This window comes from Peromyscus leucopus, chromosome 9, assembly GCF_004664715.2.
Source record: "Peromyscus leucopus breed LL Stock chromosome 9, UCI_PerLeu_2.1, whole genome shotgun sequence".
Taxonomy (NCBI): domain Eukaryota; kingdom Metazoa; phylum Chordata; class Mammalia; order Rodentia; family Cricetidae; genus Peromyscus; species Peromyscus leucopus.
In genome coordinates, this window is record NC_051070.1 from 66,985,211 (window position 1) to 67,273,568 (window position 288,358).

Genomic DNA, 288,358 nt, shown 5'->3' on the forward strand with positions numbered 1-288,358 from the left:
CAGCATGGCCATTATATGGCCTGAATTAGATACGGATCCTCCTTTTGCTGTGAGAAGGCTACGCTCCCTCCAAATAGCAGCTTGGGACAGGAGGATATGAAAAGCATATTTGGAGTCTGTAGAGTTAGTGGCTAGGAGGAGAAGTCGGAGAGCTGCTGGCGTGTCTGGGAGGAGGCAAATGTGTGGAGTGAAAAGAAATGGACGCTCCTACCTTAGCTAGGAGATCCCTTCCCATTAAAGGTACAGGGCAGCTTGGCACCACTAAGAATGTGTGTGTGAGAGGGATGCCTCTGAAAATACAATTAAATGGCGGTGTCTGCTGAGGTAGATAAGCCTGTCCCCTGTACCCGACAATAAAGGAGAGGTGGCATCCCAAAACTCCCAGGACTGAGTCAATGGCTCTGGTGTCCAGAAGGAAAGAAACGGATCGCTTCCCTGCTGCATTCTGGGTTCCCTGTCATGTCTGTAGCCAAGCCTAGGTCTGTTGGAGGTTTTAGCTTGATGTACCCATGCATCTTGGTGCCTGGGGGCAGTCAGCTGACTCTGTCTTTCTAGGCGGCACTTTTAACAAGGCTGTTGATGGCCTGGCAGGGCATTCGGTAGCCCGTGGCCTTTTCCTCATTTAAAACAGGGACCCAACAGCTTTTGGAAGTCAGCGAGTGCCAGCACTTGGCAATTTTGTTTTCGGGCTTTTATCTCTTCCCTGGCACACCTTAAATGCCACAGGTGACTCTTTTGCCTGTGGGGTCAGGAGCCTTGCTCTCCAGATGCTTAAGTTTTAGTCAGGTAGGTCTGGGGAACAAGAGACAGATTTTCGTATTTATCCTGAACTATTTACTGGTTTTAGGGCAGCCTTACGGAGGCCTGTCAGGAGACAGGTAATAAACCTATCTCTGGCTCAACAGCCACTCTGGGTGTTGTAGTCCCAGTGTGGCTCTCGGCCAGGAACCGCTTCAGCTCCTGGGGGATGTGAAAGGTTAGTTTGATGAATTTCGTCTGTATGAGTCCTAGCCTGCTCCCATACACACCTGAGCTCCTCAGGAAGTCATGAAAGGTGAGACTATAAGATTGAGTTATATATTGAAACTGTTTAATAAAGGAAGCAGAATTAGATGTATAAGAACCCAGCTTACGCCGGGCGGTGGTGGCGCACGCCTTTAATCCCAGCACTCGGGAGGCAGAGCCTGGCGGATCTCTGTGAGTTCGAGGCCAGCCTGGGCTACCAAGTGAGCTCCAGGAAAGGCGCAAAGCTACACAGAGAAACCCTGTCTCGAAAAACCAAAAAAAAAAAAAAAAAAAAAAAAAAAAAAAAAAAAAAGAACCCAGCTTACTTTGTATCTGAGAGAGTTCTGTTAGAGAGAGAGGATGGAACATGAATTTTAATTATGGGTTCCTTAGCAAGATCTAGAGTCAGAGATTCCAGAGTCAGAGAATCCTCTGGTTTACGTACAGCTAGGAGCATATGAGCAGGAGAGAAGGAAACGAGAAGAGACAGTTTAGCGTTGAGAAAGAAGAAAGCAACTCTTTCCATTTGCCTGAACGCCGACAGTGATTGGATAGCTCCCGTGAAATATCGGGATCTAAGGAGCCGCTCGGCGGCTCTTTGTTATTTTTTAAAGCATACTTTGGCCACTTTTTTGAACATAAACAAGTTAGCTTAGAAATCTTTACCTAAGGCATTAAACTGAGAGGTTTTTTTTTTTTTTTTTTTTTTTTGGTTTTTTCGAGACAGGGTTTCTCTGTGTAGCTTTGCGCCTCTCCTGGAACTCACTTGGCAGCCCAGGCTGGCCTCGAACTCACAGAGATCCGCCTGGTTCTGCCTCCCGAGTGCTGGGATTAAAGGCGTGCGCCACCACCGCCCGGCTAAACTGAGAGGTTTTAAAGCTTCAACAAGACAGCCTAACGGAGAGGAAGGACTAACAGGGTTGGAAGCCTTGTTTCCCATGTCTGCAGCGGAGGCAGAAAAATAAAAAATAAACGTGATCCGGAGCCAAGGCCCCAGGCGTCCCCAAGGCCAAGGGCGGATACCGGGCGCAGGCTGCTCCTTGACTCGTCAGCCACAGAAGCAGGGGCCCCCTCAACGGTGAGGAAAGGATTCCCCGGGAATCCAGACAACGTTTGCCCCTTCGTCAAGGAGATGGACGTGCCGGCCTCACGTGGCTCCCAGGACGCACCAACGGTGGTGGCCCTAACGAGAAATATCTCAGGCTGCAGACGTGGGAGACGGCTAGAAAAGTTAGGCCTGCGATAGGGGCCGACCGTAGCAATGAAGACCATGGTCGGGGGTTCCCCCAGTCTCAAGAACACGTGTGAGGCGCCGGATGATCAACAGTCGTTCTCACAGACTCAGGAAACCTTTTACGCTGGCCAAAAAATGGGGGGACTCACCAATCGAAGAAAGCAGTGTTGGATGCAATTTGGATGCGGTTCAAGCGAATGGAGAGCGGTCTGTCGCGTACGGAGCAGATTCCCCGGTTCGCGGGCTTCCAGGTGCAGGGCACCCGGAAGCGCCCGCTCGGTTTCGGCACCAAAATGTTAGTTATTTAGCTGCATTGTGTTCTTACCCTGCAAGGAAACGTCACGAAACACGACAGAATCCGCTTATAAGAGTTTATTAGAGATAAAGGGATAGAGTGTGCAGGCCTGTGGGAGAGACACGTGCGTGGAGAAGAAGAAAGGAGAGAAGAGAGCATAAGGTGGTATTTTTAAAAGATACTTTAAAGGCTAGCCTGGTCTACAAAGAGCTCTAGGACAGCAAGAGCTGTTACACAGAGAAACCCTGTCTCAAAAAAACAAAAAACACAACAAAAAACTGAATCAGTGTTTACTAACATGCCTTATTTTGCTATGGGTCATCTTAACTCTTCTAAATGTAAGTGATTATTCATTTCTCCAAGTGATTATTTATATTTTCCAACACATACACACAGTTTTGCTTAACCCTAACTTCCTGGATTCTGTTTTGGATCTTGATTAAAATTCATGCTCACTGCAGTACAATTGGCCCTTGATATCCACAGGTTTTTGCATCTGTGGGTTCAACTAAACCAAATGGAAAGCAGAAAAAGAAATGCACCTGTCCAAAGTTTATACAGACTTTCCATGCTGTTATTCCCTAATCAACAGTATGGTAACTGTTTTCATAGCATTTATATTGTACTGGATGTTATAAGTCATTTAGAGATGATTCAAAGTACATAGGTCAATGTGCGTAAGTGCAAAGCAAATACTCTGACATTTTTAGTTGAGGGCATGTAATGAGTTTTGTTCCACAAGTTAGGACCTGCATACTATCCCTCATAGACATCAAGGAACAAACGAGAGCCTGTGAAAATAAATTTATTTATTTATTTATTTATTTATTTATTTTTTTTTTTTTTTGTGGTTTTTCGAGACAGGGTTTCTCTGTGTAGCTTTGCGCCTTTTCCTGGAACTCACTTTGTAGTCCAGGCTGGACTCGAACTCACAGAGATCCGCCTGGCTCTGCCTCCCGAGTGCTGGGATTAAAGGCGTGCGCCACCACCGCCCGGCTGAAAATAAATTTATTTTTAAAAGTGTTCTTTGGGGGCTGGAGGGGGTTCAGTGGTAAAGTGCAATCGATGCTCTTCCAGAGGACCTAAATTTGGTTCCCAGCATCTGATAATGACAGCTTACAATACCCGTAACTCCCACTCTAGGTGATCAGATGTCCTCTTTGGACCCATGGGTACCACATGCACATGCACATGGCCATAGACATAATTAAAAATAACATAACTCTTGGGGCTGGAGAGATGGCTCACTGGTTAAGAGCACTGAAATCCTAGAGGACCTAAGTTCAATTCCAAGCACCCACATTAGGCAGCTCACAACGACCTGTAACACCAGCTCCAGAAGAGATGACACCCTCTTTTGGCTTCTCTGGGCAGACACAAGTACACACACACACACACACACACACACACACACACACACACACGTGCACACACATACGAAAATAATTAGAAAAATAATATATTCTTTCAAAAATGCTGGGTATGGTAGCACACACCTTTAATCCCAGCACCTTGGAGGCAGATCTCTGTGAGTTCAAGACCAGCCTGGTCTACAGATGGAGTTCCAGGACAGTCAAGGCTACATAGTGAGAGCCTGTATAACAAAACTTTAAAAAAAAAAAAAAAAACAGATGCATTTAAGTATTGTGTATGGGCATTTTGCCTGCACATGTGTCTGGACACCATAATTATGCAGGACTCCTAGAGGCCAGTAAAGGGTGTCAGGCCCTCTGGAACTATGTTATAGATGGCTTTGAGCTGCCATTTGGGTGCTGGGAATGGAAACTGAGTCCAATGCAAAAGCAACAGGTGCTTTTAACAGCTAAGCCATCTATCCATTCCCTAAAAAGAATTTGATTTTGTTTTTGAGACAGGGTTTCTCTGTGTAACAGCCCTGGCTCTCCTGGAACTCACTCTGTAGAGCAGGCTGGCCTTGAACTCACTGCGATCCACCTGCCTTTCCTAAATTTGTAATGATTGTAATTCTATCTTCCCCCCTCATCTTTTTTAGCTTGGTGTAATCCACTCACTTGTCAATTTAACAACTGGGAGGTTGAGGCAGGAATACCACAAGTTTCAGATCATCCTGGGCTGCATAGTGAGCGCTTGCCTCAGAAAACAAACCTTTTCCTCGGTCTTAGTCGGCCATTTAGACATGGTTGTCAAGATTTTTTTAGGGATTTGTTTGTTTTTGAAACAAGGTCTCTTGATGCATCCTGGTTGTCCTAGAAAGGGATTTTCATTTAATTACCCTGTCCTGAACTAAGTGTTTTCCATTCTGACTTGTATCCTTCACTCAATCTAGAAAACTCAGCAGCACTTTCTTTTTCAATACTGCCTCACATCAACTCCAGTGTTCTTTCTGGAATGTCTAATAAACATCCTCTCCAAAATTCTTGTCTACGCACTATCTTAAGTACTATCTTTTAATTTTTGTTAACACTTCAATATTTTATTGAGGAAAAACATTTTATTTTTGAGACATGATCTCATTACTTTGACAGGCTTGGCCTCAGTCTCCAGGGTCTGGGTTACCAGCACGTGCCACTGTGCATGGGGCCTACTGTGAAAATTTTACCTTATACATTTCCCATTTATTTTTGTCTTTTTGACACAAGAGTCTACAAAACCCTGGTAGGTCTTGAACTCACAATCTTTCTGCTTCACAGTCCCAAGTGCTAGCATTACAGACATGCACCATCACACACAGCTCCAAAAAGATTCTAAATGCAGGTCGCTAATGGAAAGTTTAATCTAACTTAGTTATATCACGCTGTCTCTGTAGTTTACTCTTACAGAATCTTTGTGACTTTTAAAAAGTTTTGTGATTTTGTTTTGTTTTTGAAACAAGTTCTCGTTATGTAGCTCTGGTGAGCCTGAAACTCACCATGTAGACGAGGTTACCCTCAGACCCACAGAAATATGCCTGCCTCTGCTTACTGAGTGCTGCATATAAAGAAGTGTGCCACCATCCGACATTAAATTTATGAAAGTACCAATTATCAGTAATAAAAACTTTGTTCCAGATTTTCAAAACCCCATTATATTTTAAATGTTCCCCCCCCAATCTTTATTAAATTTTATCTGCTGCTGAGATTGCAAAGGAAATCCGGACATTAAGAGATGACTGGGTCATGAGCATTCTACCATTTTAGGTGGACGTATGGTGAAATCCTGGGAGTCAACTATCTATTGAAAGAGTGGCTTCATTATAAAAGTGACTTTCTAGAGTGCTCTGTTCCCGCCCCCTTTATCTAGTTCTTTGTATACTTCAAGAGTTGTTCACCAGATGTGACTCAATGTGGACATTTCCAGCCTCTAAAACCATTAGCCAGGCAGTGGTGGTGCACGCCTTTGATCCCAGCACTCTGGAGTCTGGTGAGTTCCAGGATAGCCAAGGACACACAGAGAAACCCTGTCTTGAAAAACCAAATAAATAAATAAACAAATAAATAAAACCATTATCCAAAGAAACTCCTGAAGTTCTAATTTACTGCGTGTGGTACTCTGGTATAGCATCAAACTGACTGATGTACTCCCTGAACATGGCAGCATACTAAAGGGACAGTTGTCATTCTTGTCATTCCTTGGGAAAACATGCTGAAGGTTTCAATTATAAACAGTACTAGTGCTAAATCTTGTGGAGATGGGGCTTCAGAAAATACATTACTTGTAGCTACCAAACCTAACATTTAATCTCTCCAAATCTAAGGAGCCTTTGTGTATCAACTTAATGTACCTACAGCTTCGTATTTCCAATGCCTAACAGAAAAAAATTATGGTTATCATCTTCAGCAGCCATTGAAATGTTATAACACATTTATTTCCGGTTATTGAGGACTTAAAATGCTGATTTTGTGAATGTCTACGAAGTAAGTAAAGCATCATGTAATAAGAAGGCTTACTCAGCTTTCTCATCGATCCATGGACAAGAACATGATTTAGAAGGTTTATATGCTTGTCATTGAATAAATGTGCTTTTACCGTACGTCAGAAGAGAAAGAAGTGGGGTGGACATGTGTTTTAAACGTTGAAAATTTTTCAGGTTTTTTTTTTTTGCACATTTATATGCATGCATCTGAATGTGCCTGCATAGATGCACACACCTATGTGCGTAGATAAGCCAGAAGAGGGCACACTGGCTCTCCAGGAACTGGAGTTGCTGGTAGCTGGACTGCCACATGGGGATGCAAATCCTGGTAGTCGCTAAAGCACTTCGCACTCTTAACTGCAGAGCCTTCTCTCTATAGTCTCCCACCCCAGCTTGCTTTATGTGAGACAATGCCATGTATCCCAGGCCGGTCTTGAAATGATCCTGCTACCTCTATCTCTTAAATGCTAGTGTTACAGGCATGTGTCGTAAGGTGTGAGATTTGTTTTAAAATCATATCTAAGGCAAAACCAAAAAAGCAGTGGTGAAATGCTTACACTCCCAATACTCGGGAGGCAGAGGCAGGAAAAGTATCTAGAATTTGAGGCCAGACAATGCTAGTGAAACACTGTTCCAAAAGGAAAAAAAAAAGTCATATATTTTTGCACATAATAACTTGGTCTATCACCAACTTCTTCAATCCAACCCAACAGCATCGGTTGTAATTCCTCAACAACTGCCAGGGCGAGGTGCATCTCCTAAGTCTCTACAGGGAGTCCTGGAAATCCGGCACCATGACATCCGCCGAAGACGTAGGTGTAGACGAGGAACAAAAGACCCTCGTGCCGCCCTCCCGCGGCTCCGCTCCGAACGCGCCCCGCGGGGCTCCCGGGCGAGGGTCGCTGCCCACGGGGCCGCGGCGGGCAGGAGGAGCCAAGGGCGCGCGGCGGCCCGAGGCCCCGTCAACGTAGAGGACGGGCGCTGAGCAGGCCCGGGAGCGCGCGCTCTGCCAGGCACCGACGGCCGAGCCCGGACAGCCCGGGTCCCCGGGGCCTGAGCCCGCTAGGGGGCCCGCGGCTTCCGGCGGCAGCACCTGGGCCCCGCACCGTCGTGCGGCCCCGCCGCAACCTAGGCGCGCACGCCCTTGGCCGCCGAGGGCATGGCCGATGGTGGAGCGCGGTCGGGGCTGTTCGGGGCCAAGCTCCCCGGCGCCCCGGGGTTCGGTTCCGATGGGCACCGAGTTCTCCCACCAGATCCCACAAAATGGAGGACGACGTCTCCTCCCGCCGCAGCCATGGCGGAGGTGGGGACCGTTCCCACGGGCGAGGCACGGTGGAGGCGCCTGCACGGCGGCCAGCGCGCCTGTCCCCTGCAGCCGCGGCCCGGCCCGCCCCCTCGGCCCGCCGCAGGCACTGCGGGGCTCGCCCGCCTCCCGGGCCTTGGGGCCTGGACAGGGAGGACGCTGGGGCATCGAGGCCGCGTCTCTCCTCGGGGAGAGTCGCGGGGGACCGCGGCGACCGTCTGGAGGCCAAGGCCCGGTGGCCCGGTCCGGGCCCCGCGGGTAGCCTCGACGAAGATCCCCCGGCCCGAGGCCGAACGGCGATCGGCACTACGGGCCTCGCCACTCGGGCTCTGACCCCGGCGGACCCGGCGAGTGGGGGCGGGGCGGGGCGGGGGCACCGAGGGAGGGAGGGAGGGCGGGCTAAGCCCGAGGCTGGCGGCAGGGGGGAGGGAACAGCAGGCTCGAGGGCGTGGCCCGCGTTTGACGGACAGCCGCCCTGACTACCTCACCGAGGAGGGCCTTGAAAGAAAGCCGACGGAGCCAATGGCCATGCCCGAGGCATTCGGGGCCGCCTTCGCCAGCAGCCAATGAGCGTGTGGAGGGCGGGGCCTCCCCGGGCTCCGCCGCGCCGCCGCCTCCTCTCCCTCCTCCTCCCCAGCGCTAAAGCCGGGACTGGACCGAGCGGAGTTGTGCGTGTCGCCGAAGGGGGGTGGGCCGGGGGAGGGGAGGTTCGTTCCGCGGAGCTGCAGCCAGAACCGGGTGAGGCTTTTCCCCGCTGTCTTTCCTGTCGAGGGCCGCGGAGAGTGGGGGTGGCTGAGAGCGGCGCAGCCTCGGGAGGAGGAGGCGGAGGCGGGTGAGGGCAGCTGGTCGGTGTCGCCACTGCTGCGTCGGGGCCTCGGGGTGCGCTGGGGGCCGCGCTCCTGTTCCGGCAGCTTCAGGTGCTGCCCGAGGGCTGAGGGAGCGCGGGCGCGGCCGGGTGGGCTGCGTGAGGCGGACGGCGGGGCGGGGGGCGCGGGGGACGCAGTGCGCGGGTGGCGGCTACCCGAGGTCGCCGGAGGTCTCGGGTGTTTTGTTTTCTGTTCTGCGAGCGGGTGGGCGGGGCCCTCTGACCCTCCGGCTTGGTGGCTGCACCCCTACTCGGTCTGCCCGACCGAGACCCCAAGTTTTCGGTGGTGAGGTGACCGCTTAAGGCCTGCGGCGTTTTCTCCTTTGCTCTTCTCCACCGTGCTGTGCAGCTTCTAGTCTTACGTGGGTTAATTTCTTATGGCTGACTTGGTGCCTGTCGCTGGCTACAGAGGCGTAGGAACCTTAAGTCCCAGCAAGTGCTTGCGCCAAATGGGACCAGTTATTGAACCGCTTTCTCCTTCTTGGTACTTTAGTGGTGGCGGTGACGCAGAGTGGGCTTTGGAGAAATAGGAATGAATCCCTTACTGGCTTTGAGGACCTATTTATCATTCTGCTACTCCTTACTCTGAATCTGGAAGGAGTAGATTGAGCTTGGTCTGCTGTAGTTTTTAATAATTGATTTTCTGTTTATTTGTGGTTAGGTTGCTAGAAAAGCTTGGGAATGAATTCACCTTGGTTAACTTCCTCCTCTGGAGTTCAGGGTTGATGCTACCTCCTCGCTATTGGTGCTAAAGGGTTTTTTGTTTTGTTTTGTTTTTTACTCTTATTCTAGGACCTTCAAGCCAGTCTGGTGAAGCATTTGGCAGAAATAAGGAAAGCATCTCCTTTGTGAGTCATTTTGCGTAGCCTTGCTGTTTAAACTTACTAGGATAGACTGTGTTCTATATGAGGTTTGCTTTGCTATTCTGTAGAAAAGTTGCAGCTTGAGTGTTCTCTGCCGGGAAAGCTGAGCCTGTGGAATCTGGGGAAGACACACCTGTGGGTAGCACTAACACTGCTGTTTTCTAGCATTCCTAAATGGGACTAAGCCCCAATTCATTAAAATGCTGTGCACATAACGTTTTTGTCCTCCTTTCCAAAAGATACTTCTTTCTGTTGTATTTTTTAAACTACTAGTAATTATTTAAAGTCAGTTTTAAAATACATGCCTAAATAATTACTGAAAAATGTTTTAAAGCCGGGCGGTGGTGGCGCACGCCTTTAATCCCAGCACTCGGGAGGCAGAGCCAGGCGGATCTCTGTGAGTTCGAGGCCAGCCTGGGCTACCAAGTGAGTTCCAGGAAAGGCGCAAAACTACACAAGAGAAACCCTGTCTCGAAAAATAAAAAAAAAAAAAATGTTTTAAGATTGAGGAAGAGCGAATTACAGGTTTTTCGGATTTTGAAAGGTTTTATTTTTACATGCATAGGTGTTTTGCTGCCTGTATGTCTGTGTGCCACTTGGCTGCAGTGTTCAAGGAAACCAGAAGAGGGCACTGGATCCTTTGGAACTAGACAGCAGGTTGTGAGCTGCCCTGGAGATGTGGGGACTTAAACCCTGATCCCTTGGAAGAACAGCCAGTTCTCTTAACCACTGAGCCATCTCTCCAGCCTCTGTGATTTCTTATATAGTACTTCTTAGACATATCTTTTTCATTTTTAAAAAATACTTAAGAGTATGTGTTGTCTTTGTGTTCTTGAGGAAGCCAGAAGAAGGTATTGGATCGGCTGGAGCTGGAGTTACAGGTATTTGTGAGTGGGATCAGTTGGGCACCGGAATCAGAACTCTTTGTCCTCTGAAAGAGCAGTAAATGCTCTTAACTGCTGAGCCATCTCTCCAGCCCCTCTCAGATGGACCCTTTTAAAGTTAGGACCGTGTCAGATCGTAGAATTCTCTGTCTAGCTTTTAAGAATGGAGATTGAACAGGGTGTAGTGGCGCAGGCCTTTAATCCTGGCACTCATGAGGCAGAGGCAGGAGGATCTATGAGTTTGATGGCAGCCTGTCTACAGATCAGGTTCCAGAACAGCCAGGGCTACACAGAAACTGTGTTGGGAAAGGGTGTTAGGGGAGTCGGGAAGGAGATTGGGGAGCTGGAGAGATGGCTCAGCAGTTAAAATCACTTGATAATCTTGCAGGGGCCTGGGTTTGAGTCCTGGCACTCAGCAGTCTCTAACTCCAGTTCTAAGGGATTTGATGCCTCTTCTGACCGCCTCAGACTCCTGCATACACAGTGAGCTGGCACCAGGCACACACACAAAATTAAATAAACATTTAGAAAACTCATACACTTTAAAGCAGTGGTTTCTGCCAGGTTGTGGTGGCACACACCTTTAATCCTAGCATTTGGGAGGCAGAGGCAGGTGAATCTCTGAGTTTGAGGCCAGCCTGGTCTATGGAGCAAGTGCCAGCACAGCCAGGGCCACACAGAGAGACCCTGTCTCAAAAAAACCCAAAAACAAAAAAACAGTGGTTTTGAAAGAGGTTTGCCAAAGGTGGTGTGACCCACACATTGCCACTGCTTTTAAAAGTTCAAAGCCTGGGGCTAGAGAAATGGCTCAGCCATTAAGAACATTTGCACTTGAATCCTAGCACCCACATAGTGGTTTGCAGCCACCCTTGACCTATTGCAGGGAATCTGACCCTCAGGCACACTAGACATTCATGTGGTGTGCATGCATGCAAGCAAAATACTCGGACATTGAATAACTCAAATTTTTTTTTTAAGTTCAAAGTCTCTTTAAAATAGCCAACATCTCTTTAAAAATTGAAAATCTGGTGGCTGAAGAGTTCCCGTAGTGGTTAAGAGTAGTAGTAGGTTTGGTGGCTAGTGAGATGACTTAGTGGTTAAGAACACTGGCTGCTCTTCCAGAGAACCTGAGTTCAATTCCCAGCACCCACATGACAGTTCACAACTCTCTGTAACTCCAGTTCTAGGGGATCTGACACCCTTACACATAGACATACATGTATGCAAAAACACCAATGTATATATAATAAAAATAAATAATTTTTTAAAAAAGTAAAGGGATTGGGCATTTAGCTCAGTGGTAGAGCTCTTACCTAGCAAGCCCAAGGCCCTGGGTTCAGTCCTCAGCTTCGGGGGTTGGGGGAGAGGAGTAGTAGGTTCAGTTTCCAGCACTCACATGATGGCTCAGAACTGTTTGTAACTCCAGTTCCAGGGAACTGGGCACCAGGCATTTGGGCAAAACTCCCATATACGTAAAATAATAATTTTTTTCAGTATTTAAAATTAAAAGTCCGCCAAGTTTTTCAACTGGGTATTCCTATAAATAAAACTTAGTTACATGTTTATTATTCCAAGAGAGAAGAATCAGGCACAGATCAAAGCAAAACCAGAGTTCGACAGTGTAAATATAAATAGTTTAGTCTGACACCTGGGATTTGACTCATGATCTTTGGGGCTCCAGAGAACTTTGCACATTGTGACTTGTCCGGCTCTGCTATCTGCACATACGAGGACTCAGGCCAGCTCCGCTTCACACCTGCATCTGTCTTGTTATCTCTCAATCCTGGCCTCTCCAATATGCTGGGGTCTTTACTGTAACTAAGGCTACGTCTTCATCAGTGTCCCTCCTGAGTTCTCTTCAGGGATCTTTAACCTGCCTCATCAGCGTCTCTTTGTGACCTCTTGACTCCTCAGGGTCCGTCCATGCTGTCATTATCTCGAGTACTTTCACATATTACCAAGTTCCGCTGTCAGTGTAAGATAGCCTTGACGCCTCTGAATCACAGCTTCTGTGTGCTGACCCTGAGGAAATACTTCACAGATTGCTTTTCTTATTTGTATTTTGGAGGCAGTGTTTCTCTTTGTAGCCCTGGCTGTCCTGGAACTCTCTGTAGACCAAGCTGGGCTCTACATCAGAGATCCGCCCGCCTCTGCCTCTCCAGTGCCCCAAAGGTGTGCACCACATACTTTGCAGATTTCATCTCGGTGATGCTGCTCTCTTGTTAATCACAGCCAATTTGTTAGCCCCAGCTGACAAGAAGCTACAGATTGAAATATGTCAACACGACACGAGAATGGCACTGTCAGTCCTTGCTTCCCTCCGAAACTTTACAAGTCAGGCTTCTGTGAGTTGCATTTTTTCCTCACACTTTATCTTAAATTTTACGTCCATCGTAAGGGAGTTGGGGCAGGAACCTAAAGGCAGAAACCGAAGGTACTTGCTTAGTTGCTTCCCATTTACATCTGACTGTCTTCTGTAACCCAAGACCACCTGCCCCTGGGGTGGTACCACCCACATTGGACTGAGCCTTCCTACATTATTAAGCAACCAAGGAAATGCCCCACAGGCTTGCCTACATAGGCCAGATCTGATGGAGGATGTTTACCAATTTTGTTATTTTTTTTTTTAAATCTTTTCATAGAAAAGCCCCACATAACAAAATTAAACCACCCGAAAGTCTAAAGCACTCAACGAAAACTTACTATTGAATGGAAATGAGGACATGACTGCTCTAAGGTGTGGTTGAGGAGAGGTTTTTTTTTTTTTTGTAGATATGAGGAGAGTGTAGCCAGAGGCATCTGGAATACTCCAGAGCAGGGAGAGAGTAGTAGACTGAACATGGCCAGCAGAATGGACGGGGTTGGAAGGGAGCAAGAGGGCATGTGGCCAAAATGGCAAGGTTATATAGTAGTGAAAACCTGGTAGCGGTGGAGTGTGGAAGCCCATGAGGTAGAGTTTAGGGTGGGGTCACAGGTACCCAGGTGCTGAGAGCCTGAGGTCTGCCGACATTTTAGTATGTACCATTTGTCCAGAGTTTTCTTTTGGACCTGACAAGTTGAGATGTAAAATTTGAAATAGTTGCCTATCCATTATACATTCAGAGAACTTTTGGATGACTTTTTCATTTTATGGGTGTTTTTTTGTTTTTGTTTTTTTTTTGTTTTTTGTTTTTGTTTTTGTTTTTTGAGAGAGAGACAGGTCTCTCTCTCTCTCTTTTTTTTTTTTTTTTCCATTAAGATTTATTATGGGGGCTGGAGAGATGGCTCAGAGGTTAAGAGCACTGACTGCTCTTCCAGAGGTCCTGAGTTCAATTCCCAGCACCCACATGGTGGCTCACAACCATCTGTAATGAGATCTGGCACCCTCTCCTGTCTACATAATAAATAAATAAATCTTTAAAAAAAAAAAAAAAAAAAAAAAAGATTTATTATGTATACAGTGTCTGCCTGCACTCCAGAAGAGGGCACCAGATCTCATTATAGATGGTTATGAGCCACCATGTGGTTGCTGTGAATTGAACTCGGGACCTCTGGAAGAACAGCCAGTGCTCATATAACCTCTGAACCATCTCCCCAGCCCCGAGACAAGGTCTCTTTATTTAGAGAGACCTGGCCGTCCTGGAACTTGCTAAGTCAGTGGTTCTCAATCTTCCTAATGCTGTGACTCATTTCTTTTTCTTTCTTTTTTCTTTTCGTTTTTTTGTTTGTTTGTTTTGAGATGGCATCTCTGTAGTCCTGAAGCTCTCAATGTAGATCAGGCTGGCCTTGAACTCACAGAGACCATTTGCCTCTGCCTCCTGAGTGCTGGGATCAAAGAAGTGTACCACCACACCCATATCTGACTCATTTTTTAATGGCAATTTTCATTAGAGTTTTCCTTTTTAGCCTTTTAAAATACATATCATTTATCTATAGCCAAGTGGCATATCTTCATCAGTGTCCCTGCTGGGTTCTCTTCAGGGATCTTTGTATTGAAAAAATATTACCATTTATAGGTAAAACTTGTTGCAAAAATAAAATTAGAGAACTTTAACCCATCAAGATTTAAAATGTCTAGGGCTGGAGATATAGCTCAGTTGTATAGTACTTACCTAGCGGGTGTAAGGTCCTAACCTGAGTCTTGGATTATACCAAGCTAAAATCTTGTTTTATGTCCATTTTGTTTACAGTCTAGAAAACTTAATTCAATGAGATGTATAAACTTGCTCAATATAACATAACTCAGTGGTCAAACAGTAACTTTTCTGTTTTGAACCGTATTGAATGGTTTTATGTCAACTTGAAACAAACTAGAGCCATCAGTTAGTAGGGAATCATAATAAAGGAAATGTCTCTAAGAGGGGTGGTAGTGGTGCACCCCTTAAATCCCAGCACTCAGGAGGCAGAGGCAGGTGGATCTCTGAGTTCAATGCCAGCCTGGTCTACAGAGCATGTTCCAGGACAGTCAGTGCTACACAGAGAAAAACCAAAAAAAAGACCTTTGTCGAACAAAAGGACTTAGGCTTCCTGATGGGGGAAAAACAAGAACAATTCTAAGAAAATTTCATTGTGGTATTGGGAGATTTATTTGGGAGAAAAACATTGACAGGACGAGAGAACTAGGAGTTGCAGTATGAGAGAGACTAGTCGTGAGAGCGTCTGCTACGGTAATGTGTAAGGACCCTGAGTTGGTATTTAATGAAATTTTACTGTTTGGTTTGGTTTCAGTGTTTTTGAGTCAGGGTCTTTGTTTAGCTCTGACTGTCCTAGAACTTGCTATGTAGAGCAGGCTGGCCTAAACTTGGAGATTCTCTTGACTCCGCCTCTGCCTCTGCCTCTCAAGTGCTGAGCATTGGCTGCTCTTTCAGAGGTCCTGATCAATTCCCAGCAACCACATGGTGGATCAACCAACCATCTATAATAGGTTCTGATGCCCTCTTCGGGCCTGCAGGTATACATGCAGAGCACTCATACGTTAAAAAATACAACTAAATAAAACTAGAAAAAGAAAGAAACATTTTTTAAACATGTGTGCTACCATGTGTGTGTATATATATATATAATAAATATATATTCAAGTTTATTTTTAACTTGTGTGTCTTGTGTGGACATTGAAAGTTGTGGATGCAGGTGTTTGTGGAGTCTAGCAGAGGGTTCCAGATCCCCTGGAGCTAGAGTTACATGCAGTTGTGAGCCTCTTGATATGAATGCTGGAAACTGAACTCAGGTCTTAAATAAGAGACACTCCTAACTGCCAAGTAATCTCTCCAGCCTAAATTTTGTATTTTAAATTTAAAGAAAGCTTAGGCGCTTCTTTTTTTTTTTGGTTTTTTTTTTTTTTGGTTTTTCTAGACAGGTTTCTCTGTGTAGTTTTGGTGCCTGTCCTGGATCTTGCTCTGTAAAGCAGGCTGGCCTCAAACTCACAGAGATCCGCCTGGCTCTGCCTTCCTCATGCTGGGATTAAAGGCGTGTGCCACCACTGCCCGGCGAGCTTAGGCTGTTTTTGTTGTGAATGGAGAGTAGCATAAAATGAGCACAATTACTGCTATCAAATTCTATAGTTTCCATCAAACTCCACAAAGAAGTAGAATTTAACATAGTGGTTAACAGGAAAACAGAATGAGTATCACATGAACGGTTCTAAAAATTTTTATCAGTGCTGTTAATTCAGTAAAATTGAAATATCCTCTTTTCTGTCTCTTACAGAGTCTTTGTTGTGGATAAATAATACAGGTGAGAAGATTGGTCAGCTGTATGGACTTATGCTTTACTAGGCTATTCGGTCATGGCAGCTCATCTCACAGATGTGGATTCTTCAGTCAGTGCATCTAGAAACTCACCTGTGGAAGATGATGATGTTGTGTTCGTTGAATCAATACAGCCTCCAGTTTGTGCTCCAGCAATAGCTGAGGAAAGAGACTTTGTATTTGCATCTTCAAAACATGAAAATCCACAAGGAAATTATTCCACAATTCCTTCTCCTTTAAAAGATTTGACTTCTCAGAAGGGAAGTATATCTGAAACAATTGTTATTGAGGATGAAGAGGACACAGAAACAGATGGAGGGGAGGAGAAAAATTCTACCAAGTTTACTGAATGGGGACCTCCTGGAAACAAAAATAGTGCCAAAAATTTGGATTTCTTCGTTTCCAGTCTATCAAGAAGTAAGGTAAATTCAGGAGTGGGTATTAATGGTATCACTACAGAATTGACTGTAATAATACTAACATTAACAACTTTAGAAGCAGGTGTAAGACCTGAATGCTAGGCGAGATAGGAACTTAATGATTGATTGTACATCACTGTAGAGTACCAACTTGGTATATGTCAGTCAAGGATGTAGTGTTAATGTACAAACATACACCTCATCTTTAACTTCACAGACCAAGACTGGAGTAGGACCTTTTAATCCTGGTAGGATGGATGTAGCAGACACACTTCACAGTGGAAGATTTCCAGCACATTACAATCCTGGTAAGCAGTAAGTTCTATTGTTTGCTTTGTATTAAGTACATTGAGGTTTCTGTGTGAGTCTGTACCCACGTGCCTGGAGGCCGGAGCTCTCTTCCCCTGTTGGTCTCTGTCTTGTTTTTTGAAATTGTTTTGTTTTGTTTTGTTTTTCTAACTGACATTGAAGCTCACTCAGCTAGATTCGTTACCTGGCAAGCCCCAGGGACCTTTTCTGTCTTCCCAACACTGGGATTATAAATGCATGCTCTTTGTTTTTAACTGTCTAATCCTGGCCATCCTGGAACTCGCTCTCAGGACCAGATTGGCCTCAAACTCACAGAGACTTTTTTTTTCCTATTTTAACCTTAAAAAGAAAATGTCTTTAAGGTTCTCACTCTGTAATCATGGCTGCCCTGAGACTCATTATGTAGATCAGGCTGGCCTCAGACTCACAGAGATCCTGAGTCTCCTGAGTGCAGGGGTCAAAAGTATGTGCCACCATTACTGGTTTAACTTTAAAAACAAAAGCTAGATTAAATACATTAAGAGTGAGTAAGTGAGTGTGTGCGCGCGCGCACATGTGTGCGCACATGTTACAGCTTATGTAGTGGACAGGAGGACAACTTGCAGGGGTCAGTTCTCTCCTACCGTGTGGGATCTAAGGAGCCAGCTTGGGTTGTCCGATGTGGCCACAAGTGATGTCACCGCTATGCCACCTTATTAGCCTGCCATTTGTTTGCGTTGTTCTCTTCCAGTTGTCTGTTTTGTTTAGTTTCACGTGGATACTGGAGATCGCTCTCGGTCTTCAGGACTGCACAGTGGGAGAAGAAGCATGTTACTAGATAGGCCGTCTCCTCAGCTCCCGTAGCTGTTCTTTTTAGAACTCACATCTGTTACATTCTATATCAAATAATTGATTGGCTTTCATATTAAATAATGTTACTTAATACGTTTGAAGTCTTTTGTGTCTGCAATTTGGAGAGGGAAATTTTTTTTTAATCAAAAATAATTTATGTCCTATCTGTTTTTAGGGCTGAATCAATGACTTTTGTGGGGGGGGAGGGAGTTGGAGACAGGGTTTCTCTGTGTAGCTTCGGAGCCTGTCCTGGATCTTGCTCTATAGACCAGGCTGGCCTCTTAAAGTCATCTTAAATTTAGATATGTCCTAATATGTATTTTTATTTATTCCATGACTTTTACTTATGTGTTTCATTTTTAAGATTCTTGGATCTCCCAGTCAGCATCATTTCCTCGTAACCAGAAACAACAAGGGGTGGATTCTTCATCACCAGTGGCCTCACTTCCTAAACAGATATTCCAGCCTTCTGCCCAACAACAACCCTCTAAACCAGTTAAAGTCACGTGTGCAAACTGCAAAAAACCTCTACAGAAGGGGCAGACAGTTTATCAACGAAAAGGATCAGCTCACCTCTTTTGTACAACTACCTGCCTTTCTTCATTCTCTCACAGACGTACTCAAAAGACACAGAATGTGACATGTAAAAAGTAAGCAGACCTCAACATTTCTCCCTGTGGTTTAATGGTCCAGTATAAATAAATCCTCTGGATATAACTGTAAGCTAGACTTATGGTAGAACTTACACTGTAGTATATTGTAGTTTTAACAGAAGAATGTATGTAGGTACAGAAGTATAGTATCCTCTCAGGTGCTATGTTTGTCTTTCCCTTTTTTTGTGTGGGTTTTGTTTGTTTTGATCTGTGAGTGTGTGTGTGTGTGTGTGTGTGTGTGTGTGTGTGTGTGTGTGTGTGTGTACACGTGTACGCACACATTCAGAGAATAACCCACTAAAGTTGGTCCTTTGCTTCTACAGTGTGGGTTGCAGGGATTGAACCTAGGTCATCAAGCTTGACAGTGCCCTTTCTTTTTGGACCATCTCTCCAGGCCCACTACCAACATTCTTTCAGTTTTACTTTTATGGGGCTGGAGAGATGTCTTAGTGCTTTAGAGCACCGGCTGCTCTTGGTTTTTCCAGCACCCAGGTTAACTGCAGTTAACTCCAGTCCCAGGAAATCCGCCCTCTCCTGGCCCCTGTGGGTATTGGATTGATGTGGTAAACAGACATACATGCAGGCAAAATAACCATACACACAAAATAAAAATAAAGGGAAAAAATTGTGTGTGTGTTTGTGTGTAGGTACATGTGAGTGCAGGTGGCCCGAAGCTCAGGTGCTGCATCACCCCCACAGCTGGGGTAAAAAGGTGATACCGAGCGGCCTCACACAGGCGAGGCACCAGGCTCGGGTTCTCTGTAAGAGCAGTAAATGCAACAAAGAGCCATCTGTTCAGCACCACTGGTTTTGTGTTTTCCGACCAGTGTTTTTTACAGGATTTATTTATGTGTATGGTTGTTTTGCCTGTGTTTGTGTAAGTATACTCTGTGCCCTCAGAAGCCTGAATAGGGAGCTGGGTTCACTGGAATTGATGGTTGTAAGCCACCGGGTGTGTGCTAGGAACCAGCGCTGAGTCCTCTGCAAGCACTGCAGCCAGTGCTCTTTTGGGAGGGGGTTTTCAAGACAGGGTTCCTGTGTGTCCCTGGCTGTCCTGAGCCTCGCTCTGTAGCCCAGGCTGGCCTCAAACTCACAGAGATCTGCCTGCCTCTGCCTGAGTGCTGGGATCAAAGGTGTGCTCCGTCACGCCCAGTACAGCCTGTGCCCTTAACCACTAAGCCATCTCTCTAGCCCCAGCTACTAGCATCTTTTAATCCTAGAATGCTAGGAACTTTAGTGCATTACTAGTGTTCCGAAAGAGTTTTCACTTGTATTATTTAGGAAATAGTGGAAGTAAAGCTGAGAGTGGATTTTAAAGTACAGTGATCTTAAGAAGTTCCTTTCCCCTTGTGTTTCAGAGACTCTCCTATGAAGACAACAACCATTATTCCTCCAGTGGAGTCAAGCAAGTCCTTACCAGAATTCCGTAATGCATCTCTGTCTCCCAATGAATGCTACCAGAGTCTCAGAAAAGAAGTTTTTACTAAGTCAAGATGTATAATGTGTAATAAATTAGGAGAGGTCTGGCTCTTTATACTGCTACTATTTAGACTTCTAGGAATAATGCTGAATTTTAAGTACCAGTGTAAGCTCTGTATCTACATAATGTCCATATTCTAAATTGAAAGAACTACTAAGATGTTAGAATTCTCTTTATTAAAAAGATTTACTACTTGCTGGGTGGTGGTGGTGGTGGTGCATGTCTTTAATTCTAGCACTTAGGAGGCAGAGGCAGGTGGATCCTCAATGAGTTTGAGGCCAGCCTGGTTTACAGAGTTCCAGGACAGGCAGAACTGTTACACAGAGAAACCCTGTCTCAAAAAAAAAAAAAAAAAAAAAGACTTATTGCTGAGTCGGTGGTACACACCTTTAATCCTAGTAGGGACAGGCAAATCTCTTAATTTGAGACCAACCTGGTCTACATATAGTGAGTTCCAGGACAGCCAAGGCTATACAATAGTGAGACCTCTCTCCCAACCCTCAAACAATTTTTATATGAAGAGATAGATATACCCCAATTTCGTGGTGTAAAAAGTACGTCTGTTTCTGTGGAATTAGTTGTAGTAATTCAGTAATTTCAAGACAGTGAAGGAATCAACAGATCTGCAAGAATATGTGGGACAAATAGTTTGATCCTGTTCAAGAGGAAGAGACAGACATTATTCAGGCAGTCCTTTGTTTTACATCGTCCTCAGTAACTAAATGTGATATCAATAACTTTGGGGGCATTCAAATCAAAGACAAATTTATTTCAGTTACAGCTTTAGAACCACCTCACTGCTAGACACACAGACGCCATTCTAAGTATGGATAATGATTCCCTTCATCTGCCTCCTGAATACTGTAAGGAAGGATCCAAATACTGTAGGGCAGTAAATTATCTAATACTGTCTTAAGAAATTTTGTTTTCTTTTAGGTTCGCCATGAGATCAGTGTTAACAATATAACACATAAACTTTGTAGTAATAATTGCTTTAATGAATACAGATTGACTAATGGTCTAATAATGAACTGCTGTGAACAGTGTAGCAAGTATATGCCCAAGAATACTGGACACAAGGTCCTGATTACAGGTCAGCAAAAGAGATTCTGCTGCCAGAATTGTGTCAATGAATATGAAGAGGTAATGTATTGTTTCATTTGTTCCTCTGCTGTTATTTTATGTACGTGGGTGTTCTGCCTGCAAGTTTGTCTGTGTATCACATCCTTGATGCCCTCAGAGGCCAGAAGAGAATTGGGTCCTCTGGAACTGGAGTTACAGACAGATGTGAGCCACCATGTGATTTCTAGGAATCAAACCTAGATCCTCTGGAAGAGCAGCCAGTGCTCTTAACTGCTTAAGTCATTTCTCCAGCCCCCAATTCTTTTTCTTACTTGTGCGTACATGTATTTGTGTGATGCAAGTGCTTGTAAGTGAAGGAGGACAACCTGGGTGTCTGTCCTTGCCTTGTACCTTGTTAGAGACATGATCTCATTGTTTAATGTGTACACCAGGCTACCTGGCCTTCAAGCTTCTGGTGAGTCTTGATGCCATCTCCCATTGTGCTACAGGGGCACTCAGATTCACACGTATACCACCATGCTGAGCTAAGTTTTAATACTTTCGATGAGGGCGCACACCTTTAATCCCAGCACTAGGGAGGCCCAACAAGTGGATCTCTGTGAGGTGGAGGCCACTTTCTTCTACCTAGCAAGTTAGACCATACAAAGCAAGACCTTGTCTCAGATATTATTAGTTTTTTCTTTAACAATTTCATAAATGAATATAATGTATATATGTAATATCTTTTCATTACTCTCATTCCCTTATTTCCACCTTATCAGTGTCCCCTGCCCCTCCAAATTCCTTTCCTACATTCATGTTTGTATTAACTTTTCTGTTACCGTGACGAAACACCATGACTAAGGCAACTTACAGGAAAAAGGGCTTACTTGGGGTTCACTATTCCAGAGGATAATAGTTCATGGTGGTGAAGTGGAGGCAGCTGGAGCTGAGTGCTCACATCTGATTCACAAACAGGAAGCTGAGAGAAGACACTGAAAATGGCAGGAGTATTAAAACCTCAAAGCCTTCTTGCAGTGATGACTTCCTCCAGCAGGGCCACACCTCCTAATTGGACCCCAAACAGCCACCAACTAGGGACAACTATTCACATGCCTGAGACTTAGAGTGGTTATCTCATTCAAACCACCACAGTGTCTTTGTTTGTTTTATAACTCACTGAGTTTAACTAGGGCTGCCTTTGTAACCATGTGTCTGGAACAGGACACCTAATGTTGTTCTGTGACTGCACATGCTCAAGAGAGCATGCATCTACATACATATGTGCACATGTGCATACACCACATATAAACACATGTAAAAAAATAACATGAGATTTGCACATAGGGTATTAATTGAAGAGAAGAAAGTAAGATGGGGAAATACATGGAATCAAAATAGGCCGCAGCTGTGTGTATCCAGATCTTGACTCGTTTCAAAGTAATCAGTAGCAGGTCTTCAGAGAAGAGCAGAAGAGAAACCTTAGTGATGTATTAACATTTTAAGAAAAAACAGGGCTTGGGATATCTCAGGAGCAGAGGACTTCCCAGGTATACACACAGTCCTAGGTTAAGTCCCTGATGGCACCCCCAACATCAACAAAAATTTTTTAATATTGTCATTAGTTGCTTATCACTGAATAATGTGTAGTCATAAAATATAAAGCTATTCTTCTTTTAATAGGGAGCTGGAAAGTGACTCAGTGGTAAAGAGTACTTGCTACTTTTCCAGAGGACTCAGGTTCAGTTCCCAGCACCCATGTCAGGTGGACACTATCTCCTGTATCTCAAGCACCAAGAGATCTGACATCGTGCACTACCCCCAACCCCATAAACAAAAACAAAAATTAAGAAAATACTTGTTATATATAATATATACGAAATTCATAGTTATTCTAGTGTACGGGTAATGTATGTGTGTGAGTGCAGGCAAACACCATGACCCATGTGCACAGGTCAGAGGTCACTTCGTAAAGTCAGTTCCAGGGGTCAACTCAGGTCATCATGCTCACAAAGCAACTGCATTTACTGGCTGTGAAATTTCAGTGGCCCCAAAATCTAAATATACTCTTGATGTAAGCCAGGGATTTGGGGAATGTTTCTTCCTGCCAGTGCTTTAGGGGTGCTGTTGGCATCTAGTGGATAGATACACGCTAGGTATGCTCTTCAACATCGAGTTTGTACATGACAGTCCCCAAGGCATCCTGTGATTGACATGTTGCTGGGTGATGTGAATGTGAATCTGTGAGAGGAAGGAAAGCTAAATTCCCATCTTCCTTATTGAGAAGTCTTGATACAGGTCTTTTGGTAAATGCCTTTAAAATCCCAGCACTCAGGAGGCAAAGGCAGGTGGCTCTTAGTGAGTTCAAAGCCAGCCTGGTTTGCATAGTGAGTTCCAGGACAGCCAGGGCTTTGTAGATTAGACCCTGTCTCAAAAAGGGGGCAACAAAACAAGTCACTTGACGATTCTTACATTAGGAAAAATAATTAATAAATGATAATCCAAGATTTGTAAATGGATTGGTATGTAGCTTGTAAGTGCTCACCTATCATACATAAAGTACCTCATAAACACTGGCATATAGGGACATTCCTATATTCCTGGCACTCAGGAGGTAGAAACTGGAGGATCAAAAGTCCAGGGTCAGGCCAGAGAGATGGCTCAGTGGATAAAGGCACTTGCCACCATGTCTGACAACTTGAGTTCAATCCCATAGCCCGCATGGGAGACAACTGAATGATCTGTGTAGACACATCTATCCCAAATAAGAAAAGTTCAAAGTCAGCCTTGGCTATGGAACAAATTTGGAGCCAGCCTTGGCTACATGAAAATCTGTTTTAAGAGCCCAGCAGTAGTAGTTCATGCCTTTAATCCCAGCACTTGAGAGGTAGAGGTAGGGGCATCTCTGAGTTCAGGACAGCCAGGACTACACAGAGAAACCCTATCTCAAAAAAAAAAAATGAAAATCTTTTAAAATGTTTTCCTTGTCTGCCATAATAAAATACTATTCTGCCATATATATAGTGCAAGGAAGAAGAGTCAATTTTGAGGCCAGCCTGGCATTTAGAGAGACCCTGTTTAAAAATTTAGTAAGTAAATGGCACTTTTCAATGTTTAAGGTTTTTATTTTTTAGATACATTTATTTTTACTTTGTGTATATGAGTGTTGCCTATGTGTATGGATGTGTACCATGTTCATGCCTGGTGCCCTTGGAGGTCAAAAGAGGTCATTGGATTCCTGGAACTGGAATTCCAGATAGTTGTAAGCCACCATGTTGGTGCTGGGAATCAAACACTAGGTCCTCTGAAAGAACAGTGAGTGCTCTTAAGTACTGAGTCCTCTCCCAAACCCCCAAGTGGTTTTATTTTTAATTGTATGTGTGTGTGATTGTGTGAGTGTGATTGCAGTTCCCCACGGAGTTCAGAAGAAGGCATCAGATCCCCTGGAGCTTGAGTTACACACATTAGTGCACCAGCTGTACAGCATCAGTGCTGGGAACAGAACTTAGGTCCTCTTCAAAAGCAATACACACTGTATTGCTGAGTGACTATTTTGTTTTTTGAGACAGGGTCGCTAGTCCATGCTGGCTTCAAACTAGCTGTACTTCTGGGGATATTTCTGATCTGCCAGTATCTCCACCATCCCAGAATTACAGGCATCTGTCACCACAGCTCTTTTATGTGATGCTAAGTATCAAACCCAGAGCTTTGTAAGTGCTCAGTAATCATTCTATAAAATAAATTCAACCTCAGCCCATGAAGGAAGGAAAACGGTGTTTTAAGTCCTCACTTAAATCCACAAGTACCTTTTTTCTATAATGGATTTGAAAAGTAATTATAAAGTAAAATGCCATGTGTGGTCATGGTGGCACACCTTTAATCCTAGCACTTGTGATGTCTGTGAGTTTGAGGTGAGCTGGAACTCCAGTGATACCCCTCTCAAAAATACATTAATAGGGCCAGGCATGGTGGCACACGACTTTAATTCAGCACTCTGAAGGCAGAGGCAGGTGGATCTCTGAGCTCAAGGCCAGCCTGGTTACAAAGAGAGTTCCAGGACAGCCAAGGCTGTTATACAGAGTAACTCTGTCTCAAAAAAAAAAAAAAAAATAGCAGAGTAGTGGTGGCACATAACTTTAATCCCAGCACTCAGGAGGCAGAGGCAGGCAGATCTCTGGGTTTGAGGCCAGCCTGGGCTACAGAGTGAGTTCCATGAAAGACACAGAGCTATTCAAAGAAACCTTGTCTTGAAAAATCAAATAAATAAGTAAATAAATGAAGATTACTGGACAGTGTATTGGGAATTATGAAGTAGAGATCTTTGTTATGTGTTTGTACTTCTGTACACGTGTAAAAAGGATTACAGCACTTTTACAATTAAAACTGATTGTTTTTGAGGGGCTGGGGAGGTGGCTCAGAGGTTTAGAGTACTTGTTCTTGCAGAGGAACCAGATTTGATTCCCAGCACCCATATGTTGGGTCACACCCATCCATGTTTCCAGTTCTAGGGGATCCGATTCTGGCCTCTATGGGTACCAGGCATGCACATATTCATACATGGAGGCAAAATACTCTATTAAAAAAAAAGAAAAGAAAAGAGTTGGGCGTGCTGGACATGTTTAATCACAGTAGAGGCAGGCAGATCACTGCAAGTTGGAGGCCTTCCTGATATACATAGATTGAATACAGCTAGGCCACATAGTGACATCCTGCCTTGAAGGGGCGGGGGCACACATATATATATAATTTATTTATTGAGACAGGGTTTCTTCGTGTAGCCCTGCCTGTCCTGGAACTTGCTCTGTAGACCAGGCTGGCCTTGAACTCAGATCTGCCTGCCTCTGCCTCCCTGAGTGCTGAGATTAAGGGATGTGCCACTATGCCCAACTTTAGAGACATTTTCTTAATTGAGGTTCCTTCCTCTCAGGTTACTTTAGCTTGTGTAAAGTTGGCATAAAACTAGCTAGCACCTGGCCTGCCTCTTTTTTTTTTTTTTTTTTTTAAGATTTATGTACTATGTATACAGTGTTCTGCCTGCATGTATGCCTAAAGGGTGGAAGAGGGCGTCAGATCCCATTACAGATGATTGTGAGCCACCATGTGGTTGCTGGGAATTGAACTCAGGACCTCTGGAAGAACAGCCAGTGCTCTTTAACAGCTGAGCTATTTCTCAGCCCCCTCTTTTTGTTTGTTTGTTTGTGTGTTTAGAAAAAGTCTTACTATGTATCTCTGGCTGGCCTGGAATTCTGTGTGAACCAAACCAAGCTGACAACTGCCTACCTCTGCTCCTAAGTGCTGAGATTTAAGGCGTTTACTGTCTTTACCAGTTTATACTTGGTTTCTTGTTTTTTTGTTTGTTTGTTTGTTTGTTTTCTGAGACATGGTTTCTCTTTGTAGCCCTGGCTGTCCTGGAAACCACTTTGTAGACCATGCTGGCCTTGAACTCAAGATCCACCTATGTCTGCCTCATGAGTGCTGGGATTAAAGGTGTGCGCCACCACTGCCCAGCTTTATACTTAGTTTTTTATTGTTATTTGAATTTATCTCATTGAATGGTTGTGTGAACATGACATTTATCTTAGCTATATACCTTGTCTGTATGGATCATATGTTTACAATGTCAGATGAACTGCCAAACTGCTTTCCCAATTCAATGCACATTGTTAAATTTTCACCAGAGCTTTAGCCAAAGTCCTGTGTCACTATCCAATCACTGTCAGAGTATGAGTACTTTGCTTCATGTATGTATGTACACTGAGTGCATTCCTTGGTATGCCTTATTTCTTTGATAGCTAACAGTGAGCCATTGCCTGGTTTTATTTCTGTTACTTCAGTTTTTAAAATGCCAATAAAATTGTAATCTCTATTTCTTGACAGATAATGGAAAAAAGATCAAAATTATTACTTTTACAAAACAGAAAAAGGAATGCTACCAGAGAAGAAAATGAAAGAAAATTACTTGAATCAAGCACACTTTCAGAAAAAATAGAAATACCAGAAAAAAAGGGAAAGAGCTCAGAGGTAATAAAAGTTGCAGCAGAATGTAGCCTAGATGCGTCACAGAAGGAGCAGCATGGGAACTCGCCTCCTGAGACAGCCATGCCTGATACATTGCAAGAGCAACCGGGAGACAGACGCTCGGAAGACCCCGCTGTGTCAGCTGTACTGTCTTCAGATCCAGGCTCGTGGCCCCGGATTTTGAATATGAAACAGCGTGATAGTCTTGTCAAAAATGATCCACCTCAACTAAGAAATTTCAATTTTCCAAAAGACAACACAGGGAGGAAGTTTTCGGAAGCGTACTACACACGGATTCTTCCGAGCGGTGAGAAGACCACCAGATCCTGGCTTCTCTACTCAGCCTCCAAAGACTCAGTGTTTTGTCTGTATTGCAGACTCTTTGGAGAAGGGAAGAATCAACTGAAAAATGAGAATGGGTGCAAAGATTGGCAGCATCTGTCACATATTCTCGGGAAACATGAGGAAAGTGAAATGCACATCAACAACAGTGTTAAGTATTCCAAATTAAAATCTAACTTGAATAGTAAAACCGATGAAGCTGATATAGAGCGTAGATTTTATGAGGATGGGGAAAATGGTGTGCTGCTGTTGTACACATAATGTCCTGTCTGCTCTAGACATCACAGGGTCTGCATTACACAGGAAAGTTTTGTACCAGGAGACAGTACCATTACATTGTGGTACTCTTAAGTGGAGGAACTTACGGAAGTTTGTTACCACTATGTCTAATAGCAAATAAATAGTAAAAATATTCCTGTTTCAAATTGAAAAGCCATTGGAGTAAATAATGATTCTTGCAGATTTTATTAAAGGCAGTTTGAGTTCTTTCACTATGGGGGTTCTCACCTTGTAAAGTTGTTCTTAGAGGACTTCCACTTAATGGCCTGAGAGCCAGAAAAGACAAGATACATTGTAGAATAAGCATTTTTTTTTAACATTGTTAAAATATATTCAGGTTGGGCAGGGTTGGCACACCCCTTTTATCCCAGCGCTCAGGAGACAGAGGCAGGTGGGTCTCTGTGAGTTCAAGGCCAGCCTGGTCTTCAGAGTGAGTTCCAGGACAGCCAGGGATACAAAAAAAAATCCCTGTCTTGATAAACCAAAAAGAAAATATATTCAAACAGCTTAAGAACTGAATAGGATCAGAAGCTACAGCTGTTTGCTATTAAACCAAATTCTTGTGTTTTCTTTCTTTAAAACATTTTTTCTATTTGCACAAATCAGTTCATTTGTTACAGTAAATAAAGGTATTTTGAATTTTATTGGCTTTTTATTTTTGTTTTCAGTTTAATGTGTAAATTTAGCTTTTCTTAAATAAGAATTTTAATTATTAAGAATATATTGCTATTTTTCTGTTAGTATGACTATAAGAGACATTAAAAACGTGTGTAGACAGGTGGTGGTGCATGCCTTTAATCTCAGCACTTGGGAGGCAAAGACAGATGGATCTGAGTTCAAGGCCAGTCTGGTCTACAGAGCAAGTTCAGGACAGCTAAGGCTACACAATGAAACCTGTCTCAAAAAAAAAAAATTGTGTGTGTATGTGTGTGTGTATTTAACTTTCAGTGTTGTACTTTTCCCTGTGAAAGTATAATCCATGTGTGAAATTTGAGAAACTATGAATCTAAACAATTTTTTTCAGACTTAATTCACTGTGTTTTTTTCCTTGTTTGTATAAAAACCTTTATGTGGTAGCCACAGCTAGAGCTTGGGACAGAGACTCTGGTTTTCACAAGATGGTCAATGAATATCTCCTGATAAGGAGACTTGGTGAATGAACAGTCTCTTTCCAGAGGTTGGGGGTAGGTCTTGGAGAGGGCATCAAAGGTGGCCTTGGCAAAGTTGCCCAGGGTGGCAGTGCAGCCCCTGGCTGATGTTAGGCAGTCAATACCAGCCAGTAGCAGCAGCTTCTTGGGCACAGGAACAGAGACAGTGCTAGTGCCTGTGGGGGCGAGGATGCGACACACCAGCATGGAGCCACAGCAGCCGATTGCCTTGCGTGGAACAGTGTGGGCCTTGAAAATCTTGTTCCCACCTTAGTCTCTCCGCACAGGGACAGTGGAAGGCTTGGCCAAGATGATGGCCCCTCAGATGGCAGTGACTACCTTCTTGGAGCACTTAACACCAAGACCAGCATGACGATTGTAGTCCCCAATATTAACAGAAGCCTTGAACCTGTTCTACTGGCCAGCCTGAGTCTGCTTCTGCACTGAAATCTTTAGAACATCATCAGGGATGAGCCCAGGAAAAAACGTCAGTAATCTGAAATTCCTTAATGGGCAGGGAGAACAAGTAGGTCTCCCAGGACTTGTCTAGTAAGCTTTCTCATTGGGACTGCCAGCCTACAGATAATGACATGGAGACTTATTATTAATTATGAAAGCCTGGCCTTGGCTTAGAATTTTTTTTTTAACTAGCTCTTATAACTTAACCTATTTCTATTAATCTATATTCTATCACATGTGGCTCAGTTACCTTACCCTGCCCATTATGTTGGACTTGTTCCGAATCCCACTGGTGTCTCCCACGTCCCTAGGTTCATCCCTCTGACTGCCTCTCTGCCTGAAGTCCTGCCTCTTCTCTCCTGCCTAGCTATTGGCCATTTCAGCTCTTTATTACGCCAATCACAGCAACACCTCTTCACACAGTCCAAACATCCCACAACTGACTTGATCTTCACATCCTTGACTAGATGGCCCAGCTTGGTGATGGGTTTCCATTCCTTGTCTTCAGCTTTACCTCCACAAGCCTCCAAGCCTGGACCACAGCCACAGTGACTACTGCAACTCCCAAAGCCTCCCAATCCTGGACCCCAGGGTTCTCCATGCCCTCCTGCTGCATCAACATCATCCATCATTTGATATTTTCCCAAAGAAGAAGCAAATGTAAAAATTTTGATTGCCATCTAGGGTCCTGATCACTATGAATTTGATAATTTTCTCTTTTACTTCTGATAATTTTATTTATTAAATTCTTAGGGGTGTGTGAACTTGTTTCGCCATTGGGGGCTTGTGGTTTGAATAGCAATGGCCTGCTTAGACTGGGGCTATTAGGTGTGGCCTTGTTGAAGTGTGTCACTGTGTGGGTTTTGGGGTCTCAGAAGCTCAAGTCAGTTTTCTCCCTGTTGCCTCTGGATCAAGATGGCTCCTTCTCTAGTACCATGTTTGACTGTACACTGCCTTATTTCCTGCCCTGATGTAAGTCGGCCCCAATTAAATATCTTCCTTTATTAGAGTTACCGTGGTCATAGTGTTTTTTGTTTTTTGTTTTTTTCACAGAAATAAAACACTGAGACATGGCTTTTCTTGTGAAACAGTGTCTTTATTAACAATGACCTAATGAGATGCTTCCTTCTGTGTGGGAGCACACACTCGACGATGCCACTGCATGAGAGCATTTTTTAGAACACCAACTAAATCATTTGTGTGGAATTGTACCTTGTTTCACACCAAGGATGTCCTTCCATTGGTAGAGTGCTTGCCTGTCACCCAGGAAGTCCTGGGTTTGATCTGCAACACTTCATCAGCCTGTAATCTCGATACTCAGGAGGTAGAAGCAAGCAGAAAGTGTCAGGTCACTCTTGGGTATATGAAACCCTGCTCAAAAAAAAAAGTCACTTTTAATCATTTAGGATTAGATCTAAGTCAGTCATGGTGGTTTGCACTTGTAATCCCAGCACTAGGGAAGCTGAGGCTGGAGGATTATTACTAATTCATGGCCAACATAGGATATTTAATGTGTAATGAGTTCCAGGCAAGCATGAGCTATCATGTTCTATAAGATATTGATAAGTCTTTTTCACCCTGATAGGCCTCTCCACCTATGCAGCAAACCAAATCAGACCGAATTGGAAAAGCCCAGGTTTGATGGGTAAAGCGTTCAGGGTGATTCCTGGCCCCTCAGAGAGGAGATGAGGCCAAGAGACTGGAAGAACCACGTGTCTTTTCTGGGATGCCCTTATATACCCTGTGGAAGTGGTCTTGAGCCTCTCTGAGGGAGAAGCTGTGTTTGGCAGGCTTTGAAGGGGTGGGTTTAGGGAAAGGGGGGAGGAGAGTTGAGGTGGATCTTCTACCAGACTCCTTCCAAATAGATACAGAGGTAGAAACTGATTTGAATATACATATAGCTTTGAAATATCTCCAAAATGTCACTTTACTCTCAAAGGCCTATGAGGGTACTTTAGAAGATATGACACTTCTTTTAGTTTCATTTTACGTGTATGAGTGTTTTGCCTGTATGTATGTTGTGTGTACCATGTATGTACATGGTGCCCGCAGAGTTCAGAAGAGAGTGTCAAGTCTCCTGGAACTGAAGTTACTCTACTGCCTGGCCTACAGAGTGAGTTTCAGGACAACCAGGCCTACATAGAGAAAACTTGTTTGGAAAAAACAGAAAATACATAAAAAAGGTGGTGCAGACCTTTAATACCCGCACTCAGGATGCAGCCTGGTCTACAGAGTCAGTTCCAGGACAGCCAAGGATAGAGAGAAACTCTTGTTTGGGAAACAAACAAAAAAAATGAATAATGTGCAAACTTTGAATACCAGCACCCAGTAGGAAGTGGAAAACAGATCTCTGAATTAGAGGCCAGCAAACTACATAGCGAGCTCCAGGCTACATAGTGAGAACCCTGTCTCAAATAGGAGGAGAAGGAGGAGAAAAAGGCAGAAGAAAATAAGAATAGAGGATAGAGAGATGGCTCAGCAGTTGAATGTAACACCTACATGGTGGCTCATAACCCTCTGCAACTCCAGTTCTAGGGGGATCTGATGTTCTCTTGTAGCTCCTCGTGTATTACATGCACATGGTGTATATAACATAATGCAGGCAAAACACTCACAAAAATCTTAAATAATAGAGGGGGAATACACAATTTTTCTTAGATTGGAAGATGATATATCTGTCCATTACTCATCTAATTTCAACACAATACTAACTAAAATCCCTTAAATATTTTTTTAAAATATTGATTGAAATAAATGATAAGCGGCACTGGTGGCGACGCTGGTTACTGCATGGAAAGGTCACGGTCACGACAGAGCCCAGTATTAGTTTTAGAGCTTTATTGGGTCGGGCAGAGACAAGAGAACCAGGCCTGGGGAGGAAAGCATGTGCAGAGAGAGGGAAGATGGTGGGGGGGGGAGAGCAGAACAGAAAGAGGGTGGGGTCTGAGTCACAGCTCTTTAAGGCCCAGATTGTGTGACCACACTGCGCTTCAATGATCCCCAGTGCACACTGATGATGTAAGACACAAGACCTTTTGCTTGACTCCTGAATTGCACATGTGCTTTGCAGTCATGTAACTGGAGTAAGGGCAGACTTCTAACATTGATTCTGGGTAGAAATTAAGGAATGATTCTAAATTTAGAAGTAATACAAAATCCAAGTAGCCAAGGCATCCTTGAAATAGTAAATTTAGCCAGGCAAGGTGGCACAGGCCCTTAATCTCAGCACTGGGGAGGCAGAGGCAGGTGATCTCTGAGTTTGAGGCCACACTGGTCTACAGCATGATTTCTAGAACAGCCAGGTCTACACAGAGAAGCCCTGTCTCAAAGAAACCAATTAAAAAAAAAAAAAAAAAAAGGAGGAAGAGAACAAGAAAAAGAAAGAAAAGAAATTGTAGCAGGAATTCTAATTAGTCTTAATTATAAAAACCTGGAGTCAGATATCAGGGTGAAAGCTGAAAGACCAGAGAAGCAGAGCAACCAGCCAGTAGAAAGACTTCTTACCTCTAGGAATCCTCAGCCTGAAAAGGCCGAGCTCCTGTCTCTACCCAGCCTTATCACTTCCTCTTGTTTCTTCCTCCCAAGTGCTGCAATTAAAGGTGTGTGCCACCACTGCTTGGTCTCTAGTGGCTAGCTCCTCACTCTGATCTCCAGGCAAGCTTTGATAAAGCACAAAGTATCACCACAAGAAATAGTAAGTTTGGAGGATCTACCCAGCATTAGCCTGTCGAAACAAAATCACAATTATTCCTGTTATTGCTACACAAGGATTGTTCAAAGAACAAGCCCAGGAAGCAATTGAGGGCTAGGTGTGGTAGCACACATGTTTAATCTCAGCACTCTCAGGAGGCAAAAGTAAGGCAATCTGAGTTCTGAGTCAGCCAGGGCTCCATAGAGAGATCGTGCTTTAATATATATTGTTGCCGGGTGGTGTTAGCACACACCTGTAATCCTAGCACTTGGGAGGCAGAGGCAGACAGATCTCTGAGTTCGAGATCAGCCTGATCTACAAAGCAAGTTCCAGGACAGCCAGGGCTACACAGAGAAACCCTGTCTTGAAAAACAAAACAAAACAACTGTGTGTGTGTAGTTGTGGGGAATTCACCAGAGAAGAATGCTCAGACATGGATTTAAGCCAAAAGAAAATCTTTATTAGCTGGCTGGCGATTACACTGGGTGGTTATAGCCCTGAGCCTTTCTCAGAGTGAGCTTTTAAACATAAAAAACATGCTCTGGGTTGATATACTTCAGTTAGTAAGAACAGTTAGCCATAAGCAGACTTACAGAAGCCAAAAACCAAGGTTAATACATTCAGAGACTTTCCCAGAACTAGGGGATGGATTAAGTCTTTGTTTTTGTCTTGGCAGGTGGTGCTGTCTATGTGCTGAGTTTTATAGCCTGGATGGCACTTTCATTATGGAATCAGTTGTGCTAAGGTCTGGGGCCCTGTTGCAGTATGTACACACACACACACACACACACACACACACACACACACACACACACAATCAGTTTAGTGGGATTTTAAAAAATTATTTATTATTTTATGTGTATTAATGTTTTGCCATGGGTGTCAGGTCCCCTGGCCCTGAAACTGGAGTTGTAGACAGTTGAGGGCTGCCATGTGGGTGCTGGGAATTGAACCCAGGTCCTCCAGAAAAGCAGACAATGCTCTTAACCACTGCACCACCTCTCTCAGTCCTAATGGGATGAAGCCCTGGAAACCATGTTACCTGCGCCATCTACATTATTTTTGAGACAAGGTCTCATGCATTCCAGGCTGGTCTCCAACTTCCTGCTATGCAGTAGAAAGGATGACCTTGAATTTATTTATAATCATCCTCCTTGGGTGGTCCGTGAAAGTCATCAAAACATTTCAAGAAGCCAGATAAGGTGGGTCCCAGTCAAGTGTGGTGGCATTCTCCTGCAATACCAGCATTTGGGAAGTTGAGCAGATTGCCACAGGTTTGAGGGCACCTTAGCTACTGACTGAGTTCAAAAGCAGCATGGGCTGCTTATTGAGACAATATCTCAGGGGGTGGGGGTAGGCAGAGACATAGCTTACTGGGCAAAATACTTGGGGTGCAAGTGTAGTGATCTGAGGTTGATCCCCAGCTCTCACATAAAAAGCCCAACATGGTGGCATGCATTTGTAATCCTAGTGGTAGGGAGGTAGAGGCAGGCAGATTCTTGGGACTCACTGGCCTGTAAGCCAGCCTCATCTAATCAGTGATCTCTAGGGCCCAGTGAAAAAGACAGACAGACAGACAGACAGACAGACACACACACACACACACACACACACTCTGTCCATATATACAGTAATATATATGTGTATACAATAATATATATGTGTGTACAGTAAGTTATATGTGTGTACAGTAATATTTATGTATGTATACAATTATATATATATATATATATATATATATATATATATATATATTCAGTAAATAAGTAAATATTTGCTGGAAAGAGATCCCAGAGCTGCCTTAGGTAGACTCCTCAAGTCCTGTAGGGAGCTTTAAGTATGCAGCTTTCACATGAGTTATCACCCAGGCTGGGGTGGGCTTTTTGGTGGCACAGCTGCCTTTGAGTAGTCCATGCTCCTGGAACTAAACCTTCACCCATACTGCTGTAGATAGCCCCCATAAATTCATTGGCTTATTAAATTGGAACTGGGTCTATTGTTTCTTTGGTCTATTCTTGATACCCTATATGGGGTAAGTAGTTTGACACTGTGTTTCAGAAATAGAATGGACAGCTTCTCCGGAAAGACACCCAAGGTTGACCTCTGGCCTCTATGAATACACATGTACGTGTACACACAAACATACAAAACAAAAGCACCTGTTCCCTTGCTTAGCATGAATGAAGGGGCTGAATACAAGTCATGATTATATTTTCACCAACATGTGTTTGCAGCTGTGATGGTTAAGTGTTGTCAATTTGACAAAATCTAGATCACCTGGGGAGATGGGCCACTCAGCATGTCTGTGGGTGATTATTTTTATTATGTTAGTTGGGGTGGGAAGACCCAGCTTTCTGTTTGTTTGTTTTTCAAAACAGGGTTTCTCTGTGTAGTCTTGGCTGGAACTCACTCTGAGACCAGGCTGGTCTGGAACTCACAGAGATCCACCTGCCTCTGCCTCTGCTTCCTGAGTGCACCACCACCACGCTGCAGGAAGTGGCGTCTTAATTGTGGGTGGAACCATTCCCTAGGCAGAGGGTGTTCAAGAGAAGCGAGCTGAGCATTGGCATGCATTCGTGAATTCAGTGTTCTTCTCTTGACTGTGGCTGGAATGTGATGATCTGCTTCAAATTACTGCCTCTTCAGCTTCCTTGGGATGATGAACTGTGAGTTAAAACTAACCAAATCCTTTGTTCCTTAAATTTCTTTTATCACAGCCACAGAGACAGAGTGAAATGAAACAGAGACGGTTAGTGTTTAAAGCGGGCAGAAGGGACTGGAAGATGGCTTGGAGGTTAGGAGAAATGGTTGGTTTTGCAGGAGACTTGGGTTGGTTTCCCAGCGCCTACATGGCTGCTAACAACTATCTGTAGTTGGAGTTACAGGCAGTTGTAAGCTGCTGGATGTGGGTGCTGGAAACTGAACTTGGTTCCTCTCCAAGAACAATGGGTTTGATTATCTACTGAGCCAACTCTCCAGCGCCCCCTCCCCTTATTTTATGACATTTTTGTTTTTGAGACAAGGTTTCCCTGTGTAGCACTGGCTGTCCTGAAACTGGATCCCTAGTCCAGTTTCCTGTGGCCTCGAACTCACAGCAGAGTTCTGTCTGCTGCCTCCTGAATGATGGAACTAAAAGCATGAGCCACAACCACATGGCTGACTTTTTTTTAAAAGACTATATAACCCTTGCTGGCCTGGAATTTACTATGTAGACCAGGCTGTCCTCAAACTCATACAGAACTGTTTGTCTATGCCTCCAGAGTACTGGGATTAAAGGCAGGTGTGCACCATACTTAGCCCCTTACTTATATTTTTTGTTTGTTTTTCCAGACAGGATTTCTCTGTGTAGCCCTGGCTGTCCTGGAACTTACTTTGTAGACCAGGTTGGCCTCAAACTCATAGAGATCTGCCTGCCTCTGCCTCCAGAGTGCTGGGATTAAAGGTGTGCAGCACCATTGCCAGGAAATTTTCTTTTGTCTTTGTTATGATACAGTACTGGATGCTTTGGCGGTTTGGACCAAGGTAGGACACGCCATTTGGGTGCAGCAGCGGCGGCTGCGGGTGCCATGGCAGGATGGAAAGCTACTCACACCCCAAGCATATGTTCAAGTAGAAAAGAGTTTATTTCAGGATTAGGGGGAGGGGAGGAGAAAGGAGAGAGGGAGTGGGGAGTGGGAGAGAAAGAAGTGTGCATTAACTCTGACGATGGAGGGTTTCTTCTTAAGGGGGCTTTAACGTATGATGACGTCAGGACGCTGGGCGGGTCTCCAAGGTGCAGGTCAGACTACTAACAGTCATGGCATAATTTCCTGCTAGCTCTCTGGAAGCTCCTCCATGACAGCTCTATCCTTCAGTCTTCTACTAGAGTCATTTCCCCAAAAAAACAAAAAACAAAAAGCAGTCTTCTGCCTGAGTATTTCTACTGATCCAGTATTACTAGCTTTTTAAAGTTGCCTTTAAAATGTACCAGGGGTTGTAGTACATTGAACTCCATAGAGACAGGGCTGGGCAATGAGAGCCTGGTGAGTACTAGGCCACTCTGTGCCTTCAAGAAAATCAACTAAATACAGGCAAATGAGATCCTAAGGAGCGGAGAGGCTAAATTCCATCAGATGAATTCTCTGTGCAAACTTTCCTTCCAGGGAGCACAAGAAGTACTCAGATGCTTCTGTCAACTTCTCAATTCTCTAAGAGCTCAGGGAGGTGGGAGACCATGTATGCAGAAAAAAGGAGGAAATCTATGCTTGCAGACTAGCTACACTTAAACCCTAGCACTTGGGAGGCCGAAGCAGGAAAATTTGAAAAAGTTGGAATTTGAGGCTAGCTTGGTCTGCATTGGGAGCTTCAGAATAGCCAGGGCTACACAGAGAGATCTTGTCTCAAAATAACAATAACAACAATAATAATAAAGTGTTTTAAAAAATGGAAAATTATGGCCAGGCAGTGGTGGTGTGTGCCTTTAGTCCCAGCACTCAGAGGCAGAGGCAGGTGGATCTATATGAGTTTAAGGCCAGCCTGGTCTACAGAGTGAGTTCTAGGACAGCCAGGGTGACACAGAGAAAAACTCTGTCTTAAAAAACAAAAAGAGAAAAAAGAAAACCTATAATTGCCCTATAAGATGAAACCAAAAAGGAGTTCAAGGACCCCAGTGTGCCCAAGAGGCTTCCTGAGGCCTTCTTCTTGCTCTGTTCTGAATATTGCCCCAACCCAAAGCAGAACATCCTGGCTATCTATTGGTGATACTGTGAAGAACCTGGGAGAGATGCATGTTCTGTGACAATGTCTTCTGAGATTAAAATATTCCATCCTGCAGAAGGAATAAACAGAAGGGTAAACAACTCAAAGGAGAGTCAGGAAGTCCTTGAAACTGACCAGATTCACTAGTCCCCTTCCTGCCAGAGTAAGCAATAAAAACAGAGTGTAGTCAAAAGTTTTATCTGGTCCCTCCTGGCCTCACGGTCCCACAGCCACTTATAAAATAATCATTCAGATGCTTAATATTATTTACAACCTGTATGGCTGATGGCAGGCCTCTTGCTAACTAGCTCTTATATCTTAAATTAACCCATTTCTATTAATCTATGTTTTGCCACGTGTTCCATGGCTTTACCAGTCTACTGGCATGTTGCTCCTTGGGCAGCGGGCATCTCTCCAGACTCTGCCTTTCTCTTTCCTGACTCTCTCCTTGAATTTCCCACCTACCTCTAAGCTGCCTTGCCAAAGGCAAAAGCAACTTATTTATTAACCATTGGGAACAATATATATTCACAGCATACAGAAAGATATCCCCTAGCACTTCCCCCTTTCTATCTAATAAAAAAGGAAGGTTTTAGGTTTAATATAGTAAAATTATATATAACAAACAGTTATCAAGTAAGAATTACAGTTACAATATCTAGTCTATTTGTATTTGGCAAAATTAAACATTTTGTCATCTATCCTATATTTGTGAATCTAAAGTTTCATATCTAATTTATCTTTTGTCATAACCAAGGAAAATTATAACTGTCTAGTCTTCAACTACATCAAAGACTCCAGAAGGATATAATATTACCTAAGAAAACAGGAAGTACATTTTAAGCAACTTCCAAAAATGTTGAATGACAGAGATAGCTGGCTGCCTAGACAGTGACCCAAAGTTCCTCTGCAAAGTTGGGGCATCCATCTTCAGCCTATAGATCTAGAGTCTCTCAATCACTTTTCCCTGTGTCCTGCAGAATATCTGGCAGTCTCCTCTGCAAAGCAAGAACCTGAAGGATCATCTCACCTTGTGTTGGCAAAATTCAGTGGTCATTTTCCTATGGGTACTGTATGTCCAGTTTATACAACAGACGCAGAGGAAGCAAGATGAGAATCCCAACCTGAGAAAAGGTACCAAGTCACGTGGCTAAACGTAGATAAGAATTATGGTATATCAATTTAAGTGTAAGAGCTAGTCAGTAATAAGCCTGAGCTCATGGCCAGGCAGTTATAATTAATATAAGCTTCTGTGTGGTAATTTGGGAAGCAGCTTCTGGGTATTTGGAAGTTGTTGGTGGAACAGAAACTTCTGCCTACACTGAGAGTTTCTTAGAGACTGAAGGAACAGAGCTGCAAAGAAGACTCAGACAAGCCAAGCTACAAAGATGACAGAAGGAGTAGGAACCAGCCAAGCTGCCTGGAAGAGGTTTAGACGATCTAAGGCACTGGATAAGTGCTCTCTCCAGCCTACTGAGCTGCCTGCAGGCTGTGCAGTGTGCTCTAGGTTCTCAGCTTTTGTGAGCTGTCCCCCAGGTTCAGGTGGGCCCTGATAATACAAATGTCTTTGAGTCATTTCTGCTCCAATAAGCACTCCTCACTCATATCCCTGAAAGTAATCCCAATAATGCTCTGCTTCACCAAGTTGGACTTTGGTGGTGTCTGTTCTTCGGCCTGTCCTGGGATCCCTATCTGGGTGAGTAGACTTGTATGTTGTGTCCCTCAGGAAGAATTTTGTCACCTAACAATGTAGAACAACACTGTTGCAGATAACAAGCCGCCTAAGGAGAAGAAGGCTATTAGGCTAAAGGAGAACTATGAAAAGAATGTAGCTGCCTACAGAGCTAAAGGTAAACCTGATGCAGAGGAAAAAGGGAGGTGGTCAGGGCTGCAAAGAGCAAGCAAATGAAGAAGAGGACAAAGAGGATGAGGAAGAGGAGGAAGAAGATGAAGAAGGAGATGATAGCTGGGTGCTGGTGGCACACACCTTTAATTCCAGCACTCAGGAGGCAGAGGCAGGCCAATCTCTGTGAGTTCGATGTCAGGCTGGTCTACAGAGTGAGTTCCAGGATAAAAAAAAAAAGAAAAGAAAAAGAAAAATGATGATGAATAAGTTGGTTCTAGCAAGGCTGGGCAGTGGTGGCGCACGCTTTTAATCCCAGCACTCAGGAAGCAGAGGTAGGCAGATCTCTGTGAGTTTGAGGCCAGCCTGGTCTACAGAGTCCCAGGACAACCACAGCTGTTACACAGAGAAACCCTGTCTCAAACAACAACAATAAAAATAAAATGAAATAAAAATAAATAAGTTGGTTCTAGCAGGTTTTTTCTTGTCTATAAAGCATTCAAGAACCCCCTTTCATAACTCATCCCCTTTTTAAAATTATTTATTTTTATTTTATATGCATTGATGATTTGTCTGCATGTATGTCTATGTGAGGGTGTTGAATCCCCTGAAACTGGAGTTACAGTTGTAAATGTAGAGCCTAGGAATTGAACCTGGGTCCTTTGGAAGAGCAGTCAGTGTTCTTAACAACCAAGTCATCTCTTCAGCCCCACAACTCACCTTTAAAGAAAAAAAATACATTGAAATGTAAGACTGTGAGAGGTTGGTTTTTAAATTATACATTGTCTTTTTTGTATTGTTAACGCACTACTGAACAAGTCTTTAAATATCCCTGTCCTATTAACTAACTGTACCACTAGCGTAGCTTGGTACAGTCTGAGGGTTGTAAATTGGCATAGAAATTATAGCAGGTTCTTTACATATGGAGACAGTAGGGTTTATTTTTTCCTTGTTCAGTTGTCTATGATTCAGTTTATATAAAAATAATTATTGCCTGTTAACTGAATACCGCTCTGTAAGTGTGAAAAAAAAATGCAGCTGTTTTGTTGATGTTCTCAATGCTTCTATATTGGTGAAATTATTAAGGCCACTCCACATAGTTAAAAGGGAGGTTTATTTTTTGGGGTAACTTACAAGTGAAGGGATAGGTAGGTAGCAGGGTCTGGGAAAGGTGTGGCGCAGTCTGGCAGTGTTCTCTAAAGAACTCGGCTTGGTCTACCTGCAGCGTCCTGGGTCCAGGAACCAAGAGAGAGGGTGCATCCGGATTTCGGGTCTTCAGAGTCCTCCCTTGGCCCCGCCTTGTAGGAATGACAGTTACCAAAACCTCAATGGGGGTTGGAACTTCCAGACCAAAGCTGGAATGGCTACCTACCACACTTCTAAATAAATATGATTTGTTGTTGTTGTTTTAAAGGTACCAGGGATTTGGGCTAGAGAGATGTCTCAGTGGTTAAGAGCGCTGGCTGCTCACAACTGTCTGTAACTCCAGTTCCAGGAGATCTGTGTGGGAGCCCTCAGAGGCTATTAAGGCCTTACTCAAGGTCAGAGAATTTGAGCTTGCTTTATCCAGCAGGGCTGCATAAGGAGATAATTTGGCCACAGGTGTGTTTGCCAGTTGTTTGGAAGGGTCTACACTTGACTGTATGGTGTGCATTGATCATGCAAGGGGGAGGTCTTTTGCCTCTCCCTTTGGCATATTATAAAAAGCCCTTTTGAATAAATTTCTGGGTGACTGGGTATTGATCCACTGCCCCCCCCGAAGCTATTCCATGTCTCTGTGTTTCTTATCATCTAGGTCTATCTTTCTACCTAATATTTCCTCATTCTTCTCTCCTCCACCCAAGAACCCTTCAATACGTGGGAGCAGGTCGGAGCTGGACTCCCAGAAACTCCCACAGATCTGATATCCTCTTCTGTCCTCCATGGGTACCAGGCACACAAGTGGTGCATAGACATATGTATACAGCCGAAACACTCACACACATAAAAACAAACTATTTTCAAAAGTACAACACTTAGTGGTTTAAACAATAGAAACACATCTCCTCAGTGCTGGAAGCTTAGAGTGCAGGGAGAGGGTGTGAGCAGAGTAGTTTCATTCTGAGACCTCTATTGGCTGTTTTCTCTGGCTTTTAGGTGTGCCATAATCTTTTCTCCTCATATTGAATATTGACATTAGCTGTGTTAATTTTGCTTCCACCCTTTTGATGTTATTTAGTCATAATTGTCTCTTTAGAGACCCTCTTTCCAAATATAGTTACATTCTGATGTAATGGAGTTAGTAATTTTGAACAAATGTGTTGCCTCATAAGGCAAAAGCAGAACTAGATATATGGTTGTTTGAATGTAATTGACATTCGTAAGCTCATAGATGGTGGCATTATTAGGAGGTGTAGCTTTGTTGGGGTAGGTGTTGCCCTGTAGGAGGAAATGTGTCACTGTGGGGGTGGGCTTTCAGATCTCCTTTGCTCAAGCTTTGTTCAGTGTGACATTCAGTTCACTTCCTGTTGCTCGTGGATCAAGATGTGGAACTCTCAGCTCCTTCTCCAGCACCATGTCTGACTGCACACTGCCATGTTGCCTGCCGTGATGATAATGGACTAAACCTCTGAAACTATAAGCCACTCCATTAAACGTTTTTCTTTTTAAGAGTAGACATGATCATGGTGTCTCCTCACAGCAACAGAAACCTGACTAAGACAACCATGGTCATTATTAGATAATAATTAGCATTTAGCAGAAGATGAGTTAGCATAGAACATTTGTGTATGGGCTATCTTATTAAATAACATTATGTGTATTTGTGTGTACCTGCAAATGTTTATATGCACAATATGTGTGCAGTTGCCCAAGGAGACAAAAGAGAGCTTCAGATTCCCTGGAACTGGAGCTTTGGGTGCTTGTCAGCCAACTTGTTGGGGCTGAAATCCAAACTGGGTCCTCTGCAAGAGCACTAAGTGTTCTTAATCATGAGCCATCTCTCTAACCTTGGATATCTTTTCAAAACAGAACCAAAAATATTTGCTGGTTGGATACTGAGGATGTGGTAAGAAAGGCTTCAGTTGAGTGTTGGTTTCATGATGTGGATGAAAGACAGTGCCTTCCTCAAATAGAAAGGACTGGGTGAGCTTACTGTGGGGAAAGCTAAGAGCCTTGGTCTGAACACATTGCTTTGTGGGGGTTTAAGGTATTTATTTGAGACAGGGTCTTGGTCCTTGAACTCACCAGGAAGCAGAAGATGACTTTGAATTGATCCTTCTACCCCCATTCCCAACTTCTGGGATTGGAGGCACTCACTGTCATGCCCAGCCCTGGACACATTAAGCTTGACATGTTTATTTGCCATCTAGGTGCACAATACACCAGAACAGATCAAGAAATTGATCATTTCAGAAGATCAGACAGATTAACTGTTGAAACAAAAAAACCAAGAGGATGATAAGAGGAGCCTTAGAGGAAAAACTTTGGCAGTTTATCCAGTGGGATCGAAAAGAAGAGTGGGTGATTCCACATGGAAGTAGGGCCAGTTCTTGCGCTCACATAGAGGATTTTATTTAGGGAAGGGAAGAAGGAACACGGAGTGTGCTTCTGGAGGCTGAGGAGAAGAAGGGAGGAGAAGAAGAATGAGGGAGGAAGAGAGAGGGCGAAAAGAGACAGGAGGTGGGAAGAGAGGAGGTGCAGATGCAGCCTCCTGGGGAGAGAGAGGGAAAGGTGGGCAGAGCCCACCCTTAAAATGGGCTTAGCACGTGAACAAATGGGCTACACAGGATGACTAGTCAGGACCCTGAGCGGACTAAGGTACTGCCTGATTACTGGCTAGGTCCCCAAGGGGCTGGCCAGGTAATGGTAAATGCTAACATTAAAGGCGTTTGCCACTACTGCCAGTCTTGGGATGAGCTTTTATGAGTTAGGATTTTCGTCAAAGGAAGAAGGGAACAAATGGTCTTACAGTTGAGAGATGAAGGCTGGTCTTGAACTCAGAGATTACCTGCCTCTGCCTCCCCAGCGCTGGGGTTAAAGGCTGCGCCACCACTGCCTGGGTAATTTATTCTGTAGCCCAGCCTGAGTGGGGACTTTGTCCTCTATGTTGGCTGCACGTGTTTGATCCTCCCGACTCAGCCAGCCTCTCAAATGCTGATTACAGATGTGTAATCTATAATCCCACCAGGCAGTTGATAGAGAGAGTCATAGGAACAGCAGTCCTCAGAGGAAACAAGCTGTATTTAAAGCAGGAAGGCAGACAGACAGGAAGAATTAAGGCTGGAGGATTTTGTTGACAGTTTCTAAAGACTCAGTTCTCAGAAGGTTTTGGAGCAACTGGAAGGGCTGGAGGAAACTGGATCAGATTGAGGCATGTAGAGAACTCTTGAGGTTAGACTCTGAGAGGTTCAAATTTGGATAGTGACTAAGGGAAATAAATAAGTGATTAATTAGTCTTGATGCCATTTTATTTTTTGGATAGCGTATGTCTTTTTGGTTGATTTTTTTCCTTTCTTTTTTAATTTATTCTTATTTTATGTGCTGGGGTCTCACCTGCATATATGTCTGTGTGAGAGTACCAAATCTTGGAGTTACAGACAGTTGTGAACTGTCATTGTTATGCCCAGATCTCAGGGACCTCCAAAAGACCACCACAGAGACCAAATCCCATAAGTAAAAGCAGAGAGCCTTTATTTTCAAGCTCGGAGCTTGAGCTTTCTGTCCGATGCAGCAGTGAGAGCAGAGAGCCCCAAGCTCAGGCAGGGTGTTGTTGTTGTTTTATCATAACAGAGGTTGGGGTGAGGGGATTTCCAGGGTTCAGGACCCTGATTGGCTGACATTTGTCTAGGGGTATAGGGAATGTTTGAAATGTCAGGTTTTTCCCCTTAGATGCAGGCCCCACTGCATGGGGTCTGCGTATGGCTTTTCCTGGGTCCAGGTATTGCCTCCCAGCTGTGTCTGGGCCTCTACACCTGTCATGGCAGCTGTGTGGTCAAGCTGTTTTGCCCCCACCACCACCACCATGTGGGGTCCGGGAATGAACCCTGGAAGAACAGTCAGTGCTCTTAATGATGAGCCATCTCTCCAGCGCCATTTTTTTTTTAATTTTTATTTTATGTGCATTGGTGTTTCACCTGCATATATGTAAGTGTGTGAAAATTTCAGATTCTCTGAAACTGGTGATACAGACAGTTGTGAGCTGCCATGTTGGTGCTGGGAATTGAACCTGGGTCTTCTGGAAAACCACTGCACCATCTCTCCAGCTCATTTGTGTTTGAGGCAGGGTCTAATTTGCAGCCCAAGCTGACCTATAACTCACTATGTAGCCCAGGCTGGTCTCAGCAGTCCTCTTATCTCGGCCTTCCATGTGCTTTGTTGGTTTTAAAAAATAAGTGGCGGGCTGGAGAGGTGGCTCAGTGGGTAAGAGCACCGACTGCTCTTCCAGAGGTCCTGAGTTCAATTCCCAGCAACCACATGGTGGCTCACAACCACTTGTAATGAGGTCTGGTGCCCTCTTCTGGCCTGCAGGGACACATGCAGGCAGAATACTGTTTACATAGTAAATAAATAAATCTTTAAAAAAAAAAAAAGTGGCACTGGTTTCCGTGTGAGGAAAGGTCAGAGGCACGACAAAACCCAGGAGAGAGGAGGGGGAGGAGGAGAGAGCAGAAGAGAGGGGAGGAGTCTGTGTCCAGCTTTTTAAGGATTCCCCTGCACAGGTGGGCTTAGGGAGCTACGCCATGTATGCTCATTTGCGAGACCGCTGCACGCATTTGCACAATCACGCAGCACACTGATGACGTAAGAAGTAAGACTCCTTCCTTAGCTACTGAACTGCGCATTGGTGGTCATATAGCTGGAGAGGCGGAATCCTAACATTGATGACATCTGTGAGCCACCAAGCCTTGACCTGTAATTTAAATTCCAGTATACAATTCTGTAAGTTTTGACAAGCATTGTTTTGATAGTTGTATAGTCACTACCACTAGACAATTTCATCATGTGAGAGCCAAAGTTACATTTCAAGTTTTAATTACTATGCCTTAGAAAACCATGAAACAAAAATGCCTCTGATCTGCAAGCTCCTTGCTCAAGGACATATAGTTCCTGAAATGCTGGAGGCTATTGTTTATGGGAGATAACAAGCCACATGTTTTCACTCCCCTAAACAAGTTTGTTTGACCCATCTGCACAGGATGTGCTTGATCACATGTGGGCGGGAGTTTAGGAGCAGGAAATATGTCAGGATGTATGTTTGCCCCTGATTGGACCTAATGGGAAATGCAATGAATTATGGGTTTTCTTTCTTAAGACCTTGCGATACTTGATTCAGGGCCTGTTTACCAGGAACTTAGGTATGGACCTAGCCAGAGCCCATCCACCTGGCTAGTATGTGATTTTAAACTGTGGTAATGGTCCTATTTCTGATTGGTGGGATTAACAGTCTGTTTTAGTCCTTGCTGGCCAGGAACTGACAGTGATTCACCTGCCTCTGTCTCCTAGTGCTGGGATCAAAGGTGTGTGCCACTACACCCATCTAGTATGAAGCTTCTTGAGTCACCGTGCTAACTGTCCTAGTAGTTTATTTTTGAGTAATATTTCACCACAATTTATGCTATTTAGGCTTCTGAGCATGTGCCTTTCCCGTTCTCAAGCTCACTCCCATTTTTGGAAATGCCCTTTTCTTTTTCCTTTTCTTTGGGTGTTTTTAGACAGAGTTTCTCTGTGTAGCCATGGCTGCCCTGGAACTAGCTCTGTAAACCAGGCTGGCCCTGAACTCACAGAGACCCACCTGTCTCTGACTCCTAAGTGCTGGGACTAAAGGCATGTGCCACCACCATCTGGTGACTTTATTTCTCAATAAAGTGTCTCTGTTTCTGTTACCAGCAGTTGGGTGGCAAAGACAGGTAGATCTCACTGAGTTCCAGGCCAGGTTGGTCTACATAGCAAGTTCCAGAACAAGCAGGGCTACTTAGTGAGACTGTCTCAAAACAAAACAACAAAATGAGAACAAAACCACACCACCAAACACAATACTTAATCTCCTCACCAGTGCAAGGCTTTGTTTCCAGTTTTTGTTGATTTCAAATGAAGTACGAGCACCTCCCCACCCTCTGCAGCTTGCTATGGTGATGCACATTCATGACCCCAGCGCTTGAAAGCTGAAGACATAAGGTCATGATTTCAAGGTCACTCTCAGCTACACATGCAGCCCAAAGTATAGGAGAACCTGCCACAAACAAGTAAAGCTCCTAAGAAAATTTGCATAAAAGATTCTGTATGAATATGATTTTTATTTTACTTGGATAAATATTTAAGAATAGGGTTTGGGGGAAAGGTGAGGGGAGGGATTGGGAGGATAGGAGGGAGGAGAACCTGCGGTCTAGATGTAAAATGAAAGGAATAAATTTATTTAATTAATAAATAATAATAAAAAAATAGGCTTCATATTTTTATTAATTAAAAGAAAAACTTTCATATAAGTATGAATGTTTGCCTGTATGTATGTGTGCCATGTGTATGCCTGCTGCTCAGGACCTGGTGTCAGATCCATGTAACTGGATTGTGAGCAGCCATGTGGGTGTTGGAAGCCAGGTTCTCCTTGAAAGAACAGCTGGTGCCCTTAATCACTGAGCCATCTCTCCAGCTCTTGAGTTTCCTATCGGAAAAAAAATACTGACTTTAATGAGAAACTGCTGAACTCCTTGTGGAGCAGCATGTGAATTTAGTTGCTTTTCACGGTCTTCCAGGATTCACCTTGTATATGCCAGAAACCATATGTTGAGTTGAGAGATTCGGAACTGCTTACAAATCTTCAAGTTTTGCTCCTTGAATCCTTACAGAATGAGTTTGTGATACTTAAGTCTGTGCTCTATAGAAATTCATGGTCTGATTATACTAATTTTGTTTTTGTTCTGTTTTTTGATACAGGGGTTCTCTGTGTAACCTTGGCGGTCCTAGAACTTGCTCTGTAGATGAGGCTATCCTTGAAATCAGAGATCCATCTGTCGTTATCTCTCCAGTGCTGGGTCTAAGGGAATGTGCCACCACTGCCAGCCTCTGATTATACTAATTTTATAAGCTACTCCATTGGAGTTCTTCTCTGAAGTCAATAATCAACAACATACTGGCATGGTGGTACAAGCCTTTAACCACAGATCTCAGAGGTGGAGGCAGAGGAGAAGGAGGCAGAGGAGGTGGAGGCAGAGGAGGTGGAGGCAGAGGAGGTGGAGGCAGAGGAGGTGGAGGCAGAGGAGGTGGAGGCAGAGGTAGAGGAGGTAGAGGCAGAGGTACAGGAGGTGGAGATGGAGGCAGAGGTGGAGGTAGAGGAGGAAGAGGCAGAGGAGGAGGAGACAGAGGTAGAGGCAGAGGAGAAGGCAGAGATAGAGGCAGTGGTAGAGGCAGGTGAATCTCTTTGAGTTCAAGGCCATCCTCCTCTATGTAGAGAGTTCCAGGACATCAGGGCTACAAGGGACCTTGTCTGGAAAAGAAAACAAACAACCCCCTGCCCCAAACTAAACCAAACACAAACACAATTGTTTCAGAAAATTGGATTGTAGGTCAGGCATAGCTCAGTGATGACATGTGCAAAGGCTTGGGTTCAGTTCCCAGCTCTGGAAAAAACAAAATTGTATTGCTTAATTGGGAAATCGTTTTTAATTATTTTATTATTTTTGTCAGGCTTTTCTGCTTCCCAAGTGTTAACTAGGATTACAGGTGTGAGCTACCATACCTGTCAAAAGGTGTTTTTAATTGGTTGGATATATATATATATACATATATATATACATACATATATAATATTATTTTATTTTTTATATATTATATTATATATATATATATATATAAATATAATTTTTTTTTTTTGAGACAGGGTTTCTCTGTAGCTTTGGAGCCTGTCCTGGACCTTGCTCTGTAGACCAGGCTGGCCTCGAACTCACAGAGATCCGCCTGCCTCTGCCTCCCAAGCGCTGGGTCTAAAGGCCTGTGCCACCACCACCCAATTAGAAAAATTCTGTTTTATTAAATGTTGTTTACAAAATATATAAATTTTGTCACGCATGGTGGTCCATGCCTTTAATCCCAGCACAGGCAGGTGGATTTCTGAGTTCGAGGCCAACCTGGTCTAAAGAGGGAAGGACAGCCAGGGATATACAGAGAAAAATATAAGAAGAAGATTTAAAAAAAATTTTTAATACCACTTTGCTGTGTAGCCCAAGTTGACCTTGAACTCCATAGCCTTCTTCCCTAGTCTACCCAGTGCTGAAAATATGCAAGTTTCCATTTTCCCACTCAATGACAATCACCGTAATATTTAAAAGGGTAAATACATTCCCTAAATTATTATATTTTTCACACAGTACTGCACAGGTATAATTTGTTCCTTACATTCTGTGTCTGACCTGGGTGTCCCAGGGCTGAGGCGGGAGGACCGAAAGTTCAAGGCCAGCCTAGGATATGTAAATACATCTAGTTGCAAAAAGCAAAAAAAAAAAAAAAAAAAAAAAAAAAAAAAAAAAAAAAAAACCTCCCTCCCCCAATAGTCTCTCCACTCTCTTAGGATGCAAGGTCCCCGGGAGCGGACTGGACTGCGCTCGGCTCGCCCCCCCCCCCCCCCCCGTGTGCGCACGCGCCGGGCTTGCAAAACGGTCCCCGAGTGCGGGCTTTGCGCAGGCGCGTTGGCGGAAGGGGGGCGGGACTCTCGCCCGCGTCTCCTCTTCCAACTGCGGTTGGAAGCAGCGCCATTTTGAGCGTTCGGCCACGGCGGGCGCGATTGCGGGGAGGCCGGGCTCCCTGGTTTTTACCTGGCTCTCCTTGCTTCGTTTCCATAGATACATGTGGGGACGTGTGCACACGGACGCGTAGGCCACACCCGGACCCGAGGCGAACGTGGCTAAGATGATGTTAAGGGGAAACCTGAAGCAAGTGCGCATCGAGAAGAACCCGGCTCGCCTTCGCGCCCTGGAGTCGGCGGCCGGCGAGGGCGAGCCGGTGGCCGCGGCGGCCATGGCGCTGACGCTGGCCGGGGAGCAGGCGCCGCCACCCGCGCCTTCCGAGGAGCACCCGGACGAGGAGATGGGCTTCACCATCGACATCAAGAGTTTCCTCAAGCCGGGCGAGAAGACGTACACGCAGCGCTGCCGCCTCTTCGTGGGGAACCTGCCCACCGACATTACGGAGGAGGACTTCAAGAGGCTCTTCGAGCGCTACGGCGAGCCCAGCGAGGTCTTCATCAACCGCGACCGCGGCTTCGGCTTCATCCGCCTGGTGAGTCGGCGGCGGGGCGCGAGGAAACCAAAAAACAAACAAACAAACAAGCAAAAAAAAAAAAAAGCTGCGGGGGGCTGCGGCTTGGGGCGAGGGCGCCACAGCGTCCCTGTCCCCGGCTCGCCTCCGGTTTGTAGCGGTGGGAGCCCGGGTACCGCAGGGGGGCGGGGTCGGGAGGGCGGGCGGGCGGTGTCCTGGTTGACAGTCTTGCCCGACGGAATTGGGGATGTGAACTTGATGGGAAATGTAAGCAGCCGCGGGCCTGTTCCTTAAAAGAATGATCCAGATCATCCTTTCGCTTTCAGTGGGGGATGCGCGTTGAAGGACAGGGGGTGTAGCTCAGTGGCAGGACTCTGGCCTAGGATGCTCAAGGCCCAAGGTCCCATCCCCAGCATCTTCACAAGTAGCCGCCCCCTCTCACTCTGCACTGCCTGCTGTCTAACCTAAGGCGCCCAGGTCTGCACACTCCTGACAGTAATTGGGGGCAAGGATGGGTGCTACGCTGTATTTGATTTAACCTAGCTTTAGAATATTATCCGACACCTTCTTTAAGTACAGTTAAATTCCAATATGTGAGGCAAAAATTATGCCTAGTTATCTGTTGAAGCAGTTTTATTATTGCTGTGTGTGTAATGGGGAGTGGGGGGGGACATACATGCATGCCATAGCATTTGTATCCTGTGTTCTAGAGGTTAGCACAGTTCCAGAGGGTTAGAGTCTAGGACTATCATGGTGAGGAGCATGGCATCAAACGGGCAGGCATGCATGGTGCTGGAGCAGTAGCTGAGAGCTTTCACCTTGATCCAGAAGCAGAAGGTAGAGAGTTGACTGGGAGTGAATGGCTTTCGAGGCTTCAAAAGCCCACTCCTATTCAAACTACCACACTGATATTTAACAAAGAAGTGTTTTTTGTTATTTTTATGGTTAGATCTTTGTATCTGATTTTTTTTTTTTTTGAGTCAGTTTCTTTATAGCCCTGGCTGTCCTGGAAGTCACTCTGTAGACCATGCTGGCCTTGAACTCAGAGATCCGCCTGTCTTGAGGCCTCCCGAGTGCTGGGATTAAAGGTGTGCACCACCACTGCCCAGCTTATATCTGATATAGTAATTGCAATTTGCATAAGTTTTTATCTGATTTTTAAACAGCCTCAGTTATATATCTCAGACTGACCTGGAACTCGGGATCCTCTGACCTTGGTCTTGTGTGTACTGAAGTACAGGGTTATGCTACTGAGAGGGCTTGTGGAAGCTTTCCATTGGAACTCTCTTTAAGATTGTTTTCCTGTTATTTGCGTTTGTGCATGAGTGTCTGTGTTGGTATATGAAGTGAGCGTGGGTACCCTCTAAAGCCAAAGGCTAGAAGGGAGGATGAAACTTGAGTTACAGGCCATAGTGAGCTGCCTGCCATGGGTGCAAGGAACTGAACTGAACCTGGGTCTTCTGTAAGAGCAGTACATGTACAGATGATGACCTCTCTTTTTAAAAAAAATATATTTATTTTTTATATTATGTGCGTTGGTGTTTTGCCATGGGTGTTGGGTACCCTGGAACTGGAGTTACAGACAGTTGGTGGGTGCTGGGAATGAACCCAGGTCCTCTGGAAGAGCACTCAGTTCTCTTAAATGCCCCAACATTCAGAATTTTATTCTTGATGTGGATTTAGTATATAGAGAAAATTGTTTATAATTTGTTATATTTTTAGGACAGATACTTGAATATGTAAGTGGCTCCAAGAGAAGGGTAAATGCAAGATACTAATGAGGCACAAAAATTTTCTTAGAATTAATGTTAAGGAGGCAGAGGCAGGCAGATCTCTTGTGATTTCATGGCTAGCCTGGTCTATAGTATGAGTTCCAGGACAGGCTCCAAAGCTACACAGAGAAAGCCTATCTCAAAAAAAAAACCAAACCAAAACAACAACAAAACACAAACAAAAAGAGAATTAATGTTAAATATTTAGTACATACTGCAAATATAAACATATTTACTTAAAATCGTTTTATTTATTTTTTTCTATTCATTCATTCATTTATTTGTTTGTTTATTTATTTTTTGATTTTTTGAGACAGGGTTTCTCTGTGTAGTTTTGCGCCTTTCCTGAAACTCACTTGGTAGCCCAGGCTGGCCTCAGAACTCACAGAAATCCATCTGGCTCTGCCTCCCGAGTGCTGGGATTAAAGGCATGCGCCACTACCGCCCAGCTAGTTATTATTTTATTTATGGGGTTTTGCCTGCATGTATGCCTGAAGCAGGCATTGGATCCCCTGGGACTGGAGTAGTGAACTGCCATGTGGGTGCCAGGAATTAAACCAGGGTCTTCTGGAAGAACAACCAGTGCCATTAACCATTGAGCTGTCTCTCCAGCCCTAAATACATTTACTTACCTTTAAATGAAGAGAAACAACTTCTCTTGTATAATTTTTTTTTTTTTTTTTTTTTTTTTTTGGAGACAGGGTCTATGCAACTCTGGCTGGCATAGACTTACCCTATAGACTAGCTTGGCATCAATCTCTCAGGCCCACCTACCTCTACCACCTGAGAGTCAAGGGTTAAAAGTGTGCACCACCACAACAGGCTATTTATATATTTTTGAGGTAGAGTCTCACTCTGTAGCCCAGGTTGGCCAGTAACTCATTATGTAGCCTAAGTTAGCCTTGATCTTCTGGCAGTTCTCCGCTTTAGTCTCCTGGGCACTGGGTTTGCAGCTGTAAGCCAACATATCTGGCTTCATCTCATTTAAGAATAATTTCTGGAATTATAAAGTGGGAAATGGGGGCTGGAGAGATGGCTCTCCATTTAAGAGCATTAACTGCTCCTCCAGAGGTCCTGAATTTAATTTCCAGCAACCACATGGTGGCTAATAACTGTCAATGGGATTCGATGCCCTCTTCTGGCATGCAGAGGTACATACAGATTAGAACACTCATATACATAAAATACATAAATAAATAAGTCTTAAAAAAAGGAAATGAACAGGCTACTCTTTGTTCTTTTAGGACATATTCCTGTAAACTGGGCTTGGTGGCACACACCTTTAATCCTAGCTCTGTGGAGGCGGAGATGGGAGGATCTCTGTGGGTTCCAGGCTAGTATTGTCTACACAGCAAGTTCCAGGACAGTCAGGACTAAATAGACAGACCCTGCCTCAAAAAAAAAAAAAAAAAAAAAAAAGAAAAAAAAAAGAAATATGTACTCTTCTAAACCTGACACCCAATATTTTTTGTGTAGGAATAGGAAGACCTGTTCATTGAAAACTAGGAGTTAGCTTATAGAAATTTGAATTTTTAGGTAATTTTACAGTATAATCTGAATTCTGTGAATATTAGGTAAGAGTATAAATTTTAAATGTTGCTCAAGTATATTTTTCAGTTGGAATATATATATATAATTGTGTACTAGATGTGAATATAAATATTGGTATGCAGTGACTTATGAGTATCGATGGTAGAATAGTTATAAAACAGCAATAGGAATTGTGCCTGGTTTGTGTTTCTAGATCTTTCCCACCTCACCTTTTTAGGAGAGACAGGGTTGTGTGTAGCCAGCCTTCATAGTGTTGAGATTATAGTTGTCACCAATGTCCCTCTCTGGAAGTACTTTTAAAAATGTATTAATTAAGCCGGGCGGTGGTGACGCATGCCTTTAATCCCAGCACTTGGGAGGCAGAGGCAGGCGGATCTCTGTGAGTTCGAGGCCAGCCTGGGCTACCAAATAAGTTCCAGGAAAGGCGCAAAGCTACACAGAGAAACCCTGTCTTGAAAAACCAAAAAAGAAAAAAAAAAAAGTATTATTTTCAACTTTATTTTTATTTTATGTGTGTTTGTGTTTGCCTGCATGTATGTGTCCACCATGTGTGTGCCTGGTGGCTGTAGAGGACAGAAGAAGACATTGGATCCCCTGTAGCTGGCATTATAGATCGTACAAGCCATCATGTAGGTGCTGGGAACCAAATCCAGATCCTCTGCAAGAGCAAGTGTTCCTAACTGCTGAGCCATCTTTCCAGCTCCTAGAAATACTTTATAGAAAGTGTTTTAGGGGGTGGGGATTTAGCTCAGTGGTGGAGCGTTTGGCAAGGCCCTGGGTTCGGTCCTCAGCTCCGGAAAGAAAAGAAGAAAGTTTTTGTTCCTTCTGCTTGTTTATATGTGTGTATGTGTACCCAACAGCATACATGTGGCATGAGAGGACAACCTTTAGGAGACATTTCTCTCCTTCCACAATGTGAGTCCCAGGGATATAGTTTAGGTTGTCAGGCTTGAAAGCAAGTATCTTTACCTGCTGATCAATTTTCATAGCATTTGGTAATATTTATTTATTTTTGGAGGTAGGGTCTCACTATATAACCCTGTGTAGCCTGAAACACAGAAATCTGCCTTTCTTCCCCTCCCAAGAGTATTGAGATTAAAGATGTCATGTCCAGCCTTAATTTGGTTGTATTTTTTTGAGACAGCATTTCTCTGTGTAACCATCCTTGCTGTCCTGGAGCCCATTCTGTAGACTAGGCTAGCCTTAAACTCTCAGAGATCCACCTACTTCTGCCTTCCAAGGGCTGGGATTAAAGGCATGCACCACCACCGGCCGCTTGGCTAATTTGGTAATCTTTGATACACAAATTTCTTTTATATTTCTGTTTGAGATAGGGACCAGTATAGATCAACTTGGCTTCCAGTTCACCCTGTAGTGCAGGATGATCTTGATTTCCTGAGGGTCCTCTTGTATGACATTTTCTGGGGAACTATGAGCAAACATCTCCTTACCCTAGGTTTCAGTTTTGTTTATATGTCTTAAGGTGTGCCTGAATGTATGAGTATGTCTGTGCATCATGTGTGTGCAGTGCCCATGGAGGCCAGAAGAGGGAGTCAGACTCCCCTGGGCCTGGAGTCATAGATAGTTGTGAGCTGCCTCAGTGGTGTTGGGAATTGATTCCAGGTCCTCTGAAAGAATGCCAGTGCTTTTATCCACTGAGCCATCTCTCCAGCCCTTTACCTCCTGTTTATTTAAAAAACAAACTGTGTGCACAGTCACGCATGCACACACATAAAACTATACAGGTTATGGGAGTAGGTTTTCTCCTTCTACCTTTTGAGTTCTGGGCATTACACTCAGGTTGTCTGGCTTGGAAGCATGAGCCTTTACCCGCTGAGCCATTTACTCACCCAGCTCCAGCAAGCAGGACTTAAAAAAGATACTAAAATGTCCTTACTGCATAAACATTTTGTTCCAAACGTGAAAAATGTAGTTACCAAAAGCAAAAATGTACTTGATTTGTCCAGGTGTGCTCTTGATGGTGCATTATTATAACACTCGTGAGGCAGAGACAGATGGATCTCTGTGAGTTTGAGGCCAGAATGGTCTACATACTATGTTTCAAGACAGCTAGGGCTCTGTAGAGAGACCCTATGTCAAAAAAACAAAAACAAACAAACAAAATGTACTTGATGTAAAATTGAGACACGGATGGCCTCCTCCAAATGAAATGACAGAACTTGTGACTTCATGGATGGGTCAGTGAGTCCAAACAGGAGTTGCCCTCTGGAAACATTCTTTAGTTTTAGAGTTCTTTCCAACCCACGTTAATGTTCTTACTGCCGAACATTTCCCTTTGCTCCCAAGCTTTTTAGTATAAAGAAATTTTGGTAGAGTTGCAAATGTTCTCATACTCACCATGTAGATTTTACAATGAAGTTTGCCAAAGTTTTAATATCTATTGCCTCTTCACCAGTTTATGACCTTTAATATTCCAGCTCGCTTGCCATTAATTAGAGTTCAGTTTAGGATACTTGTATGTATGTGTATGTACACACAGTGAAAGGCTTTTTTGGTTTGGTTTTTGGTGTTTGAGGATTGAACCGAGGGCCTTCTGCATGTATGGGTAAGTAGTCTGCTACTGAGCTTAATCCCTAGCCTCTAAAAACACACATTTTTCACAAGTGGAATGAATATATCTGATTAATATAAATCCTTATGTAAAAGTAGAGAACATGATTATTGTCTTCAAGAATTTTCCTTTTGGCCAGACGGTATTAGCACACGCCTTTAATCCCAGCACTCGGGAGGCAGAGCCAGGCAGATCTCTGTGAGTTTAAGGCCAGCCTGGTCCCAGAGCAAGAGCCGAGACAGGCACCAAAATTACACAGAGAAACCCTGTCTTTGGGGGTGGAGGGTGATTTTCCTCATGTTCTTTCTGTCTCCAATTCCCTGGTAGCATTTTTTTTTTCGAGACAGGGTTTCTCTGTGTAGCTTTGCGCCTTTCCTGGGACTCACTTGGTAGCCCAGGCTGGCCTTGAACTCACAGGGATCCGCCTGCCTCTGCCTCCCGAGTGCTGGGACTAAAGGCGTGGGCCACCACCGCCTGGCTTCCCTGGTAGCATTTTAATTTAGTGCTCCTAGGTTATATTACACATTGAATAACAAAGTACTTGCTTTTTTTTTTTTTAAAGATATTTTTGTTTCCTGCTATTAGTACTGTTGAATTAAAATAAAAGCAAGGTGTGTGTGTGTGTGTGTGTGTGTGTGTGTGTGTATGGTGCTGGGAGATTGAAATGAGGCCTTCTCATATGCTAAGCAAGTGTTCTCCCACTGAGCTTATCTCAGCTTTCTAAAAAAAATTAGATTACTTATTATCAATTATTGATTGATTGATTGTTTTTCAAGACAGAGTTTGTGATCCTCTTGCTTCAGCCTCTTGAGTAGTAGGGATTACAGACATGTACCACTGAGACAAGGTACAAATGTTTTGGTATCTCTGAATAGATTGGCTTCATTTGCGTTTTTTTTATAAAAATAGTTTTATAGATAGGATTTTGCAGAAGAACTAATTTTTAGACTGTAAACATTTATCTACTTTTAGGGAGAATTTTTTTTTTTTTAACATTCATTTGTGTTTTGGGCATGTAAACATTGTGCAGGTGTAAATGTTACAACTTGTAGGAGTTAGTTCTGGGGATTGAACTCAGGTTATCAGGCTTGGTGGTATTACCTTTACCTACAGGGCCATCTTAGTGGCCTTTCTTTTCTTTTCTTTTTTTAAAAATAAGTTTGTTTTATTTTACATCCTGGCCCCAGTTTCCCTTCCATCCTGTCCTCCTAGTATGTTCCTTGTGTAGATACGTTTCTTATATTAAATCTTATATTAATTTAATTATTTACTGGTGGTTCTTCTTGGAGAATTTCCAGAGCCCAGTGAAGAACATTTCTATTAAATTTACCATTTATTCATTATATATACTTACCTTGTACCAAACAAGTGAAATCTCCGAGTAGGAGGAAGTTTCTCTCTTTCAATTTTTTTTTTTTTTTTTTTTTTTTTTTTTTTTTTTTTTTTAGGGATTTTTGAGATAGGGTTTCTCCATGTAGCTTTAGAGCCTGTCCTGGAACTCACTTTGTAGACCAGGCTAGCCTTGAACTCAAAGAGATTCTCGCCTGGCTCTGCCTCCTGAGTGCTGGGATTAAAGGCATGCTCCACTGCCCAGCATTTTTTTTTTAAAGATTTAGTTATTATGTATACAGTATTCTGCCTGCATGTATGCCTGCATGCCAGGAGAGGGCACCAGATCTCATTGTAGATGGTTGTGAGCCATCATGGGAATTGAACTCAGGACCTCTGCAAGAGCAGCCAGTGCTCTTAACCTCTGAGCCATCTCTCCAGCCCTCTCTTTTATTTTTTTGCTAGATTTATTTATTTATTTATTAATTACAGTAGTAGCACAGATATGGAGGTCAAAGAACACCTTTGGGAATCTGTTCTCTTCTACCTTTTGTGGGTCCTGGGGATCAAATATCAGTCATTTGCTTGGTGACAAATGCCTTTACTTGCTGAATCATCTTACTGGCCTAGTGTTTTGAGAGATAGGATGTCATTGAGAATCAAGTAACAAGTAATTTGTGGACTGTAACAGTTCTTTCCTTTCTGGTAAGAAGTGTGTAGCCAGGCGGTGGTGGCTAATGGAATCCCAGCACTCAGGAGGTAGAGGCAGGTAGATGTCTGGGTTTGAGGCCAGCCTGCCTACAGAGCGAGTTAGTTTCAGGATAACCAGGGATATACAGACCCTGTCTTGAAAAAACAACAAAAACAAAAAACCCCGACAAGACCTAATGTTAGTGTTTGCAGATGATGTAGATTAGGCTGGCAATGGGAATTTGATGTTGTATCAACCAGGCATTGGAGCACATGCTTGTATCTCAGCACTCACAAAGTAGAAGCAGGGATGGTGCTAGAAGGGGCAGCTTTGAGGCCAGCCTAGACTCCATAGGGAGACTCCAAAAAACAAAGCCCGTAAAGAAATGAATCAATCGACCAATCTCAAAAATCCTGAGGTGTATATAAAGAATTATTGTTTTCATGGTAGTTCTTGAAACTGATACTTATTCTCAACAATAACTTTTCTTTCTTTCTTTCTTTCTTTCTTTCTTTCTTTCTTTCTTTCTTTCTTTCTTTCTTTCTTTCTTTTTTCTTCTTTTTCTTTTTTTCTTTCTTTCTTCTCTCTCTCTTCTCTCTTCTCTCCTCTTCCTCTCCTCCCTCCCTCCCCCTCCCTCCCCCTCCCTCCTCCCTCCCTCTCTCTCTCTCTTTCTTTTTTTTTTTTTTTTTTTTTGACAGGTTTCTCTGTATGCCTGGTTGTCCTGGAACTCATTTTGTAAGCCAGACTGGCCTTGAACTCAGTGATTGGCCTGCCTCTGCCTCCCAAATGCTGGGATCAAAGGTGTGCAACATAGACACACACACACATACATACCCTCGCTGACTTTTTTTTTTTAAGCTTAAAATGTTTACAATGGTGTTTTGAATAACCTAGTAAAAGGCATGTGATGCCAAAGTTAAAGATAAAAGAGACCTTATTATCTGTTTCCCAGTGTTACTCAGTCTCCTTAGAACCAAGCCTATTCTAATTTTTTTTTTTGTTATACAACTTTAAAAAAATGACTTTTCCTCTTAAAAAGGAATCCAGAACACTGGCTGAGATTGCAAAAGCAGAGCTGGATGGCACCATACTGAAGAGCAGACCTCTCCGAATTCGCTTTGCTACACATGGAGCAGCTCTCACGGTCAAGAACCTTTCTCCAGTTGTTTCCAATGAGCTGCTGGAGCAAGCATTTTCCCAGTTTGGTCCAGTAGAGAAAGCTGTTGTGGTTGTGGATGACCGTGGTAGAGCTACAGGAAAAGGTTTTGTAGAATTCGCAGCGAAGCCTCCTGCTCGAAAGGCTCTGGAGAGATGTGGTGATGGGGCCTTCTTGCTAACAACGTAAGTGTTAACTATCTTGTCCTCTGTCCAGTTACATACGGGCTGTGTCTGTCGGAATTCTGATGTTGGCTTGTTTGTTTTGTATAGTGTATTAATTTTTTTCAAACAAGGTTTTGCTGTCTAGCTCTGGATGGCTCAGCGCTCGCTATGGAGACAGGCTGGCCTCCAGCTTGTGAGTGATTAAAGGTGGGCATGCACCACCAGGCCTGGCTTTTTAAAAAAAAACAACAAGTTTGTTGTTGTTTTTGATCTAGTCTGTAGATGTTGGCCCCAGACTTGCCGCAGTCCTTCCGCCTCAGCCTCCTGAGTGCTGGGTTTATAAGTAAGTGTGTGCCACTACCGTGGTTTGTTCTGGAGTAATACTTCTCCTTGTAATTAATTATATCATGTTTGCATATGGTAAGTAGATATTTCAATACTTTTAATTTTTGTGTGTGTAATCACTGGGAGTCATATAAGAAATTTGAAGCTTTAAGAAATTTTAGCTTTCTTGAGGTATAATTTTCTTACATAAAAAAACCATCTTGTTTTAAATGTGGAACCCAATGAATTTTTTGATTTTTTTTTTTTTTTCTTTTCTTTTTTTTTTTCTGAGACAGGGTTTCTCTGTGTAGCTTTGCGCCTTTCCTGGGACTCACTTGGTAGTCCAGGCTGGCCTCGAACTCACAGAGATCCGCCTGCCTCTGCCTCCCGAGTGCTGGGATTAAAGGCGTGTGCCACCACCGCCCGAATTTTTTGATTTTTGTTTTGGGCACAGAGTCTTAACTTGCTTTGTGATCTAGGCTGGCCTGGAACTCTCCGTATATATAGCAAACCTTGAATTTGTAATCCTCCTTACTGTGATTCCCAAGCATTATAATTAAAGGCATGTGTGGTGGCTGGCTGGCTCAATAGGTATGTTTTTTGTTGTTATTTTGAGATACAGTCTTGCTGTGTAGACCAGGTTGGCTTCAACCTCACTCTGTAGCTGGGGATGACTTAGAACTCATTTTAGTGTCTGGGATTACAAGGTGTGCGTGTCCATGCCCAGTCAGACTGTTCTACAGTGGTCATATCTCTCTCATTCCTCATTCTCACCAGCAATGAATGACAACTTCATATTTCAGTGGAGGTTAAATTAGATTTTATTTCTGATAATTAAGGTTGAGCATCTTTTTGTGTGCTTTTTTTGGTCACTTATATCTCCTCATGAAGTATGTGAAAATTTTTGCCCCCCACTCTTTTTTTTTTAAGTTAGGTGGTTTGTTTCTCTTCCCGAATTACATAATCTAGATACACATCAGTATTGTAAATATTTCTTTTAGTTTGTGACTTACATTCTTATTTTGTTTTGAAACAAGATCTCACTGTGTACTCTTTATGTAGACCAGGTTAGCCTTGAACTAATAGAGATCTGGCTACCTCTGCAAGATTAAAATGTGTGCCACCATGTCTAACTTGTGGGTTATGCTTTGGGAAGGATGGGCAGTGCTGGGTATGGAGCCTAGGGCTTTGTACTTTGTAGACAAGCTCTCTACTTGAGCTGTCATAGTCTTGTAGTGTGCATTTTAATTTTCTTTTTAATTATTTATAATGATACTAAAGGACTGTTTTTAAATTGTTTTTCATTTTACATACCATCCCCTGTTCCCCCTCCCTATCCTTCTCTCACCCTCCACCTCCCCCCAGATGATTTATTTTTAAGTTTTACTTTTAAGTATGTGTATGTATTGATGCACATGACTGCAGTTGCCCTTATTGGCTAGAGGTGTCAGGTATCAGATTCCTCTTAACCTGGAGTTTTAGGGAGTTGGAAACTGCCGAATATGGCTGCTAGAAACTGAACTACTGTCTTTTGCAAGACCATTGTGTTCTTGTAACCACTGAGCCATCTCTTCAGAGCAGTGATTCTCAACCTGTGGATTGCAACCTCTTTGGGGGATCACATACCAGTAATCTTGCTTATCAGATATTTAATTTATGATTCATAACAGTAGCAGAATTACAGTTATGAAGTAGCAACAAAATAATTTTATGGTTGGGGGGGTCACCACAACATGAGTATTAAAGGACTGCAGTATTAGGAAGGTTGAGAACCTTCTGCTCTAGAGCCACATTTTAATTTTTAAATAGTGGTTTTCAAGGAACAGCAGTAGCCAGAGTTACTGGTGCTCATGAGCCATCTGATGGGGATTTTGGGAACTGAACTAGGGTCCTCTGGAAGAGCAGCAGTACATTTGCTTAAGTGCTGAGTCCTATCTCTACCTCTGATGACTTATTTAAACTGAGCATACACTATTTTCCACAATAAAATGTCTTTCAAGTTGCTAACAAACAATCATAACTCCAGGTTTGGTGTGTGTTGGTTGTCTTCTTCAGGAGTTAGCTACATTGTTTTTGAGACAAGGTCTCGCTGGGACCTGAGGCCCACTGCCATGATTAGCTGTACTAGCTGGCCAGTGAGCTCCAGGTGTACTCTTGTCTCGGCCTTTCCAACTCTGCAGTTACAGGTGCCTGCCCCACTTGGCTTTTTACATGGATGCTGGGGGTTGAGGTCAAATCCTCATTCTTGTGTAGCAAGCACAAGACTGAGCCATTTCCCTTGCCCGGTAACTCCAGGTTTAACATTGATTGGGCACTTGATTTATTTTTTTCGGTCAATTTATTTACATGTTTCCATATGTATTTTTTGTAAAAATGAATAAAATTAGCAAATGTCGCTATAAACCAAATTTAAATCAAGATTTAAAAACTTTTTCAATACCTGAGATGAAATTGAAGTTTTAAAAAAAGGTGAGATAATGAACAAGTAGTAGGTAAGCATAATGAAACCACAGATGCTAACATGTTAGCATATTTCCCATTAAAGATAAAATGGGACAGTCCCTTAAGTACTTACTCTGCACCACATATATTCCTCACTCTTTTTGTTATGTAATAGGATGATGGGACTTGTGACTGATCTTGGCTCATTTGTTCTGTGTCTGTTTAGGAACAACAAAAGGGAGAGTTGGGGGAACATTGTAAATTTTGTACTTGTCAGGTTCTGTTTCAGAAAGTTGTCCATCCCTTCTTCCCTAATGTTACCAGTTATCTAGTGCCCATATTCATGGTAAAGATTGAATTTATAGCCGGGCGGTGGTGGCGCACGCCTTTAATCCCAGCACTCGGGAGGCAGAGCCAGGCGGATCGCTGTGAGTTCGAGGCCAGCCTGGGCTACCAAGTGAGCTCCAGGAAAGGCGCAAAGCTACACAGAGAAACCCTGTCTCGAAAAACCAAAAAAAAAAAAAAAAAAAAAAGATTGCATTTATAGTGCCTGACATGCTTGGTTTATTTCCTCCCTTCTTCCCTCCTTTGTTCCCTCCTTCCTTCTTTCTTTTCTACAGGGTCTCACTACATAACCCTGGCTATCCTGGAATTTGCTACGTAGACCAGGCTGGGCTTGAACTCACAGATAACCACCTGGCTTGTGTCTTGTATCTGACATGTTTTAAAGTACAGAACTAACATTTCTTTCTGAACTTTATTCTCTCTTTTCTTTGGTTTCATGTAGTTTACCTTGTCATTTCTGAATTGTGTGATGTTTTGTGAGAGATGCTTAGTACATTTTCCTTCTTGAGTCTCTTATTTTTTTGGACGGGCCTAGAGAGATGGCTCAGCAGATAAGGGCACTTGCAACTCTTGCAGAAGACCGAGGTTCAGTTCCCACGTGCACATGGCAGCTCACAATCATCCCTAACACCAGTTCCAGGAAATCTGGTATCTTCTTTTTTTCCCTTTGAGACAGGGTTTCTCTGTGTAACAGTCCTGGTTGTCCTGGAACTCGATTTGTAGACCAGGCTGGCCTTGAACTCACTGAGATCCACCTACCTCTGCCTCCCAAGTGCTGGGATTAAAGGTGTGCGCCACCACTGCCCAGCAAAAAATCATTTCTTTTTTTTTTTTTTAATTTATTTTAACTTTATGAGCATTGGTGTGAAGTCATCAGATGCCCTGGAACTGGAGTTATAGATAGTTGTGAGCTGCCATGTGGGTGCTGGGAGTTGAACCTGGGTCCTTTGGAAGAACAACCAGTGCTCTTAATCCCTGAGCCATTTCTCCAGCCCTCAATGAATCACTTCTTAAAAGAAAGAATTTTCAACCTTTTTGCCCTCTTCTTTCTTAATTTTTTAATTTTATTTTATGTGTATGAGTGTTTTTCTGCATGTATGTCTGTACTGCATGTATGTGCCTGCCTGCTGCTGATGGAGCTAGAAAATGGAGTCAGATCTCTGTTGTGAGCCTCCATGTAGGTGCTAAGAATTCAGCCTGGGTTCTTGAGGAAAAGTGGCAGTGCTTTTTAACTGCTGAACCATCCTTCCAGCCCCCCCCCCAACACTTTTTTTTAAAGGGTTCTTCTGTAGTCTGCTTGCATTTAGTTTAAAATGACTTTGAACTTAGGTTTCTCCTACTTCTACTTCCTGAGTGCTGAGATTATAGGCACTACCATGTCTAATTTTATTCAGTTCAGGGCATGGAACCCAGGGCTTTATGTATAACAGGCAAGTAAGTACTCTTATCAGTTGAGCAATATCTCTAACCCATTTTACGTATTTTCTCTAGTTTCGGTTACACCTTGATGTTAACTGCTTGACTTGTATTTCTTAAAGCATCACTGTTCTAAAGGCAATATAGTTTTAACACTGCTTGCATGGTAATCAGTTGGTAGCAGACAAAATATAATATTGTATCATCTGTTCTGCTTACTTCACTCTTCCACTTAAGAGCATGGTAATGTAAGGAGGGTTTCTGGGCATATCTATCAGCATCCATTCCTGTCTCTTCCTCTTCAGTCCCTAATTTGTTCCTTGAGTGTCCTGTGGCTTCTACTTTTGTGTGTGCATGTGTGCGTGTGTGCATACGTGCGTGCATGTGACTGATGTAGGTCTCATTTTAGGGTTTAGGCTCATGTTTGTCTTATTTGATAGAAGGACAGAACCTTATGTAGCCCAAGTTGGCCTAGAACATGCCCTGTAGCTCAAGGATCACATGAATCCTGCTATCTGTACCTCAGAAAAATATGTGTACCACCACACTCAGTTTGTTTTGTTTTTCAAGATGAGGTTTCTCTGTGTAGTCCTGGCTCTCCTGGAATTCTCTGTGTAGACCAGGATGGCCTTGAACTTAGAGAAATCCACCTGCCTCTGCTTCCCAAGTGCTGGGATAAAAGGTGTGCACCACCACTGCTTGGCTAACTTTTTTTTTGAACAGAGGGAACATGGATTTATTAAGGAAGATTGAGAACTGTGGAGAGTGTGAGGGAGGATTTCCTATAATAGAGTTAAAAAATTATTTATGTAGGTGTTTTGTGTATGTCTGTGTATTGTGTGTGCAGTGCCTGAAGAAGCAGAAGGTGGTGTTGGATCCCCTAGAACTGGAGTTAATGACTGTGAGCTGCCATTTGGGTTCTGAGAATTGAACCTGGGTCCTCTGGAAGAATGGTAGCCAGTGCTCTTAACCACTGAGCCATCTCTCGAGCCACTGCTGTAGAATTTTTAAAGACTATTGAACAATATTGGTAGGCCCTGGAACACTGAAAAATAGGCAGTTATAGGTGTTGGAAGTGGTAGGAATTGGATGGTGAGGCCATATACATAAAATATGGATTTGATAATACCTTTCTGTGTGCTGGGATTGAACCCATAACCTCCTTCTTGGTTGTTTTGCTTGTTATTTGAGACAAGATCTCGCTTTGGTGCACACACACCTGGAACTCACTATGTAGCTAAGGCTGGCATTCAACTTGCCCTAACCTCTGTAGTGCTGGCATTACAAATGTAAGGTATTGTCTTAGTTTGGTTGCTGTTGCTTCAATAAAAAAGCTGTGATCGAAAGCAACTTGGAGAGAAAAGGTTTATTTCAGCTTCTAGTAGTCCGTCATAAAGAGAAGTCAGGAAGGAACTTGAGACAGGAATTGAAGCAGAGGGCATGGAAGAATGCTCTTTATTTGCTCTCTTAGTTCATTCAGTTTGCTTCTTTATACATCCCAGGACCATCTGCCCAGGGCTGGTACTACCCACAGTGGCCTGGGCCCTTATACATAATCAGGAAATGCCCACATGCTTGTCTGTAGACCAGTCTGATGGTATTTTCTTAGTTGAGATTCTGTATTAGTTATAAAACACTTATGACCAAGGTGACTTAGAAGAGTGAATTATATTTGGGTTTACAGTTCCAGGAAGAACTGAGTCCATGAGGGTAGAGTGAAGAAGGCTCAAGTGAGCTGCTTGAGCAAGAAGCTCACATCTGCAAGCAGCAGAGAGAGCAGACTGAGAATTGTGCAAGTTGTTAACTTTCAAACTCTCCAGTGATCTACTTCTAGCAAGGCCATACCTCCCAAGCTGCCCCAAACAGTGCTACCAGCTAGGGACCAAGTATTCAAATGCTGAAGACTGGAGGGGGGGAGTTCTCCTTTAAACCACCACAGATGACTCTAGCTTGTGTCAAGATGACAAAATAACTAACCAGCACAGCTACCATGCCTACCTATTTTGACCCAGATATTAAAAATTAATTAACTAATATTGTAGCAGGGTCTCACTGTGTTGCTCTGGCTATCATGGAACTCACTATGTAGACCAGGCTGGCCTCAAACTCACAAATCCTTCTGCCTCTGCCTCCCTGGTACTGAAATTATAGGCGTGCGCCACCACACCTGGGTTTATTTTCATCTGTGAATATGCATGATTCTTAGACATTTTCTTAACTGTGACATTTTTCAAGTAAATATTTTGATTATAAATTTTAGGAGAGAATGTTAATTGTAGTCATGAGATTAATTTTTATTATTGCCTTTATACTTATCTAGAACACCTCGTCCAGTCATTGTAGAACCCATGGAGCAGTTTGATGATGAAGATGGCTTACCAGAGAAACTAATGCAGAAAACACAACAATACCATAAGTAAGACTTGATTAAATTTTTTTTTTTTTTGTAGTGATTATTTTCTTTTGAGTCAGGGTTTCACTGTGTAGCCCTGGATGGACTGGAACTCACTGTGTAGACCAGGCTGGCTTCAAACTCAGAGACACCTGCCTGTCTGATTCAGGGCAGCTGGGATTAAATTTGTGTGTCACCATGCCTCTTATTTTTCTTTACTTTACTCTCCCACTCCCCAATTTGAGACAGGGCTTGAACTGACAGAGAACTGCCTGCCTCTGCATCTAGACTCCCCTCCTTTCTTATTCCCCAAATGCCCTTCCAGAACCAAATCCTGTGCTTTAATATCTTCTCTACTGACCTAAATTCCTAGTCCCTGTATATGATTCTTGTTAATTACCTCCTTTTGCTCTATAATAACTTTCTGCGTCAGTGCTTGGAATTTTGTTGCATCAGATCATCTTCCTTTTAATTCCAAGTAAAATGAAAATTCCAATTGTAAGGTTTCTATAGGTGAGATGAGAATTGTGTTACTATTAATACTTTTTGTTTTGTTTTGTTTTTTCGAGACAGGGTTTTTCTGTGTAGTCTTGAAGCCTATTCTGGAACTCTTTCTGTAGACCAGACTGGCCTTAAACTCAGAGATCCACCTGCCTCTCTGCCTTGCAAGTAGTGGGATTAAATACTTTTAAAAGAATCTACTCATAGCTGAGAGTGATTGAAAACTTCATCTGAATTTCAGGTGTATCCATAGCTCTTATTTATTTACTGTTTCCTTTTTTGAGACATGGTCTCTCTATGTAGCCATGATGGCCATGGAACATACTGTTGTAGACCATGTTGTCCTTGAACTCATATAGATCCTTCTGGCTTTGCCTCCTGAGTGCTAGGATTAAAGGCATGCACCACTAACCTTGGCCCATTTTTCATTTAGTCATTTGTTTTCTCATTTGTTGTTTGACTTTTGAAAGTATGTGTGTACATAGTTGTGTCCTAAATTATGTTATAATAGGAATTATGTTATATGTTTTAGATACAGCAGTTGACTAGTAATGTTTGATGTTTTATAATGGCACAGCTGTTAAATATATAACTACAGGTAGACTGAGTCAGTTTGTTATCTTTAGCCCAGCTACTTAACTTGGTAGATAACAACCTCCCCACCCCCAGGGCTGAACCCAGGGCATTGTGCTCTACCACTGAACTAAATCCCCAACCCCAACAAAATATTTTTATTACTAAGAATCTGATTCTAAGACTATTAACTTAGAACTCATTGGGTTTGTATGTTGCAGGTTTCATTATGTGTAGTAGTTGAATGAAAATGAGAAAGTCTTTATGGGAGGTAGTAATAATAACATAGGTTAGAATATTGCATTTTGTAAGTTTGAATCATGGTTTCATTATTAGTTGGGCGCTCTTGGGAAGTTTGATAAATTCATGTATATAGTATCTTTCATGATACTGTCATGAGACAATGTAGAATGAGTCACTGTTCAGACCATAAATGTTATAAATTTCCAATAAGTGATAGTTTTTATTATTCTCTGTTGTTGTTTACTTTTTAAGTATACATTTTTGTATGTTTTTAATGTTAATGTAGGGAAAGAGAACAGCCACCACGGTTTGCTCAACCTGGGACATTTGAATTTGAATATGCATCTCGATGGAAGGCTCTTGATGAAATGGAAAAGCAGCAGCGTGAACAGGTTGATAGAAACATCAGAGAAGCCAAAGAGAAGCTGGAGGCAGAGATGGAAGCAGCTAGACATGAACACCAATTAATGCTAATGAGGCAAGGTAAAAGAGATGTGCCACTGATTTGTATTAGAATTTTTTTGGGGGGGTTTCGAGACAGGGTTTCTCTGTGTAGCTTTGCGCTTTTCCTGGAACTCTCTCTGTAGCCTAGGCTGGCCTCAAACTCACAGAGATCCGCCTGGCTCTGCCTCCCGAGTGCTGGGATTAAAGGCGTGTGCCACCACTGCCCAGCCTTGTATTAGTATTTGGTTGTTAGTTGAGCTTTTGGATATAGGGTCTTTCTATGTAGACCAGGCTGTCCTTGAACTTACAGAGTTCTGCTTGTCTCTGCGTTCTGAGAGCTGTATATTAGTATTAACATGCCAATTGGAGTTCAGAAACAAGAGTTATAACTTAATATATTAAATTTTTTCCTGATAAGGTTTGTGGTTGTTTTAAAGACAGAGTCTTACCTGGTAACTCAGGTTCTTCTTGAACTCTTGATTATCATCTTGAGTATTGGGATTGTAGATGTGAGCTACAACTCCTGATGAGAACTCTTTTGAAAAGCAAGACATGTAGTGGGATAGAGTGTCTCTCATCCAGAAAGCTTGGGGACAGATTTGTTTCAGAGTTGGATTTCTGGGCTTTAGCTTTTCCAATTCAGGACGTTTATTCGGCTTGGGAACGTGTGAGGGAGCTGGAGAGGTGGCTCCGTGGTTAAGAGCACTGGCTGTTCTAGAGGTTCTAGGTTTGATTTCCAGCACCTGTATGGTACCCACAACTATCTATAACTCCAATCCAGGGGATCCGATACCCTTTTCTCTAGCTTCCTTGGGTATTTGAATGCACATACATAGTTCACAGACATACATCCAGGCAAAACCCCCTTACATGTACAAATAAGAAGGACAAAAGTGTTAGTAAGCTGGGTTTGTAGTTCAGTTATTGATTACATGCCTAGAATGCATGAAGCCCAGGGTTCTGTTTGAAGTGGAGTGGTTGGTGAATGTCTGTACTCCTAGGACTTGGGTGTTGGAAGCTGAAAAATGAAAAGTTCAAGGTTAGCCTTGGCTAGCAAGTTCCAGGACAGCCTGGGTTACTACATGAGACACTGAAAAAAAAATTTTTTTTAAAGTGTTTCCTATATGAGTAGTATTTCTGGAGGTAATTCAAATATTTACTTTTGTGGTAATCCAGATACCATTCTTTTGACAGAAAGGGAAGCATAGTAGACAATTTGGGATATAGTAGACAATATGGGATAAAGCCATACATAAATTTTTATTATTATTTTTTATTTTTTTGAGACATGGTTTCTCTCTGTAGCTATCATGGAACTCACTTTACAGGCCAGGCTGGCCTCAAATTCACAGAGATCTGCCTGCTTCTGCCTCTTGAGTATTGGGATTAAAGGTGTGTGCCACCACTTCCCAGCACCACATGTAAAATTTTGATAGAAAGATTAGGAAAAGTGCTGCCTTTAAGGTTATTGATTTGCATCAAAAGAGCACCAAAATGGAGCTGTGATTTTTGTTAGTGGTGGAATACTTTTTTAGCATACACAAAGCTGTAGATTCATTCCCTAGTCAGACCCCTCAGGGTTAGGGGGGAGAGGAGAGAGTAGCAGATGGATAACCTGGTAGAGAAGAAAAAGATTAATGTATTCAGATGGATATGGGGATTTAGAAAGAATAGTTCCTTACCAACTGGGAAGAGCATGAGACAAAACTCAGTTTTTAAGAGCAGTCTTTAAATGAAAGTTTTTTTTTGTGTGTGTTGTTTCTTTTTTAAATGTGTCTGTATTTTGCCCGGGTGTTTGTCTTTGTAACACTTGTTATACCTGTTGCCTCGGAAGCCAGAAGAGGACATTGGATCCCCTAGAACTGGAGTCACTGATGGTAGTGAGCTGTCATAGTGCTGGAACCTAGGTGCTGGAAATCAAACCTGGGGTTCTCTGGAAGAGTAGCCAGTGCTCTTATTCTGAACTATTTTTCCAGCCCTCAAAAACAGTCTTTTTTTTTTAATCTCTGAGACAGGGTTTCTCTTAAGTAGCTTTTGGTGTCCTAGAACTCACTCTGTAGACCAGACTGGCCTGAACTCAGAGATCTGCCCACCTCTCCCTCCCAAGTGCTGGGACTAAAGGTGTACATCACCACTGCCTGGCCTCTAGCTCTGTTTTTTTTTTTTTGTTTGTTTGTTTTTTAATAAATGCAAACTGTCCTATAACTCAAGATGACCTTGAACTTCTAAGTATGTAGCAGGAGATGACCTTGATCTCCTAATTCTCCTACCTCCAACTCCCCAAATGCTGGAATTAAGTACATCACTATCCCCTCCTGCTGCTGCTGCTCCTCCTCCTCCTCTTCTTTTTTTCTTTTTTTTTTTTAAGCTTTTTAAAACATTTGGGAGTTTGGGGTTTAGGTTTGTTTGTTTTTTGTTTGTTTGTTTGTTTGTTTTTGTTTTTGAGATGGGGGTGGTTGTCTCAGTGTAGCCCAGGCTTACCTTAAACTTGACTGTGTAGTGGAGAATAAACTTGAACTCCTGATTCTTCAATCAAGTGCTAGAAGTATAGGCATACACTACTATGCCTGGTATAATAAATGTTCTCTACTATGTGGTGCCATATGCCTGTATTCTCAACATTTGATACACAGAGGCTGGAGGATCAAGAGTTCAAGGTTGTTGTCTGCTACATATAGTGATTCAAACTTTGGCCTGGATTTTATGAGATCCTTTCTTGTGGGGCTTTTACCCAACAAACCCCACAGTTCCCCAGAGTTTTCTTGAGTTCGAGCAGCAGGAAATACTAGAAGGATTTAGATTGTGCAGATAAACAGATAGAAAATAAAGGATAGCCTCGAGAGGGCCTGGAACCTGTTCCAAAGAGCCCTGACTGTCTCTGCCCTGGGGTATTTATAGAGACGCCAAGGGGTGGAGCCAAAGACCTCCTCCCCCAGCACAGCCAAGTGCAGACCATCTCAGACACCTGCACTCAGGCCCATGGTCCTAATCATCCTCTCTATGCAGATCTGCTGAGTAAAGCCACGAGGAACCTGCAAAGGGGCTCCCATACTTCTCAAACACCCCTCTCCTCTGTCACCAAAAGAAAAATAGAAAACATTGATGACTCATCTCTAAATCCTTTGGTAAATTCTTATTTCTGTTAGGATAAAATATAGGACTTTACTTTGTTTTTAATAGAGTCTCACTGTTGTCCAGGCTAACTCTGCATTTTGACCTCCAGTTTCTGGACTCAAGCATTCTTTATTTTTCCACAGCCTCTTTAGAAGTTAGGACTACAAACTGAACTTGTTTTTGTTTATTAATGTAGGAGACAGTTCCTAAGTTTTCCCTTTTTTTGAGGAGCAGGAGTTTGTTTTTTTTAAAACAGGCTTTTCTCTGTGTAGTCCTGGTTATCCTGGAACTTGTTCTGTAGACCAGGCTGATCTCCAACTCATGTAGATCTTCCTGTCTCTGCCTCAAAGTGCTGGGAGTAAAGGTGTGTGCCACCACTCCCTGGCTAATTTTTGTTTTTTTAAGGATTTTTGTGTGTATGGTTATTTTGTCTGTATGTATGTCTGTGCACCAAGTATATGTGTGCCCAAGGAGTCCTGAAGAGAACGTCTGGTCCCCTGGGAGTGCAGTTACACAGACTCCATTTGGGTACCTGGAACAGAACTCAGTGCCTGTGCAAGAGCAATATATGTTGTGCTTTTAAACAGATCCATGTCTCCAGCCCAATTCTTTGATTTTCTCTTTGTGTGTATGTGTTTATCTATTTATCTGTCTGTCTATCTATATTTATCTATTTATCTATGTCTGTCTGTCTGTCTATCTATCTATCTATCTGTCTGTCTGTCTGTCTGTCTGTCTGTCTGTCTATCTATCTTTTGGGCATAGGAACTTACTATGTAGTACTGGTTGGCTTGGAACTCATTATATAGACTACTCTGACCTGGAACTCATGGAGATCCTCTTGCCTCTGCCTCCCAACTAACCAGGTAATACAGTGTTCTCCAATCATAATTTTCTTATACAGAAATCCTTTTTTTTTTTTGAGACAAGGTCTCTCTATTATGTAATTCTGGCTGCCTGAAACTCCCAGAGATCCACCTGCCTTTTGAGTGCTGGGATTAAAGGTGTACCACCACGCCACGCTTGTATAGAAGTGTTAATAACCCTATTTTAAATAGGTTTGTTTAGATTTCACTTTATGATCATCATTCAACTGTCTAATGTTCATCCTCTATTGATTTCTTTAAAGTGGCGTAGAAGTTGCATATGGTATTGCATGCCTGTAATCAATTTCAGAACTCTGGACAGGGAGGCAAGAGGATCCCAAGTTTGAGGTCAGCCAAGACTACATAATGTATCAAAATATTATCTCAAAGCAACCAAACATAGTTGCTCCTGTGTATAATCTTAACACTTTTGAAGCTAGGGAAGGTGAATTGCAGTGATTTTGAAACTACCTTGGGTTACATAGTGGGTTCTAGTTTGGTGTAGGGCAGTAATTCTCAACTTAATGGTGCATCACTTTAGTGCAGTTCCTTGTGCTGTGGTGCCTCCCAGCCATAAAATTTTTTCTATGCTATTTATAATTAATTTTGCTACTTTTATGAATCGTAATGTCCCCCGTCCCCCCCCCCCCCCCCCCCCGAGAGAGGGTTTCTCTGTGTAGCTTTGCGCCTTTCCTGGGACTCACTTGGTAGCCCAGGCTGGCCTCGAACTCACAGAGATCCGCCTGGCTCTGCCTCCCGAGTGCTGGGATTAAAGGCGTGCGCCACCACCTCCCGGCGAATCGTAATGTTAATATCTGTGTTTTTCCATGGTCTTGGGTGACCCCGTGAATAGGTTGTTTGACCCTATCTCAAAAAACCACAAAAGATAAAGATTGAAAACAAAAAGAGGTAGCTAGAGAGATGTCTCAGCAGTTAAAGAGCACTGGCTGTTCTTCTAGAGGACTCAGCTTCGATTCTCAGATGTCTGTAACTCCAGTTCCAGGGGATCTGATGCCGTCTTCTGGCCTCCTTGGATACCAGCCGTGCATGTTGTACACACATACTTGCAGGCAAGATATTTATACATATAAAATAAAAATAAATCCTTGAAACAAAATAATAAGAAAGCAGTAGGACCTTAGCTCTTTTATGTGCCAGCAATAGACATTCCACTTTTGAATGTGAATGTACAGAAAAGGAAGGTTAAAAAATTGTAACATGTAGTAATATTTTGTAGATTTAATGAGACGTCAAGAAGAACTCAGACGCTTGGAAGAACTCAGAAACCAAGAATTGCAGAAACGGAAGCAAATACAACTGAGGTAAATTAATACCTAACATAAATGTATTTCATTGTATGGTTCATTGATAAAAGTCTCTTATCATTCAAGTTGTGAAAATAGTAAAAATATGGAAGAAAACTTTTATTTTGTCCACACATAATACAATTGTAATTCTTTAGCTGGTTAAGGACACTTTGCATATACTTTGGAGTTAAGTATTTATTTGATTTGATTTGATTTGATTTGATTTTATTTTTGGTTTTTCGAGACAGGGTTTCTCTGTGTAGCTTTGCGTCTTTCCTGGAACTCACTTGGTAGCCCAGGCTGGTCTTGAACTCACAGAGATCCGCCTGGCTCTGCCTCCCGAGTGCTGGGATTAAAGGCGTGCGCCGCCGCCGCCGCCACCACCACCGCCCAGCTTGGAGTTAAGTATTGCATGTAATTTATTGTAAGAATGCTCAGTGATTTGCCAGAGTTTTTCCAGAGATAGATACATTTAGATTGCTGTTTTGCTTGGTTTTGCTTTGAAATAGGTTGTCACTATGTAACCTAGGCTGGCTTGTCACTGCTGTTGTCTACCAGGTTGGCCTCAAAGTCTAGAACATTCACTTATTTTCCCCAAGTACTAGAAGTATAGGCTCATGCCACTGTGTCTAATTTCTGCAGTACCTGGACTCTTGTGTGGTAGATATATACATATACAAATGAGCCACATCCCCTGCTCAGGGAATGGACATTTAAAATCACATAGTTTTCAAAGCTTCAAAAATCATAAGTTAATGTTTTAAACAAAGCTATGATTGATGAAACAAACTTGAAATTTTTATTTTGAAATATTTATATTTACCATATAAAAGTAGTAAGGGGTAGGAGAGATAGCTCAGAAGTTAAGAGCACTAGTTGCTGGTTCAGTTCCCAGCATGGCAGCTCACCCTGTCTGTAACTCCAGTTCCAGGCGATCCTATACCCTCACACAGACATTCATGCAGACAAAACACCATCACTGGGCTGAGAACTATTCTTATACTTTCAATGTACCTCAGAGTTTGAGAACTCCTGAGGTGTATTTCCTACCTCAGGAGAACACTTCACAGTTTCTTTTTATGTAAACAGGTTCAGATCTTTTCAATTTGCAAAAGGAAAGGAAGCTTCTTCCAGAATTTAAACCTTATTTGATTCCAGCTTTCTCTTTTATCTCAATTTGTCAGCTAGGTGTTTGCATAGTGTGTATCCTATAGATACTGTCTCCCCCGCTTCCCACCCCAACAAGGAAGGCAGCAAAGCAAAACCAAATAATTAAAACCGAATAGAGTATGGAGAAGGCCCTAATTGTGACATACAATGTAACCCATGACTCTCCTAGAAATGAATGACATGGTCACACTGAAACGTGACTTAGAACCTGAGCAATCTTCCGTTTGCTTGGGTGGGTGGGTGGTAGGAAACAAGGTCTCAGATAGTCCAGGCCGGACTGTCTTGAACTAACTATGTACTGCCTTGAAAAAGAATGAACTTGAATAAGTTGAAGTTTGTAGACAATAGAATATTTGTTATGCGCTGTAGAGGAATGAACTGTGGAACTTGGAGAAGACATGGAAGGAACTCTGCATACTTATTGTTAAGTAAAAGAACACAATCGGAAAGGGCCAGATATTGTATGACTCCAATTCCCATGGAAATAGCAAGCTGGGGAAATGGGAAGATCATGTTTGTCAGAGGTTAGCGAATGGAGATGAAGATGTGGGATATTGTTTTAAAGATTATTTATTTCTTTGTGTATATGAGAGTGCCTGTGTGTATGAAGTGGAAGCCAGAGACAGGCACAGATTCCCCAGAACTGGAGTAAGTCTCCTTGTGGGTTCTGGAATCCAGGACCTCCAAAAAGCAGCACCTGCTCTTAACCTCTGAGTCATCTCTTAAGGAAATCAGATTTGTCAGGCAATACAACTGCTTTGTGTGATGCTACCTTTCATCTTTCTTTGAATCTACAGCATGCACACCAAAACTGAACCCTAACAGAAACATTGAACTCTGGATGATGGTGTGTCATTGGGGTTCATGGATTTTAACAAATGTGTCACTCTAGTGGACATGTTGACAGTAGGTTGTTGTGGGTTTGGCTATGGGACAAAGTATTTGGGAATTCAATCTACCACTCAATTCCCGCCCCCCAACCCCAGTGGGAGGGGGAGCTGAGGACAGAACCTTGCCTTGCGCTTGCTAGGCAAGCACTCTACCACTGAGCTAAATCCCCAACCCTACCACTCAATTTTTTAGGATCCTCAAAAAGAAAAGAAAACACACACAGAGACACAAAACTCCTTTAAAAAATAGTTATACACACATGCACGCATGACAAAGCCATACATTTATTCTGTGATTTAGTTTAAGGTTATAGGTTAGCACTTATCCACTGCTTTTTTAATATACTCTGTGTGTGCATGTGTGTGCAGGTGGTATGCATGCACGTTTGAATGTGTGCAGAGTCTCTACTACAGGCTGTCTTACCTGCTTCAGATTTTCAATGTGAGATCATAGGTGTGCCCCCCCACACTCAACATTGTATATTTCTTATTAAGTGAACAGTTTAGGAACTGTAGTATGAGACCCAGGTTTCTCACTGTTGGGAAATGAAGAAAGACAAGATGAATGCTGTATGCTGGATTACTCACTTATTAATGTGAGGTCAGAGGTTTCTAGTATTAATAGGTAGATGCAGAAGTACAAATATGTGATTAAACTAATATTTTTATAACACTATTCACTAAATAGCCCTAGAAGCAGTGATGTCAGCAGCAATGATCACATCTACTTTCAACATTCTTTTAAGTGACATTCCCTAATATAACAAAGCTAGGGCTTTTGGAGAAATTCTATCAGTAGTAAGGAAGTATTCAAAACAAGGGTAGATTATATCAAAAGAACCTGGAAGCCAACATGACAGAGCTTCTCATGGCCAGTTTCACCAATAGAAGGGAGGAAGGTAGAGAGGTTGAGACAGAGACACTGAGAATGAAATCACTAGCTTTCAAACCATAGAACAAAATTCCTCTAAGTTCCATACTGCTAGAAATAGTGGACAATTAAATACATAATGGAAAAAGAGCACCTCTTTGCAGTAGAATTTCATTTAACAAATTTAAATAAAAATAAAAAGGGATACAAAGTCACTGATAAGTATAGTAATTATGATAGAAAAGACAATTTTTGTTTTTGAGACAGTGTCTCAACTCTTTAGTCCATGGAGGTCCTCTCTATGTCTGGTAGTCTCTCTATGACTGGTAGTCTAGGTGTACTTTACCATACCCAGAAGGTAAGAGTTATTGACGAACATGAAGGTGTGCAAAACCTTAAACAACAGGACTTTTGCATACTGTTAATACAAATAAAATTTACATCATTACAGTTTATATAGTGGGAGCTAGAGAGATGGCTCAGAGGTTAAAAATACTGGCTACTCTTTCTCAGAGACCCCAGGTTCCTTTCTGACACCTAACTGACCAGCTAAGAATCATCTATAACTCCAGTTATAGAGGATCCAGTTCCCCCTTCTGGCCTCCTCAGGCATTGCATGCACATGGTGCACAGATACATATTTTAAGAAAATTATTTTAGTTGTATATAGTGTTAGAGAGATGGCTCAGTGGTGAAGAACGTGATCTCTTTAAAGTTTTTTATTATATTTTTTAGGTTTTATTTATGTGTATGGGTGTTTTACCTACATGTTTATATATCACGTGTATGCACGGAGTGCCCTTAAATACAAGAAGAGAGAATCAAAACTCTTGGGACTGGTTTGTTGTGTTGTCATGTTGGTGTTGGGAATGGTCTTCTGGAAGAGTAGCCAGTGGTCTTAATTGTTTAATCTCTCTGGCCTGATTATACTGCTCTGCAGAAGACCCAGATTATTTCCAGTACCAACATAAGGCAACTTTCAACCTTTAGCTTGAAAGGGGAATGAAATGCTCTGGCCTTCATGGGCATCTACACTCATATACCTATGCATAGACATTCACATATACATAATTAAAAATAAATCTTAAATTCTTGTATTAAGGTCAAGTGGAAAAATAGTAAATTTAAAGTAGAGATACCGTCAGGCAGTGGTGGCACATGCCTTTAATCCCAGCACTTGGGAGGCAGAGCCAGGTGGGTCTTTTTGAGTTCGAGGCCAGCCTGGTCTATAGAGCGAGATCCACGATCTCAAAAAAACCAAAATGATGATGATGATGATAAAGATGATAAAGATACCTAGTAGACAACATTATAACTAAATGTCAAAACTTTTCATTATCCTAATGAGACAGTTCATATCATGCATCTGTTGATATTTCTCAGTAAGGATATAGCATATGATATCTTCTTTGACATGCTTGCCAAATATGCATACCCTCATTGTTGGCAGAGAAAAAAAAAACTAAACCAATGCAAATTGAAAGATAGTCTACAAAATAATTGGTTCTCTTTAAAATAAAAAAAAAATGTGTGTATATGTGTGTGTATGATGTGTCTGTGTGCACTTGCCATGGTTAACTTGTAGAGGTCAGTGGATAACTTGTTGGAATCTTTTCTATTTTTATCATAAGTGAGGTCCAGGGATTAAACTCGAGTTACCAGCTTATAAGGGCAAGCACTTCTACATCCTGAACAGACTCAGTGGCCCTCAGTTTTCTTCAAAGTCAAAGCAGCTGCAGAGGTGGTTCAGTGATTAAGAACCATGTCCTACTTCTGCAGAGATCCTGGAATCGGCTCCCAGCACTCACATGGTGGTTCTTCTCTCTGTGACTCTAGTTTCAGAGTATCTGATGCCCTCCTTTGGCCTCTGCAGGTATGCACATGATATGTATCTATCACATATACATATAAACACACAGTAAAGCACTCATACACATGAAAGTAATAAATAAATCTTTTTTCTTTTTCTTTTTTTATTTTATTTTATTTTTTTGTTTTTGTGTAGCCTTGGCTGTGTTGGACTCATTTTGTAGTCCAGGCTGGCCTTGAACTCAGACTAACTCTGTTTTCCCAAGTGCTGGGATTAAAGATGTGTGTCACCACACCTGACTAAATAAATAAATACCCCCCTCCAACAGGGTTTCTCTGTGTAGCTTTGGCTGGCTTCGAACTCATAGAGATGCATTTTCCTCGGCCTCCTCAGTGCTGGGGTACTGGAATTAACGGCATGCACCACCACTGCTGGCCTTTTTTTTCTTTTTCCATATAAATAAATCTTAAAAGAAAATGGAAAGAAACAGCTTGGGTAATCCCTGCACTTGTACTTCAAAATGGAAGGCAGACACAGTAGAATATGGAATCTTGGGACATGGAGTAATCTGGAGGATGCAGTATGAAGGCAGAACTGAGAGACCCTGTCTCAGCAAGGTGGAAGGACAGAGGTGACTCCCCAAAAGTTAACTGTTGACCTTCATGTGTGGGTTGTGAAACACACACACACACACACAAATACAGAGTTAAAAAAAAAAAAACCACAATACAAAATTGATCATACAGTCATTCAAAGCCAGACATGGTGGCACATGTTTGTAATCCCAACACTCAAATCAACAAATAATTCCTTGAGAGGTAACAACAATAAAGTGAGTTTGAGGGTAACCTGAATTAATGAAAGTCTCAAAAATAATAAATAAGTAAATAATGCAGTCGCTTGCAAGCTTCCATCATTTAGCATTGCAGCCTCCCTGCTTCATTTCTTTTCATTGTGACTTCTTTTTATGTGCATGTGTCTCTATATATGCATGTGGGGTCCCACAGAAACTAGAATGGGGCATCAGATCCTTGAAGCTGGAGTTATAGGCAGTTGTGTGCTGCCCAACATGGGTGCTGGGAATCTAATTCTGGTCCTCTGCAAGAGCAATAACATCTTTAACTGCCAAGCCCTGCCTGGCCTTTCTTAGTAATTTTTTCCCCCTTCTCTTTTCCTTCCTTCCTTCCTTCCTTCCTTCCTTCCTTCCTTCCTTCCTTCCTTCCTTCCTTCCTTCCCTCCCTCCCTCCCTCCCTCCCTCCCTCCCTCCCTCCCTCCCTCCCTCCCTCCCTCTCTCTCTCTCTCTTTCTCTTTCTCTCTTTTCTTTGTTTCGTTTTGCTTTTTCAATACAGGGTTTCTCTGTGTAGCTTTGCAGTCTGTTCTGGGACTCACTCTGTAGACCAGGCTGGCCTCGATCTCACAGAGATCCGCCTCTTCCTCCAAGTGCTGGGGTTAAAGGAGTGTGCTATCACCACTTGGCTTTTCTGAGTAATATTGATGTTTTCTTTCTGTCTCTTATTTCTTTGAGATACTTGGTCAAAGCCTAGACATGTTTTCCCTGACACTGTCTTTTCATTCATCTGATGACACTCTGTCTTTTCATTCATCTGAGGCTCTACTTAAACCCTTTTCCACCATGTTGCTGATTTCTGACTATTCAGCTGCCTGCCTTCCTCTATTGAGGATACTGCCTGCTTTATTGGGATCAGACTCAAAAAACATGGCAGTTTATCTTCCCTTTCTCTGTCTCCTTCTGAGCAAATGAAGAGATTTATAAGTTCTTTGCCCTGTTTTTAAAACTCTTATTAAAATTGTCCTTGATCTTCAAAAATGGGGGCAAATTCTTAAAAGAGACTGAACTTTGAGAGGTCGGAGAGAAATAATTAGACTCCTAAGATGTTTCAGCAGTAAAGGACCTTTTTAAGCCTGGTAACTTGAGTTTAAACCCTGGAAACCATTTGGTGGAAAGAACCAGCTCCTCTCACAGGTTGTCCTGATTTGGACTTGTAAGATATAGCATATATCTACCCTAACCCCAATACATAAATGTGGAAAAGGAGAGATAATAATCAAATGCAGTGTGAAATTTTATGAAGGCCCTAAAACACAAGGAAGGAAGAGATGGGGACACTGGTGACAGTTGAATCAAAGGTTTGATGTACTTTGTGGCATGATAGCTTTGAAGGCAGGGAAGGAGCCCACCTGCTGGAAGAAGATGATGACACTCCTGTAACTTGTCCTCTGACTTCCTATGTACACTGCACACATAAATATATAAATAAAAATGGAAATCAAATCACAAAAACAAAAAATGGTGTTAATGCTAACGTTGTACCTGTGTTCATTCATAATGGTGGTTATTTGTAATACTAATACTATGCAGGGTTATATGAAGTCTGCTTTATAACTTTTCCATAAATCTAAAAACATTAGAAAAGAAAAACTATTTCAGTGTTGGGGTAAGGTAGCTTACAAAAGAAACTCTGCTTTTATGAAACTTAACACTACCTGGTGGCGCATGCCTTTAATCCTAGCACTCAGGAGGCAGAGGCAGGTGGATCTCTGTGAATTGGAGGACAGCCAGGGCTACACATGAAAACCCTGTCTCAAAAAACTAACCAACCAACCAAACAGCAAAAAGAAATGTGATGATGATTTATATCTGGGGAGATGGCTCAGTGGATACAGTACTTGCTGTGCAATCCTGAGGAACTCAGTTTGGATCCCTTAGTACCTACTAAAGCTGCCCAGGTTTAGCAGCCTACCTGTAACCCTAGTGTACAAAAGTGGAAACAAGGTATCTGTCAATGTGGCAAGATGGCTGTGCTGTCTGAATTCTGTCTTAAGCAAGAGACCCTGCCTCTCAGTAAATGAATTGAGAGATATTAAGGAAGACAGCTGATGGCATCCTTTGTCTTCCGTATGTGCCTTCTCCCTGTGCTGAGGTTACAGATGGACACCAGTGTGCCCGTCTTTTTTGAGAGGGCTGGGGATCTGACCTCAGTCCTCACACTCAGCTAGGCACTTTACCAGTTGAGCCATCACCGCAGGGCGTATTTCCTTTCTATTTTTAATATTTTGAGACAGGGTCTCACTCTATGTAGTAGCCCTTGACCAGCCTGGAATCTGCCAAGTAGACCACAGAGATCTGCCTGCCTTTGCTTCCTCATGAGTACTGGGATTAAAGGCATGTACCACAAGCCCAGTATTACAGACATGGCTTTTCTTGACATGTCTTCTCACTTATGCCAGGATGACCTTGAAGTTCTGATCCTCTTGTTTCCACCTCCCCAGTGCTAGGAGTACACTCAAGTACCACGGCACATCTTCTGGGAAGTGCTGAGCATCAAACTCAGGGTTTCATACATGCTAGGCAAGCACTCTACTAACTGTACTACATTGCCAACCTCCAAACGAAACTTAAAATGTATCCTTTGTTTATTTATTTGAAAAATCTTTATGTTGCGGTTGGAGAGATGGCTCAGCAGTTAAGAGCACTGGCTGTTCTTCCAGAGGACTCGGGTTCAGTTCCCAGCACCCACTTGGCAGCTCACAACTGTCTGTAACTCCAAATTCTGACACTCATACAGACATACATGCAGGCAAAACACCAGTGCACATAAAAAAAAACTTTATAAGTGTTTTGCCTGTATGTATGTCTCTGCACCACATGCATGCCCTGTGCTCTAGGAGGCCAGAAGGAGGATATTGCATTCACTGGAACTGGAATTACAGATGGTTGTGAGCTGCCATGTCGGTGCTGGGAATCACACCAACGTCCTCTGCCTGAGCCATCGCTCCTACCCCTTACATCATTCAGTGGCGGAGTCTGATATGAAGGAATGGCAGGGAGTGACCTGAAATCATAGAATTATTTGTTGTTTTCAGTGGATGCAAATATTTATTTTATTGTAGAAAGTTCATGTGTTTGATTATGGTGTGCTGCTCCTGATTTCACAAGGAATATCAGTCATGGTTTACTATATTTACTCTTTCTTCATTCTGTTTTTAGACTGTCTTGGCTGTGAACCTAGGCCAGGCTCACATTTGCAGTCCCTGCCCGACTCTTCTGAGCTTCAGTTGTAGCAGGCACTACCATGGGTAGCTTTGAATTAAAACCAAAATGTTTCAGAGAGAGAAAGGGGGTGGATGGGTAGATGGGAAGTTATATAGGTGTGTAGGTATGTGTCCTGTAGGTGTTAGAGGACAGCTTTTAAAGGTTGGGTCTTTCCTTCCACCTTTATGTGTGTTCTGGGAATTGAATCTTAGCTCTTGAGCCTTGTATGTTAAGCCTTGGTGTTAAGCAATTTTAACCTGACCCACTAACCCATTTCTTTGGCTCCTGGCCTTGACCTTTTAAAATCATTTAAAAACACTATTAAAATACCTTGCTCCTGTTGTGTTGGATTTTTCTGAAACAGGGTCTCTTTAATCTTGGCTGTCCTGGAACTCAGTTTGCAGAAGAGGTTGGCCTTGAATGCACAGAGAGTCTGACTGCCTCTGCCTCTGCCTCTGGCTCTTACGGTCTTTTTTTTTTTTTTTTTTTTGCCAAGTGGGACATGATGGCTCTGCCTGTAATTGCAGCACTCCACAAATTGAGGCTAATGTGTCATGAGTTTGTGGTCAGTCTGGCTAAATAACCAAAACCCTGTTTTAAAAGTGCAAAAAAAAAAAAAAAAAAAGCTGGGTGGTGGCGTATGCCTTTAAAACTCAGCACTTGGGACGCAGAGGGAGATAGATCTCTCTGTGAGTTTGAGGCCAGCCTGGTCTATATGGTCTACAAAGAGAGTTCCAGGACAACCAGAGCTGTAACACAGAAAAACCCTGTCTCAAAAAACAAAACAAAACAAAAAGTACAAAACAAAATAAAATTTAAAATGTTTTGTCTTGTTTTCCACAGTATATGGATGTAAAATTTGTGTGTTTGGGTGTGTGCATGGGGAGATATGTGTCAGCATGAGTGTATTTTTTTACAAAAAAGATTTATTTATGTATATGAGTGTTTTATATGCACACCAGACAAGGGCATCAGATCCCAGACGAGGGCATCAGATCCCAGAAGAGGGCATCGGGTCCCACGATACTACAGTTATAGATGGTTGTGAGCGGCTATGTAGGTGCTGGGAATTGAACTCAGGACTTCTGGAAGAGCAGTCAGTTCTCTTAACTGCTGAGACTTGTCTCCAGCCTGAGTGTTAGTACATTTAAGTCATGGTGTGCCTGTGGAAGTCAGAGGACAGTCTTGAGTGTCCATACCTTCAATCCTTTCAGGAATAGAGTCTGTTGTTGTTTTTTATGGTTGTGTAGAACAGGCTACCTGGCTCTTGTCTCTGCCTGTCATTTCGATGTAGGAGCACTGGGATTATAGACCTATGCCACCTTGTTCAGTTTTACAGGAGTTCTGGGGATTAGAATTTGGGGTGTTTGTGCTTGAACAACAACCTCTTTTCCCACTGAGCCATCCTGTCAAACTGAAAGTATTATTTTAACAGTAAAACTTAATATGTTAATAATGTCTGTGGAAGAAGTTAACCACTGTCTGACTTTGTTACTATAGCTTGCTTGATTTGTTGTCAAGGTCTAGCTTTGAATCTGGGCTAGTTTTGAACTTATGTACGTAGATCAGGCTCTTCTTAAACTCTTGAAACCATCCTCTGTCTACTAAATGCTGGGATTATAGGTTTGCATCAGTGTGCCTAGCTTTCCTCCTCCTCCCGTTTTTTTTTTTTTTTTTTTTTTTTTCTTTTAAAACAGTGTTTTAAAAGTACTGGCTGTCTTAGAACTCCCTCTGTAGACCAGGCTGGCCTTGGACCCAGAGATTTGCCTGCCTCTGCTTCCTGAGTGCTGGGGTTAAAGTCATATATCACCACCATCTGACCCCCTCCCCCTTTTTTTTTTTAAGTTTATGTTGTTTACTTTAAATGAGTATAATCAATTAACACTTTGGATAGATAACAATCTTAAAAAATAGATTTGACTAGAGGTCTCTTAGGAATTTTGCCCTTTTTTTCCTCTAAAGATTGTGTGTGTGTGTGTGTGTGTGTGTGTGTGTGTGTGTGTGTGTGTGTAGAGATGTGTAGGGAAAGTGAGAGAATATGAATATTTGGTTTTTCAAGACAGCATTTCTCTGTGTAGTTTTGGTGCCTGTCCTGGATCTCGCTCTGTAGACCAGGCTGGCCTCAAACTTACAGAGATTTGACTAGAGATCTCTTAGAAATAACTTGTAGCTGAATTTTTTCTGGTCCTGCCTGGCTCCCATGGCTGCTTGGACCCAAGTAAACACATAGAGGCTTATATTAATTATAACTGCACAGCCATTAGCTCAGGCTAACTATTAACTAGCTCTTACACTTAAATTAACCCATAATTCTTATCTATGTTTAGCCTTGTGGCTTAGTACCTTCTCTCAGTTCTGCCTTCACGTCTTGCTTCCTCTGTCTGGCTGGCATCTCCTGACTCAGCCTTCCTCTTCCCAGAATTCCCTTCTCTGCTTGTCCTGCCTGGTGATTGGCCAATCAGCACTTCATTTATTAACCAATCATAACAACACATTCACATTCACAAGAGTGCTGGGATCAAAGGCATCTGCCGTCACTGCCTGGGTTGCATAATTGGATTTTTGTGTCATTGGTTCTTTGTGATAATGTACTTTAGTTTCCTTATTTAAGTTTCTTAGCATATATTAATTATATATAACCCAATTCATTATGATGTTTTCACATATATATATATATATATATGTATATATGTATATATATATATATATAAAATAATATATTTTGGTCATATTTAACCCTATTCATCTTTCTCCTTTCCCTTCTTCCCATATGTGAATGTCTGAATTTTGCTATGCAGGTTATAGATCCCAGTCTTTTCCCTTCTTTTTTTTCCTTCTCCCCTCTTTTATCCTCTCCTAGTTCTGGACTGAACCCCTCTTGGTTCATTCTTTGTATATGCTAGACCAGTCTTCTGCTGAGCTACATCTCTTGTCCTTGATTTATTTGAGACAGCTCTATTCTAGTCCATGTTAGACTTAAAACTTGTGACTCTGTGCTCTGCTCCACTGATGAGATCACAGGGCTCTGCTACTAAGTTGGCTGGAGTTCCTTGATAAAAGCTTAGGTACGTGTTGTGACTGTGGTTTGCAGTTGTTGTGGATTTGGAGGCTTGTAATAAAATAGAAGGTGAAATCTAGGATGTCCTTAGTCACAAACTTGGCATATGTAATGTAAGTTACAGAAGTTATACAAGTTTTCTTTTCTTTTTTCTTCCATGAATAAAGTAGTGGCTCAAATGTCAATGCTGAAACTTTTTTAAAAATGTTTTCAGACATGAAGAGGAACATCGTCGTCGTGAAGAAGAAATGATCCGACACAGAGAGCAGGAGGAATTGAGGAGACAGCAGGAAGGCTTTAAACCAAACTATATGGAAAATGTAAGTAAAACACTGGTTAACCAAAATGATTTCATATATCAGATGCTCTGTATTTAGAATTTTTTAGATTCTGGATTATTTAATAGTATATTTTTTGATTCTTGAATTTTTTATGGTTGTTAAACTAGTGATTTTGTTAATGTCTTTCTTATAAGTGGTACATTCATTGAAGTAATATTCATAACTTATAAAATGTCTGTTACTGTTCTTCTGTTTTAATTTATTGGTAATAATACATGCTCTTCAATAAGATACCATGATACATTCAACATCTCTACCTGATATTTGCACTGTACCATTATCAAGTATTTATTTTTGAAAGTTTCAGATATATTAGTGTCCAACCATAACACCTCTAAACACAGAGTGAACCTTTTGCCTTGTACATTTCCTTTTCTAAATTACTTTGTATAAAATATTTAGCTTCGAGCTGGGCAGTGGTGGCGCACGCCTTTAATCCCAGCACTCGGGAGGCAGAGGCAGGCGGATCTCTGTGAGTTTGAGGCCAGCCTGGGCTACCAAGTGAGTTCCAGGAAAGGCGCAAAGCTACACAGAGAAACCCTGTCTCGAAAAAAACCAATATATATATATATATATTTAGCTTCATTCAGTTTTGTTAATCAGTATGTTACTATTAAGCCCATATCTGTAAGGGTCTTATAAATGCATCTGTTGAGTGGGCTTTTCATGTTGTCTGATGTATTCTCATTAGTTACAGTCTATAGGAGCTTTCCTCCTCCTTTTCTTCCTCCTTTTCACACAGTGCACCATTATGTAGACTAGGGCAGCTCATCTGTGGGAGTTTCCTGGCTATAGGTTATTCAACACATTCTTCTGTCCCTGAATTCCTTCATAGTAGTCCCAGTTTAAACTTTTAAAAATTATTTATTAGGGGTTGCGAGCTTGTGCTATGGGTGTGTTTGGAGGTCAGAGGACAACCTTCTTATACCTTATATGTATTCTGGGGAGCTGAGGTCTCCAGGCTTGCTTAGCAAATGCCTTCTCGCCGGGCTCACGTTTTTTGTTTTTGTTTTTGTTATTTCCCAATGATGATGGCTCTATAAATACTTGAAAAATTACAAAATTCTCTAAGTTCCTGATAATTAAACAATAGTTTCACTGTTCACTTGAATTCTGAAAAATAGTCGCTGTTAATTTTCTTGTGATATGCCGGGTGGTGGTGGCGGTGGTGGCGCACGCCTTTAATCCCAGCACTCAGGAGGCAGAGTCAGGTGGATCTCTGTGAGTTCAAGGCCAGCCTGGGCTACACAGTGAGCTCCAAGAAAGGTGCAGAGTTATACAGAGAAACCCTGTCTCGGGGGAAAAAAAAAAAGAAAGAAAGAAAGATGTGATACTTTAGAACTAAAACTTATTCAGTATGTTTCTGAGGCTGAAAGTATTAAGTCTTTGGTGCCTTTTTTCAAATCTCTGTTCTCATTCTTTTGTATCTGGGAATGATTAATTTTGTTTTTGTTTTTTTTGTTTTGAGTAGAATGAATAAACACATATTAAAAAAAACGTGTAGTAACAAAAAGTGTTTGTCCTACCATCAACTAAATATTCTTTGTATGGAAATTACCTGGCATTTAAATTCAATTAGAAAAATGTCCATAATTCTTCTATCACCAGATGAAAAAATTTTAAAGCCTTTTGGATTTTTATTTATTAATTTCTAGCATTACCTTTCAGTTCTATTTTCCTTCTTGGATACTAAGCATTTAATAACTTATTTTAAACTGTAATCTCAATTTTGAACATAAATCTGTTGGACTTATCAATGTAAAGATACTGTGTAATAATATAAAAGGAAGTGGAATTTAGCGTATTTCCAGGCTAATACTAGTTTTCACTCTTCAAATAATAATAATCATATGTAAGCCATATAAGACACATTTCTTACAGAGTTTCCACTGAGGATTAAGAAATTCTACGTACTCATTTTATTTTCCTGAATATTTACTAAAGGGATCTTTCATAGTAAAATAGGTAAATACGAACTTTGTTGGTATTTTTTTTGACAAGGACTTTACATGTTTATAATGAACATAGTTATTTGTTATGCTATTAATAATGTCATTCTAGTCGACTATAAGGAAAGGATTAAGTAAAATATTGCATTTCTAGACTTTTAAAGAATCTTTATTTCTAAACATAAGTTGGTCATATCATAAATGCATTTGCTGACTGTTTTTAAAATAAATGGCATTTTTTGCTTATTGGAAATTAATATAGCTATTCATATAATACCTATATAGATATAAGTGATGAATGACTATTTTAAATTTTACTTTTCTACCATAGAACTTATTTGGAAACATTACTTCATTTTAAAATTGAACTACAAGTTCTTTACATTTTCTGAGGGTAAAATTTGCTCCTGCGTTGGAGGGTTGGTGTTACGAGTGAATGTGGTCAGCCAGGTATGGAGATGAGGGGGCAGCTTTTGGGAGTTGGCCTTCCCCTACACCATGGGTTCCCAATCCACAACTTGAGTTGTCCGTCATACACGAGCTTTTACTTGTTGAGCCATCACGCTGGCCCTGCAAGGTTTTACTTTTCTTTAAATGACTTAAAGAAAGAAGTAGGTGTGTGTTTCTGTGTGAGTGTACAGCATGTGTGTGCAGGTTAGGATTCTCCGGAACTGGAGTTCCAGCCTGTTGTGAACTGCCTGAAGTTGTTATTGAATCTGAACCCTTGTGCTCGGGCAAAACTGCAGTATTCTGAACTCATCTTAAGCCATCTCATCAGCCACTAAATTCTTAAGACAAAAATCATTTTCTTAGCCGGGTGGTGGTGCCACACACATTTAATCCTAGCACAAGGGAGGCAGAGGCAGGGGATCTCTGAGTTCAAGGCCAACCTGGTCTACAAAGTGAGTTCCAGAACAGCAAGGACTAAACAGAGAAAACCTGTCTTGAAACCCCCCCAAAATAAATAAATAAAAAATAAAATAAATAAATCATTTTCTTTCAGAAATTATTTAAATTGGTAAAATTTTACTGCTATCTAGTGAGCTTTGGGAATAAATGAATTAGTCATAAAATAGGCTGGTTTTATTGACATTTCTAAAGTAGATTGTTTATTATTTCACAAGACTATCTAGAATTAGATAGTATATTTACATTTAGATCCTTTTCAAGGTGTTAGAAAAAGTACGTTTTGCATACTTAAAGCTACATAATAAAAAAACTGATTAGAATAGCAAATTATAGTCTGTGACCATTGCCCTTTTTCATGCTACCAAACCTTAAAGGTAAACATGCTCCTGTGTTTTTAAAAGATTTGGGGCGGGGTACTTCTAGATGGATCAGTGTGTCAGAGCACTTGCTGCCAGTCATGAAGACCTAACCTAAGTTCACTAGGATCCTCACTGTGAAAGGAGATAGCCAACTTCAGAAGTTGTCCTCTGACCTCCACACATGCTCTGAACATGTGAACAAAAGACACACCGAGATTGTTGAGGTGTTGGGAAGTGACTCAGAGAGTAACATGTTGGCCGTGCAAATATGAGGACTTGAGATCTGATGCATGGCCAGGCATGGCTGTAATCCCAGCAGGGTCTCCAAGGTGTGCTGACCAGGCCAGCACCAGGTTCTCTTTGAGAGAGCTTATCTCAAAAACTAGGTTTGAGAAGTAATTGAAGGAGACATTTCGCCATCAACTTCTGGACTTTCCATGGCATCCCATAAAACACACACACACACACACACACATACACACACACACACACACACACACACACACACACACACACACACACACACACATTGTAGAAGAGTTTGAAGTGGTAGCATATACCTGTATTCCAAGCACTTGGAGGTAAAAGCATGATAGTTACTGCAACTTCAAGACTAGCCTGACTCAAGAGCTGGAGAGCTGGCTCAGTGGTTAATAGGACTGGCTGTTCTTTCAGAGGACCCAGGTTCAATTCCCAGCACCCACATGACAGCTCAAACTGTCTGTAATTCCACTTAGAAGAGACCCGACACTCATGGCAAAACACCAATGCACATAAAATAAAAAACAGTTAAAAAAAAAGAAAGAAAGACAGGTAACTCAAGGAGGAAAAAAACTAGCCTGTCTCAAAAAAACATAAATAAAAGTAAAAAATGTAGACTAGGCAGTGGTGGCATATGCATTTTATCCCAGCACTCTGGAGGCAAAGGCAATGCAGGTCTATACAGCTTGGGAGGCAAAGGCAGCCAGTCTACAGATTTTCAGGACAGCTAGGGCTATACAGAGAGAAGCCTTGTCTCAAACAAACAAACAAACAAACACATAAATAAATAAAAGTAAAAAGTTGTTGACTAAAAAGAAAGCTGGGTTGATGAGATGTTTCAGCAAGTAAACATGGCATTTGCTTTGAAGTCAGATGACCTTAATTATATTCTCTAGGACTATACAGGAGGTTAGAACCATCTCCCAAAAGGTGTCTTTCCAAGTGAAGGTGTCTTTCCAAGTGAAGCATGTCTACACATAGACATAATGAATGAATGAACAAGGAAAGGAGTAAAAATAGAAGAAATATACTAGAGACTAATTCTGATTCACTTAAAATACTTGGATTATGTTGAACCATAGGTTGGAATATTTATAATTTATTCTTTCTTTCTTTTCTTTTTTGAGACAGGGTTTCTCTGTGTAGCTTTGGCTGTCTTGGAACTTAATAGACCAGGCTGGCCTTGAACTCAGAGATCCTCTTGTCTTTACCTCCAAGTGCTGGAATTAAAGGTGTGCACCAACAACTTAATAAGTATTAAGTAATAAAATTAATACTTAATTTTGGAAGGCTACACAGCTACTGTTTTCTGAAGAGCTGTCATATTTAATGTGCTTTATAATTTAGTCACAATGGAATTGATACTTACAGGGACAATCAGAGGTTCTTCTTAGAAACTGTTTGTTTTTTGAGATAGCATGTCACTCTGTAGACCAGGCTGTCATGGAATTCAGAGATCCGCCTGGTTTTGCCTCTGGAGTGCTACCATGCCTGGCAATTTAGAACATTTTTTTTTTTTTTTGGTTTTATATTATTATTATTTTGGTTTTTTGAGACAGAGTTTCTCTGTGTAGTTTTGGTGCCTGTCCTGGATCTCGCTCTGTAGACCAGGCTGGCCTCGAACTCATAGAGATCCTCCTGGCTCTGCCTCCCGAGTGCTGGAATTAAAGGTGTGCGCTACCACCGCCCGGCTACAACTTTTTAATAGATCAGAAATGGTAAGCTCAAGGTTTTCTCTCATTTTGGTGTCAATTTTTTAGCTTTTTTTTTTTTTTTTTTGGTTTTTCGAGATAGGGCTTCTCTGTGTAGTTTTGGTGCCTGTCCTGGGATCTCACTCTGTAGACCAGGCTGGCCTCGGACTCACAGACATCTGCCTGGCTCTGCCTCCTGAGTGCTGGGATTAAAGGTGTGCGCCACCACCGCCCGGCAATTTTTTAGCTTTGTAATGTTTACTGTTATTGTAAATAAACCAAATACTAAAAGGATTTCAGTAGTACTGTATTAATCTCAATAATTTTACGTTAACATTATGTTAACAGGATTATTGAGGCATTCCAAATTCATGTTCCTGGAAAAAGTGCCTTTGGGAAAAAAATTATTAAACAGTTTTAATTCCTTTTTGTTCTTTTTAAGCTTTGAAATTAGGCTGTTTTTATGTGTTCTCTCTTTTTCACTGTTTCAGTTTTAAGGAGTCAAATGGTAAGTTTACTTTGCCCGAGTAATAAGTGCCAAAGCAGATCCTCTTGGCAGGTTTGTTTAAGGTGCTGCCTCTCACTTTGTCATCTACTGTTGGATAGACTTCATCAGTAGTAAGTGCATGAGGCCATGAAGTATACCTCATCTATCTTCCTATCTTCCTTCCTTCCTTCTTTCCTTCCTTCCTTCCTTCCTTCCTTCCTTCCTTCCTTCCTTCCTTCCTTCCTTCCTTCCTTCCTTCCTTCCTTCCTTTCTTCCTCCCTCCCTCCCTCCCTCCCTTCCTTCCTCTTTCTTTCTTCCTTTTTCTTTTCTTTCTTTTTTCTTTTCTTTTTTTTTTTTGATTTTTCAAGACAAGGTTTCTCTGTGTAGTTTTGGTGCCTATCCTGGATCTCGCTCTGTAGCCCAGGCTGGCCTCGAACTCACAGAGATCCACCTGCCTCTGCCTCCCGAGTGCTGGGATTAAAGGCGTGCGCCACCACTGCCAGCCTCTAAATTTTCATTCTTATTTTATATTGTCATTCTTATTTCATACTTAATTTCTTCTTAGAAACTCTTTGGTAATAGGTGTTGTAATTATAAATTAAATATGATAGTTTTCAGTTTTGTAACATGTCTTAGTTTTCACTACATTTTGTGTGTGTGTGTGTGTGTGTGTGTGTGTGTGTGTGTGAGAGAGAGAGAGAGAGAGAGAATATGTGTGTGTATACATTTAAATTTTTTTTTTTATTTCATGTGTATTTGTGTTTTGCCTGCATGTATGTGTGTGTACCACTTAAGTGCCTGGCAGCCATGGAGGTCAGAAGATGGCTTTGGATTCTCTGGAATTGGCAGTACAGGCAGTTTTGAGCTACCACATGGGTGCTAGGAATTGAGCCCAGGTCTTTTGGAAGAGCTGCCAGTGTTATTAACTACTGATCCATCTCTCTAGCCCATATATATCACTCTGTAGAGCAGGCAGGCCTTGATTTCAGAGATCCACATGCCTCTGTCTCTGGAGTGCTGGGATTAAAGGCACGTACCTTGAAATTTTCAATCAGTATACACAATGAACTTGGAAATGGTATATGCTATGACAAGTATTTATTCAAGCTGTGTTCCTTTGTCAGCGGACTTCCACTGTAGCACCGTGTCAAGACCAGAAACAGGGCTGAGGATGAAGCTCAGCCAAGAGTGCCTAACCTACCATGCATGAAGCTCTGAGTTCCACCCCACATTGTACAAACCTGCATGAATAGACAGTACAGGTGTGTAGTCTTAGCGTTGGTGAGGTGGAGGCAGAGGGTCAGAAGTTCAAGGTCATTATTGGTATATACCAGGTTGTAGACCAACCTAGGAATCGTAAACCCTGATGCAAAAGAGAGAAAAACCGAGGGATGGGCTTATTACAGTTGAGGGCAGCACATCCCTAGCATCAAAAAAGCAAAACCAGTTCAAATAGTTGTGGGAGGAACAAAATACAGTCAGCCAATGATTTTATATTTATTCAAGAACGTTGATTTTCAAATCACTTAGGAAGAACTCCTTGTTTTTTGGAGACAGGGTTTCAGAAACTGTAGCCCTGGTTGTCCTGGAACACTTTGTAGACCAGGCTGGCCTCTGAACACAGAAGACCCGCCTCCCTCTGCCTCCTGAGTGATGGGATTAAAAAGGCGTGTTCCACCATGCCTGGCCAGCTAGGAAGAGCTCTTTAAAGTTATGAGTAGCAACCTTGTAACAAGTCTTTCTCTGTTGTGCTAGCCAGCTCCCAAATGATGACATGGGAACTTGTTATTAATTATGAAAGCTCAGCCTATAGCTTGGGCTTGTTCCTAACTTGCTCTTAAAACTTAAATTAACCCATTTATAATTAATCTACGTTCTGTCATGAGGTGTTACTTCTCTTCTATCTTGCACCTCTTGTTTCCGTGTCCTCTCATCTCCTATACCTAGATTCTCCTCCCTTTCTCTCCTTGGAAATCCTGCCTATACCTCTGCCTAGCCATTCAGCTTTTTATTACACAATCAGAACAAATGCATCTTTGCACAATGTACCAATATACCACAACACCACTTTGATTGCTGGCTCAGGCCTTTAACCCCATGTATTTGGGATGCTGAAGCTGGTGGATTACAAATTCAAAGCTAGCCTAGGAAATACAGTTTAGTGGCAGACAGCATAGCATTGCTAATGTTCATAGTCCCTACCCAGTACTTCATACACAGAGTGAATCCCTATACCTTTTTTGGGGGAGGGGTGTTTTTTGATTTAGAGACAGTGTCTTGCTATGTATAGCCTGGACTGGTCTGGAACTTGCTATTTAGATCAGGCGGGCCTCAACTCAGAGGAGATCTCCCTACCTCTCTCTCTCCTTATGTCTGAGATTAAGAATGTGCATGCCACTCCGCCTAGTAAATCCCTACATTTTATACCTAGAAAGAATTTTATGTTTGTTTGATTAGAGAAGATTCTGGCATTGTGCATTTGGGCATAGTGTTTTGCTAAATCAGTATGTAACAATTTGTGACACATTCATGAAACTACTGAAAAATACTTGATCCAGCAATATTTTGAATCAGTAGGTTTATGTTGGAAGCACAGCTCTCGATTTTAAAACGTTGGACAACTCATTTAACTTTTCAAGTGATGCTTAAGATGTACTTAAATGTGTTGAAATCACTATGGTAGTGGTTCAGGTTTTTAAGCAGTAAATGGGCTCGAGGAAACATTGCAAATAGTTAGAAATGCATATATACAATTTAAGTAGTACAGCATTCTGTATGAATAGTGCCTTGTGGATTTGGATATCAACCTTGAATTGGTCTTTCGTACTATATGTATGCAGGAGATATGGTCTCAAGTAATGATACTGTTTTTAATGATTTCATCTGGCCCAGGGGGCATCAGACTAAAGATGGCCATGTTCATCTGCATGCTTTCTGTTTTTGTAAATAAAATTGAAACACTTTTGTTAGTTTGTTAATATCTGCTTTGCCTTACAGAGGCTAAGTTGACTAGTTGTGAACAATGTGTTATATTAAGAGTGTATGGCAAGCAAAGACTAGAATATTTATTACTTGGCCGAGTTTGCTGATCCCTGATCTAAAGTCAGTATGATAATTGGGGGAAATCTTTAAAAAAAAAAAAAAAAAGGCTCAGATTATCCAAACTCAACAGTCTGTAAATTATAATGCAAATTAATTAATTTTATATGTTTCCTTTCCAGTGTTTTTAGAAGGCCCACTGAGCAGATCTGCTCATATCGTAAGATCCAAGGTTCCTGAGGAATCCAAATTAGGTTCATGATAATCTTGTTCATAAGTCAAAGCGAGAGTTAAAGAAGCAACAGCTAAAGTGATGCTGCCAAACTCTTTCTTTGCGGGTTTCCAGATGTTTCTAGTTTTCATCAATAGAGCTTAAGCCATTGTTCTTTCTAATGTTGCTTCCTCTTGATCAGTAGTGCCAGCTTTGCTGTGTTGTTGATACCTCCATGTCAGTCTTTTTTTGTGTATTGTATGTTTCCCATTACCTCCATGATTTAATTACAAAATTGATTTGCCCCGGTGTGACATGTGCAGAACAAAACAGAAGTTTGAGAATAATAAAAGTCATTAATTGGAGCTAGCCAAGGAGAAATGACATCTATTATTTCTTTTGCATGACAAGATCGGTAGGTACACATTTGTTGTCTTAAATGATTTATGCATTTTTTTAGGCAAGTTGTAATTTTGTATTTTCCATATGGCTTATTCCTCTTTCCTTCTAAATAATTTAATGAATAATTTGATTGGCTTGCAATAGAAGGTTTTCTTTTTTCAGAGAAGTGGAGAGGAGTCAAGCAGCTGCCCATTCAGAGGACACCTTTTACAAGTAGTTTTCCATGGCCTTTCATTTTCTGGGAATAGTTGAAGGTATTACACTGCAGGAAAGGTTTAGTTTGGACTTTGACATGACTTGCACTTCAGCTTGTCGACAGAATTGGACATTTTGATAAAAACTTAAACAAATGATATAGTGATATTGTAATGGTCTTAGAAGGAATGTTTTATTTGTAACCAGTTTGGATTATTACCCTTTCACTTAGTTAATTAGCTCTTTCTATAAGCTAAGGACTTGTAAATATTAGAGAGGGAGGGTATACAGTGTTGTTAGGAACTTTTAAAAAAAATTGTGTACACTACAAAAGAACAGTGAGTTTGGGTGGTTAATTAGAATGCCACCTGTAGCTTGTGGGTACATAATTGAAACAGACATAAATTAAAGAAAAACACTTGTTAAACTTCTGATATTTACTCATGTTATTGAGAATGTTAATGTTCTTTAGGATTTTGATGATTAGATATATTTGAATTGAAAGTATTAGTCGGGGTTGGAGAGGTGGCTCAGCTGTTAAGAACATTGGCTGCTTTTCCAGATCATATCTCAATTCTCAGAACCCATATGGCAGGCTTACTATCTGCTGTAACTCCACTCCCAGGGGATCCAATGCCGTCTTCTGGCCCCCAAGGGCACTGCATACATACAGGAAAAACATCTAATAAAACATTGGTCATTTTTATTCATATACTTAATTCTTTAATTATACTAAAATATTAGTTTTAATAATAGCTAATTACTTACAAGTTTACATAAAAATTGGAGCAAATAAATAGTGTTCTGGATTGCCTTAAAAAAAAAAAAAAAGACAGGATCTTTTTGTGTAGTCCTGGCTGTCCTCAAACTTAGAGACCTACGTACTTCTTCCTCCCAAATGTTGGGGTTAAAGGCATGTATCATAGCTCCCAGTTATTAAATTATTTTTAAAAATAGAAGACACAAAATAACTTTTTTTTCTTTTCCTTCCTTTCTCTCCCCCCCCCCCCCTTTCTGTTTTTCGAGACTGGGTTTCTCTGTGTTTCTTTGGAGCTTGTCCTGGAACTCACTCTGTAGACCAGGCTGGCCTCGAACTCACAGAGATCCGTCTGCCTCTGCCTCCCAAGTGCTAGGATTAAAGGCGTGCACACCGCTGCTGCTGCTGCTGCCACCACCGCCTGATTAGAAAATTTTTATATGTTATTCACTCTCTTTTCAAGTGGCAACTTGGTGTTTCAAAGGAGTCCATAACAGACATAACCCCCCTCCCCGCCCCCATTCCTGGAGATTGTCTATAGTATAGATTTTGTAGGAATACAGTTTGTATGTTAATCTGATTCTTGATCCCAGCTTTAATCCTTTCATTTTTGCTTAGTTTTTAGTGCTTACAAATTACATTCTAATTTTTAAAATGTTCTCATTTACTGTTATACTAATTATTTAGAGGTCAGGGTTTGTGTATTTGTAATATAGTTATTTAGATGTAAGCTGAAAGAATTAAATAGGCCTTTTGTGTGAATATTCTCTACCACTACATGCCAGTGTAGGCCATAGGAGCTCAAGCTTGTAATCCTAGACATACAAAGTCTGAGGGTAACAAATTTGAGGCCATCCTGGGGTACTTACTACATGGGAGATGTTATAGATTAAAAGATAGGTAGGTAGACAATCTACAGTCATAGTTTTAGCTGTACTTTATGGGTCACTGTGCCTTAGTATATTGTTTCTTAGATTAAACACTTGGTAGATTTTTAGAAAAACACAGATGGCACTGAGATAAAATTACTGGACTCTTACAGATTTTTGTAATGGAATCACATATGAATAAACTGTCAACCAACTTTTTTATGTGTGTGCTTGCTTTCAGCATACTTAACTTTTTAATGTAAGGATTCTATGCACTTTATACAAAGACTGGTTTCCATTACAGGAAAAAAGATTTTTCCATTTAAGGGAGAAAATTCCATATTATTTCCTGTACCATAGAAATTTTGGTGCAGAGAATTTATACAGGAAAGGACCTTCATGAGGTATAGCTAAAATATTCTTGAAGGTTTAGAGAAACATTCTCTATTGGGGAGTGTTACTGAGGAAAGTTTATTTTCAGTGTTTTCTTTGAAAATTTTCACTGATAAAATTGGTTTATTCTGCTGTGTTGTAGGTCTGTCTTTTCATTTGAAATGGTAAGTTTTAATAATATTTTTGGTTCAGAATGGTAAGATCTTATTTTTAACAGATACCTTTTTTTTCATTTAAATAGTTTATTTTTTTTCCTTTTTTTTATTTTACAATACTATTCAGTTCTAAACAGATACCTTTTTTGAGTAAATGGAGAAGAGAGTCACATTGGAGAATAGAAGTGGTTGGGCTAAACATGCCTTGAAAATGCTGTTAATATCTATAACGTAGCTAATACCTTGATTTAGTAAGTAGTTTGAGTTAGTAATATATTTGAAGAAGGCGTATTTAGCTTGTTACTTCTGGTCTGTGACTTTATTTTAGAGCTGTTTTGCAGGAATTATTATTATCTCCCCCCCTCTCCCCCCCCCCCCCCGGCTGAGGACCGAACCCAGGGCCTTGTGCTTGCTAGGCAAGCACTCTTTGCAGGAATTATTTTACTTGGTGATTATATTTTTAAAATGTTTTTAGAACAGCTTTAATATTGAGAGCATGAAGCTATGTAGTATCACTTAAATGTCAAGAATTCTAAAATTAGATTTTAATATTAACTGCTAGTACTGTAAACCTTGGTTTGTAAACATACTCTTCTGGTGAAATGCTTATGGTAGATTGTTGATAATTATAATTTTGTTTTCAAAGACTTATTGAAAAATTTCAGTAACAGTGTATTGGTAAGTTTGCTTTTTGTCTTATGCCTGCTGTATTTTAAATCTTGTCTTTTGATTGTAAAGGTAACCATATTTTATGTAAGGTGACTTTTGTTATATTTTACATTTTCTGCATCATCAGCATTGATATGGTTTTAGCAATAGCTTCTTTTACAAATTCAAATTTGATATAACTGATTTTTATTTAGTATTAAAATCTAAAAATTATATAAAATCTGTTACTTTGAGCTACTTAGGAAAAAAATGTTTGTCAACATATCAGTGCTTCTACAAAACTGTTGGTATGATTTTAAACAGCAAAGGAGATAAAGATTTCTCCTTCATGACATATGTATGTAATTCTTCCTAACATTGGACCGTATAATGCATTCTTCCATTACTTTCTTCTTTCCATGGGACCAATTTCAGATGTTTCTTGTACAGTTTATGTCTTGGTCTTTCGTTCATCTTTTATAACTTGACCTGGCCAATCATATTTCCATAATGTTTGTAAGAAAATGTACTGTGTGATAAAGAGAAAAGTCAAGGGGGCAGAAATGTCCCACTAGTGTTAGTAGGTTTGTTAAGATCTAGCTGATGCCATTGCTCATATCCTTCATAGTTTGGTATTAAAAAAAAATAAAACTAGCCAGGTGGTGGTGGTGCACGCCTTTCATCCCATCACTCGGGTGGCAGAGGCAGGCAGATCTCTTTGAGTTCGAGGCCAGCCTGGGCTACAGAGTGAGATCCAGGACAGGTACCAAAACTACATAGAGAAACCGTGTCTCAAAAAAACAAAAAAGTAAAAATAAAATAAAACTAAGTTTGACGAATTATTTAGGATTACTGATAATATTCTAGCAACTAAAAGTGTCTTTTCATTGGCCTGTGTGTGTAATCCCAATTGTTAGGCTGAAATAGGGGGACCAAGGGTTTTCATAACCCTGTATCTCAGGAAACAAAACAAAAACAGAATTTTTTCCAGAGAATTTGGTATGACAATTCAAAATTATAATCACGAATGTATGTCCTCAGGTAAATGCATTACAAGTATTCTCAATGTATGTATTCAAATATTAATATATATATAATATATATATTCTCTTTTGTCTGCTGATACCTTTTAGATTATATTTGGTTATGTGCAATTCAGTCTCAGAAAAACACTAGGTATTAAAAAGCAGTTATTGATTTTTGTTGCTTGTTAAGGCTTGAAAATGCATTATTGAGTGAAAGCTCTTATTTTTTTTTTTTTTTAAAGATTTATTTATTATGTATACAGTGTTCTGCCTGCATGTACGCCTGCAGGCCAGAAGATGGCACCAGATCTCATTACAAATGGTTGTGAGCCACCACGTGGTTGCTGGGAATTGAACTCAGGACCTCTGGAAGAGCAGCCAGTGCTCCTAACCGCTGAGCCATCTCTCCAGCCCAGCTCTTATGTTTTAAGTCAACTTATGGTTGTTACTTTGATTTCTAATTGGACAAAGAGCAATTATTTTTATGACTAACAGAATAAACTTAATAGTTGATTATTAAGCTTTTTTTGGGGAAGACTAGGTATCCTATCAACCTTTTGCTCTTTTCTCTCTAATTCTATTTCTCCCTTCTTGCCTCCTCTTCCTCTTTCTTTTTTTTTGGTAGATTCTTAAAACCAGTTTTAAGGCTGCGCAGTGGTGGTGTACGCCTTTAATCCCAGCCCTCTGCAGTCAGAGGCAGGCAGATCTCTTGTGAGTTCGAGGCCAGCCTGGTCTACAGTGCAAGTTCCAGGACAAGCTCCAAAGCTCAAAGATACACAGAGAAACCCTGTCTTGAAAAGACCAAAAAAAAAAAAATTAAATTTAAAAAAATGTAGGTTTAAATTCTTAGCAACACTGATGAGAAGTCATGGAGGTTTCCTCATGCCCTGTCTGCTATATCCTTCCACTATCTCTGTACTAGCAGGGCAAGTTGATAGTGTTTGATGAAGACATGTTGGCACATCACTACCAATTACAGCCAGTAGTTAAGGGTTATTATTAGGAGAGTTTTGACAAATGTATAATGACTTTTATCATTCTGGTGTTCGGCAGACTACACACACACACACACACACACACACACACACACCCTCACACACCCTCTTCTCTGCTTGTAGCCTTACTTCCTTATCCTTCACAACCCCTGTTCTTTTTACTGTGCCCATGTTTTGTTGTTCATGGAATGTCATAATTAGAATAATACAGTGTGCAGTGTCCGTCACATTGGCATTTATCATTTATGATTTAAATAGTCTCTGCATCTTAATAATTTGACAGATTGTTTCTTTTTAGTGTTAAACAATAATTTTGCTTTACTAAATATACCATAATTTATTTGAAATAGATTTTTTTTATTGATTTCAAGTTTTAGCTACTATTAACATTCTTGGGAAGTTTTTGTTTGGACAGTTTTCAACTCACTTGGGTAAATGCAAGGTGATTTGGACCATATGGTAAGAGTAAATAAGTGTTATGCAACTACCAGACTTTCTTTAACAATGTTTATACTATTTTTGCATTTCCACCAACAATGACCAATGATTCCTCATGTTGCTTCTTATCTGTACTTATCTGTCACTGATTATTGGACATTGGCTATTTGAATGCTTCTGTCTCTCCTTTTCTATTTGAATTCTTTTTCTCCTTTTCCTCTTCTTTGTCTTCTATTAAGTTTTGTTTTATGTGTATGAATGCTTTACCAGCATGTATGTCTGCTGTGCCTGGTGCCTGCGGAGGCCAGAAGTCATTGGATCCCTGGAACTGTAATTATGGATGATGTGAGCTGCATTGTGGGTCCTGGAAATTAAATCTATGTCCTTGGCAAGAGCAGCCAGTGCTCTTGACAACTGAGTCATCTTCCTAGTCTATTTCTTTCATTTTTTTTTATTCTATAGTGACATGTGATGCAAATTTCATTTAATGATGATAAAACTGAGGACTACTACCTGGAGCATGAGTATTTTAGAATGCGTGTATTCAAACTGGAAGCAGAAAGTCAATGTTATATTCTAGGAGTTTACGTTTCACCAGGTATTTACTACCCCTCTGATTGTGAATTATATGGAGCTTTGGATGTTGTTTTCAGTTATCTGAATTCAAAGTGTTAAATTAGCTAGGGATCATGGCTTGAGCCTGGAACCCAAGCACTTGTGAGACTGGTGCTGGAAGCTTGATTTTATGGGAAGCCAGTCTGGGCTGGGCTGAGTCTGGCTTGAAAAGCAAGCTGGGGAGGGGCCAGTGCCACCCTGTCCAAACTTTCCTCTGTCAGCAGCTGTCAGTCTCTGCAAGCCATTTCCTATTCCTATTTCGTTAATAGCTTACATGATGATAGTTTATGTGCTTTTCTTCTTGTGTAGGAAGAGTGTTTTAGCTAACTTTTTTTTTTAAAGATTTGTTTATTTATTTAAATGTATATAGTGTTCTGCCTGCAGGCCAGAAGAGGGCACCAGATCTCATTACAGATGGTTGTGAGCCACCTTGTGGTTGCTGGGAATTGAACTCAGGTCCTCTGGAAGAGCAGCCAGTGCTCTTAACTGCTGAGTCATCTCTCCAGCCCTTACCTAACATTTTTGCTTGCTGACAATATTTATTTAATGCTTTTTCATGGAAGTTTGGCCGTTTTACACAAGTTTCCTTACTAAAGCAGAGAAAAGAATTGCTAGGTGTGGTTGATATATTTATAAATTTAGGTTTAGAAATAATTATTGATAAGGTTGAATCTTGTTAACTGCCAGAACTTGCTATTCTTTGTACAGTGTGTGTGTTTAAGTGCTTGTGTCAAAAGTTGATCCCTAGACAATTCTTAGAAATTTCTTAAGAAGATTGTTGAGGGCTGGTGAGATGTCTCAGTGGTTAAGAGCAATGGCTGTTCTTCCAGAGTCCTGAGTTCAATTCCCAGCACCCACATGATGGCTCATAGCCATCTGTAATGAGTTCTGGTGCCCTCATCTTGTCTCCAGGCACACATGCAGACAGAACACTGTATACATAATAAATATATCTTTTTTTTTTTTTTCTTTAAAGAAGATTGTTGATCATGGTCATTGAGACTGCATTCAAGGAAAAAATACTTTACATTATATGATTCTTTTTAATTACATTGCCTTAAAATAAAACACACTGGTCCAGCAATATGGTTCAGTAAGTAGAGGGGCTTGCTACCAAGCCTGGCAACCCTAAGTTTGATCCCTGGATACTTAGTGGAAGGAAACAACCAGTTTTGCAAGTCCTTTTTTTATTATGTACATACACACTCAATCTATGTAAAATAACTGTAAAAACCACAACCATACCATTTTATTATGTGAAATGTACAATATATTTAAAATCATACTTACATCCTGAAATTAAAGGAAAAGTAGTATGAGGTGCCAGTAGTGGTGGATATACCATGCTTTGGGAATAGATTAATGTATTGTTGGTGTAGACTTTTTCCCCCTACTTCATATTTTCATTGAAGAAAAATGGCTAGAACTTTAAAGAGTTCTCTTGGGTCTAGAGAGATGATTCCGCATTTAAGAGTGTGAATTGCTCTAACAAAGGACCTGAGTTTGATTCCTGGCATCCATATCAGGTGGCTCAGAACTACCTGTAATTCTAGTTCTAGGGGATCTGATGCTTCTGGTGTACTCTGGAACCCTCACACATGAAGTATACACTCACGTGATATACACATGATAAAAGATAAAATAGGGGCTTGAGAGATGGCTGAACAGTTAAGAGCATTGGCAGCTCTTGGACAGGACCATTTGTTGATTCTCAGCACCCATATGGTTGTTCACAATTGTCTATAACTCCAGTTTCAGGTGATCTTATATCCTCTTCTGGCCTCTGTGGGTACCAGGAAAGTGGTGCATAGATACACAAGTAGGCAAAAAGCCAGCTTGGGCTACCAAGTGAGTTCCAGGAAAAGGCACAAAGCTACACAGAGAAACCCTGTCTCGAAAAAACAAAACAAAACAAAAAACCCCACCTCTCTCTCTATAAAATAGTAGTAGGTTAATATGTACTCTCTTGTTATTTTGTCTTTGCTCCCTCCCCAGAGCTGAGGACCGAAGCCAACGGCCTTGCGCTTGCTAGGCAAGTGCTCTACCACTGAACTAAATCCCCAACCCCAATATATACTCTTAAAAGTTTTTTTTTTTTTTTCCCAAATGAGATTAGTGGCATATTCCTGTATTCCATCACTTTGAGAATTGAAGGCATGAGTGTCTGGACTTCAAGGCCAGCCTCAGCTCCTTAGCTCCAATCCAGCTCTTCTAAATGAGCTCTTATTTCAAAACAAAAAGACACACAACAACAGAGCAATGGGATATCAATATGTGTGACATCTAGATCCCTTTACGCTATTACAGTTTACTGAAGACCTGAAACAGTGTTTTAGTTTTATTAATATTGGCCATTTTACAAATTACAGCCGGTTTTTAAAAGATGTTAATGTTGTAGAGATGGATGATGATGCAGTGCTAAGTGTAGCTGCTGCTCTTCCAGAGCTTGAGGCCCACAGCCATCCTTTTCTGGCTTCTGTGGGCATGCCCACACATGCCACACACAAAAAAGAGATGTTATAAAGTAAATTAAAAACATTTTAATGCCTATATAAGGAATGCAGTCTTATTTTACATTCTGTCTCTCTCGCTCTCTTTTTTTTTTTTTTTTTTTTTTTAATAGAGCTGAGGACTGAACCCAGAGCCTTGCACTTGCTAGGCAAGCGCTCTACCACTGAGCTAAATCTCCAACCCCACATTCTATGTCTTTAATGTTTAATAAATTTGTGAAGTGTAGAGTAAACGGTAAATTTGTAAATTGCTTAATATTCTGCCACATCAAATAGTTATCTTCCCATGCTTGCTTTTGTATTTCATGAATTGCACAACTATCCATGAAGCCAAATGTGGTTGTGTACACCTTTATTCCCAGCACTTGGGAGGCAGAGGTGGGTGGAGCCCTGAGTTCAAGACCAGCCTGGTCTACATATCAAGTTCCCAGCCAGCCAGGACTACACAGTCAGACTTTATAAAAGAAAATTCTTCCATGGATAATACTTGAATTGTAGTATCTTAGAAATGCTTTTGCACTAAAACCTATTGGTCTGCCTTGAACTTGGAGTGGAACTTTTCATCATGAAAAAATGTTTAAGCATCACGTAGATGATTGCTCTTTTAAGCAAATCATCTAATTGTTACCCTGTTACACAGAAACTATATTTCTCAATATCATGTCAGCAGTCAGATGTTGAAGTCCTTGGTAAAAATGTGTTGAAAGCAGTTTGTTGTCTGTGTTTAATAACCATCCTCCTTTATAATATAGCAGAAGTACTGTCTGTATGTGTTCTGTTTAGTTATACAGGGTAGTAATAAAATACATGTATCTGATGATGGATTTAATAAAATTAGTCAGTTTTTGCTGCTTCGTTCAGATATCCATAATCATATTTTAAGTTAGATGTATATCATGAATATAGTAGTTACTAGTGGGTTCAGGTTCCATGATTTGTGTTGAAACACCAGGATTTTCTCATAACCATTGTTTTTGCCATGTTGGAATGTCATGAATGTTGATATTGTAAAAATTTTATTCATAAAATCTCAATATTATAATTTAGTATTAGAACTTCCAATGTTAAATAAAACAAATTTTGTTACTTTGTACCTTCTGAAAGGGCTATGGATACTCTTACGTAGTACTTCAGGAGCTCCTGCTACCTTGGAATGCACATCTTTCTGTGCTTAGTTCCTTGCTTCTTATTTTGTCATCTGTTAATTTATAATTCTCTTATGGAAAGATAGAGTCTTACCATGTAAGTTAACTTTAGTTATATTTTTTTTTTATTGAAGGATGGAGGCATGTTGTAATGGTGAAATTCTAAGAATTCTGTTAGCAGAATTTTTATGACAACTTAGTTATTTTCTCTTTGTATTGCCTTGAGCAAGTTATTTACTAGCTCTTTATCTCAGTTTTATCTCCTGCTACAGTAGGATGGCTGTAGAAATGGGTTGGGGAGTTGGCTCAGTTGTTAAAATGCCTGCCATCCAATCATAAGACCACAGGACCTATCTTCAAAGCCAGGCATTGCAGTCAGACATGGTTTGTGAACCTGTAATTCCAACTTTGGTTCTGTGTGTGTGATGGGTCTTGGAGCCCAATTTCTAAAACTCCAACCTCTGTCACTTGATGTACTTGAGGTTCAATGAGAGATTCTGCCTGAAAGTAAAAAACTGGGCCAGGTGCTGTGGTGTGTGCTTTCAATCCTAGGCACTCAAGAGGCAGAGGCAGCCTCATCCCTGTGAGTTTGAGGCTAGCCAAGGTTACATAACAAGTTCCAGGCCAGTCAAGGTTTCAAAAAAAAGAATGGTGGAAAGCTGTGCATGATGATGTGCACTGTTAATAATCCCAGCACTCAGGAGGCAGAGGCTGTTGCATTTTTTGTGAGTTTATAGGCTAGTCTGTTCTACATAGCAAGCTCTAGGGTAACCAAGTCTACACACTGAAACTCCTCAGATGAAAAATAAGGGGAAGGGACTGAGGAAGCACACCAAGTATTGACCTTGGGTCTCCATGTGCCATTTGAATTTTGCACATGATACAAGTGCACACACAAAGGTAGTTCTTCCTGATAGAGTTGAATCTATTTTCAAACTTTTCATTGTAGTTTTATTTTATTGCATGGAAATCTTGAAGATTTCCTTTTGTGTGCATGTGTGTGTGTGTGTGTGTGTGTGTGTGTGTGTGCATGTGTGTGCTTGCCTCCCTCCCTGCCTGCCTACGTGATTTAATTTGCATTACATGTGTGCAGGTGCCTGACGGGACCAGAAGAAGGTTCCAGTTTTCCTAGAATTAGAGTTACTAACAGTGTGAGCCACCCATTTGAATCATCTCTTTAGACTTCATATTAAAGTCTTTATTTTTTAAAGATTTTTTTCTTTTTGAATTTATGTGTATCTATGTGAATGTATGCCATGTATATACTGGTACCTTGCAGACCAGAAGGGGACAGCAGATCCTTTGATGCTGAAGTTAGAGATGGTTATGAGCTGCCTGGTTTGGGTGCTGGAAACTGAAGTTAGGTCCTTGGAAGAACAGCAGTTGTTCCTAACAATGGGCCATTTTTCTAGTCCCTATTAAAAGACGGTTGAGATGTTGGCTACAGTTTTTTTTAGTTTACACTATAAAGAGTACTTATGGTGAAATCATAAAGCATCACTAATATCTAAGAAAATGTTACCTTTTTTCTATTTTAAAATATATTAAAAGCGGCCGGGCGGTGGTGGCGCACGCCTTTAATCCCAGCACTCGGGAGGCAGAGCCAGGCGGATCTTTGTGAGTTCGAGGCCAGCCTGGGCTACCAAGTGAGTTCCAGGAAAGGCGCAAAGCTACACAGAGAAACCCTGTCTCGAAAAACCAAAAAAAAAAAAAAAAAAAAAAAAAATATATATATATTAAAAGCTGTCCGTGCCTGAGGTGGTTGCTCAGCTCTTGCCTATCCTGCTTGAGGCCCTGGGTTTGATCTCTAACATTATTAAAAGAAATTTTTGTAAGAGAAGGAAAGGTCTTTTGCCTTTTTGCGCTTGCACACAGTTGTGAATTCTTGAAGTTGGTGCGGATAGACAATACTCGGAGTCTCACTTCAGGTTACAAAATCACTGTGCTATAATCTTTGCTTCTTTTTTGCATTTTACTAGAGGTATGTAATAGATTTGGAGAGTAGCATTAGCGTGAAGTCGTGAGAGGGATACTTAACTAATAAATACTTAACATGTTTAAAGTTTTTTCCATATGATGCTCGATTGATCATCATTTCAATCTCATGATTTTTGAGACAATCTATCTCATATAGACCTAGCTTGCCTACACCTTGCAGAGAGATACCTTTCTCCCTCTGCCTCATGGGAGTTCTGGGATGAATGGCATGCTCTACATGTCCAGCTTTATTCTTCTTATACTTTTCATATGTTAATAATAATATCTATTAATATCAAGTTTTATGAGAAGAAATAAAAATGTACTTCTAAGAAAGTTGAAAAATAGCTTTTAGGAAGTTGTGATATTTTATGTTTTCTAATAAATGTGACAAACATTTATTTTTGTTGTATCATAGCTTTGTTCATTTCACATTGCTTTATTAATGCTTAATTAAAATAACTTTCTTTAAATTAAGTGGGCAGAACTTTTCCCTCATACCTGTGCTAGTGGATCCAACCATGGATTCTGTGTTTGGTAGAGAGGTGTTCTGCTACCAAATTCTACAGACAACTACTCTGGGATATCTTTGAAAGAGGTCACATACTACTTAATGCCATTTATTCTTCCATTATAGCCTTTTAGGTCCTTGGTTTTATATACTGTTTTCTCCAGTAGTATATCATCATTAAACATTTAAGTTTAACAACAATTGTTTTTACCAAGGATAATTGTTGTGTTTCAGTGAGCCATGGATTGAATTGAAGCATTCATCGATACTTTTGTCTCAGAGTACTTTTCATGTTTTCAACACTTAGTATTTTGGTTGAAGTGGTGTTACAATTTCATTTTATTGAGTAATTTCATTGGCTTAATTTTGAAGTAACTGGTAGTAAACAATTCTTATGAAGTAGCTACTGTAATGAAATTTTAAGTTACTAATTTACATGACCTACTTGTGTTATAATTAACTTCTACAATGCATTATTTCAGAACTTGGCAAATGAGAAACAATTTATTTATGTTTCAAATTAAACCACTGCGCTATTTAAAGGAAAACAATATTACATACAACTTTTTATAACTGCTTGTGCAGACTGAAGACTTAGGATGTATCTGTAGACCAGAGGTGGAATAACACCTGGTTAGTTAAATAAAAACTCAAGAATTTTTTGCAAGTTTTATATAATGAAAACTGCCTGTAACCTTAAGAGTTTTTAACCTGGAAGTTAAATATAATTGGCCTTATTAATGCTAGGTTTTTCTTTGATGAAAGGTCTAGACAAGTTTCTTTGGAGTAGCAGCATTAAAGAGCCTGCAGATTTTATGTAGTCTGGTTCATTTGTAATCTGGTCTTCTGTATCAACTGGATATTCTAAGCATTTAATGCTTATTAAGCCTTGGGTGCTTGAAGTTTTTTTCCTCCCCTTTTGTTTCCTCTCTTCTAGTAGTCCTGTTAAGTAAATAATGTTGGAAATTTTCAGAATTTTTAATGGAAAGTGATATCCCAACTCACTCTTTTCTGTTTGATTTTAGATGGGAAATGTCAAGTCATAAGATCGATAGGTTGACTCTGACAACTATGTTTACTTACAGAGAGAACAGGAAATGAGAATGGGTGATATGGGTCCCCGTGGAGCAATAAACATGGGAGGTAGGGATTTGAAGCAAAAGACTTATGTAACTTAACTTACTTGTAATTCTTTTGGGGACTATATGCTGTTTGTGGTATTTGTATGCCAAGAAACTAAAACATGAAACCAATTATGAAGATGATATATCTTATTTTTAATAAATGGGATAAAAAATGTCCTAGGAAGAATATTTTACAGTGACAGATACAGTTTGATATCTTCAGTGAAAGAAACTTAGATTTTGATACATGGTGAAACAAGTTTAATCTTTGTGTGATATAAATATAATGCTATTATATTGCACAAATCAAGTTTCATTTTACCCCAGAAATTGACAGTTTCTGAGTTGTATTTTCAATTGATTTTAGAACATTTTAGAATTTCTATTTTAAATTTGTTGGTTTTTTTTTTTTTGTATGTTTGAAATTAAGACCTTTTGTTTATAGAATATTTAAAATGTTTTCCTTGGCTATGGTATTTAGCATGGAAATATTTCTTCACATCTTCTGTGGCATGTTGAGGAAATGAGATGTCTTACATGTCTTTAGAGGAGTTGTAAAATTTTTAAGAAAGAATTTCACTATTGTGTCATTGTCAGAAATAGTATCAAATAAGCTGATGGGTAAATGTATGGATATCATGGCTCTTATTAATAAACTTAAAGTTTGAAGTGGCATAGTTTAATCATTGGCCATTGAATTACATTTTACATATTCACTTTTATATTAAATTTTCCCAAAGAAACTCATGAAATTAAAATTTATATAATTCATATGTATATGCTGTTTGAAAAATTATAGTATCAGAGCAGACAATGCACAACCAACTAATTAATATTCTTAAAATATGTACTGTATGAGATAAAACTTAAACAAGGACTGTATCAATATTTTCTGTGGTTAGCCATGAAAAAATACTTGTAATTGCAGTTCTTTTACTTTTAGTCAGATAATCTAGAATAGTTCGTTACTATCCGTTTGGTCACTTTTCTTGGCCACCAACATATTGCATTTGTGATAAGCAAAGGAAGCATGAAACATGGTCCTTGCCCCATGGACCTAACTATGCAGTTAGTTCGTGGACATGTGGAATCATTAATTTAAGATTTCTAAGTTGCAGCTTTGTATATGACGGTGATGCGTGGCTCAGTAAGTTTTTCATAGTAACTTAGGGGTAATACATAAGGTAATAGATGTCTTTTTAAGGACAGTTAAGAGGAAGATTATTAAGTATAATTTCAAAGACAGTTACAGTTATTGTCATTAACCTCAGAATCAATTTTGACTTGTAAAATTTAAACATTTTCTGATAGTGCAGAAGTTCTGAAAGTATTCTTTTGCTTGATTAATACCTTTATGAGAAGGATATGCTTTTTTATTTCTTAATTCAAGAGAAATTTAGAATTTTACAACATTTATTAGGAAACCATAATATGCCTTTTAGCAGTTACTCTCCTAAAGTCTGGTCCATTTCTTTAATCTTTAGTCAGTGTTAGACTTGATGGTTTATTGCAGTTCTCATCCCGTTGAATTGTTGAGTTGTTAAAACTGTCCGAGCACATCAAGTTTTGTAAATGAGCTATTGTTGTAGCTCAGTGGTTATGCTCAAGGCCCTCCCTGTATTTGCAAGCACACAAATCCTATTGATAGTGTGGCAGCATCATTTTTGATGTAAGTGGAAGTACCAGATAATGCCAACCTTTTCTAGACTGTACAAGTAGGAGATACAAGACTGAAAATAATGTTCTGCGTTACTGATAGCTGCGAGTATTACTTTACATATTCCAACTTGTATCATTAACTGTCTAAACTCTCAAGGTTAAGTTATATACTAATGAAGAGAAGGGAGCTGGTGGTGGTGACTCATACCTATAATGGCATCAAAGAGGCTGAGGCAGGAGTAGATGACAGCAAGCTCCCTAGGTTACAAACAAGGCCTTGCCACCCATCTACCCTCTTTTTTAAAAAATGAGGTGAAAACAAATACCTTTAATTTGTTCTTTTCAAGAAAAGTTGAACTAAGAGGGCTTGTAGATGATACCATCTGCCTTTTATTTCTGTTTTATATATATATATATCTCATACACACACATATATATTTATAACCATGTTTAGGAAGTAGAAGTTGTTAGCTTTAAGTGTTGATTAATTAGAAAGAATATGTTGGAATTAAGGAAATTCTTTCCTTTGAAATTGCTTATTTCTTGAATTAGAGTTCAAAGAGCACTAGCATGTGACATCATGGGTTGGTAAGGAGTGTGACTTCCTTCATTCTGCTCCTTAGTCTTGACACTGTCGTGTTCAGCTGCATTAGGTCTTGTGCAATGGACTTACATATACTCAAGAAACTCTGCCTATCTGAAAAATGGCCCATGCATTGAAATAGTAGAAGAAATCTCTATATTGGCGTCAGTTTTTGTCTTTGGGTTTTTATGATAAATAAGTATATACACGTTCAAGAAATCATCCCTTCAAATGGTTTCTTTGAAACTACCATAAATGTTGGAGTACAGCTCAGACAATATTGTAATATGACACAGGTGGATATCTTGATGACCAAATTAGAAGTCTAATTCTCTCTCTTCTCAGAATTTTAACTTGTGAGAAGTACCACCTAATCATTTTGTCTGTTTGGATGTAACTGTGTTTTAAAACGTGGTTTCATCCGAGTTAGTAAGATTATGTTTTTGTTTAGATTACTTATTTTAATATAAAATTGAAAATCCATTCTTTGGTAAGTTTTGAAAGTATTTAACAGTTATGTAAAAGCCAAGGGATTCGTTTACAGCTATTTTTGTGTAATTCCCTGGAGTAATTTTCCTTCTTAAGATTTATTTGTATTTATATGCTAATATTTCTAGCTGTGACTAAGGAAAGCAAGTGTGGTTTTTGAATGCCAATCCTTTACTATTTATTAAAGCTGGTAGAATGTAGAATTATTAAGGATCATTTTCTTTAAATATAAACTACACCTAATATTTCTGAGTTTTGAAACTTTGAATATCTTAGTCTCAATTGCTCTAAAAAATTGACAGTGGCCTTATTTATTTTTTGTAGATTTGTTTTAATGAGAATTTTACTGTGTATTTAATGCTCTACTGTTGATTCCATTCTCAAGGAAGGAAAATTATTTTGATGATAGTTTTGTGTATAGATTTGTATGAGTTGTAAAGTTTTTAATGTTCACTAAACTAAGATAGGACAGCTCTAAGTGTAGATTGTTTTGCATAGATGCATTTAGCCCAGCACCTGCTGGTACCCAAGGGCCTCCTCCAATGATGGGTATGAATATGAACAACAGAGGAACTATTCCTGGCCCACCAATGGGCCCTGGTCCTGCCATGGGACCAGAAGGAGCTGCAAATATGGGAACTCCAATGATACCAGATAATGGCGCAGTGGTAACGTATCACTAAAATTATTTTGATTTTATTTCATAACTAAACCTTTTTCTGCCCCAAAGGTAACTTCACACTTAATGTAGCTGGGTATTGTTACTTTTGGCAATATAGATGTACATCCAGCACGAGAAAGCAACTTTGTTAAGTTTTAATTTATTTAAATGGCCAGATGTTAGTATTGTCATCACTGCTTACTCTGCTACCTCAGTATAGAGCAAATATATGTGCCACTACAATTAATCTTCAGTGCTTTTAATTTATATAGATCCGTCTTTGAATATATGCATGTAATGCTGTTTATGATTGTGCTTTTTCTGTGTGGACTATTTACCTTTGGAGACAAAATTCTACGATGTGTGAAAATACAGGTTTTAGTTTTGATGAAAACATCATGTTGTAATTACTTATTTTAAACCATTTCTCTTCACTGGAAAATAGTTAACCCTGAAATTTTGTTTTTCTAAAACATTCTAAGGTAAACACTGTTATCCTATCAAGTATTGACTGCTTTTATTACTAAATTTAAAATAAAGACTTTTTTTGGTCTTGATCCAAGAGTGTGAAGATATCTTTGTATGGGTAACCATGAAAATTGATTTTCTCAGTTGTAATTTCTGTCATCTTTGTATACGAGTTAGCAGGACAGGTGCCCCTTACAATTTCTGAGGCTTTCTAGTAGGGCAAGGTTTCCTCATGTAATGCTTGTTGATTGTTGTTCTGAAAAAGAAAATTGGTAACTTGTTTTCAAAAAGGGTGTTTGGTTTTGGGATTACCAAACTAATGGTTAGTGTTCCATTGATGGCTAAGAAGGAAAATGCATTAGCAGTTAACTTAGACATGCCATCATTTTACCTCTATGGTGATCAGGAAGAGACTGAAAGGAATACAGTGTGCATTGCAGAACTGAAACATGCACTGGTGTTTTTGATACCATTTTAAAATGGATTGTGCAGGGATATAAAAAAGCAGGGTCATAGTGTCTAAGACAGACAGATGGCATGTAAAGCAGTTGATGCATTTGTTCCTTTAGGAGAGGTAGCATTTTTACAGTATGACCCCTGAAACCTCTAGTAGGGTGGTTAAGTTTCTCTTTAGCATCTAATCATTAGCAGTAAAATAAACATAATTGACCCATATTCCTACACATTTTCTTAAAATTTTAAATGTCATCTTTTTTTCTTTTTTACTCCTACACTTAAAATTCTGTTCATCACTTGAGATTAACTACTGTAAAGTTTCACAGAATAAATGATTCAGATGGTTAGTCTTTAAAAGAAAGCACTTTATATGTCTCCATATTAAATCCCAGCTTTTTGTACTCATGTTAATGCTTTATGTCTTAAAAGCATTGATACTAGAGTTTATGGAATGTTCACTTTAAAAATAGTATGATGCTGCTCCTCAGTTTTACATCTCTTATTTCTTTTTAAAAATGTCTTTCTGGCCAGGCTTGATGGCACATGCTTATATTATAGTCCCAGCACCTGGGAGGTAAAGGTAGAGGCCAGCCTGGCCTACAGACAGAGACTCTGTCTCAAAGCAAAACAAAAGTATTTTCTTTACATCACAGTTTCATGTAGTATAAACTTTTTAAGAGGGGATCAGAGCAGTATTATATACTGATTGGGCATAAGGAGGCATTTGCTTATGTCAGAATCAGTTCTGTTCACCAAGTGGGCTGTACCATTAGCAACTTGTAAATCTTCAGATGTTGCTTATTATTATTATTACTATTATTTTTAAAAACAAGAACTAATTAAATTGCTCCTTTCTTCCTTCTATGTTTGATCCTGACTCTGCTGGACTTTCTGCTGAACTTCCTGACACCACCACTTGGGATTTTGCCAATTTTTCTTGTCACTTATATTTTGGCGTGTTCCAAATGGACTTTACTATATGTCATTATAGCACAATGATAGGTTTCCTCAAGGACCTCCGTCCCAGATGGGTTCGCCTATGGGAAATAGAACAGGTTCTGAAACCCCACAGGCACCAATGAGTGGTGTGGGTCCTGTGAGTGGAGGTCCTGGTGGCTTTGGTAGAGGAAGTCAAGGGGGCAACTTTGAAGGCCCTAATAAGCGTCGGAGATACTAAATATTCTTTCATTCCTGACTATTTAGAAAAACAATTTCAATGGTATGCCTTTACACTTTGTCTGTTACCTGGAAAAATGGTTTTATTGTTAATGTACGTAGACTGAAGTCTTTCTTTTGTAAAACTTGAGGTTTTTTTGTATTTTCTTTATTCATAAGCTTTGTAGATTAGATTAGTGATAAAGATGCCCATCATTGTGAATGTTGAAATGTGTTGTGATCTTAGCTAAGGATAACTATGCCACATTATTACTAAATCTATGTAGTTACTTAATCTCACTCAATAAAGAAATGATTTTGCCTAATTTAAAAATGTTCTTAGTGGTATTCCCTCATGACCTTATAAAACTTGCTGTAGTTGCTTTAGCTTAAAAAAAAAAAAAAAAAAAAAGTGGAAATGATTTTGCTTTTCTGTTTGTTCGAGTAACCCTGAAGTCAGACCATTAGTGAAAGCTAATGTCAATGGAGATAAATAGTGTAGTGTGTTTGTGGGTGGGAGGCATGGGGATTCAGATTGTATAAACCCTCCATACTGTGTAAAACTAGAGTTGTTGCTTACATTTCATATAGATTCTGACTATCCATATATTCTGAGAAAGGTTATTAAGGATATCTTTGTTCTGTGCTGATTTTTCCTAATAAATCTTTTGAATCTTGAAAAAAAAATGTTTGAAGATAAATCTCTTGCTTATAAAATAATTCCTTGTTTTAATCCTGTGCCATCATTTATTCAGTGTCAGCATCTACATTTTCCCCAGTTACCATTGTAAGAGTTAGTGTTCAGCTTTAAGCCAGCCAGTCAACCAGCTAACCAACCAGACAGTACTGTTAGGATGGCAGTGAAAAGTGGGTTTGATTGCATTCTCAAATAGTTAGGTAAGCCACTTAAGCATTTCTTCGTGTTTTCCAGAAGTATTTAAAAAAGTTGTGTGACTCTGCTGTGTTGAAATACTTCCTTTCCATTAGGATTGTTCAAGTGGGATACTGTTCAAGTGCTGGTCTCCTTCACTCGCCCCGTTTGGTAGGGTTCATAACATCTGATTAGATTCTTCTAGGAAAGACCATTTTTGAATTTTTATTTTCAGTACTTGGGAGAAACTGATACCATATTGTGTTCATTCCATATTTATTTAAAATTTCATATGTATATATTTCATATATATGTAAATATGAATTCTCAAATTTAACATATTCAGTTGATCAGCCAGTATTATAGCTGGTATTTCTCACATAAAATTTTTGTGTATTTGTATGTTGTCCTTTTATAGAACACCTCTTTGAAGAGTAGTGTGTTCTGAGCTAGAGGGTATTTATGTAAATAGTTTCTGCTTGCTTTTAATGGAAGGTATGTCTTGGAAAGATGACTTCAGTCAGTCTAAACCATACATAATAGCAATTGGTTGTAAAGTATGACTAAGATGTAACTTTTTGTACCAAATAATATTTTATTTTACCATTTCATGTTTGTATTCCTTTCAGACACAGCAGCAGGGTGGAAGCAATGTCAAAAACTCAGTATATTCAGAAGCTTTGTTTTTATCAATTACTTGAAAATAATGATTTTGAGATTGTAAAATAATAGCCAGACTAATTTCTATTACATTTTTCATAAGCATAAGGTTATGGGGAGTGGAACTTATTTTAACTTGTAACATTAATTTGGGAATGAGTTCTTAATTGCACTTTTAAGTGATTTTTTTTTTTTTTTTTAAGAATATTTTCAACTGTCTCTGGTACTATCCTCCAGCAGTTTTTGCCAATGTATTTGACTCAATCCTGAACTAAGAGTCTGAGATGCTCAATGTTTGGTTGTCAGTACCAAGCTGTGGTGTTGTGTGATTCATTCAAGAACATTTGAGTTGTCCTAATCTCCTGAGAGCCTAGCTCCAAGAAAAGCGTCTACACAGCCTTCCCTACATCAAGAAAACCCTGTACTTAGAAGGTTTCCCTGAGAAGAGTCACGTGAAACGCCCCATGAACTCCTAGTTACTCAGTTAGTGCTTTTTTATATCACAGCTGTTTTATTCAATTTTTTTCTCATTAATTAGCAGACCACAGATGATGTATCATTTGCTTAAAGTCAGTAGGAAATATCCAGTATAGAAAATAGTTTTAGCGTTTCTAATTTGATGTGAAGTTGTCATATGTGCTATCATAATTCTTTCCAGCAAAGTTAACATGACATAACTTCAATTTTTTCATACTGCAGTCTTCTTTTTGTGTCTTGGAATAATCAAGTTTAAAGTCTTACATAATTCAGGATGGATGTGCTAATTGTAGTTAATATAAAATAAAGGAACATCCAATTTTATAATTATTTTATTGGAATATCTTGATTTTATTTTGTAAGTTAACACAATTTTCTACTTAACAGATGTAGTTTTAAAAATGCTTGGATTATCTGTATTTTGTAAATTTTACTCTGACATTTTTGAGTATTTCTATAGTCTATGTTCATCACCAAACATTCAGGGAAATACCAATTTTTTTTAAAAAAAAACAGTATATTTGGGGGATTGACTTAGCTGTGAGTGGCATTTACTAGCAATAGGATATATGGACAAGGACAAGATTTTTACCCGTTTCTCAAACACTAAATTGTAACTTAAATTTTACTCAGAATTATTTGTTGAATACTAGAGCAACTTGATATTTAAATGTAAATTTGGTATTGCTAAGTGTCACTGTGAATGACTAATAACAGGAAGCTAAATTGACAGTTACAACACACATTATTAATGAGGGAAAGAATGCAATTATGTTATTCAAATGAGTAAAGTTTTGAGAAGGAATATGATCAGACATATGGTTAAACCTTTCAATTATTGAAATTCAGTGTCAGATGATTACTAGGCAGAAAGAAAAATTCTTCGTCCTTTGTTTACCTCTCTAGAGGCAGTGGGACCTGGGAATTTGAGCTGTTCAATGAGGTGGACTAAGGTCTCACGCAATAGTCTACTTCATTCGGAGTATCAGACAGTTTATACTCTGAGGGTTAAGAGGAGTCACCTGAGTAAAGTACAGTCACAAGGACAAATCATGTGTGACAGACAAAGCCATATGTGGCAGAAACATGTTTTTTTCATAGAGGCATATAAACATAACAATAGCCAGTTGTGATGAGTAATCTGAAGTAAACTTACTCTGCTGCACCTGGGAAACACATTCCAAGAGCAATTCTATGTTTTTGAAGGAACTGAGGTCATGAAACTCTTGTTTTGTTTTCTTGGCATTTTTTTCTCACAAACACTCAGAATTCTTCTCATGTGACTCTATTCTTGGACTGTGTTCCTACAATCCTTAGCTTCACAACTGGTTATGCAAGACCAGTCGAAATACATTAAACTCCTATGCCAATACAAATTATGTGGGATATGTTCTTCAAGGTAAATAAATGGAGGAAGCTTCCGGAAGAATTGAGTGGTGGTGAAATGTTTTCTGTATACTAATTTTGTTAGGAACTCTAAGATGCTAAAATACAATCTTAAGGTTGACAGGATGGCTCATTGGATAAAGGCACTTGTCCAGCCCATGGCTTGAGTTCCAGCGCTAGCGTCCACATGGTGGGAGGGGAAAACTACCTCTGGCTGCGTGTGCCTCACACATGGGTACAGAAGATGTAATCCTCCAACACCCAAGAAAAAGACTACAAAATAAAACCTTCCAACAAATTAATAAAGTTCATAAACCAAAGTCCTGTCAAGTGTAATCCCAGTCCTGAGGAGGCTGAGACAGGAGAGCTGCTTCAAGTTAAAGGATTGTTTGGACTGTATTGCTAGTGCCAGGCAGCCAGGGTCATGCGACACACAGACTAAGGAAAAGCCATGCCCTGTGGTCAGGGGTTCATGGTTGCCTGCTCCTCATTAGGTGGAGTGCTTGCCCAGTCAAGGCCCTGGGTTCATTCTCCAGTACCACTGAATGAAAAGGAAACAATTTTGTCAGGAGAAAGTAGTGGGTGCTTATCTTTTGGATACAAAAGTTACTGTTTCCCTGTGTCTACTTTCTAGCTAGCTGTTTGTAGGCCAGATTTTGGTTTGGTTTAGTTTAGTGGAGGGGAGTAAATGGATGTGGCTAACATTTTACATACATTTCCTAAAAATACCAATGTTTTTAGGCCAACTTCATACAGTGCATTAATTTGTATATATAAAATCAAAATGTATCTCAGTATGAAATTATGTTTACAGAAATTGAAAGTTATATTTTTGTTTAAGTATCAAATGCACTGTTTCTGTGTCACAAGCATAATGGTTTTTTGTTTTGGGGTGGTTTCCTGATCACTAAATAATAGAGCTTTAGCTGGACAGTGGTGGCACATGCCTTTAATCCCAGGAGGCAGATGCAGGTCGATCTGGGTGAGTTTGAGGCCTGCCTGGTCTACAGAGCAAGTTCCAGAACAGCCAGGACTATACAGAGAAACTGCTTCAAAAAGCCAAACAAATAAATGAATAAATGAATGAATGAATGAATGAATGAATAAATAAATAAAGCTTTGAACTTCGAAGACACATAAAATTCCTGGGATTGTTGACTTTTTATTTCTATAAAACTATGTCTAGATTATGACTACCTCTAGAAGTTACTCTTCATTGTTACGTTGTTTACTTGTGAAGTTAATGCCCTATTTTCTCTTATATTTTGTTTTCCTTTTGAGTTACAGAAATTTTCAGTGTGTCGAGTATTTAGATATACGTGCATATTGAAAAAAGATCCCCTCAGACATATTGTATGGCTTGAAATAACCATTTTGCTCTTGGTTTCCTGTCTAGGAGAGTGTAAGAGATATCTTGTCACTTAAAGAAGGCTAAGTCAGAGTTGTTCATTTTCAGTGTGCCTTTTGTTTTAAAAAGCAACTACTAGGGGCAGGGGAGGTGGATCAGTGGTTAAGAGCACTGGCTTCTCAGAGAGAGGACCTAGGACTGATTCTCAGCATCCACATGGCAGCTCATAACCTCCTTTAACTCTAGTTCCTGGGATCCCGTGTCCTCTTCTGGACTCTGCAGTCACCAGGTGCACAAGGTACACAGACAGACATGCAGGCAGAACACTCATACACATAAAATATGATAAAACAAACAGGTCTCTCATGAGGTCTTATTGAAACAAACAAGCTACCAGGGACTTCTTAATATTTACAGTGGCACTTATTCCTGTCTTGTAGAATATATACCTCAATTCCCTGTGAGGTACTTCAGATCCCAAATTAAGACTAGAATTAGTAGAATTGGATAGAATTAAGTGCAAGCATACTTAATTTGAACACCTTGTTCCCATATTTTAAAGTTCAGTCAGTAAGAAAAATGTCTGGGGCACTTTCTTAAATGCTGTGTATAAGCAATTTTGACAGTGTTGAAGACTTTAGCATTGATGATTTGACTTTAGCATTGATTATTTCACCAAATCTTTTCTGGCTCATGTTGTGAAAGATAAAGTCACATATTAAATTTATGTATTGAGCACATCATGTAAGCTACATGAATGTCAAACTTCAGAAACCACATTCATTAAGTTCCATGCTTTTGTCCTCACTGGGTCTTTGAAATAATTCTTGCGTGTTCTAGCTTCTTTTATGAAGAAAAGTACTTTATATTTTTCAGTCCACAAGCTAAATGAGATTTTGTATGTTTCTGGGTTTTCGAAGAACTGTGTAAGTCCTATGCCTATTAACTTTGCTGTATTTGACTATGGGTTACCAACATCTTAATTTTCTTATGCCTTTGTAAATGAGTTTTACATGTTATATAATCTCATGCAAAATACATAAAATATCGTTGTGTCCATTTTGGTATCATAATTAGAGCTCGTTGTTTTCCTATTTTCAATTACTAGATAATTATTTCACAGATTTCTTAGATTTAAATGTTAAGTGATATGTTTATGAATGAGATATTAAACTGAATCTTAAGTCATTCTGTAATTATTAGTAATTTCTGAACTTTTTGGTGTTGACGGGAGCAATAATTTGTCCAGAATTTACTTAACCTCTGCTAATTCTTTGAACTGGTTAGAAAATTTTACATATAACTGAATTTGAATATTTTACACATTATTACAGTTTTGGGCCCAACAATGTAGCAGAATGAAAATGATCATTGAAGTAATTGTCTACACATGACATTTTTTTAGCCAAACAGAGTTTCTGCACAGTGGGGTTCTGGAAGGATGGCTCAGCCATCAAGAGCACTGGTTACCTTGTAGAGGGACCCATTTGATGGTTCATAGTCAGCTGTAACTTTGGTTCCAGGGGATCTGATGCCTTCTGGCCTATGTAGGCACTAGACTGTAGGTGGTATACAGACATGCAGATGAAACACTTATGGACCTAAAATAGACATCTTTTCAAAAAGGTAAAACAGTAGGAACATGGGCTCTTCTATGGGACATCCCCAATGGTCATTTGCCCCCTCAGTCAGTGTTTCTTGGATCTCTAGAGTAGTTAAGAACTCTGTGAGGGACTATAATCATAGCACCCCTGTGAGGCTCTGTGAACACAGAACTTTTGTGAGACTCCATAAACACAGATTCTGGTCTCTTCGCCTCAGTAAAATAGAACCAAAGAGCACACATTTCTATGTACCAAGTTTTCACGTGATGCTGATGCAGGTGGTTTGTTGATCCTGCTTGGATAATGTGTTAGACTTTGTTACTCAGGTACAGACTTGGCAGGAGGAACACACTGCATGCACTTGTCTCTGGATTTGATCCCCTGCCAGGTAGAGTAGCATTTTGGGCTATGTAATTTTTTTAAATTTTATTTTGGTCATAGCTTAATATCCCAGTGTATTGTAGGTTGTTTAAGATTCCTGTCCTCTACCGATCTAATACACCCATAAGTATTTTCACCTGTTGACAGTAAACAAGCACTGCCAAATCTATTTTTTTTTTAATTAGAAAATGTACTAGCTTCTGAATTGCTTCATACTAGATTAACATGTTTGTTATACCTTTTTTGAACTATTTTATTGTGTTCACAAGCCTTTTTTGGGGGGCGAAGAGGGAGGATTTCAAGACAGGATTTCTCTGTGTAGTCCTGGCTGTCCTGGAAATTGCTCTGTAGATCAGGCTGGCCTCACACTCACAGAGGTCTGCCTGCCTCTACCTTCCAAGTGCTGGGATTATAGGCCTGCGTGTGTCACCACTGCCTGGCTACAAACTTTCTTAATGAAAATGAAGATGTGTAGAAAAATACATTTTGTTAGGAGTGTAGCAACAAACTTAATGAAAATGAAGAGGATATGTAGAAAAACACATTCTGTGAGGAGGGTAGCAACAAGTAGATTCCCTTGAGCTTGGTGGTCAGCCAGTCTAGCCTACTTGGCAAGCTCCAAGCCATGTTAAGAGATCCTGTCTTGGGTGGGCGGAGGTGAACAGCATCTGAAGTAGTTCTTTTTGTTTCCATACACAGGTGCTTCTGCACATATGTACACACCTTAATAAATACATTTAGAACGTCTGCTTAAGAATTTGACTCTGCTGATTCTTACCTGTACCAGGATTAGTGATAAAACAACTCAACAGGTCAGCCTTGGTGTTGATGTATTTGAAGAGGCACTAGAGACTGTTCTAGTCTTTGTTTACATCCTGGTAAACATGCCCGGGATGATAGCATTTTGCTGTACTAGTAATCGGTTGACTGTGATAATCACATTTCCTAAGTCTATTAAGCATTCTGGACAATCTTCCTTTTCTGGCCTTATTTTTCATTAGTCATGTTAGCCATCAAGGAATACAAGAGGAAAATAAGTAACTTTATTTATTTCTGCGACCAGCATCTACATGTTTGAAGTTAATTCAAAATTATGTGTATAAAAATTTTAAATGGTTTGTAATGAGAGCCCATAGTAGATCGACAGTAGTTTGTTTCAGAAATGAAGGCTGACAAGATATGGTGGCCCAGCTGTCTGGAGGCAGAGGCAGGGGGCTGGCTTTCTGAGTTGGAGGTCAGCCTGGGCTACAAGGTGAGACCCTGCTTCAAAACAAACAAACAATGAAGACTTTGTATGAGCATTGTAATATCAGATGGATCTACGTCTGTACTAAGACAACCCATGTAGGAAACGTGTTTTCGTTTGGAATTCAGGTCCGTACCTTGCTTCCCAAAGGTAACCTTTGCATAGAATTTTTAGTGTTTCATAAATTGGCTCAGGAAGTTTAAATTGTTGAAGCATTTTGTGATTTTTTTTCCTAACTAAAGAAGGATTTGATTGACTCTGTCATGATTGTTTTATCTGTCATGAAGAAAGTTGTCCTTCCATTGTATAACTAACCTTTTTTTTTTTTTTAAGATTTTAAATTATGTATGTGAATGTTTGGCTTGCATTTATATCTGTGCACCATGTATGTGCTGATGCCAGTGGTGGTCAGAGGAGGCATTGGACTCCTTGACATTGGAGTTAGTTGGTAATAAACTACCCTGTAGGTGCTGGGACCTGAACCCAGGTCCTCTGAAGAAGCAGCCAGTGTTCTTAAGCACTGAGCTGTCTCTCCAGCCCCATGTTTCTAGCTTTTTAACATTATGACAAAAGCATGCTTCCCCTGTCTTTTTCTGAAGAAATGATTGGATCTTGTCACACTAGTTGAATCTCTCCAAAAGTCAGTTCTTTACTTTTAGACATAAGAATTCTGTAAAACAGGGAGGGGATACTTGGGGGCCAACCTAGGCACTTGATGTGTAGGCAATTGCCTTTAAAGCTGTATCGTTGGTCCTAATGACAGCATTAAAAAGCTATCAGCCTGAACTGTTTGCCATCCTGAAGATGACTGAAATCTGCTGATTCCAAAGATGCTTTTCCTCCCTACCCCATGTGTACTTACAGCAACCCCAAACTACTTACTGTTAAGTACTTGAAGCTTTAGACTACATCTGTTATGTTTCTGGTATTTAGCTTCATTCACAGTAATTAGCTGGGAAATTAACATTGTTGCTTGACTCTGTGTTATCACATGTCAAGATTTATTTGGAACCATTGCAGTTTTCTAAAAATGAGGGAAATTAAACAATTCTGGAAAATGACATGTATTGATATTCATAATTTCTTCCTTGAAATAAAATGTGTTCATTTACTAATCTTGCAGCAGGGAATTGTGGTGAAATAAACTAAGTCTCAGGGTTTCTTACCCCCTTTGAGACCGCTTAGTGGGTGCAGTATGCCATCGGTTGTTAGAAACGATGCTTCTCCTAATGTGGGTTGCTTTGGGATATTGGACTAATGGAGTAGAAAGATAAGCTGTCCCAATTTTTTGCTTATGTTTTTATAAGTTGGTATACCATTAAGTATATGTTAAGCACTTTAGCAATATCTGAAATTCTTAGTTCAGAACTGACCTCCCAGGGCTGGTCTGTTGCACCTTGCTGCCTAGGTGTTCTGGTTTCATCTGTGGGGGGGTATGGGCCAGTGCTTTCCCAGGGACCCCCATGGGCTTGTGTGTTGTCGTTGAGAAGAGCAAATGCCGTGGAAAGAGCTTACCGTGTAGGTGCAAGGGGAGAAGCAGTGGCAGCCAGATGAGAGAATGCAAAGTTCTGGGAGAGAAAGAAGTCACTGCTGGGAGAGAGGATTGTGAAGAGGTAACTGGATGATGTGGAGCTTGCTTGAGCTGCACTGGCCAGCGGTGTCATGTGTGGCTATTGAGTGAGTATCTGGACCTAGTGTGTCTGTGAGACTGAGTTTTTAAATCTGTTTGTGCACCTTCACTTTCCATATTCAAGTTCTTTTTATAAGATAATTGAGTATTTAAATTAGATAAGGGCTAACATCAATCAAAGTGCAGAATAGCTTATGTTAGCTATTTGTTGGGGTGATAACCAACCAGTCAAACTTGCGCACATGTGCACACATGCACTCTCTCTCTCAATGTGTTAGGGCATTTAATGACAGTAGGAAGTATTTGAGTTCCTGATATAAATGATTCAGAGTGAATTTAGCTGGGTAGTCTTATCTCATGCTTTTGGAAACTTGAAATAATTGTGTATTGGACAGGATTCGTCTAACACAGTGACTTTGCCAAATTTTATCTCATGATCAGTGTTCCTAGAATTCCACTCTATAAGACTAATTATAGTTAATACAGGGTTGAATTTCCCATGCTGGGGTGTAACAGCAATTATTTAGCATTTGTTGAGCATGAGCAAGTCTCTTATGCTCCCTGCCCTGCAACAAGAAGAGCAGTTTAAATATCCACCATTTTGCATTCAAATTTGTGTAAGATCTGTTTCTTTAAGCAAAAGAGTGGGTGTTTGCCATAGAGCAGGGAAGGGGTTGGAGCACACAGTTCTCTGGAAGTAAGTTATGCTATATTCTTTTTACTGTTACTACTTGTATGTATTACCTGCTTGATAATATCAGTAAAAGATGTGTATATTCAGTTCCTGAGAAGGATTTGTCATACAAAATTTCTCTTAAATGTATGTATAAACTTTGTTCATTTTTGTTCCATCTCAGTACCAGGCCAGCCAGGTGTGGAGAGGCAGGTTGATCACAAAATTCAAAGTCAACTACACAGTGGCTGAAATGAGTTAATCCAGACCCTGTTGCAAGAAAACTGGCATCACCCGAAATGGCAGGAATATAGTTCAATGGTAGTGGATTTGCCTTAGCAGTTGAGGCTCACGATTCAGTGCCCAGTATCAAGAAAAAGAACACACTAACCCTAACACAGTAGGAATCTCATCCATTACATAGTGATTTACCTTTGTTTCCTATAAAGTCCTGAGTGTCTGATGAATGAATGGCACCAGTTCAAGCACAATTTTACAATGAATGTACCCGAATCTGCAAACTCAGGTCCCTGTTGTTAGGATTTAAGTTTGGTGGTATGTGGAGAGTGGTACTCTGTTAGTGATGAAGGATACAGAAAGTGCTTGAGGGTCAAGGTGCTTGCATGCACGCCTGCTGTTCCTAGAGTACACATGGTGGAAGGAGAAAACAGCCTCCAGGAAGTTCCTCTTCTCTCCTAGCACAGGTGCCTGTACATGCATAGTACTAATAAAAAGAAAGCACTTTGAAAACCTGGAAGCAAATACTTCCTTCTGAGAAATTTGGGAAGAATGCACTAGGATGATATCATTTAAACAGGTCACGTAGGTGTCTTTAGGTAGCTAAAGTTTAAACTGGCTGGGTTTATAGTAATGCTCTAGGAAGGAGAGACCTCGAATGTGCACTCATGCGCACATGTGCACACATGCACTCTCTCTCTCAATGTGTTAGGGCATTTAATGACAGTAGGAAGTATTTGAGTTCCTGATATAAATGATTCAGAGTGAACTTAGCTGGGTAAACTGTTGCCAGGAAAGAGGAAGATGCATGGTATTCCACGAGTTTCTGATGGGAAAGGTAAGTTCAGGAACAGTGGAAGTAGAGCCTAAAAGAAGACCTTTTGCTCCTTGACTGCAAGCACATGCCAAGCAATGGTTTGCTGGGCTTTAATAAACTGTAAAAAGGCTTTCTGTGTAATAAGTAGTATCCTCGGGCTGATGAGATGGTTCAACAGATAAAAGCGTGGGTTTGAGTCTCATTCATCAGCATGATTTACTGTCTGTAAATCCATTCCCAGGAGATCCAGCACTCTGTTCTGGCTTCCATGGACAGCTGCGTGCATGCTGCAAACATACATGCAGGCAAAATATACACGCACATTAAAAATAAACCTAAAAATTATTCTCAGAGTATTGTCATTAGTTGCTGAGGCCATGACACAGCCCTACCATTTCTCTCCCTTTTGTAATTGTCTCCACAGTCTTGTGTCCTAGGAAAGGAGTAACATCTGGTCCCTTTTCTTTTTCAAATTCAGTAGCTACCCATCTATAATGAGACAATTGTATTTGAACTACAGAACTATTCGTTGTCCTCAGTCTTCTCAATTCCGTGTACCTCCCCACCATGTTCACTGAACTGTCTCCCAGAGGGCTGTGCGGGTTGCTCAGTGTGTTCCTATACTTTGTAAGTGTATATGTATCTAGTTCTCATGCTTGCATTTATTTATCGGTACTCAAGGTATTTTCACATGGTGCATGGCATTCGGTGCAGTTTGCCCTTTCTCTACAAATTCTAAATTCATGGATTCAGTCAACAATCGGTTGAAAATACTCGAAATTATTATGGGTATGTACAGGGTTTTTCATGTCACTCCCTAAGCAATACATTATAGCTCATGTCTATGTAGCATTTTCTTAGATTCTAAGTTGTGATTCTATAGCATGTGGCATAGGTTTTATGCATCGTCCCCACTGTTCTATTAGGGACCTGAACATTGATGTGTTTTGGTGTCTGAGAGTGTTCATAGGATTCTAAGCGATGCTATATTTCTAAAACTGATGAGGGGAATTTCAGGAGAAAAAAGTTTTCTAAATTTAAAAATGAGTTTCCCAAGACAGGTGCACACCTGTAATTTAAGGATCTCATAAAGACCAGCCTGTGCTAAGCTACACAGTGAAGAGTGGATATTTCAGTACCAATAAAAGCATGTTAATGAGAATCTGACATAGTGTATTCATTTAATAAATATTTGTTGAACATTTGCGTCTCAGCCTGTGCGTATAACAATGAAGTACAATGAGTCCTTTTTGAGTTTGATGTCTACTAGATGGAAAGAGAAATATGGGAATAAAGCCCATAAAAAGATGAACTACATCATTAAACCAAAGTGTCAGACCAAGAGCCAGACAAGAATGTGTTACTCAGTTTTCAATAGAACATCATAGAAGAAGACAGGGAAAAGTTGAATGGATGAGCATCAAGAGATCTTTCTCTGAGGCTGGAAAATGAATGAGCAGGTTGGCAATCTGGGAGAAAACGAGATTTTAACAATTGAAATACAACTTAAAACTAAAATTACAGTGTATGTTCTGTTTATCAGTTCTACAAAATGCAATGGTGTATGGTGTTGGATTCCCAAGCATGAAGACTGGAGGATCAAAAAGTTTCCTGGGCTTACCGACAGTATCTGCAGACAAAGTGGCCTTTTTCTTTATTGAGAGTAAAGTAAGCAAACCAGGTTATACAAGCTTACGTGTTTGTTTCCTTTTCTTTCGTCTGCATTGAAGAGAAGATTCAAACCAAAAGTGTAAAGGATTGGCTGCTAGGAACTTGTCAGATCTAAAGAATTAATCTAGCCATTGATTGAAATGCACACCATGTACATGATCATTTTTTAACATGGCTATACACACTGATGATCTAATTATGTGAATTCTAATAATGGCAAGGACAGAGTTGTAGTCAGGACATAGTCCTCAAGCAGGTTTGGATGAGTAAGTTGGGACTTTATAAACACCATCTGAGAAGGTAACTGCTGAGGGGTTAGTTTAGTTTAGTGCGGGAGCACTTGACCTGCGTGCCTAAGGTCTCCAGGAAGGGGGGAAATAAAAACCTTATAAATCTCAGTGTAAAAATGTGTAATTCATAGTTTGGTGTTACTTGCAAAACAGCAAAACATCTAGATTGTTTTTTTGTGTTGATTATTAAAATACTTCCGAGAAGCCGGGTAGTGTTATCTCTTGCCTTTAATCCCAGCACTCTGTGAGGCAGGCAGATCTTTGTGAGTTTGAGGCTAGCCTGTTCTGTAGAGTGATTTCTAGGACAGCCAAGGTTACACCGAGAAACCTTGCCTGTTTTTTGGGGAAAAATGCTTTGGAGAATTCAAGTCACCAGGTTTCTTTGGTGTTTCACATGCTTGCTTCCTTAACAGCATGACCTCTGGGCTAGGGCTTCCACTGTGGTGTTGGGGATTAAGCCCCAGGCTTGTGTGTCAGGTACCTGCTGAGCTGTGCATGCACTCCCCCTGGGTTTACACCTGGTACTGTTTACTAGGTGATTGTACAGACTTTAAAAGTTACTAAAGATGAGCTTTTATAATGATTTTAAGTGTTTCTGAGGAGATGTTCTTTTATGATATATACTGATATTTTTCCTTATGGAGTCTACATCACTTGCTTGGTCTTCGTTTGTAAAATATACCAAGTCCTCTCACTGTAGTGCCTGCCCTGCATTCCATAGTAAGCTGACATTAGCATGTACATGCTGCGGAGCCTGCAGCAGGTTCCTCTCTTCACTTCAGGTGGTGGGTGTGCCTTATGGTATTTGGAAGGGATTTGGGAACTTGTCAAGTTATATTACTGATACATTGTGTTCATCAGCAAGTTCCACTGGTCATATCTTTTTAGTGCTTTTCCAAGGAAATAAGTGGGCTCAAGTTAGCTGAAACTGACTTGTTTCTATATGGCCAATACATATGTGAGATGTAAAGTACATTTAATAAAATAATGGTTAAATATTCTAATCCTTGTATACCAGAGTGAACAGGGTACGGCTTTTTAGAGACAACTCCTTAGGTCTGTGGAGTATTTATAAACTTCATGGATTCATGTATAATAACTCAATGTCTTTCCTATTTCCCTTATACTCTATGCTTTTTCTGTTATCCTGTCTCTGGTTCTTCCTGTAGCCTGGTTTCTTCTTTACAGGCTGGCCTTTTTTGCTCTGCTCTGAGCTGATTGTATCTACAACAGCTGGAGTTCCAGGAATGCCCCTCTGGGACACAAGTACTTGTGGCTGCATTGCTAATTTAATTAAGTCACTTGACTGTTGGGATGGTTAATTGGTTGTTTTTTGGTTTCAGGTTTTTTGGGTTTTTTTGCTTGTCCTTCAATAGTTCTTCATTTTCTTTTGGCCACCGCAGTCACAAACACAAATCAACTGGGTACTACTATATGCATAGGAATAATGCAATGTATGTATAGGAATAATACAATGAGCCTGGGTTATTCAAAATAATTTTAGTACATTATTAAAAGTAATTTAGACTTAAGCATGGTGGCATACGCTTTGTCCCAGTATTCAGGAATACAAGGCACATGGTCATGAATTGGAGGTTAGACCTTTTTTTAAAGTCTGAAATTCAAAAGGTTCCAAATCTGAAACTTGGGGGCATTGGCATGATGCCACTAGTAGACCAGCCCACCTGACTGTGTGAGGACTAACAGTAAAAGTGGGGACATTAGAATACCGAGCATCACTCACTCTGTATGGAAAGCCTACAGGAATCACTTTTCCTAGATATGTCATTTGCTGGCTCTGACAGCAAACTCCACCAAATCAATTCTAGCCTGATCTGCACAGTGAGTTTCAGGCTAGCCAGGGCTACATAGTGAGATCCTACAACAAAAACAAAAACAAAACCCACTTACTGTACATATACAAACATCCCTGAATTCCTTCCCACTAAAAATTCAAATTCTGCTTCCAGGCATTGTGCTGAGGGATGTGTAGTGTATAGTAAAGGTTAATTTAATAAAAGTATTTTATGGCTGTCATGCCACTCAGATAAAGCAATAAAGGGAACATAGTATTTGGTCAATAAATGACTTAAAATTGTGCAGAGCTTAAGGATGAATTATTCTAAGATGTTACTGTTACATTTGTAAAGAATACAGATTGTTTCTGCATAGGTAAGAAGACCAGCTGGGTGTCTTTAATGAGTGTGTGTGCACCTTTAATGCCAGCCTACAGATGGCCGAGGCAGAAGAATCACGAGTTGCTGTGCTGCTGCTACATGGCAAGAACCTGCCTCACAAAAGAAGCCACTAGAAGCAGTCTTAGATTATGAATGTCTGGTTCTGTAGTCGGCGTGGGAGCAGGTGTTTGTTCTTCTGAAGACCAAGGCAGCCGGCATAAAATAGATGGTAGGCGTCTGTCTGCTAGAAACTCCAGATCTCTCAAAGATGATAGCACACTGTTGACACAATGAAGAAAGGATCAGCAAAGGATCCAGGAAGCACTAGAACTAGATGGTTAACAACTTGCGACTTACTTTCCATACACATGAAGAAGGAAAAACTCAAGGATTCAGAGTTGAGTACACAACAGGAATTGGAGTCCTGTTGTCCAGGGATTTGGGTGGGTACAAATGCCTGTGTCGTTTTCCAGTAAGTTAGTCTGTTTTGGGTGGTATATATGACAAGATAGCTTCTCATAGGATATGTTGGGATCTGGGAAGTGGATAGGAAGCTGTAGGAATCCATAATAAGACTGAGTATCTAGATCTAGTTCTGCTGTTAGGAGCCATTACGGGATTCTCGGCAACATGTTCATGCTGGTTAAATCTTGCACAGTGATTGGTGCCTCTAGTCCCAACTACTTGGGGGAGGGTACAGCAAGAGTTCAAAGCCAGCCTGGTTAAAATAGTGACACGCTGTTTTCAAAAACAAAGGATGAGGGCCTGGCTTGGTAGTAAGCCTGAAGACCCGAGTCTGATTTCTGTGACCCCCATGGTGGAAGGAGAGAACCAACTTCCACTGATTGTTCTCTGATTTTCACACTTGTGCATGGTGCACATCAACCCACACTGACTTAAGAAATGTTAAAGATGGCCTTGAGAGATGGCATAGAGGTTAAGAGCACTGGCTGCTCTTCCAGAGGTCCTGAGTTCAATTCCCAGCAACCACATGGTGGCTCACAACCATCTGTAATGAGATTTGGTGCCCTCTTCTGGCATTCAGGCATATGTGCAGGCAGAATACTGTATGCATAATAAAATAAATCTTTAAAAAAAAACAAAACAGGCAGATCGATTCCCAATTTCCTGAGAAACCGCCATACTGATTTCCACAGTGGTTGTACAAGTTTGCATTCCCACCAACAGTGGAGGAGTGTTCCCTTTGCTCCGCATCCTCTCCAACATTGACTGTCATTAATCATTGCCATTCTGACAGGTGTAAGGTGGTATCTCAGCGTCGTTTTGATTTGCATTTCTTTGATGATTAAGGATGTTGATCATTTCTTTAAATGTCTTTCAGCCCTTTGTGATTCTTCTTTTGAGAATTCTCTATTTAGCTCTTTAGTCCATTTTTTAATTGGATTTTTCAATATTTTGATGTCTAGTTTCTTGAGTTCTTTATATACTTTGGAGATCAGTCCTTTGTCAGATGTGGGGTTGGTAAAGGTTCTGGATACAAAGATTCTAGATATAAAGCAAAGAACAATCAGACTGCAACCCACAGAACCAGGGAGGCTATATAGCAGGGGGGACCCTAGGATGACTGTGGCTTAGGATAAGTTTTGGTTCTACTCAAGATAGATAGATAGATAGATAGATAGATAGATAGATAGATAGATAGATAGATAGATAGATAAATGAATAAACAAATAAAAACAAAAAGAAAAAAAAAACTTCACTGTGTACAAACCCGGTCCCATCTGACTGTCACAACAGCCTTTTATAAAGCAGACCATGCAGTCTCCATCTGGCAGATGAAGTTTAGAAAAGCTTATGTTTTTTTTCCCCTAAATTCTCATCTGCTTTTCACTATATAAATAATTACATGTATATTTATTATCACATGTGTAATCTATGCTGGTTATACCAGAATTGGAAACCTTCATTTTTCCTCTCTTTCTGGGCAGAACTACTTTTCCAGGAATATAATTTTTAAGCAACCTATAATTTTTGTAAGCTATTGTCTTTTTATCTCTAGATAAATATCTCAATACCCTTTAGTAAAAGGACTTCAATCAATAAACATTTGTTGAAGTATTGATAAATACAAAAACAAAAAACAAGGGTTTGTTTTTCAGATAACTAGCTATTTGGGGAGATTTCCACTTGAAGCACCTTACGCTACAGGCAGAGAAGAGTTAAGACTCGGGCCTTAGGGGCGGCGAGTCGAGAAGTCAGCGCTGCCTGCCCGGGGGTGGCAGGATACAGCAATGGGAGGGCACGTGGGCGCCTGCACAGAGACGGGAGCCGAGCCACACAGGAGACCCGTGGAGTCGTCATTGCTGAATTACGGTTAGGACTTGGGTGAATTGGCTGTCGGGGGCCTGTGTGAAAGAAAGGGCAGGGTTGGTGTTTGGCTTTTTAAATCAGTCATAATAATTAGGATCAGTGCAGGAAGGAAGGCTCTTGTGACATTTATAAGTGTGTACCACATAAAAACTCTTGATGCTTGGGGAAAAGGTCTCCACTGATTGTCATCAGTAAAAGAAGTAGCAGTTGGGCTGGAGAGATGGCTCAGTGGGCAGTAGTACTTGCTGGTCTTGCAAAGGACCCAGGTCAGTTTCCAGCAGCCCTTTTTTGTCCCCTGTGAGAACTGTACACCCATACCCATAACAAATACATAATCAGAAGTGTAAAGGTAGCTGTTGATGATGAAAAAGTGAGACACACTGGACTCTGGTGGTGCACACCTTAATCCCCACACTCGGGAGGCAGAGGCAGGTGGATCTCTTGAGTTCGAGGCCAGGCTGGTCTACAGCAGGGCTACACAAAGAAACATTGTCTTGGAAAACCAAAAAGGAGGGGAAAAAAGGGTGGAATACAAGTCACTTCCCAATAAAACGTTTGTAGTTTCACAGTGCTGACATGTTCCATGTACATGCATGTAAAAACGTGGCCTTGTGTTCCATGCTGCATCTCATATTGGGATACATAGAAAACCTGCCCTCAGAAGACTGCAGCTGCTCCTGTTTGACAAGTGTGCTCAGAATAGGGTATTTAGAGTACATGAATCATTTGTGATGACCAGTTGCCAGCATGAGGAAATAGAAAGCCAGAGGTAGACTAACTTTGTTCATAAAAATTAGGTATAGAATGCCACATAACAGCTAATTCCTATACTGTCTGTAGGCCTTCCCCTCTCTACTTAAGGCTAGCATTACTGGTTTTCTGTGTATTCCATAAGTTTCTATGTGGGCATAGGATACTAGATGTATTTCAGTACACACGTTGTGTATAGTATTCTCTGGTATTTTAGGCTGTTCTTTTCACCCTCATGATAGGCCATTTTATATAGTCACAAGGTCTTTGGGGCAGTTACTACTTTGTGTGTGCCCCCATTCTACCACATGTGGGCATGTGCTATGGGAGTGTGTTTATAGAATAAGCCATGGAGCTGTTTAGTTATTGGTTCCTAAAGCTCTTTGATGCTGTCTATTCTAACTGGGTGGGGATTTGTTATTCCGTATTATCCCAACCAGTATAGCACCTAAGACCAGTAGAGATACTGGTACGATAGTTTAGGGATAGAAATTGTAAGCTTGTGGAGGCATTTCCAAAGCTCTTGGTCATCTCCTCACAGGAGTCTCTTTAGATGTTTCCCTGTGGTCAAGTTGACAGCCCAAATCACTGCTTATGAGCTGTGTTTTATATGTGCTTCAGATAAGACTTGTTCACCCCCACTTCACCCCTGCGAAGTTAATCCATACCAGTGGCACTGGAAATGTTTGTGATGATTTGCCTGAGAATCGGGAAAACACTGGGGCGGGCAGTTTGTATTTTAGAGAGGTTGTTACTTGTGGAGAATAAACTGGAAGACGGTCAGAATGAAAAGCAGAGCGGGGGGGGGGGGAGGTAGTGACAGTGATCTCTGAACGATCATGACAAGGCTGGGTAGAAGGAAAATGGGGACAACATTAAGTTAAGAATAGGGCAGGTGCGGGGGCTTATGCCCTGAATCTTAGCGCTTGGTGGCTTGAATCGTAGCACTTGAAAGGCAGGCGGAGGCAGGTGGTCTCTGAGTTCCTGGCCAGCCTGGTCTACAAGGGAAATAAAGTGATGTCTTGTGGAGACAGGATGATTGTGAGCTTGAGGCCAAACTGGACTGCAAAGTGAGTCTGTCCCCAAAACTTGGTACAGAAAAGCAGCCTGGATGATATTGAGCCCTCGACCTGCTCCAGCCCTGAACAAAGAGAAGTGGGTTGGGGGTCTTGCATAGTTACAAGAAAGGAAACAAGGGATAAACGGGAGGGTTGTTCACTCTGAGGTCCTGTCATCTAAGAAGAGGAAGGAAACATTTGGGGTGCTTGAAGCCTCAGGCTTATTTCCTTAGCTCTGTGCTGTGGTCCGAGCAGCCCGACGATGCCTGTCGTTCTCTCCCAGCCTGTCTCTGTCCAGCATTGGGTTGTGGACCTTTCCCATCACTCGTAGCTCCCTGTCTGTCGGGTTAAGTGATTCTTAACTACTGTACAGTTCTTGGCCCTCTAAGGTGACTTCTCCGCGGCATAGGGGCCCTCATTGATGCTGAGTGCACTTTTGTTGAATTAGTGAACAGGCAGTTTATTCAAGGTAACACTGGCGTCATTAGCAGCATCAAAATGGGATTTCTTTGTACCATGTATTTTGGGCTGATTGTGACTGCAGTGGGAAGCCGGGGAGGGGGGACGGGACAGTGAAGCCCAAGGTTGACACGAGTTTGGGGGTGCTGTTGGCACAGAGCTTGCACTGGGGAAGGCCGTGAAGGCAGTTGCGTCAATGACATGGAGGCAGACAAACCTGAGATGTAAAGTTTATTTTAGACTTTTATTATGATTGATTTTTGTGTATTCTGTTTATACATGGTTTGTGTGGTCTAAATGTTCTCAAAATTTGCTAGTAACAAATAGGATGGCTGCCTTTGAGATTTCCTCCCTAGCCCAGGCTGGCCTTTTATTTGTGGTAGGCCTTAGCCTCACAGGTTGCTGGGTTACAGTCTTGTCCTGTGCCAGCAGGCCCGGCTGCTGCTCACTCGGTCTCTGTTGTCCCTCCTCAGTTGTCCATTGAGAGTGGCAAAGATTGTGGAATTGTGTAAATAAGTCTAGAGTTCATACATTCCAATTTCATCATACAAAATCGTGGCTGGGTTTACAGGCAAGGCCACCACAGCTATTTAATCATATTAAAAAATCTTCATTCACAGTGGGACATTGTGCACGCCAGGATGGACATGCTGGATAGTCCTGCCCGCTGGCGGGCATCCTGCCTCAGCAGTTTGTAGTAATGCCTCTTCCATCACTACAGTTAAATGGATCGTTCGCATAATGTTTAGATTCCTGTAGTGCTACTCTTGGACGGTATTTAATGTGTACAAACATATAACAACACCTGCAAAATGTTTTTCCTCATAGCTTGATTTTCATGTTATTTGCAAGGGTGGGATTATAGGTAAATGGTGAGAAAAACTACTGCTTGATAGTTTCCATTGCCTTTAACATTTTAATGAAAACAGTTTAAAGATTTATTTTACTTTATGTGTGTGAGTTTTACCTGATGTATGTATGTGCATTACACAGGTACTTGGTGCCAAGGAGGCCAGAACAAGGTCTCCTGGAACTAGAGCTCCAATATGGGAGCTGGGAACTGAACCTAGGTCCTCTGCAAGAGCAACACGTGCTCTTAACCACCGAGCTGTCTCCAACCCCTCCAGTGCCTTTTATTTGCATGGTCAATACATGAAATATTGCCCAACCTTGGAGATGGCAATAATCTACTTGAAAATTGAACTTTAAAAGAAAATAGTGCAACTCTTTATGTAAGTTCAAACTAAATGAGTTTTCTGGTCCAGGGATGCTGATGCCCACTATTAATTCCAGCACTGAGAGGCATGATCAGGAGGAGCTTAAGTTCCAGGCCCACCTGCCTTGCATAGTGGGACGCTGTTTTAAAAAGCAAAATAAATAAAAAATGCACTCACTGTGGTCCAGCCAAACCCTGGTTACACTCCGATGGTTTTCTATGACTGTATTTTTACTTTGACATGCTTAAGAAACTACGTAGGTGGTGCTGGGTTTTTGCTTTTGAAATGCCTCCTAGAGCTGGGCATTGTGGTGCATCCCTGTAAGCCCAGCTGTTTCAGATGTTGAGACAGGAGGGGCACAGGTTCACTCCTGTACTGCTGAGCTGGTTCAGGGATTTGGGCAACTTAGACCTCGTCTCCAAAAAAAAAAAAAAGGAGCAAGCAGGATGTGATGCTCACTGGTAGACTTGAGGCCCTAGGAGCAAGCTCCTGCACCTGGTGTATGACACTCGCTTGGGAGGCTGGGACAGGGCAGTTACCTCACATTCATCACTGGCCTGTCTTACATACTGAGTTCTAGAGTAGACAGAACCATGTCTCAAAAGCACAAAGAAAAAGGGGGCAAGTTCTGTTGAGTCTGAGGGGTTTTGCGGAGCATCACTCTTGCTGGCGTTTCCTATTTCCCTTACAACTGCCTTGCATGAAGCGGCTGCATGTTTTCAATGTTTGTGCCAGAATTTGCTTTATTTATTTCAAGTCTGATGACCTCAACCTGGGATGTTTATTTTTGCTTTGAAGCTGTTACTTATCCAGTTGAGGTGGTGCACACCTATAATTCCAACACTTGGGAATGGGAGGCAGGAAGATGAGTTGTTCAGGGACATTCTCAGCTATATAGTGTAAAGCCAGCCTGGAATTACATAAGATCTGTCTTAGAAAACAAAGTTAAAAAACATATTTGATGAAATCATCATCTTGTAAATTATTAGGTTTTATGTATTTGCAAACCTAACATTTCTTTAATAACTCAATCAGATGTTACCTGTAACCTTTAATGGAAAAAAATGAGGTGCTGAGAGATGGCTTAGTGGTTAAGAGCACTGGCTGCTCTTCCTAACAGTCCAAGATCAATTCCCAGTACCTAGATAGTGGCTCATAAACTTTTGTAACTCCAGTCACAGGCACACATGTGGTACACAGACATGTGTGCAGACAAAACACCCATAGACATCAAAGTTTAACTAAAAATATTAAAGAAAAAGACAAATGTTTCCTACAAAAGATCCTATCCTACTCTTATCGCCTTAGTAGCCTGTATTGTATCTGTCAAAATGGAAGGGGCCATAATTGGTTGTGAGCCCTGGTCTCTATAGGATCTCTTGTCATATTTGCTAATGGAGCCTTAGAAAACCTATAGACCTCCAAACATGCATTTCTTGGGAAAGAATCCCTGCTGTTGAGTAGGGAGCATTCTGGTGGAAAGTCATCCTTACCGGCTAAGAAACTATAGACATCAGGAAATGTCACCTTTCTTGAGGTTACTTTATAGCAGGAGTTCAATACCTTTAAATACCCTTAGTTTTACTGTTCACATGTAATTTGAATAACAGCCTCCATAGTAGTGGGATGTGTGTATTATGTGTTTTATACAGGCCTCCTTTAGTTATCTTCTTGTAACGTATATTCAGAGGCCCGGAGAATGTGCAGTGGAAGAGAGTGGCACTTTTCCTAGAACTAAGGTGTCTTTAATACTCTTGCGATCGTAGGTGTGTGCATGGTACTGTGTATCTGAGAATATAAAAATGCCCTTGCTGAACTTTTGGTGTGCTTAGAGATGCCCCCTTCCCACACTTTTCCAATACAATTATTTGATTTCATTTATGGCACACTTAAAAAATGATAGAAACCATGGTTTCATCAAGGTACATAGTAGCAGTTCTGTGAGTCTCCAGTGAGCACTCGCAGAACTTTGTAAGCCTTTTGTGCATGAATATTCATCCCATCCAGATTTGAGTTTGGGGCACTATTTCTTATGTCAGATTTTAGACCTCAGCAGCATTTCAGAACAGTACTATTATAGGCAGTTCCAGCATTTGTGGTTATGTACTTCTAACTTAAAACTCCTCCAAATCTGTACACACACACACACACACACACACACACACACACACACACACACACACACACACAAATCTTGGGGGAGGGCAAAATTCCTAAGATTTCTAGTCAAATATGACTCCCCCCCCCCCAGATTGTTACCTGTTTGCCATAGTGTAGTCCTGGCTGTCCTGGAACTCACTTTGTAGACCTGGCTGGCTTCGAACTAACAGAGCCTGCCTCTCTGCCTTTTGAGTGCTGGGATTAAAGGCGTGTGCTACCACTGCCCAGCTTTTCTTTTTTCTCTTTTTAAAATGGACAATCAAGATGACTATGGGTAAAGGCACTTGCTGCTAAGTCTGACCCCTGAGTTTGACCTCTGCACTGACATGTTGGAAGGAGAGAATGTCCCCCAGTGGTTGTCTCCTGACCTGTGTTGTATAGCTTATCCTGACACACAAAATTATAAATGGACATAAAAATTTTCAATTGTTAGCAGATTTGAATCTCTTTTAGAATTTAGGGTATGTAGAGTTTAGTGCCATGGTAGGAAATTAATCTGAATCTTAATTCACCCAGTGTTGTTTAAGGAAATGAAGATTTGGAATCAGAGAAATTATCCTCTAAATCAAAATAATTTTTCAAAATAAAAGGCCATGCAACACAAAGTGGTATCTTATTGAAGTCTTGATTACTGTTGGGAACTTTCAAGAGATCAGTTACAATGTCTGGTTTTTAAAGGGCTAAACTCTTGTTTTTCTCTTCTTAGGTTGTTAAGACAACATGAAATTGCTGAAAGTCCAGCCACATACAGAAGAGTTTAAAAGCCAGGGATGCTAGGCTCACACCGCTGCCTTAGATCAGTTGGTGGTTCTTCCCTTTGGAAAAAGGCCCTTCCTTGTGGATTGTGCTTACAGCATTGGCATAGGTAATAATAGTCCCTGTGTTGGTGTGGTCTGGGTTGAGACAGTCTTACTTTGTAACCCACTATGTAGCCCAAACTGGACTTCGACTTTTTTTTTTTCAATTTTTATGTGTATGAGTGTGTTTTGCTTGTATCACGTATGTGTATGCACTACATGTGTGCCCAGTGCCTACAAATGCTTGAAGAGGGCATTAGATTCTCTGGAACTGGAGTTACAGGCTGTTGTGAACCTTCATGTGGGTGCTAGGGATCAAACCTGGGCGTTCTGGAAGAGCAGCCAGTCTCTTTCCAGAGCAGTCTTTTTTTTTGTTTGTTTTCTTTTCTTTTTTGAGACAGGGTTTTTCTGTGTAGTTTTGGAGCCTGTCCTGGAACTCACTCTGTAGACAAGGCTGGCCTTGAACTCACAGAGATCCTCTGCCTCCCAAGTGCTAACATTAAAGGTGTGTGCCTCCACCACTTGGCCAGCCACTCAGATTCTTTTCAATTGTGTCTGGTGGTCCTGTGGCTTTGAACCCAGAGCCTTGCCCATGTAAATGGCCTACCACTGATAGACACCTGGGCAGAGTTCCAGTGTTTCCCTTTCTTTTTTTGATTGAGATGGTATCTCACTATGTAGCCCTAGCTGGCCTAGGGACTCTGAGACCAGTTTAACCTGGAGTTCATCTACACTTCCAGCCCCACCTCACCCTGATGGTGGAATTAAAGGTATGTGCCACACCACCAGGCCCCAATGTTTTGCTGTTAGAAGACAGTTTAGAGTTTGAGCTGAAACCTTATAACGCTACTGTGTCCGTGAGGCAACCGAGGCAATGCTTGTGTTGTCCTGTCTTTGAGAAGGATGTTTTCTGCTCCTTACTTGCTCCCTCCATCCTCTGAGTATCACATCTATAGTTTTCAGGTATATTGGAGTAAGGGAAATGACACACCAACAGGTTCTTATTTACAAAGGGGAAATATGTGTGTGTGTATATATATTCCAGGACCTCCAGGGCTACATATAGGAAGACCCTATTTCAAAGAAAGAAAAAGTGTCTTTTCCTTCTAGTCTCAAAATCCTTACATACATGGGTTTTCTTCTTTGGGTTGCTGCCTATGATGAAGCTTAGCACCCAAAGTGCTCGCTGTGGCCCCAAGCTCCTGATAGGCTGCCTCATCTCACTCATGCATCAAGCTGGGCAATCCATTGGGTGGCTCTCCTTGGAGACCGTGGTGAAGCACCCCCACATTTTGAGGATTTGAAATGGTTGCCTGGAAAGCTTTCTTTCTCCATCATCTACAAAATCGTCTCTGTCCTTGATCTTGGGAATTAGTTGCTAGTCCATGTGGTCAACAGAATATTTGAGTCCAGACATCAGTTTAATCAGAGCAAATCGGCCCAGAACCTTCCCATTGCCAGACAGAGAGCCACACTTCAGGTCCTCTCTGCTAAATATCCCCATAGCATTGTGTGTGCATGGGTAGCTGGATATCTCGAATGGAAATGTCTAGTGAGGTCTAGGGGAGGGAAGGGTCTTCTTGTATGAGCTGATTCAGACATATCTTTTTTTGGCAGGAATCTGTAGAGACATTCTTGGAACGGAATTGTCTGAAGACACGCACCTGTTTGCAAGATCGCTGCTCAGGTACACCTACAAGCTTGGTCATGCCGCTCCAGCCACTGGCTCTCAGAGCTCCTCTCAGCCCAATGTACAACTTTTACCTTATGTTCCTTTGGAAAGTATGATATTAAAATGCTGTGTAATGTAAAATATAGATGTACATATGCTAGGGACACTGGCTCCATTCTCTCATTTGTTTAAGAGAGAATCATCAATTTTCTGTTTTGTTATGCCAACAATATAAGATTTTTATAGAAATACTTAATATTTTCTGGTGTTCCTGTCCTGTTCTGTCTGTTTCAGGTGTGGTGCAGTTGACCAGCAGTGAGGGTGTTGCTTGAGACCTGAGAAGCACATCCACAGGATCAAAGGCTGTGCCACCACCCCCTGGCCTATGTGGCCTTCAAAGAGGGAGAAAATACAGATTTTTTTTTTTAAAGATTGTAAGTGGACTTGTCATTAATTAAAGTACCTGCTTTATAGTAGATAAAATGTAAATCAAGTTAATTTACTAAAATATCAAATGTACTTTTAAATATGACAAAAGCGACATGAAAATGCCATTTCACTGGTTATGATTAGTGTATGCTTATACTTGGGAAAACCTGTTTTGTTGGTTTTTCAAGACAAGGTTTCTCTGTGTAACAGCCCTAGTTGTCCTGGAACTCACTTTGTAGACCATGCTGTCCTCGAACTCAGAGATCTGCCTGCCTCTGCCCCAGTTCTGGGATTAAAGGCGAGGGCCACCACCGCCCAGCTTGATTTTTTTAAAGGAAAAAAACGGCTTGTTGGTGTAGTTGGAGATAGAGGAAGATTCTTTTAGTTTGAAGACAGTCTGATCTGCATAGTGAGTTCCAGGAGAGCCAGGAAAGGAGGAAAACAGGATGTTGTGTACCTAGCCACAGGATTAGAGAACACTGAATAGAAAAAAAATGTATTGACTTTATGGCTTGCTGCTTGGTGATTCTAGTTCAACAAATTATTTTCTTGAGGGCTGAAACCTCTTAAAAAGCACAGACAGACACACTGTGACCCAGGCATGGTAGAACATGCCTATAATCCTGAAGCAGGTCTGAGCCAGCAGATATAATGTAGGAAGAGCTTCTCTAAAAACCAGAACACAATGCCTGTGTGTACATGTATAACATTCCTATTTACTGATGAAAGATTTGTCTCTTACAGGTCACAGCATGCTTTGAGAAAAACGCCGAATGTCCCAGACAGCAGCAGACCAGAAAACTTTATTTTGCAGTTTATCCTTATAAGCAATCATGTGCCACAGGACACATTTCTACAATTAATTAGTTTCTAACTCATTATGTAGCCAAAGATGTCCTTGAGCTAATCCTCCTGCCTCTTATTTACTTCACCAGTAAATTTATTAGTGTATTCACTGTACAAAGCCATGGGCTAGGTTTTTTCAGATACTTTAATACATGTATAAATTCTGTCTTCCACGTGCCGGAACACAAGACTGTAACTGACTCACCTTTTCAAAAGATGACATGCAGAGTTCAAGAGCATCAAATTCAACTTAGTAAATGGTTTACACCCGAATTGTTTAGAAAAGCTCATGTTGTAGGCATGGGAGGCCCTGAACTCATGCCACGGCCTCCTAGATTCTAGGCTTACAACCAGGAGCCACCATGGCCCAGCTTGAATCTGATTCTTTTTTGTTGTTGTTTTGTTCTTCAAAGACAACTCACAAAGACTAGTAGAAAATTTCAAGTTCAAAAGTTTTTAATTAAATAGTTCTCATATGTACTGTTCCACATTGTGGAAATAAAACTATGCAGAACATTGAACATTTTGAACAATGGCACAAACACATGTAGAGTATGTATGGTGAAGCCCCTGTTGTACCTTACCAGGCAACAGGTTTAAATTGCAAGTTTACAGGGAAAACTACATCTGAACATTTCAGGTACACCAGAATTCCAAACTGCTACACAGTTGCAGTCCTGTGGTCAATGCAGCTGCACTCTGTATGCACCTATTAGCAACTTAACCTAGAGAAGAAAAATGAATGTTAGTGCACACCTAAACACTGGGGTACTGCTATTTTTAGTAAAAACAGTCCCATAAGTTGCTGTATTACACAACCATTAAGAATGGTTTAAAAGTCCAGCTTCCTTTCATATGGAAGTCAGGATTTGGACTGCTCAGCAGGGATGCCCTCAGACTTTACTTTCAGCCAGGTATGCAGTGCACACCTGCCTCAGTGCCAACATTCAGACCCATGAGTACCCTGTGCACTGACTACTTGAGCAGTAATCCCAAATATGAAACAGATTTTCACCTTGGCAAAGGGTGCTTCCGTCAACCTTATAAACAATTTATTAGGGCCGGCCACAGGGCTGAATGAGTAAACAAAGTGACTATCCTGGAGGGAAAAGAGAAAATAAAGTCAGATAGACTCACATCTGTGACATCTGCAAACCCTAGAACCTTTTACAGTAGAAACCAGAGAACTGAGGGTTTTTTTCTTTCTCTAAATTTTGGGATAGGCTCTCCCTGTGTAGCCCAGACTAGCCTGATACTGGATGGCTCTACAGAGTGAGATCCAGGACAGGCACCAAAACGACACAGAAACCCTGTCTGGGAGGTGGGGGGAGACAACATCTCAGCACATGGGAGGATTAATGCAAGATCAAGGCCTATGAGGGCTGCATGCTGAGACCCCATCTCAAACAGAAGAAATATGACTGTGACTAACCATGTTAATTTAGCCTTAGGAAGGAATTCCAAAGTGGCACAATGAACAATTTCCTTTTAAGTTAGGAGTGATGGTGCACACAGATGACTGACCACAGAACTCTGATACTCAGCAATCACGTAAGAGTATCAGGAGTTGAAGGTTGGATGATGGCTTTATTTCAACCAAATCATACCAAAAAGCATTCCTTTATATCAAAAGAGGATACACTAATTAACAAGCATAAACACAACCACTTCATATTCTGGCCTCATGTAAAAAATTCTCAGGGCTAAGAAATTATTGTCAGAATGTTGGTTCTAAGACATTGGTAGCATTAAAGTAAATAAACAGGTAAACATTAAATATTTTAAAACAAAATTGGGATTATTTTCTTTTATAATAAATGGGAATTGTCCTAGTCTAATGTAGGAATGAACATTTTTTGTATGTGTGTATGTATGGTGTGCACACCCACACAAAGGCTCTCAAAGCACCTACAGACATTTTAAAGACCTTAAACTTAAGTCATCTGGCTTCTGATCAGAATTTTCAATAATGAACTACAGAAAAATCTTACCAGAAAAACAGGAAGTTGAAATTTATCATTTAAAACTACAGCTTGTACACTGCATGGTCCACAGAGCCGAGCAATAACTTCTTTACCCAAGAAGTTTGCATGGAAAATAAAGAGCAGGACACCAGAGCCTGAAGAAGGGAGAGCAGGAGATTAATGCTATCACAGTGTGTGGGGGTAGGGTCAGCTCTGCTGACAGGAGGCAGTCCCTGGCAGATCCTCCTGCCACTTGTACTGAGAAGGCTCCCACTCACAGCACTTGCACTTGATCCTACAGTTCACACCACAGAACTCAGTAACCCCCAGGGAAGAGACTTCATGTATGACTTTTCTGTCTATACTGAAGGTAGCATTTTGTGTGTGAGTGTTTTGCCTGCATGTATGTATGCGTACCTGCTGCCTGCAGAGACCAGAAAGGGGGTTAAGAACTCCTGAAAATGGAGTTACAGTTGTCTGTCATGTGGGTGCTGGAAGCTGAACCCAGGTCCTCTGCAAGAGTAGCAACCACTTTTAACTGCTGAGCTCACTCTCCAGCCTCAGTTACTCTGTTTTTAAAACAAAATTTACATGATTTGACATCAATGCGTGCTAGTCAGAGGACTACATATGGGAGCTGGTTCTCTCCTTCCATTGTGTGGGCTCCCTGATCAATCCAGGCCTCAGGCTTGGTGGTAAGCATCTCTATGTGTAACATGCACACACTTCAACTCTTATCCCCAGAACTACAAAACAAACAACAACAAAACCATCTTGGGAGCCAGCAAGATGGTTTAGGAGATAGAAATTCATGTGACCATTTGTAATAACTAACCAGTCTAGTTGTTACAGTTCTTAAGAATCGAAAGCCTCTCCAGAGGTATATAAAAATTCTACATTGCCTACATATCATTAAAGAGTTTTTTGTTTTGTTTTGTTTTGGTGGTGCTTGGAATTGAACTAAGGAACTTGTGGAAGCTAAGAAAGACAAATGTTCTACCACTGAGCTATACCCTACCTCCTTTGAATATGCTTAGAAAGCATGGAGTGACAGAGAATGGCCAGGCTGAGACTTTGAGCCTGCTGCTGGGGTTTGTCTGAAATGCCATTCTATGCCTATTAGGGCCTCACATTTCAGGATGACAAAATAAAAAGATGTTAGAAGAATGGTAGAGTTTCTTCATGCAAGTAAGGAAAAGCAAAACAAAATAATTACGTATGGTTGGTCCAGTTATATATCTATCTAATAATTCATGGTAAAATCAAGCCAAATGCCCCCTTCCTGCAATGCATACGGCCTATAATATTCAAAACAATCATGAGTCAGTCATAATATTATGTGCTCTAAGGCCAGTACTTAAGAGACTGAGGAACGAGTTGGGAGTTAAACTGTTGGGAGTTTAAGAAAAGCCTAAGTCTAAGAACATAAAACTAAACCAAATTCATTAGTCAGCAAGGCAGCAATTGGCTATAAATAATGTTGTATTTCCTTAAAAAAAAAAAAAAATTTTTTTTTTGAGACACAGGATTTCAAGTAGCCCAGGATATCTTCAAATTCACTACTATCCAAAAAGATAACCTTGAAATTCTGATTCTCTTGCCCCCACCTCCTGAGATATACCACTAGACACAGTTTATGTTAGGCTGGGGACCAAGCTCAGGTTTTCTGCATATTAAGCAAACACTCTGCACTGGAATTGGTCCTCTTGTCTCAGCCTCACAAGTGCTAAGGTTGCATGAGATGGCTCAGTGAGTAAAGGTACCTGCTGCCAAGCCTGACCATGTAAGTTGGACTCCCAGAGAACCCACACCGGAGGAGAGAACTGATTCCCCAAAACTGTTCTCATGTGCACATACACCCTGGCACTAGCACACCCACGCAAATGTAATGAAAAAACAAAAAATGTTTAACATGGTGTTTGTGTGTGTGTCAGAACAATGGCTCTCCAGTTAAAGGGCACATACTGACCAACCCTGACCACAAGGTCCACCCTGGGCTCCACATGGTGAAGGAGAAAACTGACTCCTGCAATGTTATCCTCTGACCTCTACCCATGTACCATGCATGAATGCACACATGGGCACACAAATGTGTAATCTGAAAGTGTTCTAAGTGCTAGGATGATAGGTGTGGATAACCACACCTGGATTATGAATACACATTAAAAAATTTTTGTCTCTATATTTGCATTTATTATATGTACAAATAAATATCTGTTTTAGTTCCTAGAAATCTCCAAATGCATTACCAGTAGCAGTAATCTACTTATAAATACCACATTATGATGTAGGTTACAGCAATGCTTTTAAAAAACATTTAAAAAGAAAACTTTTTATTCTATGTGATACACAGTGTGTGGAGGGCAGAGGACAACTTTTGGGAGCTAGTTCTCTTTCTACCACGTGGGGTTCAGGGATCAAACTAGGTCATCAGGCTTGGTGGCAGATGTGGTGGTAATCTAATTGTACTGAAATATTATTTTGATTGTATGTTAATAAATAAAGTTGTCTGGGGGTCAGAGCTATTAGAGCCATAGCAAGAGTGTGGCGGTGGTGGCACACGCCTTTAATCCCATAAGATCTCTGTGTGTTCAGGGTCAGAGCTATTAGAGCCATAGCAAGAGTGTGGCGGTGGTGGCACACGCCTTTAATCCCATAAGATCTCTGTGTGTTCAGGGATACAGTCAGCATTGGAGACATATACCTTTAAGACCTAGGGGGCTGTACATTCAGACAGTGACGAGGCAGTCATGTGTTTGGGTTTACAACCAATGAGAAGGCAGAACAACATACTTTAAAAAAACTAACCGACAGGAAGTAGGTCTCTTTTCGCGAAGCTGGGACAGCAGAAGGAAGGGTGAGATTTAGCTCTGAGCTCTGACCTCTCGACTTTCTCTTTTACATTGTTTCTGTGTTTCTTATTTAATAAGACGGTTGGTTACATCAACATCTGGCGCCCAACGTGACAAGAATCCATTAAAAACTGCTTGGCTTGGCGGCAGGTCCGCTTTCCCGCAAGGGCGGCAGGCGGCCCGCGGCGGCGGCGGTGGCACGCGGCGGCCGGCGGCGATCGGCTTCTTAGTCCGAGCCTGGGTCTAGTTCTGCTTGACCTCAGGCTGGACTATCGGTGAGCTGCTTGCTTAAATCCTGCTTGCTTAAAGCCGGTGCTACAAACAACTCAGAGTTGCCCTGCCGAACAGAGCCTTGCCTGTAAAGCCAACGCACGTGGTCGGAGCTTAAGGAAGCCAGACCCAAGCCTTGATTCGGCACAAGAGGGAACACGTGGCTGCATTTAAACTTTAGCCAGCTACGCTTTCTTGCTCTCTCTCTCTCTCTCTCTCTCTCTCTCTCTCTCTCTCCCCCTCTCTCTCTCTCTTTCTCTTTGGATTTACACCTGGGACACTAGGTGGCTGTTTTGAAAATCCCCTCGGATTTCTACTGTTCTACGCAGATTTGGTAAGTCATAATATATCAGATATTTTAAAGGAAACTATCTAAAAGAGAATTTTTTTCCACGTTTAAAAAAGATATGGGTTTTATGTGTACATTGGAAGAAAATTGGTTTTTGTTCGAAATTTTAGGCAGTCTGGCAATGGAACAACTATATAATATTAGTATTGGTGGAATTATGCACCTTATCACTATAATAATCCACATTTTAATATTTAAAAAGATAGTCAATTTAAGTGCCAGGATAACAGCTTTAGAAGAACTTGCTAAACCTGTAAAAATTCAGACAGAAGAAATTAACAGTGAAGTTGTTTCAAGTCGGGATCATAAGTTTGCAGAAAGAAAGCCTGTTTTCACACAGTCACCCTTAATTTATCCTGTAACCGTACAGCAGATGCCTGATCAAATGGCTACACAAAATAATTGGGCTCCAATTGAAATGTTGGATTTAAAAAGGTTTAAGGAGGCAATAGTATCTTATGGCATGCATTCCCCATATGTAAAGCAAATGTTAAACTCTTGGTCAACATATAATAGGATAGTACCACAGGACTGGCGGGACCTGGCACAAGGTGTTCTGGAACCCAGCCAGAGACTTCAATTTCTGACTTGGTTTAAGGAGGAGGCTAAAAACATAGAAAAACAATGGAGGGATAAAGGAATACAAGTTTGCCAGGATCAGCTTATGGGCGAAGGCCAATATGCTTCAGCACAAACACAATGTTTATATGATGTCCAAACCCTAATTTTATGTCGAACGGCAGCCTTGAATGCATGGGACAAAGTTGAGGAACCAGGAAAAAAATCTGAGTCATTTACAAAGGTGAAGCAAGGCCCAAAAGAGTCTTTTACAGATTTTTTACAAAGACTGGCTTCAGCAGTAAAGAGAATGGTCTCAGATTCAGAAGCTGGTAAGGCAATAATTGAAGCTTTGGCATTTGAGAATGCGAATGCAGCATGCAAAACAATAATCAGGCCATTAAGGGCAAGATCTGCACCTATGGAAGATTGGATTAGAGAAACAATTAATGTTGAAGCTGATGAGCATGATGATACATGGGTAGGAGAAGTAATTTCAAAAGGTTTGAGGAGTGTTAGATGTTTTGGATGTGGGAAGCAAGGACATTTGAAAAGGGACTGTAGACAGGTCATTCCCAGAAACAATGTTTCTTCAAGGAACAATGGCAACAGAAGGCCCCTTCCTTCTGGAGTATGCAGAAGGTGTGGTAAGGGAAAACACTGGACCAACGAATGTAGATCAACAAAGGACAGACAGGGTAATCCTTTGCCTCAGTCTTCGGGAAACTCCCAGAGGGGCCTCAGGCAGGCCCCCAGTGCAAATCCAGTTCAAACCTTTCCTGCAGCCATAGAGGAAATACCTGCTCTGGAGAGCGATTAAATAGCCAAATGCCTATTGGAATAAATCATGCTGGTCAGGAAGATGAAACAGAGAGAATAGAAAATTCAGGAGAAAACATAAAGAAAATTTTTTGGCAAACTTCTATTAATGAACAAAGACCAAAATTAACAATAAAAATAAATGGTGTTTTGTTGTCTGGTCTGGTAGACACAGGTGCGGACGTTACCATAATTGCACCAGAATTTTGGCATCCAACTTGGCCTCTTCAGGAGGTAAACGTTCAACTGTTAGGAATTGGGACATTATCTCAGGTGAAACAGAGTGCAAGATGGCTCGAATGTATAGGTCCAGAAGGACAGAGAGGAAAATTAAAACCATATGTGGCCAACATAACTATGAACCTGTGGGGTCGAGACTTGTTGCAACAATGGAATACTCAGATTAACATCCCTCCAATCTCAGAAACAAATCATAAACTAGCACATGTTACTGAGAGAAATATTAGAAGATATTGTTCTAATGAGTGGTCACCAGCCATCCATATTATACAAGAACAGGGCACAATAACTGATGATCTTCCAAAGACACCAACAGCTCTACCTTTAAAATGGTTAACAGACAAGCCTGTATGGGTCCAACAATGGCCTTTAACAACAGAGAAACTCCAGGCTTTAGAAGAGCTGGTAGAAGAACAGTTAAATGCTCAGCATATTGAAGAATCAACCAGCCCTTGGAATTCTCCTGTATTTGTTATTAAAAAGAAATCTGGTAAATGGAGAATGGTAACAGACCTTAGAGCAATTAACAAAGTAATTCAGCCAATGGGCTCTCTACAATCTGGGATGCCTTTGCCTACTCTGTTACCAAAAGGATGGCCTCTCATAGTTATTGATTTAAAAGACTGTTTCTTTTCAATACCCTTACAAGAAAAAGACAAAGAAAGATTTGCTTTTACAGTGCCTACTTATAATAATTCTCAACCGGTTAAAAGATTTCAATGGAGGGTCCTCCCACAGGGAATGTTGAATAGCCCAACTCTGTGCCAATATTTTGTGCAACAGCCATTGGAAGTGATACGTAAAAAATTTCCTAAATCTATAATTTATCATTATATGGACGATATTTTACTAGCTGACTCAAATGCAGATACTTTAGAAATAATGTTTGAAGAAGTAAAGAAAATTTTGCCTTGCTGGGGATTACAAATTGCTCCTGAAAAGATACAAAGAGGAGATTCTATTAATTATTTAGGATATAAAATAGAGCTACAAAAAATTAGACCCCAAAAGGTGCAAATTCGGAGAGATAGACTACAGACTCTTAATGACTTTCAAAGATTATTTGGAGACATTTCTCATCTACGAACTATTGTTGGGGTAAAAAATGATGAACTGACTAATTTGTTCAAAACCTTAGAAGGTGACAAGGACTTAAATAGTCCAAGAGAATTATCACCTGAAGCTGAGAAAGAATTAGCCTTGGTAGAAAAGAAAGTGCATGAAGGACACGTGAATCGTATTGATCCAAAGCTGGATTGCATTTTAGTTATCTTACCTTCTAGGCGTTCTCCTACTGGAATATTAATGCAGAGGGAAGATATTATATTGGAATGGATATTTTTACCAAATAAACCAAATAAAAAATTAAAAACTTATGTGGAAAAAATCTCTGACTTGATTTACAAAGGAAAATTGAGACTTCGTCAATTAGCAGGCATAGACCCAGCAGAAATTGTCGTACCATTAACTAAGGAGGACATTGAAAAATTATGGACAGAAAGTGAACCTTGGCAAAGAGCTTGCAGTAATTTTTTGGGAGAAATTAACAGCAAATATCCCAAAAGCAATAGAATTGATCTTATAAAGAGAGCTGAATGGATCTTGCCTCAAATTGTACGGCAAAAACCCATATCTGGAGTTCGTACATTTTATACAGATGCCAACAAAGAAGGAAAGGCTGGTTACAAATCAGAAAATTTAAGTAAAGTGGTTCAAAGTCCGTATAATTCAGTTCAAAAATCAGAATTGTATGCTATTCTGTTGGTATTAATGGATTTTTCAGAACCTCTCAACATAGTAACTGACTCTCAGTATGCTGAAAGAGTGGTGTTACATATTGAGACTGCAGAATTTATCCCTGATGCTTCAGAATTAACTTCACTATTTATTCAATTACAAGATACAATCAGGAAAAGGAATCATCCTTTATATATAACTCACATTCGATCCCATACTGGTCTGCCAGGCCCTCTGGCACAAGGCAATGATGAGATTGATAAATTATTGATAGGAAATGTGCTGGAAGCCTCAGAATTTCATAAAAAACATCACGTCAATAGTAAAGGTTTAAAAAAGGATTTTTCCATAACCTGGCAACAAGCCAAAGAAATAGTAAAGAAATGTCCTACTTGTTCCGTCTACAATCAAATGCCATTACCAGCAGGATGTAACCCAAAGGGTACTCAGAGAAATGAAATCTGGCAGATGGACGTGTTTCACTTTGCAGAATTTGGAAAATTGAAATATGTACACCACACTATCGATACTTATTCAGGATTTCAATGGGCAACTGCTTTGAGTTCTGAAAAAGCTGATTCTGTAATCACTCATTTGCTAGAAGTTATGGCCATCATGGGTATACCTGCACAAATCAAAACTGACAATGCTCCATCATATGTCTCTGTTAAAATGAAACAGTTTTTTGCTTATTACAATATAAAGCATATTACAGGCATACCACATAATCCTACAGGTCAAGCAGTTATAGAAAGATCAAACAGAACTCTAAAGGATATGCTAAATAAACAGAAATGGGTAACAAAAACCCCCAGAAATAGACTACATAATGCTCTTCTAACTTTGAATTTTCTGAATGCCAATGAGAAAGGAACAACAGCTGCAGAGAGACATTGGATAATAGAAAAAACTACAGAATTAAATCAGCCTATATACTTTAAGGATGTGCTGACCTCAGAATGGAAACCAGGGTATGTATTACATTGGGGACGTGGTTTTGCTTTTGTTTCCACAGGAGAAGATAAGCTGTGGGTACCATCAAAATTGATAAAGGTTCGATTTGAACAAGAGAGACCTCTTAATTGAGGAGGTGATAGTTCATCAACCAGCATGAACATCCAATTTAAACTAACTTGTATCAATAAAACATGCCTTTTCATTTAATCAGATAATAACTTGCGAAAAAGGAACATCCCCAAAATTAGTCTTGGGGAAAGGTTTTTGTTTTTGTCTTTTAGGAAAATGAAGGTTAAGGAATCTGAAGAACACTGGACAAATGAGACAACTGAAGAAAAATGACAAATCATCTATCCCAAGAAACAGAATGAAACGGTGTATGGGTATATATTATCTAAAAAATTTTATGTCTTCCTAAATGTTTGTTTCTGCTTTTCTCTAAAGATTTAACACTATTTGTCTTCTAACAGTCCCAGTTCAATTAAAATTTAAAGCTGACTTTGGAGTTGGAGAATGGCTCTCTCCTTCTTTAAACTCAAGCATGTTGTTAAAAGGAAAATGCAAACTCCCTGTATCATGCCAGAATAAGAGCCATCTTCTGCTATGGTACAGGACAAAAGCAAAATTAATTAAGGGACTATTCTATTACTAATCTCAACTCTTTGATTCTATTCTGATTCTTTAAACTTTTCTCAAAGTATAAATTTTATATCAAAATTTATAAGATTAATATATATATATACATTTTAAACTTTGTTAAGATATGAATGGTCACATAGAGTACTAACTAATTCTAGAAAAAAGGCTAGCTGCATATATATGTTTTTGTGTTCGAGTCTCTTATCAGTTTTCTGCAGGAAATCAAGGCCAGGCCTAACATCAACTGAAGTCTCCAGAAAGAAGATGGGGCCCCACAACAACAACAATTCCACGTGGACAATAATAATATCATTAAGCTGACAAACATCATCCATAGATCAGCTTTGAACTACAAGGTGCTCAGAGCAAATTTGAGATGACTAGCTGAGATGATCCAGTCTCAAAGACTACTTGAATAAGGACTTGAGATAAACCCTGAACTTTGGCATTATACACAGACTGGATAATGAAGGATATAGTTACCTCTCCTAGAATTTGACAATTAACCTAAAATCTTTCTTTCAGGATAAAGAAAACTTCGCCCATACCCAGCAGGAAGCAATTTTAAGAATACGACGCCCACATTCCCAAAGAGGTGGTGTGGGGCGGGTTGTTTTTTGGTCTTTTTAATGGGTTTTGGGTCTGGGATAATTTTCAGTATTTAGGGGGGTTGGTTACAAGTTATTGTCAAGGGTTAGGAAAAAGGCTAAGCAAAGGAGATTAGATTTAAGGTTCTTGTTTTAAAAAAAAAAAAAAAAAAAAAAAAGAAAGAAAGAAAAGAAAAAGACAATTACTAATTTTAAATACTTTACATTGGATTGGATTGTTTTATATTGTATACAAATTTGAAACTGATATTGTTAGAAAATGCTATATGTATATTTCTAATTGTATTTATTCCATCCATTTAACAATGTAATGCAAATTTCTGATCCTTGAATGTTATTATTATCAACTATTAGGATATAAAGAAATGAAAGCTAGTAGTTAGACATTATCATAGAACTTGTAGTCATATTAGATATGTTTTAAAAAATTAAGCAGAGATGTTTTAGACAGGTCATCTTCAAACCCTTCAGAGATCTACAGAATATGGCATTTAAAATGTTTTAATAACTTAGAAAATTTTTCTTTTTTGAGACATGTCAGCTCCTGGCAGTACTAATCTACTTCAGAGAAAATATGGGCATTGAAGAAACTGCATATGGAGTCAACTTTCCTTGTGGCAAAAGTTAGCCACTGGACAACAAAGTATCCTCAAATCAACAGGACAAAATGGACAGACAGAACACGAAACAAGGGACTACTGATTCTTGCCAAAACAAGTGTGGTTATGGCTTTATCAAAAGGCATCTTCTGAGGCCAGGACAATACGGCCCCATCCCTGAAATGGCCTTCGCATCCGGAAAAGGTACGGTGCCCTTTTCTTCAAAGCAGCTTAACAGGCAGAGGGCCGATGGATTCTGTTGTACAATGGAACAGCAGCTGAAAGCTCATGCCTCTCAAAAGTAGACTGGCATTTAATAGAGGGATGTGGAGAAGAAGGGGATGCTGAGATGAAGCCATATATACACAGCCAAGAAGAATGGACAGTTGAATTTAAAAACTGTCAACAATTTCCAGAATTTAAAATCCTGAATCATGACAGAACACTAGTGGAATTCAGGTGTTTCTGGTACGTGGACTGCTCTCACCCAATGTGAGGTTGAACTGTTGATCTTGTGTACATCCTACTTCCAAATGAGTCTGTCAGATACACTGAGCCTATAGGCTGAAGATGATGCCCCAACACTGCGGAGAAACCTCAGGTGACTGCCCAGGCAGCTGGCTGTTTCTGTCAACTCACAAAATTTTTTGGAAGTTGCTTGGATGCACTTCCTGTTTTTATTTTTGTTAGCTAATATTATTCCCTTCTTGGGTCTCTGAGGGAGTTGAAGATTAGTTAGTTATGGTTGAAGATTAGTTAGTTATAGTTGAAAATTAATTAGGATAGAAAATGCATTAGATACATCTTGGATTTACCAAAATAGGATAGAAAATGGAATTATTTTCTCTGATTTGTCAAATACCTGTTTAGGTATTTATTACTTGTATATATTGTATATAGTTATTGTACTTTTGTATATAGTTTTTCTTTTGTTAGTTATAACCTTTTGCTTTTTTTCTTTTTATTAAAATAGAAAAGGGGAAATGTGGTGGTAATCTAATTGTACTGAAATATTATTTTGATTGTATGTTAATAAATAAAGTTGTCTGGGGGTCAGAGCTATTAGAGCCATAGCAAGAGTGTGGCGGTGGTGGCACACGCCTTTAATCCCATAAGATCTCTGTGTGTTCAGGGTCAGAGCTATTAGAGCCATAGCAAGAGTGTGGCGGTGGTGGCACACGCCTTTAATCCCATAAGATCTCTGTGTGTTCAGGGATACAGTCAGCATTGGAGACATATACCTTTAAGACCTAGGGGGCTGTACATTCAGACAGTGACGAGGCAGTCATGTGTTTGGGTTTACAACCAATGAGAAGGCAGAACAACATACTTTAAAAAAACTAACCGGCAGGAAGTAGGTCTCTTTTCGCGAAGCTGGGACAGCAGAAGGAAGGGTGAGATTTAGCTCTGAGCTCTGACCTCTCGACTTTCTCTTTTACATTGTTTCTGTGTTTCTTATTTAATAAGACGGTTGGTTACATCAACAGGCAGAAGCCTTACCTACTCAATTACCTCACCGGTCCTAAGTAGACATCTTTAAATTGAGGAAAAAGATGTTTAACACAATAGCCAGGGCCCTATTTTCCACTTAAAGGGAGAGATGATGTTATCTGCCCTCCTTGAATGTGCCATGGTACGAATGGGAAGACAAGAGGACAGCCCTCAGGAGAAGGTCTCTTCTACCACGTGGGTTCTGGTAACTGAACTCAGGTCAGCCCTTCTGCTTTTATTTATTCTTTCACAACTTCATCTATTCATCTAATATACCCCATCATATTCCATCATTACGCTCTTATTCCCTTCCCCCACACCCACCAAACCACTTCTGCCCCATAGGTCCCTCTCCTAGTTTTGTTTTTGTTTGTTTGGTTTTTCAAGACAGGGTTTCTTTATGTAAAACCCCTGGCTGTCCTGGAACTTGTAGATCAGGCTGGTCTCGAACTCACAGAGATCCGCCTGCCTCTGCGTGCTGGGATTAAAGGTATGAGCCACTATTGCCAGACTACTTTTGTTTTTGATGGCCCACTACATTTAATTAAGGTTGCTGCATGAGCACAGCTAGGCTGCTCACTTGGGCAAGGGCAGCTTCCTGGCAGCTCCACTACTGAGTAGAGTGATGACCCCCCAGGCATCAGAACTGCTTATAGCTGTCATTCATTCTAATGGGAGGGGGACAGCCTCAGAAGGCCGAGACAGGAGTACTGGAACAATACTATTAAAAACAAACAAGCACAACCCAAGCCAGGCATGGTAGAGCATATTTTTAATCCCAGCACACAGGGAAGCTGAGCCAGGTGGATCTCAAGTTCAAGGCTAGTTTGACTACATAGCAAGTTCCAGGACAGCTGAAGTACATAGTGAGACCCTGTCTCAAAAACAAAACAAAAAAAAACAAAAACTGAAAGAAGAAACCAAACAAGGGGGATCCCAGTAGATACAATAAAATTTAGGAGTAAAAAAAAAAGGTAAAACTTAGTCAACAACTCTAATTATCAAGAACCAACTCCTAACATTTTCAAGGACTCACAGTGGTAGGTAAAGTGGGATGGGGAGGCCTCCGGCCAGAGCAGCTCTGCCAGCCATCACACAGTGGTTTCTGCTACAGAGTTCCTTCAAAGTAAAGGTCTTCCTGAGGATAAACTCATCTTACAGACTAGAGCTTCACACACGCATGGCTGAAGGAGAGCATATACTTACCTTCTGGTATGTTCTGAGGGGGCTTGTAATTGAAATCTGTTGAGAAGTCTGGTCCTTCGCAGAGCCGATGACAGGCTATTGGGAAAACAGGTTCCAAAAGAACAAGGCGAGATTCAAAATAATCCCTTATTGTTTCTTCTGCAACTCTTGAAAGTCTAGTGAGAGAAAACAACAGACTGTTAATATAATAGTTGGGTATGGTGAATCACACCTCAGAATTCAGTATGCTGATAGACACTGAGTTTGAGGCCAGCCTGGGCTAGAGAGACCCTATTTTTTTAATGTAAATGTCCTGAATTACACTGTACCACATAAATATCAACAAATTAAAAAAACTTCAGCTACCCTAATTTGGTCATTACACATTGTGTACTGTATCAATATAATGCTGTATCCTACTGTACAATTAAAGTTTAAAATATATACATTAGGGGTTGGGGATGTAGCTCAGTTGGTAGGGTTCTTGCTTAGCATGCATGAAACCCAGAGTTTGATCACTAGCCCCACATAATCAGGTGTGATGGCATGCATCTATAATCCTGGTACTTAGGAGGAAGGTCAGAAGGTCAAAGCCAGCCTCAGCTACAGTGAGTGTGAGGCTAGACTGGAATACATGAGACCCTGCCTTCTCTTCCCCTCCTGTAAAAGAAAACCACAAAAAGATGTATTTATGCTCATAAAGCCTTCCCACTAATTTTGCTTTTTAACTTTTATTTTTTCCCCCGAGACAGGGTTTCTCTGTGTAGCCTTGGCTGCCCTGGAACTCACTCTGTAGACCAGGCTGGCCTTGAACTCGGAGATCTGCCTTCCTCTGCCTCCTGAGTGCTGTGATTAAAGACGTATGCTGCTGCCACCACTCAGCTCTACTGTATAACTTTTTGATTTTATTTTTTGCAGTACCTAGGCCCTTGCACATGGCTAAGACAAGTGCTCTACCACTAAGCTATATCCCTAGCCCTGACTTGCGCTTTTAGAAACTGCTTTTTTTTCTGATTCTGTGTTGTGTGTAGGCCAGAGGACAGCACTGTGTGTCGTCTTATCTTCATCACTCTCTGCCCTATTCCTTTGAATATACCAGTTAGGCTGGTAGCCAGACACCCCTGGCAACCTCCTGTCTCCACTGTTGCAGTGCTGTGCTAACAGGTGTGAACAAGACCATGGCCACCCACCTTGTTCACGTGGGTGCATATCGAGCACTCTTTCCACTGTGCTCCCTACCTCTCTGGCCTGTCTTTGCTTTTTATGTAGAGATAGGATTTTACTACGTTGCTCAGACTGGTCTTGACCTCTTTCTGTAGCCCAAGTAGAGCTTGGGCTTGGAATCCTTATGCTTTAGCTGCCTAAGTAGCTGGGATTATACCTGAACCACACAACCCAGCACTACCTTTGTGAAAAGGAACTACAACTGTGACGTCAGTTGACCTCCCTCTCATGAGGTGGCCTTTAAATTTCCTTTTCATCCATCTCCTCTTGTTGGAACAGTAGTTGCAAAAGGGCAACTTTTACTCAGTCTTCTCCATAATACTGGCTGCCTTTGAAACAGTGTCACAAAATTCACGTAGCATTTGGCTAATGCATGAATGAATAATTAGAAATGAGAGCCTCTTAGTCCTGAGGAAAGAAGGCTGGGCACCCTACTGCCAGGCGCTCTGCAGTTACCCATGTGTTCAAAGAATAAAAAAAAGGGATGAACTGGCTTCCAGAAATTCTTTATGGGAATGCCCAGGACAGGCTGTCAAATAGACACACCAGGCAAGATGTAACTCAGTCCCTTGCCTAGAATTTACTTTACTTTCTGTTTAGAATACATGGTGTCTGGTTTTCAAGCTCAGAAGGCCAGGGACTGCTACTTCCAGATTGTCTCGCCAGGGACCTGGGGGAATAATAAGGACCCCATCTTCTCTAGCAGCGTTTTTGGCAGGTGTTGTCAAAGAATTTTGTTTATGTGGTACTGGGGATGGAACCAGAGGCTTTAGCACATGCTAGGCAAAAGCTCCACCACAGAACCACATCCCAGTTCATCAAAAGAATTCTTCAGTGAGAAAGATAAACTTCTAATATGGTTCAAAATGCACTTGAAAAATAATGCACTTGAATAGAGAGCCGTTGAGGAAGACACAGATGTCAACCTCTGGTCTCCACGTGCATGCATACACACATACACACACAATGTTAGCCAAATTAAGAGTGGATGTAACTCTTTTGAGAAAGAGTCTTTACAGTCTAGGCCAGCCATGAACTAGCTATGTAGCCAAGGAGCCAAGCCTCCTAAACGCTATTATAGCACATGCCACCATGTTTGGTTTTAAGAAGTCCTGAGGATTAAACCCAGGGCTTTGCACACATTAGGTAAGCACTTTACTAAGCTACATCTCTAGTCCTAGATTTAACATTTTAAGGAGATGTTCCCAGGGTTTTCTAAGATTTTAGCAGGCTGTACGAATATGCTAAATGCATGTTCTACTGAGGAGAGCAACCCAACAGGATAATCTTTTTTGAACATTTTTCCTACACAAACTATTCCAAATATGATGGCTTAAATAAACAGCCATTCTCTCACTCTGACTTCACCATGGCACATTCACCTGACACTTACGTTTCCAAATGGCTCTTCAGCAGTTCGTACACAAGCACATTGTTACACTGTTTTGCAAAGTACAATGCACTATTTTGGTGCTTTGACAAAATATTGCAGTCAGCTCCACATTCAATCACAAGGCGCACAATGTCCGAATTTCCTCTTTTACATGCCTAGGTCAGAAAAGAGGAGTGGCAATCTCTTCATTGTAAATCGTAATAACTTCAGTTGGTGTGGGTAGTTTCTCCACATAGGTCTGGCAGCTCTTTTTCATAATACAGAGAAGGGAAGACACCCAGTGCCAGGTCTTACCCAACATTAGCAACAGGGCAGCACTCAAGAAGTATATATACTAGAGGCTTCGGAGAGGAGTAGTAGCCTCCAGGATAAATGCCCATGTTTTACCTTTCAATGGTGCCCTCTCATAGAGGGACACTCAGCTCCTGCTTGGCCTCTGGCTGCCAGAGTTCCCTAACTCAGCAAAATCAGCTATTACCTGTCACCATGTTCTGCAAACACAAGCCCCTAAAATGCTGGAGAACCAGCATTGAAAGGGCTGTCTTTTCCTGAATCTACCCTCCTTCCCGAACTAACCTACCCCTTAATCTTGGTATTTCTTTCTCAGTTTCCCAAGTGCCCTCAGGAGTACTCACAATCCTGTATGGTCTTGTAGAAAATACTGCACTTTCCTTCCTGTGCTCTTTCTTCTACTGAGGTGAAACTGTCTGCTGTCTAGTAGTTTCTCAGTAAGACAGTGCTCTGAAGTGCTACCTCTGGTCTACATATGTGGTAATAGCAGACACACAAACAAAGACTAAGACTCCTGAATAAAAGGACTATTTAGGGCCTCACAAAGCAATGACCAAGGCCTTAAGGGTCTGACAGGAGGCCCAGGAGAAGGAAAGAACCCTGGTTATCAGAAAGGGTTCAGGACAAGCCTGAGTTGTACTACAATCTACCTCACTGCTCATACCTGACAAATACAGACAAATCCCTGCTTAGATCACAGCTTATGTAAGGCTGTATCTCAGGGAAGAGAGAAGACAGAGTCACTTATGGACACCCGGATCTGCTGAGTCCTAGCAGCACTATGAACCAGAAACCTCAAACTACTGCAGAGGAAGGAATCACTCTGGTCTGAGGCCAGTGAGGTACATGCAACCTACCACTCAAAGAAGGGTACAAGCAGGGAGGCTGGAAGCAGCAGGAAGATTCAACAATCTTCAACTTAAAATGTCTATAAGCCACAATTCCAAAGGAGGTAGATTCGCCAAATACAAAATAATGAGAGTACATCATATTCCTTTCCTATTCCCAGACCTCTAAACCTGTGAAGATGGATGCTGAGCACCCTTTCATGTGACTACAGGATTCCTGGTTGTATAGTCACGGCATCTTTGGAGTACCTTTGGCACAATTATCCAATCCCTGCTATATTCAGCTGAGTATGTATGGACCTCTGATGTCAGTTTCTGAACTGGCATTTGACATACTAATGCTTCTAGGAAAAGCCTACCTCCATCTAGCTTAGCACATAAACTCTTTCTTGGTCTTGGGGAATGAGAATCCACCCGACACCTATCTGTAAATCTCTAATAAATTACACTCTTTGCAGCCCTGGATCTCATCTCTCTGCCTCTTTCCAGTACCTTCTGCTTCTAGCAAAGTGTTCTCACTTAACACCAGCAGCCCCTTCCATCTCTCCTGACTCAATGCCTACCACTTCCACCCCATGACTCTTGCTGGGTCCCTTAGACTGAGCTTATTCTATACATCACTGACCCCACCATACTGCTCTGCTGATCCGCGTCTACTTCACGGGAGCTGCTCAATTCCAGGGACTACCTTGTTCCTATGATGTTCCCAGTCTGCAGCACCAACATCAATACCCAGTGTGAAACTGAAGACTTACCTTCATGAGTGCAGTCTCACCATTGCTTTGCTGGACATTTACAAAAGCTCCAGCTTCCAAAAGAATAGCCACAGTGGTCAAAAAATTCTATTAAAAAACAAGAGACACATTTAATTCCAAGAATTCCTTAAAAGACAGACCTGTCTTCTAGATGTTTTGAAATCAGGAAAAAACTCTATTCCATGCAGGTGACTGGCCACTGTCTCCCTGACTCTTCACTGTAGGGCAACAGGAGCCCACTTGCTGAGCCTGGCCCCTCACTGATGTGTTACCAAGTGCCATGGAGTCTACCCCTGGCTTCCATGTGAGAATTCTACATGTGAGTCTTCTAAATCACCTAAGATTGAAATAAATACTGTCAGGGTAACTAGAGATTGTACTCATTATAAATTACCAATCGGGTAAGTCACATTTTAAATCTGATTAAAAAGTACTGCTAATAGCAAAAATTAATTCAAGTGTCACAGACTCACTGAAACCACAGAGTAAGGCTACGTAACATATGCCCATTATATTTCACTACAAAAACAGGTTCTCAGTGTTCCTTCATGCTGTCACGTCTCAAACCTTTTCAGCGGCATGGATGAGGGCTGTGGTCCCGTTTTTCTGGCGCCCATTCACTTTTGCACCTTTGGTGATAAGGAGTCTCAGCAGGTCATCTTGCCCTCCGGCTGCAGCCAGCATCACCAGCGTCATCCCGCTAGAATCCTGTGCGTTCGTTAATGAGAAACCATGTAGGCTTTAATTAGAAACATTTTAGAAGCAAGTCTCTGCTGTCATGATGTTTCAATGAGAAATCACTGAAGTACTTTGATTTAAGCATCCACTTAGGCTAGTTAGCTACTTAGCCTAATAATTAATCAGAAACTAATAATTGTTAGGATTTTTTTTTACATGTGTTCATAGTGGGAAAGGTGTACAGATGCATGTGTGCAGATGCATATAGAGGCCATTGTTTTCATCAAATGCTTGTTACCTTAATTAAGATTCATTTATATTATTTTAATCATGTAGTATGTCTGTGTATCTCTGTGGGGGGGGGTGTATGTAAGTCCAGAAAACATCAGATCCCCGATCTGTAGTTAAAGGGATTGTGAGCACCACCCAGCAGGTGTGCTGAGGACTGAAGTGCATCTCTCTGCACGTATACTCGTAATCACTGAGCCACCTCTCGAGCCCCTCTCCACTTATTTTTTTTGAAACATCAAATTCAGCACTCACTGATTGTGCTACACTGACTGGCCAGCAAGCCCAAGGGATATACCTATCTCTGCCTCCCAGACAGGCGCTGCTATTGGTGCCAGGAATCCAAACTCAGGTCTTTCATGCTTGGGTGGCAAGTGCTTTTCTGACTGAGCCACATTCCCCGCTCTAGAATTTACAAAATGTATGTATATGACATGTGGGCACAAGGACTGTGCATAGGTAGAGATGAGAGGCCAAACTAGGCACTTGCCTTTCACCTTGTTAAAAGCAATTCTTGTGCACTACTGCACACAGCAGGATTTCTCCTGTCTCTACTTCCTATTTTGCTGGGATACAAGCAAGTGAGCCTGGATTTATGTGGATTCTGGGGATTCAAACTCGGGTCCTCACACTTGATGACAGCCTTTTACACACTAAGCCCATCTCCCTATCTCCTAGAGTTTTAGAAAGATAAATGTTGCTGTCAGGCATGGTGGTACACCTTTAATCCCAACACTCAAGGCAGAGACAAGTAGACTTCTCAGAGTACAGGCCTGTGAGGGATATACAGTGAGATCCTGTTTCAAAAAATAATAAGATAAAATAAATGTTGCCATTAGATTTTACAACCACCCTGTATAAAAAGCAAATATAGTGGCTCATGCACTTGGAAGGTGGAGGCAGAAGGATTTCTGCAAGTTTGTGGTCAATCTGAACTATATACACATTGAATTTTAGGCCAACCTGGGACAAAGGGGGGGAAATTAAGGGGCTGGAGAGATGGCTCTGTGGTTAAGAGCACTTGTTGCTCTTACAGAAGACTCATTTCAATTCTCAGCATCCACATGACAGCTCATAACTAACTGACCCCTCTCTAGCCTCTGCAGGCTCCTCCATGCACATGATACACAGACATACACTTAGGCACACACATACACATTAAAATTAAATAAGGCCTGGAGAAATGGCTCAGTAGGTAGAATTCTGTCTGTTCTTTCTGAGGTCTTGAGTTTAATTCCCAGCATCCACATGGCAGCTAACAACTATCTATAACCAGGAATTCTGATGCCCTCTTTTGTGTACAGGCACACATGCATACAAAACAACCATATACATTTATATATATATAGTCAGGCGGTGGTGGCGCACACCTTTAATCCCAGCACTTGGGAGGCAGAGGCAGGCGGATCTTTGTGGGTTTGAGGCCAGCCTGGTCTACAGAGCGAGATCCAGGAAAGGCACAAAACTACACAGAGAAACCCTGTCTTGAAAAACAAAAACAAAACAAATTACACACACACACACACACACACACACACACACACACCTTTTCAAAAACGAAAATAAAATTCACTGTAATAAATTCTAAAGAAAACTTGATAAATCAAGTTTTCTTGATATAAAATGAATGGCAAATTTTGAAGCAGATGTTGATCAGTTCTCTACCTATAAAATCCTATTTAAAATGACAGGGAAAGAATTTCACTAAGTAAGTGTGGTGACTCACACGCATAACACCAACACTCAGAAAGTAAAAGTAGGAGGATCAGGTGTTGGTCATCCTTGGTTCTACAGCCTGTCTACATGGCCCTGGATCAAAAAAAAAATTCTTTAAGTGACTGAAGGCAACCTATATGTATACTTCCCCACCAATAAATAAAGATTACAAATTTTTAAAAAGATTTTTCTAAAAAACAAAAAACAATGAAAATTTTGTTAATAAAAGATTTTAAAGGTCAAAAACATAATTAAAGCAAAAAAAAAAAAAACCCTATGAGAATATAATCATATGATCTCTAGAGAAAATGAGATACTTGAAAGTCATAAAATAAGCCGGGCGGAGGTGGTGCATGCCTTTAATCCCAGCACTCGGGAGGCAGAGGCAGGCGGATCTCTGTGAGTTTAAGGCCAGCCTGGGCTACAGAGTGAGTTCGAGGACACCTGGGCTGTTGAACAGAGAAACCTTATTCTGAAAACAAAAAAAACAAAAAACTACTTAAACCAGTCATTTTAGAGAGCTGGAATTTCAGGGATTCTAATGTACACTTACAGTCTATAGAATTTTGACCTTTAAAATGTGAACATGTATTTACTTTTCTAATAACTGAACTACCACATTGTGTCAGAACTATTATTTTCCATGCTTTTTGTGAGATTTCCTTCCTAAGAACACAGTACCTCTTGATCTAAGTTGTATTCTTCATTTGAGTTCAGTGCGACCTTCACAGCAATATAATCTCCATTTTTCACAGCATCCCTCAACAAATCTATAATGAAAAGAAAGGTGCATTAAATTTATAAATCTAAATTTGTGGAAGAGACAAATATGCAATCACTTACTACTTGGAATTGTATTTGTTGTGGCAAAGGTCTCATCTTCCCCATCAAGATGCTTTTGAAAATCTTCTAATTTCATCCACTCCAACTGCAGGTCCATACCCAAACTCAAAATCTGTTGCCTGCCATCTGGAATATATAAAGGCATCATTAACATATAATCTTATGGAGTATTAAAAAAAAAAAAAAAAAAAAAAAAAAAAAAGCAAAACAAAAAACCATAAGGCTGATATTAAACTTGTCTCATTTTAAACAAACTTTTATGTATACTGCGTTAGAATGCCCATGTTTAACCCTTACACTATAACACATACTGATCTGCGTACTCAGGGTAGTCTAAAATGTCTACAGTTACTTTAATAAAATGAAAAACAGAGCACAGACTGGTGGCTAACCTCGAACCCCAGCACTTGAGAGGCTCAGGCAATAGGGCTGTCTATGGTAAGCCTCACCTGGGCATCAGTGTGAGACTATCTCAGGAAACAAACACAACTTTGGCAGTGGTGACACATGCCTTTAATCCCAGGGCACGGGAGGCAGAGGCAGGCAGATCTCTTGAGTTTGAGGCCAGCCTAGTCTACAGAGCGAGTTCTAGGACAGCCAGGGCTACACAGAGAAACCCTGTCTCACAAAACAAAAAGAGAAAAAACAGAATATTAAAGAATGAATGCACAATGAATACAAACATTAATGCATGCTTATGACCATACCTGGCTACTTCTTTATGGTGTTACCTACATCGGGAGTCTAGGTTAGAATCTGGATTGATCACACCCTTTGTAAAATTAGTTGGTGACAATCTACTTAAAAATTGTATTTTTGCCTGTTTCTGAGCTTCCACTGTCTTAAATGACAGCTTTGATGACTTGTAACTGTTTTTACACTTCTTGGGGTAAGGGGGAGAGTGGAGGACACATGCCACGGCACAGTGTAGAAGTCACCAGTCTGTGTCCTCCTTCACACTGCAGGCCCTGGAAACCAAACTCAGTTCACCAGGCTTGATGACAAGCACTTTACTTGCTAGGCCATTTTGTTGCCATCTTCTTCTTTTGGGAAAATTATGAAATCTTTGGAACTGGAGAAATGGATCAGCAGGTAAAAGCACTGGCTATTCTTCAGAGAACTGGGGTTCGATTCCCAGCACCCACATCGTAGCTCATAACTTCCTAGAACTCAGCCACACACGATACACAGATATACATGAAGGCAAAACACCCATATATATAAAAATATTAAAAAAAAAACAAAAAACTTTGGAGATAGTAAGATAACTCAGCAGGTAGGGCGGATGCTTGCCAAGCCTGGCCACCTGAATTCTGTCCCCAACCCCATGGTGAAGGAACCACTCCTAGGAGTCCCCTGGCTTGTACACATGTGCGGTGGTACATAACTGTGTTTGCACAGTGTTTCACAAGCTTACATCCCCTACCCCAAGGTCAGAAACCTTAGCTCCATGACCACTCCATCTAATGTGGCCCTATTCTATTAAGGATTTGACTGTCACATAGGAGCTTGTGTGTGTGGATAATCGATTATCCTAAAAGAGTGACTAGGAGCGTGTTTGTTCTCTCAGCCTAAGTCTGGGACATGTGTCACCTTTCCTCTGTCTCACAGCTACGCATGAGCCTGACTGAAGACTCTGTTGTACTAATCAACACAGTCTTCCTAGGGCCGAGTAAAAAAGTTTTGTTTTTAAATAAAAATATGTATGGGTGTTTGTCTTGAACGTATTTCTGTGATGTGCATGTAGTACCCGTGGAGGCCAGAAGAGGGTATAGGATCCTATGAAAATGAAGCTCCTGATGGCTGTCAGCAGCCACATGGGTGCTGGGAATTGAACCTGGTCCTCTGCAGGAGCAGCTATCTCTCCAGCCCAACTGCTACAGTTTATTTACACAGTAGACTTTGATCACTACTGACAGAATTGGATTTGGCTTCTGAGTCTGCCACATAAATCTCAGAGTTGGTATTTGTAAACTCTTTGGAAAATTATTTTGTTTTTGCAGTGTTGAGAGTGAAACCAGGGCCCTGCCCTTTGTCACTGAGCTAGATCTCTAGCCAGTGCTAGGTGTTTGATTCTAACCAGATGCAGGCTATGATCAGCTTGAAGTAAATGATAAATCTGTAAAATGTTTTCATATTAATAAAAATGGCAAAGATTTTAATAGCTTCCTTGAAGTGCTGGAGATCAAACCTAGGTCTTCACATAAGCCAGCTGAGCAGATTTTAGTGACTTCCAATAAATGTTTTACAATTTTCTCCATACAGATCTTGTGTTACTTATCTCTTAAAATATTCTTAGCAATCTTTTAAGTATTAAATATTGCTTGGAAGCTATAGGAAAGGTGGTAAACTTGGGAGGCTGACATAGAATTAGGAATTTGAGGCAAGCCTGGGTTATACAAGACCCTATCTTAAGACAAAAACAATTTTTTCAAAAGTCCATTATGCAAAACTACATCTGGAGATGAAATTTTCTACAACATCTAGTGTATTATATATTCTGAATTATTTTTTAAAAATTTCAATATAGGGGCTGGAGATAGCTCAATGAGCATTTGTTGCTCTTGCAAGGGAACAGGATCAAGTTTCAGTTCCAAGCACCAACATGGTGGCTCACTACTATCCTTAACTCCAGGTCCAGGGGATCCAATACCCTCTTCTGACCTCCTTGGCATCAGACATTCATGTGGTACACATACATACACATACAACACACACACACACACACACACAAAAAAAAAAAAACACTCATACAAATAATTCTAAAATTTTTTTTTTTCCAATAATAAGACTAGGTATTTTGATCCCAGAACTTGAGATGCAGAGACAGGAGGATTTCTGTGAGCTTTAGGCCCAGCTTCATCTACATAGCAGCTCCAGGCCAACCAGGGCTATGTAGTGAGAACCTGTCACCAAAAAAAAAAAAAGCATTTAAAAGAAAACATCACAGGGCAGTGGTGGTGCACACCTTGAATCCCAGTCCTGTAAGTTCAAGGCCAGTCTGGTCTACAGCGCGAGATCCAGGACAGGCATAAAAAACTACACAGAGAAACCCTGTCTTGAAAAACAAAAAAAGGAAAAACATCTATTCCTTGACATTCACAGATTATACAAGTTCACATAAGATGAAGCTATCTCCCCAGGTGGCAGTGGCACACGCCTTTAATCCCAGCACACAAGAGGCAGAGCCAAGCAGATCTCTGTGAGTTCGAGGCCAGCCTGGTCTACAGAGTGAGTTCCAGGAAAGGCGCAAAGCTACACAGAGAAACCCTGTCTTGAAAAAACAAAACAAAAACAAAAAAATCAAGCTACTTCATTTATACTTATTATACAGGTACACATCTAAATTCCTCCTTCCCATAGCTTCTGTATTTTGTATTCTACATAAGACCCCCCTTTCTCAAAATGTTCCCAGGATAACATTTACAACAGTCTCACTTATATTTCCTATTTCCTACAAAGTTAAAAACACACGGCAGGGAGTGAGGGCGCGTGTCTCCTGTCCCAACACTCAGGAGGTAGAGATAGGAGGATGCTGAGTGCAGCTACATTGTCCTTGAATTAATTCCCTAGGGAGCTGCAGATAACCTTCAATTCTCAGTCCTCTTGCCACTACCCTCTGAGGGCCGGTGTCACCATGCAGTTTTGATCTGATCATTTTTGGAATAAAATCTCAAGATAAAAAATTAAGCTAGAAAATATAAATCTTTATAGTAAGTGTATTATAAGAACTTAGAAAATATTTGATGCATTTAGATGTCAAAGAACGACCTAAGTCTTCAATATTAAGTTATTCAGGAGATCCAAATAAAATCTTTACGACATTCTGAGGGAAGAGTAGATAATATGGGGCATGCAACACTCTTAAGTTACTCTACTGAACAACGCCAAGCAAACTCACCAGAATTCTCATCTGTTTGGCATCCACTGTCTGAAACTTCCTGATCGCCTTCTGCAGCAATGTATGCCCAAGTGTCCGTCTCATCTCTAGTGTTTCTTTCTTTAAGTGAACACTTGTCCTTGGTTTTGTGATCATCTGTAGTTTTATAATCCACTGGGATTTCTTCTCTTTTCCAACTATTCTCAAGAACATCACTTTTGTCTTCTGTTTTTTTAAATAAATCAAATGCACTTCTGATTTCCTTAAGTGCTAGTTTAAAAATTAAAGCCAATGGTTAAATATAAGTTGCAAATTTATGTTACAATTAAAAAAAAATCTGTGTTCATATTGAATAAACATCTTTTCTGTAGTTTTACTAATACTTGTCTTGGTTATAAAGCAAAGTAATACTTACTCTCAAAGTCACAAAATCATTTTAACTAGTCTTTTCACTGGCTTCTCAGTATCCAGAAAGCTATGACAAAGGTGTATTCAAATCTGCTTGGGTAAATTTTCCTCCTTCCTTCATGTTTTTTTTTTTTTTGGGGGGGGGGGGCGTGATTTCCCTGCGCACACTAGACACATCCTATCAGACCAGATCCTTCATCTTTTATGCCAATTTCAAGTGCATTTTTTTATTTGCCTTAAATGAAACTGCTATTTATTTCATGTATGTGGAGTACTGAGTCTGGTTTCCAATATCCCTGCTAGAAAAACCTATATAACCAGCACTTAACAACCCTTCCAAACTGTCTAGTGCTTCGCTTATTTTTCCTACACCCCCCACACACACACCCATTTTTAGTACTCAGGATAGAAGCCAGGACCTTGCATGCTAAGCACATTCTACCACTAATCTATCCAGCCCCACCCCCATTTCTTTTTTAGTTCAAAGCTAGTGAATTTGGTGGCTTTATCAGGTGCATGGTCCGTGCTCTCACATCATGCTCCTTTCCCCATTCAGCACCAGTTTCTGCACAGGCTCTAGGACAGTCACACACGGGTTGATGCCTTTGCCAGGAGGAAAGGTGGGTGTGACTAGGAAGGCTGAGATTCCTTCCTTCAGTAGTTCTTTGTCACAACACAGCATAGGAGTTCAGAACACCTGATCATCAGTGTTCACTCTAGACATCTTGCCCAAATATTAATTTGGTAGTATTTTGAATCTCCAACAAATCTCTGAAATGTAGTGTTTCTTGCATTGTTCAAAATAGATGCAGTCCTTATTGTTACTTTATGTAAGAGCCACTAAGATACATGGCATTACTATTGCCATGTCTGAATCTAGACCTAAAATAAAATCTACTTTTATAACTGGAGATGCAGCTAATAAGCACTTGCTTATCATGAATAAGACCCTGAATTCCACCTCTAACCTGGGGAGGAAAAGGAGTATTAAAAATGTGTGCAGCTGGCCAGGTTCTGTGAGTTTGAGGCCAGCCTAGAAAAAACAAAACACCTCAAGTCAGGAAAGCTGAAGAAATGACATAACATGTAAGAAGGCCTACTGTGCAATCATGGGACCCGAGTTCAAATCCCCCAAATAAAAAAGGCTGGACATGCCTAAAACTCTGGAACTATGTGGGGTGTGGACAAATGGATTGCTGGGGCTTGCTGACTGGCAATTTACCCCCAGACTCAGTGGAAGGAAGACCCTGGCTCAAGGGTAGGTCAGTGGAGAGTGATAGAGCAGTAACCTCATGTCTTCCTCTGGCCTCTGAGTGCATGGGGCAAACGCCCACACACACCTGCCTACACACATACATGTACACCAAACACTAGGGAAACTGGAAATACCCCCAAATTAAACTTGAGTACCAATATGAAGCTATAAGTAGAAAATTACACTTTTAATTTCATTCAAGGGCACAAAAACACTGGAACACTAAAAATGTTTATACATAATGTACATATAAAATAAAATTTGGATTCAGATGGGTTCATTCCTAAAAAAAATCTAATTATACGTACATATTTCATTGAACCAGAATGAAAAATGAGAAACACTTTTTGTCCCAAATATTTCATAGAAAGGACACTCAATCATTATAATAAACTAAATTTTTGTTTTTCAAAAAGGGTTTTTCTGTGATGCTCTAGCTGTCTTGGAACTAGCTCTATAGACCAGACTGACCTTGAACTCACAGAGATCCAACTGCCTCTGGAATTAAAGGTGTTTGCCACCAATGCCCAGTAATAAGCTAAGTTATTAAATAAAGTGTAAAGCTCTAAATTCCCTGAAGAACAAAATTTTATAACATGACAGGGTAGAGAAGAGCTTACCTTTCAGGGTAAACTAAGTCCTTTATACAGAAGGTGAGTTAGACATTTACTGCTCTTGCAAAGGACTCCAGCTGGGTTCCCAGCACCCATAAAGTGGCTCACAACCATCCATAACTCCAGTTCCAAGGGATCCAATGCCCTCTTTGAACCCTCAAGGACTCCTGCATACACGAGCACTTATATACACCCAGGCACACATATACATATAAAATCAATTAATAATTCTGTTTATTTATTTATTCATTTGTTTGTTTATTTGAGGCAGAGTTCCCTGGCTATCCTGGAACTCCCTCTGTAAAGAAGGCTGAGCCAGGCGGTAGGAGGCAGAGGCAGGTGGATCTTTGTGAGTTCGAGGCCAGCCTGGTCTATAGAGTGAGATCCAGGAAAGGTGCAAAGCTACACAGAGAAACCCTGTCTCGAAAAACCAAAAAGAAGGCTGGCTTCGAACTCAGAAATCTGACTGCCTCCGCCTTTGGAGTGCTGGAATTAAAGGTGTGTGACACCACCATGCAGAAATTAATAATTTCTTAAATGATGGCAATGAACATGGAAATATTTTTTACACTTACATTTTAATCCCTTTGGCTCTTTTCGGCATTTTTCTTCTTTGTCCAAATCATACCTTTTCTGGTATTTTTCTTTGGGTTCATTTTTTTTTGTTTCTTTCTCCTAAAGACGAATACAAAACCCAAACAAGAATAGATAAAAAGCTGATACTGTATATTTGCAAACCAAAATATTCAAGCATCCATGTCTTTCTACAAATACTTGAGCACATAGCTGGTAATTATTCAGTTTTTCTCCCACTGCTCCTCCAATCAAGATTATCCTTTAGACATAATAAGCCTATACAAAATGAAACTCAAAACCCAATACCCTGACCAGGCAGTGGTGGCGCATGCCTTTAATCCCAGCACTCGGGAGGCAGAGGCAGGTGGATCTCTGTGAGTTCAAGGCAAGCCTGGGCTACAAATCGAGATCCAGGACAGGCACCAAAACTACACAGAGAAACCCTGTCTCAAAAAAACAAAAACAAAACAAAACCCAAAACCCACTACCCATCTCCCCATTTTCTTTTAAGAATTTATTATTTAAAATGTTTTTTATTTACATTGTACATGTGGGTGTTTTTTGTTTTTTCTCTATTACATTTTCTGAAGTTTTCCTTCCGGTACACTGATCTTATATTTCAATTGACTATTACAGTCCCCAGGTTGACACATTTTCTCAACCATTTTCCCCATGGCCTGTCAAACTTACCAGTTTTTCATTAAGGATAAGACTACCACAAATAACCTGGGCGGTGGTGGAGCACACCTTTAATCCCAGCACTCAGGAGGCAGAGCCAGGCGGATCTCTGAGTTCGAGGCCAGCCTGGTCTACAGAGTGAGTTCCAGGACAGGCTCCAAAGCTACACAGAGAAACCCTGTTTCGAAAAACCAAAAAAAAAAAAAAAAAAAAAAAAAAAAAAAACCAAAAAACTTCTGCTGTTATCGTAGTTCAGTTGATGGAGTGCTTGCCTAGCATGCACGATGACCTTGGTTCAAGTCCTCGTGTTACATAAACTGAGGATGAAAGACAATCAGTTCAAGGTCATCCTCAGCTACACAGCCAGTTCATTCTAGACCAGCCTGACACCTTGTTTCATAATCTAATCTTTTGGGTTGAGATTAGAACAATTTCAGTTTCTGAAATGGCCCTAAATAATCTGCTTGTACTACATACTTGTAAAGGAACATTTTCCTCACCAAAAATTATAAAATCAAGACATGGATCAATTCCCAAAAAATACATCCTGCAGCATTAAATATTCAGCCAAGATTTAAATTTTTATATTAAAAAAGTATATTCATTAGTATGCAAACTTATATACTTAATGCTAAAAGTATATGAATACCAGAGCGAGTTCCAGGACAGCTAGAGTTGTTACAGTTTGTCTCAAAGAGTGGGAAAAGCTTAATAAACTTTTTGATATAGAAAGTTTCCTCCCCTTTTAAAATGATTAGATTATCAAAACCAAGAATAATGGAAACTCATTTTTATAGTTCTTGACAGATGTTTTCATAATTTTGAAAATTTCTACTTAAAAACATCAAAGTAATTATTACAATACTGGAATATTAATTTTTTTAATAATTGAAAAATTTGTAATACTAATGTACTGTGTACTTTTTTTCCTTTCTGTACTTAAAATAACTGGGAAAAATTAAAAATGAGGAAACTAAGAGTTGGAGAGCCGTTTCAGTGACTAAGAGTGCTTACTGCTCTTACAGAACCAAGTCCAGTCCTCAGCATCCATGTACTCAGATGACTCACAACTGCCTACAACTCCAGCTTCAAAGACTCTTACACCCTCTGACTTTTGCAGGTACCACAGGTACCAGCAATACATGTGGCATGCGGACACATAAACAAAAATCTTAAAAAGAAAAAAAGCACCACCACATGTGCATGTCTTTAATTCCAGAATTCCTAGAGGCAGAGGCAGGTAGATCTATGTGAGTACCAGGCCAATCAGAGTTACAGAGTGAGATCCCAACTCAAGAAAAAAGAAAAAAAAATGAAAACTAAACTTGTAACCCCCCAATCCCCAACCCCTAGAAGGGAGTAACAGGAGGATCAGTTCAAGGCTAGCCTGGGCTACAGTGTAGGACATTTTGTTAGAGAGGGGCAGGGAGGAAGTAAGAAAGGCATAGATCAAGCGAGCCAATATTCTAACATGAAAGGAAAGGGAGTCAGTAAGTCCCGCCCCTCGCAGAGCAGCTCTGGAGTTGATGACTTCTGGGAGTGAGCTTTTTTAAGGTTAAGGGTAACTCTCTCATGTGCCACTGGAGGCCCATAGTCAGGAATATATGGCCAGTACAAATTGGTCATGATGAAGCTAAAGGAAAAAAAAAGAAAAAAAGAAGAGACACATAGTTGGGGGAGAGGAGAGGTGTGAGTGGATCTGGGAGAAGTTAGGGGAAGAGTGGGGGCGAATACATTGTATCACATTCTCAAATAACATTTTTTTTTTTTTTTATAATTTATCTGTTATTTTATGAGTTGCCTGCATGTATGTCTGTATGAGTGTGTCAGATCTTGGAGTTACAGACAATTGTGAGCTGCCATGTGGTTGCTGGGAATTGAACTAGGGTCTTCTGGAAGAGCAGCCAGTGCTCTTAACTGCTGAGCCATCTCTCCAGCCCCCTCAAATAATATTTTTTAAAAAGAGAACATATACACCCCAAAGTAAAATTTAAATTGATGAAGCTAATAGGCCTGTCTATACAATGCTACACAACACCTGAATACCTCTACAATATTTTTGGTCATGGTTGATAAACAAGGTGAAAACTTAAGATACACTCAGTGCTTGAAGGTCTGTCACATGCAGCAGTCCTTATGGCATCCTATTCACTAAGTACCTGAGGAGTTACACTCTAGCTTGACCATTTCCTTTGCCATTCCTTGTGCAAGCTCCTGACCACACAAAACACAGGATAGTCTGCACCAATCATTTCTGTGCTCTACAAGTTCTCTACTGCCCTCACCTCCTCCGCCGAGTCAGGGGCCTTTAGGCCCTTCTCTTCCCCGCTCAGGCTGGAACTCTTCAGGGCCTGGGCAGACACAGGTGACGATAACTTACTTATTAACTCAAGGTTACTTCGGCCCTTGTCCTGACACCTTTGCTTTTTAGGTGTTATTTTCCTTTCTGAAAAAGTGTTTGTGTTCTCTAGCTTCTTGGTTTCTTTTGGTTCCTCAAACTTCCTTGGCTTTTTCTTCTTCCTTCTGACTCTGGCACCAGCATCCTCTTCAGTACTTAGAAGGCTATCCAGATGTTTCTCAAAAATACCCTCTTGCACTGTATCCTGTCCTGCTGTTATCTTTGGAGTCTCTTCTCTGTTGTCAGAAAGGAAGTCCTCCCCGTCATCCTCTGGAAGGAGGGACTCATCAGGTCCAGGGGACTCAGACTCCAGTGTGGATTCCAAGTGCCGCTCTTTCTTTGGTTTCCGGTTGTCCTTGACATCCTCTCTTATTTTAAACTTTAAATCTCTTATTTCAGCCCGTTTAGCTTTCTTTAATTCCTTGGTTTCCTTTATTTCATCCTTTTTGGGCTTTTTGGAGTCCTTTAATTCTTCCTTGACTTCCAAAATCCTTTTCTTTGTCCTTACATCAAAACCTAAGTTTTCAGAGGTGCTCTCCAGCTCTGATTTGAACTTATCTTTTAGTTTTCCCAGTTTTGTTTTTTTTTTCCTGAGATCATCTGGACTTTTCTCTTCTTTGCACTTTATTTTTTTCTTTTTCTTCCTTGGTGAAGTGTCTTCTTTTGTGTCACTCTGCTGGTCACTATCACATTGTGTCTCAAATATGTCACTGTTTAAAGTCAGTCTCTATAAAACACAAAAAGGTTAAAACGTTAACATAATTTCAAGGGTTTAGAGAGACAGTACTAATGAAATCTAATGAAAACATTTTAAAAGCAGATTTGACTTCTTTACCTAAATTTAAGGTGTATATTACTTATATTTCTGACTTAGCAAACAGGACTTGGAGGTGATGAAAGTCAATTTAAAAAGGAGATACAACCGGACAGTGGTGGCGCAAGCCTTTAATCCCAGCACTCGGGAGGCAGAGGCAAGCGGATTTCTGTGAGTTCGAGGCCAGCCTGGGCTACAGAGTGAGTTCCAGGACAGGCTCCAAAGCTACACAGAGAAACCCTGTCTCAAAAAAACCGAGGGGAAAAAAAAGAGAGAGAAAGAAAGAAAGGAGACACAAAGAAGAAAAATGTTTGGAGTGCTTTGGAGGTATCAAAATGAAACACGAGTTAAAGTAACAGTCTAGTGTATGATGGGCTAGAGCTGACTTTTTAAATTATTTGTGTGAGCGTGCATGCATATACATGAATGCCACAGTATATATGCAGAGATCAGAGAACCACATAAGGAATTTCGCTTTTTCTTTTCACCATGTGAAGTCTTAGAATTAAACTCAGGTTATCAGGTGTGGCAGCAAGCACCCTTATCTGTTCAGCTATTGGCCCTTCTAGAATGATCTTAAACTTGTTATATTTCAGTTAAATGGAGCAAGCACACTAACTACATAGGAATCTTACTTGATTAAATGGTGTTACAAGATCTTAAAACAGTTCCTACTGAAATGTTTTTCTAATCTAAAAAGAAATTCAAAAATAAGGTGTTTAGCCAGGTATGATGGTATATGCCTTTCTTTAATCCTAGCACTTGAGAGGCAGAGGCAGGAGGATCTCTGAGTTTTAGGCCAGCCTGGTCTACAAAGTGAGTTCCAGGATAGCCAGGGCTACATAAAGAAACCCTGTCTCAGGAAAAAAAAAAGAATACTTGTACAAACAATAAAAAACTTGAGCAAGCTAATTTTAAGACTCATTTTCAAAAACTGTCTTATACTAAAAGAGATGAACAGAAAGGATGAAAATGTTTTCCTACATTGTCACCACCGTCTTAATCCTCTGAATCTTCCTAACCTCTACATAATAGAGCAATGATGGTTGTAGAACAAATGCCCACAAACAACATCTACAAAATTCAGTGGTTGGGGCTGGAAGGTTTAACTCAGTGACAAAATATAGGATCAATACCCAACACTGCCAAAAACCATAAAAACTAGCAGAGGAACTAAAAACTGCTTAATTTTGGTAGGTGTGCTACCTGTAATTCCAGCACTCAAGAGACAGAGGCAGAAGGATCAGAAGTTCAAGGCCAGTTTGATCTGCAGTTCCAGACCAGCCAGATATACAGAGTGAAACCCTGTTTCAAAAACAAAGCCAGGCATGGTAGTGCACACCTTCAATCCAGCACTGAGAGGATGAGGTAGGTTTATCTCTGTGAGTTCCAAACCAGCCTGGTAGAGTTCTAAGCCAGCCAGGGCTACATTATGAGAGCCTGTTTCAAGAAAGAATTATTTATTTGGGTGGTGGTGGTGGTGGTGGTGGTGGTGGTGGTGGTGGTGGTGCATGCCTTTAATCCCAGCACTCTGGAGACAGAGGAAGGCAGATCTCTGTGAGTTCAAGGCCAGCCTGGTTTACAGTATGAGTTCCAGGACAGCCAGGGTGACACAGAGAAACCCTGTCTCAAAAAACAAAAAGGGAAGAATTATTTAAGTAGCAGAAAAGGTAAAGATGTTAATAACACAGACTAAATATGAATGTAACGTATTATAATCTAACAATATTGTGAACTAGAACAAAATAAGTAAAAAAAATTATGGCAATAATTGCCACATATAATGAATAGTTCCTTACATCATGGGCAAATATGAAATTATGATGTGTCTATATGTCTTTATGTTCCTTCATTTTTATGTTTATCACTTCTGCTCTTCAGCATGGCACTGGAGCTTGAATCCAGGGCCTGGCACATGCTGGGCAGGTGCTGTACCCCTGAATACACCCTTCTCTTTTGTCCTTGAGATGGGTCACATTGCAGCCCTAGCTGACCTCCGACTTTCAATAATCTTTCTAATTGTCCAGAGTACTGGGATCACAAGTATGCCCCCTCTTATTAGCCAACATTCATGTCTACTGTAATTTGAGTGTTGAATGTCCTGCAAAGGTCATGTGTTAGAGGCCTGGTCCCTGGAGAGGCATTACTGGGAGGTAGTAGACTCTTAGGGAGGTGAAGCCTAATAAGAAACCTTTAGTTCATTTATGACATGACGCCAAAGAGGACTGGGGAGCCTGGTTTCTTCTGTGCTTCCTGGCTTATGAAAACAAGGAGCTTATAGTACCTCGTGGCTCCTCATCAGAGGTAGACTAATGCCTCTAGAACTGTAAAGCAAAATATACTGTATCTTTAAGTTATGGTAGATATTTCATTACAGTGTAAGCTGACTAGCACAACATACAAACTACACTTGTCTGCCAAATACAATCACAGGATGGGAAAGAAGAGCTGTCTGTGAGGACAAATCAGCAACATGGAATTCACAACACAAATACTGGACATTGTATTTTTCATAATTTACTATACATACTTTCTATAAATAAAATTATGAATCACACCAAAAAAGTATGAGATAAAACTGGATACCTGAATATCTTTCTTTATTGCCTTAGCTTTGTTCTCGGCAAGTTTCTTCCTAAATTCAAGAAGAACTTCTTTACAGTCCTCCAGATGAACCTCAGGCTCCCAGGTATCATCATCAGATGTATATCCTTTCCATCGGACTTTATAAAGGTTCTTACCCTGTAGTACAAATAAAAACAGACATATTACTGATTAAAATTTCAAAACCATTCAACTCCTGAGAACTTGAAAACTGCATCAAAATGAAAATTAACAAACATCATATTGAATGTATGCATATTTATCTCTTGAGGCCAGTGACCTAAGGAGGGGAAAAAAGTACCATTAACCTTTTTTTTTTTAAAAAAAGAAACAAAAGACTTAGTGAGGCGGTGTTGGCACACGCCTTTTATCCCAGCAGGGGCAGGTGGATCTCCAGGTTTGAGTTCCAGGAGAGCCAGGGGCTACACAGAGAAACCCTGTCTCAAAACAAACAAACAAACAAACAAACCCAAAAACCAAAAAAGAAACAAAGACTGATGTCTTTTCTGATCATGAATTATAAAACAATGTATACTCCTAAAATAACAATGAAAAAACAAAAAAGGCAAGTTACTCAACAGTGATTTTTAGTAACGAGATTATTCTGTCATATAAGCAAAACTGCTTAGATTAAAAAAAAAGCAGTGATATATTTGTACTTCTTTGACAATGTTATTAAATCCTCCAACAGACCAGGGTAGTTGTAAGACCGGGTTGGGAGCAGGAGATGGCTTAGCAGGAGAACTGCTTCTGGCATACACCTGACCTGAGTTAGGAGCCCCAGACCATATTGGAGAGATGATACACGCTGACAACAAAATAGAGGCTGTGAGCGGAGATGTGGCTTAACAGTTAAAGCACTTTGCTGCTCTTACTCTTTCAGGACTAGAATTTGGTTACCAGCTCCAATAGGCAGCTCACTACTGCCAGCAGCTCCAGGGATCTGCTGCCCTCTTCTGGTCTCCAAAGGCACCCACATCCACATGCAAAGAAATGATAAATCATTGCCGGTCCGTGGTAGTGCACGTCTTTAATCCCAGCACTCGGGAGGCAGAGGCAGGTGGATCTCTGTGAGTTCGAGGCCAGCCTGGTCTACAGAGCGAGATCCAGGAAAGGCGCAAAGCTACAGAGAAACCCTGTCTCGAAAAACCAAAAAAAAAAAAAAAGAAAGAAAGAAAGAAAGAAAGAAAGAAAGAAAGAAAGAAAGAAAGAAAGAAAGAAAAAGAAAAAAAAGAAAAGAAATACAAATCTTTTAAAAATAAAAGCAAGTAAAATCTGCTGCTGGGTATGGTGGCACACACTTACAATCCTTTGAGCAGCAGCAGAGGAAACAGTTGCAGAGTCTGAGGTAAGCCTATGCTTCACAGTAAATTTCAGGCAATCCTGGAACTCACTATATAGACCAGGCTGGCCTCAAATTCACAGATCTGGCCCTGCTTCCTGAGTGCTGGTATTAAAGGGGTGTGCCACCATACCAAGCTTGGATTTTTTTTTTTTTAAGATATGGAGGCCATAAATTTGAAAAAGAGCAAGGGAGGGTATATAAGAGGGTGTTACTATAATCTCAAAAAAAAAAAAAGATTTTTATTGCTGTGGGATGGTCTGTATGTCACGTTACTCTGAATGGTCAATAAATAAAACACTGATTGGCCAGTGGCTAGGCAGGAAGTATAGGCGGGACTAACAGAGAGGAGAATTAAGGGAACAGGAAGGGAAAGGGAGTCACTGCCAGCCGCTGCCATGATAAACAGCATGTGAAGATGCCAGTAAGCAACGAGCCACGTGGCAAGGTATAGATTTATAGAACTGGATTAATTTAAGCTATAAGAACAGTTAGCAAGAAGCCTGCCACGGCCATACAGTTTGTAAGCAATATAAGTCTCTGTGTTTACTTGGTTGGGTCTGAGCGGCTGTGGGACTGGCGGGTGACAAAGATTTGTCCTGACTGTGGGCAAGGCAGGAAAACTCTAGCTACATTTTTATCCCAAAACTGGAGCCAGAAGCTACAGCAAGAGTTAAGGCTGCTTATTGTTCTTACAGAGGATCCTAGTTTGGTTCCCAGAATCCATGTGTAGCCATGGGTTTGCCACAGCTGCAGGTTAACCTGAGAGGACAAACTTGCCTCAGTCTTGGATCTTGCCTAGTCATTCAACATTACAACAGGAAAGTACAACAGAATTCTTCTCCTGTCTCAATCTCCCAGCAGGAACACTGTGAAGACAGACTTGCACCCAGTACTACATGAGCTCTGGGGATTTGAACTCTTGCCCTCTCTCTCTAGCTCCATAATAATGACACTGAATCTCAATGATTTAACTTGAAATTGATGTGAGAATTTTCCTGTGTCAGTAACTGCAGGAGGGTTTCAAGCTCTAGGCTAGCTTGGACTTCAGAGGAAGATCCTACCTCAAAAAACAGGAGGTGTGGAGTGGGGAATGCAGAGAGAAACCTTAATCGAAGCCTTCCTGGCTAAGAGAGCTGGTTTCTCTTCCAGAAGATTTGGGATGACTCCCACTCATGTGGCAGCTCAAAACCATCTGTAACTCCAGTTTCAGGGGACCCAATGCCCTTTTCTCTGGACAGGCACATGATGCACAGATATACACACAGTCCAAACACCCATACACATAAAATAAAAATAAAGGGTAAAAAAAATTCTTTTAAAAAGTCTGTACCATCAGGCCGGGCAGTGGTGGCACGGGAGCCTTTAATCCCAGCATCCAAGAGCCAGAGGTAGGCAGATTTCTGAGTTTTAAGGCCAGTCTAGTCTACAAAGAGAAATCCTGTCTCAAAAAAAAAAAAAAAAAAAAAAACAAGAGGGAGGCAGAAGCAGGAGGATCTCTGTGAGTTCGAGGCCAGGTCTACAGAGTGAGATCTAGGACAGCCAAGGCTGTTTGTTACACAGAGAAACCCTGTCTCGACAATCCAACAAACCAACCAAACAAACAAACCAAAACAAACAAAAAAACAACGAAAAAGGAGCCTCTTAGAGAAAGGCACCACCTTAAAAAAAATCTCTACCATCAAGCCAACATAGTACATGGTAAACAGCAGTTGGTTAAAAAAAAGTGTCAAAGGACAAAAAAAAATAACAGATGAAAGAGAGCATAAGGCAGATAACAAACAACAGAAACAGAACATCATAGAGGCATGATACTTATCTACTGTCCTTGCTTCTTTCTCCAAACCCACACTTCACTCACCTACTTAATAGTCCGAGGGCAAAGCTCTTGCCTAGCATTCATGAGACCCTGAGTTCAGTCCTCAGTATCAGAGAACAACAACAACAAAATGGCAAATGCTGTTACTGGACTAAATATCAATGATTCGAACGTTAATAAAAGCCACATCCCCAGATTAAATAGGCCCCAAATCCAGAGCAGACAAGACAGATATAAAGAGAAAAGACAATGTCATAAACAGAGGTCTCCACGGAGCGTAAGGACAGAAATGAGAAAGCATTTCGTTCTGCAGGGTTCGGGAAAGGGAAAGGGGAAGGGGAAGAAAGGCATCACCAACAGATGGACCCCGAGACTTGGAAGACCAGAGTAAGAATTTCTCCTGGGAACAACAGTGCCGGCGAGAAGGATGCTAAGCGGCTCAAGCATGACGTGCTAAGATTTTCCTCTCAACCTTACTCTCCATCTGAGTTACAATCATAAACGCGCAGAGGAGAAAGGGATGACACCCAGGTTTCGAAAACGTTTACCATCCCAACCACTCGGTGTGATTGGGGTTTTACTGCGAAGACCAAGAGGAATTCCTGAATTTAAGCTACGGAGCCTCTTCTACTTCTACAAAATATTGGGGACATCGGTGTGAAGGACGGACTATGACGACTCGTATGGTTCCCACCAGTCCTTTCTAACGGAGAGCAAGGGCCCTGACCGCATCCCCGAAAGCTGAAGGCGACGTAAGTCCGCCCCCGCCCCCCCAGCTGTCTTGCACCCTACTAGTCTCCACATCCCATGCCACTGCTTCGTCTCGTCTGCCAAAACAACACGTGAAACTTCCCTCTGCATCCATCCTGCACAGACGAGGCCAGGGTCCCTTCCGAGATGTCACTCTGCGCCCGCCCGCCCCGTCCGCCCCGTCCGTCTGGACCAGCGCTCACGGACCCGCACCCCGCCGCTAGGCTGTGCCGTACCCCGCTCCGATTCTCCCCCTCCGTCCCCGCCCCGGCCCTGCGTCCTCGCCGCGCAGCCCCCACATACTCCCTCGCACTTCATGTCCAGGATCTTCTCCACCTCGAACACGTCGTCCCCATCCTCCTCGCTATCCCCAACGACCTCCGTTCCCTGAGGGGCTGCGTCCTTCTCCTCGCCCGCCGCTCCGACTCCTCCTCCGGCCTCCGGAGAGCCGCCAGTGCTGTCGGGAAGTGACTCGGCTAGCGCGGCCACGCTCATGCTTTCCTCGGCCGCCGCCGCCATCGCAAACGCGCTGCAAACCGACGCGAAAAACCGCCGGAGACGCGCAGCGAGACGGCTCCGCGCGCGCGCCGGCCGCCCCGCCTCGGCCCGCTACAGCGGCGTGACTCGGCCGTGAGGCAAGCCAGCCAATTGTGGGCTCCGAGCCCCCGGATGGGCACACCTAGCAACCAATCACGAAAAGGCATCCCGCCCCAGCCCCCCCCCTCCCCCGAGAACCCTGAGCAGCCCACGGGAAGTGGGTGGGCGGGTCGAAGGGCGGAAGAAGGCTGCCTCGGGGAAGAGCGGAAGGGGTACTCAGAGGAGAGGGCGAGGGGCCGTCCCAGTGGGTCTCCTTCTGGATGCTGGGGAGGCCCTCTACCTGAGGAGGCTTCCCTAGGTGTGAGACCTTAAGGGGTCTGGGGAGGGCCCCTCCGCGTTAACGAGACCTGCCTGCGCGGAATGGCTGCCACAGCATTGTTACGTATAGTTGGCCTGGCTTATAGGGTGTCAATGATCGAATCAATTAAACATAGCCTCTAAAGAAAAAAATAATAAAATAAAAAACATAGCGTCTAGAGATGAATCATTTCAGTGAGTAACGTCTAAAGATAGAGAACGGAGTGGATGCTGGAGAGATGGCTTACAGGTCCTGAGTTCATCTCCCAGCACCTACATGGCAGCTCACAACTGTAACCCCAGGTCCAGGGGATCTGGCAACCCTCACACAGACATTCATTCAGGCAAAACACACATAAAAATAATAAATCTTAAAAAAAAAAAAAAAAGCCGGGCGGTGGTGCACGCCTTTAACCCCAGCACTCGGGGTGGGGGGGGGCTCTGAGTTTGAGGCTAGCCTGGTCTACAGAGCGAGATCCAGGACAGCCAGGGCTACACAAAGAAACCCTGTCTCAAAAAACCAAAAAAAAAAAAAACCAAACCAAAAAACCCTCCAAAGGTCCTGAGTTCAATTCCCAGCAACCACATGGTGGCTCATAACCACCTGTAATGAGATCTGGTGCCCTCTTCTGGCCTGCAGTCATATATTCTGGATACATAATAAATAAATAAATCTTAAAAAAAAAATAAATAAATAAATAAAGAATGGGGGCCAGAGCTGGGCGGTGGTGGCGCATGCCTTTAGTCCCTGCCACTCCAGAGGCAGAGGCAGGTGAATTTCTCTGTTAAGTTCGAGGGTGGTCTGCTCTACAGAGTGAGTTACAGGACAACCAGGACTACACAGAGAAACTCTGTCTTGGGAAGTAAATTAATTAATTAATTTTAATTAATTAATTAATATCTATATTCTTGCTTTGAATTTCAAGTCAGTAAGAAGTCTGTGGTAGGGAAACTTTTTGTTTTCTGGCAATGCATTAAGATAAAATATCTCTTAGGCTCAAAGAGACTGGAACTTTTGCTGGACCTCACACCAGAGTTAACCATCTGATGTCCTCTTCTGGTCTCTGAGGACACGAGGCCACTCGTGTGGTCTATGGACATACATGTGTCAGGGTGCACCATGCAGAAAGAAGAAAGAAGGCACTCCCAAGATGAAATTTTAAGGCCTACGTGGCAGCAGCTTCTCTGATGGACTGAAACCCGAACAGTACAAAGGTGTATTTATTGTTTGTTACACGGAGTATTTCCTCATACCAAGGTCTAATTTACTGTCTTACTAAAGGAGAGCATCACGTGCCCCTGTGACTCTAGTCCTTTATGATGGCATTGTGTGCAATACACAATAATACAAGAGCCTCAGATGTGCCTGAGGCGTCTTGTGACCAGTCATGGGATGGTTGCAATGTCCCTTCAGCAAAACAATTTTACAAATCATGGGAAACAATCACTGTTTTCCACAAGGATTCTTCAAGGTCAAAGTACTTCTAAAAGACAGCTGTTCTGTTCTAATATCTACCCCAGATACAGTGACTCTGCTAAATTCCTACGGCACACATGCAAGCAAAATATCCCCACACATAAAATGAAAGGGGGTAGACCGGGCAGTGGTGACGCACGCCTTTAATCCCAGCACTTGGGAAGCAGAGGTAGGCGGATCTCTGTGAGTTCAAGAACAGCCTGGTCTACAAAGGGAGTTCCAGGACAGGCTCCAAAGCTACACAGAGAAACCCTGTCTCAAAAAAAAAAAAAAAAAAGAAAGGAAGGAAGGAAGGAAGGAAGGAAGGAAGGAAGAAAGAAAGAAAGAAAGAAAGAAAGAAAGAAAGAAAGAAAGAAAGAAAGAAAGAAAGAAAGAAAAAGAGAGGGTGGGACTGTCGAATCCAGAATGTGAACTTTCCGACGGGGCAGTTAACACTGTTTCTTCACATCACAGGGCAAAAACCAAAAGAGACGTGCAGATTTATAAAAACATATAAGCATGCTTATTTATTTACTTGTTTGCTTTTGAGACAGGGTCTTGCTATGTAGTTCAAACTGGCTGGGAACAACTTACTTCATAGCCTAAACTCATGGTAATCCTCCTGCTTTTAGTTTCCAAGTGCTAGGATTACAGGTGTGCACCACTGTGCCTTATCTTCACTTGGGGTGTTTAATGTGTAAATAACTTTATATATGTCTTAGAAAGATGGCACTCTAATGAAACAGTATGAACACTACAGATGAATTTCATGATTTTTATTATTATTATGATGATGATGATGATGTGTACTGCCACAGTATTTGTGAGGCCTCAGGACGACTTTGTGTATCACTTCCTTAGTTCCATCTGCATTTGAGTTCTGGAGATTGAACTCAAGTCTTTGCATGGTAAGTATGGTAAGTGCCTTTTCTCATCCATCCCCAAATCTTCAGCCAGGGAAGAGCCGAAGCCTTGCTTCCACAGCAAACTCCTGTTGCACCCAAGTGCTGATGGCTCCACCCCCTGAATATGTCTCCCCTGTCCTAATAAGGACAGCTTCCCTATCTTGGGGACTTTGGAAGTGCTTCCTGCTTCCTTATTTGCATAACTGTTCTTGGTGCTTTGTTCTTCTCAGATTCCCAGCAAAAGGGAGTCCCAGTCTGCCATGACAGGCTAGTCCAGTAGAAACCACTGGGAAAGGAGGCAAGAGTTGTGCAGTGGGAATGGAAATCCTGAACTGCATGAATGAGAGACAGTCCCAGGCTTTAGGTAAATATTGATGAAGAGAAGGAGAAGTCTGAATACCCACAAGACTGGATTTATTTTTTAAGTGTTTACACAGGGGCTTTATGCAAAGACCTCGCCAAGGAATGTCTGGAGTGGAAATGCTAACTTTTCCCTGGCTATGACAAATACCTTAGGGAAACTAGTAAAAGAAGAAAGGTTTTATTTTTGACCCATTGCTTAAGATGTTTCTAAATACTTATAGTAATTTCTCTTTTGTAATTCTTACACCTTTCAGGCCCTTTCCAACTAGAGAGAGAGAGCCAAACTTCTGTGCTTCAGGCTACTTAAATGATTCCTATGTGGTGATTCAGCCATCACCTTGATACTCAGATCTGTCCCAGCTTGTTTTCTATTTTATCTATTTTCTATTTAAAGTGATGGTTTACTTTGTGTTGTTGGTTGTTTTTTTACTCTTTTGGGGGGCCCACCACCCAGCTCCCAAAATAAATCACACATGGAGGCTTATTCTTAGTTATAAATGCCTGGTCTTAGCGTGGCTTGTTTCTTGCCAATTTTCCTTAAACTAATCAGACTACCAAAAACCCAGGCTCCTCCCCCCAAGCTCAAGACCATGCCTATAGAGCCTATTGAGTATTTAAGCCCTGATCCCTACAGGGTGTGTGATTTCTCTCTTGTTTCCTTTCCTGAGTCACCTGGGAGTGCTTTGCTCAGATAAAACCTGGTCCTTTACTTTTGAATTCAGCTCGATTTGGCTTACTGCATTGGAGGAGAAACCCACTACCAGGGACACAAAAATACCTATCAGAAAGCATGTGGCAGAGGTAAAGCGGCTTTACCTCATGGCAGACAGGAAGTGGAGAGTGAGAGCAAGAATGAGAGATGATGCGTCCTTCAAAGGTACACCTCCATCAGTCTACTTCTTTCAACCGGGCCCTACCTCTTGCTTCCCAGCATTTTCCAACAAGGGCATCATATGAGAAATCCATCAAGGGATTACTCCAGTGATTAGGTCAGAGCCCCCAGAATGCAATCACTTCCCAAAGGCTCATCTGTTTGACAACCAAGCTCCCAGTATGTGAACCTGTGAGAGCCAAAGTTACATTTTAATCACTGTGCCATAGAGATCCATAAAACAAACAAAAATGCCTCTGATCTGCAAGCCCCTTGCCCAAGGACAGATAATTCCTGAAATGCTGGAGTGTTGTAGAATATTACTTTAAGGTGTGTTACTTTTGTTTATGCTCTAGAACATTTGTTTATGATTCAAAGATGTGTTTGATTAAATAAAATTCACCTGCAGTCAGGAGGCTGCGTCAGCAACTAGCTGACAGGAAGTGGGAGGAGCCAGGTAGAGAAGGGTTTGTAAGGAGGGGTGAGGAGAAGCTTGAGGGCTTTTTGGAGGAGGAGAGCAAGGAAAGGAGGTGAGCTACTTGCTATTCAGCCTCTCTGAAGAACAGGTTCCACCTTAACCTTTAACTCTTGAGTTCTTTAGAGGGACAGGGGTTTAATTAAGTTCCCTCCGTAGCTTTGCAAGAGGGACCAGATTTCCCTTCAGCTACAACCCTTGCGGCCTGACCACAAGGTAGCTGGTAGCAATGGAGTTGCAGTTGCTGATTCGGACAGCCATGGCTTAAAAGGCAGCAAAGATCAAATAAAAAGACAGCGCTGGAGGCTATTATTTATGGGAGATAACAATCACATGTTTTCACTCCCCTAAACAAGTTGTCTGACCCATCTGCACCGATGTGCTTGACCACGTGAGCAGGAGGTACACAGGCAGGAAATGTGTCAGGATGTATGCTTGCCCCTGATTGGACCTGATGGGAAATGCAGAGAATTATGGGTTTCCTTCTTAAGTTCTAGAACTTTTCCTGGGAACCTAGGTATGGACCTGGCCGGAGCCCATTCACCTGACCAGTGTTTAATTAAAGCTTGCTTCAAATTTGGCTTTAAATTGTGGTAGTGATCTTATTCTTGATCAGTGGGATTAACAAGCCTATGAGGGACATTTCATAGTCAACCCAAATGTAACAATAAAAAAATGTAACACGATGTGGATCATAACCCTAAAGTAAAATTCAAGACCTAGAAAATGTCTAGAAGGTGAAATAGCAGAAACTTTAGATGACCTTTGGCTTGTTGGTTTTTAGAATGTGATAACAAACCAAGATCCATGGAAGAATTGCTTGTGACACCAAGTAACAAGCAATATATCAGAGCCATAAGAGGAAACATGTGCACCAAGTCGAACCAGCTGGTGACCAGTGTTGGAATTCCTGGCCACTCCCTCAGCTACGTGACTGCACATGCGCAGTCCAGTAGCCAGGCAAGATGTGTTTAGTCATCCTAGGGCTTTACGTCCTATGGAAACCGTGGGCTGCGTGATCATATAATCACATAATCTATGCGCATGTGTAGCTACATAAGCCCATATGCACATGTGCAGGGGGAATCCATAAAAATCGGGTCACGGACTTCTCCCTCCTCTTCTTCCTCTCTCTCCCTGCACAATCTTACATAGGCCTAAGTTGTCTTTCCCCTAATAAACCTTTTGTTTGTTTATTTGTTCAAGACAGGGTTTCTCTGTGTAGCTTTGGCTAATAAACTCTTATAGTGGGCTTTGTTGTACCCCGTGGCTTTTCTTGCACAGTAAACAGCGCCACTTAATGAATAACACAGCCCCACATAGTAACTAACAGCCCGGGCCCCTGAAACAGGCACCGGCCTAGAACACAACTGCTAACCAAAGACCAACTCCTTCCTATACTGCTCCATCTGTTAGCCTCCTACTGGACTCCTGGGGGAGGAGACCCAGCCAGCCCCTCCCAACGACGTTGAGACAGTTTCTAATGTTACAGTTTTTTATTGTTAAATGATTCATCAATCCTGCTTCCATTTATTGTATTTTAAAGGGGCCGATAGCTACACTCAAAAACAAACAAACAAAAAAAACCCAAAACCAACTACATGTCATTATCAGTATCTTTTACTATTTGATTATTTTCTACATATGAGAAAGGTAGCGGGGGGGGGGGGTGGGGGGGTAGGGGAGGGTGTAGAAGCCTTTAATCCCAGCACTCGGGAGGCAGAGGCAGGCAGATCTCTGTGAGTTTGAGGCCAGCCTGGTCTACAGAGGGAGTTCCAGGACAGGCTACACAGAGAAACTCTGTCTTAAAAAACAAAACAACAAAAAGACATATGAGAAATGTTTAAAATTCAATTTCACTGGGCTCAGCCTTGATTGCAGTGTAGAATTCGGTAAAGAGAACTGTTGGCTTGGGGCTGAATTCCCAGGAGTTGCTTCGTGACTGACTCCCAGTCTTTACCCAGCTCGAGCCGTTGGCAGATGGATGGGTACTGCCCTTCTGTTCTTCTGGCCCATTCACTTGCTTTCTTAATGTTCTCAAAAGCCCATGGAATATTCCTAGATTAAAAAAAAAATTTCTGTTAGTTCAGAATATGTGAAAGGCAAGGTGGTACCAAATCTGTAACATTGTATCAGATGAAATGATTCTGTCAAAAAGGAAGATATTTAATAAAGGCAATTCTTGAAATCTGAATAAAGCTCTCTCCCTCTAGCTGGGGCTTTTGAATGTACCCAGTACACTTCTCCGTGACTCACCTGCCTCGCTTCCCAGCTCCCACTGTGCACAGCACCCCCCCCCAAAACTGTGCTCCCTCAGACAGCTGCAGCCTTTCCCTGCCTCTTTGTTTCCTGTTGTTCCTTTTCAGTGTCCCCGAGGCCCCTCTTTCAATGTCCACTCACTGTCTGGGAGTTTTCAACTTGTTCCAGATACTTGGAGAACACCCGAGAGTCAGCTGTAAAGAGCTACGTCCCCAGTCCTTACTCTAAAGTTTTCAAATGTAATTTAATTTATTATGGTGTGTTGGGGGGGAGCCTGTGTCAGAAAGCTGTGAGCTTACTGTGAACTGTGTATTGGGCAGCATGCAGAATGTTCTTACCACAAGGTGGCTACACTGAATAGTTTAATGTCAACTTGACACAAGCTAAAGCCATCTGAGAGGAAGGAATGGTAATTAAGAAAATGCCTCCATAAAATCAGGGTGTAGGGAAAGAGTTGCATAAACTATGATAAGCTTTAAAACAAGGACATGAGGCTGGGCGGTGGTGGCGCACGTCTTTAATCCCAGCACTCGGGAGGCCGAGACAGGCGGATCTCTGTGAGTTCGAGGCCAGCCTGGGCTACCAAGTGAGCTCCAGGAAAGGCGCAAAGCTACGCAGAGAAACCCTGTCTCGAAAAACCAAAAAAAAAAAAAAAAAAAAAAAAAAAAAACAAAAAAACAAAAACAAAAACAAACAAAAAAAAAAAAAAAACAAGGACATGAAAAGAATATCCTGGTATGTATGTCTATATTATCTCTGTGGGAAAGGCAAAGGCCTGGGAGGAATATTCTTGTCTCTTTTCACATGACCAGGTATGGTCCCCGCTGTACTTGTCTTTGCTTAAACTAATTCTAAACATTACCTCGTGTTTTGTTTGCTTTAATAATAAAAACAAGATAAAAATGAGAAGTGCTTTATTTGCACTTTTTTGTTTGTTTATTTATAGCCTTGACTGTCCTGGAACTCACTCTGTAGACCAGGCTGGCCTTGAACTCACAGAGATCCACTTGCTTCAGCCTCTCACGCACTGGGATTAAAAGCATGCACTACCACCACCTGGCTTGTTTATTACATTACTCTGGAACCGGCGGCGGCAGCCTTTAATCCCAGCACTCGGGAGGCAGAGCCAGGCGGATCTCTGTGAGTTCGAGGCGAGCCTGGACTATGGAGTGAGTTCCAGGAAAGGCGCAAAGCTACACAGAGAAACCCTGTCTTGAAAAAACAAACAAACAAACAAACAAACAAAAAGCATGCACCACCACCACCCAGCTTGTTTATTACATTACTCTGGAACCCCAATGCCTGGTACCCTACACAGGTCTTAGAATATTCTTCAATCCTCACAGACTTAGTCTTGCTGACCATGGGGCAAGCTGAGTGTGTGTGTTGTGTGTGTGTGTGTGTGTGTGTGTGTGTGTTAGTCTTAGAAGTGCACACCTGGCCATGGCGTGAGTATGGAGGTCCAAGGACAACTTTTGAGATTCGTTCTCTCCTTCCACCATGTGGATCTGGGGATTGGACTCAGGTTGTCAGGCTTACAGAGCAAGCACCTTTACTCACTTCACACCGCCCTTACAACAAAGTTCTTACAAAAAAAAATCTGTTTGGGTGTGGCTCAGTTGGTAGAGACAGGAAGATTAGAAGTTCAAAGTCATCCTCAGCTACATAGTGAGTTCAAGGCCAATTTGAGATACCTAAGACCAGGCCTTAGAAACAAACAAACAAAAATCTCAGCTGGCATAGTGGTGCACACCTTCAATCCCAAAATTTGGGAGGCAGAGGCAGGCAGATCTCTGTGAGTTCAAGGTCAGCCTGGTCTACAGAGTGAATTCCAGACAGCTGAAGTGACAAAGTGAGACCCTGTCTTGAAGAAATAAATTGATTTTAGCTAGTGAGATGGTTCATCAGGTAAACGTACTTATTGACAAGTTTAATGACCTAAATTCAATCCCAAAAGCTGTTCTCAGATTTCCACATGTATGGTATGTTGCACACTCCTAAACACACACACACACACACACACACACACACACACACACACACACGAAATATAAAAGGAAATTGTTGGTTCTATGGGGCAAACTTAAAGATTTTAGATCTTTTCCATCTTCCTGATTTTTTTCTTTGGGGAAAGGGCCATCATGATGTGCTGTTTTAGGTTGAGGAGCTGGGTTCATAGCTCACTTGACTATGAGATACTGTACAGTAAGGAGCTGGGTCCATGTCTTCACATGACTTTGAGATATTGCACGGCTTTTACTCAGGAGTCAACCAAAGCTAAATTTGAATCTGCTTATCTAGGTGGTTATGGGATTGTATTTGTCAATATTGTTCAGTTGGAGCCTCCGACCCACCCCTGCATGGTCCAGAAAGCCAATCTTGCCCCTTTCCTCCCTGCTCCCTCCCTCCCTCTCTCTCCAAACCCCACCCACTTATCGAGTCTCTGAACAAAGGACAGGTGACAAATGCCCAGTTCTACATTCTTGGCGACTACTGAAGCCCCCTCCCCCCCACGCCACCAGCCACCCAAGTCCCACCTAAGCGCTCAGCTTTTGACCATACTTGGGCACAGAACCAGCATCACCCCTCAGTTACAATCTATAAAATCTCACAGCCTTACTCCGGGTACTCAACTTCTCTGGCCTCAATCTCTGGGACCAGTGAACTTGCCTGGATTACTGCTTCAGCAGAGAAACTTATCATAGTGTGGGCAGAAAACCTAAAAATAAAAGATTCTTATTTTGTTGAGACAGAGTCTCTTTGTTATGTAGCTCTGGCTGTCGTGAACTTGCTATGTAGACCAGGCTGGCCTCAAACTCATAGAGATTCACAGAGATTCACCTGTCTCTGCCTCCTCTGTGCTGAAATTAAAGGCATGTACCACTCTGCCAGGCAGAATATTCTAATGTATTTTATTTAATAGTTTGATAGTTTTTTTCCTTTATTTCTGTTTGTTTTGGGACAAGTTCCTACTATGTAGCCTGAGCTGACTTGTAAATCATGACTTCCATCTGTAACCTCTTCAGTGGTGGGATTACAGGAATGTGCTACCATGAGCTGGCTGATACTTTGATATACAGTGTGTGTGAGTTGCTCAGGACGGCAGGACTGAGCCCAGGTTCCTGTGCACTAGGTGAGTGCTCTACTGAGCTACCTTCCCAGCTTTGCTTCATGTCTTTAAATACTTAGACACAGGCACATGGCTCCCATTTGTATTCTTGCACCAGGCTGTGCAGTTGTTTGGAACAGGTCAACAATTATATTGTAGCTCTTTGAAAAGTTTCTTATTATGGGGTTGGGGATTTAGCTCAGTGGTAGAGCACTTGCCTAGCAAGCACAAGGCCCTGGGTTCAGTCCTCAGCCGGGGGGTGGGGAGGTTCTTATTAAAACATTAAAGCACCTGGAGATGAAGGTGTCATCCATCTTTATCAGCGATTTGGCAACCATTCCTTCTTGTTCCAACTTGGAATGAAGAAACTGCAGTACCAGCAACGTGGCAATCAGGTCCAGGAGACAGTCTCTTCCTTTTGTACCTAAAAAAGCAAAGATCTCCTTTACTTCATGTGGTGGTTTGAATGAGAAATGTCCCCCTAGGCTCATTCACGTATTTGAACACTTAGTCACCAGATGGTGTTGCTGTTTGGGAGGTTTGGAATGGTTTAGGACAAGGAGTCTCACTGGAGGACTTGGAACACTCTGGAACCATGAGCCAAGACAAACTTCTTAAGTTGCTTCTGGTATTTTAAGCCCAGTAACAAAGAAGTAGTGAACACACCCTGTGCTTCACATTGTGCCAGGGTAAAGTTCTATTAAAGAATTACACTTCTGTTAAGCCACGTGGGCTTCCTCATGCCCCTAATCCCAGCACCTGGGACGCTAAGGCAGGAGGATTGCCATGACTTCAAGACCAGCCTGAGTAACATAGTGCTTTCTGGACCAACAGAATTATACTACAAGTGAATCATGATATATTAATAGATCATAAAACTCTATATTATTCCAGAATTATGAGACAATACATTTAGGTTGTCAAGCCAATAAAACCAACTCCATATATTCTAAAGGTCTTTAATTAGCGTTTTATTTCAGTAGAAATTGTGAACAATCAGAACATGCATGCCTATCGCATTATCCTGATGGCTCTTTGGAGACTGAGCTGCACCCAGAATCTCTCTCCACCACTTGTTGTCTTCAGTAACCAGAGAGGCATGGAGTACGATGAAGAACTTAGTTTCTAGGTTCTTGCTATAAATATCTTGGAGGAAACCTAAACACAGCAGTTAAACAACAGACATATTTGACGATACCAGTGTAGCAAACTCATTCTGGCTGTCAGTAACTGAAAATCCAAACCATAGTATAAGTTAGGTATAAGTGGAACTGGTCACTGAGCAGGGGCTACATGCTGTTGTGAGCCACCATGTGGATGCTGGGACCTGAACTTAGGTCCTCTGCAAGAGCAGTAAGTACTCTTTTTTGTTTGTTTGTTTGTTTGTTTGTTTTTGAGACAGTGTTTCTCTGTGTAGCTTTGGAGCCTGTCCTGGAACTCCCTCTGCAGCCCAGGCTGGCCTGAAACTCACAGAGATCCGCCTGCCTCTGCCTCCCGAGTGTTGGGATTAAAGGCGTGCGCCACCACCGCCTGGCTTGCAGTAAGTACTCTTAATACTCTTAACCAGTGACCCATCTCTCCAGCTCTGTTCACTTATTTTTTAATTGTATATATACAGTGTGAGGGGAGAGTCACATGTATGTCACACTGTGCATGTGGCGATCAGAGGACAACTTTTATAGAGTCAGTTCTTTCCTTCCACCTTTAATGGGCTCCAGGAAGCATGTCGGGCTTGAGAATTAAGTACCTTTAGCCACTGAGCCATCCTGCTAAGCCATATGTTATATTTGGAAAATCATTTTCAGAAAACTCATTAAAGAGTACTCATTTTGCCAGAGTGATAGTGGTGGCACGTGCCTTTAATCTCAGCACTTGGGAGGCAAAGGCAGGTGGATTTCCGAGTTTGAGACCAGCCCAGTCTACAGAGCAAGTTCAAGGATAGCCAGGGCTATACAGAGAAACCTTGTCTTAAAAAATTAAGAAAAGAAAAAAAAGAATGCTCATTTCATTTTAGGGCTGGGAATTAACTCAAGTGGTAGCCTGCTTGGCTACCATATATGAGACCCAAGTTCAATCTCCAGTACTTTCAACTAAAACACTAGATTTAGTCAATTGTGATGGTGCACATCTGTAATCCCTATGTGTAGGAGGCTTCAGTAGTAGATTCTAAGTAGCTAGCCTGGGCTGTGTAATGAGACTCTATCACAAAGAAAGAATGTTTAACATCTTTAATAGAACCCCATCTGCTTTAATATATGCTACATACATACATAAATACATATAAGGGCTGGAGAGACGGCTCAGAGGTTAAGAGCACTGACTGCTCTTCCAGAGGTCCTGAGTTCAATTCCCAGCAACCACATGGTGGATCACAACCATCTGTAATGACATCTGGTGCCCTCTTCTGGCCTGCAGGGATACATGCAAACAGAACACTGTATACATAATAAATAAATCTTAAAAAAAATTTTTAGAGCCGGGCGGTGGTGGCACACACCTTTAATCCCAGCACTCGGGAGGCAGAGCCAGGCGGATCTCTGTGAGTTCGAGGCCAGTCTGGGCTACCAAGTGAGCTCCAGGAAAGGTGCAGAGAAACCCTGTCTTGAAAAATCAAAAATAAATAAATAAATAAAATAAATAAATAAATAAATAAATAATTTTTTTAGAAAAGTTAAAAACAAAACAAAACAAAAACACATACAAATGTGCACATATATAACTAGTTAATCCAAAACATCTCAGTCCAGTGTATGAGGACTGGCCTCAAGGTACCATGAAACCAAAGAAAGAGAGTCAGACAGATCCTAGACTACAGAGACTATAATTCATTGGAATTTGATGACAAGGAGATAAGACCAGTTGGATTTCTCCAACCTGGGTCTGAAAGAGAAGTGTCTTTACAGCCTAAAACAACCTCTGGAGGCATCACCATCCCTAACATCAAGCTCTACTATAGAGCTACAATAATAAAAACAGCTTGGAACTGGTATAAAAACCAACATACAGACCAATGGAATCGAATTGAAGACCCTGACATTATTCCAAGCACATATGAACACCTGATTTTTGACAAAGAAGCCAAAACTATACAATGGAAAAAAGGACATATCTTCAATAAATGGTGCTGGCATAACTGGATGTCAAAATGTAAAAGATTACAAATCGATCCATATCTGTCACCATGCACAAAACTCAAGTCCAAGTGGATCAAAGACCTCAACATAAATCCAGTTACACTAAACTTAATAGAAGAGAAAGTAGGAAGTACTCTTGAACGCATTGGCACAGGATATCACTTCCTAAATAAAACACCAACAGCACAGACACTGAGCACAACAATTAATAAATGGGACCTCTTGAAACTGAGAAGCTTTTGTAGGGCAAAAGACACAGTCAATAAGACAAAAAGACAGCCTACAGAATGGGAAAAGACCTTCACCAACTCCACATCTGACAGAGGATTGATCTCCACAGTATATAAAGAACTCAAGAAACTAGACATCAAAATACTGAACAGTCCAATTAAAAAATGGGCTAAAGAGCTAAACAGAGAATTCTCAAAAGAAGAATCACAAATGGCTGGAAGATATTTAAAGAAATGCTCAACATCCTTAATCATCAGAGAAATGCAAATCAAAACGACTCTGAGATACCACCTTACACCTGTCAGAATGGCTAAGATCAAAAACACTAATGACAGTCAATGTTGGAGAGGATGTGGAGCAAAGGGAACACTCCTCCACTGTTGGTGGGAATGTAAACTTGTACAACCACTGTGGAAATCAATATGGCGGTTTCTCAGAAAATTGGGAATCGAACTACCTCAAGACCCAGCTATACCACTCTTGGGCATATACCCAAAGAATGCTCAATCATACCACAAAGATACATGCTCAACTATGTTCATAGCAGCACTATTTGTAATAGCCAGAACCTGGAAACAACCTAGATGTCCATCAACTGAAGAATGGATTAAGAAAATGTGGTACATATACACAGTGGAGTACTACTCAGCAGAGAAAAACAATGACAGCATGAAATTTGCAGGCAAATGGATGGAACTAGAAAATATCATCCTGAGTGAGGTAACCTAAACCCAGAAGGACAAACATGGTATGTACTCACTCATAAGTGGATTCTAGATATAAAGCAAAGAACAATCAGACTGCAACCCACAGAACCATGGAGGCTACATAGCAGGGGGGACCCTAGGATGACTGTGGCTTATAATAACTTTTGGATTGACTCAATTACCGGGCAAGCCTCAGTCAAACATTTCACGATTAGGATAAGATTTTATACTATACTAGGCTCATAATAGAAAAATAAATAAATAAATTAAAAAATTATTTATTATGTACACAGAAGAGGGCACCAGATCTCACTACAGATGGTTATGAGCCACCATGTGGGTGCTGGGAATTGAACTCAGGACCTCTGGAAGAGCAGTCAGTGCTCTTAACCTCTGAGCCATCTTTCCAGGCCCTGTTTTGTTTTTAAAAATTTACTTATTTTTATTTTATGTGTATGAATGTTTTGCCCATATGTATATATGTGTACTATATGTGTGAAATGTTTTTGGAGGCCAGAAGAGGTCATTGAATGCCCTAGAACTGGAGTTACAGACAGTTATAAGATGCTTGTGGGAGCTGGGGGAAAAAACCCACGTCCTTGGCAATAGCAGCAAGTGTTTTTAACTGCTGGACTATCTCTCCATTCTTGTTTTAATATGGTCTTACTCTGCAGCTCAGGGTGTCTCAAACTCATGGCCATCCTCCAGCCTCAATCACCCCAAGTGCTGGGATACAGGCATGAGCCACCATGCCTGGTTTATTCTTCTTTATGTCTGAATAAAATTTCATTGTGTAGAGTATCGAATTCTCTCTCTCTCTCTCTCTCTCTCTCTCTCTCTCTCTCTCTCTCTCTCTCTCTCTTTTGCATTTCAAGACAGGGTTTCTCTGTGTAGTCTTGGCTAATCTAGAACTCACTGTGTAGACCAGGCTGGGATCAGTTCAGATCTGACTGCTTCTGCCCGCCAAGTGCTGGGATTAAAGTTGTGTGACACCACTGCCTGGCTGAATTGTCTTTGTTCCTGTGTTGATGGTCATCTAGGTCAGTTTCATATCTTGGATATTATGAACTGTGCCACAGTAAACACGGAGAGGAAAGCATCTCTGTGGTATGCTGACTTAGCTTCCCTCAGACATACGCCCAGGAGTGGTCCAACTGGATTACATAATATTTCTATTTATTTTATTTTATTTTATTTTTTTTGTTTTGAGGAACCATCATATTGATTTCTACAGTGACTCACCAACAGCATATGAGGGGCTGGCCCTGCCTCCATCCTCAATATTTGTTGTTTTCTTTCTTCCTTTTAAAAAACATTTATTTATTTAAATCGAGTGTGTGTGTGTGTGTGTGTGTGTGTGTGTGTGTGTGTTTGTGCATGTGAATGCTGGTGCTGTTGCATTCCTTAGAGCTGGAGTTAAAGCCGGAATTGGTGGCATACACCTTTAATTCCAGCACTCGGGAGGATCTCTGTGAGTTTGGGGCCAGCCTGATTTATACAGTGAGTTCCAGGGTAGCTGGGATTACAATGGAGAGCTTGTATCAAAACACTAAAAAACAAAATACAATAAGAACAGGAGTTAAAGGTAGTTGTCAGCCAGTTGACAAGGGTGCTGGGAATCAAACTGGTGTCCTCTGCAAGAGCTGTTTGTACTCTTAACTCTTGAACCATCTCTTCAGCTCCTGTTTCTTGACGAAGTGAGGTAAAAAATCTCCATGTAGTTTTGATTTGTCTTTCCCTGATGCTAAGGCCATATGTTACAGATGGAAGAGCCATAACGTAGAAAGTGCCAAGGTCTCAAAGTAAATCGCTATGTGGAAGAGAAGGTCCCTGTTGGACAATAGGTACATATGTTGTGGTAAAGAAAGTAATTATTGAGCGTGTTAAATTGAGCTTTTGGATAGTTTTATTACTGGCAGGATCTTGTTATGTAGCCTAGACTAGCCTCAAATTCACAGTCCACCTGGCTTAGTTTACCAAACTGCAGGATTACAGGTGTGTGTTACTATTTCCAGATTTGGGGTTCTGCAGTAGTTGGTGCCATGAACTCTAATAAAATTGCCTAAATAATACTCTCATCATTGGTAAAGGTATGATTTTCCTTTGATTGTTAATAAATCTAATTCTAGTAACTGAGTGTGTGGTGCACACCTTTGATCCCAGCACTTGGTAAGCAGAGACAAGCAGATCTCTGTGAGTTCAAAGCCAGCCTGGTCTACATAGAGAGTTCCACAATAGTCAGAGCTTAAAAAAAAATCTAATTATATTCACATGTAACTTACTTAAATGAATGCACTAGTTTACAAAATAATTTATTACAATTAGGAGTTTGCCTATAAATGACTGGAAAAATGAAGGAACATAGTGACTTCATTAACTGAAAAAATAGTGACTTACCTAGAGATCGAATGCCTTTTTCTTCAAGAAAATTGCATAGAACATTTACATTAAGTTTTAATATAAGTCCTAGTTCTGGTGTCAGTTTCCAAAAACCATCCTGTAAAATTAAGAAAAAATTTACATTGTTAATCATAGTTCTATATCATACAGTATTTTTCTTTTTCTTTTTTTCTCTTTCTTTCTTTCTTTTTTTTTTTTCAAGACAGGGTTTCTCCATGTAGTTTTGGTGCCTTTCCTGGAACTCGCTCTGTAGACCAGGCTGGCCTTGAACTCACAGAGATCTGTCTGGCTTTGCATCCCGAGTGCTGGGATTAAAGGCGTGTGCCACCACTGCACGATTTGGGATATGTGTTTTTTGTGCTTAAAAGCTCACCCTGAGAAAGGCTTGGGTCTACACTAGGATCCTGACACCCAGTGTAGTCGCAGACTGGCTAATAAAAACTTTATAGTGGTTTAAACCCATGTCTGAGCAGTCTTCTCTGGTGGATACCCCACAGCAAAAGGAGAAAGAAAAAATGTATATTCTTATTCAGTTTGAAATGGACAGCTTTTTCTCTAAACATAAAAGTGTGTGTGTGTGTGTGTGTGTGTGTGTGTGTGTGTGTGTGTGTGAGTGATGCTGGGGAGGTCACATGGTGCCACAATCACAATGTCCTGGCTAGTTGTATGTCAACTTGCCACAAGTTAGAGTTATCTGAAAGAAGGGACCCTCAACTGAGAAAATGCCTCCTGCTGTAGGCAAGGATGTAGGGCATTTTCTCAGTTAGTGATTGGCGTGGGGGAACACTCAGCCCATCATGGACGGAGCTACCCTTAGGCCACCACCTCTGCATCAACTCTCGAGTACAGGTTCCTACCCTGTTTGAGTTCCTGTTCTGACTTCTTTCAGGGATGAGCAGTGCTCTGGAGGTGTCAGCAGAATAACCCCTTTCCTCCCCAGCTTGCTTTTGGTCATGGTGCTTCATCATAACAATAGCAACCCTAACTAGCACACAGGACATGTTTGTGGAGGTCAGAAGACAACGTCGAGGATCCAGCTCTCTCCTTCCACCTTAAATATTGGTTCATTGATCAAACTCAGATGGTCAGGCTTGTAACCTTTACCTGTGAAGAGCTCTCTCTGGCCTTTTAAAATTTTTTTTTTAAAGTTTTACTTATTATAGCCAGGTGTGGTGGTGCAGAGGCAGGTGGGTCTCTGTGAGTTCAAGACCATTCTTGTCTACATCGTGCATTCTGGGCCAGTCAGAGATACAGTATGAGACCTCGTCTCAAAAACAACACTGATGGGGCTGGAGAGATGGTTCAGCAGTTAGGAGCACTGGCTGCTTTCCCAGAGGACCTGGGTTCAACTCCTAGCAACTACGTGGCAGCTTACAACCATCTACAACTCCAATTCCAGGAGATCCAATGTCCTCTTCTGCCATCCTCAGGTGCCAGGCATGCACATAAATAACTTAAAATTTTTTTTTTTGTGTGTGTGTGTGTGTGTGTGTGTGTGTTTGAGGGAGAGCATATGAAGCATGCATACAGTGTAGGGGAATATGCATGTGTACGTGTATATAGTGTAGAGGTCGGAGAAAAGCTTTTGGAAGTGAGTTCTCTTTCCATGGTGGGTCCCAGGGATTGAACTCAGGTTGTTGGTTGGGCTCCTGTGTCAAGCACTTTTACCAACTGAGCCAGCTTACTGGCTCCTAAAACTGATCTATTGAAGGTGCTCCCTCCCTCCCTCCCTCTCTCTTTAAAAAAAAAAAAAAGATTTATTTATTATGTATCCAGTGTTCTGCCTACATGCTCATCATAGACAGCTATGAGCCACCATGTAGTTGCTGGGAATTGAACTCAGAACCTTTGGAAGAGCAGCCAGTGCTTTTAACCTCCGAGCCATCTCTCCAGCCCCCGAAGATGCTCTTAAAGCTACTTTCCTAATATGAAACTCTATCTCAACAAAACAGACAATAACAACAAATTCTAGTTGGTGGAAAGATGGCTCACTGGATGGGAGCACTTCCTGCTCTTCCAGAATCCCCAAGTTCAGTTCCCAGTATCCATGTTGGGCCACTCACAAGTACCAGAATCCCTATCTCCAGGGGACTAAACACACTCTTCTGGGCACCCCCCACCACACACACACACACACACACACACACACACACACACACACACACAGGCAACATACACAGAAATAAAAACAAGTTCCCGCAAATCCCAAACAGCTTTCTTTCTTTTGTTTCCCACTTCTTTGTATTTCTGTGCGTTGTATGAGACAGGGCCTCTACATAACCCTGGTTGTCCTGGAACTCACAATAGATCAGGCTGGCCTTGAACTCAGAGATCCGACTGCCTCTGCCTCCCCAGTGCTGGGATTAAAGGTGTGCGCCACCATGCCCAGCTACACTACTTTCTTAACCAAGCATGGTGTGAAGGTTTATAATCCCAGTCACTCAGAGGCTGAGGCAGGAGGATTGCAAGTTCAAGGCCTGACTCGGCAGCTTGATGAGATTCTGTTTCAGAAAATGTAAGAGGGCTGAGGACGTGACTCGGTAAAGCTCCTGGTGAGTAAGCACAGGGACCTGAGTCTGGATCCCAGGCACCCAGATCAAAGCTGGGTGCAGTGTGCTTCTGTAACCCTAGTGTTAGGGGGCAGAGGCAGGCAGACCCCAGGAGCTAAGTGGTCAGGTGGTCTAGCGATGTCAGTGAGCTCCAGGTCCAGTGAGACTCCCTGTTCCAAAGTGGGGCTGGAGAAATAGCTCTTGCTGCTGCAGGAGCGAACAGACACCACAGAGATGACTTCTGACCTCCACGTGCTCACCTTGACACGTATGTACTTACAGTCATGTATCATGCACACACACATAAAATAATTATAAAAAATAAGTAATTATCCCCCCCCCCCAGATGACAAGGTTTCGCTGTGTAGCCTTGGCTGACCTAGAACTTGCTCTGTAGACCAGGCTGGCCTTGAACTCACACAGATTTGCCTGTCTCTGCCTCCCGAGTGCTGGGATTCCACCACAACTGTCTATAAATAATTTTTTAAAAAAAGTGGAAAGCAACTGAGGAAGACACTGACCATCAACCTCTGGCCTCTACGTGCACACGTTCACAGTTACACTCACATCTGCATGAACACTTGCACACACAACACACACAAAGAAAAAAAGTCAAAGGAATGAGAAAGGGTAAGGTGATAGCCCTGAGACAGAATGCTTGCCTGCATGTGCGATGCCTCATATCAGAGCTGTAAAACAAAAACTACATCAAGCATGGCAGCTTATATTCGTAACCCAGCACTTGGGACCTTGAAGCAAGTGGACTGCTGCAAGCCTGAGCCCAGCTCAGGCTACAGAGGGGTTCTAGACCAACCTGGGCTACATGATAAGATCCTATTTTAAAAAATAAAAAAAAAAGATGCATGTCAATAATCCCTGGTACTTGTCAGGCAGAGGTAGATGGGTCTTAACTTCTAGCCAAACTGGACCACACAGAATGTTCCAACTTACTCTTGGCTATATTGCAATATTCTGCTTAAAAAAAAATAAAACTGGACCTGGGAGATTGCTCAGTGGTTAGAGCATTTAATGTTCTTGCAGGGGACCTAGGTACAGTGCCCAGTGCTCACATCAGGAAGTTCACAACCACCTGTAAATACAGCTTCAGGGATCCAATGCCTCTTGTCCTCTGCAGACATCTGCATGCACACGGTACACATAAACACATGCAGGCAAAACATGCATACATAGAAACCCCACCTTCATGTGGGTTCCAGAGATCAAACTCAGGCCACCAGGCTTGTGTGGCGAGTACCTTCACCACTGAGCCAGCTTGCCAGCCCTCCACTACACTTTTTTATTATTAAGATTTTATTTTATAAATACAAATAAATGCCTTTTAAAAGCCCCCACTGTACGTGGTAATTATCATTATCATCCCTGCTACGCAGCTGAGACAACCGAAGGACTATCTGCCTTGCCCACAAACACCAGGTGGTAAAGCCAGGTCACTGTGACACTGAAGGAAGCCCTCTCTGCTTCACTAAGTGATTTCCCCCTGAAGCCGTTACATATGCGAGACTGGATCTCAGAGCCAGTGCTAGACTTACAGGATGCTGATTGGCTTAACGGATGGAGGACTGTGCCCCTCCACACTGCTACACATGAACTACTATCCATAGCTCCAAGACCCTACAGGAAAAGATTCAGAATACTCACCACACCCGTGTTTACTAGGCCATAGGAAATTTCTATCAACTTCAATTCCCGGTAGTGGAGCTTAGGAAGCAAGTCCATGACCCCTTAGGGATGCTAATCTTCAACTGACAGATATCAACAGTCGCTAACAATGCATGATGAACAGCATCCACCACCATGCCCAGAGAGTTTTGCTCAGCTGACTGTTCACTGAGAGACACATTCTTCCATGCTGACATGCACCCTGAGCCACTACAGACTGGCAATACACAGTTCTGTGACCAACTGCTTTGAGAGGCACTGTTGTCAACTGTGCGGCTAACTGACCACAGACTTGAGGAGAGATAAGACGAATACCTCGGTTTGTAGAGCAAAGAGTGAAGTCCACGGTGCAGGAGAGCTTCCTTCACAGACTACCCACTCCTCATCTTCCTCTGGGGAGGCGTCCCTTGTTACAGAAGATTTCTCAATCCTTTCTGAAATCTTTCGATGGCATGGTCTATACCCTCTTGCTTTACCCATTTCTGCTTCGAAAGAGCTTCCACAGGGTGAGGCAAGCAAATCCTCTTCTAGAATGCCATCTAGCAAGGCAGCACTGATATAATCAGCTGATGGGTGAACTGATTCCAGTGAATCCATTCTGGTATCTGCATTTCTGTAATTAGAGCTCTGAGGGACTGAGAAACTTAGAAAACCAGGTGAACAGGGACTTAGCTCAGAGCTGAGAACATCGGTGGGAAGAGGAGGGACAGAAGGTGCCTTAGGAGGACTGCAAAGAGGTGACCTGAAGGAGGTGAGAAAATGTGGCCCATGATGGGAATCGGGCACCGGGGCTTTGGGAGGGCGTTGGGAAACTTTCCCTAGATCAAAATCCTTTGAACTAGAGTCGCTATCTGAGAGAGTAGTAACACCACCAAGGCCTGCGAAGAGCTGCCCCGGAGAAGATCCTGAGGCCTGGAAGATGCTGGTACCTCCGACAGGCTTAGGGCTTTGGCTGAACTTAGGTGAGCCCAGTATGGGTGGGATGAATTCTCCGGGGGGAGGAGGAAGATGGCTGCCAAAAAGGAGAGGGGGAGGGGGAGGAAGAGGGATGCCACCAAAGAGAGGGGGAGGGGGAGGAAGAGGGATGCCACCAGAGAGAGGGGGAGGGGGAGGAAGAGGGATGCCACCAAAGAGAGGGGGAGGGGGAGGAAGAGGGATGCCACCAGAGAGAGGGGGAGGGGGAGGAAGAGGGATGCCACCAGAGAGAGGGGGAGGGGGAGGAAGAGGGATGCCACCAGAGAGAGGAGGAGGAGGAGGAATGCCACCAGAGAGAGGAGGAGGAGGAAGACGGAGGCAACCAGAGAGAGGGGTAGGACCAGAGAGAGGGGGAGGGGGAAGGGGACGGGGAAGAAGATGGGGGCCACCAGCGAGAGGGGGACGTCCAGCCGAGACTGCAGGAGCAGAAAAACCCACGGAAGCAGGCACCGTTCTTCGTGGCTGAGCCGCCATCTGTTTTTTAAATCCCCGTTTTTTCATTGACGCCACGCGATTCCCACCCAATGGCTGTTCCACGTCTTCCCCTTGCGAGAGGACCTTGGGAAACCTTGCTGATGCATGCGACCATGGCTTTGGGATCAAGTCTTCAGGAGAGCCATTAAGTGCTACATGACATATTTTTAGCTTTTTTTTAGATTTTTTAGCAAAATGTAGCAGTGGCTGTTTCTCATTCTCTTCAGAGGAGACCGGAAAGGGCTGCCCAGGTGGCGAAGTTGTGCGTGTGAAGAGAAAAGAGAACAAAATAAATTAGCAAACATTCTTCCAAGTAGCTGGATAGCACCCAAACGTCTGGCACCTACATCCACATAAGACCTGAAAAAGCTAAAAAAAGGTTCTAAACACACAATTTTGGAGTCAAACGCGGCTTGCTAGTCCTGTGTTTCCGTGATAGCCCCGATACAGAGACACATCTCCCAGTCACTGCCTATGGCTTGAGCAGTCAATGCAGCGCCCCAGAGTGAGCCCACCAGCACACCATGAACTAAGCCATATGGTGGGTTTAAATTTTGCTCATGCAGACAGAAAAGATTAGAGATATGTAGTAAAGACAGATCCAGACAGAAAAAAACTCTAAACTGGTTAAAATGTGTTTAAAAATGTACGTAGGCTTGGGACAGAAAAGAGAAATGATATAGACAGTCAAAGAAAATAGTAGCTTAAAAAAATAAAGTCTTTAAAGAAAGAATAAAGTAATATAAAGGGAAAAGGCACACAAATATGGGAAATACGTGGGGAGTCTGGATCCTGCATGTTATTGTGTTGTCTTTAAACTTTCTGAATACTGATGAAGGAATAACAGCTGCTAAGACACATTGGATTATGAAAACTGCTGGATTAAACCAAACTATATATTTAAAAAATATTTTGACTTCAAAATGGAAGTCAAAAGGTGTGTTGCTTTTGGGGAGAGGTTATGCTTTTATTTCCACAGAAAACGAAAGGCTGTGGATTCATTCAAGGTTAAAGATGATCAGGTTTGATTGAGGAGGACCCCCTGAAAATTCTGACTACAGACATAAAGAAATAAACCTAGAAGAACTACAAGACATGTGATGTTTATTTTACATGTTCAAACATAAAACAAAAACCATCTTCAGCAAACTTGTGTACAACACACAGTCTATACTTGTATTAATACAGACATGTATGTTATCTTTAAAAGTTTATGTATTTTCAGAAAAAGGGAACCAGACACCAATGAAAATGGATTGACCAGGTGGTCCAGCATCTCAAAATGCCTCTGTTACAGTCTCCTCAGATTTCTGCATCCAGAACAGCTTCAAGGCTGCTGGCTGAAATGATCCAGCCTCACAGAATACTCCAGTCAAGACTTAACAATTATTCTGATTTTCTTAAGGTTCCCCCAAAGATACCAGCACCCACAAACAACAGGAAGTAGTCTAGAACACAATGTCCACATTCCTAGGAGATGGGGTATGTGTGGGTTTTAGTTATTCAATGAATAATAAATGTTTATCATTTAAGAGGGGGTTGGTTACAAGTTGTTATTGGTAATGGTCAGGAAAAATGATGAACAAAGGAGATTAGATTCAGTGATCAGGTTCTGAAAAGAAAAAGGGGACGGGTATAGAAATGATAGGATAAAAGGGTAGATTAGCCGGGCGGTGGTGGTGCACGCCTTTAATCCCAGCACTCGGGAGGCAGAGCCAGGCGGATCTCTGTGAGTTCGAGGCCAGCCTGGGCTACCAAGTGAGTTCCAGGAAAAGGCGCAAAGCTACACAGAGAAACCCTGTCTCGAAAAACCAAAAAAAAAAAAAAAAAAAAAAAAGATGATGATGGGCATAGAAGAAACTCCATATGGAGTTTATTTTCTTTATGGCAAAAGCTAGCCATTTGGGTGAGGAAACTGCCCTTGCTTCAATTGCTGACAGTTACTGTCCAAATTGGACCAGCAGGATACAAAAAAAAAGTGACTGCCAAGCTTTGCCAAGACAAGGTAGGACAGTTCTTCAAAATTCCCTGCTTCTCAGAAATGTCTGTCAGATATACTAGGCCTGTAGGCCAAAGCTGGATGCCCCAATGTTTTGGAAGAACTTTGAGTAGCTATCCAAGCAGCCAGATGTCCCTATTGTTAGGTAACATTTCACCCTTCTGAGTTATTTGATAGACTTGAAGACTAAATAATTCCCACCTGCATTGGCCTAAACACACATCTCTTTCTGGATAATATAAAGTTTCTCCTTTACTAACAACAATCAAACTTAGACATTTTCTGTTCAAAATATCCTTAATTGTATTTGGATAAGAGACCAGAAAGGCTAATCTGGTCTGATCTGGTTTTAGGTGCATGGGCAGTAAGGCAAACAGTGTCCTCAAAGTGAACTTGTAGAGAGAACCCTCTATTTACTATCTTATGCCTATGCATAACTGGACATGTTTATGATTAAAATCAGAAGGGATATGTGCAGTAGGAATATGATTAGATGACCTAATCTATCAATTAAAATAGACAACCACATAAACTATGCCCCTTAGACACAAAACTCCTTTTTCTCTGGAAGGATGCCCCAGATAATAATTGGGGCCTTGAGTGTCTTTGCTTATGTGGCCTGCTATTCCCCTCAAAGTGTATTCTCACATATTCTATAGCTCTGCCTGTTGGTTTTATTTATTTATTCATTTATTATTATTATTATTTTGAGAAAGGATTTCACCCTGTATCCCTGATCAGCCTGGAACTTGTTACACAGACCAGGCTGGCCTCAAACTCACAGAGATCTGCCTCTCTCTGCCTCCTGAGTGCTGGGATTAAAGGCACACTTCACTATACCTGACCCTATTGCTTTGCTTTAAACAAGTTATCTTGAAGTTGCCCTTCCAGAGAGCCCAGCACCTACCTCAGCTGAGTAAAAACTGTTTGATGTAGCTCCAGCTGCAGGGTATTTCATGTTTATTTCAGGCACCTGCACGCAAATGCACAAAAACATACGTAATTAAAACTAAAAGAACATATAAATAACATTATCTTATATCTGTTGCACATCTACATAAGTCCTTATTGTCAACTCTTAAACCCAGAAACACCTTGCTTAGACCCAGACCTCTGGTAACAGGCTTATAATACCAGCATTTGGGAGGCCGAGGCAGGGGGATCTTGAGTTTGAGGCCAGCCTGGGCTATGTAGGGATTTCTGGTCAGCCTGGATTACAGTGAGACTCTATCTCAAAGAATAACAACAAAGAGAAAGAGAAAAGGGAGGCGGGGAATTGTTTCTCATATTTTATTTAGGGCACTAGGAATAGAACCCAGGACTTCTCACAGAGAAGCGTGCTGCCGGTGAACTACAACCCTAGGCCCTCTTTGTTTGAGAAAAGGCCTTTGAAATTTTGTTTCATTTTGTTATTGCGCGCGCATACACACACACACACACACACACACACACACACACACACACACACACACACACACACATGAGTGCCATAGTGCATGTGTGGAAGCCAGAGGACATTTGGGAGTTGGTGATCTCTTTCTACTGTGGGTTCTGAAGATCACATCCAGGTAGCCCGTCTTACACGGCAAGCACTTTTAACCCATTCAGCCATCTTGCTGGCCCATGAGACCTTGTCTCATTTTGTAGCCTAGGCTGACATAAAGCTGGAGAGATAGGCCAGGCTGGTCTGGGATTTGCTATGATCTTCCTGCCTTAGTCTCCTGAGCTAGGATTACAGGCATGAGCCTTCATCCCTAGTGCTATGGTCTAAATGGGAAATGCCTCCTGTAGAACCATGAGTTTGAACTCCTTTGGTCCCCAGCTGTGGCACTGTTGGGAAGATCATGGGACGTGATGAAGTGGAGCCTTGATGGAGGGGATATGTCACTCGAGGTGGGTCTTGAGGTTTTATAGCAATGTCCCATTCTCTTTCAGCTTCCAGACTGCCAATGTAATCTGTTAGGCTATCCCCATGCCCCATGCCTTTCCTGTCGAAATGGATGGTGTGTCCTCTGGAGCTGTGAGCCAAAATAAATACCTTCTCCCTTAAGCTGTGTTTGTCAAGGTATTTTATTACAACTGAATGAGACAGGGTCTCACTGTGTAGCCCAGGATGGCCTGGAACTCACTATGAGGCCACGTAGACCCAAAACTCATCACAATCTGCCTGTTTCTGCCTCCCAAGTGTTCCTAAGATTAAAGGCATTGTACTACCATGTATGGCTTTTATTTATTTATTTATTTTTTAGTTTTCATTTTGAAACAGTTTCAGTAAGTTGCCCAGGCTGACCTTGAACTTGCTCTACAGCCTAGGCTGGCCACAGGCTTGCTGTGATACTCTTGTCCTGGCCTCTTGTAGCAGGGATTATATGCCTGGGCCATCACGCCTGCTGAGAAACTGGAGTATTAAGAAAGATGAGTAAGGATGGACTAGACCTCTCACATATTAAAGCCTTTGGTAACATTATAATAATTAGAATGGTATTGCAGAGTAGATAGTACAGTCACAGCTACTAAGGTGCAGGACCTTGTCAAGAATGCAAGTGGAATTTTGAGTCAAGTGCTGGGGAGATTAGGTGACTCTTTGGAAGAATAAGGTTGGCTTGACACTTTTATCTTATACCAGGATAAATTTCAGTGAGATGGAAATTTAAATGTAAACACAGGGGCTGGAGAGATGGCTCAGAGGTTAAGAGCACTGGCTGCTCTCCCAGAGGTCCTGAGTTCAATTCCCAGCAACCACATGGTGGCTCACAACCATCTGTAATGAGATCTGGCGCCCTCTTCTGTCCTGAAGATGTACATGCAGGCAGAACACTGGAGGAAGCTCTGCGGCTAAGGGCTAGCCAAGAGCGTGCAAGCCCTGGCTTCTCTCTTTAACACAGCAAAACCAAAATAAAACAGAATTCCTAAAAGAAATGAAGGGGGAAAATTCAAAGTATAACCTATGGATAGGAAAGGTATTTCTAGGCACAGCAAAGCAAAACAATCCAAACAAAAGCAAGAAACTGAGAGGGAGAGTTGGGGTGGATATGATCAAGATTCATTGTATAATCATATGAAACAGTTAAAGAAGAAACAGAAGGAACCTAAAACACACACACACACACACACACACACACACACACACACACACACACACCACACAGAAAGTAATTAAAAGAATTTTTAAATGTGACAGAGAGGCTGGGGAGATGGCTGTGAAATTGTTTGTTTTTCTTTCAGAGGACCCAAGGTCAGTTCCCAGCACCCATAGCCACCTGTAATTCCAGCTCCAGAGAATCCAAAACCCTCTTCTGGCCTCCATAGGTACCTATACACTTGAGTGCATGCACACACATGTGTACACACGCGCACACACACACACACACACACACACACACACACACAAGCATATGCACAGAAATAAAAATAAAAAAAGTCTAAAAAGTGTAATAGGTACCAGCTGCTTGGAAGGTTGAGACCCAAGCATCACAAACAAAACACTCTACATGACCAAATGATAATGAATAAGATCACAAAACAAATGGCTGCCAGTGGCCTACGCCAGCATCCTCATACTCAGGGGGCTCAGGTTGGAGAATCAGGAGTTTGAGGGCTACCCAGTGAGACTCTGGCTTCAAAAAATATAAAATGGGGGGTGGGAGGGAAGCAGTGAGATGGGTTAGTGGGTAGAGGCACTCACTGATAAACCTGTCAACCTGACTTCAATCCCTGGGACCCATGTGGTGGCAAGAGAGATCGGACTCCCCCAAGTTGGTCTCTGACCTCCACACGCAGGCCCTGGAACATGCACACAGGAGCACATGTACACACACACTGTAGGCAGAGTTTTCCTGCCCTTGCAGCCTGTTCCCAAATGACTGGAAGCCGTTTCCCAAATAACTGACTCAGAGACTTAATATAAATTATAAATGCTCGGCTGATAGCTCAGGCTTGTTACTAGCTAAATCTTACACTTAAATTAACCCATATTTCTTACCTATGTTTTGCCACATGGCTCGTGGCTTGTGTTGGTTTTAAATAATGATAAGCAGTGCTGTCACCATGCAAGGAAAGGTCATGAGCCATGACAAAACCTAGTATCAGAGCTTTATTAGGAGGAGGGGGGTAGACAGAAGAGAGTAACTAGGCCTGGGAAGAGGCACATGCAGAGAGGGGGGGGGTGAAGAGCAGAAGAGAAGGGAGGAGTCTGTGACCTGCTTTTTAAGGATTTCCCTGCAAATGTGCAGGTGGGCTTATGGAGCTACGCCATGCATGCGCAGATTGCGTGACCGCACTGTGCATTTGAACAATCACACAGCACACTGATGACATAATACACCTTGCTTAGCTACTGAACTGCGCATGTGTGGTCATATAGCTGGAGTAGCAGAATCCTAACAGCTTATAACCTCATTTTCTACACGGCCTGCTTCCTCGGCGGCTCACTGGCATCTCTCTCTGACTCTGCCCTTCCTCATCCCATCATTCTCAGTTTGGCTTTCCTGCCTAACTTTATTCTGTTCAGCTACTGGCCAGTCAACTTGTTTATTAAACCAGTCATAGTGACACATTCACACAGTGTACAGAAGGATTATTCCACAGCAACACACATACAGAGAAATGTTAAAATAAATAACTATAAATGGCAAACTGGAAAAACAAATTTTCTTTTTTTTTTCCCTAAAAATTCACCATGCACAGCTCTGTTTATTGGTATACCTGTAACAGTCTGCTGCCATTGATGACTTCATCTTGCATTGGTCCTGAACACTCAGTTTCTGCCTATGGTATAAAAGTAAAAGTATGCAAACGAATATGTCTTAACAAAGTAAGTGTTCTCTAACATTCCCCCACCCTGTGCCACCTAGCTGTCCTCCTGGGAGATGAATGCACTTCAGTTTTAAGGGGCAGTATAGCCCTTGCTTAACATATACAAGGTACTGGGTTCAATCTCCAGCACCACTAAAAAAGGAAATGTATACATTAAATAAAAGCAAAACCAAGAAAACGAGCCAATAAGCAAATACATTTATGCTGTGTTCTTTTTATAGAAATAGTGGAAACAGCTGGTTGGTGGTGGCACATGCCTTTAAACCCAGCACTCGGGAGGCAGAGGCAGGCAGATCTCTGTGAGTTCAAGGCCAGCCTGGACTACAGAGGGAGTTCCAGGAAAGGCACAAAACTACACAAAGAAAACCTGTCTTGAAAAACCAAAAAAAAAAAAAAAAAAAAAAAAAAAGAAAGAAAGAAAAAGAAAAAGAAAAAAGAAAGAAGAAAAAAAAAAGAAAAAAATAGTGGAAACCGTAGAAACAGTCCTCACAATGTTTTTCTTGCTTCTCTTGCTCATTCCACCTTAGGGAGTCTTTCCTGTACACAAAGGGTCTCACACCTAATTGCCACACAGATGTAGACACAGTGACCTAAACACATACATGCAAGAAAGCGAAACATTCACACACATAAAAAATATCTTAAAAAAGTTTAAATGATAACCTTTTTCAGTCCTTTGAGACAGAATCTAATGTATCCCAAGCTGGCCTAGAACTTTCCACGTAGCTAAGGACAACTCTGAACTCTGTGTATACCACACTCAGCTCCTAGACTCTTTATAAACTATCTTCTAAGAGTATGCTCCTTCTGTGACCAGGTGTAGTGTCACACACCTTTATCTCAGCCTTTAGGAGGCAGACGTAGGCCAATTTTTGTGAGTTACAGGACAGTCAGGGTTATGTAGAGAGACCTTGTCTCAAAGAATGAAAAAGAAAAAAAAAGAATGTATGCCTTCTATTCATTTAATTCAAACAAGGATACTGTTTGAATTAACAATCTGCCTTACCCTAGCAGCAGCTTCATATGTCTGGTGTTCATTGTGTCTCTTGATTTCATGAAGGCACATTCAGTAACTGCCCTGGACCACTGGGCCTGTGTGAGTTCACTCCAGGATATTCACACAGCCATGAAATTTCTTCTGACATACTTCTCAGAACACATCCCCACCATTAAGCAATGAATGGCTGAATTTGGTGTTTGTACTTACCTGTGCTACGATGGCCTCTGGCTGCTTTTCCTGCCAACTCACATATGGCAGAAAGTCTACATCTTCTTTGGCAACAAGTTCTGAAATACTTGGGACATTAGCAAAAGGAATCTCATCACCGTCCTATATAGAATCACAATTGGGTTAAAATTTTTAAAGATATAATCAAATTAAATAATTAACACATTCTAAAGCCTTGTGGATGTTGGGTTTAGAATATCTGGGCATTTACTTGGATCATATGTCTCTCAATATGAGGTCCTTTCCATATCAATCAAGAAAATGCCCATATGCTGTGGAATAATCCTTCTGTACACTGTGAATATGTATTACTCTCATTGATTAATAAAAAAACTGATTGGCCAATAGCAGGGCAAGAAGAGGTTTAGTGAGACAGTCTGACACAGAGAGAGTGATGGGAGGAGGGAGGGTGGAGTCAGGAGAGTCACAGGAGATGCTGGCCAGCCACTGAGAAAGCAGGACATATAGAAAATGAGGTAACAAGCCATGAGCCACATGGCAAAGCATTACTAGAAATGTGGGTTAAGAAGAGAAATGAGGTAACAAGTCATGAACCATGTGGCAAAGCATAACTAGAAATGTGGGTTAATTTAAATGTAAGAGTTAGCTGGTAACAAGCCTGAGCTATTGGCCAAGCATTTATAAATAATATTAAGTCTTTGTGTGGTAATTTGGAAGCAGCTGATGGGATGAAGATTGGGAGGTCAGGACAGGAAAACTTGCGACTACAACCATAGCATAGTCTTTGCTTAAAGGGCAATCTGAAAAATAAACCTAGAAATTAAAAAAGTAATAAAATTATAGTATGTCTTTTTTGTGTATGATTGCATATTGGGGATTAACTATAGTATGGTACCACATCCCAGCCCCAACTACTATAGATGGTTGTGTTTATTTTTGTTTTTGTTTTTGGCTTTTCAAGACAGGGTTCTCTGTGTAGCCCTGGCTGTCCTGGAATTCACTCTATAGACCAGGCTGACCTCCAACTCAGAGATCAACCTGCCTCTGCCTCCCAAGTGCTAGGATTAAAGGCATTTGTCACTACTGCCTGGCTTCTATAGATGTCTTAAAATATACATATAACTAGTTAATAATCAAAACATTAAAAATACTAACACATATGTGCTGGTTAGTTTTTTGTCCATCTGGCACAAGGTAGAGTCATCTTGGAAGAAGGGCCCTCAACTGAGAAAATACCTCCATCAGCCTGGTTTGTAGGCAACCCTGTGGGACATTTTCTTGATTGATGATTGATTTGGAAGGCCCCAGCTAGCTATGGGTGGTGCATCCCTGTCAGTTGGTCCTGAGCAAGCCAGGAGAAGCCAGTAAGCAGCCTTCCTCCATGACCTCTGCTTCGGTTCCTGCTTCCAGGTTCCTGCCTTGATTTCCTTCAATGAGAGACTATGACTTTTAAGATGAAATAAACCCTTTCCTCCGCCAATTGCCTTGGGTCGATATGTTTTATCACAGCAATAGATACCTAACCAGAACAACATGCAATTCATTTAGAGAAATTAGGGCAAGTGCTGGCAAGAACATCCTCCCACGAAGAAGGTCCTGGCTCCTGCCTCTGGCCTCTATCCACTTTGCCCTACACAGCCCAGAGTGGCCACTGTCATTACTGATCAGAGCAAGAGCGACCTTCCAGGTTTTGTTCTTTTCTTAATATACAGCCTCCCTGTGTAGCCCTGGACGGCCTAGAGCTCACAATGTTGATCAGGCTGCCCTCAAACAGAGGTAATCCTGTTTCTGCCTCAGAAGTGCTAGGATTATAGGTCTGTGCCACCACAACTGGATGTTGCTGGTTTTCACACAGAATTTTCATGTGTAGCCTCGGCTGAGCTGGGTCTCCTCCTGCCTCTGCTTCCTAAGTGCTAGAATTATAGGCATGCCTCCACACCCAGAGAAATGCTTACTGTTTTTTTATATTTCTTTTTATTTATTTACTTTTTTGTTGTTTTGTTTTGAGGCAGGTTCTCACTATGTAGCCCTGGCTGGCCTGCAACTCATAGCAATCCACCTGCCTCTGCCTCTCAGTGCTGGAATTAAGTGACTGTACCACAACTTCTGACAATAATGATTTTTTAAAAGTATTGTTAGCTGGATGTGGTGGCACATACCTTTACTCCCAGCACTCAGAAAGCAGAGATAGGTGTAAGTGGATCTCTGTGAGTTTTAGGCCAGCCTGGTCTAGTAGTGAGATCTGGTCCAGCCTGGTCTACACAGTAAGACACTATCTCAAAATAATAATAATAATTTTTTAATGTGTGGGTGGCTACAGAAGCCAGAAGAGGGTGCCAGATTCTTTGAAGTTAGAGTTGCTATTGTAAGCCATCTGTGGGTCTGTGTGTGATGGGAACTGAATTTGGGTTCCAGCTGAGCCATATCTCCAGCCCAATAGTGACTAAACAAAAGTTTAAAAGTTTAATCTTAAATTAATAATACATACCCTTTTTTCAACTGCCACAAAGCTTGTAAATTGTGTAATCAGAGAATTTTCTTTACTGAGTTCAATAATCAGAGATTTCATGCTTTTTTTCTTCATCTAGGATAGAATGAAACTGTGTTAGTTTATGTGTACTGAGACTGAAAAGATATAAAATAATTTAAAGTGTTTTTCTGTAACAAATCATTTAATGTATATATTCACTTCCTTTTCTTTCTTCTTTCTTTAAAAAATTTCTTCTTTTGAGACAGCCTTACTATGTACCCCCAGAATTTGCTATATAGATCAGGCTGGCCTTGAACTCACAGAGGCCCCTACCTCCTGAGTGCTGAGATTAAAAGGTGTATGCCACAACTCCCAGCTCATCCATTTCTTTTGAGACAGCATCTCATGTATCTTAAGCTGGCCTGGAACTCAGCTATGTTGCTATTGATGACTTTGAACTTCTGAACTTTCTGCCTCTACTTCCCAAGTGCTGGGATTATAGGTGTGCACCATCATACTTGATTTATCCAGTGCTGGATATTGAATTCAGAGCCTTGTAAAAGCTGGGTAAGCCCTCTACCAACTGAGCTATATCCCCTGCCTTAAGTAAATAATTTTATTTTTATGCGCATTGGTTTTTGCCTGCACGTATATCTGTGTGAGGGTGTCAGATCTTGAAGTTACAGACAGTTGTGAGCTGCCACGTGAGTGCTGGGAATTGAATCTGGGTCCTCTGGAAGAGCAACCAGTGCTCTTAACTGCTGAGGTATCTCTCCAGCCCCCTAATTAAATAATTTTATAATTAGCACTTTGAATCAGACACCGAGTCAGGGGTCCTGTCTGAGTATCTTGGGTGTTCTCAGTGACTTGAGATGGCTGGCCTAGCTGAGTCATAGAAGAACGTTAGCTACAGAGCCCTCCACAGCTTTCAGAGTTCTCTCACACGATGTGAGTCTCCTCATTCTCTCAAAGCTCCCACTGTGAAGCTGAAGAATCATTACTTGTTTAGGATTATTCAAGGCAAAGCTAGTCAGATGCACTCAGAGATAAATGAATGGGCCTTAAGTCGAAGAGAACATAGCGTTCATCCAAGTGGTCACTGAAGGGAGCAGGCAAAAGCACCTTGGCCTACGTGCTGGCATTTTGACTTCAAACTCCACTTTACCCGTAGGGTGAAACAAAGCTCAAGTTCCCAGGCCCTAGGGGAGCTGGGAACTTTCCAATAACCACTAACCTCCTCCTTCAACAGTAGAAATGGTCTGCTATGCCCCTTAGTTCCCTAAAACATCATGGCTCTTCTTAACAACAGAAAGGACAAATGAATCTGATTGGTTGGACTGAAAGGCTTGCATTTTGTGTCAGTTGATAATGATGGAACACATAAGGAAAGCCCCTAATCTTTGAATCCTAATTGGTGGAAAAATATAACCATGATCTGGCAACAGGCATTTGTGGCTTCTGTGTGGCTAAGCCCTGCTTCAGCCTCTGCTTGGGGCTGCCAGGAGAAACAAGGCTCCTGAGTCCTTGTCTACAGTTCTGTGATGGTCAGTGGTGCCTACATGGTATGGCATCCTTTTTAGAAATGCCATTGAATACCAATGCTTGAACCTTATTTAAGAATGCAGCTTGAGAGATCCAGGACAGGCACCGAAACTACACAGAGAAACCCTGTCTCGAAAAAAAAAAAAAAAAAAAAAAGAATGCAACCTGACTATCACAGTAGCTGGCCCAGGGGGCCCCTCTGTCAGGACCCTTCCAGACTATTTCTCATGGGGAGAAAATCACAGAAGTCTCAGAATGTCATTAGCTCTGTCATTAGTGATTCCACAAACCCACTGAGCACCTACACACCCCAGACTGACATTACAGATATTGATGGCTGCCCTGACGTCACTTTCTTCTTTATTCGGCCACCCCCACTTTGTGTTGATATAAACAAATCAATTTAAGAATGACACAGAACAATGCTCAATGGCTTTCACTGGAAGAACAAACCTCGTGTTTGGTTTCATTGTCATGGAGAACACCGTCTTCATAATCTCTGATCAGGGCCCGAGCTGCCAGCTTGTGAATCATCTGTGTTTAAGCAATGAGGAGAGAAAAGGATTAAAATGGCTTTACCTGTGTGTGTGTGAGAGAGAGAGAGAGAGAGAGTGTGTGTGTGTGTGTGTGTGTGTGTGTGCGCGCGCGCGCGCGCGCGCTCATGTGTGTGGTTCAGACATGCTAGAAAAGTATGTATGGAGGTCAGAGCACAGCCTTCAGGTGTCTGTTCCTCCCTTTTGGCCCTGTTTAAGATGGGGTCTCTGCTGCTGTGGTAGCAAGGCTAGCTGGCCAGCAGACTTGGAGGGTCTTCCATCTCTGCTGCCTTCCTCCTTCCTCCTTCCAGGACTGTGCTGGGATTGCAGACATGCACACTATTCTGCCTGCCTTTTTCACGTGTGTTCTAGGGGTCCAAACGGAGCTCGTCAGATTTGCAGGGCAAACGCTTTTACCCAGTGAGCCATGTCCCCGGCTCCCTACCCTACCTAGGCTGGTCAAACATAGTGATTCTTCTGCCTCAGCCATTTCTGGGCAGGGATCACAGGCAGGAGTCACTGCAGCAAGCTCAAATAGGTTCTCTTCTGCCATCCTAACTGTCGAGCACCCAAGTGAGTTCCAGGACATCCAGGGCTATGTAGAAAGACTCCATCTCAATCTCACACACACACCCTCAACCCCAACAGAACAACAACATGCAGGAAAGAATACCCAAGGGATAGGCAGTATTCTTAAAAAAAAAAAAAAAAAATAACCAATTTATTTATTGTGTGTTTACTCCCCCCCCCTTTCTTTTAGTAAATGAGATCATAGGTAGTTTATGGTACACTGTGATGTTTACTAGGCTGATGAGAATAAAAACCCAGGACTGATGAGGTAGTTCAATGGGTAAAGGCTCCTGCTGCCAAACCCAAGGACCTGAGTTCAAGCTCTGGGACCCACACGGTAGAAAGAGAGAAATGATTCTCACAAGTTGTCCTCTGATGTCCACACTAATGCAGTGGCAGGCAGTGGCACACACACAATAAATAAATGTAATAAAATAAAATTTCTTTTTAAAGGTAAGAACATAGTTCCACAGGGCTCATCACAGAAGAGAAGGCAGGAAGATTCTAAGAGGCAGAGGCAGTGGAGGGCTGCTGTGAGTCAGCGCTCTGCGGCCATGACAGGGCCGTGGCACACATGAATACGCAGGAGAGCTCTGAGTGCACACACAAGGCCCGCAAGATCAAGCCAGCCAAAATTCCAGCATGGATGAGGGAGGGCCTCGGGAAGGCCCACTCGTGGCTGAGGAGCTATGGGCGACTGTCGGCTGCTACATAAGGAAGAGTCTGTTTTCTTCAGGGATGCTGCCTGGTGGGTTGTCCACGCTCCAGCGGACGGTCCTATACTCATGCACACACAGGCAGCAAGCACTAAGTGGATTCATTGGGTTTAGAGGAGAGCACATGAAGTCGGAAGGGAAAAGTGGGGGGGGGGCTATGGGAAGAGCTGGAGGGCGCAGGGTTGGATTTGATCAAACACATGTTCATATATGAAACCCTCAAACAATAAATTAAAAAAATAGGTCCAAAACATCAAAAGAAGCTGGGCATAACGGTACACATCTGTAATCCCAGCATTTAAAAGGTAGAGGCAGGAGGTCAATGGCCTTGACTACCTGATGAGGCCAGCTGGTCCCCATGGGAAAGTAGGCTCTGGCTCTCTGCCCGTGCATTACGAGCAAAGTGACTTGTTGTTGTTATTGTGGATTGAACCCACAGTTTGCCGAATACTAAACATATGCTCTTCCACTGCTCTGTGAAATGACTGCAGAATTAAAAGCAAAGCCGGCGAGGATCTCTAAATTCATAGGCCTTACAGAGCCCCCTGACAGATTATTCAGTTCTGTGTGGTCAGCCCTAAGCATGTGCACATAAGAGCGACAGTAAACGGGCCAACAGGTTTTATTTGTGTGTGTGTGTGTGTGTGTGTGTGAGAGAGAGAGAGACAGACAGACACAGAGAGAGAATAAATAATTATAGAAGAGGTCATGAACTTGAGAGAGTGGGGAGTTGACCCAGAGGAGTTGGAGAGAGAAGGAGGGATAGAAATGATATAAATCAGTACCCATGTATGAAATTCTCAAAAGGATAAAAAAAATTAATGAAAAATGCTGTTAGAAAAAAAGAAAAAAAATCTTACATTGTTGTAATTTGGGCCTTGACTGTAATAATCAGCAACAGTAAATGGACCATTTTCCTGAGTTCTGAGAAAGGACTTAGGGAACCTCCAACTCCTATCTTATTTTGGCAAGCTGGACAAGCGGGTAACGTGAGGATCAAGTCTTGTGATAGGCATCTGAACTGGGGAGCTTTGTGGGGCTGAGCCCTTACCCATGGGGTCTGTGACAACGTCTGTTAGACAGTGGCAGAATGTGGTGGTGCGTGAATGGACTGTTAGCACTCAAGAGGCTGAGGCAGGAGAAATGCTTCCTGTTCAAGGCCATCCTGAGCTAGACAGTGTCTCAAACAAAACAAAACAGATGATCGCATTTTGTTTGGAGAAAAGGTCTCATGTAGCCTAGGCTGACCTCAAACTTGCTTTGTATCCAAGGAGGACCTCAAGTTTCCAATCTTAATGCCCCTGCCTCCCTCGTGCGGGGTTGTAAGTATGTACACACAATTACACCTGGGAAAAATCTCATGGTTCCTTGAAATTACTCATAATCGTGGACACCTGTAGAGAGACACCCAGGTCCCAGAATCCTAGATGAAGACCCCTCCCGATGGCACAGAGAACCCCCTGGCCACCCTTCACATGTACTGACACATCAGCCCAGAAAAACAAAGGAAGTACACGGAGCTTATACGTGAAAACTGAGAACTGTTCCTTTCCGTCCATAGCGTGAAGCGTGTGTGTTCCTGGAAATGGAAGAGAGACTTCCACCTGCTTGGCTAGGCTCTCCCACTGAGTTCTCCCCACAGCCCAGCCCTTTAAGATTTGAACCTTACAGTCCCAGTCGTCTTCTGAAGCTCGGTAGTCGACACCATTGTACAAAATTCCTTCTCTTGGATGAACGCACACAGAGTTGCCTGAAATAGGAGAGACAGGAGTGTTTCATTAGCTCTTCCTTTTTTTTTTTCCGAGACAGGGTTTCTCTGTGTAGCTTTGCGCCTTTCCTGGAACTCACTTGGTAGCCCAGGCTGGCCTCGAACTCACAGAGATTCGCCTGGCTCTGCCTCCCGAGTGCTGGGATTAAAGGCGTGCGCCACCACCGCTGCCGCCGCCGCCGCCGCTGCCCTTCATTAGCTTTTCTACTCCCACTGTGTCAGTTTAACAGCAGCTCGTCTGGTAGCATCCCCCCCTCGCAAGAGAAATCAAGAGCTTCCCTTGAGGTAGGGGGAGCAGGGTGTGGGGGGGGGGTTGGGGGGAGTTCCGGCCATAATGCCACCAGAAGGCCAAGGGCTGGGGGCGGGGAGAAGAGCAACAGCAGCAGCGTCTTTCCCGTGGTGTAAGGAAGTCTGCGTCTCCTTACCTGTGTGCACTGAGGAATGAATCCGTAGACCAGGAGCCGGTCGTTATGGAACAAGGAAGGCAGCTGGACTGGAGCCTGCAGAGGCTCGGGGGCGCCCCTGCCCAGCTGCTGCCACTTGACGGAGACAGAGTGGCAGCCCGGGGACCGGGTCCTGCTCATCTGGGCTTCTATCTGTAATATATGAAATTTGAGACAGGGTCTCACTATGCAGCCTGGGCTGGCCTGGAACTCACTTTGTAAACCAGGCTGGCCTCAGACTCATAGTGATCCACCTGCCTCTGCCACCTGAGCGCTGGGACTAAAGGTGCCACCAGCTTAAATATATACATTGGAAGTTTTTCTATTTCAGTTTGTGGTGAAGGCTAAGCAGTGGAGGCACTTGCCACCCAAGCCTGGCAGCTCTGGAATGTTGCCAGTGGGAATGTGAACTGCGTAGCTGCTGTGGAAAAAAGAGTGGTATCCTAAGAAAATGAAACAGTTACTGCATGAGTCAGTAATTTCACTTCTGAGTACAAACCCAGAAGTGAACCAGTGGAAGGGCCAGACAGGTACTGTCTGCCAGCGTTCACAGCAGGGCCATTCACAGCAGCGTATGGTGGGAATGAGCCACGTCCAGTGGGAGATCTGTCTGTCTGTCTGTCTGTCTGTCTGTCTGTCTATCTATCCATCTATCTATCACATATCTATCATCTATCTATTACATATCTATCATCTATCTAGCTATCTATCAGTCATCTATATATTATCTATCTATCTATCTATCATCTATCACCTATTTATCATCAATCAATCAATCCATTTATCATCTATCTATCTATCTATCTATCTATCTATCTATCTATCATCTGTCAATCTGTCATCTATCATCTATCTATCTATCTATCTATCTATCTATCTATCTATCTATCTATCTATGATGGAATTATTTTATATGCATATTTGATAGACTATTACTCATCCCTAAAATGGGTATTGTGGTATACACCTGAAACCTCAACACTGGAGTAATGGAAGCAGTAGGATCAGGAGTTCAAGTCCAGCCTCAGCTCAGCCTGGGTTACATGAGACTCCTTTTTCAAAACCCAATAAAAAATAATAAAATATTTGGCCTTAAAATGAAAATAAATCCTGTCCAAAACATGACACAGATGAGTCTTGTGGACATTACACTGAGTTAAATAAGTTAGACACAAAAGAACAACTGCCTCATGCCTCTACAAGTATCTGAGAGAGCAAATTCATAAAGACCGGAAGTAGAACAGACATTGTCAGGCGCTGGAGGCAGGAGGCAACACAGAGCTACTATTTAGACTTTTGTCAGGGATGGTGACGAAGTTCTGGAAATGGCTGGTAATGCTGGTTACACAACACTGTGGATAAGTTTATACCAATGAAATGGACTTGTAAATCTTGTGTATATTTTATCACAGTGAAAAAACTAACCACCGGGTGTGGTCACCTCTGTAACACCAGCACTGTGGGGAAGAGAAGAGGAGCGCTGTAAGGCATGAAGCACCACCTCTGGCTTGGCCCTTCTTATTATTTATGAAAATGTTCTGGGGCTGGAGAGATGTCTCAGAGGTTAAGAGCACGGACTGCTCTTCCAGAGGTCCTGAGTTCAATTCCCAGCACCCACATGGTGGCTCACAACCATCTGTAATGAGATCTGGCGCCCTCTTCGGTGTACATCATAAATAAATAAATCTTAAGAAAAAAAAAAAAAAAAGGAAGAAAATGTTCTTAAAAGCTTTGGCCTCCTTGTAGGTCTTGTCTATTCACAAAAAGATAGAAGTAACTACAGACTTGCAGGAAAACAGGATTTGCACATGTAAACATAAGATAGGATAAGATGTTAAAAAACAACCCCACATACCTGTTTTTTCCAACTCTGTTTAGATTTTGAGTTAAAATATTCAAATACTCCAGCACCATACTGAGACAAGGTCCTTAAGATGTGATGATTTGCTGTAGAACTGATCACATTTCACACATTTTAATTTTTGATGTTGTTATTTTTTTAAGACAGTGTTTCTTTGTGTAAAGACCCTGGCTGTCCTGGAACTCTATAGACCAGGTTGGCCTCGAACTCAGAAATCCACCTGCCTCTGCCTCCTGAGTACTGGGATTAAAGATAGTTGCCACCACACCTGGCTTCCATGTTTTTAATTTTAAGACACTTAGGGTTGTCTCTTCAAAGGAATAGATGTATAACCTGTTTTCCACCCAGAAGGCTGGGAATGGATGTGGTTAATAGCCTGGTGAACTCTGACTATCTGTATGCTTGAGGCCACATCTGGCCCCTCCAGACTCTTACAAACAGGATCAGAGATGGTTAATAGGTGACCTCTGTACTATCTGTATGACTGGGGCCACACCAGATCCTCCCCCAAGCCCTTAAGATAACACAGAAGAAGTGACATGTACTCTGAAAAGAGTTTTGATATAATTATGCCTTAAGCTTTTTGTGCACATGGGGTTGTATTACACCAGAAAACTTTTTTTTCCAAATTGTACTGTACTTAAATATGCCTAAAATAAAATGCCTGGTATCAGACTCTAGAAGTTTGAACCAATACCAGTTACTAAGTTGTATTGAACCAGACTTTCTTCTTGCCTCACACGGATGATACTTTGCAGGCCTTGGTGCATTAGCAGAGACCTCCACAGCAAAAATATTAAACAATAAATAAATAAAATCTAATACTTCCATACTTAAAAACTAACAACAACAACAACCCCAAAAGGTACTGGGCATGATATCATACTTGGGAGATGGAGGCAGGAGGATCAGGAACCCAAGGGGATCCTTGGTTACATTTTGAGGCCAGCCTGGGCCACACCGAGACCTTTCTTAAACAAAGCAAACTGTAAACAAACAAAAAACCCAACAGATATCAGAACGATACTTGATAAAGATAGCAACCTAAAGAGCTAGAATGTAGCTCACATTATAGAGCGGTTGCTTGGCATGCACAAGGCACGGGGTTCAGTCCCCAGCCCTGAACAAACCAGGTGTACCAGAACACATCTGTAATTCCACCCTTGAGAGGCAAAAGTAGGAGGATCAGAACTCAAGCTCTCCCTCTGCTACTTTGAGAGTTCATGGCCAGCCTGGGCTACATGAGGCCCTGTCACAAAACAAAACATATCAGCCTAGCCAGGCATGGTGACATTCAACAATCTGAGGGGAGAGGATCACAAGTTCCAGGCCAGCATGGTCTGCATAGGAATTTCCTGGCTAGCCTGGGCTATTGAGTGAGACCTTGTCATAAAACAAAACAGTCATTACAAAGGGAAAAAATAAGCAGACACAGAGAGTTGCCGGAGCAGCAAGAGCTACTTTTAATCGCCAATAGCCACGGAGCGTCTTCAGGGGCTATGAAGGGACAGGGATGGAATGCTGGGAAGGTATGTGGATGTCCTGGACCCCAGAAAATGGGGGCTTGTAGTCAGAGCTCACTTGTGAGGACTGCACAGCAGTCTATATATCACCTCACTAATCTGCCTCATGCTCTGCCTCAGAGCAGGGACACCTGGTGTCCTGGGGTGGGAGCTGTTCAGGAGCTTCAGGGGCAGGCTCTGGGGGGGGGGACATACACAAACAGTAGGACCCCCCCTTCTTTCCCTGCACAGATACTAACTACAATTTGTAGTGGAGTTTTCCTGCCCTGACTGCCTGCTCCCAAATAATGGACACAGAGGCTTAATATTACTTATAAATGATCAGCCAATAGCTTGGGCTTGTTACTATCTAACTCTTACCCTTAAATTAACCCACTTATCTATGCTTTGCCACATGGCTCATGGCTTATTCCTTCATTTTCTACACATCCTGCTTCCTCAGCAGCTGGCTGGCGTCTCTACTGACTCCACCCTTCTTCATCCCAGTATCTCCAGTTTGATTGTCCCACCTAACATTACCCTGCCTTGCTATAGGCCAATCACCTCCTTTATTAGCCAATGAGATTAATACATAGTCACAGTGTACAGAGGATTATTCCACAGCAACAATTGGCAAGTCATTCCAACAACTTGTGGAAAGACTGTGACTCCAGGGTTTCAATGCAAACATAGGAAACTGTAGTACATGAGCAGGAGAAGGCAGGTGTGAGGCAGGGGCAGCCCCAAGTGCAGGCATGGCCAACCATACCCAAATCAGCCCCAGGGAGCTGTGCCAGGCCCCCAAATCATCTGAATTCTAATGCAAAATAATAATCCCATGACATAGGTATTTCATTTTCACCTTCATTTTGCAAGCCAAACAGCCTGCCCAAGATCCCTGTAGCTGTGAGACCCTGGCACCACGGTCCCAAGCCAAGAGCTCGGCCTCTGCAATGTATAGATGTCATATACTCATACCAACTTCCAAGCTTGCAAATCCCCCAGACCAGCCAACTAAAGACTTGCCCACTAGCTAGCTGCCTTTGTCACTGTGGTGACAGTCACAGATCTCTGAGGCTTACCCAACAGCACAGGTGAACAGTCTAGTGTGCTCGGTATTTCTTTTCACAAGCTGCAATGTCAGACTCTCACTCTGGAGGTGCCCATCAGATATGAGGAGAATGTTCCGTAACCCTTCAGATGGGTACAGGAGACTTAAGTAGCGGAGAATTTTCCAGAAGTCTGTGTTCCCCATGGTAGGTGCTGCGGACTGCAAGGGATGGGGGGGAAGCATCATATCTTAAGGTACATTCATCATTAACTGTGGGGTGAACATGGCAACCCCTACACTCTGGATGTGATGACAAATTAAGTCTCCCTCCAGCCCCCCATTGAGGATTGACTCCAAACACCCAGGGACTGCTGCAGCAAAAGCCCTTTAGCAATAGTGCCTATCTGGTTCTGGCAAATGGCCAAAGAGAAACTGGCCCCAGACAGAGATCCTGTACGGCTTGGGTAGATTTTGAGCTACAGCATTGCACATACGCTGTCACCTGCAAATCTCTTCTAGGTCCCAGATCCAAGTCACACTTTGAGCAATTAAACATGTTTTACAGAGACAGAAACTGCAAGCTTGGCCATTTTGGACAAATGGGAGATTTACACAGTGCCGGGTGGTGGTGGTGCACGCATTTAATCCCAGCACTCGGGAGGCAGAGGCAGGCAGATTTCTGTGAGTTCAAGGCCAGCCTGGTCTCCAAATCGAGTTCCAGGAAAGGCGCAAAGCTACACAGAGAAGCCCTGTCTCGAAAAACCAAAGAGAGAGAGAGAGAGAGAGAGAGAGAGAGAGAGAGAGAGAGAGAGAGAGAGAGAGAGAGAGAGAGAGAGAGAGAGAGATTTACACAGAAAAAACATCATCCTAGTGATTTTGAATCGGATCAGTGTTGTTGTTCTTGGGTAGTTATTAATCCAGGTCCTCCTGCCTGGCTGGCAGTCTTTGGTGAACAAAGCTTAACAGAAACGTATCCTTGGTTGTGGTGATATATTGTGTACCCTAATAAATTTGCCTGAGGATCAGAGGATAGAACAAGCCACTAGATTAAACATAGAGGCCAAGCAGTGGTAGCACACACTTTTAATCCTAGCACTCGGGAGATCCAGATGGATCTCTGTGAGTTCAAAGCTACCCTGGACTATATGAGATTGACTCAGTCTAGGAGAGAAACAGAGCCAGGCAGTGGTGGCACACACCTTTAATCCCAGTACTTGGGAGTCACAGGTCTTTAATCCCAGCACTTGAGATCTCACACCTTTAATCCCAGTGTTTAGGAAACACACACACCTTTAATCCCAGCACTAGGAAGGAAGTGATGGCTGGGCAGAGAAAGGTATGTAAGGTGTGAGGAGACAGGAAGAAAAAGGGCTTTTTCAGGACTGGGGACTGAGAGGCTTTCAAACAGGATTTTGGAGTTGTCGAGGTAAGACATGTCAGTGGCTTGTTCCTTCATCTCTCTGATCTTTCAGCATTTACTCCAATATCAGGCTCCGGGTTTTTTATTATAAGACTGTTTTGGATTTTGAGCAACACTTGGTAACCCTGAGCTCTAATGTAATTAGAGCTCAGCTCTACTTTTCTTCTCTTTCAGGAGTTCCTAAGAAGCCTGGCTAGTGCACTACTTATCTTACAGTCATATTTGAGGCAGCGTTCCTTTAACTAAATTCTACTTCTGTATAACTTAAGATTTCCTAAGCAAGTTTATTGGTAAATCCTTTAGAACAGCAGTTTATTACTTCCAGCCTCTCCATCATGGACACGTGCATGCTGTCATTAACTCCTCACTCATTGAAGGAAACATGTCAGAACCTGGAGACACAGTGTCATAAAGAAGTTATACACTCATAGAACGAAGATACTTATATCCTTTTAGTTTATTCCATGCCCCACAGCAACTATAATATCACCACCGAACATCTAGAAACTAGTTTTCAAAGAACTAAGCATCTGTGCATAGAAACAGGCTGTCAAAGCACCCGGACTTTGCTGGCCTAGGCGATACGACTGTTTTAAAACAATGGACAGAAGAAAAATTTCCAAAATGCTTATGGAATCATACTGAGGGGTAGGAATGAAGGCAATTTTTCTTCCTGGTTGTTTAATTTTTTTATTATATTTTTGACTTGTGTGTGTGTGTGAGGGGGGGCGGGGACTCACGGGTGCCATGGTGCATGTGTAGAGGTCACACAACTTGTGTAAGCCAGTTTTCTCCTTCTAGTGTGGGTCCTAGGGTGGAACTCAGCCACTGCCTTTACCCCCTGAGCCATCTCACCAGCCCCTTTTTTAGTTTCTTTTTTTGAAACAGGCACAGTTCAGGCTGGCCTCAAAGTTACCAGGTAGCTAACCTCCTTGTTCTTGAACTCCCGATCCTCCTGCCTCTGCCTGTTGAGTGCTGGGATTGCAAGTTTGACTTTTCTCTTTTGCTAAATTCCAATTAAAGAAAGGTCAAGCCATCCTCACCACCACCATCATCAGAGGCCACTGCTGTGGGATGGATAACTGACATCTCCCACCCCACAGAGGTTTTATTATCTGCCTGTGGTGCTATTGGGAGTGGATGGGACCTTGCATACTAGGATTCAGATTGGGATGTGCCCTTGAAGAAGGGGATACTGGGCCCCTGGCCCCTGCCTTTCTCTGCGCCTGAGCCCGCAGGTGAATGGCCTACCTCCCTCTGCAGTAATACGCTGTGCTGCCAAAGGACCAATGCCAGAGGGCCAAGCAAATATAGACTGGAACCTCTGGAAGTGTGAGCTAAAGAGACCTCCCTCCTTATAAACTGTTTATATCTCATGCATTTATAGAGAAAGCTGACTCACATTCACCAGTGTGCAAACACCCCAGGATCAAGTCCTGGACAGCACCTCTCAAGCTTTGCAGACAAAGACTCGGGGGTGGGTGGGGATAATTCTCTTACCATAATGAACTCTGTGGCCTTTTTTTTGCTTGTAATGTACTTAGGATATGAATATAGCTCCTTGTAACCTGTGTAATAAGAAGGTATGATATATTGCCATTAAACACTCACCAGATTAACCACTAATGAACACCAATGCTACTTTATACCACTACTTCTACCACAAAGAACATTAGATATTTATGTGGTGTAGGTTTCCTTTTCAGAAAACTACATACAAATACTTTAACATACAAAAACCACTCATGTTTCAAGCATATTCTATAAGCTGTACTATATGAGATGTTCTGAGTCAAGCTCTATGTAGAGATCTCTGCATCATCCATGGAAAGCAAAGCTCAGGGCACTTCAGTGGCATGGGTGGCTCAGCCCTGGCAGCGCAGAGTCCCCAGCAAAGTGCCCGCCATCCTGCTATGATCCATGTTCATGGCAGAACAATCCTAGCTTCATTGTAAAAAAAGCTAGATGGACGGCATAGAAGATGAGACTCAACGGGACAGGACTGCTCTATGCTCCTTCTTTCATCCCTGAGATGCCTTATTTATTTATTTCTTTGAGACGGGGTCTTGCTCCGTAGCTCAGACTAGCCTGGAATTCTCAATGTAGCCCAGGCTAGCCTTAAACTCTTGCCAGTCCTACTGCCTAAGTCTCTGGGGCTCTGGGATTACAGCTATGAGCCACCGTCCCCAGCTCAAAGTTACCATTAACCATATGACAGGTTACCCTAAGATTATTTTTGTAACCCCTTTACCATTAGGTAATGCCCAACTAGGATGGCATAGCCAAATAACTGTGTTTCAAGCCATCTTAGGTAAGGTGGTGCTTAAGGCATTGCCCTGATCCATAGATTTAAGCCACCACTCCCAGGTCTGCCCTGTCATAGTCTTGAGTTGTCCCTGCTGTCCTTCCTGGAGGGTAACACTGACCTAGTAACAGCGTTGGCCTGGTGATGCCTGAGCCCATTTCTACTACGTTATCTATGAGTGCGCTGGTTGAAATGTCAGTCTTGACTCTGGACCTTCCTATTAAATAAACCAAGGTTCCTGTGTTTTGTTTAGTAGATGATTACATTGGTCACACTTGTATCTTACCCACTATAGAGCAAAGCTTAAAATCTTGGGCCTGTGTTGGCTCCATACTTACAAGACTATGATGTAAGGGCTATCATCATGCAGATGGAAAAACCAAGGCATCAAAAGTTTAAGCAGACCTGCCTGAAGTGACTACTGAGCTTATGAACGGGAGAGGTGGGATCTTCACCAAGAGGCTCTGACTTAGCCTTCTGTGCTTCAGACTCATGCTAAGCTGTCTCCCACTGACAGACAAGGCCAGCCAGGCCCCAACACTCACGTCTGCACATGCTCACGTTAAAGAAGAGATGCGTGAAGGACTGGGGACAGTGGACTCACCTGTGCCAAACTGTAGAACATTCACTTTTTGCTCTTTACCCACCAGAGACAGAGCGTACAGGGCAACTTGCTTGGCTTGCACGAATGTCACACCCTCCATGGAACTGGAACAGTCAAGACAAATAATCACTTCGTTCTTCTCACGGAGGCCAGGAAGGGTGGCCGCAAGATCTGGTTGAAAGACGAGCATGCAAGCCTAAAAGAAAAAGACACTGAGTGGGAGGTTCTTGGAACTTAAATGGGGAAACACAATTCTGAAAGCTTCTAGGGCCTGTGAGATGGTTCAGTAGGTAAAAATGCCTTGTGTTCAAGCCTGATGACCGGACTTCAATCCCGGAAGCCATGGGGAAATAGAGAACATGCTCAAAGTTTTCTTCTGGTCCTTACAGGCTTTCTGTGGCACATATTTACAACACACACACACACACACACACACACACACACACACACACACTCCCACACTTTAGAAGAAAACCTTCTGGTAAACTAATGCTACCAAAATAAAAGAGATACAGTTTCTCTTTTTATTCTTTTGAGGCAGGGTCTCCACCATGTGACAAAAGCTAGCCTAAAATTGCTATACAGTCAAGGGTCACCTTGAACTTTTGATTCTCTTGCTTATTCTTCCAAAGCGCTAAGCCTACAGGTCTTAGCTATTATTTTTCCAATAATAAGATGACATACTAGGAGTTAAAAGTGGGGGGGAAGGGCATCCCAGGCATTCAAATAAAAAGCAGAATGTTAGAGATAGAGATGTAAACACACAGGACAAAACCCCCGAGAAATCAAGAATCTATATGGGGTCGGGGATGCAGCTCAGTGGTAGAGTGTTTGCCCAGTAAACACAAAGGCCTTGGTCTGATCTCCAGCACTGCATAAAATGGATGTGGTAGTTCCCTATTCCTCCCATGGGTAGTGGAGGCAGGGAGATCCGAAGTTTAATGACTTTCAGGCCAGTCTGAGCTACACAAGACTCTGGTACTGAAACATATACTATCTAAAACAGAACAAAACAAAAATCACAGGACCTGACCTTGTGCAAATAATGAATGGCTATATCTCTCTCACTCACACACTACTATAAAAGGAACACAGATGCTGTAGTGATTGCTCAAATACATGCACAGACCTCTTATTAACCAGTACGTAAACTAGTCCTATCTTTAGGTTTCAGGTTTGTTGGTTTTTTGTTTGTTTGTTTGTTTGTTTTTTGTTTTTTGGGACAGGGCTTCTCTGTGTAGCTTTGCGCCTTTCCTGGAACTCGATTTGGAGACCAGGCTGGCCTCGAACTCACAGAGATCCGCCTGGCTCTGCCTCCCGAGTGCTGGGATTAAAGGCGTGCACCACCACCGCCCGGCCTAGGTTTCAGTTTTAAGTTCTGTTTAAATTTTATTTTTCTGTGCATGGGTGTTTTGTCTGCATGATAATCTATGTACCATGTGGATACCGTGTGTCCCTGAAAGCAAAAAGAGGGTGTTGATCTTCTGAACCAGAGTTACAGAGGGTTGTGGTCACCATGTGAGTGCTGGGAATCAAACCCAGGTCCTCTGAAAGAGCAGCTAGAGGCCTTAACCACTGAGCCCTTTAAGCTATTTTTATTATATTTTTCCTTATCTGAATTTCCTCCTTTGTTTATTTAGTGTGCAGGTATGTATGGGTGCATGGATGTGCACGTGAGAGGACAGTTTGTGGGGGCCTGTTCTCTTCTTCTGCCAGTCGGTCTCTGAGATCAAACTCAGGTCTTCAGGCTTCCTTCTCAGCCCCAAGGTTCAGTTTCAATTTTAACGAAAGCAACAATTCTTTGTTACAAACGCACACAATTGGAACCTACATGGGACTAGACTAGGCCCTCTGCAGAGGGGAGACAGTTGTGTAGCTGGGTCTGTTTGAGGGCCTCCTGGCAGTGTGACAGGATCCATCCCTGGGGCATGAGCTGGCTTTCTAGAGCCCATTCCCTATGGTGGGACACCTTACTCAGCCTTGATGCAGGGGGAGGGGCTTGGTCCTGCCTCAACTGAATGCACCAGGCTTTGCTGACTCCCCATGGGAGGACTTACCCTTTTGGAGGAGGGGATGGGGTAGGCTGGAGGGGGGAGGTTGGGGAGGGGAGTGGGAAGAGGGATGAGAGAGGATCTGTGGTTGGTATGTAAAAGGAATGAAAAAAATTAAAAAAAACAACAACAAGCAATTAGAAAAAAGCCAAATACACACAATTATATTATGGTCATAAGTAATTATACATACACACACACACACACACACACACACACACACATATATATATATATATATATATATATATATATATATATATATATGAAATTAATTTTTCAAGACAGGGTTTTTCTGTGTAGTTGTGTAGTCCTGGCCATCCTAGAACTTGCTCTGTAGACCAGGCTGGCCTCAAACTTAGAGATCTACCTGTCTCTGCCTCCCGAATGCTGGGATTAAAGGTGTGCGCTACCATTGCTGGCTAATTTTATTTATTTTTTAAGAACATTTTCATTGCATTTTGTTTACTTATTTGTGTGTGTTTGTGTGTGTATGTGGGTGCACACATGACTCTGTGTGCACATGGAGGTCTGAGGAAAATTTATGGGAGTCATTTCTCTCTTTCTACCATGTGGGCTCCAGGGATCTAAACTGAAGACTTGTCAGGCTGGGCAGCGAGCACCTTTAACTGCTGAGCCATCTCTCTGGCCTTTAGTTATTTTTTTAGTATCAGCTTTTTTTATATTTCTATATTTGTATATAGACATGCATGCACACACACATGACATGTCCTCATGTGGAGGTCGGAGGACAACTTGCAGAAGTCAGTTCTCTTTCTACCATGTGGGCTCCAGGCAACTGAGGAATACCAGCTGTATCTTGGTGCCTGTGTCTCCTGGCATATAAAATGCCTCATGCGGTGAAACATCCTTGAAGTTATAGTCGGGTTGTTCCTGCTACATCAGAAACTAAGGCACCGAGGCATTTCATGTGCACTAAGGTAGAGTCTGCATCCTTAGAAGACCCCCACCCTTGTAACATCACTTAGACTGTGATTATGTACCACGCACCCTGTGGGCTTTTCCAGAAGATCATAGGAAGAAATGCCCGGAGAGGAAGGTCTGATCCACCATGATTTGGGAGGCAAAGGGTCACCTCACCCCATGAATAAACCACCCACTTTGTAAGTGTGCTGTGGGACGGTCTATATATCAAATTTCTCTGATTGGTCAATAAATAAAACACTGGTTGGCCAGTGGCCAGGCAGGAAGTAGGTGGGACAAGGAGAGAGGAGAATTCTGGGAAGCAGAAGGCTGAGGCGGAGAGACACTGCAGCCGCCGCCATGACCAGCAGCATGTGAAGACGCTGGTAAGCCACCAGCCACATGGCAAGGTATAGATTTATGGAAATGGATTAATTTAAGATATAAGAACAGTTAGCAAGAAGCCTGCCACGGCCATACAGTTTGTAAGCAATATAAGTCTCTGTGTTTACTTGGTTGGGTCTGAGCGGCTGTGGGACTGGCGGGTGACAAAGATTTGCCTTGACTGTGGGCAAGGCAGGAAAACTCTAGCAACATAAGTGTTCATGCAACTTGTTGAAAATCCATGAAAAAAGGCACTGGACTGCTTGCCTTTGGGGCAGCCCACTTGAGTTTCTTTGGAGTGTTTGCTTTGCTTAGCTTTGCTAAACAAACTGGTTAAACTGTCTATGCCTCTAGACTGTTTTCTTTCCTTCAAGGAGACAAGGACCAAGAGCTACCCCCACCCCATTAACACTGGATGGGGTGGCACATGCCTGTACTTTTAGCACCTGGGAGACTAAATCAAGAGGATCACAAGTTCAAGGCCAGTCTGGGATACAAAGAAAGTTCAAGACCAGCCTAAACTACATAGAAAGATCCTGTTTCAAAATACAAACAAATTCTAACTTTAGTAACATATTTATCCATACATTTTTTTCAGTATACAGTATCTCTTACTTCTATTACTATTATCATCATCATTATTATATTTTTGAGACAAGGTCTCAGAGAGCACATGCTGGTCTTAAATTTGTATGTAAGGATAACACCAAACTCCTGATTCCCCCTTGTCTCTACTTCCCAAGCACTGGATTAATAGGCATGAGGCACTATGCTCAGCTATTTCATGTATGTATGTATGTATGTACGTATGTACGTATGTACGTATGTATGTATGTTGGTGTTTTCTTGCTATGCAGTCAAGGCATGCTTTGAACTAGTGGTAATTCTCCTGCCTCAGCTTTCCTAAATGAACTAGCACATCTGGCAGTGTTTCTGACTCCTAAGTAAGTAGTAACGTACCTCACTTTCTTTTTCTGGATGTTTTTCAACCCACATTCTTGGGAGATAGGCATCGTGCAAACCAATGTGGAGAGAAAACCCACTCTTGTCTAGGGAGCTGCCCTCCACAGTGCTGATCACAGCTTTACAGTCCGTACTCTGCAAAAGAGAACAGGCACACACACACAGTTCAGAAGGGAACGACAGCATCCTGTCTGTCTGTAATGACCTGCCCTGCCAAGCGGTAAGTATCTGCATTAGTTACATAGCTCCATTATGAATCAACATTGCAGTAGTACATTCCAAAGTTACTAATGACCACTATCAGATTGGTTAAGTGTCTGAAACTCTCAGGTGGAGTTATACAGTCAAATCTAGTTAAGTCTGAGACAATTCTGTATCTAAAGACCATAGATCTGTACATTTATCTGGATATAGCAGAAAGCATAGTATATCATCAGAACCTGGAATGATAAAACATAACATTCACGAGACACCTAGGGATCATACTTTGTAAAGTATGTGTCTATAAATATGAAACAGCTTTTGAAGACAAAGATGATAAGTTTTAAAATAATGACGACAACACAGTACACTGTAAAATGGCCACAGGACTCCACTCCAGGACACTGACCATTTTGCAGTGACTTAGGAGCTCCCCCATTTAGAAGTGGTATCTATTGCTTTACTCTTGAATTCGCCAATGGGTTTGACCATGTGACTTACTTTGATCAATACTACTGGCAAATACTGATGGCAAGTATCAGGAGACTGAACAGTATGCCACAGAGCTGACCTTGACTTATTGCTAACAGGTGTTGGAGAATATTATTTTAAGATATGTTACATTTGTTTGTGCTGTGGAACATTTCTTTTAACAATGCAAAGATATGTTGCATTCTTTTATGTTGCATTTGTTTAACTCTGTGAAGCTGTATTACTGTGCCTGTCTAAAACACCTCATAGTTTAATAAAGAGCTGAACGGTCAATAACAAGGCAGGAGAAAGGATAGGTGGGGCTGGCAGGCAGAGAGAATAAATAGGGGAAATCTGGGAGGAAAAAAAGAAGGAACCAGAGAAGGAAGGGGACTCCAGGAGCCAGCCACCATGGCAAGCCACAGAGTAAGAAACAAAGAAAGATATACAGTTGTGGAGAACAATAAAAGCCCAGAAGCAAAAGATAGATGGGATAATTTAAGTTAAGAAAAGCTAGCTAGAAATAAGCCAAGCTAAGGCTGGGCATTTACAATTAAGAATAAGCCTCTGTAAACCGGGTGGTGGTGACCCACACTTTTAATCCCAGCACTTGGGAGGCAGAGGCAGGCGGATCTCTGTGAGTTCGAGGCCAGCCTGGGCTACAGAGTGAGTTCCAGGACAGGCTCCAAAACTACACAGAGAAACCCTATGTCGAAAATAATAATGATAATAATAAGCCTCTGTGTCATGGGAGCTGGGTGGCGGGCCGCCCAAAAGAGCCTAAGAGTTCTTGGGAGGCAGAGGCAAGTAGATCTCTGTGAGTTTGAGGCCAGTGTGGACTACAGAGTGAGTTCCAGGAAAGGCACAAAGCTACACAGAGAAACCCTGTCTCGAAAACTGCCCTCCAAAAAAAAAAAAAAAAAAAAAAAAAAACCAAGCCTGAGCTAGCCTGATGTATAATGGGAGACACACAGTGGCCATACAAAGTGATACAGGCCGGCGGCTATGTATGAGTCAGGTGGTCCTAGACCATCTTGTCCCAACCAAGCCACAGCAACCTGAAGATAAAAACGGCTTGATATTTGAAGCCACAGAGTTGTGGGGCTGTTTGTTTGTGACAGAGGCAGGTGAGGAGGGCTTGTTCCGAAATGATCATGTCTTGCACTAACTTCCGCTCCCTACAGAGAGCTAAGGTCTCATAATGAAAGAGAATGAGTAAAAACCATGTGGGGTCACAAGCAGACTGGGGATAGCAACAAAGAAAGTTGTTGGCACATATTAGGAGGCTGGATCATTGTGAAGTTGTGGTAGGTGACTCAGCCATACCGTTGCTAACCCAGGTGAGACAGGCACCTGCCGTGTGCCCATTAGCTCCGAGGAGCCAGGGAAGGAAGGTTCACAGATGGAGGCACCAGTTACTGAGTAAACCTGGTAAATGAGCACCGTAAATGAGCTCAGGCCCCGGGAGCCTCTCAACCCAGGTAAACCAAGCAAGGTCATTTGTTCCTCATCCCCCCCCCCCAAGGGAAATCGGAGAGGAAGGTTGTGTCAGCGTTCTGAACACCAGCCCCTCATTCATCCTTCCTGCTCATCTGCACACATCCTGATTTTAACTGGCCATGGTCTTGACCTTAGTCTGAGTGATGAATACACAGAGTTATCCATACTTCTGGCATTTGGGGGAAAGCCACTAAAGTGGAATGCGGAGACAAACAAAAAAGCCAGCGTGGGGAGACAAACTCAAAGAGGGAGCTAGGACACAGGAAACAAGAAAAAAATATTAAACATAGTTTCAAGCCAGGCACACAACCTTTTTTTTTTTTTTTTTTTTTTTTCCCCCCTGAGACAGGGTTTCTCTGCATAACCCTGGCTGTCCTGGAACTCACTCAGTAGACCAAGCTGGCCTCAAACGCAGATCCGCCTGCCTCTGCCTTGGGTGCTGGGATTAAAGGCGTGCACCACCACTACCTGGGCCAAGGGGGCACACAGTACTGATTCCGGCATTTGGGAAGCTGAGGCAGGAGGTTCAGCAGTTCAAGATTAGCGCCTGGTATCAAGGCTACATCCCCAGCCTGGGGGTTACTTTTTAAAGTAAATATTATATAATGGTTAAAAAACACAGTGTCAGAGCTGGAAAGATGGATCAATGGTTAAGATCATTTACCGCTCTTGCAGAGGGCTTGGGTTTGGTTTCCGGCAGCTACATGGAGGCTCACAACTATCTGTAATGCCAGCTCCAGGGAATCCAGTGCTGTTTTCTGGCCAGAGTGGGCACCAGCACTCAGGTAGCACACATATATGCATACAGGCAAATACTCATCACAGAAAATAAAAATAAATCTTTTTTTCATTTTTTTTGAGACAGGGTTTCTTTGTGTAGCCTTGGCTGTCCTAGAACTAACTCTGTAAACCTGGCTGGCCCCAAACTCACACAGGTGTGCCTGCCTCTGCCTCCCAAGTGCTGGGATTAAAGTGCTGGGCGGTGGTAGCTCACGCCTTTAATCCCAGCACTCGAGAGGCAGAGACAGGCGGATCTCTGTGAGTTCGAGGCCAGCCTGGGCCACAGAGTGAGTTCCAGGACAGGCTCCAAAACTACACAGAAAAACCCTGTCTCGAAAAACCAAAAAAAAAAAAAAAAAAAAGATGTGCACCACCACTGCCTGGCAACAAATCTTTATATAAAAATAAAATGCCACTGTGGTATTGGCTCAGTGACAAACATACATACTCCTATCAAAACAGGATGTCAAAAGGCAGCTTGCCCCACCCCCAGTAACGAGGATCAAAGCCAGGGCTTCAGACGTGCTGGGCAAACACATCACAACCGAGCTACCTCCCATCCTTACGTGAAGCAGGTGAATCAAGACAAAACAGTGAGAATCATTATTATTTACAGCCCCGAGGCAACGGCAGAGAAGCAGCTCGAACATCCAAGGTGACAGGTGGACTCCAGCCTGGGGAGCAGCAAGGGACACTGGCGGCCGCTGTGGAAGCCGATGTCGCGTTAGCTCCCTTTTATACCACGGACGTATATTCTCGATACGATAGACTGAGTGGGAAACGAAGCTCTCCAGAAACCAAAGGAGGATTCACTGACCTTTTGTCTCAGTTCGTGTGTGTCACTGGAGATGAAGTCAATCTTGTAGGGCATCTCAATGGACATAGCCAGGGAGAAGCTGCCGAAAATGAAGAGGTCACATTAGTACGAGATCTTAAATTCCCACTTGCAGCTGTTTCAAATCATTTTTCTTCTTTCCGCAGCACTGAGAATCAAATCATGCGTGTGGGCACACAGTCTAGGACTGAACCGACCTCCCAGCCTCTCCAGCAATTGTAAATGAAAATGGAAGCTATACAGCTCATGCCCATTGCACGAGGTAACCCACGGGATTCATATTTTAGGTACTAACCTTTGCTTTGTCCCTATTTCCTTTATACAGACCTTCTCCACTGTATCCTGTTAGAAGAAAGGCATATGTAAATAAGAGAATTTCCAGTAAGCTTTTAGGGTACTACGGTGATGAGCCAGGCACAGAAGACAGCATCGAGAGAGTCTCATTTCCACGCCGTGACACACGGCATTGGGTCAGGAGATGACATTAACCTCTAACATTCAGCTGCGTCAGGAACACCTCTGACCATTACCACAAAGATTTTTTTCTTTTTTTCTAAGATTTATTTTTTTATTTATGTGTATAGGTGTTTCGATTGCATATGTGTAGTAAGGTGTGTGAGCGCAGTGCCTGAGAAAGCCAGAAGAGGGCGCTGAATCCTCTGGTACTGGAGTTACAGACAATTCTTAGCTGTCACGAGGGTGCTGGGATTTAAACCCAGGTCTTCTGCTATAGCAGCAAGTGCTCTTAAACCACTGAGCCATCTCTTCTGAACCTGCCCACCACCACTATATACACATATATGGGCTTTTTGAGACAGAGTCTCACTATGGTGCTCTGGCTGTCCTAGAACTCACTCTGTAGACCAGGCTGGTTTTGAACTCACAGAGCTCTGGCCACCTCTGCCTCCCAAGTGCTGGGATTAAAAGTGTGTTATATCTGGCTTCCATCAAATCTCATCTCTACGCACACCCACCTGAAGGTTCTCATTCAAAGCCTTGTCCTGTTGCCAGGGCGCCACAGTGGCAGGCATAAAGAAGATGGCCACAGGGCTTTGGATGCTGAGTTCCGTGATGTAGGTAATTTTGATGAGAACCTTCGCCTGAGGCGGTAAGTTTCCAACACTGACAGTGAAAACATCCTGAAATACAAACAGCGACTGAGAAGCACATCCACTCTCTGCCAATTCATTCCTTGTATCACTAGAGTGACTCAAAGACAACCAGCCAAGTTCTTCCTCAGAAAGCGGTGATATACCATTATTAGTGTCACGGGGAACTCTGGAGAAATTCACTAGTGATGGGGACAGGGGAGAGGTGGCCACTGGGGAAGTGCTCAAGGGACTCCACACTGCCATCACATACTTTGCACTTGGCCACATGGGTGTTTCCATCCAACCCCTTCCTTGAGGGACCCGTGGCTTCTTTGACCTTGATGGCAATTGGCACCAGGGTGCAGACAGCAGTCTTCAGCTCGCCCTAAGCTTAATCTGCTCACTGAAGGGTAAGCTTATGATCGTACTTTTTAAAGTCCTTAACAGTCTTTGAATGGACTGCTGATAATTATTGCAGAAGCCAGCAACCCAATGAGCAGCAAAGATGGAAGAATAAGAAGTATTTTTCATTCCCTTCCCATTTTCTTTTTCGCTCTCTTCTCTTTCTTCCCTTCTTTCCAGATAGTCTCATAGACTGTAAGCTTGCCTCAAACTCACTACACAGCCAAGGATGACCTTGAACTTCCGAGGCCCCGCCTCGGAAGATTCTTTCACGCTAAGATTCACAGCTGTGTCGCACCATGCCTGGTTCGTCTGGAGCTACAGGGAACCCAGGGCTTCATGCAAACACTCTACCACCCGAGCTACTGACACAGGAGAAACCGAGAATAATAAATGGAATAGTAAGGCATCTACTAAGACTGTTCAGGAACTGTGAGGTCTCACGAAGTAGAATCTAACTAAAGGAGCGCCCCCAGCTCTCTCACTATCAGGAAGGGCATAATTCTGCCAGGCAAACAGGAAACAGGACAACCCTGGCTGACAGCTGCCTGGGAGAAGCGGCCGTGGTCTGTGTCGGGATGACTATGGCAGTATTTTACGTTGTAAATCTCCCCATTTAACCAAACAGCCAAACCTTGGAATTTCTGTCTCTGTGAAACATGTTTAATGACTCAAAGTGTAACGTGGGGCTGTGAAACTACATAAGCTGATGTGGGCTCTGTTCAGGGACGGTTCTCTTTTGTGCATTAGCCAGAACCGGTCACGCACTGTTAGTAAAGAGTTCTTCCTTACTCACCGCTAAGTGCTGGAGTGATTTCTCACTGGGAAGGCATGCCACTTCTGTAACAGTATGTGCCCAGTTCTAGATATAACTTTTTTTCCTGATATCTAAGGAGCTCATCTCAGCATCCCTAAGTACACTTGCCATTCTATCTCTATGATAAAAATTTAACACATCTGGATTAGAAGAGTAAAAGATGAAGGTAGGATTAGGTGTTAGTACTATTTTGTTTGTTTTTAAACTTATTGAGTCTGTGTATGCATGATGTATGCATGTGTGGCATTAAGTGTGTGAGTATGGATGGGCATGAACTGTGTGTGACTGTGGGCATGTGTGTGCTATGGTGTGGATATATGAGCACTGCCTTCCATAGATGCATGTGGAGGCCAGACAACAGTTGGCAGAGGAAATCCATTTTCTCATGCTACCAGAGGGTTCTGGGGATCCACTCAGGTGTCAAGCCTGCACAGCGGACACTTCTACCTGCTACTTCACCAGCCCTAAATGACTGCTTTTGACATTAAGTACATCCACTTGTAGGAAAGAGCTAAAACAACGAAGGGGAATTGTTAAAGAATTCACAGTGCCGATGCTTAAAGTGTATGAATGGGGGCCAGAAATGGGTTGGTGTGGTGGTAAAGGCACTAGCCAGCCACCAAGCTGACGACCTGAGTTCAGTTTCCTGGACCTAGGTGGTAGAAAGAGAACTCCAGAAAACTGTCCTTCGACTTCTGCATGCTGCGTTGTGAATGTGTGTGCATGCACAATGAATCAATAAATGTAAAAAAAATTAAAGCAATTTATCCCTTAGATCTGCATTAACCTTCAGTGTGTTCTTTCCTCAACCAAACATGAAATTTCTAAAAGCTCTTACGGGAATGCCTTCTGGGTTATAACTTGGTGAAAATTGGACACGTTGATAGGAGAGTTTAGTTTTGGCAACCCAGTGCCCAGTGGCAGTACCAGCTCTTCCTGTTCCTACAGCACGGAGTTCATCTCCCCCTTTGTTTAGACAACTCACAGGGCTGGCTTGGCCTCCTTTACTTCTAAGGGATTTTTGTTAGTGCATTTGAGACAAGGTCTTGCTAGGTAGCTCTGCACAGCCTAGAGCTCACTATGTAGAACAGGTTGGCCTGGAACTTGTAGCAATTCTCCTGCTCTGCCTCTCGAGTGCTGAGATTATGGTGTGTGGCACCATGTGTGGCATTTACAAGAGATCTTATAAGCCCAGAGTACTGTAAACGATCTTGGTTCCCATTATGGATTCCTATTTCAAATAATTTCCCATAATATGCCAGCTACTGGATGAATAATGTACCGGAGTGTCCTGGTCCATCAAGTAAGCACCGTGGCCTTGGCTGATAGCCTCTCTGTATTCCTGCTGGGCTTCTTCCTTCTCCTTTATCTGGAAAAGACAATTATTATGATGATTTTGTTTGTTTTTATTTTTTTTCAAAGTCTCACTCTGTATTAGACTAGCCTGTAATTTACCACATACCCCAGACTGGCCTTGAACTTGCAACAATCACCAGGTGATGGTGGCACACACCTTTAATCCCAGGCAGAGCCAGGCAGATCTCTGTGAGTTCAAGGCCAGTCTGGTCTACAGAGTGAGATCCAGGACAGGCACCAAAACTATAGAGAAACCCTGTCTCCAGGGGATTAAAAAAAGGAACTTGCAACAATCCTCCTGCCTCTGCTGAGGTCACAGGTGTGAAGTGCCATGCCCAACTTTGGGAAAGACTTTTGGAATGTTTATTATAGGATGTGGTGGTATTTTATTTGTGCTGAAATGTGATATTTTATTTGTATGTTAAAAAATAAAGTTTGCCTGGAGATCAGAGGTCATAGCCATAAACAGAAGTCAGGTGGTGGTAGCCCATGCCCTTAATCCGATCACATGGCAGGCAGAGTCTCTGTGTTTTCAAGGACACAGCCAAGTGTGGTGACACACACCTTTAATCCTAGTACCAACCATAGAGACCTGGAGGTCTGTATAGACAGGCAGTGATGAGGAAGTGATGTGGCTGGGCTTAGAGCCAATGAGAAGGCAGAACAGGAAGGCAATAAAGGTGCAGGTTAGACAGGAAGAGGTTCTCTTGGGAAGCTACGGCAGCAGTGTGGTGAGCTAAGGTTAGTTGACGGTTATTGCTCTGATGTCTACGGCTTGTACTTCTGTATTTGGCTCTGTGTTTCTTATTTAATAAGACTGTTTAGAAATCATCTACAATAGGAAGAGAGGCTTCAGACTTTAATATGGAAAATGACACCAATGTTTATTGAAGCCTAGACAAACTAGGAAACCAAGTCTCGGATGAATGGAAACTTACATACACGGATCGCCAAAAGTGAACTGCCTAATAAGAGCCTGGGATAGACTAAAAAAAAAAAGTCCAACTAAAGTGAACCCTCTCTAAGTTAGGACCAAATTCCAGTCAGTTAGTTGAAAATTAAAGTTTGGCACTTTGGTCAGACACAACAAAAAGGTGTATTTACTTACCTTTTTAATGTAGTGATTTTTCAACTGTGCCTGCTTTCCACTGTGTTGTCTGGCTGCCTGTAACTCACTGTGTTAGGGAGACTTCTCTCAGCCCCTGTCACAGCCTCCTGGGGGTTGGGACAGCCTATGTGACTGTGTCCTCCTCTGTCTGTCTGTGTGTCCTCCTCTGTCTGTCTGTGTGTCCTCCTCTGTCACTGTGTCCTCCTCTGTCTGTCTGTGTGTCCTCCTGTCTGTCTGTGTGTCCTCCTCAGTCTGTGTGTGTGTCCTCCTCTGTCTGTCTATGTGTCCTCCTCTGTCACTGTGTCCTCCTCTGTCTGTGTCCTCCTCTGTCTGTCTGTGTGTCCTCCTGTCTGTCTGTGTGTCCTCCTCTGTCTGTCTGTGTATCCTCCTCTGTCTGTCTGTGTGTCCTCCTCAGTCTGTCTGTGTGTCCTCCTCTGTCTGTCACTGTGTTCTCCTCTGTCTGTCTGTGTGTCCTCCTCTGTCTGTCTGTGTGTCCTCCTCTGTCTGTCTGTGTGTCCTCCTCTGTCTGTCTGTGTGTCCTCCTCAGTCTGTCTGTGTGTCCTCCTCTGTCACTGTGTCCTCCTCTGTCTGTCACTGTGTCCTCCTCAGTCTCTCAGACTTTGGACACTGAAATAATTCCCTCTGTGGCCAGCAGGTGGCTCGGTGGAAGAGGCCTGTGTCACAAGCAGAATGATGGGAATTTCGTCCCTGAGACCCACATGTGGAAGAAATGCCCAGGCATGGTGACACACGCCTTTAATCGACCCCTGCGTGTGTTCTCTGACCTCCACACAGGCTGTGGCATGTGTGCATGCGTGCATGTGCGCACGGACAAATAAAAACACAATAATTCTTTTTTAAAAAAGAAAGACAAAAAGGAATTAGCTTTCTTTGTTTAAATTACCTAAACAAAGACTTTGTAAGAGAATGGCGTTGGTTAGGGAGGGACAGTGGAGGCTGCCTGTATGAGGCCACTCTTCAAAGAGTGTTTTTGGTTTTAATTTCCCAACCTTACAGCCTTGGGTACTCAAATGATGGAGATTTGGGAACATGGGGACTCTTTGCTTTCTCTTCTTACCTCTCCTACTATGTGCTTCCCGTTGATGAATGCCTCGAAGCCACACACGGCTGCCTTGTCATCCAAAGGAAAGATATATTTTGCCTCAATAGGCACGTGACTTTGATTTGTATATGTCTGAAAAACAACGACCTGAAAGAGGAAGGGGAACAAATTCTGCATAATTGATAAAACCGCATGGAACATTTGCAAGAACAGCTAATGAAAATAATTATACACACTTATTTCCTCAAATTTTTTTGTTTTGTTTTGCTTTTTTCAGATAGGGTCACATGCAGCCCAGACTGGTCATGAACTTGAACCTGAAGTTGACTTGGAACTCAGGACCCTCCTGCCTTCCTTCACTTTCCAAGTGCTAGGATTACAGGTGTGGACCACTGACCGCAGTTCAAATCCCTTAAATTTGCAACATGCCCTCCAAATTCACAAGCCTGGTTTCTGGGGTCCATGTTTCCTACCACCACCAGGGACTGTTCATGCCACATGACCCAGGGCACCAGCTGCATATTTAGGTAGTTATATACACCTGACCAGAGGAGAAGTCAAAAAGGCCCTCTCATGGTAAGAATTTTGCTACCTCCCAAGTGTCATGAGGCTGGGGACGTCTGGAATACAGACATTCCTGGCCCTATGATGGGGCCATGCCCAATAAGTCCATAAGAAGCTAAAAATGTAAGTGGAAAAATGTGCTTCACGAGTAGATTTTAGAATAATATACAATTGGTCTTCTGTATCTGTGGATGCCAATTCCATGATGGAATCAACCAACTATAGATAGAAAATTAGGGAAAAAAAACAAAAACATGTGTTTGTATTAAATACTTAATTTAAAAAAAATTCCCTTCCATTATTCCTTAAACAAGTGACACATGTATTTCAATGTATTTCATTTAGTTCATGTAACTGCAACCAAATTCTCATTTATGACTTATATTCATTTAATTACCTGTCATAAAACCACAAAAAGCATACCTGGGCTACAAAGTCTATTATTCTTCCTTTGATGTGAACACTTTCAAGAGGGACAGAATTTGCAGATGCATCCTGAAGGCCAGCTTTGACGCTGGTGAGGGGCTTGATGTCTGGTAACTGGAAATCTGCAACTCACAAACACGTCAGCTTTAAAACGGCCACGTCTCTGTTGGTATCACCTTCATCCCTATTACCTACTCCATTGTTTAGATATTATAGTCAGGAAAAGATGGAAAAATAGTATTATACTCACAGTATTCTGTGAGTTTTTTGTTTAAAGTAAGATCTCCCTATGGAGCTAGCCTCATCTGCTCTCCAACAGAAAAGCTGCCTGCCTTGGCCTCACAGGTGCTGGGATGACAGGTGTGTGCTGCCACATCCAGCTGTTCCTTTATCATATGTTTGTCTTTTTTGCTTTTGGGCTGGCAGTGCTCAGGCTTGGACCCAGGCTTCACGCAGACGAAGCAAGCTCTCTACTAAATGAGCGACACTCAAAGCCACTGTAGTTTTTAACACTTGGTTATGAAATTAAACCCAGGGAGGAAAGAACTCTCAAATACATTTCTCCTTTTTTTATTTCATTAAAGAAGTATTTGATTGGGCGGATTGTCTCCTGATCTCCACATGTGTGCATGTGCCTGCACACGTGCACATTCTCTCTCTCTCTCTCTCTCTCTCTCTCTCTCTCTCTCTCTCTCTCTCTCTCACACACACACACACACACACACACACACACACTAATACTTTTTTAAGTATTTAATATTTATTTGTGTTGGAGACCAAAGTAGGACCTAAATCTTTCTTCTTTCCAAAAACCAACTCTTTGCTTCATTGATTCTTTGTATTTTCTTGTTTTCTGTCTGCTTCTATTTTTAAATTATTTAAATTTTATATTTTATGTATATAGGTGTTTTGCCTGCATGTATGTCTATGTACCAAGTGTGTGCCTGATGCCCACAGAGGCCAGAAGAGGGTGTAGGATCCCTGAAACTGGAGTTACAGATGGCTGTGAGCTGCCATGTGGATGCTGGGAAGTGGACCCAGACCCTCTGGAGGAGCAGCCAGTGCTCTTAAGCACTAAGCCATCTCTCGATCCCTCTGATGAATAGTTCTCTTCCACTGTGATAAGATAGAAAACACGGAATCCTTTAATTTTTCTGATATTTGTAATGATAGACAAACTAACCAGAAGACAGAAAAACTCAAATTAATAAAAATTAGTGATGAAAGAGAGTCATTAAGATAGTTACTAATCAAATTCAAAGCCACTATGTTATACCTTAAAAAATTCATGCCACTAAATTTGAAAAACCTAAAAAGAAACAGATGAATTTCTAGGTGTATATAATCTACCAAGCTTTTAAGAACGTTTTCATCTTTGTGTATGGGTGTTTTGCCTGTATCTGTGTCTGTACACTATGAATGTTCCTGGCCTGCGGAGGCCAGAGAGAGCATTGTATTCTCTAGGACTGGAGTTCCAGACAGTTGTGAGCTGCCATGTGGGGGCTGAGAACAGAACTGGGTTAAGAATAGCTGGTGTTCTTAACCCCTGAACCATCTCTCCAGCTCCTGATTGACCAAATTTAAACCAAGATTAGCTATATACTTTAAGCAGATCTATAAGAGGTAAAGAATGATGCAGCAATTAAATATCTCATAACTTAAAAAGCTCAGGCCCAGATGTATCCCCTGCTGAGTTTACCAGACCTTTAAAGAAAAACAAATAGCCATACTTCTCAAACTACTCTATAAAACAGGAGAGGGAAAACACTTCCAAACCCCTATGGACTGTGTATCCTGTTACCAGAGCCACACAATGACAACAAAGAAAACTGTATACCAATCTCCCCAATGGACATGGCCACAAAAAAAAAAAAAAAAAAAAAAAATCCTAACAAAATATTTGCAGGGATGATCCAACATATGTAAATCAACAAGCGTAATCACATAAATGGCCTCAAGAACAGAAAGCACACTGTCATCTGAACAGATACAGAAAAGGCATTCAACAGCACCCAACCCCTTTTTGATGATAAAAGTCCATAGGAAACTCAGAATAGAAGGAGCATATCACAACATAATAAAGGCTATATACACCAAATCTACAGTAACACTATATTAACTAGGCAAAAGCTCAAAGCATTTCCACTGAAATCAAGAACGAGACAGGAAGTGTCCACTCTCTCTGCTCTTACTCGGTATAGAGCTGGGAGTCACACCCAGAGTATCAGGTCAGAGAAGCAAGAAAAGGGATGCAATGGGAAAGAGAAGAGTCAGCGCACCCTTACAGCAGACACTATGATTCTCTATAAAAACCCCAAATCCCCACCAGAAAATCCTTAGAACTGGTAAAACACGCTGAACAAAGAGGCAGGATTAAAAATTAAAATAGAAAAATCTGTAGCTTTTGTATATGCCAATAACAGCATGTTGAGAAAGAAACTGGGGAAAACCATCCCATTTCTAGCAGCTTCAAAACCCACCACCATCCTGGAATAAACGTAAGGAAGTGAAAGACCACTACAACAAAACCTTTAAAACACTTGGGGGGGCTGCAGAGAAGGCTCAGTAATTAAGAGCACTTCCTGCTCTTCTGAAGAGTCCCAGCACTCACATGGGGGCTCAAAACAACTGCTTTTAACTCCAGCTCCAGGGGAGTCTATGTTCTCTTCTGGCCTCTGTGGGCACCTATACACATTAGCAGGGACCTTGAACATGGAGGATATTCTGATCCTCCTGTCTCTCTGCCTGTGTGGTAGCCCACAAAAGCTTCCTAGTGAGATCTGAGCTTGCTTTACACAGCAGGGCTGCATGTCTAGGCCACATGCATGGTCACCAGGTGTCTGGAATGGTCTGCACTTGGCTGTGCTGGGGGGGGGTCTTTTGCTCCACCCCTTGGCATTCCTTTAAAAGCCCTTTAGTAGAAACAGAAGGGGCTGGTGGGTTTTGACCCAGGCCCTCCCGAGCTATCCTGTGTTTCTGTCTGTCTCTCTCCTCTGTATTTCTATCTACATACTTCTCACTTCTCCCTCCTCAAGAGTACCCTGGGAGCGGGGAAAAGAGGGAGCTGGTCTCCCTCACACCTGCTGAGATTACATGCATTCTCAAATATTAGTTTTTCTATTTCTGCCTTTTAAAACTTGAGGCTTTGAAGCATCATCTTGAAGTCTAGAATTGTATATTACTTGAAAGACTTACATTTAAACACACACATAGATACAGAGGTCTTGAGATGGTCTCAGTAAGCATAGAGAAATTCAAACTTAGCTATGTGTATTCTCTGATTAGCATTTGAATTGGTCAGTCACTATCATTCATTTTGCCAAAATGGCTTTTGGAGCAAAATGAAACTAGAGTTTTCAGTCCAAGAAAGTCTAAATCAAACTACTATAGCATACTGAAAAATTATGGGCTGGTACACATCTTGAATTCCAGAATTTGGGAGGCAGAGCCTGAATGATCTCTACGAGTTCCAGGCTAACCTGGTTTATTTAATGAGGTCCAGGTCAGCCAGGGATACATAGTGAGACCCTGTTGTCAAAGCAAACAAATAAAAAATTAATATCCTTTATTAACTGACACAAAAATACAGATATGGCTATTTATCTATAAATAGGCGGTGTCTTGTTAGTTCGTTTAATGACTCCTAGTGAAGAATTTAACAGTATCTCCTTCAACAGATCTGAATGCATACATTTCCAATTAAAAAAATGATTTGGATAGTGTGGTGGTTTGAAATAAAATGACCCCAAAGGAGTGGCACTATTAGGAGGTGTGGCTTTGTTGGATTAGATGTGACTCGTTGGAAGAAGTGTGTCACTTTGGGGGTGGGCTTTGAGGTCTCCTTTGCTCAAGCTACACTCAGTATGGCACACAGTTCACTTCCTGCTGCCTGTGGATCAAGATGTGGAACTCTCAGCTCCTTCTCCAGCACCGGGTCTGCCTACATGCTGCCATGTTTCCCACCATGATAACGGACTAAGCCTCTGAAACTGTAAGCCAGCCCCAATCAAATGTTTTCCTTTATAAGAGTTGCTGTGGTCATGGTGTCCCTTCACAGCAATAGAAACCCTAAGACAGATGGTATAGACCTGTCATCCAAACTATTCATGAGACTGAGGGAAGAGAAATGAAAAGTTCAGAGCCTGTGTAGACTACAGAGTGAGTGCACAGGCAGCCTAGGCAACCTGAAAAAAAACCCTGTGTCAAAAATAAATAAAAGTAAAAAGGGCTGGGATGAGCTGGGCAGAAGGGCTGGGATGAGCTGGGCAGTGGTGGTGCACGCCTTTAATCCCAGCACTCGGGAGGCAGAGCCAGGCGGATCTCTGTGAGTTCGAGGCCAGCCTGGGCTACCAAGTGAGTTCCAGGAAAGGCGCAAAGCTACACAGAGAAACCCCGTCTTGAAAAACCAAAAAAAAAAAAAAAAAAAAAAAAAAAAAAAAAAAGGGCTGGGATGTAACTCAGTAACAGAGCATTTACTTGGTTAGCATGTATGAGGCTCTTTGCTCAATCCTTAGCACAGGAAAGAAATAAAGGGAAAAAAGGACAAATGAAAAAGCCCTGGGATGTGAGCTCAGTGGTGGAGGGCTTGTTCAGCATGTCCAAGCATCTGGATCAGTCTCTAGCATCGCAACGGACACCCACACTAACAAACCCAAACAAACTTGGTTGTCAATAGAAGTGCTAGCTTTGGGGGACGGGTATTGTCGGGGGTCTTGCTGTGTAGTCGTGGCAAGCCTCAAACTTGTAGCATGCATCCTCCCTAAACTCCCAGGTGCTGGGATTATAAGCATGTACCATCATGGCTGGCTTCTAACATGCTTTCACTGTTTTATTAGGTGATGTTATAAGGGGGCCATGGTCTTCCAGGAGATTTGTGTTTTCTGCTCTTTGACCTAAGTGTGCATTACAATTTGCGGGCCCCTTTCTCTTTTCTCATTCATCCTTATTGCAACATTTAACAAGAACATGTGCTTATGCCCATCTGAGAGGTCAAGTGTCCAAGAAAATGCCACTTGCTAAGTGGGAGTCACAGTCAACACAAGCTTCCTGACTCTATAGTCACATCTGCTAATTCTACCCACCTTTACTATAGTACTCTGACCTCACTATAAGGATGCCATGGCTTGGATACTGTAGCACGAATCTTAAAGGGTCTTATCAATAAAAACAAACCCAGAGCCAGGTATTGGGGTGAATGCTGGAAGATCAGAGAAGCAGAACAAGCCACAGCTTTCTCAGCCTTGCCAATTCCTCAGCTGATCCTGTTTCCTCAGACTGGAAGCCTCTGAGTCCTCATCTCAGCCCAAATGCTGCTAAAAGCCTGAAAGCTTAACCAGCTTTAGTTCATTGTCCTCACACCTTAAATACCTTTCTGCTCCTGCCATCACTCCCTGGGATTAAAGGCTCTTGTTACCACGCATGGCTGTTTCCAGTGTGGCCTTGAACTCACAGAGACCTAGACGGATCTCTGCCTCTGGAATGCTAGGACTAAAGGCGTGTGTGCCACCATTTTCTGGCCTCTATATCTAGTGGCTGTTCTGTTCTCTGACCCTAGATAAGTTTATTAGGGTGCACAATATTTTGGGGAACACAATACCACCACAGGATATAGTTCATCTCCTAAAGGTTCATGTGTTAGAAGCTTAGTCCCCAGGGTGTGATGTTTGGGGGTGGACGGAACCTTTACAAAGTAGGACCTGGTGGGAGCTTGCTGCTGGTCTCCTTCCTACTCTGGCTGACTGTCTCATGGAGTGATCTCTCCCCCTTGCCCATGTTTCTGCTGTGAGACCCTCTGCCTTGATGTCCATATCAGAGCCAAGCTGATGGCAGCACCAGGCCCCTGAACCTCTAAAACTGCAAGCCAGATAAGCCCTTCCTGTTCTGGTTTGTTTTGAGACAGAGGCTTGCTATGTATGCAGTGTAAGAGGGCCTGGAACTCAAGCCCCTCCTGCCTACTGAGTCCAGTCCCCAGGGCCTACAGGTGAAAAGAGGAAAAGCCTTGCAAGTTGTTCTCCGACCTCTACACCTGCATCCACACGGACACACACACACACACACACACACACACACACACACACACACATAAGCAAATATTACAAACTTTTTTCTTTATAACACATCTAGTATTTTGCTCTAGCAACAACAGAACAGAGACCCCTAAAATGAATTGCATTATTAGGTCACCCCCAAGAGCAAGGCAACCTAGGCACGCCAGCGACAGGGCGGGGCTTTGAGATCACGTGATCTTTCTGAAGCATCTTGGTTTTTATATGTTCAAGAAAAAAGATACAACGAAAAAAGGAGGTCATAGATGCTGCTTACCAAAAATGAATATAACTGTTTTTGGAAATTTTTTTTTTTTTTTTTTGGTTTTTCGAGACAGGGTTTCTCTGTGTAGCTTTGCGCCTTTCCTGGAACTCACTTGGTAGACCAGGCTGGCCTTGAACTCACAGAGATCTGCCTGGCTCTGCCTCCCGAGTGCTGGGGTTAAAGGTGTGTACCACCACCGCCCAGCAAAAAATTTATTTTATATTATCTCATAAAAGAGAGCTCAAGGAACTTGTCTTACCTTCAACCTTTGAAACATTTGAAGGCTCAGCTCTGGGTTCCTCTAATTCAGCATTTTCATGAGGATGGAAGTTCTTTACTTGATCTCCAGGAATGCAAAATTTAACAATGTATTTCATTTTAACTTGATTAGTTTTATAAACAACAAATTCGTCATCCTAGAGCAAATGGGAATCGATAAGAGGTAAGTAAGCGCAGAGAAGAGCAGCCATTGTTCCCAGAGAAGCAGAAACTCCTATTTGTTAATTTAGCAAAGACTGGATTTGGGTGGTGGATGGCTGGGCATGACTTACATGGAAACATATTTGATAAAAATAGAAGCAACCCTCTGGGGCTGGTCTTTGCACATTTGGGGCCCATTTTGTCTGTTTTGGCTTTTTTTGTTTGTTTGTTTGCCCGACTGATTTGTTTTTAAGTGCTAGGCAAGGGCTTGGCTACTGACCCATTACCCTGGGTCTGCATGTCTCCTGAAATAAAATACCTCAAAGTCTGTAGGGACAGATGCCATTTCTGAAACTCCGTGCACACTGTCATAGCCTGGTGGTGCCTCAGTTAAAGAAAAGTCCTTCTTGAATAAGTCCATACACTTCCCCAGGGCAACGTCACAGATAACCAGGAGTCTGGAGCCATCCGTCTCTCCCGAGTGTGAGTACTTAACGCTTGTACTGCATGAAGGAGGAAATAAAGCACAGGTTATAACGGCTACGGCCAGCCTCACTTCATTGTATGAGAAACACAGGTTATAACGGCTACGGCCAGCCTCACTTCATTGTACAGGAAACATGGGTTGGCCATCTGAAATCCAAAACTGTGAATGAAAATCTGAAATGACTTTGGAATTGAAAACTCTGAGCACTGGTGTGACACCACAGTTGGAGCATTCTACCCCTAACCTTGTGATGGCTGCAATCCGAGGGATGGCACACTAAACATGCTGTATAAAATCACCAGCAGGTAGCCAGGCGGCGGTGGCGGCGGCGGCGGCGCATGCCTTTAATTCCAGCACTCGGGAGGCAGAGGCAGGCGGATCTCTGTGAGTTCAAGGCCAGCCTGGTCTACAGAGCGAGTTCTAAGACAGCTAGTGCTGTTATACAAAGAAACCTTGTCTGGAAACAAACAAACAAACAAACAAAAAATAACAACAAAAAACCACCAGCAGGCTACATTTATCAGGTGTAGACATATGAATGAATTTCACATTTGGATTTGGGTGTTCCCAAAGATATCTCATCGTGCATATACAAATAATAATCTCAAATCTGAAACAAACATCTAATTCCACAGACAAGGGATACTCAAGCCTGAATTGTCAAAAGACTTTCTAGGGAGAACCTTCCAAAGTGAACCACCATTGCAGCATCTCAAAGACACAAGCTAGAACGTCACTCTGGAACGCTGGGCAGGTGCACACCTATAGCCCAATACTTGGGAGAGTTAGGCAGGAGGATCAGGAGTTACAGCCGGCCTAGGTTACATCGGAAAACCCTGTTGAAGAAGAAAAGGAAGAGAAGAGAAGACAAAGAGGAGGAAGAGGAGCTGTTCATTATGTACTTGTTTAAGAACTTTAGTGTGGGACACATCTGTAATTCTAGTTCTTAGAAAGTTGAGGCAGGAGGATCACTGCAAGTTCCAGGCTAGCCTAGTATACATTGTGAGTTCCCAGACAGCCTGGGCTAGACCCCCATGAGACCCTCTCTCAAAAGAATAAAACAAACAGAATCTTGGGTTGAAGTATGATAGCGTCCTTCTTTATGGCAGTTAAAGCTCTTTGTTCTCAGGGGCTCAATCTGTGTCAGCTCCTAAAAATATCCATGCTGTGCTGAGAGGAATGCCAGAGGAATGAAGGAAAAGAAAAACCTTTTTTAATGAAAATAGCTAGTTTACTTTACAACCTCCCCAGCGCCCCTTTTTTGGCTTTTTGAGACAGGGTTTCTCTGTGTAGCCCTGGCTGTCCTGGAACTCACTCTGTAGACCAGGCTGGCCTCAGACTCACAGAGATCCTCCCTGACTCTGCCTCCCAAGTGCTGGGATGAAAGGTGTGTGCGACCACTGCCTGGCCACAATCCCATTTTAAAGAACAGATCAGAAATGTGTGAGACCGTGGTAAATCAAAGCCACAGCCAGTTTGTTTTCTTTTTTCTTTCTTTCTTTTTTAAAATTCTTCTCTCATACATTCCATCCCGACTGCAACTTTCCCTCCCTTCACTCCTCCCAGTCCCCCAAACACCTCCCTTCTCCTCCAGATCCACTTCTCTTCCACTTCCCTTCAGAAAAGAGCAGGCCTCTAGGGGATATCAGCCTAACACAGCGTAACAAGTTGCAATAAGACGAGGCACAGACCCTCATATCAAGGCTGGGTGAGGCTACCCAGGTAGGAGGAAAAGGGTCCCAAGAGCAGACAAAAGAGTCAGAGACACCCACACCCCCACTGTTAGGAGTTACACACACACACACACACACACACACACACACACACACACACACACACACACACGACCCAACAAGCTACACAACCATAACATATACGTAGAAGATCTAGTATGTCACCAGACATGCTGATAGTCTCTTCAGTCTCTGTAAAACCCTGTGAGACCTGCTTAGTTGATTCTGTGGGCCGTGTTCTCATGGTGTCCTCGACCCCTCTGGGTCCTACAATCCTTCCTCCCTCTCAAAGAAAAACCATTTTGTTAGTTAAGAAAGCTGTATTGAAAAAAAGAAAAGAAAGCTGTATTGAACTTGCTGCACTAAAGCTCATGAAGATTGTTGAATATTAAGCAAGTAAGCACTGGCCAAAGGAAAGAGAGGCATCCTATTCTCATAACCTAAGAGTCTACGTGGAGAGTGACATTTCCTTGTGACAACCAGATCAGACTCTGTCTCTCTCTCTCTCTCTCTCTCTCTCTCTCTCTCTCTCTCTCTCTCTCTCTCTCTCTAAGACAGGGTCTTGTCATAGCTTAGACTGGTCTTGAATTCACTCCAGGGCCAGGGCTAACCATTAACTCTGAATCCTCTTGTCTCCACCTCCCTTGTTTGAGGATTATGGGAGTGTGTTACCATGCCTGAGGGGCCTGCTCTTTTTTTCCCAGAGAAGGTGGGGGGGGTCTCACAGCTACTACACTAGCACCCTCCCAACTGTTTTGCCTGCATGTATGTCTGTAAACTACATGGGTGCCTAGTGTCCACAGAGGCTGGACAGACATACATGCAGGCAAAACACTCATACATGTGAAAAAATAACAAATATTTTTAAAGATTAAAAAACAAGACAAAACAGGATAGGGCTATAACTAGTTGGTAGGGTGCTTGGTTAACACGTGAGGCCTTGGTGTTCATCTCCAGTACCTGACAAACCGAGAGAGAGAGAGAGAGAGAGAGAGAGAGAGAGAGAGAGAGAGAGAGAGTCTGTGTGTGTGTGTGTGTGTGTGTGTGTGTGTGTGTGTGTGTGTGAGAGAGAGAGAGATGGCTGGACACCTGGGCCATGGCATGACTGTGGAGGTCAGAGGACAATTTTGTGGAGTCTCTTCTCACTTTCCACCTTTATATGGATTCTGGGAATTGAACTGGGGTTGCCAAGCATGTGCTTTAAGAGCCTTTACTGGCTTGATGGCCCCTATACTATGTATTTTAAAGAATAACAAGGAGCTGTGGGTGGTGGCACACCTTTAGTCCCAGCCCTTGGGAGGCAGAGGCAGGCAGATCTATATGAGTTTGAGGCCAGTCTGATCTATGTAGTAAGTCCTAGGCCAGCAAGGGCTACACAGGGAGACTCCATCTCAAGAAAAAGTAAGTAACAAGGAGACAGAGTCCACTAGATGGAGAGTGGGAGAAAGCAGTGGTCAGCAAGAGCAAGCATGGCTGGCGTGATAGTTGAATGAGATGTCCCCCCAGTGAACACCTGGTCCCCAGGTGCCAGCACTGTTTCCCGAGACTCAGCAGTGAGTGGACTTCCTGGAGGGAGTGTGTGCTGGGGCTGGTTTTGAAGTTTCAAAGCCTCACAAGGCATTTTCAGCGCGCTCTCTTTTGTGTTCAGGATGTGAGACCTTGACTTCCTGCTCCTGAAGTCAAGTCTCCACCATCACAGACTCTAACTCCCAGGAACCACTGGTCCAGACAAACTCTTCCTTCTATGGGTCATCTTGTGGTGTTTTACCGCAGTAACAGAGAAGTCACACATACCACTGGCCTGCAAAGGCCTGCTCCCTCATGTGTCCTACTTAAGTTCCATGTCCTGAGGCAAGAGCCCCCTGGTGGCCTTAAGGTCCCCACCTGTGATATGAGAGGGGTCTGGGGGTAGAGGAGGTGAGGGGTGCTGGAGAAGATCCAGCCAGGAAATATATGTAAAAGCTGAGGTGGGCTGGCAAGATGGTTCAGTGGGTAAGGGAGCCTGATACCAAGCCGGATGACACGAGGTGGATCCCGGGGACCTACCTGGTGGAAGGGAAGAACTGACTGGAGGTCGAGTTCGCCTCTGACCTCCACAAATACACTGTGGAATGCCCATGTCTCCCCCCACCCACATACACATGTCCACACACTAAATAAACAGATAAGAGTAACAGCAACAAAAACAAAAAATTTAAAAGGTCCAGGGGAAGAGAAAAACACTAAGGAGATTTCAAACACAATTTCTCAAACGTTCACCACAGAAGCCATGCTTTTACAGGATGTTGAGGAAACTGACTGCTTTCAATGATGTGTTTATGGGTGAGAGACTTCCTCACTGAAGGAAGAGAAGGAAGTTTGCAGGGAGGCCTCAGTGGTGGGGGATGAGACAGAACACACTGACCTGAGTGAGTCGCTGAAGTAAATCCCGCTCCCCAGATTTCCAGCATCTGTTCTTTGCACACCGCGGTCTTCAGCTACTTTAGGTAAAAGCAGCCCTCTGAAAGAGAAGGGCGGGATCATGATTTACCAGAAGAAAGGACTCTTCCACACAGCCTTTAAAAATCAGTGACCAGGGGCTGGAGAGATGGCTCAAAGGTTAAGAGCACTGGCTGTTCTTCCAGAGGTCCCGGGTTCAATTTCCAGCACCCACATGGCAGCTCACAAACTGCCTGTAACTCTACCTCCAGGGGAACTGACACCTCACACAGACATACATGTATGCAAAACACCAATGTACATAAAAAAAATAAATCATTAAGAAAAAAAAAATCAGTGACCAACAGCAAATTCACCTGTCTTTACAAACCTCAGGTCAGAGTTCAGCTGGCCCTGCCTACCTGCAGTCATCCAGCCATGGATTTAAAATATTCAGAAAAAAATTCATCTGTACTGAACATGAAGATTTTTCATGTCATTAGTTTTAAACCACACTTCCTGGCAACAGCTTTCATAGCATTCACACTGTATCAGACACGATTAAACCATACAGATCTAATTTAAAGTACATGGGAAAAACCACTTCTGTTCTATGCAGATTCTACACCATTTTATATAAGACCCTTGAGCACTGGAGGTTTCGGCATCTGAGAAAGTTCTGGAAGTAACTCCATAGATCCCAAACACGACTGTAATCTCCCAGAACAGCACATGCCATCAGCTTGTTACAGCTATGGTTGTTTCTCCAACACTGACTTGACCACATAGGCTCCTTGGCCATGGCTCCTGCCTCCTCCAGGCAAGACCCCAGAGAAAGCCAGCCCAATGCTAACTGATTCTCTCCACTGCTCAGGATCTTATACAGGTTCCCACTGGACTTCAAACATTCAGCATTCTCTCAGCATGAAAACATGGCCTTCTCTACACAGACAGGTCAAGGCAGGCTTCTGTTCTTGATTACAGAAATAGCAACTGTTTGAATTTTGTACCAGAAGATTGAATAGATTTTATAAGATGGCTTTTGGGATTTTGTCCTATAAAGACAATTTTCTATACAATTAATTAATTTGTTTTCTAGCACTTGGGATTGAACCCAGGACCTCACTCATGCTAGGCAAACACTCTACCCCTAAGCCACATCCCCAGCCCTGGAGTTTCAGCTTCTTCTTCTTCCTCCTCTCCTCCCCCTCCTCCTCCTCTTCCTCCTTCTTCTTCCTCTTCTTTTTAGACATAGTTTCACTATGTAACCCTGGGAGACCTGAAACTTGCTATATAGACCAAGTTGGCTTTGAACTCACAGAGATCTGCCTGCCTCTGCCTCCAGGATACTGGGATTATTGAATCACCCAGGTGGTACCTTTCAATTTTCCTAGGTGCTTGATTAAGGGACCAAAATATACTCATAATTCCCCTTGCCCCTATAACTTCAGCTTCTTCTCCAATATTAAGAAATTATTCAAAGCAACCAGAAAACTAAGGTTGTGCTTTGGATAAATAACTCACATTCCCTGGACACTCTGACTGTGAAATGTAGACTAGCTCTTTTTTATATGAGGTCATTGTGAAGGAGCAATTTATTGTTTTGGTTTTTGGTGTGTGTGTGTGTGTGTGTGTGTGTGTGTGTGTGTGTGTGAAGGAGCAATTTATTGTTTTGGTTTTTGTGTGTGTGTTCATTTGCAGTTTTGTTTTTTGAGCCAGGGTCTTGGTACATAGCCCTGGCTTACTGTGGAACAATCTTTGTACACTGTAAATACGTATTACTCTCATCGGTTAATAAAGAGCTGACTGGCCTATAGCTGGGTAGGAAGAGATTGGGCGGGAGAGACAGACTGGGAAGATGCTGGGAAGAAAAAGGGGGGGGATCTGAGGAGTCTCCAGGAGGAAGCAGGAAGGACATGAACATGCCCTACGGAGATAAGGTACCAAACCACATGGTAGAACATAAATAAAATATGGGTTAATTTAAAATGTAAAAGTTATCTAGTAACAAGCCTGATCTATTGGCCAAGCATTTATAATTAATATTAAGTCTCCATGCATTTATTTGGGAGCAGCTGCTGGGACAGGAAAATTCCGCCCACACTGGCTGGCCTTGAATTCATTCTGTAGCCAAGGCTGGGACTGAACTAGATGCAATCATCCTGCCTCAGCCTGTTGAATGCACCATGCCCAAATTTTAAGGAGCAATTTATACCTATGTAGAACACTTAAAAAAAACTCACAAATATATAATAGATAATCACAAATAAAAAATTTAAGTGAAATATAATTTTCTGTATGTATAGATTTGTTGCTTTTAACTAAAAGGCCCATGTGATTTATTTACTTTGGTATTGTTTAGGGTCAAAGACACACAATTTAGACAAAAGTAGACAAGAAAGGGGAATATTTCACATTGATGAGTCTAAAAACTAAAAACTAAAGATGGCATGTCTTACCGGGACAAGATTCCAAGAATGTTCCGTACATGAGATCCATGAAATAAAGGCTGCACATTGCCCAGTTTGCTTAAAAACTCTGCGGCTTCATTCACTCTGCCAACTCTAAATATCTGCAAGACATCTACTGGACTTTCACTGGAAGAATTAGAAGAAAAACCTTGAGGTCATACAGTTAGAAGAAGAGTAAAAATTATTAAGTGAAATCTCAAGAAAACTCAGGTGTCCATGGTTCAGCAGTTAAAGGTGCTTGCCAGTAAGTCTGATGGTCTCCAGAGCCCACATGGTGGAAGGGGAGAGCCAACCTTGACAAACTATCCTCTGATCTTCAAGAGCACACTGTGTCAAGTGCATGTATTTACACACACACACACACACACACACACACACACACACACGTTTTGCTTTCTGTTGCTATGATCAACACCATGGCTCAAGGCAAGAGGAAAGGGTTTATTGTTATTGTTTTTGTTTTTGTTTGGATGATAGGTTATAGTCTATCACTAAAGGAAGCCAAGGCAGGAACTCAAGCAGGAAATTTAGAGGCAGGAACTGGAGCAGAGACCACAGAGAAATGCTGCTTACTGGCTTGCTCCCCATGGCCTGCTTTCTTATACAACCCAGGATCACATGTCTAGGGCTGCCACTATCCACAGTGGGCTGGGCCATCCATACCAATCATTAATCAAGAAAATGTCCCAGAGACTTGCCTACAGGTCAGTCTGATGGAGGCAGCTCCTCAACTGAGGTCCCCTCCTTCCAGATGACTCTAATTTATGTCAAGATGACAGAGACGGGCCTGGCAGGCAGAGAGAATATATAGGAGGAGAAATCTAGGAGGAAGAGAGCAAGGAGCCAAAGAAGGAGGAGGACTCCAGGGGCCAGCCACCCAGCAACACAACCAGCAATGGAGTAAGAAACCAAGAAAGGTATACAGGAATAGAAAAAGAAAAGCCCAGGGGCAAAAGGGAGATGGGATAATTGAAAGTTAAAAAAAAGCTGGCAAGAAACAAGCCAAGCTAAGGCTGGACATTTACAATTAAGAATAAGCCTCTGTGTGTGATTTATTTGGAAGCTGGGTGGCAGGCCTCCTAAAAGAACAAAAACAAACAGTAACACAACACTGCTACAGATCCCAAGAGACTTGCTTTGTGCTTACCCGTGATTGCTCTGCAACAGTTCTTTTCTCACCCTGGAAAATTCTTCAGTATTCTGTTCAACATGTTCAATTTTGCATCTCAAAGCTCGGTATTTGGCAAGAGATGGTGGGTTGGGTTTGGATAAGTTAGTTTCACAAACATTCACCATGTCTCTTATTAGCTGTGGGTAGAAGTGGTACAAAGATGTTAGAGATACCACATATCAAAGTTAATATCTAGATTATATTAATAATTTCCACAAAGATAAAAATTAGTTTTTTTCCACAAAGTTTTTGATTAACACTTGGTATTGGTAGTATACTAAACTGAAGAAATGCTGGGTACCAAGCTGGGTGTGGCTCACATCTGTAACCTTAGCACTTGGGGAGAGGCAGGAGGATTGCCATGAGTTCAAGGCTGGCCTAGGTTAAGTTCCAGGCCAGCCCAAGTTGCAGTGTAAGACTGTTCTCAAAAGTAAAAATAAAGTTTCTAAAAATCAGAAGGCTTGGTACAATGCCAGTTTTCCTGGCTACTTGGGAGACTGAGGCAGGATTACTTGAGCCCAGGAGTTGAAGGCTAGCCTGGGATGCAGAAATCCCCATCTCAAATACAGATAGATGATAGATAAATGGTAGATAGATAGACAGATAGATAGATGATAGATGATAGATAGATAGATAGATAGATAGATAGATGATGATAGATGAGATAAATGAGAAAGAATTGCCTCACTGATAGCACAGTACAACTGTACATTAGCATAGTACTTTAAATTATTTACTTTTCCTATTGCTGTGTCAAAATGCCCAACAAAGGCAACTCAAGGATGGAAGGCTTGCTTTGGTTCCTGTTTTGGGGAGGACACAGCCTGTCGTGGCAGAGAAAGCATGGTGGCAGGATTGTGAGGCTGTTGCCGGTCACTTCCTGTCTGCAGACAGGAAGCAGAGTGAGATGGAACGCTGGTGTCGGTACACTTTCTCCTTTTCTTCAGTCGTGGACCCAGCCCATGGGCTGCTGCTGCCCACATTCAGGGTGAATCCTCCCTCCTCAGTCACACAATTCTGGAAACGTCCTCACAGATATGTCGAGAAGTGTGACTCCAAATCTCAACAAATTGACATCAAGAGTGCACACAATCATCACACGCATCACATTTTTTTTAATTTTTTTTTTTTTTTTTTTTTTTTTTTTTTACTTTTTTTTGAGACAGGGTCTCTCTACATAGCCCTGCTGTCCTAGAACTCACTATGTAGACCAGGTTGGTCTAGAACTCAAAGAGCTCCACCTGCCTCTGCCTCCTGAGTCCTGGGATCAAAGGTGTGTCACCTTGCACATGCATCATGTTTAAAAGATTTGTTTGTTTTTTATTTTATATGTATAAATATTTTGTCTGTATGTAGATATGTGTACTGTGCACATGCCTGGTGCTGGTGGAAGTCAGAAGAGGACATGGGATCCCCTGGAACTGAAGTTAGGGATGGCTGTGAGCCACCACGTGGATGCCAGGAACGGAAACTGGGTCTTACAAGTCAACAAGCGCTCTTCATCACCGAGCTATCTCTCCAGCTCCTCCTCTTTTTTTTCTTCCCTGAGACATGGTCTCATGTATCGCAGGCTGGCCTCAGATTTGCTATGTAGTTGAGACTGCCCTTGAACTCCTGATCCTTCTGCCTCTGCCTCCCTTGAGTGCTGGGATCACAGATGTGCACCACCATGCCTGACTTTATTCACCGTTTATATTTATTATTATTATTATTATTACTATCATTATTATTATTGTTGTTGTTGATATTATTATTATTATTATATTTTTGTTTGTTTTTTGAGACAGAGTCTTTCTAAGTAGCTCTGGATATCCTTCAACTTACTCTGTAGACCAGGCTGGCCTTAAATTCACAGAGATCTGCCTATCTCTGCCTCCTGAGTGCTGGGATTAAAGGCGTGCACCATCACACACAGTTTTATTTTATTTTTTAAAGACTTATTTGTTTTATTTTTATCTGTATGAGTATTTTGCCCACATGCATAAGTGTATACCACACACAAGTCTGGTGCCCACAGATACCAGAATATGACCGAGTCCCCTAAAACTGCAGTTAAAGATGGTTGTGAGCCACCATGTGGGTGCTGGGAACTGAATTCAGATGCCCTGAAAGAGTGGCCAGTGCCCTTCACCACTGGGCAATCTTCCCAGCCCCAATTCACCATAATTTAAAGACACGACCCTGCGACACATTTAAACTGAATTCTGTATTCCAGGGGCATACCTGACAAAGGTCCTCTTTCTGAGCTAACAACCTCAGGTCAATTTCTTCTGATGCCGGGTGCTTGTGAGGAATCAGCCGGTAGAAATCGGCCATCGTCTTTTGCAGTTTCTCTGCTGTGTCTCCATTCTTCAGAGCTGATTTTACGAGAAGGAGAATTCCCTCTGCTTTACTCACCTGCAAACAGAAAAGCAAATATGACTATAAAAAAATTAAATCCTGATAATCATAGAAGAGAAATGCATAAAAATACCTAAAATAGCTGCTGGAGACATTGGATGTATGAGTTTTCTGCTGGAGACATTGGATCTATGAGTTTTCTATAGATTGCTGACTCTGCTACAGTTTGGGCCTTTTGAAAAATAGAATATCTTTTATTAACTCTTTCACAGTTTCAATCCTGTTAGTTTGGGTCTTAACTGTTTTTCTAAGGCCCGTGTTTCAAAGCTTAGGCCCTAGGGAGGTGCTTCAAGGAAGTGGGGGGACCTTTAGAGGAGGAGTCTAGTGGAACCCTAGTCCACTCTTTCCTTTGGTTCCTTGGCCTTGAACCGAGTGGGTTCTGCATCACTATACACTCCTGATATGATACGCTGCCTCATCAGAAGCCCAAAACATAGCCGGGCGGTGGTGGCGCATGCCTTTAATCCCAGCACTCGGGAGGCAGAGGCAGGTGGATCTCTGTGAGTTCGAGGCCAGCCTGGGCTACCAAGTGAGCTCCAGGAAAGGCGCAAAGCTACACAAGAGAAACCCTGTCTCGAAAAACCAAAAAAAAAAAAAAAAAAAAAAAAAAAAAAAAAAAAGAAGCCCAAAACAGCAGGGTCAATCCATCACAACCAGAGATCTACTAAACTGTGAGCCATAAAAAAATCTCCTCTTTATAAACAGATTGTCCCTGGCATTTCTTCATAGTGACAGAAAACTGACTAACACAGCCTCCAAAACAAGTGCTGACCTTAAGGTATGGCTCAGCTGTGAATGATGCTAGGAAGGGAGATGCCTGCAAAACTGGTCTCAGCTTAACTGTGGGGAACAACCAGGGGCTCTTCGCTTCTTTCTTTTTAAGAACAATTTTTAATTTATCCTTGGACAGTCTTATAGATGTATGCAGTTGGATCACTCTTCCTCTCATCCTCTCCTATTCCTTCTGGATCCTTCTTCTTCTCAACATGTACCCCTGCTACACAAACATCTTCCTAAAAATGACCCACCGAGTTCACTTAGAGTTGCTTGCGTTTGTCCAAGTACAGGGTTATTCTCCGGATCATGGGCAACTTATCCGTGGCCACACCTCTGAGGAAAAATGCAGCATCGTGTACTACACATATGTGAACACGAACAGACAGGAACACAAAGGCACCAGTAGGAGACTTGCTTTTCATAGAGAAACCTAGAGTCATGTCAACATCGAACCAGGGCCGTGTTCCTAATTATGCGAGTGCGTTGGGAACCGAACAGCAGGAAATCCGTTTCTCTCTGAAACAATCAGTTTCATCTCACAGGGAGGGCTGCCTGCACTATCTTCGTGTGACTACTCATTCGGAAGAGTTGGGTCATTGGGAATCTCTTCTGTCAATCGTTTGTTTTTTCAATCACCGTTATACATGATGGAAAAGACAACAGCATGTCCCGGTGAGCTAGAAGCAAGCCTGCCTTTCCTAAGACAGAGAGAAGGTGAAAGGCTGAAGTTGTTTCCATGTAGGTCAGGATCTGGGTATCTAAGTGGGGGCACTACCACTCTGTTCCTTGGCATCATGCTTAGGCCCATATTGACCATCACTGAGAACTGACATGACAGGGACATCTGGTTCTCTTGATGCTCCCTTTCTTCAGAGAATGAGGAAAGAACAGTGAGGGGTGGACTTCAGAGTAAACCAACCAGCGCGTGACTGTCAGCACTGGCGTTTACACCAGTCCACCAGGAGGTAGGTTCGATTCAATGCCACGCCTGACTTACGTCATTCAGGCTTATGCTGTTTACTGGCTTGAGAAGTGTGTGTTCCAGGTGTCCCAGAGCTTCTGCCCAGACCATCTCCACCAAACGGCTCACCTCCTGGCTCAGAGTGCCTGAACTTATGACCTCCTCCAAAAGCAACTGAAACAACAGAGCGACAAAAAGTCCTCGTGAGCACTCTGTGTAAGACGGACACAGGAGCTGGCTGTGGGTCAATAGTCAAGCCCTTGCCTCGTGTATCCGAGACCCTGGGCTCCACTTCCAACCTCACAAACAACAACCAACAAAACAACAGTATTGACCCGGAAACGAAGGAAAAACAGCAGTGCCCATGGCGCCCGCTCCCACAGCCAGAGACTGTGGCTGGAAACGGCTTGAGAGCCCCTCAAGGTTCGTATGCGGGCGGCTGGGTCCCCACTGTGGAGTAGTGGGGTAGCAGACCCTTTAAGAGGTGGAGACCAGTGGAAGGTTCGCAGAACCCAGGGCAGAGCTTCAGAGTACAGGATGCTTTTCTTGAGGGAGGAGCTTTGCTCTCCATGGTATTTTTGTTGTTGTTGTTTTTGTTTTGTTTCAAGACAGGGTTTCTCTGTGAAACAGCTCTGGCTCTCCTGGAACTCACTCTGTAGACCAGGCTGGCCTTGAGTTTTCTGCCTCCCAAGTGCTGGGATTAAAAGTGTGCTCCACAGCCCGCCCGGCTTGCTCTCCAGGGTATTATGTAGACGCGGGGCCTTCCACAGGATGCCATTGCCATGGGGTTATACCTTCAGGTCACTAGATTGCGAGCCAAGTGACTGCTTGATAACGCTTTTAGCCTCATGTGTCTTGTGGATCCCAGGCCACTGGTACAGCCAGGCTTCCTGTCCCCACTGGGCTCCTGCTCCCCACCCCTCGCTGCCGTACACTCCCGTTGGAGGGCCCCCACTACCACCTTTCTCCTGTGTTCCTCTTGTCCTTTCCTTTACTCTGTGAGGTGTAGGCCTATCAGTGGCATTAAACACATGCAGTAAGAGTTAAGGAGCTTGGAGTCATAGCCCCAAACATAGTGAAATCTTTCCAAGATGTGGGAGTTTGTTGCTGAGATAAACAATAATCTTGTGGCTCATCCCACATCCCAACCAGGGGTCATGTCTTCCTTTAAGCTTATTTTTAATTAGCTTCCCTTCTCCTCTGCCAGTTTTTCTTTTTTAATTTTTTTTATTTTTTATAAAGACAGTATTTCTGTCTGGCGGTGGTGGTGCATGCCTTTAATTCCAGCACTCAGGAGGCAGAGGCAGGCGGATCTTTGTGAGTTTGAGGCCAGCCTGGTCTACAGAGCGAGATCCAGGAAAGGTACAAAGCTACACAGAGAAACCCTGTCTCAAAAAACAAAACAAAACAAAACAAAACAAAACAAAAACAAAAACAGACTGACAAAAAAAAAATGGAGTCAAAACTAGAGAGATGGGTCAGTGGTTAAGAGCCATGGCTACCCTTCCAGAGGGCCTGGGTTTGATTCCCAGCACCCACATGCCGGCTCATAACCTTCTGTAACTCCAGTTCCAGAGGACATGATGCCCTCTTCTGGCCTCTGTCAGTGCATGTAGTACACAGACAGGCACACAGGCAAAACATCCATACACATAAAATAACTAGAACATATATTCAAATTACTGGGTATGGTGGCACATGCCTTTAACCCTAGCAATCGGGAAGCAGAGGCAGATGAATCTGAGTTTAAGGCCAGCCTGGTCTATATCATAAGTTCTAAGCCTGTCAGACTTACATGGTAAGATCCTACATTAAAAAATAAATAAATCAATAAATCAGCTGGGTATGGTGACCATCTAAAAATCTCAGCACTGAGAAGGCTGAGGCAGGACGTTTGTTTGAGTTTGATGCCATCCTGGACTAAAGAGTTAGGAGTATCTAAAATAACAAACCAGTCCGAAAAACCGTCACAGCACACCCTCCCTCCCAGCTCAGCCAAGGCTTGAAGACACAATCCCATCAAGCCGCTAGCTTACCGCTTGCAGCTTTTCAGATGCTAACTGTGTTGCTTCAGCCGTGAAGTGGTCTTGGAGCAGAAATCCTCGGCTCTTCAGGTCCTCAATGTAACGCTCATAATATTCACTGGCACCTTCAGAGGTTTGCTTTCCGGCGCTCTCTCTTCTCGTCTGGGAATTACAGTGCACAGAAGGGACACAGGGACTTTATGAACACACTCATCCTCAGTGAACACCTACACTCTGCTTTGCTTTTCCTTCCTTCCTTCCTTCCTTCCTTCCTTCCTTCCTTCCTTCCTTCCTTCCTTCCTTCCTTCCTTCCTTCTTTCCTTCCTTCCTTCCTTTTTTTTTTTTAACCTATTAGGACACTGTATTGAAACAATATTTGCACCTTGCTTTTCTTAAAGCATTATCATGTTGGTTGGAATGAAATGCCTCCATCCGGCTGACCTCAGGGCTTGGTGCCTCGTTGACAGGTGTTTTTGGAGGAGGCTTAGAGGTGTGGCCTTGCATGGAGGCGGGGCAGGCTTTGTTTCAAGTTCCAAAAGTCACAGGGCTCATTCCTACTTCTTTTTCTGCTTTCTGTAAGAGGCGGCAGCTCTCAGCTTGCCTTCCAGCTGCCATGCCCGCCCGCTGCCACACTTCCCTGCCATGATATGATAAGACCCTTATTCCCCGGAACCGAAAGTCCAAATTAACCCTTCCATCCCTAAGTTGCCTCGGTCATGATGTTTTTTGTTTGTTTGTTTTGTTGTTGTTTTTGTTTTTGTGGGTTTTGTTGTTGTTGTTGTTGTTTTTGTTTTTCGAGACAGGGTTTCTCTGCGTAGCTGCCTTTCCAGGAGCTCACTTGGTAGCCCAGGCTGGCCTCGAACTCACAGAGATCCACCTGGCTCTGCTTCCCGAGTGCTGGGATTAAAAGCGTGCGCCACCACCGCCTGGCGGTCATGATGTTTTGAATCACAGCAACAGAAAAGGAACACTAAAATTGTTCAGTTTTCACAAAGATAGCCTTAAAGGTGGAGTCGTGGGAGCAAAAGCCCGAGTGGGCGGAGCGGAGAGAAAAGACTCCTTGTGGGGACGCATTCATTCAAGTGCTCGTTCACAGCCTGTGGTTGAATGAACTCGGAAGACTGGCATTCCACTCCTTTTCGGAAATGTAGAAAGTCAATCAAGGGTAGGGGAGAAAAGGAAAACTACCCTGTAAAGGATGGCCCAGCTGGGGACAGGCATCGGTCAAGACAAAGTGAGCTCCCAGTGAGGAAAAGGGCAGGAAAGCTCCGGTCGGTCGGGCAGATGATGTGAAAGGCACAGGCTTCTCCTCAGCCAAGGCTGCACTCACGTGGGGCACGTTCTATTCTTCTTCTTTTTAAAAATTTTATGTACATGAGTGCTCTATCTGCATGTATGCCTTTGTGCCAGAAGAAGGCATGAGATCCTACTATAGATGGCTGTGAGCCACCATGTGGTTGCTGGGAATTGAACTCAGGACCTCTGGAAGAGCAGTCAGTGCTCTTAACCACTGAGCCATCTCTCCAGCCCTCTGCTCTTCTGGGAAACCCACCCCATTTCTGAGCAACTCAGCTTACACTGACCCCCGATGATGGAGGAAGATTGGGAGTCCTGGTGTCCCCTAGAGGTTGGCTAATCCTGACTCTGAGGTGCACAGCTCCAGATGGATGTCACACTCACCAGACTGTTCACTGTGGGGTCTCTGAAACCTGTAGAAATGAGGTATACTCCCAGGTCACTCCATTTAAAAGGTAGAGGCTAGGGTTTGGATCTCAGTTGTCCCAGGGCCCAAGAGAACCACACGGGCCTCATACCTGCTAGGCAAGGCTTCTGCTGCTGAGCGACAGCCCTGCCCTTAGAGCTTTGCTTTTCATTGTTAAACACGGTGCTGGGAGCCAAACTCCTCCAGATAAGAAGCAAGCACGTGGCCTCGGAGCCATCTCTCTGCTGTCTACCTTTTCTAAGTTAATTCTTTCAGGTATTTCGTTAAGTGATGGAGAGTGGCCTAGGGATGGAATTTTTTGGAGATTTCTCCTAAGATGGCTTCATGAGGCAGGGCAAGCCTCTTCTACAGAACATCTCTCACTACTGCTTAGGTGAGGCTTACTCCTGGCAGGTGGACAGGACCCCTCAGCCAGCCTCTGCTGGAGGGCGTGGACATGAGCTTGCTAAGGCTGGTAGGCACCAGTACGGTCTACGTGGCGTTACTCTTCTTTCTTAAAGATATAACACAGTCCATTGTGGGTTTTTTTTTTTTTTTAATTTTGAATTACTTTTTATCCAAATAACAAAATAACCACATATTTTGGGGCAGAAGGTTAAATATCTCCTACTTGGATACACCTGACCCTGGATTAAGGTTCTAGCTCTGTTTCCATGGAAACCTTATTAAAGGCAGCTATAAGGCTGGTGCAGTAATGTAGGCTTGCAATCCCAACATTTGAGAGGTTGAGGCAAGAGTGAGATCCGTCTCAAAATGCAAACCTTCTACCCCTTCCAAAACAGTTGGCTGTAATTGTAATGACTTCGCTGGTAAATCTGCACCAAGATGAGCACTTCAGTGAGTGTGTGGTGGAAACCAAAGCTTTGGACTTTCTTGAGAGTAATTCATAGAACAGAGTGCATCTCCAGGGTCACCTGGAACCTGTGCTATGAGAGATATGAGCTCCTGAGGGCCAGGGCTTCTCAGATGGTCCCATTTGATGTGTGTGTCTTTACTCCTGAGTGACATCTGGGCTAGGGGCCAGATGAGAAGCTTCCAGAGCCTCTGTGGACCTGTGTGCGGGCCTTTCTCACTGAAGAATGGACTCTGTGCCCTGCCAGCTGTGTTTTGGCCACAGTAGATCTGCACGGCTGAATATCTATGTGAGAAGGCTCCCCAGTGGGCGAAGCTTGGTGCATACTGTATTTAATCTTTGGGTGTGTGTTCTGGATCTATTTTTATTTCAGAATTGTTTTAGACACAGCTGGGCTCCTGACTTGACAGTGAACTAGGACAAAGGTTATGGCTTCTGTGAAGCCTGCCTCGTGATCTCCAGCATTCTATGACCATGAGCCCTGAGTATTTCACATGTACAGCAGTGTCAGGACTGTCACAGTCGGTCCCAGGGATGCACCTGTTGTGAGGCAGGTGTGGTTCATGCCAGTAATGGTAACACTTGTGGGGGCTACTGAAGGAGGAGGGCCATGTTTGAAGCAAGCCTGGAATACAGAGTGAGACCCTCTGTCTCATTTTTAAAGGTGGGGGGTGGGGGGAGAAAGAGAGGAAAAGGTAGAAGAGGAGAAGGACAGATGGAGGAGGAGGGGGGAATGATGGACGAGGAGGATCTCTGCTGTCTTTTCATCTTTGATGTTCAGCCTCCAGTACGGGGAGAAACAGATTCTGTTGCTTAAGCCACCCAGGCCCATTCTGTTCACTTCTGCAGCCCCAGCTGACTATGCCCCAGATAAGGAGAAAACGTTCAGCATGGTGGTTGGTGGCTTGAGCAAACTAGAAACGGGAAGAGTGAAGACACAGGACTCTGACTCACCTGCGCGCTGCCGGCCAGGAAGTGTGCCGATATCACAAAGGGGCAGTGCCCTGGGGCCCGGGAACACTGCAACTCTACCACCACGATCTCCTGGCCTCCATCCATGCCCACCTGCAAGACAGGGTACATTTCAGAAGCAGAGCTATGGGAACTAGCCACACTCCACATCGGAAAAGGCTGCCTAATGTGCTGGAGCAACGCATGCTCATTTGGAGAAGTATATTAGAAAACACAAAAGTATCCAGAGAGTAAAAGTCACCTGAAACCCTATCACAGCAATAGAATCACTGTCAGTACTTCGGTATAGTTTTCTCTGTGTATTTATATGTCACTTTTCACATTATAAGGGAAATATCCCTTTAAATTTATATTTTATTCCATCATCTAAAAAGTGTTTGAAGGAAGGCAAGTGTTGATTTTAATTTGTGTGACTCTGTCAATAAAGTCTTCTGTTTTCCTTTAAAAAGCAAAAGGAACAATTCAACATGGCATAAATATTTGGCGTCAAATCTATCTTTTCCAAATATGAGAAACAGTTAATAACAGGGTAGAGGTTTATTTCTAATGCCAGATTGATGCTTTATATTGTTTAATATCGGTTGTAAGTGGCTAGATTGTAGCTCGGTTGGGAGAGTGCTTGATTAGCATGCCTGGAACTCGGGTTTGATCTCAGACACTACACAAACTGCATGGTGCAAACTTATAATCCCAGCTCTTGGGAGGTGGAGGCACAGGGATCAGGAGTTCAAAGTCATTTTTCACTGTGTAGCAAGTTCAAGGCCAGCCTGGGATACATGCGATCCTGTCTCAAAAAACAAACAAGATATATTATGAGCATGAATTACTTTCATTAAGAACACTAAAAAATGTCTTTTTCTTCTTTAAAATCTATTTAGTTTTTGGGTTTTATTTGAGAGGGGGTTTCATTGTGTAGCTGGGGCTGTCCTTGAACTCATAACCCTCTGGCTTGGCGGCCTAAGTGTTGAGATTATAGGCGTGAGCTACGGCACCGGGCAAAATTAAACAAACATTTTCTTTCTTTCTTTCTTTCCTTTGGTTTTTTCAGACAGGGTTTCTCTATGTAGCCCTGGCTGTCCTGGTTCTTGCTCTGTAGATCAGGCTGGCCTCGAACTCACAGAGATCCACCTGCCTCTGCCTCCCAGTGCTGGGATTAAAGGCGTGTACCACCACCTCCCAGCAAACAAATATTTTCTAAGTAGTAAAAACCAACTCATGTTACAGGAAATATGATATTTAGAATATGAACAACTTTTTCAAAACAATGAGAAAATTATCAAAAATGAAATGTTTTCAGAAATTATTCAGTTTCTTTTCTCTAAGTAGAAATCAGACTCTTACCTTTTCCAAGATGTTATATTTCACAACTTCAAAGTCTTCAAGAAAATGAGGAATCTCAACATTCTCTGCAGAAACCCTGAAATTTGTATAATTAAACATTTAAAATTGAAGTGGAACTTTGGACCATGCAGAATCTCCCAACAGATCCCCTAATTCTTTATGATGTATGTAATAAGTCCCTGGTGCTTCTTTAAGTAGTCTAGAAACAGTTAAACAATTATGAAAAATGAGCTGGATTCATCCTCTGCATAACTAATTTACTAGTTATTATTTTCTGATTTTACATATTTGTGGGTGGAGTGTGATCATTTAACCTGTGCATTCAGTGAGGGATGATCAGGGAAATCTCCATCCTCCTCTTCTGAATTTCCAAGCACTAATGCCCAGCACCTTGAGTGCACAGGGAGTCGAGGACAGGCTACAGAAGCAGACACAAAAAACACGGCCACCTTCCCTGGTCACCACATCCTGGGGCTCTGACTCCTAGCAGTGGTTTTCTGGGCTACATCAAGTCCTTTTATAATATAAAGGAGTCCAGTGTATCACCTGTCCTTTGCTTGTTCGTTTTGGTTTTTGGTTTTTTTGAGACCAGGTCCCCATAGGTAGCTCAGCCCTGGCTCAGCCTCCCAAGTGCTGGTAACTGGCAGGCATCACGACTCTGAGCATATTTGTATTTTTTTTAATGTATTTATTTATTATGTATACAGTGTTCTGCCTGCATCTATACCTGCATGCCAGAAGAGGGCACCAGATCCCATTATAGATGGTTGTGAGGCACCATGTGGTTGCTGAGAATTGAACTCAGGACCTGTGCAAGAGCAGCCAGTGCTCTTAACCTCTGAGTCATCCCTCCAGCCCCCGCATATTTGTATTTTTAATACTATGATTGAAGTTTACAAAATATTTTGCTTACTGAGTGTCTTGGGTGTTCTCATTTTCTGGGGTGTTGTCCAAAGACACATCTTCTGTTTCCACCTCTAGAAATAAAAGGAAAACTTGTTGACTGTTAAGACTTATAATTAACCGTGAAACTAACTGCTAGAATTATTAAGTTCTTTTGTTTGTTTGTTTTGTTTTTTCAAGACAGGGTTTCCCTGTGTAGCCCAGGCTGTCAGTGGAACTCGCTCTATAGACCAGACTGGTCTTGAACTCAGATCCACCTGCCTCTGCCTCCTGAGTGCTGGGATTAAAGGCGTGTGCCACCACTGCCCAGCATTATGATTCTTAAATAGGGATATTTGCTCTATAATTCCCCTCCCCGTTCAGTGTTCTGGGGACTCAAACTCAGGGCCTTACGTATGCTAGGTAAACGCTCTATTGCTGAGCCACACTCTCAGCCTCAGTTCTGTTTTGTTTGTTGGGTTTTTGGATACTTTCAGTTGAAGGTTTCACCCTGTTGTCGGAGCTGGCCATGAACTCCGAGGCTCCAGTGATCATCCTTACCATCTTACCAGCCCAGCAATCACTTTCTTAACACACAGATTATTCTACCCCAGGTTAAAATTATACACAGGCCTGGGGATGGCGTAGATAGTAAAGCACTTTGGAGGCATGAGGACCCGAGTTTTATCCCCAGCCCCTAAGAAAGACTGAGAACGGCAGGGCAATCTAGGAATCCCTGTGCTGGGGAGGAAGACACAGAGGGACGCCTGGGGCTCCCTCACAATCCATCTTAGATAATTAGTGAGTCCACACCGGTGGGAGACCCTATCTGAAAGGAGATGGACAGCATCCCAAAGGACAATACCCATGCTTGTCCTCTGGTCTCCACAAGTACCCCATGGCGCATACATTTACACACATACACAAAATAAAGAAATGAAACTATAATGATTTTTAAAGAAAATCACACATCAAATATTCTGAGACCATCAGGGATTTTTAGTCATTTTGAGTCTGACCTCACTAGACTTCACATTGAAAAATCTAGATCTGTTGCTAAGCTGGCCTTTTATCCTTCAGGATTTTATTTCCTGTTTCTGTGGTAAAATGAAGCATAATTATTTTGTAGTATTCCTGGACGATTTCCTTTTCCTCATAACATTGCTGACGTGTCCAAATGTCTACCATGACATCTAAAATCATTAAGTGCTTGGTAAGACGAACTCACCAGCACAGCTCCTTCCACTTGGCGGTGGCATTGTAGCCAGTGACTTGGGATCATAATCCTTCACATCCAATAGTCTCCTCTCTTTGACAGAGTCCCAGATGAAATCTGGGTTTGCAATCTGGACATCATTCTTTTGGATGGAGTTCAGTTGACCCCGACTCAGGACGACGTCAGCATTGTCTAAGATTACGTGTGTGCACTAAGGAAAAACAGTAAGTTCATTATACAGCAGCAAAACCAAAATTTAACTGCACGCACGCACGCACGCACGCACACACGCACGCACGCACGCCAATAGGTTACAGGGATTCTTCCGTTTCTACTTCCCACTTTACTGTAGGAGCTCAGGGATCACAGACCATGTTTCTTCATTTCCTTAGGGTCTGGGGGTCCAAACTCAGATCTTTACCATGGTGGGGCAAACCCTTTGCCCACTGAACCATCACCCCAGTCTCCATTTTTTTTATATAGTGTGATAAAGAGTACATGCATATTGTAGAAATCTATAAAGTAATAATAGGGACCTGCTAGCCCTCCCCCATTGCTCGAGTGCCTCCCCCAGAGGTACTGCTGTGATTTGCTCCTCATAGATATTTCCAGAGCTCTTCTTTGCAGACAAGGGGTATAGCTGAACAAGGGTAGCATGCTTTCATACTATCTGAGCTTGCTTTTCCACTTAAAAAAAGTTTATCTTGGGGTTGGTGAGGTGGCTCAGAGGTCCTGAGTTCAACTCCCAGCAACCACATGCTGGCTCATAACCATCTATAATGAGATCTGGCTCCCTCTTCTGGTCATATATGCAGAAGGAACACTGTAAGCATAATAAAAAATCAAAAAATAAGTTTATCTTCAAATTCATCCTTAGGTATATGTAGATGTTTACTTATTGTTATGTCTGATTGTATTTTTCCTTTTAAGGCAGTCTTGTGTAGCCCAGCCTCTTCTGAAACTTGATCCTCCCACCTCAGCCTTTCAAGTGCTGAGATTACAGATGTGAGCCACCACATCTGGCTTTGTGTCTCCTTTATCACTGCTGCTGTGCACATTTCAAACATGTATATACATTGGTAAAAATAAATAAATAAAACTCTGAAAGGTCTCATACACAGTATGTGAGAGTTTCCCAAACAGCAGAGACCATGGGCAGCTCTTTACCCAGAAGACAGCTTATTTATTACTTGTTCTTCTTTCCTTCCTTCCTTCCTTCTTCTTCTTCTTCTTCTTCTTCTTCTTCTTCTTCTTCTTCTTCTTCTTCTTCTTCTTCTTCTTCTTCTTCTTCTCTCTCTCTCTCTCTCTTTCTCTCTCTCTCTTTCTTTTCTTTCTTTCCTTCCTTCCTTCCTTCCTCCTTTCCTTCCTTTCTTTCTTTCTTTCTTTCTTTCTTTCTTTCTTTCTTTCTTTCTTTCTTTCTTTCTTTCTTTCTTTCTTTTTCTTTCTTTCTTTCTTTCTTGAGACAGGGTTTCTTTGTGTAACTGCCCTGGCTGTCCTGGAACTTGCTCTGTAGACCAGGCTGGCCTCAAACTCAGAGATCCACATGCCTCTGGCTCCCAAGTGCTGGGATTAAAGGTGTGTGCCACCACTGCCTGGCTTACTTATTACTTTTCTTTTTTCTTTTTCTTGTTTTTGTTTTTTTGAGACATGGTTTCTCTGTGTAGTTTTGGTGCCTGTCCTAGATCTCACTCTGTAGCCCAGGCTGGCCTCGAACTCAGAGATCTGCCTGGCTCTGCCTCCTGAATGGATTAAAGGCCTGCACCACCGCCTCTCAGCTTACTACTTTTAAGTGGATTATCTGTCAACCCATGGAAATGGTAAGGCTGGGAAGTCAGGAAGCCATGTGATGGAAGCATGCACAACTGTGCCTGAATTGGAGGCAAGTGGGGATATTCTCTTTGTGGTACCCTGCTGGAATTGAATTTGCCTCCTAGGGTAGATGAGGCTCTCTATGGCTAGTACCTGGGATGGACCCAGGGAGAGGCAGCCAGGGTCAGACCTATCAACAGAGGAAAGAGGAAAAGACAGGGCCAGCAATTCTGGGACATAATGCCTTTAAACTTCCATTTTGTCTTCTTAAAAAAGGGGAAATTGCCTTAACATTTTTAAGATAGCGTCCCCTTGTGAAACTGTATCTGAATGCTTAGGCCTTCAGTTCACCTCTTGAAAAGCAGTAGCTTTCCTTCAGCTCTTATGAGATAAGCTCCCGCTGAAAGGACTAACTAGTTCACACTACACTTCGGCCCCCAGCGGTCAGGCCTACGCCAACCCGCTGGCCAGTGACACAGCGTGCCGTTTGCAAGCAGGTACAATATGACTTTTCTCTTTTAAGAACAGGTGTGGCGCCGGGCGGTGGTGCCGCACGCCTTTAGTCCCAGCACTCGGGAGGCAGAGACAGGCGGATCTCTGAGTTCAAGGCCAACCTGGTCTACAGAGCAAGATCCAGGACAGGCATCAAAATACCACAGAGAAACCCTGTCTTGAAAAAAAAAAACAAAAAACCAAGAACAGGTGTGGCTGGTCTGAAATTCTATTTACATCTTTGGCTAAACCCGAATGATAGCAGATTCACAGGACAGGGAATTCCCAATGTTAGGAAACTCCCAGAGCAGGAGACTGGGCTGGGTCCTCTGGCATCCTCGGCTTCTTCTGGTCCATCCCCCAGGGGACCATGGCCCAGGGTCTCCGTTGCTAGTCTCCTCTGCTTCCTCTCTAACGAGCCGTGTTCGCTGAAAGTTCGTATTAATCAGAGAGTAATCAGTGAGATTTGGAAATACCTGAGGATTTAACAAAAAGGAAAACTTTCCACCATTTTCTTTAATATCAGCTTGCAGCTTTTTCTTCTGTTGGCGAGGTAAGTGTTTGACTTTCAAGCAGAATATACAATTTGCAAAGATTCCCAAAGTCATCCTGAAAGAAAAGACAGTTTTGAGTCATAGGCTTCTGCTTGTTGTGGTGATTATTTGATCTTTCAGTTTCATACATGTGTATATTATACATGGAACACACTCCCTTTCACATCTCCACCCTTCACTCCTGCTGGTCTTCTCTGTCCTCCTAGACAGTCTTTCTTCGATATACTACATAGATACACATACATACTACATAGATACACATACATGTGTGATCTTAGATGTTTATATGAAATTCACCAAGCACAAAGGAGAGAAAGCATATTTGTCTTTCTGTGATTGCTTTAATCTACTTGTATCAATTTTTCTGCAAACAACATGATTTTGTTCTTCTTCATTGCTGAAAAAAATTCGATTGTGTATGTACATCACATTCTCCTTATTTGTTCCTGTTGTTGGACACCTAGGTTGGTTCCATAATTTAACTATTGTGAATAAACACTGATGTGCAAATGTCTCTGTGATATGTCAATTTGTTTTCTTGAGATACTGTTTTATGTAGTCACTTTGGACCCCCGATTCCACCTCTAAAGTGCTGGGATTACAGGCATGAGCCACTATAGACAGTTTATACGGCATTTGAGGTTGAAACCAGGGCATGCTAGGCAAGCATTCCAGCAATCAGCTGCATCTCCAGCTTAATTACAGATTTGGACACTTTATCCCCATTTCACAGAGGAGGAACTGTGCCCAAAGTCATATGACTCAGTATAAAAAAGGTACAGGACTGGAATCTAGCTTCAGCCTTCATACCCCCCTCCACCCCTGCCCCATGCTCCTGTGCAGAACTTCCCATCTTTCCAGAGAATGTGACTCACAGCTTTCTGAGTGAGTCAGACTTGAATGGAGGCAGACTACAACCTTGGGAAAGTGAATTACACGTGGGTGTTTAATATGTGGCAGAATCTGACCACTGCACAGACGCTCTTATTGGCCTGGGTATTCTCCCACAATTCATCTCTTCTGGTTGACGCTTGAGCTGTGCCATAAACACTCAATCAAGTGTTCCAGCAAGATGGGCAGCTCAGCCCACTCCTCACAAGCAGCTACAGGGCAGTGTAGCAGGCTCAGAGGACCGCATGGTGTGGCCTTTGGGGAGCGGAACTGGAGCCCATCAACCTTGTGCATCATTGTAGCCCTGAGATAACGGAGCCAATGCCATGTCTGTATTATCAGTGCAACGATGGACTAACCATTAGCTTTTCCTCCACTGTGGACCAGAGGCTCATTATCAGGATCCTCCCTCAGAAAGGCAACAAAACCAGAGTGAAAAGGTAAACAGAGGCAGAGGGCAAAGGCACCTGCCACTAAGCCTGAACTCTACATGCACACATACATGAAAAAGAGAATGAAACAAATACAAACCAAACAGAGTACCTTTCAAGGATGTGGCTGTGTGCTTTACACAGAAGGAACGGGCCAGCCTGCTACCCGCTCAGAGGGTCCTGTGCAGGGTAGCAATGCTGGAGAAGTATAGACATGTGGTCTTTTCCGGTGCTGTCCACTTCCAAACCAGCTGGTTGCTTAGCTGTAGCAAGGGAAAGAGGTGGCCTCTCCCAGCCAAAGGGAGCCCTGAGTAGGGGAGGCTGGAGAGCAGGCCCCCCGGGATACACCTCAAACTAACAAGACACCATCAGTTAGCTGAAATGATAGCACGCGCAATGAACTCAAAGGTCCCTCCAAGTCCGTGCTGGGACGACAGGAAAAAGCTCAGTTCTTGACCTTTAAAGGTCAGTTTGCCGAGGAAGGAACTGATTTAAGAGACATGTTAAATGTTCTTCTTCTTACTACACTTCTATGAATATTTTCATTTTTATCATATTAAAAATACCAAAAGATGGAAATGCTTTTATATTTTCATATAGTCATCTAGTTTTGTTTATACTTGTTTTGTCATTATTGGAAAATCCTTGTTTTGCTTTGTTTTTATTTTTGTTTGTTTCTCATTCTCCAGCCCATGCTGGCTTTGAACTCATGACGTAGCATAGCTTCCCAAGTACCTAGATTACAGGTGTGAGCCACCACACTAGATTACAGGTGTGAGCCACCACACTTGATTACAGGTGTGAGCCACCACACTTGATTACAGGTGTGAGCCACCACACTTGATTACAGGTGTGAGCCACCACACTTGATTACAGGTGTGAGCCACCACACTTGATTACAGGTGTGAGTCACCACACTTGATTACAGGTGTGAGCCACCACACTTGATTACAGGTGTGAGCCACCACACTTGATTACAGGTGTGAGCCACCACACTAGATTACAGGTGTGAGCCACCACACTTGATTACAGGTGTGAGCCACCACACTTGATTACAGGTGTGAGTCACCACACTTGATTACAGGTGTGAGTCACCACACTTGATTACAGGTGTGAGCCACCACACTTGGCTTCTTGCTTTCTCCACATGCTCCCCATTGTTAGACTTCCTTAATATTTTTACTGTTTTATTGTGTAGTCAATGAACTCACTACAGGAGATTCCCCAAATCTAGAGAAAGAAAGCAGACATCTAGAATCACACACAGATAGACACGCCAGAGGAACTCTCCATGGCATGGACTAGACAAGATTTCAGAACTACAAGGAAACAATATTAATGGAAAGTGCCAACCCATCTGGAGAGACACAGAGCATCACCTCTCTAATCATCAACCCCAAAAGCAGGAAAGAGTAGGACTGAAACTTCCAGTAGCCGGATGTCAATGACTGATGACCAAGGTTACTGTATCCAGCAGCTATCATTTAGATTGGATTGAGAAATGAAGGTATCTCAAGGAAAGCACAGTCTAAGTTCATGGCCAACAAGCCAGCACCGCAGAAGACACTTAGAGGATGATGTACATACTATCCACAGAGGAGGAAAAGATATTCTCAACCCAAGAAATAATAAAATCTGGAAGGAATGAAAGACAAAGCTGGGTCGACCCAGTGAACCAGCAAACTCCTGACAGGGACAGGGAAAAGAAAAGGACGAACACTATCCACCCAACCGGAAAAAATACCGTACGATGACGGGAAGTAGTACGGCTCTCAGTAACAACCTCACGTGGAAGTGGCTTGACTGAAAGGCCAGACTCAGCCAAGAGCAGTCTGGGTTATCAAAAAGTTGCTTCTCTGAGAAATGCAAATCAAAACGACTCTGAGATACCACCTTACACCTGTTAGAATGGCTACGATCAAAAACACCAATGACAGTCAATGTTGGAGAGGATGTGGAGCAAAGGGAACACTCCTCCACTGTTGGTGGGAATGTAAACTTGTTCAACCACTGTGGAAATCAGTATGGCGGTTTCTCAGAAAATTAGGAATCAAACTACCTCAAGACCCAGCCATCCCACTCTTGGGCATATACCCAAGGAATGCTGATTCATACCATAAAGATACATGCTCAGCTATGTTCATAGCAGCACTATTTGTAATAGCCAGAACCTGGAAACAACCTAGATGCCCATCAACGGAAGAATGGATGAAAAAATGTGGTACATATACACAATGGAGTACTACTCAGCAGAGAAAAACAATGAAAGCATGAAATTTGCAGGCAAATGGATGGAACTAGAAAAAATCATCCTGAGTGAGGTAACCCAAACCCAGAAAGACAGTCATGGTATGTACTCACTCATAGGTGGATTCTAGATATAAAATAAAGAACAATCAGACCATAACTCATAGAACCATAGAGGCTATATATATAGCATGGAGGTCCCTAGGACGACTGTGGCATATAATAAATTTCAGTTTTACTCAATTATTGAAAAAAAAATAGCCAAATGAATGGAAACACATGAACTATGAACCAAAGGTTGAGGGGCCCCCAGCTGGATCAGGCCCTCTGAATAGGTGAGACAGTTGATTGGCTTGATCAGTTTGGGAGGCAACTAGGCAGTGGGACCAAGTCCTGTGCTCATTGCATGAGTTGGCTGTTTGAAACCTGGAGCTTATGCAGGGACACTTGGCTCAGTCTGGGAGGAAGGGACTGGACCTGCCTGGACTGAGTCTACCAGGTTGATCACAGTCCTCGGGGGAGGACTTGTCCTGGAGGAGGTGGGAATGGGGGGTAGGCTGGGGGTAAGGGGAGGGGGTGGGAGGGGGGAGAATAGGGGAACCCATGGCTGATATGTAGAACTGAATGGTATTATAAAATTATATATATATAAAAGTTGCTTCTCTGAAAAGATAAGCAAGACTGACCAACTCCTAAGCAGGCCGACCAAAACCAGAGTTTGTAGAGTGCTTAAGCAAAGTCATGTTCCTCAATGTCAGCTAAAACTGGGCATCCCTGTGTGACAAAGCCCCTGAGAAAGCAGAGACAGGACTGTACCTCTACACGGTAAGACCAAGTATGACATTGCACTAACTGGGAAATTCCCTCTAAAGTTAGAAAGGAGACAAGGGTAGACAATGCCCACTCCTTTCAATACAGTGCTAGAAGTTTACTGGACTAGTGAGGTGAGAGAAAAGTAAAAGAAACACACAGGGGACAGAAAAAGTCAACTTATCCCTGTCTCCACATGATGCAATCTTTCCTCAAAAGATCCTGAAGACTCCGCCAGAGTCTTTGCATTGCTGTTTTTTTTTTTTTTGTTTTTTTTTTAATTTGTTTGGTTTGCTTTAGGTTTCTGTTGTTTATTTTTGTAGCTTTGGCTAGCCCAGAACTTGCTATGTAGACCAGGCTGGGCTTGAACTCAGAGATCTAGCTGTCTACCTCTATCGCCCAAGTCCTAGGATTGAAGGCATGCACCACCACACCTTGCCGGCCTGGTTTAGTGTTGAGCTAGGGTCTCATTGTTGTACTGGTACTGGCTGTCCCAGAACTCACTGGGAAGCTCAGGCCTCAAACTCATGGTGATCCTCCTGTCGTAGCCTTCAGAGTGTTGGGACTGCAAGTGTGTGCTCCCATGCCTGGCTTCTACCAGAAAATCCTTAGACTTGGTAAACACTTTCAGAAAAGTGGCATGGAATAAAACCAACAAAGAAAGGTAGGCATCCTTTCTACGAACCAACAACAAACTTGTCAAAAAGACCTGAGGGAGGAAAATCATTTCCAATAATAGCTTTAAAAAATCCAATGGGAAATAAACCTAATAAAAGGAGGGGAAATACCTGTGTGATAGAAACTTAAAACACAATTGGAAGAAGAAATTGGAAGGAAAAGCCTCCCATGGGAATGTACTGACGGGATAGTATTAAAAAATAGCTTCATTATTGAAAATGATCTACAGATTCAAAGCAATCCCCACCAAAATCCCGAAGTTATTTTTCAAAGAAGTAGGAAAAAAAGTCCTAAAATTCATGTGGGAGCATAAAAGACCCCCAATAGCCAGAGCAATCCTTAGCAGAAAGAACAATGCTCATCTCAGGTTATACTGCAGATCATAGTAACCAAACTCTATGGTACTGCCGTAAAAACAGACATATAGATGGATGCAGTAGAAGAGATGATCGAGAGCCCACCTAGCCACAGAGACCTAATTTCTGACAGAAGTTTACAAAACACACTGTGGAGGAAAGGCTGCCTCCCTAATAAATGGTAGTGGGGAGCCTTTACCAGCTACACTTCTTCATTTTTGGAAGTCCCAGGGCCGACCCATCAAGAACTGTTTTCCTATTGGTCACCTGCCATGGGTCCGAGAACTGACCGATCGCATCCTACTCTGCTCTTATCGGCTGTTGTCCACCCTTGTCATTATTTCCACACGAAGGCTAATTCTCCTTAGGAGCTGTGCTTTATTTATATGCCTCGCTAGAATCCAGATCACTTTAAAACACTCACAGAAAAGCCCCGGGTTCTAGAAAAGCCTTCTGAACACCATTAGCACGATCAGACTAAATGACATCCACAAGGCACCTCTGGATGCATCCCTTTAGCACACAGTGTTAAACCCATGTATCTAAAAAGTACTTCCTGAATAAAGATGGATTCAAAGGTAATGAAAAATTCTGCAATTCGCTCACACTCAGAATGACTTTCTCCCTTAAAACACCACACTTGGTTTGCTGCTATTAATGTATTGTCATTTACAGACCAGAATCCATAGAAGGCTCAGGTCTACCCACTCCTCTAATGAATCATTCTGAATCTCGGCAAGAACTATTTTGCTTACTTGAATGTTTCATAACCTGGCCTTGTGAAATAGGATCCCGGCAGGAAATACCACGGTAGGAATTAAGAGGCCTGCTCAAGAGCCTTGTTTTAATTAGGTTTCTATTTTTTTTTAAAAGATCTATTTAGTTATTATGTATACAGTGTTCTGCCTGCATGAGTCCTTGCAGACCAGAAGAAGGCACCAGATCTCAATACAGATGGCTGTGAGTCACCATGTGGTTGCTGGGAATTGAACTCAGGACCTCCGGGAGAGCAGTCAGTGCTCTTAACTGCTGAGCCATCTCTCCAGCCCCAGGTTTCTATTCTTGTAATAAAGATCATAACCAAAAGCAACTTGAAGAGGATAGAGTTTATTTCCTCTTACAAATTCTAGTCCATCATGAAAGGAAGTCATGGCATGACTTCCAGACAGAGATTCTCAATCTGTGGGTCGCGACCCCCAGAGACAAGCGTTTCTTCCACAGAGGGGTCGCCTAAGACCACTGGAAAACAGACATTTACGAGTCATAACAGTAGCAAAATTGCAGTTATGAAGCGGCACCGAAAATAATTGTATGGTTGGTGGTCACCACCATGACATGAGGCCGCAGCATTAGGCTGGTTGAGAACCACTGCCGAGGCAGAGGCCCTGGAGGAACAGTTTACTGGTTTGCTTTCAGCTCTGCTCACCTGGGTGCCCAGAAATGACACCTACGGCGGGCTAATCAGGTAGCAATCAAGAAAATGCTGGGCAGACACACCCCAGAGGCCAATCTGACGGAGACAGTTACTCAGCTGAGGTTCAGTCTTCCCAGGTGCGTCAACTTGACAACCAAGAATATGGCTATAACACCAGAAGTACCTTCTAGTAGGACAGAGGCACGAATTCAGCGCAAGGACCAACCTACACAGGCATATTTCCTGCCCTGTCTCTTTTTCTTTTAAACAAACTGTAACATTGCCACAGGCAAGGCCCAGACAGATTAAGAATTTCTCTATCCCCGGTCTTGGCTAAAACTGCAAATTAACCCCCCCACCCCCTCCCTTTTAAAGTTTATTATTTACTTAGTTAGCTAGTCGTGCTAGGACCCAGTCAGGTTTGGCTAAATCTCAACTCCAGACCTCAATGAGCCCATTTCTTCTACTCCCGTGCTTCCTGCATTCTCCGCAGGATTCACCCAACTAGGGTACTTTTGCCTAAGTTTCCTTGGAAATCCAACTTCCAGAGAGAGAGTCAAGAAACGCGGCGATCTGCTGCGGCTCTCCGGGAGGTCTGGTCTCGCAGACAAGGTTGACCTCCCGGGCCCACCCGGCCTAAGAGCGTCAGCGAAGATCACGGCCACCCAGCCAGGACTTCCCGGGCCCTGGGAGCGACCCGACGGCCTCCTGGGGCACCCACGCACCTGCTTGGGGGTCCCGGCTTGCACGTCCCGGGCGCCGGACGGTCCGCTGCTGGGTCCCCGAAGCCAGCGTTCCAGCCGCGGCGCTTCCGCTCCGGAGAGGCGCAGCGGGGCGCGGCGGGGCGGGACCGTGCCTGCGCCTCCTGAACCCCGAGCCTGAGCTGCGGTCAGCGTCCCTCTGCGGGGTGTCTCGAGACTGTCCCTATCACTTCCGCCTGCCGGAGAGAAGGCGTGTCCCCCGGCCAGCCGAACTCTGCTTCCAAGATCAGCCAAGCCGTCAGGACTTTCAGTTTCGTCTTTGAGACTGTAAATGGCCAGTAGGGGTACATCCAAAATTTGAATCTGGGCGACGTAATGTATGGCGATTTTGACAGAGAAATAATTGTGAATGGGTGCTAGGTAGAGTGCCGGAGTCCCAGGACAGGTAAGAAACAAGTTTCCTAAAGGTTTGGGATCAAACAGGAAAATTTAAGGCTGAAGAGGCAGCTCATTGGTAGAGGCCCCTGGGTTCGATTTTCAGCATCCTCAGAGGAAGAAAATGAGAACTTCCTGAGTTTGAAGCACATAATAGCATCCACCACTAATCCGAGACACTCACACGGTGAGCTAGGGCTGTACAGCTCAGTTGGTTGATAGTCTCGCATGTGTGGGCCCTGTGTGCTAGGATCAGAAATGGACTGAGTGGGCACTAACTTGGAAATAATTTGATTCCTCAGAATAAGATGAACGAAATGAGAAAAAAAGGTCTAGAATTGAGAAGTGAGTGTAAAAGGTATGGAGCTGAATCCTAGCGCCATGATTTATATGGCTGGGGAGTTGTAGACAAGGTACTTTACCTGGGTGTGGGGTTCAAATTTCATCATACAACCCACTTTATGAGGTTGTATCGGAATCACTTTATGCTGGACGTGACTGCTTGCTTTTGTAATCCCAGCACTGGGGAGGCAGAGGCCAGAAGAACTCAAGTAGAGTTGGCCAAATAGCTAGTTCCTGGCTGGGTGGGGCTGCAAGGGAGACACTATCTTTTTTTTTTTTTTTTTTTTTTTTTTTTTTTTTTTTTTTTTTTGATAGGGTCTTACTGTGTAGCCCTGGCTGGCCTGGAACTTACTATGTAGACCAGGCTGGCCTCAACCTCACAATAATCCATCTGCCTCTGCCTCTGGAGTCACTACACCAGACAGAGACACCCTATCTTTAAAAAAGAAATCAACTTATGATTTAATAGACAAATGGAAATGTGTAGCACGATCATTACAAAGCACACTGTGTAAAAAGGAAAAAGTTGTGACATTACAGGCCCTGTGTAAAAAGGTATAACTTGTGATAAAACCCTGTAGGTGTGGAAAAATTGAGATGTATACTGAGCAATAGTTTTTGTGTGTTTTCACATGAATTGATCATATTTTTATAGGAAAAGACCAAGGCACCAGAAATAATCTATGTTCAACAATTCTAGGTAAATTTAACATAATAAAAATCATAGCGTTATTGCCAGTGGCCCAAGGAGCCCATCATGGCGACACCCACCAAACGGCTGGCCTTGGATACTGTAGCAGAGAAAGTGCTGTTGTACGAGGCCTTTATCAGTGATGTATTGCAGCGAGACTTGCAAAAAGTGCTGGATCACCGAGACGAGGTGTATGAGCAGCTGTCTGTATACCTTCGACTGAGAAATGTCATTGAGCGACTACAGGAAACTAAGCGCTCGGAGTTACATATGCAGGTGGATTTGGGCTGGAACTTCTTCGTTGACACAGTGGTCCCAGACACTTCCCGCATCTATGTGGCCCTGGGATATGGTTTTTTCCTCGAGTTGACACTGGCTGAAGCTCTCAAGTTCATTGACCGGAAGAGTTCTCTCCTCACAGAGCTCAGTGACAACCTCACCAAGGACTCTGGGAATATCAAGGCTCATATCCGCATGATGCTAGAGGGACTTAGAGAACTACAAGACCTACAGAATTTCCCAGAGCCATCTCCCCATTGACTGCTTCTTCCCATCTAATATTAAAGAGCCAAATGCCTTGGAGAAAAAAAAAATCATAGAAAATACCATCTCTGAACCATAATGAAATGAAACTGAAAACCTGGAACAGGGAAAATTGACAGCAGAAAATATATGGCAATTAATGTTTTTCACTTACAGTGGAAGAAGTCACAAAGGACTTAGGAACCCTTCTGAGATAAATAAAAGAAACACACCAACATTGGTGGGATATAGTTATTGTTGTTGTGTTTTTGCTCTTTAGGGGAGTCTGCCACCCAGCTCCCAAATAAATCACACACACACACACACACACACACACACACACACACACACACACACACACGGAGGCTTATTCTTAATTATAAATGCCTGGCCTTAGCTTGCTTTTTTTTCTTGCCAGCTTTTCTTAACCTAAATTAGCCCATCTACCTTTTGCCTCTGGGCTTTTCTTTTTCTATTCCTGTATACCTTTCTTGGTTTCTTACTCCATTGCTGGTTGTGTAACTAGGTAGCTGACCCCTGGAGTCCTCCTCCTCCTCTGGCTACTTCTTTTCTCCTCCCAGATTTCTCCTATCTATTCTCTCTGCTTGCCAGCCCCGCCTATCCTTTCTTCTGCCTTGCTATTGGCCGTTTAGCACTTTATTAGAGAGCATTAGGTGTTTTAGACAGGCAAAGTTACACAGCTTAACAGAGTTAAACAAATGCAACATGAACAAAAGTAACACACCTTAAAATAATATTCCCCAACATTTTTGTGCTGCACGATAGCATAGAGCAAGGCAGAACTCTCCTTTTTTGTGTACTTGAACATTCTAGAATTGGTAGACCTGATAAACCTTTGCTATATATCTTAAAAGGTTTTATTAATAAGATCAAACCTGAGGCCAGTTATTGGGGTGAACACTGGAAAATCAGAGAGCCAGAACAAGCCACAGCTACTTCACCTCGCTGGATCCTCAGCTGGTCTTGCTTCCTCAGACTGGAGGCCTCTGATTCGTCATCCAGAATGGGTCTCAGCTGAATTGCTGCTCAAAAGCCTGAATGTTTAACCAGGCCAAATGCTTAACCAGTCAAATGCTTCTAGTTTCTGGTCCTCACCCCTTATATACCTTTCTGCTTTCTACCACCACTCCCTGGGATTAAAGGCTTGCTTTCTGGGATTAAAGGTGTGATGAGTCAGCATGCCTGGCTGTATCCTTGAACACATGGATTTCTGCCTCTGGAATGCTAGGATTAAAGGCGTGTGCTACCACTGCCTATCCTTTATGTTTAATATTGTGGCTGTTTTGTCTATGACCCCAGATAAGTTTATTAGCATGCACAATATTTGGGGGAATACAATACCACATTTACTCATTTTAATGATCTTTTGCTGCAAACTCAAGGCACCAGTAATAGTTAAATCTATAGGAAAATATAGTTTTATAAAGTCTGTTAGCATCCAACATTGTTGCTAGAAGCTGTGTGTGTTCACATATGTATGTGTGTGCCTGGTAATTGTGGATGTCTGTGTGGAGGCTAGAGGACAAGCTTGTGCTGGGGGATGTCTTTCTGTACACTGTGAATATATGTTGTTCCCATTGGTTAATAAATAAGCTGCTTTGGCCTATGGCAAGGCAGCTTAGAGACAGGCAGGAAAGGAGAGAGACAGGACGAAGAAAGGCAGAGACAGGAGAGATGCCAGCCTGCTGCCCAAGGAACAAGATGCCAGCAGACTGGTAACCCATGGCCATGTGGCAACTTATAGACTAATAGAAATGGGTTAAGATACAAGAGCTAGCTAGCAAGAGGCCTGCCTTAGACCATACAGTTTGTAAGTAACATAAGCCTCTGAGTGATTATTTTATAAGCAGCTGTGGGACAGTGGGACTGGGCAGGACTGGAGAAACCTTCCGACTACAAGCTTGGGTGTTGTTCCTCAGATGTCATCCACAGGGACTGGAACTCATTTAAGTGTGTTAGACTTGCTAGCCAGTGAACACTTAGGGATCTACCAGTCTCTGCCTCCCAGCACTGGGATTAAAACACATACCACTATGCCTGACTCTCTCTCTCTCTCTACACACACACACACACACACACACACACACACACACACACACACACACACACTTATATATGGTGTGTGTGTGTGTGTGTGTGTGTGTGTGTGTGTATGCATATGGGTTCTCTTCTTTGACAAGGGTACTGGGGATGGAACTCAGGTCATTAGGCTTGTAGAGCAAATGCTTTACCCACTGAGCCATCTTGCCAGCATCCAGCTTTTTTCTTTCTAAAATTCTGGTATTGTGGGTTGAACTCTGGTCTTTATGCTTACAAGGCAAGCTTGGACTGAGCTATCTGCCCATCCCTAGAAACCTCTTTACGGGGCTGGGGATATGGTTGAGTAGGTCGGAGTGCTTGTCTTCAGTCCCTAGCACTGTATAAAAACAGGCTTGGTGGTATATGTCTGTAATCCCTGTAATCCAGAGACAGGGGGAGCAGAAGCTGAAGGTTATCCTCAGTTAATTAATGAGTTCAAGGTCAGCCTGGGCTATACGAAACCCTGTCTGAAAAAAGCAAACAGAAAAAGATTTTTACTGTACTAGCTACTTGTCTTATGGCTGTGACATCATTTGACACAAGGAGTATCAGGAAGGAAAGATGTGCTTTGGCTCACAATCCTAGGGATACAGTCCATCACTGCAGCAATGGCTGGCTGCAGGAGCAGCAGGTGACTGATCACATCTTGTCCACAGTCAAGAAAGAAAGAGTAATGTCTGTTTCCCTTTAATTCAACCCAGGTCCTCAGCCTGTGGAAGCTTCCCACCCACGTTAGAGTGGGTATTGCCACCTCAGTGAACCTAATGTAGACTCACACATACATGCCCAGAGGTTTGTTTCCATGGTGATTTCTGAATCCGGCCCAAGTGACAACATTAACCCTCATGTTCTAATGGAATTTTTCAGAAACCTGAGGTTGACTCTTGCTCTCCCTATAAGTGGAGTTGCTGTGGGTTTTCTTGCATTTACCTGGGGGCCAGGTACTTTGTCCCTCAGAATGTTTCCTCTTCATGCTAGAATTGCCCTTGCAAGCCTGGAGGCAATTCTACCACTAGTCTAGAGGAGAAAGGGTCTCTGAACATTTCTTCAAAGCTGTCTTTCATAATTATACTAAAAAGAGTTGTTGAAGCCAGGCACTGTCCAAACAGGTTCCACGAAGCTGTGCGAGGAGGATTCTGATTGCTTGTGAGAAAACTCCAGAAGAACAGGGCTCAGTCCTCCAAGCACAAAATTGTTCTTGGAACATGCTTCCACGCCCCTCACCGGTGTGTAAAGTAGGAGTGGGTTTCCTGAAGATTATCTTACTGCTCAGATGATGTTCCTGATATCGGCTTGTCCTTGGGATCGTACACAGCCTAACTCATGTGAACATGCACTCATGACTGCATACAGCTTAAACTCATGAGAATTTTGTTCATATGACCTTGCTTAACCCTCAGAATATAAATGGTCTGATGTCCTCAATAAAGTTGGTTATTGCATGAAACATTAGTTTGCCTCATTTTCAGGCTCCACTCTCCCAGGTTCACACCACCAATTAGAATGGCAACAAGGCACGATGGTACAGTCCTGTAAACCCAGCACTTGGGAATCATGGGGACTGTAGGATCAGGCATTCAAGGCTAGTGTTGCTGAAATGGTATGTTCAAAGCTATTCTGGACTAGACAAGATTTTGTCTCTCAAAAGAAAAATAAAGTAAATTTAAAATCTAACAGGCTATTGGGGTCCAGCCCTTGAGAGCCTTTTCCTAGGGTCCGTGGAAGAATCTACAATCAGCTGATAACATAATCTTAGGTGATATCAAATGAATCTATGTACATGAAACTCTTTAGTCCATTCACTTATTCTTCTGAGTCAGTTCTCTCTCTACATGACTTCTTTTTTTTTTTTTTCTTCTTTTTTTTTTTTTGGTTTTTTTTTTTTTTTTCGAGACAGGGTTTCTCTGTGTAGCTTTGCGCCTTTCCTGAGACTCACTTGGTAGCCCAGGCTGGCCTCGAACTCACAGAGATCCGCCTGCCTCTGCCTCCCGAGTGCTGGGATTAAAGGCGTGCGCCACCACCGCCCGGCGTCTACATGACTTCTTTTCTGCTCTCATGCCTAGCTCCTTTCTTGTCTGATTCTCTCTACATTTTTCTGCTGTTCCCTCTAAGTGCTTTCTTAATTCCTTCATCTAGTTCCGCCCCATCTTGGTTCTCATCCATCTAGTTCTTCCCCATCTTAGTTCCTCTTCATCCTTAGTTCCTCTCTTTATTCTTCTAAGTTCTTACTCTTGTTCTTCCCCATCTACTTCTTTCCCATCTAGTCCTCCTCCATCTAGTTCTTCCTCCTCTGGTTTTTCTCCATCTTCCATCTCGTTCTCCTAGTTCTCAATCTAGTCCTCCTCAAGTCTCTTGAGTTTTACAATTATAGACCCATGTAATAGCAATGCTCTGGCTAAGGCAAGGTCACCAGACTTGAATTCCTCCTGGGTCAAATGGAGGGGCAATAAGGTCCCCACAAAGAGCAGTAATTGTCAGGTATCATTTATAACCGAAAAGGGAAGTGACTAATGGGAAATAGAATCAACTGAGGGTCAAATTTGGTTAATACCTAAGCAAAGGGGATTTTGTGAACTCAAACTATATTCTTAGAAGTGGTTTGATAAGGTATAAGGAGTCTATCAGTGATGAGTGAAAATAAAACTGCCTTATTTTCCTTTGGCCCGTTATCTGTCCAAGCTATCTTGACTGACGCCATTTTCTGGCAGGGCAGGGGAGTGCACTTGGTAGCTAGGCAACCTGGGTCACAGCTTGAGGTACCTGGTAAGAAAGAACCCTTTACTTCTGAGTTAATTGATCTAGAGCAGAGATAGCATTTGGAAGAAAGAAAGTTAAGCTTAATTAGCACTTCTGCCAGGTCTCAAACAGATAGTCTGGATGCTTAAGTCTGTTCTTAGAAAGTCTGGGAGGCATCTCAGATAAGGTTCTGGCCAGATGTTACTAATGACGATAACTACAGAAAGGCCTGAAATTGGGGATCTTGACTGTGTCTGTTGTTAGCACAGTTGGAGAAAGTTATACAAATACTTTAATTGTATAGGGGAAATTGTGCCCAATGAATGATCAATACACTATTCTAAGGAATGGAAAAGCTACAGTAGCACAGGAGAAATTCATAGCAGGAAATGGCTAATATTCAAAAGCCAGTACCACCAAGACTCTTTAAGCCTTGGCTTTATCCCCTGGAAGGCCCTTGGCTTCTTCCAGGTACAGCTTTGTCATAGTCAGCCGAATTCCTACTTCATACTTCTGTGTCCTGCAGCAAAAATCAAACAGTTATGGAAGTAGGCCTGATCCCCAGTACCAAATAAACCAAGCAAGGTAGAGTAAGCCAGTAGTCCCAGCACAAGGGAAGCAAGATGAGAAACTCATGGTCACCTTCAGCGATGCAGCAAGTTCAAGGTGGCTGCATGAAACCCTCTATCCAAAAAAAAAAAGTTATTGAAGGAAGAGGAGAGGATGGAGAATTTGGTTGGCCATCAGGGGCATTAGTTAGACAAAAGAATAACTTTGTTTTGTGTTTGTGTGCTCGTGTGCTCATGAGGCTGTAAGCTACAGGTTGTCATCAGGCATCTTCCTCCATCGCTGTCTGCCTTATTTTTTAAATTAAGTCACTTTTATGTATGTACATGTGTGTACCATGGCACATGTGTGAAGAAGACAACGTTCCTGAGTCAGTTCATCTTCCACCACATATATGGGTTCCAGGGACTGAACTTCCACAGTCATTAGGCTCAGAGGCAAACACCTTTACATGCTGAGCCATCTCACTGGCCCTCTAGCTTACTTATTTAGTTTACTTATTGTTTATGCTTT

The 288,358-nt window shown here is 42.2% G+C and overlaps 5 protein-coding genes, 1 long non-coding RNA gene and 2 pseudogenes across 13 annotated transcripts; 5 read left to right on the plus strand and 3 right to left on the minus strand.

The window, feature by feature from the left end:
* Window positions 1-8,283: 8,283 nt before the first annotated feature.
* Zmym5 (zinc finger MYM-type containing 5) lies at window positions 8,284-28,083 on the plus strand. 5 transcript variants are annotated; one of them, XM_028858128.2, is made up of 8 exons: window positions 8,284-8,446; window positions 9,366-9,421; window positions 16,006-16,468; window positions 16,683-16,773; window positions 17,970-18,255; window positions 19,617-19,779; window positions 20,675-20,881; window positions 26,678-28,083. In XM_028858128.2, exons 3-8 carry the CDS (start codon window positions 16,085-16,087, stop codon window positions 27,419-27,421), a joined length of 1,875 nt encoding a protein of 624 aa, XP_028713961.1. In that variant the 5' UTR covers window positions 8,284-8,446; window positions 9,366-9,421; window positions 16,006-16,084; the 3' UTR covers window positions 27,422-28,083. The 5 variants fall into 5 exon arrangements, with proteins under 5 accessions (XP_028713961.1, XP_037064398.1, XP_028713963.1 ...); XM_037208502.1 differs by lacking the exon at window positions 8,284-8,446 and adding an exon at window positions 8,521-8,540; XM_028858129.2 differs by lacking the exon at window positions 8,284-8,446 and adding an exon at window positions 8,605-8,625.
* Window positions 28,084-28,308: 225 nt separating this feature from the next.
* LOC114683792 lies at window positions 28,309-29,675 on the minus strand (annotated as a pseudogene).
* Window positions 29,676-36,478: 6,803 nt separating this feature from the next.
* On the plus strand, window positions 36,479-49,163 carry LOC119088443 (annotated as a pseudogene).
* Pspc1 (paraspeckle component 1) lies at window positions 49,009-113,763 on the plus strand. Of its 2 annotated transcripts, XM_037208505.1 has the most exons (10): window positions 49,009-49,231; window positions 49,283-49,565; window positions 58,499-58,800; window positions 65,627-65,722; window positions 67,302-67,498; window positions 72,677-72,761; window positions 84,814-84,919; window positions 107,567-107,624; window positions 110,835-111,004; window positions 112,913-113,763. In XM_037208505.1, the coding sequence occupies exons 1-10, from the start codon at window positions 49,197-49,199 to the stop codon at window positions 113,096-113,098; spliced, it is 1,518 nt and encodes a 505-aa protein (XP_037064400.1). In that variant the 5' UTR covers window positions 49,009-49,196; the 3' UTR covers window positions 113,099-113,763. The 2 variants fall into 2 exon arrangements, with proteins under 2 accessions (XP_037064400.1, XP_028713966.1); XM_028858133.2 differs by having other exon boundaries at window positions 49,009-49,565.
* A 24,004-nt stretch (window positions 113,764-137,767) lies between these two features.
* LOC114683798 lies at window positions 137,768-141,363 on the plus strand. Its single transcript, XR_003733207.2, has 3 exons — window positions 137,768-139,003; window positions 139,283-139,422; window positions 140,162-141,363. It is a non-coding gene; the product is annotated as an uncharacterized LOC114683798 (long non-coding RNA).
* On the minus strand, window positions 140,702-180,331 carry Mphosph8 (M-phase phosphoprotein 8). 3 transcript variants are annotated; one of them, XM_028858132.2, is made up of 14 exons: window positions 180,009-180,331; window positions 175,777-175,932; window positions 172,264-173,103; window positions 169,300-169,399; window positions 166,469-166,717; window positions 162,568-162,693; window positions 162,406-162,494; window positions 159,610-159,750; window positions 159,043-159,129; window positions 157,149-157,303; window positions 154,553-154,707; window positions 142,255-142,382; window positions 141,279-141,362; window positions 140,702-140,988 (listed from the first exon to the last, which is right to left on the minus strand). In XM_028858132.2, exons 1-14 carry the CDS (start codon window positions 180,222-180,224, stop codon window positions 140,947-140,949), a joined length of 2,568 nt encoding a protein of 855 aa, XP_028713965.1. In that variant the 5' UTR covers window positions 180,225-180,331; the 3' UTR covers window positions 140,702-140,946. The 3 variants fall into 3 exon arrangements, with proteins under 3 accessions (XP_028713965.1, XP_028713964.1, XP_037064399.1); XM_028858131.2 differs by having other exon boundaries at window positions 140,702-141,362; window positions 180,009-180,310; XM_037208504.1 differs by lacking the exons at window positions 140,702-140,988; window positions 142,255-142,382 and having other exon boundaries at window positions 141,278-141,362; window positions 180,009-180,310.
* Window positions 180,332-186,444: 6,113 nt separating this feature from the next.
* On the minus strand, window positions 186,445-280,559 carry Parp4 (poly(ADP-ribose) polymerase family member 4). Its single transcript, XM_037208506.1, has 36 exons — window positions 280,477-280,559; window positions 272,847-272,979; window positions 270,082-270,280; window positions 268,885-268,948; window positions 267,972-268,047; window positions 266,613-266,723; window positions 263,095-263,244; window positions 261,095-261,232; window positions 259,144-259,317; window positions 256,897-257,057; window positions 255,738-255,875; window positions 253,265-253,360; window positions 248,960-249,143; window positions 248,480-248,636; window positions 241,909-242,033; window positions 240,937-241,068; window positions 238,677-238,763; window positions 236,059-236,223; window positions 235,380-235,426; window positions 235,067-235,145; window positions 231,295-231,432; window positions 226,976-227,171; window positions 225,567-225,634; window positions 222,678-222,865; window positions 220,088-220,187; window positions 218,215-218,385; window positions 217,691-217,771; window positions 214,656-214,736; window positions 212,679-212,774; window positions 210,209-210,331; window positions 208,891-208,953; window positions 205,094-205,159; window positions 201,054-202,430; window positions 196,507-196,606; window positions 190,329-190,461; window positions 186,445-186,727 (listed from the first exon to the last, which is right to left on the minus strand). The coding sequence occupies exons 2-36, from the start codon at window positions 272,976-272,978 to the stop codon at window positions 186,535-186,537; spliced, it is 5,589 nt and encodes a 1,862-aa protein (XP_037064401.1). The 5' UTR covers window position 272,979; window positions 280,477-280,559; the 3' UTR covers window positions 186,445-186,534.
* A 246-nt stretch (window positions 280,560-280,805) lies between these two features.
* Window positions 280,806-282,680, plus strand: LOC114683794 (protein UXT-like). Its single transcript, XM_028858127.2, has 2 exons — window positions 280,806-280,897; window positions 281,930-282,680. Exon 2 carries the CDS (start codon window positions 281,987-281,989, stop codon window positions 282,458-282,460), a length of 474 nt encoding a protein of 157 aa, XP_028713960.1. The 5' UTR covers window positions 280,806-280,897; window positions 281,930-281,986; the 3' UTR covers window positions 282,461-282,680.
* Window positions 282,681-288,358: the final 5,678 nt, after the last annotated feature.

Bases quoted from the DNA above. Each gene is read 5' to 3' on its own strand.
- Zmym5 (XM_028858128.2), top strand. From the start codon at position 16,085: ATGGCAGCTCATCTCACAGATGTGGATTCTTCAGTCAGTGCATCTAGA. The intron at 16,469-16,682 runs GTAAATTCAGGA...TTAACTTCACAG, and splicing joins CCAGTCTATCAAGAAGTAAG to ACCAAGACTGGAGTAGGACC. The intron at 18,256-19,616 runs GTAAGCAGACCT...CTTGTGTTTCAG, and splicing joins CAGAATGTGACATGTAAAAA to AGACTCTCCTATGAAGACAA.
- Pspc1 (XM_028858133.2), top strand. From the start codon at position 49,197: ATGATGTTAAGGGGAAACCTGAAGCAAGTGCGCATCGAGAAGAACCCG. The intron at 58,801-65,626 runs GTAAGTGTTAAC...ATACTTATCTAG, and splicing joins GGGGCCTTCTTGCTAACAAC to AACACCTCGTCCAGTCATTG. The intron at 107,625-110,834 runs GTAGGGATTTGA...TGTTTTGCATAG, and splicing joins TGGAGCAATAAACATGGGAG to ATGCATTTAGCCCAGCACCT.
- Mphosph8 (XM_028858131.2), bottom strand. From the start codon at position 180,224: ATGGCGGCGGCGGCCGAGGAAAGCATGAGCGTGGCCGCGCTAGCCGAG. The intron at 175,933-180,008 runs GTATGTGGGGGC...TTTGTACTACAG, and splicing joins TGGACATGAAGTGCGAGGGA to GGTAAGAACCTTTATAAAGT. The intron at 166,718-169,299 runs GTAAGTGTAAAA...TTTTTAAACTAG, and splicing joins AGAGCCAAAGGGATTAAAAT to CACTTAAGGAAATCAGAAGT.
- Parp4 (XM_037208506.1), bottom strand. From the start codon at position 272,978: ATGACTTTGGGAATCTTTGCAAATTGTATATTCTGCTTGAAAGTCAAA. The intron at 255,876-256,896 runs GTAAGCACAAAG...TAATTCTTCCAG, and splicing joins CTGTTGCAGAGCAATCACGG to TGAAAGTCCAGTAGATGTCT. The intron at 196,607-201,053 runs GTATTCGTCTTA...TTAATTTTACAG, and splicing joins TCTTTGCTCTACAAACCGAG to GATGGTTTTTGGAAACTGAC.
- LOC114683794 (XM_028858127.2), top strand. From the start codon at position 281,987: ATGGCGACACCCACCAAACGGCTGGCCTTGGATACTGTAGCAGAGAAA.